Source organism: Bos javanicus, chromosome 19 (genome assembly GCF_032452875.1).
Source record: "Bos javanicus breed banteng chromosome 19, ARS-OSU_banteng_1.0, whole genome shotgun sequence".
In the NCBI taxonomy this organism is placed as follows: domain Eukaryota; kingdom Metazoa; phylum Chordata; class Mammalia; order Artiodactyla; family Bovidae; genus Bos; species Bos javanicus.
This window is the reverse complement of record NC_083886.1, coordinates 22,952,648-23,191,393: the sequence shown is the minus strand read 5'-3', so window position 1 is coordinate 23,191,393 and position 238,746 is coordinate 22,952,648. Positions and strand designations below refer to the sequence as shown.

Below are 238,746 nucleotides of genomic sequence, written 5' to 3'. Positions count from 1 at the left end.
GACCAGATGCCATGATCTTCGTTTTCTGAATGTTGAGTTTTAAGCCAAATTTTTCACTCTCCTCTTTCACTTTCATCAAGAGGCTCTTTAGTTCCTGTTCATTTTCTGCTATAAGGGTAGTGTCATCTGCATATCTGAGGTTATTGATATTTCTCCCGGCAATCTTGATTCCAGCTTGTGCTTCTTCGAGCCCAGCGTTTCTCATGATGTACTCTGCATATAAGTTAAATAAGCAGGGTGACAATATACAGCCTTGCTGTACTCCTTTTCCTATTTGGAACTAGTCAGTTGTTCCATGTCCAGTTCTAACTGTTGCTTCCTGACCTGCATACAGGTTTCTCAAGAGGTAGGTCAGGTGGTCTGGTATTCCCACCTCTTTCAGAATTTTCCACAGTTTATTGTGATCCACATAGTCAAAGGCTTTGGCATAGTCAATAAAGCAGAAATCACAAGCCTACCCCTTATCAACTTGGCACTATGCATCTCCTTAAACTACACTTTCTCTCTAAATAAAGATAATACCAAGATCATGATCCCGCCAAATATGATACAAGTATATGGATTATGAAGAGCTGAGCTTTGACTGTATGCAACCAAAACTGCACTCATTCCTTCCCCATAAGAGATAGTGATTCCTTGAGGATGTTTACTCACCTTGATGGCACATGACTTAAACATGATCATGTAAAATTAACAATATTTAAATACTGCAATATAAAGTCTATATACCATACACTAGATGCTAATTCAGAGAATACACAGTATTCTGGAGAATCTCACCCTGGCCCTGCAAGGTACTATCACCTAACTGGTGCTGTAACTGAATCTTCCAAAGGCCATTCTATTGTTCCATCAAACCAGATGTTTCAGAGTGGTAAGAGCATCGTAAGACCATGTGAATTCTGTGAGCATGTAACTTGCCTGTGCCTTCAGGGCTTGCTTAGGCCCTATCACACATATTCCACATCAACCTGATGATGAAGTGTTCCTGTCCATGTCTGATTTTATGGGTTGGTGGGTCAGATAATACCCAGTTCATGATGGACAGCTCAGGGAGCATGGTAATTTCATGGCCCAAGCATTCAGCCTCTGTGAAGACCCAGTAGCAGGCCATGTGTGGTTTCTCCAAAGGAGAGTAGCTATCCACAGAGAATGTGAATAACTACTTTTCTTTGCCTCACCTGTAGCGGCTGCCAAAGGCTCCAAACAGCATCCCTATCTGCCACTGACCTACCTCAAGCACCACTGGATCTCATGGGTCATACGACGGGAGACAGGGCAGCTTCTACAGCAGCCTGGACCTTCTGCAGAGTCATCCTTTTTTCTGGACTCCACTCAAAACCAGCAACTTTTGTGGTCACTCAATAAATGAGCGAGGGACTTCCCTGGTGGTCCACTGGTTAAAAATCTGCCTTGCAATGCAGGGGACATAGGTTCGATGCCTGGTTGGGGAACTAAGATCCCACATGCCATGGAGCAACTAAATTGGTAAGCTGCAACTACCAGGACTGCGTGCTCCAGAGCCCACGCATCGCAACTGCTGCGCTGGAGCCCCCCAAAAAGATCTGCATAATGCAACAAAGATCCTGAGTGCCACAACCAAGACCCAGCACAGCCAAATAAATACATATGTTTTTAACAATGGGCCAGAGTGCCCAATGTTGTGTGGCAGCCTGGATGGGAGGGGAGTCTCGAGACCAGGTACACGCGTATATGCATGGCTGAGTCCCTTCACTGTTCACCTGAAACCATCACAGCATTGTCAAACGGCTATGCATGCATGCTCAGTCACTTCAGTCATGTTTGACTCTTTGCAACCCCTGTAGCCCGCCAGGCTCCTCTGTCCATGGGATTCTCCAGGCAAGAATATTGGAGTCGGTTGCCATGCCCTCCTCCAGGGGATCTCACTGATCCAGGAATTGAATCAGCGTCTCCTGAGTCTCCTGCATTGCAGGCAGATTCTTTGCCACTGAGCCATCAGGGAAGCCCTGTGTTAAATGGCTATATTCCAATACAAAGTAAAAAGTTTTAAAAAGCGAGACAGCAAAAGAGACAAAGAAGTATAGAACAGTCTTTTGGACTCTGTGGGAGAGGGAGGGGGGGATGATTTGGGAGAATGGCATTAAAACATGTATAATATCATATAAGAAACAAATCGCCAGTCCAGGTTCGATGCAGGATACAGGAAGCTTGGGGCTGGTGCACTGGGATGACCCAGAGGGATGGTATGGGGAGGGAGGTGGGAGCGGGGTTCAGGATGGGGAAACACATGTACACCTGTGGTGGATTCATGTTTATGTATGGCAAAACCAATACAATATTGTAAAGTAAAAAAAAATAATAATAATAAATAAAAATTAATATAGAAAAAAAAAATGGGCCAGAAAAGGAAACCCAAATGAGAAATATACTATCTCCAAATACCAGGGCATGCTGTAGCCTAGTCAAGTTGACACACAAAATTCACCATCACATACACCGGTATGACATCTCTCTAAGATGTAACACAAGAGAAAGCAAGGTGCAGAATACATAGAAAATACTAAGCAACCACTTGTAAATTTTTAAGTGGAGAGAAAAATGTATATATATACATAAATGTAAAGTTTATATATGGATGAAATATATCTGGAAGGACATTTAAAAATAGTAACAGGTTGCTTAGGGAAGGAAATTGAAGAACTTTGGAATAAATGTGAGAAAAATCTGGAAGGTATTATTCTAGTCCAAAAAGAAAGTATATTTTGAATTTTCAAATAAGAACCTATTTGAGGTTAAGATGCTACAAGTGGAGAAAGGAATATTTAAAGAATATCAGGACATCTCAGAATAAAAGAGACAAAGTGTTTCACACACACACACATACACACACACATTCAGATGCCATTAAAACAAAGCTGTTAGCACACAATGAACACTTTGATTATAAAAGTTTTCCAAGTCCATTTACTTCAAGAAATAATTGAGTCAACAAAATTTGAGTAAAAACTGATTGAAACAAAGTATTCCTTTTCAGGGGGTGGGGGGCATACTGCAAGGCTTGCAGAATCTTAATTCCCTGACCACGGATTGAATGTGGGCCCTCGGCAGCAAAAGCCTGGAGTCAACCACTGAACCAGCAGGGAATTCCCTAAAAAATGTATTCCATTTAATTGGAAGTTCCCTGTAAAAAGATTTTACCTGTAAATTAATTCTCTAGTACAGTTTTTGGCATCTCCTTTATCTTTTCCTTTTTTAAAACCTGGTCTTTGGTGGCAGATGTACTGATAAGGGAAATTGTTTGATGGAGAGGTGAAAGAAGCAAAATATGGAGGCAAGGTTTGACAAAGATCAAGATGAGGGAAGGGAGGAGGTTCCCTGGTGGCCCAGTGGATAACACTCCATGCTTCCATTCCTGGTTTGGGAACTAGATTCCACGTGCCACAACTAAAAAAGATCCTGCATGCCACAATGAAGATCAACAATGCCATGTGCTGAAACATAGATCCAGTGCAGCCAAATAAATATTAAAAAAAAAAAAAAAAGACAGGGGAAGGGAAAGAGGGGTGCTGTCCTCCCTGGTTACAAGAGTAGTGTGCTCCTTCTCTTTCTGGCACCCACTTGATATGTAATTTTAGGAATTCACCATCATAGTTCTTTCTAGATTTCATTTTATCCCTCAGCAAAGCAGGAGTCTGGTCTCTCGTTTTTCAAGCCGTGTATTTCTTGTCTGAGTCAGAAATGCAAAGTGTTACAAACACATTATGCATATTTATGTTTGCCGCCAACACTTTTCAGAGCAAATCTCAGGATTACAACTTGTCATCGATGTGACCCTACTGCAGATACAGCAGTGTGTGTGCTTCATTACACAAGTATTCTGGAGTAGGCTCTAACCATCCACCAGGCTGCCAGGCTATAGGCCAAATTTCCAATTCAGCTTTTCATAAGCAAAGCCAAAGCAACAGCAGAAGAGATAGTAAGCAAGTCTGATTGTTAGTCAATAAAACCTCCAAACAATTATGCTCTGGAAGAAATCTGCTCCAGAATGTTAAGACCACCCTTCAGAATCAGGCTGGAGTCTAAGGATTTGGCACTGGAGACAGTACAGGATACCTCTGTTGTCACCATGGCTATATTGTAAGTCAAAGGCATAAATAATTAAGAAATAATAATAAACATTTTCTGGGACTTCCTTAGTGGTCCGGTGGCTAAGACGCTGCACTCCCAATACAAGGGGACTGGGTTCGATCCCTGGTTGAAGAAATAGATCTCACGTGCCACAACTAAAGATTCCATATAACGCAATTAAAAGATCCTGCATTGCCCCAACTAAAAAGTATCCTGTGTGCCACAGTGAGGATTGAAGATCCTGTATGCCACAACTAAGACCCAGTGTAGCCTAAATAAGTTTTTTTTTTTTTTTAAATATGGAGAACAGTATGGCAATTTCCTAAAACACTAGGAGTAAACCTACCATATGACCCAGCAATCCCACTACTGGGCATTTACCTTGAGGAAACCATAATTGAAAAAGACACACGTATCCCAGTGTTCACTGCAGCACTACGTACAATAGCTAGGACATGGAAGCAACAAAGATGTCCATCGACAGATGAAAAGATAAAGAAGTTGTGGTACAGATACACAATGGAATATTACTTGCTGTATTTCTACAGCTTTTTGAGTTGGTTCTAATGAGGTAGATGAACCTAAAGCCTATTATAGAGTGAAGTAAATCAGAAAGAGAAAGACAAATATCATATATTAATGCATATATATAAAATCTTGAAAGATGATACTGATGAACCTATCTAAGGTTGATAGAGATGCTGACATAGAGAACAGACTTTTGGAAAGTTGGGGAGGCAGAAGGTGGGATGATTTGAGACAGTAGCATTGAAACATATATGTTACCATGTGTAAAATGGATAGCCAGTGGGAATTTGCTGTATGTCACAGGGAACCCAAAGCTGGTGGGTGCTCTATGACAACCTAGAGGGGTGGGATAGGGAGAGAGATGGGAGAGGGGTTCAAGAGGGAGGTGACATATGTATACCTATGGCTGATTCATGCTGATGTGTGGCAGAAAACATAATACTGTGAAGTAATTATCCAGTTAAAAATAAAATTTAAATATATGGTGGTGGTTTAGTCACTAAGTCATGTCTAACTCTTGCGACACCACAGACTGGAGCCTGCCAGGCTTCTCTGTCCATAGCATTCTCCAGGCAAGAACACTGGAGTGGGTTGCCATTTCCTTCTCTAGGGGATCTTCCTGACTCAGGGATCGAACCCAGGTTTCCTGCACTGCATGCAGGTTCTTTACCAACTCAGCTACCAGGGAATTCCTACATATATATATATATATATATATATATATATATATATATATATATGTATTGTGCTATGCTAAGTCACTTCAATTGTGCCTGACTCTTTGCAACCCCATGGATTAAAGCCCACCAGGCTCCTCTGTCCATGGAATTCTCCAGGCAAGAATACTGTATATATTTACACTTGACTGAGAACTGGGCACAAATCAAAGAAATGACAAGGAGTCTAAAGTCCAAATTCACCTCACAAACACTAAAGACCACACGTTATTGGAATGATTCTGAGCCACCACTTCCAGATCCAAAACAGATTATGGAAAGAAGACCACTGGAAATGGAAATGTTCAAGAAAGCACTAAGCTTGGACAGAAGCATATGTCTTCCTGGGCACAAGTTGTAGAAGCAACACATCAAATTTAGACTTTACTCTGACACAGAGAAGAATTCTGAGCAGGACATATGATCACGCTTTGGTGCTGAAAGACCATCCTGTGGATGGTTTGGAGAAGAACAAGACCGGAGGCATGCACAACAATTAAGAGTCAATTATTAAGTGAGAATTGACTAGAGGGCTTCCCTGGTGCTCCAGGGGTTAAAGAATCTGCCTTGCAATGCTGGGGACATGAGTTCGATCCCTGCTCATGGAAGATACCACATGCCTCAGAGCAACTAAGCCTGTGGGTCACAATAACTGAAGCCTGAACACCTAGAGCCCGTGTTCTACAACAAGAGAAGCCGCTGCAATGAGAAGCCTGGACACCAAAGCTAGAAAGTAGCCCCTGTTTATGGCAACTAGAGAAAGCTTACACACAGCAGTGTAGATCCAGTGCATCCAAAATTTATTAATTACTGAAAGAAAGTTGACTAGAGGCTAAATCAGAGCATTGAGTCTAAAAAGGAAGGATGGGTTTAAAAAACATTTAACAGGCATACCTCAAGAAACAAGAAAAAAGTCAAATACATAACCTAACTCTACACCTAAAGCAACTAGAAAAGGAAGAAATGAAGAACCCCAGGGTTAGTAGAAGGAAAGAAGTCTTTAAAATTAGGGCAGAAATAAATGCAAAAGAAACAAAAGAGACCATAGCAAAAACCAACAAAGCCAAAAACTGGTTCTTTGAGAGGATAAATAAAATTGACAAACCATTAGCCAGACTCATCAAGAAACAAAGGGAGAAAAATCAAATCAATAAAATTAGAAATGAAAATGGAGAGATCACAACAGACAACACAGAAATACAAAGAATCATAAGAGACCACTATCAGCAATTATATGCCAATAAAACGGACAACTTGGAAGAAATGGACAAATTCTTAGAAAAGTACAACTTTCCAAAACTGAACCAGGAAGAAATAGAAAATCTTAACAAACCCATCACAAGCACGGAAATTGAAACTGTAATCAGAAATCTTCCAGCAAACAAAAGCCCAGGTCCAGGTGGCTTCACAGCTGAATTCTACCAAAAATTTAGAGAAGAGCTAACACCTATCCTACTCAAACTCTTCCAGAAAATTGCAGAGGAAGGTAAACTTCCAAACTCATTCTATGAGGCCACCATCACCCTAATACCAAATACCGAATACCAAAACCTGACAAAGATGCCACAAAAAAAGAAAACTACAGGCCAATATTACTGATGAACATACATGCAAAAATCCCTAACAAAATTCTAGCAATCAGAATCCAACAACACATTAAAAAGATCATACATCATGACAAAGTGGGCTTTATCCCAGGGATGTGAGGATTCTTCAATATCTGCAAATCAATCAATGTAATATACCACATTAACAAATTGAAAAATAAAAGCCATATGATTATCTCAATAGATGCAGAGAAAGCCTTTGACAAAATTCAACATCCATTTATGATAAAAACTCTCCAGAAAGCAGGAATAGAAGGAATATACCTCAACATAATAAAAGCTATATATGACAAACCCACAGCAAACATTATCCTCAATGGTGAAAAATTGAAAGCATTTCCCCTAAAGTCAGGAACAAGACAAGGGTGCCCACTTTCACCACTACTATTCAACATAGTTTTGGAAGTTTTGGCCACAGCAATCAGAGCAGAAAAAGAAATAAAAGGAATCCAGATTGGAAAAGAAGAAGTAAAATCTCACTGTTTGCAGATGACATGATCCTCTACATAGAAAACCCTAAAGACTCCACCAGAAAATTACTAGAGCTAATCAATGAATATAGTAAAATTGCAGTATATAATATCAACACACAGAAACCCCTTGCATTCCTATACAATAATATGAGAAAACAGAAAGAGAAATTAAGGAAACAATTCCATTCACCATTGCAATGAAAATAATAAAATACTTAGGAATATATCTACCAAAAGAACTAAAGACCTATACATAGAAAACTATAAAGCACTGGTGAAAGAAATCAAAGAGGACACTAATAGATGGAGAAATATTCCGTGTTCATGGATTGGAAGAATCAATATAGTGAAAATGAGTGTACTTCCCAAAGCAATCTATAGATTCAATGCAATCCCTATAAAACTACCAATGGTATTTTTCACAGAGCTAGAACAAATAATTTCATAATTTGTATGGAAATACAAAAAACCTCGAATAGCCAAAGCAATCTTGAGAAAGAAGAATGGAACTGGAGGAATCAATCTGCCTGACTTCAGGCTCTACTACAAAGCCACAGTCATCAAGACAGTTTGGTACTGGCACAAAGACAGAAATATAGATCAATGGAACAAAATAGAAAGCCCAGAGATAAATCCACGCACCTATGTGAAGAAGGCTGAGTGCCGAAGAATTGAGGCTTTTGAACTGTGGTGTTGGAGAAGACTCTTGAGAGTCCCTTGGACTGCAAGGAGATCCAACCAGTCCATTCTGAAGGAGATCAGCCCTGGGATTTCTTTGGAGGGAATGATGCTGAAGCTGAAACTCCAGTACTTTGGCCACCTCATGCAAAGAGCTGACTCATTGGAAAAGACTCTGATGCTGGGAGGGATTGGGGGCAAGAGAAGGGGATGACAAAGGATGAGATGGCTGGATGGCATCACTGACTCGATGGACGTGAGTCTGAGTGAACTCTGGAAGTTTGTGATGGACAGGGAGGCCTGGCGTGCTGCGATTCATGGGGTCGCAAAGAGTCGGACACGACTGAGTGACTAAACTGAACTGATGGACATATTATCTTTGACAAAGGAGGCAAGAATATACAATGGAGAAAAGACAATCTCTTTAACAAGTGGTGCTGGGAAAACTGGTCAACCACTCGTAAAAGAATGAAACTAGAACACTTTCTAACACCATACACAAAAAATAAACTCAAAATGGATTAAAGATCTAAACATAAGACCAGAAACTATGAAACTCCTAGAGGAAAAGATAGGCAAAACACTCTCTGACATAAATCACAGCAGGATCCTCTATGACCCACCTCCCAGAATATTGGAAATAAAAGCAAAAATAAACAAATGGGTTAAAAGTTTCTGCACAACAAAGGAAACTATAAGCCAGGTGAAAAGACAGCCTTCAGAAGGGGAGAAAATAATAGCAAATGAAGCAACTGACAAAGAATTAATCTCAAAAATATACAAGCAACTCCTGCAGCTCAATTCCAGAAAAATAAACGACCCAATGAAAAAATGGGCCAAAGAACTAAACAGACATTTCTCCAAAGGAGACATACAGATGGCTAACAAACACATGAAAAGATGCTCAACATCACTCATCATCAGAGAAATGCAAATCAAAGCCACAATGAGGTACCATTTCACGCCAGTCAGAATGGCTGCTATCCAAAAGTCTACAAGCAATAAATGCTGGAGACGGTGTGGAGAAAAAGAAACCCTCTTACACTGTTGGTGGGAATACAAACTAGTACAGCCACTATGGAGAACAGTGTGGAGATTCCTTAAAAAACTGGAAATAGAACTTCCATATGACCCAGCATTCCCACTGCTGGGCATACACACCGAGGAAACCAACATTGAAAGAGACATGTGTACCCCAACGTTCATCGCAGCACTGTTTACAATAGCCAAGACATGGAAGCAACCTAGATGTCCATCAGCAGATGAATGGATAAGAAAGCTGTGGTACATATACACAATGGAGTATTACTCAGCCATTAAAAAGAATACATTTGAATCAGTTCTAATGTGGTGGATGAAACTGGAACCTATTATATAGAGTGAAGTAAGCCAGAAAGAATAACACCAATACAGTATACTAACGCATATATATGGAATTTAGAAAGATGGTAATGATAACCCTGTATGTGAGACAGCAAAAGAGACACAGATGTATAGAACAGTCTTTTGAACTCTGTGGGAGAGGGCAAGGGTGGGATGATTTGGGAGAATGGCATTGAAACATGTATAATATCATATAAGAAACAAATCGCCACTCCAGGTTTGATGCATGATACAGGATGCTCAGGGCTGGTGCACTAGGATGACCCAGAGGGATGGTAAGGGGAGGGAGGTGGGAGGGGGGTTCAGGATGGGGAACACATGTACACCCATGGTGGATTCATGTTGATATATGGCAAAACCAATACAATATTTTAAACTAATTAGCCTCCAATTAAAATAAATAAATTTATATTAAAAAATAAAAAACATTTAAAAGGTGTATAAGAGATGCAGGAGGAATGGAATCTAAGACTAATGGAGCACATGGAAGCACCATTCACCCAGTGGGAAGCTCAAGATGAGCAGGTTTGAGGAGGAAAATAAGTTCTAACTCAGGTCCACCTGAAACCTGTAGCCCTACAACAGGATCTGCCTGTGGGTGCACGATTAAAGCCCCACCCCGTTAGATGAACCCTCTCTTCTGCCTCTCAGATCTGCTTCCTTGACCCTGGGGAGCCTGATTTGGAAATCTGATAGTTTTTTTTTTTTTTTTTCCTGGCTAACTGCTCCCCTGATGGGTTCAGGCTGATCTTTGCTCTTTTTCTTTTTCAAGGGTTAGTGTGTTTATTTCTTTATTTTGATCTTTGCTTTCTGAGGTCTCCTACTGGGGCGAGAGGCTTCTGTCCTTTCACTCCCAGTTTACAGTCCAAAGCATTTCCTGCCAACCTCACACCGGTGCTGCCTCCTGAGTGCTCACAGAGCCCATTTGGGGCCAAAGTCTCTTCTCTTGGATGGAGGGATGGAAGTTTCCCTCTAAAACCCAGGCTGGCCTCAGCATCCTGAGACCTGGTCCAGCTCTCAATCTTACAGCTTCTTCTCGTCCATACAGGGCACTGACGCCCAAGCACTGCATTCAATGACAGGCTTATTCTTCCGTCTGCTCAGAGGCCTACCTGCCAGTGTTCCTTGCAGATCAACAGAGCTCACAAGTGACTGAGCTGTGGCTAAAGAAGTTATTTACAAGCGAAAATAATACCTGCCCTGCCTGGACCCAGGCCCCAACAAAGCTGCATGCCTGCTGTGCTCCTCCTAGGAAAGTTCCTTCTTAAACCCAGAGCACTCCAGGCTTTCTCATTCATCTATCAGGACATGGAAAACTTTGGCTTTGGGGATGGTGACGAGTGGGTAAAGGGATCACTGACAGTTTTGTGCCCGGAGAGTGAAGCAATATGGCAGTACATCCAGGTAGGGGCAGCCTCTGTTCGGATGGGGTGTCTCACCATCATTCCTTCCTAACCAGAAACTCTAGCCAAACAGATGTGCCAGGCTTCAGGTGGCCATCTGTTAAAGCTCACCCACTGCCTTATGTGACCACGTGTGACAGGGGGTGCCAGAATTGTACTAAGTCTTTTTTAAAAATATATTTATTATTTTATTATTTATGTTTGATTGCACTGGGTCTTTGTTGCTGCAAGCAGGCTTTCTTCAGTGGTGGCGAGTGGGGGCTCCTCTCTAGTTGTGGTGCTCAGACTTCCTGCAGTGGGTGCTCTTGTTGTGGAGCACAGGCTCTAGGCTCACAGGCTTCAGCAGCTGTGGTACACGGGCTCAGTTGCTCTGTAGGATGTGGAATCTTCCTGGACCAGGGATCAAACCCATGGCAGGCAGATTCTTAACCACTGCACCATCAAGGAAATCCAGGATCGTACCAAGTTTTGATTCTCAAATATCCTTGGATTTCTTCTCTGACCTACATTCCTCACATGAAGAGGAAGTCATCCTGGGGATGCTGGTGAATACTGTCACCTTCTCGGGGTTCCTGAGCATCTGCTCCAGCCAAGCTTCAGCCACTTCTTGTTAGTATCTTCTTCCATGAGTTTCTCAGCTGCCATATTTCCATCCTTAGCTCCTAGCTGTCCTCTGATTTTGAAGGACATGGATCAGGGCCCTTTAAATACAAAGTCACTTATCCAGTACCCACCATCCAGGGTGACTCAGTTGGCTACTCAGTTACCTATGTGGCCAGACCTCCTGCTAGCAACGGGACTATTCAGATGAATCGCTGTTACCAAATTCACATACAACTCAAATCCACACAGGACACACTGTGCTTCTCAACTCGGACCTCCTCATTCCATCCCACTCGTGCTGTTTCTTTTACTCCTGGGCTCCTGACAAGCCGAGGCAATTACAGGCCAGCCAGGCTCTCCCAGATACCCAGGGCCAGAGATGATCAGGCCCTCCTCCAGTTTGGCACCTCCCCATCTGTGCCACTACCCATCAGTCCAAGTGATGGGTCATCAATTCAGAGCGTTCTAACTTCTCTGTGAATCTCATTTATCATGAAGTGTCTCCTGTTCTCTCTGACCCACTGAGATGCTGCATCAACCCTGTATCCCTGTGGCCAGAACAGACAACGTGAGAGTGACTGGACTCCCATGAGGCCGTGGCCAGATAAAGTCCCTAGAGTACGGGCAAAGGTTCAGGCCAGGGAAACAGAGATGGGAAACAACTTCTTACTTGTGGAATATGCTTGAAGAGGTTCAAGCTTTCCATCAGGTGAAACCCATTCCACCTATGGAAGGAGATGGGTGGGGGAAGAGAGGTACCAGATCAGGGTATCTGTGTCTCCTTCTGTGATCCAGGCCATCATGTTCCAGAAGAGGCTTCTCCCCGCCTCACCATGGTCACACTGGTACCACAGCTTTAAAAAATTTTTTATCTTTGCCTGCAAGCGTCTTTGTTGTTGCTGTGCAGGCTTTTTCTAGTTGCGGAAAGCAGGTGACTTTGATTTCACTTGCTGACTTTGATCTCATCTGCACTCTGATGCAGACTCTTCATTGTGGGATTGACTCTTGCTCTCTAACTCATCCCAGGGATTAATTGTTTAGATCGTTCCTTGCTTTCCAAGGCCACCTTGCCTGAGACTTGCCTAGGAGTCTGTCCCAACTTCTCTCAGATCCAACTTTGGCTCTTAAGACCTCTGCGTGAATCAGAACCCTGGACCCCTCATTCTTCTGGAAGGAATGGGTGGTTGGCAGGGTGTGCTGAGTTAAAGATGCCTGTAGGGAATATCTGGCTCCCATGCTGATGAGAAGGCTTGCAGCTGGAGATGAAGATTTGAGAGTCACTGCTGCAGTAACAGGGGCTTACCAGGTGGCACTAGTGGTAAAGAACCTGCCTGACAATGCAGAAGAGACACTGGTTCAATCCCTGGGTTGGGAAGATCCCCTGGAAGAGGGCATGGCAACCCACTCCAGTATTCTTGCCTGGAGAATCCCATGAGCAGAGGAGCCTGGTGGGCTACGGTACAGGGGGTCGCAAAGAGTCAGACATGACTAAAGCGACTTAGCACACATGCCTGCATGCACCCTGCAGTACAGGTGGTAGTAGAAGTCAGGAGCATGATGAGCTGCCCAGACAGAGTGAGGATAAAGGATGAAGCCCCGAGGGGACCAACAGGAAAGGGTCAGGCGGAGAGGTGTCAGCACAGAGAACTGACAAGCTGGAGAAGCTTTGGCAAAACGAGGAGAGAGGAGCTCCACAGAAACTGAAGAAACTTCAAAGCAATGATGCGTCAACAGCGGCAAATGCAGCTGAGCCATCAAGTGCAATGATGAACTCAACAACTGGGAAGCTACCAGTTAGGATGAGTGGGTTCATGGTCTGGTGGGAGCTGAAGCAGTGTGAACTGTAGGTTCTGCCTGGTGACACAGACAACTCTGGCTGCCAAAGGGGTCTCTCAGTCTCTGTTGACTGGCTACCCTCCCCATCTTCTGTTTCCATTTATGTTTCTCTTAGCTGATACAACCAGATATGCTGCAAGTCTGGATCAATACAATAGTTTGGGATCCATTTTGGTACCACAGAAACTACTGGGTTCATACACGGTGCTATCTCTCAGTTAACCTCCAGGTTCTGAGTTTGCAAGCTAGTAAACACTTTAGCTGATTCAGCATAATATAAGTGGCTTTCACCGCAATGCTAGTGCCACATCGTCAACTCCATTGACAACAACTGGCTGGAGGGAGTAGCAGCCTCGGCCTCCCTCGCTCTCCATCTGGCCATAACCACCTCGTGCTTAAACGCGGCTAGCTTCACTAATTTTTTTTTGGCTGCGCGGCTTGAGAGATTTTTAATTCCCCCATCAGGGCTGGAACCAGGGCTCTGGGAAGTGAAACACGGAGTCCTGAGAAGGCAATGGCACCCTACTCCAGTACTCTTGCCTGGAAAATCCCATGGGCGGAGGAGCCTGGTGGGCTGCAGGCCATGGGGTCGCTGAGGGTCGGACACGACTGAGCGGCTTCACTTTCACTTTTCACTTTCATGCATTGGAGAAGGAAATGGCAACCCACTCCAGTGTTCTTGCCTGGAGAATCCCAGGGACGGGGGAGCCTGGTGGGCTGCTGTCTATGGGGTCGCACAGTCGGACACGGCTGAAGCGACTTAGCAGCAGCAACAAGCAGTGGATAGCCAGGGGATTTCCTTTTTTTTTTCTTCTTTTTTTGTCTTAAACTTCACTCATTTGTTCACTCATTTTTTTTGGCCCCTTCTCTCTCCCCTCAACGGCTCAATTACTGAATAAAACATTAATTCCTTACATTCATATCACGTTTTCATGTTAATTTGCAAAGCACCTCACCCCATCCGCATCTCACAATACACTCTGGGAATTTCTAGGCTGGAAAGACAGTGGCGAGGCGCGCGCACCCCCTGCTGGTGCCCCGGCACGCTGCAGCCTTCCTGCCCTCCCGCCTGGCAGGAGCTCGAGAGGTGGCGGAGACGCGCGTACCCGCGCAGGGCTTCCTGGGAAATGTCTGGGGTGTAAGTGTCTCAGAACTACAAATTCCAGTACGCCCCGCGCTGCAGCCGCGAAGAGGGCGCTGTCTGGTGATTCGAAATCTTTTGTCAGTGTCGTTAGGAATGACTCACAAGCTTGACTCAGTATTCACAGGAGGTTTTGGGAGAACATGATAGCTCTTCCGCCGGGTGTGCACGAACGGACTTGACTTCCGCGGCTTCCTCGAGTTCGCTCGGTGTGGCGAATCTGCCGTTGCGGCAAGGTGGCTGGGCGCGCAAGGCCCGACGGGAAGCTTGTGGAATCTGCTGCGGGAAGAAGAACGCCAGGTGTCCTGGGCAGCCACAGTCATGGCAGCGACCGCCCCCAAGGCTGGGGGCTCCGCACCTGAGGCGGCGGCTTCCGCCGAAGCTCCGCTGCAGTACAGCCTTCTTCTGCAGTACTTGGTGGGCGACAAGCGTCAGCCCCGGCTCCTGGAGCCTGGGAGCCTGGGCGGGATCCCGAGTCCAGCCAAGAGTGAGGAGCAGAAGATGATCGAGAGGGCGATGGAAAGCTGTGCCTTCAAGGCTGCATTGGCCTGCGTGGGAGGTGAGGCGGGGCCAAGGGCCCCTTGGGAGGCTGAGGGCTTGGGCTGCAGCGGGGTCCACTGCTCAGAAGACCACGCACCTAGGAGGCGAGGGGGCCCTGGGCCGCGACCTTGACCCACCCCCGCCTGTTAGTGAACTTGAGCAGCGCCTCCCTAGACCCCGAGGTTGGCTTTCGCCTCTGGAAATTCGATCAGAGAATCGGTCCTGGGTCGGGACCTGGGGATTATAAAATGGTTGACTTCATTCATTCATTCATTCGTTCGCTATAAAATAATTACTTTTCAGCAAATTATTACTGAGCAGCTGTCACATGCCAGGCGGTGGAAAGACAGAATGAGAGACAAGAGCCTTGTTCTCATGAAGCTAATATTTTAACATATACAGAAAGGAGAGTGTTGAGAAGGAGGACAGTGCTGCAGACCTGGGGCGCAGCACTTGCAAAGGTCTGGCCGGAAGTGACTTCAGGCTAGAGAAAACAGAAAGGCCAGTGAGCTCAGTGTGACTAGACAGCTGGAACGAGGGGGAAAGAAGTCTGGACTTGGCATGTTTTTGTTTTGTTTTTTAATCCTTTGAGGATTTGAGAATGTAGGCGTCCCTTCTGTGTGCTAAGAGGCTGACATTTGCAGGTGAGTTGAAGTCTCATTGAAATGAAAGGAAATTAAGAAACGAATATAGTGAGGGTGGAAACGTGAAGTTGAGCAGAAAGAAGAAAGATCTTTTTGTTTGGGAGAAGGCCACAAGAGGTGAGACTGGAGCCTATGTCTTGAAGGATTAAGAGAATGCGGGTAGACAAAGAGAAATGGCATTTCAAGTTGGGGTGGAGTGGTGCAGGTTGAGCTTTTTGCCTGTAGGCATTAGGGCAGTCATTGATGGGTTTTTAGAGTTACCAAGAGCTTGATGACTCATGGTGGAGTGTGCAAAGGGAAGGAAAGTCAGTAGGCAGGGAGACCATATAGGGAATTTGCTAGACTGAAGCTCAGTGAGACATGGACTGGGTCTTTGTTCATCATTGTGTTCTACCCTAGATCTCTTACATATCTTATTGAAATAATGAGTGAGTCTTTGTAGGGCTCCAGGGTGGAAGTGATGAAGGCCCTAGGCTGGATGATAATTGTGGACTTAGTGTCACAGGAGGGAGCAGAGGAACAGCCTTAAGTGCGCCTGAAGTTTGGCGCGGGAGTGACTGAAGAACAGGAGCCATGAGCTGGGAGGTCTGGAGGGGAGGTGCCCATGATTTCGTTGAACACATACTGACCTTGAGGTGGCGAGAGGACATCCATGTGGAAATGTCCAGCAGGCTCAGGAAGGTCAGCTGTGGACCACAGCGTGGCATTTGCCATTTGGGAACTTTGTGACCCTAGGGAAGTTAGTTTACCTCTCTGAGCCTCAGTTTCTTCGACTACAGAAAGGAATGGAAAATAGTATCTACCTCACAGGATTACTGCAAGGAATAAGTAAGGCTGGGACAGTTAAGTGTCAATGATTGGTATATGGTACTTACCAAATGACTTTTATGAATGTCACCATTGTCAAGGGAGTGATTTGCAAAGTTGATACCTGAACTTGAGGGTTTACGTGTGAGAGTGTAGAGAGAGAAAGAGGGTTAAAGATGGAATCTTGAAGAATGTTAGAAAATGAAAGGAGGAAGAAATACAAAAAGAGTCAGAGAAGCAGCTGCCAACTAGATCGACCTTGGATTTTGTAATGTGGAAACCAGGCCAGTGGAGAGTTTCTGAGGCAAGAAGGGGACGGAGTATCCTCTTCACTGGCGGCCATCCAAAAGGTGCAATTTGAGTATGACCCTATTACAGTCATCTGAAAAACGTGCCAAGGAAATCTTCATCTCTGTTCACTTTTAGGATTTGTCTTGGGAGGTGCATTTGGGGTGTTCACCGCTGGCATCGATACCAACGTGGGCTTTGACCCTAAGGATCCTTACCGCACGCCGACGGCCAGAGAAGTTCTTAAAGACATGGGCCAGAGAGGAATGTCCTATGCCAAAAATTTTGCCATTGTGGGCGCCATGTTTTCTTGCACTGAATGTTTGGTAGAATCTGTAAGTGTCCCTGCCTCCTGAGAAAGCCTTGCCTGTTTCCATCCTGTGAGTTCTCAAGAGAAATACCCAGTGCTACTAGAAAGCAGGTCAGAGGTGTCCGATACTCGCTAGATTCAGTTTCCATTAAATAGTCCCTAATGTACACTTGTGAATTTATGATTTGGGCTTGCCTTATTTTTTGTTTTTATAGGCCAGAAGTTGGCTAATTATTTTTTTACTATTGCTTTTGGCTGCACCTCGTGGCTTGTAGTGTCTTAGTTCCCCAACCAGGGGTGGAACCACTTCCATGCAGTGGAAGCAAGCATGGGGTCCTAAGGATTGGATCACCAGAGAATTCCTGGTTAATAATTTTAAACAAGACTTACTGGGGAACCTGAGAAGAGATTCTGATTACTTCTCAAATGTGACACTTGGCTCAGCGCTTTGGTACCGTGTGCAGGAAGCATTTGTGAACACGTTCAAATTTTAGGAATTATACTTTTGAAAGAAAAAAAGATAGGTTTCCTTTGGGGAGGGACTAAATTAGCCAGCTAGAAACCCTGTCTTTTTTCCTTAGTTTCTTTGTCTGGCTTGTTTCTTTGGCTCTGAACTGCTCTTCTCCACCCACAGTACCGGGGAAAATCAGATTGGAAGAACAGTGTCATTAGTGGCTGCATCACTGGAGGAGCCATTGGTTTCAGAGGTTAGTAAACAATTCTCACATGCTTTTCTTTGTGGCCTTGGACAACATGCTGAAGTTGAGATTTCCAAACACATGAGTGTTCCAATGACAGCTCAAGGCATATGTGGAACTTGATATTCTCCTCTCCTGACAAGTAAATCACATTTTCTGTGTTAACTCAATTTTGGAAACTTCTAGTATCTAGATCAGGGTTTCTGATCCTTGGCATTGATGACATTTTGGACCAGAGGAGTGTTTGCTGGCCCAGGGGAGTTTTGTTCCTGGCCTCTCCCCACTAGATGCCAGTAGCACCCTCTAGTGGTGACAAGTAGAAGTGTTTCCAGTGTACCTTGGGGGACAAATCAGTCAGTTCAGTTGCTCAGTCGTGTCCAACTCTTTGCGACCCTATGAACCGCAGCACGCCAGGACCCCCTGTCCATCACCAACTCCCGGAGTCCACCCAAACCCATGTCCATTGAGTCAGTGATGCCATCCAGCCATCTCATCCTCTGTCATCCCCTCCTCCTCCCGCCCCCAATCCCTCCCAGTATTAGGGTCTTCTCCAGTGAGTCAACTCTACACATGAGGTGGCCAAAGTATTGAAGTTTCAGCTTCAACACCAGTCCTTCCAACGAACACCCAGGGCTGATCTCCTTTAGGATGGACTGGTTGGATCTTTAGAAAAGGCAGAGGAACAGAGATCAAATTGCCAACATTAGCTGGATCATCAAAAAAGCAAGAGAGTTGCAGAAAAACATCTATTTCTGCTTTATTGACTATGCCAAAGCCTTTGACTGTGTGGATCACAATAAACTGTGAAAAATTCTGAAAGAAACAGGCATACCAGACCATCTGACCTACGTCGAGAAACCTGTATGCAGGTCAGGAAGCAACAGTTAGAACTGAACATGGAACAACAGACTGGTTCCAAATAGGAAAAGGAGTACTTCAGGCTGTATATTGTCACCCTGCTTATTTAACTTATATGCAGAGTACATCATGAGAAACGCTAGGGGACAAATAGCCCCAGGTGAAACCCATGGAGAACTATATCTATCTTAGAATAAAGAACTGTCCCCATATTGAACATATGGGAAGAACTTCATAATAATAAGTAATCTCTGGAATGTGTTGCTCTGCAGGATAGTACAGAAGCATAGCTGGACCCCATTCAGCCCTGGGAAGCCCATTTGTCCAAACAGCAAGCTCTGCTTAACTTTCAGCTCCACGCATTTCAAACAGGCATCTTTCTTCATACTGTGCAGTCGTCATTTTAATTCTATATATAAGTTCTCACAGTAATGTTTTTGCAGTTTAGGGTTCTTAGATCTTCACCCTTTGAAAGCCAAATATAGGTATCCTAGAAATGTTGGATTATCTACTGTAAGCAACCAAGAAACTGGCTCCCTGCCACTTCTCCCTGTTGGCGTATCTATCAAGAGTGCAGAGCAGGGCGTCAGTGCCTTAACTTCCCTAACAGTGTCTGTCGCTGGGCCACTCTCCATCTGCTGTGCCCAGACTTACCCAAAGCAAAAAGGCTGTTTTCTCATTTTCTGAAAGGCAGGATGATTTTCTGTCATTAAAACCTGATTCTCCTCCTCACACAGCCATTTGTGATTTATGGCGTAACTTCTTTGGTCTTCCCATCTCTCAGCTTTGTCAGGGCCTTTGAGAGGCTCAGCTCCCTCTGGGATTGCTTTGATCACCTTCCCAGGAATTTATTCCATAAACAAATCAGAGTAACAGGCCATATGCTTTCACTTGATTCCAAGGGCTGGTTCTGTTAACCACTTTCCTGCCTGTGAGGAGCTGTTTTCACGAGACTAGAAATCGCAGTTCTTTGGAATGAGAAACTTAAACGAACATAGTTAGATAAAAGCACACTGGATCAGCTCGTGTGCACAGCCTCACTGAAGTCTTCCAGCTCTGCTATGCTGAACGACTGAGAACATGTTCGCCAGCTTCTTTACATCTCTAAGTACCCAGACTCTTCCTGAGTGCAGCTTGACCCAGCGTCTCTCACCACAGGTAATGTCATTTGTGTTTGCTTTACAGCTGGCTTGAAGGCTGGGGTCATCGGCTGTGGAGGTTTTGCTGCTTTCTCTGCTGCGATTGACTATTACCTACGGTGAGAACACTGGTGTCCGGCAAGGATGATGGCAGCCCAAGATCAAGGCTGCTCTGTGGAGGGCAGTTTCTGCACCACTCCAGGGCACTTGCTTCAGAGACTGAAGACATTTGTTTTCTCTCACATAGTTGGTGTTGTGAGGGAGCCGCCTGGCTGCAACCGGCTACCTCTGAGCAGCCATGCTCTCTGCACCTGGACTCGAGCCAGTCTGTGCAGGGTAGATGCCATGCCAGACTCTCTCTTTTGGGCAGTCAAGGAGTCAGTGTGTTGACCTGTAGGAACTGAGTCCCACAAAGGTTCAGCCCGCAGCCTCTGGTGCTGTGGGGATGGAGGGGACTTGACCCACGCCTGCAGTCACCCATCTCAGACCTCAGGGCAGGGCCGAGTGGAGCCATGCCGTCCGACCAGTCGTGTCATTTTGTTGAGTGCCCTGCTATCCTTGTTATATAGATGTATGTGTATATGTATTTATATTACAGTTCAAAAGTTTGGCTTATTTTTATTTTCAAATTCCACAACTCCCCAAAATAGTACCAGGTGGCCCAAAGATTGAACATCCAAAGAGAAAGCATGAGCCAGCTCCTGAGAAGTCTGGGAATGCTCGACTCCCAGGGTCCACAGAGCAGCGTTATCCTCACTGAGATTGCTGCAGTGGCCCAGCCTTCCGCTGAAGAAGCCTGGCCTAACCGTGTCCTAGGACGCAGTGACATTCCACGCGTAACCCTGCTGGCCTCGTCTTCGAAACCCTTGGGCTGGCCGGTGGGAACACCCGCGGTCTGAGCCACATGTGGGTGTTCTGCCCTGACCATCCGCCCAGGCCCGCCTCAAGGACAGACTGTGAGGGTTGTGTTGCTATGGTCATCCTGATGACCCAGTCCCAGCAGCCGCTGGTTACAAGCAGACTGTGTTCAGGAGCTGCTCACCAGCACCCTGTTCCTCTGATGTCAGGGGTTTGTTCCTTACTTAAACATTGGTGTTTTTGACTTGACCTGGTAGCCTTTCTCTGACAGTAGCAGCTCAGCCTAATTGTGTGCTATACACAAAAAAAAACGCCCTTTTACAATCGGGACCTGCTGCAGATGCTGCGTTGCTCTGGTGCCTTGGTGGTGGGGTGAAGATGAACTTAAGACCAGCAGGGAGCACGGTGGGGGCCTGTAATTCCAGCCGCCTGCAGCCAGTGGTCTTGTCTCCTTTATCCCACTAGAGTCATTCCTGTGCCTTTTTTGGCTGTCTCCCCCACTGTGGGCTGTCTTCTAACCTTAACCAGAACTCAGACTCAGCTGAACCATCTAGACATCCTGAGTGTGTGTGAGTGTGTGTGTGTACATGAGTGATGATGTCAAGCCCAGCTGGTAACACCTTCCTCTGGCCTTGTCTGCTGTTGCCTTTGGAATGAGCATGAGCTAGTGCACAAGGCTCGTGCCCTTCTCAGGGGGAGGAGGTGGAGTAGTTCTATAGAATGCCTGTCCCAGTCTTGGTCAAGAGGCTTCACTGCTGCTAGGCTGCCTGGAGAATCCTCACAGGTCTGAGAACAAATGTTGGAGTGGGTCCTCCACTGTCCCTAAACAAGGCACCTGTAAGCAGTTAGAGCACGCGCAGACACTCTTACCTGCCACCTGTCAGCAGTGCCAGAAGCCTGGCGTCTACAATCCAGTCTAGCGCATGGGGTCAAACGACCAAGAACAAGCACCGCTGCCCTCGAGGCTGCCTTGGGAATGACGAGTCCTGGGCTGTCAGTAGCCGTCAGTTCAATAAGCCAAGCATTGTCCACTCGGACTATTCAGTCAGGAGAGGAGATGAATAGTTTCCTGTTTTAGATGGCTAAGGAGGCAGTATGAGCTCATAAACCAAACACCAATTTTCAGAGACATCTGTTCCCAATCTCCAGAATAAACACAGTGTCCAATGGCTGAGGCTGGTGGGAGCCGACATTAACCCCGCTAGATCTCCTGAGGGAGGCTGGGACCTCTAGAGGATCCAGCCTCCCCAACAGAGATTAGGCCAGCAGGCTGCCCCAAAGACCTGCAATTTCCAAGGAAATTGTAGAGATGTTTGCATAAAATAAACTCCACTTGAATAGACAACTTCCTGCCATCTCTGAGGCATATTGATGGCCAGGTCTCTGGTGGGGCATTTGTATTTTCATGAAAAGAACTGGCTGGTGACAGCTGCGGGCATTTGTGAAAGAGCAAGGCGAGGGCGTGGGCTCATCTCCCAAACTGCCATGGTCCCCACAGGCCGAAGGGACGCACCAGGGGGAGTTCACTAGTAAGGAGATTCTTGGAAACTCACATCTGGATGCAGCTGGAAGAGTTAAATATTTAGATTGGTGATCTTCCCTGGACTCCCGGGAACACAAACGTCCACACCGCAGGGCTGAGTTGTGTGCAAATGTCAGGGCTTTGCAGGTTTTTTTTTTTTTTTATTAACATTTTCCTCTCACGTGGCTTACATCAATTTATAATAATCTACATAAGTTGAAACAGAACATAGACCAAAGAAAAATATATCCTTACCAACTTATGAAAGTCAAATATTAATGAAGGGTCCCATCATACCTGTAACAGCACAACACCGGCAGCCCGCAGCCATCGCCAGCAAGGACAGGTGTGTGGATTCCTGTAGCCTGTGGGCTCCTGTCGGCACAGCCTGCCCTGCTGGGCACAATGGCTGGGATTCTGTACAGTCCCTGCCGCTCAGGAGAACCCATGGGCTGTTCCCTCAGCGCAGCTTAGTCCAGGTCTGGTACCCACCCCTCCTGGTTCTGGGGGTCGAGTTGGTAAATATGCTGAGCCTTTCCCATTTCTCAGCCCTTCCAGCCTTCCTCCCATCTCATCACCTAAGAGGTTGAGGGGCTGCAGTAGCTACCTGACGCTGAAGGTGGGAGGCACCTGTTAGGGCTGTAAATAGCTCTAGGTGGGGCTCCAATTCATTCCAGTTAGTGGCCGTGGAAGCAAGAACCTTCCAGGCCACCTGCCGGCTCCCGAGTGTCGAGCAGGCTCCAGGGATGGTCAGACATGGGGGATGTTCAGACTGCAGCATTCTTTCTCCACCTGTGGCCCAAGCCCCTTATCTTAGGGAGTGGGGCTCCTCGCTCAGCTGCTTAGCAGGCAGCCAGGGCGTCAGTACCTCTCTCCTCTTGGGCATCTATCCTCCGATGTGCACAGAATGTGTACCGTTCTGCCCACGCCGGGGCCACAGGTGTAAACGAGACAAGAACGGGGCCTTCCTCTCACTGAGCCGGTACTAAGGCTTCAGGGCCCCAAACCCTTCTTTAAAACCACCCTGAGCTCAAGCTATGGGGAGCTCTTCTCCCCAACCCCCAGGGCTTGGAATCTAGTCTCTGCCACAGGAGAGCCAGGGAGCTGTGTCCTGTAGCTCCAGCCCCTGCCGCCAGGGCTGTCTCCTCCCAGGTGAACTGCTGGAGGCTGGCAGCGCTGCTCAGGAGAGAAGAAACTGCACATTGCAGGCGCTTCTCTCTCCTTTCCAGTACTGAGCAGCGGCCCTCAACATGGGGATCGGACCCTGCGGATGAGTCAAGCATCCACCACCAGGGTCCCCTGCAAAACCCAGTCCCGAGACAGGCAGGTACCTGGCACACCCCAACTCCTAGAGTTCCCCCGAGTTCACCCACCAGGCTGCGTTCAGAAGCCAGGGGCAGGAGGCAGCACCGTGACGGCTGGCTACTGCTGGACCGCGCCTGACTTTCCCAGGCCCTGGGGCACACGTGGCCGTGGGGGCTGCCCCATGGCAGTGCTTGGCTGTGGAGTGTGTAACGTCTAAGGCAAAGGTACCACGAGGTATGGGAGGCACCAGGAAGGGCTAGCCCTCTCGGACGGAGCCTGCCTATTTCGAGACGCCTGCTTCAGCCCTCGTGGTTGCCCTCCCAGAAGCCTGGCTCCACCAGAAAAGCCGCCATGACAACTCCTTGCTCCCAGCCCAGGATGCCCAGCGCTCCCTGGCACTCCTCTCAACAGCCCACTTGCTCTGTCTCCTTGGCAACCTGACTCTCCCACCTCCCCCGATTCTTTCCTGACCCTCTAGCTGCCTTGACAGCAGGTCTCTGGTGAGTCTCTACACTCAAAATAGTACAGCAGGAGAAAAACTGAAAAGCAGGAGAAGAAACAGTCAAAGGCGCCTCACGGGGATTGGAGACAGAACAGACACACCCCAGAAACGGAGGTTCTCAGGTGGAAAAAATCCCAGCAATCTGCTCTCCAGCCTGTGCTGAGCCGAGGATCAGTGCGAGTCTGTCTCCTTGTCCAACATTTGCACAGGCAGCAAGGCGGACAGGCGCGCCTCCACAGGTGGGGGGCGGCAGCATCGGACCGGCCGCCCCCCGCCACCGCTGCCCAGGGCCGCCTCAGAACTTTCGAGGTGATGGGTCAAAAACCAAAGCTGCAAATGCATGCAGGCAGGCTTGGGGCGGGGAGGGGGGGGAGGACGGGGCGGAGGAAGACTGAGGGGAGGCCGCCAGGAGACTGCGATCTGGGAGCAGGGCCAAGAGAGGCGAAGCTGGCAGCAGTTACAGAGCGCAAAATAAAAGCCCTTGGACCGGACTCAGGAGGAAAGAAAGTGTTGGAGGAAATCAAAGAACAAAGCAGGCTGCCTGTGCGCCCACACCGGTCGGCCACTACCTTTTCTGCATGACAAATAGACGTAAAACAATTCCCGAACAGCACGGAGCATTAGACACGACTAGAGGAACGGAGGGCAGAGCCGGGGTGCGTGGCGGGGCCGGGGCCGGGGCCAGGGCCGGGTCGGCTGGCTTTGTACAAGGTGGCACAAAAGATACACGTCTTCCAGTTCTTGGAAATCTGTGTCCCTTGGAGTGTGGAGCACTGGGTTTGGGAGTTCTCTATTGCAGTCCTTCAAGTCTGGGTTGGGTCCCTGGCTGGAGAGGCTGGCTCGGAGCTGCCCTCCCACAGCCGCTCCCACCTCGGGCTACACGTCGGTGGAGAAGTACAGTGTGTTCCGCTTCAGTTCTGCGAAGGAGATGGGAGGATGCTGCAGGTAGTAGAGGAGGACCTGGACCTGTGGGGAGACAGGGGAGACTGAGGCTGGGGTCCTCACCCCGAGGGCCTCCTCCGACCCGCTGAGAAGACACGCTGTCTGGCCTGGGCTCCTGTGGCTCCCCGCTTCCCCTCTGGCTGGCTCCAGCCACTTACCCTTCCCTGGAAGCCCAGGTGTGGCCACCCGTTTGTGGCAGTAGGGGGTGATGCAGGGCAGAGGGTAGGGTGTCCAGGGCCACTTCCCCAACCTCAGTCCTGTTCCAGACCAGACCCTGCCCTGGGTCTCACCGGGCTCCCCCCAACTTCCACACATGAGGGCAAAGTCCCAGATTTTCCTGACACCCCTGGGTTTGCTTCCCGAGGCTCAGGCAGCTCCCGGGACTGCAACCAGTATCTGGGACACCCATCCTCTGGGCTCTTGGTCCAGATGCCTACTTTTTAGCAGGACTGTCCAGAGCCCTGACGCCTTGGTGGCATCCTACAGATCCATCAGCCCCGCTGCTCAGGATAGGAGGCGGGTAGGAGTCCACCACTCAGGGGGGGCTCGTTTGACCCCTGCACCTGCCACAGGCCCGCGCAGCATGGAGGTACCTGCGCCATGACATCGTGAGACCAGATGTCGGCAGCCGATGTGAGGTGTGCTTTGCTCTCCACTTCCGAGGGTCTCAGTAACGTGGGGCCAAACACGGTAGCCAGGTTGTGAAGGGACATTTTGTTGACGGGCTCCTTCTCAGCAACCCTGAAAGGGATGGGAGGGGCGGAAACACAAGTCACGTCTGGCCGCCACGTGGAGCTCCAGACCCTTGGCTAATATTGCTCCTGGGAGGATTTCCCCGAGGGGGTCACTAGCCCGCCCTCTCCTGAGGGTAGAGACTGCTCCGTGAGGAGGGGACTCAGCCAAGGGCCCATGTTCCCAGCTACGTTCCAGTACATTCCACTGACAGATTCCCAGCTCCCGGGCCACCCCCTGAACTGATGGTAAACTGCGAGAGCCAGAAGGACCCACTCCAACTCTCCCTTGCCTCAGAGAGACTATTACAGGTCCAAGAACTTTCCCGGTAATAACTCATGCTCGTCACAAGCAAGCCTTTGGGTAGGTAACAGTTTCATCCCCCCTGGAGAGATGAAGAAACCAGAGTACAGAGAGGTCAAATGGCCTGCCCAAGGTGACCCAGCAGGTGGCAGAGCAGGGATCCGAACCCAAGAGGTCTGCTTCCTGAGCCCATGCTCTTCCCCACCCTGTGCGCTGTCCACAATCAGCCCAGCCGTGGAGAGGGGCCGGGAGGAGGAGTCCCAGGGGGCGGAGGCCAAAGGCCAGAGGCTCTGCCTGCTGCGCTGTGGCAGGAACATCCCTCGTCACAGATGGAGCCCAGGGGCTGTCCTCCCAAGCTTTTCCAGAAGGGTCTGCCTCCTGGGATCCCGGAGCTGCCTCCTGGATCCTCCTCTGCTTCTCTTGCATGATCAGCCAGATGTCTGTAGCTTATTTCCCGAGTGACAGCAGGGGCTGCCATCTGGGGCTGGTGTCCAGCAGGCTCGGTACCACCCAACACATCAGAGACCCTGCGCCTCCCCTCGATCCCAGGCAATGTTTTGGGGTGAGACCCAGCCGCCCCAGGCAGCACCTCTGACCCCAACTCCCACTGCAGCATCACCCCACCCTCCAGGCAGGAGCCGTGGATGCGCCTGCTGAGCGCCTTGGAAACGAGCAAACACTGCCATGCCAGGAGGCAGCTGTGCAGCTGGCCCTGCCCCTCACCAAACACACACACACACACACACACACACACACACACGCGCACGCCAGGCGCCCAGATGTGGGAACAGACTGTGCCCGGTTCCCAGGGTGGAAAACCTAATGAATTTTCCTCCCCACTCCTCTGTGTGTCCTCCCCACAGTGCTCGCCAAACTATCTGGGGATTGGTTGGGACCTTGGTCCCAGCCAAACCAGAGGGAAAATGTCTCATAATGGGAAAAACAAGACGGCAGCCCAGGCGTTCCCAGGTCTCCGCTGGCCCTCCAGAGCCTGGCCTGGCCTGGCCAAGCCGCCACCGGGGGCCTGAGGGCTCAGAGCCCCTCACCGGGGGTGCCCTGGTCCTGGATGGCAAGTGGATTTAAGGGACGCCTGGGGACGTCTCCTCCCCACTCACACCTGGGGCCAGTCCTGGGCTCCAAAGTAAGTGACGAGGTCACAGTCAGGGCTAGCTTCCGTTCCTAACTTAGGTGGTGTCAGCTTTGGCAGCTCTTGGTTTGACCGGACTGTGGAAGGGGCAGAGCAGAAGGTGGGATGGACCACAGTTTAGGATCTGGGAGATGTGGACTCCAAGGGCAGAGCTACTGGTAAACCCCAGCAAGTCCCCATCGAGCTGGGGACTCAGATTCCCTACCTGTTTGATGAGGTGTGGGTCAAGACCAGTGGGCTTCAGGCTTTTTGGACTGTGACCCATAATAACACACACGCTTTACACGATCATCCAGCACACGCAACCAGAGTAACTGAACAGAACAACATGCACGCTTGCCCTCTGCAGTGCACCCTGGGGCTGTCTCTCCTACTCTGTTTAAAAAATGCTAAGTGGACTGAGTGGCCTACTGACTGGAAACTCCACCTACAGTCCTTGGCTCTAGCCCTGCCTCTCTAACTGTTCTATGGCCAATATTTGAGGTGGCCCCTGGGATCCAAATATTTCTCCAAACAGAAGAATCTGAATGCCAAGAATCTGAAGGGCAAACTCTCACCTGGCTGCGGTGGCCCAGAAGAGACCAGCACCCACAAGGAGGTGCCCAGGATGTGGCTTCCCAGGGCACGTGTCCTGCCCAGCTGGAGCCCGCCCCCCGGACTGGGCAGGGCCCCTGCCCATTACCTTTTCAAGTGTTCCAGCAGGAATAGGAAGGTGATGAGGTTGGGGTCGGGCAGGGAGCGGAGCAGATGCATCATGCAGTTCTCCTTGGCAGCAGGATCTGACAGGGCTGCAGGGACACAAGGGGTTGGGGTGGGGCTGGGCTCCGGGCGGGGAGGCCTTGGCCAGCACCCTGGGGTCAGGAGGCTGAGGGAGCCTGGGGGGAAAGCCTGGGCTGCTAGGGGTCAGGGGGGCAGACCCAGCAGGGATGGGGCTGGTATTTTCCCAGGGGTGGGCTATTAACAGGCTTCTGCAGGAGGCCCCACTCATGACCTGGAACCCAGCCAGGAGGCGGGCAGGTGGGGAGCAGACACCCTTCTTCCCTGCAGGGTGTGGGCCTGGAGCCACTCCACCCCTGGTCTGTAAGGATACAAGGATGCCCCTGGCGTCAATGTTCTTTTTTTTCGGCTGCGCCACTCAGCTTGCGGGATCTTGGTTCTCCAACCAGGGATGGAAACCAGGCCCTGGACAGTGAGGGGCACAGAGCCCTAACCACTGGACCACCAGGGAATTAACTCCCTAAATGTTCTCTTTTTTAAGCACTTCTGATGCCAGAGCCTGCCAGCGGCCCGCCTTCCGCTGGCTCTTCATTCCACTGACTGGCCCAAAAGAAGGCGAGGCAGGAGGGATGCGCCCAGGCCTGGATCTGGCCCAGGTTGGGGGGAGGCCACAGTCCTGCCAGGCAGGGCCCTCGGCTTCCTCCCAACCCTGGGCATGGGTCAGAGAAGAGAGCGCGCTCTTCTGGAAGGCTCGGTACCGCCGTGTCGAGTGCACTCCAGGCTCGCTTCTCCCTGGGCCTGGACCCCACACCCTCGGGGCAGATTTCCCTGGTCCTAGGGCTTCTAAACAAGGAGGTCAGCGTCCAAGGAGGAAGCACAGAGGGCAGCCCCGAGGAGAGATGGGCAGGGGTAGAGTGGGCCCAGCCTCTGGAGCACCAGAAGGCCATGTGGGCCCAAGGCACAGAGCAGATGGACATGCCAGGTGGGGGGTGGGCAGGTGGGCACAGATATCTCATTCTCTCTGCTGGTCAGGGAGGCCTGGCTCAGCCTAGCCCTCAGACCCCCGCCGCTGCTCACCGATGCCCTCCATGAAGGCGGGATACAGTCGGTCCGTGAGGAGGGGCTCAGGCAGCTCCCGGAAGTAGAGCTTGAGGGTGCCGGCAATGGCGTTGATGTCCATGTCGCTCAGCATCAGCAGGATGTCCTTGTTATCTGTGGGGGGGTGCGGGAGGGCAGGGGCTGTGCTGGCTGAGCCACCTCCCACCCCCATGCAGCCCTCAGCGGGACAGGGAGCCCCGATCTGTCCCCCCATCCACCCTGAGACAGCCTGCTTGGGGCATGCACCCCCAACCCACTCTGTCTCTGGTCTGGTCTCCCCAGCAAAGGCAGGATGTAGGTAGTGCCCACAGGTGGTCTGTGACTCAGCTCCGTGGGGGAGAAGGGGAGGGGAGCACAGTTCACCATCCAGAGTCCTGGAGCCACATTCACACCGCATGTCACATGCCCCCCTTCCAGCTGCAGTCTCCCCGCCGCTAAGCCCCTCTCTGGAAGGCACTGCGCATTTTTATGCCTAAAATCATGTTCTGACAAAGCCTTGGCTTCCGGGTGGCATAGAGGAGCCATGTGCCAGCCTGTCCCCAGCTTACCCCCCACCCCCAGGTTCCCTGAACATGTCTGCTTGGCAGCTGCCTGGAGACACCCACCAGACCCCCTCTCAGCTCCCACAGGATCAGCACTGCCCAGCCAGTTCAGGGGTCCTGACTGCTAGCAATGCTGTTGCTGCAGCCTGAATGGCAAGATGGGGGAAAGAACCAGAAAGGTCAGGCCCTCCCACCGAGGGGCTCAGTCAAAGTGAAAGGTAGCAGCGCCTCTCCCAAAGGGCACTGGGGAACCGGAGAAGGTGGGGGTGCCAGAGCCAGCCAGCCCGGCTGAAAGCTCTTTAGTTTCCCTGCAGCCTGGGAGGCCAGCAACAAAGCCAGGAACACAGACTCTGGAGTCAGCAAGATCCGAGTTTAAATCAGGCTCAAAGCTTATGAACTGAGTAATCCTGAGCAAGGTACTTGGCCTTTCTGAGGCTCTGCTTCCTTATCTGTAGCAACGGAGGCAAGACTGGAGGGCAACGGATTACATGAGAAAATGCAGGGCAGGCCCATGTCACAAGGACTCAGCAATGGTCCACCCCATGCCATGCCGGGCCAGAGTGTACAGTCCAAGGCTCCTCTGCCATCGGCTAGTCAGGGTCTTTCCATGGAGAAGCCTCCTGCTTTCGTTACGCTCTCCCACCAGCTCTAGGAACCAGCCGGAGCGCCCCCTCCCCACAACCACCGGGCTGGGCCTCCCAGACTCACTGGCATCAAAGACGGCCTTCAGCGCCTGGATGTCTGTGGCCACCCCTGATATCCGGTAGATGCCAACTTCCTCGATGCCCCGCTTCTCCACCTCCTCCACACACTGCCGTACGATGTAGGGCACCTTGGAGCGCTCCCGCCTGGGGGTGGGGGTGGGGTAAGGATGTGAGGGGAGGGAGGGGAAGGGGGCCCCCAGTGATCCCTGCATGCAGCCCCTCCCTCTCTGCAAACCGTGGCCTTGGAGCGTTTTGGCCTCTGGTATCAGGAGATGGGGGACAAGGAAAGGGCTGAGAAAGAGGCCATGCTGCCACCCACCACCCGCCGCCACCGCCCACCCCAGGCCTGGGTGCTGAGAGACAGCAGGGGCAAAGGCAGGAAGTTTTAGGAGATCAAAGCCTGAAGTAAGAGCTTTCTTCAGAACAGAGGGTTCATATTTAAATACTAAGGGGGACCCAGTGGGTCACCTACAGAGCAGGGTGGGCCAGACCCTGAAGACAAAGGGAGGGGAGGGGGCTGAAGGATGCCTTCTCCTGGGGGGCAGCCACTTCTGGATTCCAGCCGGCCGCTGCCACACCAAGACACAGATGTACATCTGTCATATCTCCCCACTTATTACAGGATGCTGAGGATCTGGGGTTTTCACGTGCAACCTCCCAGTGTCTTTAAGTGCTGGCTCATTTATTTCTAAAGCACTGTGTGAGGCAGGGAACACACTTCTGCCGGCCACTTTTGCCCATCCAAGTGGCCGTTGTGACTACTGAACTGGAGGGTGACTGCTGGCGTGCCAGACATGGGTGGGGGGCCTGGAAGGCAGGGGCCCTGGAGAGTGGGGCTGGCAGGGACCCCAGACGCAGCACCTACTTGGTCACCACGCTGATCTTCACACCGAAGACACCGCTCTGCTTTTTGGAGGGGGTCCTCTTCAGGCTCATGTCTCGGCTAGTGAATTTCATGGAGAATTCCACTTTGATCTGGTTGGGGGCAAGGCAGGCACAACCCCCCAGGGCATGAGTGCCCAAGGAGTGCCCCCCAACACAGGGGCCCCCCAGGACTGCACCCGGGGGCTCCCTGAAACACTCACAGGGTGGGAATGGGAAGGGTGCAGGTAGAGGAGAGGCGGGAGGGGCTGGATGAAGGGAGCAGGGGGTGGGTGGGTTGGGGGAGGGACAGCACCCCAGGGCACCAGCCAGAGGCTCGGCCGCCCACCCACTGCGCAGACACTTCCAGTCTCGCCCGACTCACCCCATTCATCTCAATCACATCGGTGTGCCAGTTCTTGGTTTCTACAGTTTGTGGATCCAGCTGCAGAGAAAGAAAGAGAAGGTGAGAAAGAGAGAGAGGTAACAGCAGAGACCAAACCAGAGCACCTCCCTGCTCCTCAGGCTCAGACGTTGGCTAAAAGTTCAGGAAGATGGAACTGGGGGCTGATGCTCATCTTGACATCAGTCCTTCAGAGGCTCCACGCCCCAGGTCCTTCCTGCCCGTTAGTGAAGGATTCCCCCCACTCTGGGAAGGAGGTGGGGTGCGCTCTTAGACGCATTCACCCATCACCTCTCATTCACTCCTGACCCTGCCCTGGGAGAGGTGTACTATCACCCCATTTCACGGATGCACAAACTAAGGCTCACAGTCTATCAGAAACTTGCTCAACTGCCTGTATTGGGGTCAGGAACACTGCGGGCACAGCCCATGTACCTGGAGGTGGTAAACAGGAGGCGGTGCCACGCAGAAGTAAAGAAGAGCCCTGGGTCTGAACCCCAGCTCAGCCACTTCTGGCCGGGTGACCTTGGGAAGTTTCTACCTTGCTAAGCCTCATTTGTTTGGTCTGTTCATTGCCAGTAAAGACCCTGCCTTGCTGGATTACTGTGAAGACTCATTGAGATAACAGGTAAGTGGCTGGTCTGCCAGGAAGCAAACACGCTGTAGAGGGGGCCCCCAAACTGGGCAGGAGCCCCAGGGAGGTGGAGATGGCAGGGGAGGCCCAGAGGTATCCCTCGCAGGTGACCAAACAGGGCTCGTTCCTCTGGCTCAGGGGCCTTCGAATGTTTTTCCTTGTCCATCCATAAACTGACTTGGAAAAACAATGTACACCCTGGCACATTAAGTCAACATCTGAATATTTCCAAATCAAGTTTAAATAGCTGCAAAGAACATAATTTCCAGAATAATGTAAATATTTACATCTTGAAACAAAACTGTTACATCATTCTCTTAAATGTATTCAGTGGAATCCAAAAGCCATAGTGATTTGATACTCACCATCATCCATTTAAAAAACACATAAACAGGTTCTCTTTCCCTTGTAGAAACCTGTAACATTCCTTTTTCTCCTTGATTTTGTGTTTCTAGTCTATTTCACCCAAAGAATTATGCCCTCGTTTGTGTTTTTCTTTTTTAAAGTCTTTTATTCTTCACCCTATTATATTTTGCTTCAACGAAAACATCTGTGTAAATACAAACGAGAAATTTCCTGAAACCACAAGGCTCCAAATGTTCAAAACATATTCTGGATTCACTATTACAATGATCAGCAGTATGTAATAAAAAATTTAACCAACATATTCAAAATTTTAATAAACATTCAGCAGCAAAGTACCATTTTGGTGGAGCTCCATCTCTTAATGAGATTGGGTAGAGTGCTTTTTCTGTTTTAGTTCATGTATGTACATGCATATTATTTTTTGCTAGGGTGAAATGGGGTTTCAGTTCAATACTTTTATTTTTTTGGTTTGGTTTTTTAAGATGTAAAAGATGAAACATCTGCTCACATAAAACAGATGGGGCTCAAAATAGTTTTTTGGGTTTTTTGTGGCCGCATTGTACAGCATGCAGGATCCTAGTGCCCAGACCAGACACTGAACGCCCCCTTCCTGCAGTGGAAGCACAGTCTTCATTCCTGGACCACCAGGGAAGTCCTTTTTTTCCTTTCGTTTTTGAAAATAGTTTCATTATAGCAATGTTTGCATTTCTTTAACCTCTTTCCTTGGTGTTTGCTTTAAATTGCATATTATCAATATTTATTTTAAATGGTCTCTCAGCTGACAATTCTGCCACTTTGGTGCAAACAAAAAACCGGAAACTACGTGATTTGTGAAAGGATCAGAAACCCAGCCTTTTGAGTCTTTTACCTTCTCAACTCCCACATCAACATTTTAAGGGGCCCCCCTGTTGTCACCGAGGGGCCCTGGGAGCCCTGGGCAGGGGTCTCCAGGGGGCCTTGGGCTCCTCTGCAGAGCAAGGGGTAGGGCAAGGCCATTCGCTGGTGAGTCCCTTTTGGGGCAGCAGCACTTACGGGAGCTGAGGATCTGCGAGCTGATTCTCTTAGAATGCTCCTGCCCTCGTACCCCTGGGCGACTCCCACCCCCAGGGCCTATATAGCGTAGTCTGAACACTTCTGTTCTAACAGGCCCCTCACTAGAGTCTGGGTCCGCCCAGCGTGGCCTGGGCCCTGGGGCTTCTAACAGTTCGAGGTATTGGCAAGTCTTCTTCCCATCTTCTGTCACCACATACCTGCTGGGGATGGGGGCACCTAAGCCTGCAATGGGGTCTGGGGGCCTGCATCTGAGCCCAGGCCCTGCCTCCGGCTGGCAGTCCCCTGCCCGGAGAAGCGGGGAGCAGGACAGACGGAGAGCCGTGTGGAGAGGACCGAGCACCTCCTCAAACATGCAAAGGAAGAGTACGGGGCTCACTGGCTGGCTGCTGCCCCAGCCCTCTATTCTGGAAGGCCCCTGGAACCTCCCTCCCCTAACCTTTATGTCCCACGGCCTGTGGCACGGGCTGCCCCTGACAGCTTCTTTGTCGCCTCCAGAATGCCAGGTCTCGGACACAGAGCCTCAGGGCATCCCCAGCCCTGTCCTCCATCAGTGGCCACCTGGAGCAGAGATATCTCCATTGCCCTCTGCCAGCGGAGGCGGCTGCTGCCCTTGGGGGACACACTCTGGAACAACCACCCCCTTCTCATGTAGGTCTCTCCTGGCATCAGCGTAAACCTCAAGTCAATTCCGTGGTCCTGGCCCCTAGGGCCCCTCCCCTGCCCTCGCTCCCCCTGGGTTGGACCTGAAGTGGCATGAGGACACAGCCCAGGCGGGGAAAGTGCAAGGACTGAGAATAAGACTGATCTGGGTCAAAATGTCCACTCTTCTACTCAACTGTGTGAATCTGGGCAGGTCACTTAACTGGAACCTCAGTTTCCCCATGGTGGGGCAGGGTGTCCACACCTGCCTCAGTGTTGCTATGGAAAACAGTAACACTGACCAGATATGTTGTAAGCATTTCCTGTAAGTCTGGCTCCAGGACAAACCCCTTACTTACAGCATCTTGCTCAATCATCAGGCCCATGAGGTACAAGTCCTCCTAGCTGTTTCCATTCTACAGATGAGAACACTGAGGCTTTAAAAGAATGAGGAGTATGCCCACTGCCACATGTCTAGGAAGTGAGAGCTGGCGTGCAAATTCAAGTCTCCCTGACTCAGCTTGGCTAGACCTGCAAGGTCTCATGCACAGCACCCAGCCTGGCGCCCTCGCCTCTGGCAGCTGCTGTGATCAGTGTTTATCTGGAAGGGAGACATGAGGCCTCCACTGTCTGGCACCACAGGCTGACCTGGGGGCTGGCAGGTCGTCTCCAGTACGATTCTTTCATTCCTTCCCTCCCCCTCGCTTCTGTTCCAAATGCCAAGTAGCAACCCCACGTGTTCCTGGAAGCATCTGAGACAGGACCATCGCAAGCCTGATGCGAAGGCTTAGTCCCAGCCCTGTTTCTTCCCGAGAGCCTTCTCAGGTTAACTCCAGGCCTCAGGGATGCTCACTCCCCTCTGCCTCCCTGCCACACTACCACCCTGTCCCCTGGACCGTTTGCTGTTGCTGCAGTCTGTCCCAGGCCAGGTCTGGGTAAGGTGGCACCGTCACGTTTCGCTGTGAGTCCCATCACCACCCTATTCCAGACTTCCCTCGGCAGGTGCGGCCCTGGCACCCGCGGTGGGGAGGGCGACCCAGCCCCTCAGCGCCCCGACAACGCAGCCCTGTCTCCTGGGAGGCCAGCACAACTCCAGAAATCAAGTCTATTTCAGGATGTCATTTAAATACAGAGAAGGGAGGGTGCGGAGTAGAGACGGACATGGCACATTTTCCAGAGAAATGATGCTGTCTGAACTGCTGTGGTTATTTATAACCCCTGGGAAAAGTGGACTTTGCTATTTCCTGATTAGATTAGTGCTGGGGGCGGAGGAGCCAGCCTCCTGGATGTCAGTGGATAGGAACATCTGATGGCTCACCATCCAGTCCCAGCAGATAGGTGCCGTCCCCTCACCTGGGGACCAGGTACCAGGGGGACACTAGATCACCTGCGGGAACGAGACAGGCTGGGGAGGTCCCCCATCAAAGAGTGCCTCCTTCACCACACAGGTCACAAAAATGCCACGGGCCCACCCCCAGGGAGCACAGGCAGGAGACAGAAGCAGGTCCCAGAACATCCTGGAGAACGTTACCAATGAGTGGCCGAACACAGTCTCTGGGAGTGGCTCAACCATGTCCTTTCTGCCTTTGCCTTTAGACCTGGTGAGGTCTTGGCTGCATGTTCAGACCTCTCCCAAGGAGAACCTGCTGCCCTCTGGGACTGATGTCCCCCAAAGAACCGCCATCCCCCAAGGGAAGGCCGCATCCCAGGCAAGGTGTCTACAGAGTCTCCCAGAGAACCGGCAGGTGGCTGGGAGGCCACCTTCCCCTCTTGGCGTCAGCAGCCTCACGTTCAGGACAGGAAATGGGCTCCCCAGCCTGGCAGGGGGCTCAGAGGAGGCTGCCCTGTGGGCACCCAAACCCCCTCCAGGTGGTGGGTGCCACCTTCATTTCAGAAACGCCCTCAGGGGTTAAGCCCTTCCTCCTGCCCGTTTCTCCCCAGCCTGGGACAGGAGACCCCCAAAGCCCTCCCTCTCTCTGGCTGGAGGGCTGTTCACGGCCATCTCCCAGTGCCTGGGAGGCATCAGTGAATTTGGGGGCCCCGTTCCTGCTCCCTCGAGTCAGAGTCCTTCTGACAGTGGGCACTGTTCCCCCACCATCCCACACTCCCTCCACCACGCAGCTCGCTCAACCCTCTCCTGGTGATTTCTGCTGCCGCCCCTTTCCCTGCTCCTATCCCGGGCCTCACGTGGGCACCTTTAATCCACGAGGAGGGGGCAGGGGAGGGGGGTGGTGAGCCGTCAGAACTGGCAGCTGCCATCCCAGCAGAGGGGGGCGCAGAGCAGCGGTGGTTACTTTGGCAGCTTATGTGGGGGGCTTGCAGGTGACAGGGGCCCCCACCTCCCTGCCTACAGCCCCGTGGCGCTGAGCCCCTTCCCTCAGCGTATCACTGTCATCTCCCCAGCACAAGCCCCACAAGTCCTGAGGAGCCCGCCTCCCTGGGCCCTCTCCCACCCTTTCTTTCACTGAGCACATGCTCTGCCCTCTGCACCCAGGGCCTGGCATCCGGGCCCTGTCCTGGGCGGTGGCGTGGACTTCACTCGAAGCCCAGAGTTGTTTTTAGGGCTACTGAAAATTAAGTGCAGTGACCCAGCATGGCCAAAGCTGTCACCCTCACAGGTGAACGGGACACTGAATAGAAAGCAGAGGCGGGACTTTCCCTGGCGATCCAGGGGTTAAGAATCCGCCTGCCAATGCAGGGGACACGGGTTCGATCCTGGTCCAGGAAGGTTCCACACACGCCACGGGACAACGAAGGCCACGTGCCACAACACTGAGCCCGCACACCTAGAGCCGTGCTCCATGGCAAGAGAAGCCACCACGAGACGCTGATGCGGCGCAATATAGAGTAGCTCCCGCTCACCACACCTAAGAAGGCCCACACGCAGCAACGAAAACCCAGTGCAGTCAAAATGAATAAACAACTTAACACACAGAAGGCAGAGGTGTGTGGCTGTGTCTTGGGGAACGGAGGCTGAGCGCTGGGTCGTGAAGACTAGGCCCTGAGCCAGGTGTGTTGTCCGATGGGCGTACACTTCCCGGGGCTCCCGGTCAGTGGCCACGGTGGCGGTCCTGGCTGGCCTTCCCCTGCCCTCCCCAAAGTGCATCCACATGCTCTGGGCTGGTCCTCCTGGGACACTGAAGCCAGCCTGTCATTGGGGCAGACCACAAGCGTGAGCGGCATGGGCTGGCAACGGGCTGAACAATGGCGCTGCAAAGAGCCTGCCTCCCTGCCCCCTCACCCCCCGGGAGGGCACTGGAGCTTCTGTCAACGTGGCGGTCCGAGAGACACTTGCAGAGAGGCAGGGCGGAGCAGGAGGGGGGGCGTCGGGCCTGCACCCTGCTGTGTTAGGGGGAGACCAGGGTCAGGCTCAGTAAACTCACCCTGTTTTCCCAGAGGCCAGGCCCCCCACCATAAGGCCAAGCAAGCTGTGTCCCCCTGCCCCCCGGCCCCACCCTGCAGGGTGAGCTACTGAGGGCCTGTGGCACCGGCATGAGGCCACTTGGCCTCTGCTCGCCTCCCCTCCCCCCAGAACTTTGAAGTTCCCAGAGGCCCACGTATGAAGGGGTCGGCAGCTCTGAATGCGGCTTTTATTGAAGCCAGGTTAGCACCCACGGTGACCCGCGTTTCAGGGCTCAGCCTGCCCTGCGCTGCCATCGAGCCCTCAGGCTGAAACTTGGAGTGGGCACATCTCTCCCCGAGCCTTGGGGCCCCGGCCTCCAATGCCCGCCCTGCCTGCAGACTTCACTCCAGAATGAGGCCTGTAACCAACAGCCAGGAAGCTGCCCCGCCCCAGCTCAGGGACACCAGCTGGGTCACTCTTAGGAAAAGGAACTGGTCAGGGCTAAATCAGGGCTTCCCAGGGAGCACTAGTAGTAAAGAACCCGCCTGCCAATGCAGGAAACATAAGAGATAAGAGTCCCATCCCTGGGCTGGGAAGATCCCCTGGAGGAGAGTATGGCAACCTACTCCAGTATTCTTGCCTGGAGAATCCCATGGACAGAGGAGCCTGGGGGGCTACAGTCCAGGGGGTCACAAGAGTAAGGACATGACTGAAGCAACTGAATATGCACACACAGGGCTAAAGAAACACAGAGGCAGCCCCCAGCAGCTCTGTCTCCAAAGGGAAGGGGCCACCTTAGAGGTCAGAGTCCCAAGCAAGAGGCTCCCCGAGGTATATCCGGGGAGTGTCACGCTGAGGCCACAGAGAGGCCAAGGGCTTCTGGGACTGCTGTGGGTTCAGGGGCCTGCCTCTGGACTTGGAGCGGTTTGGTAAGAATTATGAAAAGTCCTCCTCTGAAACAGACCTCATCCTCTCTGCCCTGCCAGGAACACTGTCTGGGCACAGAGCCTGCTGGTGGGAACAAGGCACAGCAATCCCCCGGCCTGTGCCCACTCTGAGGGGCCCCTTGGTGGATTCTCCCCAGGTCCTCCCCACTTGCAGGCTCAGCTTGCGAGGTGGGGCTCCACACCTCCGGAAGCTCCCCACCCAGGGCACACAGCCTTGATCCCGACGGGGCTCTGTGACCAACCAGGACAATGAAGAAACGGCCGAAAACTCAAGTGAGCCCTGGGTTGCACAGGGGCATGAGCGGTGAAAGCACTTCCTGCACTAAGCCACTCATGGGACCTCATCATGTCACCCTCTAAGCCTATCAGCATCTTGGGAATTATCACATCGAGAGATAAGAACGATGTCTGGAACTCAGTACATGCTCAAAACGTGTCTGCATCACTAAAATTGGGCTTAACCTCCCCAGTGGCTTCCCACCACACTTAGATTAAAAGCCCAGCTCCTCCGAGGCTGCTGCCCACTCTGTCCAAGGTCATTTCTATGCTCCATGCAGCCTCTCTCTGCCTCCAAACACACCATGGTTGCCCCAGTTCAGGGTTTTCACCTCTGCCTGGAAGGCACCCTTCCCAGATCTTTCAAGAATCTGTGTCATTTAAGTCTTAGTTCAAAATTATTTTTTCAAATGAGGCCTCTCCCCTCCGCTTTGCTCTCTGATCTGTTACCCAATTTTATCTTCCTCACAGTACTTGTGCAGCATGAAATGATCTCATCTATTGCCTGACTAATCCTATGGACAGAAAATTCCATGAGAGCAAGGCCTCTCTGCCCTGGGCCGCCTCTGCAGTGCCCAGCACATGAGGGTGCCCCATCAGTATTCCAAGGCCAAATGAATGAATCGGAGTGTATAGGCTGGAGAAAGCAATGTCCTTAAGCCAGGGGTCCTTCGGGACAGGGGTTGAGAAGCCCCACACTCCTGCTCACCTCTCTCCTCCTGTGGTCAGTGGATGGCTGGCTGTGGCCCAGGGGTAGCCCTGCGACCTCTTCCACCCAGACTTTCCCAGCGTGTTGAGAGTTTTAAGGCTTAGGCGTAGGAATCTTGAGACGTGGCCAAAATCATCATATGAACTGGATCTAGGAGATCATCCTGTTCAGATCCTTCTTATACTGAGGCCAGAGAACCAGAGAGGTGAAGAGATTTGCCCAAGGTCACACAGCAAGTTAAGACAGTAGACTCAGGATTAGAAAAACAAGGCCTCGTGACTCCCAGTGGCCCAATGCCTTTCTTTCTCTGGCCTCCTGGATTGGAGGTGGGGGTGCTCCAAGGAGGGGGCCAGAGCACAGAGGGGACACTCAGGTATTCAAGGGGAAGAGGAGCTGTAGCTGCCATGGGACCCTGGCTCTGGTCACCGTTCAGCAGAGAGGGGGTTCCAGCTTCTGGCTCAGGCATGAGTCCCACGTTCTCTTAGCCAAAGCAGAATCAGGGAAACCACTGTGGGGCTCCCTGGAGAAGGCAATGGCAACCCACTCCAGTGCTCTCGCCTGGAAAATCCCAGGGACAGAGGAGCCTGGCAGGCTACAGTCCATGGGGTCGCAAAGGGCCGGACACGACTCAGCACTGACGGACTAGGGGGCCTCCTGGCTTTTCTGCAGCAGAGTTCCCCTAGCACTCCACAGTCACTTCCCACCTCTCTATGCCCACCTTTGGGGGGGGGGGGGGGCAGGGAAAATGGGGCCTTAGTCTAAGGCTCACTAGGATCCAGGCTGACTCTGGCTTTCTCCTGGGGATTGGGGCAGGTGGGCTCCAGATATGGGGATGTGTGTTCCTTTGGGTGCTAGGAAGACATCAGAACACAACTCCCAGCGAGATTTGATAGGGAAAAGGAAGCCCAAACAGCACCTGCCGATTAGCTCCCGATAATCTGGGCAGACGGCAAGGCCACTCAGCAGAGGACTGGGCCGGGCCAGACTTGTGTGCCCTGACCCGCACCTGGCAACTCCCCCAAATGGACACCTGCAGAAGTTTCTGGCCTCTTCCCAAAATATCTGCTCTCCTGGGGCTTCGCGACCTCTGGCTAGTTCTGCACTACTGGGCTTGGGCAGCACTGGCAGGCTCAGCTCCTGCTGGGCTGAAGCCGTTCAAAAGCCAGGGGCACCAAGCCCGGCATGGCTGCCTGGCCAAGCCACCTGCGGACTGTGGAGATGCTGGAGAGGGCTGGCGCCCCTTCTAACCTCCCCAGGAGCCAAGAGACAGCAGCTTGCCAAGTGCACTAAGAGCAGGGGCTCCTCCTCTATGAAGGGATCTGTGACCTCAGAAACAGCACAGGATAGTGGGAGTCGTTCAGTCGTGTCCGACTCTGTGCGACCCCCTGGACTGTAGCCCACTAGGCTCCTCCGTCCATGGGATTTTCCAGGCAAGAACACTGGAGTGGGCTGCCATTTCCTTCTCCGGGGGTTCTTCCTGACCCAGGGATCAAACCCTGATCTCTTGCACTGCAGGCAGATTCTTCACCATCTGAGCCACCAGGGAAGCCCGAAACAGCAGAGAGTTTGTGCATGCATCTGGCTTTGGGCCTAGGCAGGGCTCCATAATTGTCATCAGATTCTCTGAGTGGAGGACTCCTGCTCTGTGGAATCAAACAGGCCTCTCGGGAGCCAGCTTCGGGGAGAAGTGGGAGCAGCAGGGGTCCGGAGACCACCTGTGAGGCCCCAGGAGTAAGATCTTCTCCCTCTGGGGAATATGTGTTAATATAATGGCTGCAGGAGCACAGGAAGATCTCTCTACTCTGCCCTTCAGGCCCCCAAACCAGCCAGGGTGGACACCATCCTGGGCCCACACAGAGGCCCGGACAGGGAGGAAATGGGCTGCCCACGGGGGTCTCCAGCCCTCAAGAGAAGTGTTACTGCCCCTTTCCTGCAGCCGAGGGATGACTACAGGGGTGTGAGTGGGTGTGTGAATGGTGAAGACAGGACGCAGGTCCCTTCCATCCAGCAGATAAGGTGTGTGGGGTGGGTGCCAGATGGGGGCAAGGGGGCAGGGAGGTGGGCAGCCGGGGCAGGAGAGATATCTTGTTGCCTAAGGTTTTAGAATCTTTTTTGATGCCCACAGCCAGACGCTGAAGGAAATGATGATGGAGTAAGAGTAAATGAGCCTGAGACATCTCTCTACCCCAACACCCTTGTACTCTCCGTGCCTGGAACAGCCACTAAATGGCAGACTGAACCTTGGGGACATGCACGTGGCTTGCATACCTGATGCTACCTATAAGGGAACTGTCAGGTTAAATGACAGACTCTGGGAGGTGCCAGGAGCTGACCAGTGGATGCCTTCAAGATGATGAAGAAAGGGACCTTCTTGAACCCTAAGCTTCCCCAGATGAGCGGGCCAAACCGCACCCCCTCCATCCTTTCTTGGGTAGCACCTCTGACCCTCCTGAGCAATAGAGGGGAGCAAACCCCATCTTAGAGCAGGTGGCCCTATCCCGGAGCTCAGCAGGAAACATCTCAGTTCACCTTGCTGGCCTCTGCCTTCCCGAGAGACGCTCTTCGGAGTGGGTAATTCCCAGACCCCTGAAGCAGAGGTAGGGTCATCAGGAACCATCCTCAGTTCTCCCCCACTCCCCTGGACCCTCCTAGTTCAGCCGAAGCCTCCACCTCCAGCCAGTATCTGGCCTGGTGTGGGTCTCGACGTCTCCACTTGGGCTGCAGGGCGACAGCAGGGGCGCGGATTCCTGTCCACCCACACCCCCCACTCCTGAGACAAAAAGCTCTGGTCTGGCCACTGCCTCCGTGGGGCTCTACTAGCCTCTCTGGCTCCCACAAGTGACCCCATTAAAACCTGTGGACACTTCTGGGGACAGGATGGGATTCCTCTTTCAGCCCTTCTCCCTCCAAAGTGCAATCTAAGGATCTAGAAAGAAGCAGAATGGGAGAAAGATCAGGCACTGAGCCTGGTCTCCCTGAGTGTGATTTAAAGCCAAGGGGAAAAAAAAAAAAAGGAAAAGGAAAGTAGAAATGTGAAGTTAAACGCAGAGAGCACTGGCAGAACCCACAAACTCAAATGCCACGTGTCTCCTCTGCTAAGCGCTTGCACAACAAGCCGACTGCCAAGTAAGAGCCTAGTGTAAAGCTCCAGCCCCAGGAGCCTTACCCTCCGGGATAAGCACAACCCCAACCACAGCCCCCACCCAGGACCCAAAGGAGAGTCTGCCAGTGGCTCCTGCCGCCCCTCTTCCAGCAATTGCGGACTCCTGGGGCCAGAGGTTCTACAGGTTGATAACACTGGGCTTTTCCCATTCAAACAGATTCTTCAGCCCCAGCACTGGGTCCCCAGATGAGTCACTTGCACCCCCCTCCAGCCTTCCTGAATCTTTTAGTTAAGAGGCAGCAGGAGGGCCACAGGTGTCTCTGGCATCCACAGCATCACATCCTTGTGGCAAAAAAGCTGGATGAGGAGTTAATGAGGAGACCCCTCCTGCCAGGCTGGGCAGTACCTGGCTCCCTTCCCCCACCCACCTAAGCTGCTGTCTGAGTCCAGCCCCCTCATCTGGCAGTGAGCCTACTGCACTGAAAAAAAAAAAAAAAAAAATAGGTTAATGCAGCTGGGAAAAGAAAGGAGGTGGGCAGCAGGTCTGGTTCCACAAGTCTGCCTGCTCATCTACCTGCTCATCTACCAGCCCCAGGCACAGCAGGGTGAATGGATGCCCCTCTGTCACCCACGGCACAGACCCTTGTGTCCGTGATACTGACATACTGTGTCACACAGCAGGGGCTAGGGGACTGAGTCATCTGCCCCACGGAGCATCCCAGAGCCACAGCCACCCTGCAGTTGTGCGGACGCTGATCAGCTTGGCAGCCCAGTTTGGTTGGCCCGCCACCCTTTGCCCAAGGAGCTATCAGATACCGAAAGAGGCGAAGCTGGCTGAAAAATTCAAGTGACTTTTTCATTTTGTTATTCACTACTGCACAAGGGAAGAACTCAAAGTCTGGAGTTTTTAGGTTGACAAACTGCCCCCTACCTGCCAGCCCTCTCCCCGCCTCCTCCCCACCCCCTGCAAAAAAAAAAGGGCAGGTAAACCAGAAAGCCTCTGACTGGCACTGGGCCAGGAAACTGCAGGATCCCTTTCTTGCCAAGCTCTAGGTCTGGAAATGGACAACGAGCTTAGGGCTGGTGTCTGCTGGCCTCAGCAGGGGGTGAGAAGGGGGTCCAGGCAGGGGATGGCTCCGAGCTGCCGGGCAGACAGCTGTCTCAGCACAGAGGGGCTCTGGGAGCCGCTGAGGCCAGCAGGGCTCTGCAAGTCTGGTCCCTGGAGAGGCTGAAGGTGACACAGGGGCCAGTTGCGGGCCAGCTCAAGTTGCTGCCCAGCACTTTCCAGGACTGATGTCACCTCTGGGAAGTCACGTATACCCCACTGGCAGGGGATGAAACTAGACAAGGAGCCAACAGGCCCCAAGATCACTTTTTCTTACAGGTGCCAGGAGCCTCTATGCTGCCTGGCAGTGAGAATCTGGCCAGGGGGTCCCTCTTGGAGCTATAGGAGGATGTGCAAATCTCCACCAAGTCACACAGACCAGCCCAAGCCTCCTTTATCACTACCTTGAAGGGCAGGCAGCCTGCAACACTTGCTGAGGTACCTGATTTGGTCTACAGTTATCAAGCGCTTCACTGTGCTTGGCACTGGTCTGGCTCTTGCTCAGATGCCCCATGCCAGGGCCCAAAGCCAGCCCCGCGGCAGCCTGCCCAGCTGCAGGACAGTCAGCTTCTATCTCAGATTTTCATCCCCACCCAAGGTCTGGGGCGACAGGCAGGACGGGCAGTCTGCCCTGGCTTGGTCTGAGCTGCCCGCTGGGTCAGGAAACCCCTGGCACACTGATTGAGTTGCCTGGTGCCTGGCTGGCACTGGGCCAGCAGGCCTCTGGGTGGTCCCTGAAGAGGCAGCCTAGAGCCCCCAGACCCGGTAGCACCACGACCTCCCCACAACCTCACACAAAGAAACCTCACATTGGCCAGTGGCACTGAGGTGTTTCTGAGGTTACCTCTCAGCAACGGTGCGGCCAACTGAGTTCTGGACACAGGGGATTGGGGCTGGGCTGGGCGCAGGAGAGGAAACTGAGACTCAGGGGCCCCTCGCCTCTGTCAGTTCGTATTTCTGAGCCCACAGAGACTCAGAAAGGAGCCAGGCAGTCCTCTCCCAAAGGAGACAGGCATTCCCCTTTTCCTAAGACAGGGATAGATGCAGAGAAAGTAGGGGTGTGGGTAGCAACGGCATTACTCATATTGAGGCCATTTAGAGCCAACCCACAGCTCACCCCAGCCTCTGTCCTAGGACCCCATGGGCAGGCAGGAGGCGCAATGAGCTCCCAAAAGGGGATGCCCAGGGGCCCAGCACCCCCCCCCCCCAACCGACCTCAGTCCCTCTCTGTCCACCCGCTCCGGCCCCCTCGCACACCTTTTGGCGGAGGAGCTTGCTGCGCACACGGCCCCAGAGCCGCGCGCCGGTGTTGGGGGGCCGCTTGCTCCCCGGCTCCTCCAGCGGATCCAGGCAGCAGCGCTCCAGGGGCTCGCACACTGCCTTCAGGCTGCAGTCGGGCTGGGGCAGGACGTCGGTCATGCCGGTGGTGGCGGCAGAGCCGGGCCCGACGACGGGCGACCCAGCCTGCGGGGCCAGCTCGTCTCGTCTCCGGGGACTAGGAGGCGCGGGCGGCCGAGGGGTCCGGAGCCGCTGGAGGGCGGGCAGGCGGGCGCAGTTACTCGAGCCGCACAGGGAAGCGCATGGTGCGGGGCGCCCCTTTCCGCTCCCTCTGCGTCCTCCCTCCCCGCAGACGCTCGGTTGGATTGCGGTCCGGCCAGGTCCGGCCAGGCGAGAGGGCTGCCAGCGTGAGCTCTCCGTGCAGGCAGCGCCCGAGGCCGCCGGGGAGCCCCCGCCCCCACCGCCCCCACCGGAGGAAGTGACTCAAAGGAGGCGCGGGAGGCTGCCCCCTCCAAAACACCCAACCTCCCGCTTTTAACTCTTGGCAGGCCGGGCCTCCTCCTCACCCACCCCGAGGCCCTCCCTTCAGCCCCTACTAAATAAAGTTTGACAAGCGGCGAAAGCAGCCAGTCCCTTCTCCACTAGAGCCCAGGTTAACCCCTTCCCCACCAGACAGCGGCGCCCTGCGGCTGAGCTGTTTGAGGCGGCGGCTAGGGGAAGCCAGAGGGGGACTGCAGTGCCAGGAGCCATCAACAGCTGCCCTTGTCCCGGGCAAAGAACTGGGACTGCCCTGGAGCTCTGCTTTCCCTCCCCCAACTCTGGTCCCAGACGCCTCCAGCGATGCCAACTCAGGGACCGGGCCAGACCCGCATGGACTGGCACTCACAAACCTCCTCCTGTGTAAAGAATAATGAAGACCCCCTAGCTGGGCAGCTTCCTGGGCATTCGCAGCCCTGAAGGAATTGGCTACTACAGGTTTTCTCTGGGGACCTGAGTGAAAAAATCCAAGGATGACACTGGTCACGGATGTCCAGTAAGAGGTGCTTCTTTCACGGTGGTTTTTAACCATGGCCGGTGCCCTTCACCAGAAAAGCCACAAAAGGGGCTGTGCTGCTAGCGGTGGAGAAAGCCCACTGACAAAGGAGCAGTGAGCCACTGTGTGCCGGGTGCCTTAGGACAGCAAAGGAAGAACCTGCTCTCCTCCACCCTCAAGTTGATCAGTGTTCATTTAGCAAAAGGCCTGAACCCCAGATGATTAGGGTCCAAACAAGCCAGAGGCATTGGGATGTCACACCCTCCAGAGCTTGACTAGGCAGAGGAAGGAAACCAGCAGTGCCAACCATAAGCCGAGTCCCGTGCAAAGGACGTTCAAATATCCGCTTAGGTGGAAGCCTCGTGACTTTTGTGACGTTGGTGTTACCGTTTAGAGTTGTGAGGACTGGGGCTCAGGGAGGTGAAATTCTTGCTTGAGGTCACGGACACTCAGCTGGCAAGTGACAGGTCTCCTCCAAAGACCCTGGGGCTCCCCACCACTGAAGGGTGGCTGGTTCTCTGGATTCAGGGGATAGGGGGGACAGAGCTGGGTGGGGGGAAGAGCTGGGTGAGGCCCCCAGGGCAGGTAGGTGGGGGCCCAGAATCAGCCCCTTGGCATCTAGAATACACCAGCTGAATCTCAACCAGCACGCAGGTCTTTGGGTTAACGTCGGAGCCCGTGGTGCTTTTGGAAAAAGCAGGGGCTTCATCACAGAAGTAACCAAGACCTGGTCACGACAAGGTGACCCTTCACTGAGTTCACTAGGCGACAGGTACCACGCTAACCCTCCACGTGCTCTTCACACGCTAACCCTTCACAGCTCCCCTGACCTTAGGAAGTATGTCTTGGCACCCTCATTTTCCATTTGAGGAAACTAAGGGTACAGAGAAGGTAAGCACTTGCCCAGACCAGGCTGGGCCATGAACAGAGGTCTGGCAAGGCCCTCGCCATCGGGATGACGTTCCAGTGTGCTGGGGGCTGGCCCTGCACTGCCCTGTGCCCTGGTGGTGGAGGCAGGGTCCTGGGACTCTGCTGGTCCCTGCAGGGTAGCTGGATCAGCCACCAGAGCTCCACTATTCACACCCCCTTCTGCACAGCACAGACAGGGCTGAGCTGCCAAGGCTGCACAGACCCTCTTTCCCTACTTGAGCCCAAGTTGCTCAAGCCGGTGCAGCTCAGTGGGGCCACAGTTCTCCCAGTAACCCCTGAGGGGGAGGGGAAGAAGCCCACTGAGGCAGGGATGTGCCTATGTCCCCTGGGGCCTGACCTACTCTTGATCTGCTCCCCCAGGGAACCTGGGTGCTACCTTGGAAGAGAGTCTTCCTCCAGCCCCATGAGGGGCCAGCAGCTTCCCCTCCTCCCCCACCAGCTGCATAAAACCCACCTCCTCCAAGGCTTCACTCATTCCTGGGGTCTTCACCTCTCCATCCCAGTCATTTCATTCAAGAGGCACTGCCTTACAGCCTGGCTATGTGCCTGACTCTCGAAATCACAAAGAAGAACCAAAAGCCTGTGCTTGGGACTTCCCTGGTGATGCAGGGTACTTGGGTTCGATCCCTGGTCCGGGAAGATCCCACATGCTTCAGAGCAGCAGAGCCCCAGTGTATGGCAACTACTGAAGCCCGAGCACCTAGAGCCCATGCTCTACAACAAGAGGATCCACCTTTGAGAAGCCTGATCACTGCAACGAAGAGTAGCCCCCGATCGCCACAGAGAAAGCCCAAGTGCAGCAACATAGACCCAGCACAGCCAAAAAAAAAAAAAAGGCCTGCGCTTGATAAAGTTGACAGCCCAAGAGAGGAGAGGAGGTGAAGGCTTAAACACCTCCAAATGGGAGACAGAGAGGCATTCATACATTTAGCATTTATCAGCTGTGCAACTACCACGTGCCATACCCAGATGGACAAAGCACTGTCTTTCTGCCCTCAAAAACCCTGTCTTGGGCCACAAGGAAAGCACAGATCAAGTGCCATGGAAGTTGAGAGAAAGGAGAGAAAAATTCTAGCCAGAGGGCATCAGGGAAGGCTTCCTGGAGGAGGAGGGGTTGGCCTGGGCCAGAAGAAAAAAAAGGTCACCCTCCCCAGCTTTGTTCTGCATCCCTCAGCTGGTTGTGTAACTGGCTGGTAAGGTGCCATTATAATTGCTGACCATGCTCACCTGCTGCAGACACGTGGTCCATGCTGGGCACTGCCAGCTGTTAACTTCAGAACTGGCCCCTCGCTGGCTTTCTAAGGTTCTCTGCCCTCTATCTGGGTCACATGCCACAGGGTGCAGGTAGGGGATGCTGTGCAAGGTGCGTCCCCCAGCAGGTGTGTGGGAGAAGGGGGACGGTGCAGATCCTGTCCCCAAAGCCTTATACTTGTCTGTCTTAGAAACTCCAGACTCAACACTTGTCTGGGTAAATCGAACTCTGATTGGATGAAAGATGGCCAACTGGTCTCCATGGTGACATAAGCGCCTTAGCAGATGGGTAGCTGTTGGGAGGCTCTTCCCTTGAGATGCTCATCTTTCCTTCCTCCCCGTGGGCTGGGGGTTCTCCTCCAGGGACTGCACAGATTTGCCTTCTCTTCCCCAAGCTTGACTCACTCCTTCCTGGAAGCAATGGTTGAGGAGCAGGCTGTGGGGTGGGGGGCTGTGCAAGACAAATGTTCCTGAGAAGTTCCTCAAAAGCGGTCGTCTGAGTTCTGGTCCCTCCAGTGTACCACAGACCCTTCCTCAGCTTCGCTGGGTGTCCCGGCCACCCAGGAAGTGACAGCACCCCCTCCCCCTCTGTCCATCCCGCCACACCTGGCAGAACCGGCCTCTGAGGATGAGCAAGGGCCCCCTGACTGGATAAACAGAGCCTGGGTGGGAAGGCCCACACGAACAGATGTCACTGCCTTTGGAATTAAAAACATTCCTAGTAGACCATCCCATCCTTCCTCACCCCCCTCCCCAGGCTCTCCGCCAGAGCAATGAGAGGGGCCGTCCCCAGGGAGGTGCGGGCAGGACCCTGGGTTACCCCGAGGGAGGGGGAGACACCTGGGGTGGCTGGGACCGGCCACCCAGCACAGCGGTGATGGAGGCAAAAATCGGGCTGAAGTGATCAGCAGCAGCATCGCTGAAGAAAAAAAGGTCAACGGGGAATAGCAGCAGCTGAGCTGTGTGGGCAGGCGAGGCAGGGACTGCCACTGGGCTGCCTTGGCGACAGCGGGGGGCGGGGACGGCTCCAGGCACATCCTCCAGCCCGTGAACACGAGGAGGAAAGTTCTTTCTCAGAACCTTGCGGAGCTGCTGCAGCTTCTCTGGACTGACCTCCTTTTCCCCTCGGTGCAGGCTGGAACCCTGACTCCCCATCCCTGTCCTCCAGCCGAACGACTCGAGGGCAGGAAAGGGGGCTCCTGAGCGGCCAGCTAGACCAAGTCCACAGGCACTCCAGCGAGGACAGCCTGGGAGTGGGGGCAGGAGACAGCCCCCAGGGGCGACCTGGAGAGGCCAAGTGCTGGCGCTGGAGCCCGAGAGGAGCCAGGGCTGGCGCTGAGGTTGAGGACCAGGAGGGAAGTCCAGCCAGAAAGAGAACCAGCAGGGCACGCAGCACCCAGGAGCCCATGCAGAGGGCGTATGAGTTGGCAAGGAGGGCGGCACACCACAGGAGAACTAGGAGAAAGGGAGGCAGAGAGTGCCCTTAAGATGAATAGCTCGGGGGTCCCTGCATTGCTCATGGGTGTTCTCACCCTGCTCTGCACCCATCTTGACCCAGACTGTGGACTGGAAGGGCAGAGATCACCAGAGAAGGAGAAAGGGAGACTCGTTTACGTTTCTCCATCCTTTCCGAGCATCTGCTATGTGCCAGGCCTGCGTTAGGACTGGAGATGGGAACACTTTGCTCAAAGTCTCCAAGTAGCCAGTGGCAGAGCTGATCCTAGAAGCTACATTTTCACTCATTTACCCAGTCACCCATCACTGAATAGACACCCACCACATGCCAGGTGGGGAGGACCCAGGACGCAGTTCACTCGGAGCTGTGACACTCCAAACCAAGCCCTGGCTGCCCCACCACTGACCTGCCCTCCGAGGAGATAAGTGTCAGCAACGGAGGACTCTCCCAGGCATCCAGGCCAGGACTTCCGAGCCTGAGTCCTGCCTGCTAACAGTGTGCACGGGGTTGCAGGTTTCTGAGCTCTGGCGCCTGGACTCTGCAGATAACTGGCTACTGGTGGCTTTAGATGGCCACCCAGGGCGGGGGTGGGGAGCAGCTTTTGACCCGAGGTGTAAGGTGTTGGGTCAGGGGGCCACCAGGATTCGAAGGCAATTGCTCCGCAGCCTAACCTCAAGGTGTACTTCCTGTCTCCCAAGGCCCAGCCGAGTCACAAGTCAGTGCAAATGACGCGCTGCTCCCCATGCACTCTGCGCGGCCACCCCAGGCTGGTGTGTCTCTGGAGTGTCTGGGGGCTCCAGGAGAGGATGAGAGAGCCACAGAGTTTGTCCATTGCCAGGCTGTCCTGATGGCGCGTCCCTGGCAACCCCAAGTGATTCTCACAGCACATTTGGTCACGGAAAAGGATGGCAAATCCACTTGAGCCTTTGGGAACATCCTGCTTACCTCAAACAAAACCCACCCAGGACAGAGTGGGCAGAGCACGCCCACCACACGTCCGATCCATTCCTTACCACACAAGTCATGATGTAACTCACGGCCAGACTGACACCCAGACCCCCTTGGCCACCTGTTTGCTCCTGCTCCCAGGAAGGAAGCGCCTGACCAGGGGGGGCTCCCACATAGCAGCGGGTGGGCAGAGCACTCCATGGGGCCCCCCAGGCCGTGTACCGAAAACATAACAGCCTCAGGCAGGAGGGTTTGAAAGGAGCTCAGGGTCCCCTGAGCCTCCATGCTTTTTTCTCTTTCCCTATTATTAAACAACTCTTTTTTCCCACCCAACACTGAGCTCCAAACAAGCAGAAGACAGTTCTTGGGAGCCAGGGAACCACTGTGGCAGCCACTCCCTCTCTCTGGACGAAGCTTTCACACCTGTCAAACAGGAGCCCGGACTGGACAAGTGGTCAGTGATGAATTTTTTTTAAAGCAGAGGACACACCCTGCTTTCTTTTCTTACGCCTGCCCCCATCAATTAAGGGCAGAAGCAGGGAGCCCCTGGCTGAAATGGGAATACAGGACTTGCCACTCCCACTGCCTTTGTCCACCACTCCCTGCCTTGGGGGCACTTCAGGTCACCTCAGTAGCCCCCAGGCCTGCAGACCTTGAAGCCTCTGGTCCTTCTTTAAGCGGATGGACTGTTCCCATGAGAACTACTATTCCTCTACCACAGCTACTGCCCCTCGGTCCCCTCCAAGGTGGGTATATTAGGGGCTTTTTAAGGAAACTTCTGGGTCAGACTACTGGATCTGAAACTTATGTCTTAGCTCTACTTTTCTCTCTGCTTTGACAAAGCTCTGGGTCTCTGCTTTGCTGGTGTGGGTTCCCTTCGTTGGCCTTACAATAGGGTTAACACTTATCTCATGGAGTCAGTCTAGCTGGTGTTTTCTGGGTCACCTCCACCCAGAAGCCAGCACAGCTCAGCTCTTGCCTCTAAGGGTATGAGAGGCTATGCCCAGCTTCCCCTGTGTCAGCCCACATGGAATGGGCTGTGCCTGGGGGTCAGACCCTCACAGAAAGCTACCACACAGCTCCTGCCACGGCCAGGCTGGGCTGAGTGAGGGGTGGAGGTAGGCTCTGCAGCACTTGCAGTGAGGGAGGCCAGCAGAGACCACCTAAGGTGCCCCCGATCTGCATTCATGTCCAGCCTCAGCCCTCATTTGGGGAGTCCTTGGCAATTCCCCCACTAAATCCTCTTCTCAAAGGTTTTGAATCAAATCAAAAGCAGGACCATCCTAGGAGGATGGAGTCACAGCTTCCGCCTGCAGGGAGGTTAGTGGTTCCTGGAGCATGCAGTAAGCCAGGCGTTGTCACCACAAGGACTCACCTAGGCCTCACACGGGTCCAAGAGGAAGCACTCGGAGAGGTCACTTTGCTATTAGGTGGTGGAGGGCGATAAACCCCGAGTCTTTCACCTCTGAGTCTAGGGGACAACACCCTCCCTTGGTTTGTTAAGACTCAGGACTGTGTGTTCTCGGGGCCTGCCGGAATCAGTTCCCAAGTCCTCTGTGGATCAGTTTCTCTGCTGTCTCTCACCCCTGCCAGGCGGGCGGGGGAGTGGGCACCACGTCCGCCTGCCAAGGGGGCATTCCCACGCAGGGCAGGAGGGAGAGAGGAGACCTGAGCCTCCATCTGCTTCCTGCCCAATGTTTCCTGTCTCCAGAACCCACTTGGCAGAGCCCAGGCTCCCCAGATCAGGAACACCCGGGAGACGAAGGCGGCTGAGCAGGGGCCGGAAGAGAAGTCGTCTGCAAGTTCAGGGAGGCCTGTGGACAGCAGGACAGGCCCTCTCAGGGTATTCTGGCCCTGGCTCTCCCCAACCCCACTGCCCACTCCAAGTACAACCGAGCCGTCCAGACCTGCTGTGAAGATGGCAGGTGAGGCACTGAACAGAGAATGGATCCGAAACAGCTCTAATCACCTGGGCCCTGGGAGGAGGAGGGGAGGGTGTTGGAAGCAGGGAGGGGAACAGTCCTGGTGCCTCCAGGCTGGCACAGGGTGATGATGGCAGCCAAGGGAGGGGGCCCCCCGGGGACCTGATGAGAGCAGCTGGCAGCAGGGATCTAAAGCACAGACTCCAGATGCAGATGGTTCCCAGGACCCGCACACCCAGCCCAGGCTGGGGGCAGGGAGGGGCCCATCTCCCAGTGGAGAGCCTGGAAAGCCGCACTTGGCACGACCACTGTGGTGTCCCAGGACAGGGAGCTGCCTAGGGCTGCGAGGTGCCAGGCTGGGCGTTCGGGGCTGGGATGAAAGCTCTGACTGCCCCTGCAGGCAAGGTTTTCTCACAGCTGCCCCTAATCCTAGCCAAGACCAGCCACTCTCAGGGGACAGGGCACAACTGTGGTAGGTGTGCCCTGAAGGATGCCTGGGAGAAGGTGCCAAGGACCCACTGTAACGCCCCTCTGGTCATTCCACCCATGGAGGGATCCAGGCATCTTGTGGTACCAGTTCTGAGGAACCAGAGCAGAAGGGGTTCCAGGTCAACCCAGCTAGCACCCCAGAGCCCAGCTCCCCAGGCAATAGAGCTGGCATGCTAGACCCTCGGGCAGAGTCAAATGGGGACAGCAGACCCCTGGGGGACCAGAGGGAGGGAACTGGGCTGGAGTAGCCCTGCACTGCCGCCCCAGCAGGCTCCTGACCCATGCTCACTCCCAGCTCCCGCATGCCCTGCAGAGCAATTGAAGCCAGACGCAGCTCCCTCCAACAATGACCCCCTTTTCCCAGCTCATCACTCACTCTGGGCCTGACCGCACCAAGCCGAGGTGAGCACAGCTCCAAGGGGACAAGCCTGGAACTAATTAGCCTGGGGTAGGGGCACAGGAGGGAAACTTCAGGCTGGCAGGCAGTGAGGACCCCCACCTTGACCTCCCGCCCCCTCAGAGGTTGGTTCATCAAAGCCCGTCTGGATCCACCAGCCTAAGAAAACAGACATGGCCTCGGCCAGCCTAAGGCCCAAACACAGGGGCCACTCGCAGGTGACAGCCTTTGGAGGCAGGAATGCTTTGACAAGCTACACGCAGAACGCCCACAGGAAGGTGGAGGACAGTGGACCTGGTCCTGCTTGGCTCAGGCAAAAGGCTGACGTCACTAGACAGACTCTGTGCCAGGCCCTGCAAAGGGCCTCACGCACTTTCCCATTCAGTTCTCTTGACAGCCCATTTTACAGGTGAGGAAACTGAGGCTCAATGAGGTCAAGTAACCAGTTCTCCCAACTAATGAATGGAGAAAGCTAGACTGAAGCCCAGATCCATCTGGCCTCAAAGCCCCTCCAACACTGAATGATCCCAGTTCTCTTCTGCTCTCTTCACTATGTGGGGAGGTCCCGTTCATTCTTTGCATCTATTGCACAGTGCCTGCCACTTAGATGGAGCTCAACAAGCAGAAACGCAGGGATAAACCAGCGAAAGCATGGATGTGCACTGACCAGCTCTTTCAGGGACATTCCATCCTTTGAGCCTCATGTCAAGCCTATGACAGGGGCAGCGTGGGGGTAACTGTCCCCATTTAACAGATGAAGAAACTGCGGCCCCCAGAGGTCAAAGGACCTGGATGCTTTCTCCGACTCTCAGTCCAGGGTTCTTCCTATACTGTCAGGGTAAACCGCACTCCACACTCAATCTTTCTAAACCACTGACCAAAGGGAGGGCAGCCAAGGAAGGAAAGGAGACCCGAGGAGACGGGGCCTAGCCAGGGTGGGGGTGGGGTGGGGGGAGAGAAAGCGGTGGGACAGCTCTTTTCTTTAACTGGAAGAGGCTGATGGTGAGCGATATAAGCTTTTATATATAGAATGGATACATAAGAAGGTCCTACTGTGTAGCACAGAGAACCATGTTCAGTACCCTATGATAAACCACCATGGAACTATGCCACACAGCAGAAATTAACACAACAGTGTAAATCAACTATACTTCAACTTAAAAAATGATGCTTTTTCAAAAAAAGAAGCTAACAGTGACCAGTTGTGTCCTGGGGGTGTGGAGGCCTGCTCTCTTATTACATCCGGAGAGAGATGAGCAACTATGGGTGGGGGAGGGACATGGTGACCCTGGGCCTGGAGGGAAGGAGCTGAGAAACTCCATCCTCAGAAACTATGCTCTTTCCTTACTTAAATGTAAGAGTCGGGGACTTCCCTGGTGGTCCAGTGGTTAAGAATCTGCCCTGCAATGCAAGGGATGCAGGTTTAATCCTTGGTTGGGGAACTAAGATCCCACATGCCACGGGGCTTGTGCCCTAACTATGGAGCCTGAGAGTCGCAACGAAAGATCCCACATAATGCAGTGAAGACCTTACGTGGCGCAACTAAGACCCGATACAACCAAATTAATTTTTTAAAAAAGTAAAGTCTAAGGTGGAAACAGCCCAAACGTCCATCGATGGATGAACGGATAAGCAAAATGCAGTTTACACATATAGCGCTGTTCAGCCTTAAAAAGGAAGGAAAGTCTGTTGTTCTATCAAACTACGTAGACCAAACTTAAAGACACTGGGCTGTATGAAGTAAGCCAGTCACACAAGGATAAGCGCTGCAGGATTCCATTTACATGAGCTACCTGGAATAGTCAAATTCCGAGAAGATAGAATGCTGGTTGCCAGGGGCTGGGGAGGAGGAATGGAAAGTTTCTGTGTAATGGGTATAAAGCTTCTTTTTGGGAAGATGAGAAAATTCTAGAAATGGATGGTGATGATGGCTACGCAACAATGTGAATGGACTTAACGTCTCTCAAGTGTACACCTAAAAATTATTAAAATGGAAAATTTCACAGTATATATATATATTTTATCACTGTTGAACCAAAAAGAAAGTGGGTCTAGATATTGTCAGATAAGCCAATCTGGGCTCTAAGAATACTCTTAGTTCTGAAGGCAGGGGACTGGCCTTCATGACCTCCTCCCTGAGTGTCATTTCTAATAACTAACCCCTCATAAGCTTCCAAGTAGCCAGGTCAAGAATGTCAAAGAAATTACTCTCCTTTCCCGCTTCAGACACAGGCTTCAAGCTCCAGATGGGAGGAAGACCAGAGGGCGGAGGCTCTCATCAGGCCTGAATGTTGCAATCAGGGCTGGGGGAGTGGGGGGCAGTCGGGGGGAGGCAGGGAGTTATCCCTCCAGGCATCAGGACAGCTGGGGCTTCCTTCTGGGCCTGGAGCCCTGCCCCTGCCTCACCCTGGGGTCTTGAGTTCTCCTATGTCCGGGGAGGGCAGCCCCCAGTCAGCTCACAGGAGTGTAGCTGCCTTCCACCAGGGAGAAGAGAACTGAAGGTTGGGGGCCCGTCCCCAGGCTTCTGGCTGAACTGGGAAAGGGGGAGCAGAGGCATGAAGGGGCTCCTTGGTCTCAGACCCCTCTCCGGTCTGAAGTCAGTGGCAGGAACTGAGCTGTGAGATCCTTCGGGAGAACTCTCCCCTCTGGCCCGGCCGGTCAACCAGGGCTGGATCCTGGGAATAAGCTCACAGGCCAGCGAGCAGGTCCCAGTTGAGACAGCACATCTGGAGCCTGGAGTGGCAGGGCTGGAAATAGACAGGGATAAACACGCAGGAGTCTCCTGGGGCTGGGGAGCCAAGGCGGAGGAAGGGGGCCCTCCTGGCTGAGGGGTTCCTGGGCTGGGTGGGGGCGGGGCAACAAGGAGGAGGTCTGGGGAAGGAAGGGGGTGATCAGAGACGCTCCACGCTGGGGGGATCTTCTACCAAAGTTGCAGCGACAAAGGGCAGACCCCTGAGTCATGGGCTGACATCCCAGTCTGCCACTGCCCCATCCAAGAGTTTTCATTTCCCTCATTTGGCCAGCAGCCGACCAAGCAAGACCGAACTGGGACCAGGATCCCAAATCTGGGGCCCCTGCTCAACCACTAAGCAGCTGTGTGACTGCGGTTATGTCACTCACTCTCTCTGGTCTCAGTTTCTTGCTCCCCGCAAATCAGAATTGAAAAAACACCCTCCAGAATTCCTGCTGACATGAACACTATGAATCCCTCCTCTTCTATTCATTCCTTCAACCTCCCTCTTACTGGCACTGCTCACCATAACTTCAGCGCAGGGCAGGCGGGCTCCTTAATTTCCTGGGACACTCCCTGTGCATTCCTGCCTCCCTGCTCTGGGCCACGTGGGCCCTTCCCCCAGAATCCCCACTCCTTTCTGCTGATCCAGAGCCTGCCCACCTTGTTAGAATAACAGAGCCTTAAAATGGCAATTAATGGGCTGGCCATTATGCAAAATGATTTTTATAAAGTACTTTTGACAATGTAACCCCAAAACAAGGCAATTATAAAGACTACCTTCAGCCCTAGAAAAAAGGAGGTTTATGATAATGTTACGTGAAAATAGAAAAAACAAGATAAAATATGCACTTATCATTAAAACCACATAAAAATCTACATCCCAAGGAAGGGAAAAGGCACAAAATAAAATGGCTGGTTCAGAGGAGTGGGAGTCAGGACGGTTTGTGATTGTGTTTCAAGCCTCATTATTATTATTGCAATTTTTCTTTTAATATAAACACAGCTTTGGGAATCAAAAAAACCCAGCTCTCAAACCTCTCCTACTCTACCTCCTCCTGGAAGCCTCCCTAACTCCTGCCCACCAGGATCTCTCCTCGTTTGAATTCCTGGGGCATAAGTTTGTGTCTTATTATGCAGGGAACAGTGCGGGGAACAGAGAGCCCTGGGGAGGGCCAGGCAGAGGCCCTGGAGAGTTCCACTCTCCTACTAGCTGCCTGGCCTTCGGCAGGTTCCTAAACCCTTTTCTGCCTCAGCTTTCTCAACTTTAAAATTGTGAAGGGGACTTCCCTGGTGGTCCAGTGGATAAGACTTGGAGCTCCCAATGCCGGGGACACAGGTTCAACCCCTGGTTGGGGAACTTAGATCCCACAGGCTGCAAGCAGACAAGCCGGCAGACTGCAACAAAGACCCGGTACAGCCAAAAAGGAAAACCAAGAAAATTAAACTGTGATTACTTTCCTACCCTGTAGGAGACTATGAAGGTCCCCTGGGGTAACCGCTGTATTAGCCCACTGTGGGGGTCAGAGAAAGCTCTCTGATGGGAGGGCTCTTATTCCCAAGCCCCTCCCATCATCATCATCACCCTCTCCATCATCGTCTCTGGCGTCTTGCTTTGTGGCCGAGCAGCCTGGCATATAGGGATACGCTTGTCTTTCCAATCTGGCAGTAGATTCCTTGAGGCTGGGCGCCCACACCTCAGAGCAGCGAGTCAGTGCCAGGCACACAGCAGAAGCAGAGGAAGTCCCCCTCCCCTGCTCTTTCCCGTGAACACTCATTCTGCTTCCTTCCAGGTACACCAGGCAGCAATAAATGTCCCTCGTTGGGAGGTAAGAGGACTCCAGACAAAGGAAGCCCTTTGTTCACCATGTGCCATAGAGCCGGCTTCCCAGGCGGCGCAGTGGTAAAGAACCCGCTTGCCAATGCAGGAGACACAAGAGACATGAGTTCGATCCTTGGGTCAGGATGATCCCCTGGAGAAGAAAATGGCAACCCACTCCAGTATTCTTGCCTGGATAATCCCACGGACAGAGGAGCCTGGTGGGCTACAGTCCAGGGGGTCGCGAAGAGTCGGACACGACTGAGTGACTGAGCACACACACAGGCCACAGAGCAGGATGTGGGATGGGAAGTCGCCCCGGCTCCTCCCACAGGCCACGAGCCACCGCAGTGCCCTTCACCCAGGCTGGGGGACTCCCTGAAGGCCTGGCCCAAGGGGACACAGCGCAGAGGAGAGAGCGGGGCCTTTCCTGCACTGCCAGTAGAGACGCCAGGGCCGCTCCGTCCTTGTCTGTAAATGGGGCGGATGCGACTGTCCTTTTCCCGGAAGAGCTGTTGCAAGGACCACGTGAGAACATTTGGGAACAAGCCTCCAAGAGTGCAAATGCTGGACACACACACTGGTGATTAGCGCTGCTGTTTGTCCGTCACTCCAGGCCGCCCCTTCCTCGCCCCCAGCCTGCCGCTCTGGGGTCCCTGCCCCTACCGCCAACCAGAGAGGGAAGCTCACTTGGGAGGAAATGCCTGGGGTCTCCGGCTGTTCCCTGGATGGGCTGAGAGGAGGGCCTTAGGAAGAAGTGGGGGCCACAGGGGGCGGGCCTTCTCCCCCTGCCCTTCCTTCAGGCCAGCTGAATGGCCCCAAGGCCTCGGCCCCTACTGTGAGGCCACCTTTAGTGCCATCCTTGGCGCCTGCTGAAGGGGCACGGAACCAAGTGCCAGAGGCCGGTGCCAACTCCCTTCCTTGGACACCAGCGGGAAAGGGAGGTGGGAGTGAGCTGTGGGAACAGACCATTCCATGGCTCCGTGGGGCCTGGCCATGTGGAAATGGCTCCGTGTAGCCTCTCCAACCCAGCCCGGGCATCCTCAGAAGGGTGAGTGGACTTCACACGCACGGTGCACCCCCTGGTGGGGACAGACCACCCCCTCTCCACACCCCATCCATAGGAAGAAGGCGGGCAAGACGGTTCCATGGCTGAAGACCAAGGGCTGGGCCTCAGAGGGCTGAGGGCTGGGCGACTTCAAAGCCCTCCAGAGGACACTGGCTCTGAACTGGCCGCTCACAGGCCCAGGTCAGCTGGCAGCAGGAAGGTTTGTGTTTCTTTTAATATCAACTCCCAGGCGTTTAACATTCCTCGAAGCTTAAACACAGAAACGTTTTCCTTACCAGACTGCACTCTCAGCTTTGCCAAACATAACCTGGCTTCTTCCCCTTCCCCCACAACCTCCATCTGCTCCTGTCTCCAAGATGTAATGATTTATGGCGTGTTTCCCCTGGGCCCATGCAGCTGACAGCAGCGAGAGGGAGGGAAGCGACAGGACTGCGAGTCCAGGTGGGGACGAGGCCATCGAGCCCTGGAATCCGGGTTTGCGGAGCCCTGGGGTTGGCGTCCATGGTGCTCCCTGAGCTGGCTGCTCAGAACACCATTTTAACCCTTCCATCCCATAGCCACTAATGGCCTGGAGGGCATGGGCACCGTCATGCTTTTTGGCTGGGCATCTCCTGGGGCCAGATGGGCAGCCCAGGGACGTGGACATGGGGCTCCCAGTCCTTATTCTGCAGGAAGTCGCTTCCCGGGACTAAATCTAGAGCTCGCTCGCATCAGCTCCTGTTCCCTAAATAATGAAGGACTGGCTCCTGGTTGCCTGGCAGCACCATCTCCCTGGCGACGGTGCTGAAGAGTGAGGTGCAGGTCCTCAGCATTAAGAAGGGATTATGCTCAGGAACACTGGGTGTCATGAGGCGGACGGCCGGGCCCCCACCGAATAGTGCCATCTTCCTCGTTCAAACACAGGTGCCTGAGACAGGGTAGGGGGAGCACACAAGCCCCCAAGGGGACACTGCCTCTGAGGACACCCAGCCAAGAGTCAGATACCAAACTCTGCGGCCTCAGCAGCGCATCAGAGGACAAACGCTTCCTGGGAAAAAGCATCATTCAGCTTCAGCTCCTGCACCCAGAGGACACCTGGCACAGCTGCTAAGAAGCCCAGAGCACCCAATGCCCACCGCTCAATCCCAGGGCGTGTCAGTTACGGATTCCCTTGATTGCACGGTCAAAGAATCCACTCCCAAACCAGGCCACTTGTGTGATAAGCACAAGGCCACGCAAGGTGCCAGACAGAATGTGGACGGCTCCACACCAAACGCCACGCCTCCAAGCCTACATCCCCTTGACAGGCTAAGTGAACAGCAACCATCTTTAACAGAATTTCCAAACTCACAGGCTGCAAACAAAGCCCTTTTCCCTACGTACATTTATAAGGCAAAGAAAAAGAGCTGGGGTGGTGCATATATCTGGACTCAGGACCTATCTGGATCTGCTTGGACCACAAGACCCACCCTAAGCCAACAAGCTCCTGGCACAGGCGAGTCAAGCCCAGCAAACCTTGCAGTGGGGTCAGAGGTCAGCCCCTAGCAGCCCAGCTACATCCTCAGCCCTTCCAGTAAAGCGGCACATGCTTGGGGTCTCACTGCTTCCATGGCAGACAGTGCTAATCTAACACAGCATTCACGATACAACCTCAGAATCCTTCTTAACATCGTATTTCTGGAAAAGAGCCATCAGAAGGCCACAGACTGGATGTGTAAACAGTGGCACTGTCATCCTTCCAGGCTACCCTGCAGGAGTGTGGATGACCTGAGTGCACAAAATGCGGAAGCCCAAGGAACCAGGCACACATGGGCTTCTGGGGCTAGAATACGACAGCATCTCCAGCAGGGGGAGAATGATGACCTCGGGGAACTTTGCTCAAGATAGCTGTGAACCCAAGTCACAAAGGCCAATACCTTGACCGAGAAGGTAGAAGAGAAGGACACCTTCCCAACTGGCACTGCCTCCCAGGCACCCTTGCCTTGGTGCCCTGGCCGCGCCTGCTTCTCACCTGAATCTGCCCTTTGCCCATGATCTTATCCACGATCTCATTGTTGTCCTTGTTGACCTTGGTCTTGTCATAGCACTTCTCGTAGCACAGGATCCTTAGGGACTGAGAGCCCTCCAGCTCAATCTCGAACTCCTGGGGAAAGACGAGACAGGATGCTGAACGCCTGCAGCTGACCTGGGTTCCCAGCAAGGGTGGGCCCCACCTTTGCAAGGGTGAGAGGGGGCGAGGCGGGCCCATGAGGACCACGTCATGAGGTCTGGAGCAGCTTCCTCATTCTCTGGAGCTCCGGAGGCCTAGGAATCACTGAGGAAGGGGAGTCTAGACCCTGAACTGTACGCTCCTTATCTCATCTGATCTTGGAAGCTAAGCAGGGTCGGGCCTGATTAGTACTTGGATGGGAGACCCCGAACTATAATATAACCCTGTGTCTAGACACAAACCCAAGATCAGAAGCCAGATGAGCAGGGAGGGGAGGGCAGAGGGACAGAGCTGGCCCAGCAGCAGGCTTGGCCATCCCCAGACAATAGGACAAGAGCGCCGGGAGCAGGGTGGGCACGGTGGGGGATGAGCCCGGGGTCCCGGCAGGGACCACTCACCTCGTCCCACTTGGGCTCTGTTGTGTCCCGGAACACCCTGGTTTTGGCTTTGCTGACAAAGTAGCCAAAGGAATCCACCTCCAGGGTACAGTACAGGTCTGTGGGGACAGGCAGAGACACCGAATGAGGCCCAGGGCTCAGGAACCCAGGAGGGAAGGGGGATCATGCATCAGTCTTCCCAGGGTTCCCGTGGGCGCTCTGCAAATCCACATGCCCGCCCAGCCTCAGGCCCCGCAGCCTGCCCCTCCCTGGGCACTGACTAGGTTGTTTCCCAAGGCAATGGTGTGTGCTGGGGGGTGACTTTGGGGAACCACAGCCAGTCCTCTAGTGTGAATCAGGGGCAGGGGGCGGAGGTCAGAGGGTGGCTGTACATGCCCCTCCCAGGCCCCAGGAGCTACCCAGCTGGGCTGTTCTCCATCAGGACTCTCCTGCAGAGCTAAGACTGGGGAGAGCTGTCCCTCACTGTGTGTGATGGAGACTGGATGTAACCAGGTATCTGAGCACAGCAGGTATCTGAGCAGGGCACAGGTGAACAGGCGAATGAAGCAGAAGGCCTAACGGGCCCCCATCAGAGCAGAGAGCGCGTCTGGGCAGCTGAGAGATGGATGGACGTGAAGTGTCCCTTCACTGGCTCCCCTGTGAGGGAATCCCCATCAGGGACTAGTTCTGGTATAAAAGGGAGGGCTTTGGAGTCGGCCTGTCTGGGTCAAATCCTAGCTCTGCGCAAACCACCCCCTCTCTGTGCCTGACTGCTCTCCTCCGGTCAAGACGATGGTGCCTGCAGGCCAGGCTGGACTGTGTGGACCTGATCAGTTTACTAGGACAAGCAGCCGTGACTGAAGATTCACAAAGCCTGAGTCAGAAGAAATGTCCGAGCGGGTCAGGGGGCTGGCGGAGGGAGGTGAGGACTGGCTGGAGGCCAAGGGGAGACTCTGGAGCCGTAACTCACCCCGTGTCTGAGCACCCCAACCCAGTCTGAGAGGTCGGACCCCTGCTCTGGGGGAGTGGGACGCCCTACCCTAATGGGCCTGCTCCTGAGGCCTATTCCAGCTGACAGGAGGCAGAGAGACAGGAAGGGGGAGACATCTGGTCACCATGGAGACATGAGGGCCCCCGTCCAGCTCAGTGGGCTGCAGACTTGGTGTGTGGAGCAGCCCCAAGGAGCTGACTGATGAGGAATATTCCCAGGCAATGCCCCCATCAGCAGATTCTGTGGGTCTGGGGGCATCCAGGAAACTGGTGCTGTTTCGCCAGCACAGCCCGAGTGATGCGCGAGGGGGTCCTGGCCACACTGAGAGAAACGGTGCTCTAGAGGGGAAAGCGTGGGCCTCGGTGTCAGAAGGCATGGATTCAACTCCATCATCTGTGTGCCCTGCTGGGCCGCCCTGGGAAAGTCCCTGGAGCTTTCTGGCCTCAGCTTCTTTGTGTGACAAGTGGGAATGGCATCAGCAACCTAGAAAGGGTGCCAGGAGGCTCAGAGCAGATAATGCACCCGAAAAAGCCCTGAATGTGCCAACCACTGTCAGCTCACTGGCCACATCTGCATTTTCTCTAACACCTAATAAGGGACCCGGCAGCACAATAGGCATCTGGAAATAAACTACTTCGTTCAGCATTTTGAGCTCTTGTTCATTCAGCGATGAAGGAGACGTGGCTCCTGTCCTCTCAGAACTCACAGTGCATGAAGCACATTTTAAGTGACAAAAAAGTATGACAGGTGCTGCCCCAGGGTGATGGGAACACAGAGAAGGCAGGCAGATTTGCTGCGGGAATCCAGGTGTCACAGAGAATGTTAATTGAATGACTGTTTGCGAGTCAATGGCATACCCTCTGTGTGGTGCGCTGTAGGAAGAGAGGCAGAGGGCAGATCTTACCAGAGGGGAAGAGGAGGGAGGGAGAGGAGTCAGGTTTCTGATCCTATATAATACCAAGTCCTTTTCTTTCTCTGTGACTCAGTTTTCTCATCTGGCAAATGGGAAGAAACTATCAGCTGCCTAACTCACAAATTCCTACAGGGAGAAAAGTTAGATAAAAATGTAACTGTATCTTGTAAAATACTAAGAACTGCACGGACACAGCAGATGGTGATAAAGAAGGAAAAAGAATGTGTAGTAGCAGGGCACTGGCCCTACACATAAAGCTCATACTTAAGCCAGCTCTTAGGTAAGTATTGCCCTTTTTGTAGAAAAAAGAGAAGGCTCAGAGAGGTTAAGAGATTTGCCCAAGGTCACACAGCTTGCGATCTGCGGATGTGGGATTGGAGCCCCATATTTCTGATACCTGGGGGTAGAGAAGGGCTTAGGGCAGAGCAGACTTTGGAGACAGAGCGCAGGGATGAACCCCTGCCAAGAGGAGCTAGCTCCTGGCCTTTAGGGGAATGCCACACCTCAAAGCAGCTGGCAGGGCCCCAGCCTGGGCAGACCAAGGCAGAGCAGGTGGGAGGCCCCATGCAATGGGTCCACAGGAAGGATGAACAACGAAGCCTCTTCCTGGGGCAGGTGGTCATGGGTACTTACTGGCTGACTGCTTAAACCCCTTGGCAGAATGGACGATGACATGGAGGAAGCCATAGAGCCCTGGAGACTCGTCGTCTGCAAGAGAGAAAAGCCCCCCAGGGAAGACGGTGATGAGAGGCCTGCTTCCTCCCCGGCCTCACCCCTGGCTGGTTGGTTACACAAAGGATGGGAGCAAGTCTGCGCCTCGGTCCGACAGCACCACCTGGTGGCCAGAGGAAGAAGCGTCCACAGTCTGTTGCAGCCTGGAGTGCGAGCTGACGCACTCCCTCCACTCAGCCTGGGTGGTCAGTCCACACCTTTCTCCTGGGCTGGAAGTCCCGATCCCTGGGAGCACTTTCCCTCCTCCTATGAATCCTGCCTATCCCACTGCTGCCCTCCTCAGTCTAGCCTTCCAAAGTGGAAATTAACCAACATAAGTCACTCTGTGCCAAAGAGCGGGTCCAGCCTTATTTCTCACACTCTAATCCACACCTTGTGCTCCACCACCACCCTGCCCCAGGCTTAGCCTTCTGCTTCCACAAACATATTAACATCACAGTCCCAGTGCACCAGGACGCCAGATTCTTCTCTTCAGCCAGAGGTCGCCAGGGAGGAGTTGGGCATCATCCAGGGACTCAGCAGAGAAAAACATCTGTTCAAACTCCCTGTGTATCTGGCAACTGAGTCTTCCCAGCTCAGCGGAGCAGAGGTCAGCTACTGGTAGCCAAGTGACCAGCTAGGTGTTTGTGGAAGGCCCTGGCAATACCCCGGGGGCTTGGACCCGCTGATTGAGCAACCTCGGATTCCAGATCTTACCGTCTTTATTGCTGGTGACAGGAATGTTGTGTACAGTCCTAAGTTTGAAACAGGATCCTGTGAGCACCTGGAGCTCCACCGAGCTCAGGACAAAGGCCTGAAGATCTGTAGGAGGAGCCAAGAGAGAGCGGAATGTCCTCACAGGTCCACTAGGACCCACTGCTCTTCTTTGAGGGCTACTTCAGGAAAAAAAGATTAGCTCTAAGGGCAGAGTTGGTCATTGGAAGGGGGAGTAGACACTCAGCTGGGGAGAGTCAGGGGTGCTGCCACAAGGATAAGAAGCGCAGGATCTAATTGGAGAGGTTCATGAATTATGTACATGACAGCAAGACAGACGGGTAACTCTGGGCTCTGGGTCCAGTCCTGCTGACAATTCACTATACATTCTTAAGCAAATCACCTAAATTCTTTGGGCCTCAACTGATCAGTAACATCAGTTAAGATGTTACTGCCCTGGCATTTTACAGAGTAACTAGGATGGCTAAAGAGGAGCCAGTGGACATCAAAGTGCTTGGAAATGCAGAAGGCCCTCTCTTGCCACGGACACCAGCAGCGCAGCGTAGAGCAGAGGTGGGGCATTACCTTTCTTCTGCAGTTTCTGAATCGCTTCTCTCCACTCTGACCTCTCATAGTCTGAGGACAGTAGGAACAGGTAGCTCTGAAGAGAGGAGATGAGAATTCACTAGAGTGACCACAGTCAGACCCGGGACATTTTTGGATTCTGGGGCCCCCAATAAAGCACCTTTGTACCCAGGCACCCCTAGGCTTGGAGAAGAAGGCAGGTGGGAGGAAGGCCTTCCTCCTAGGAAGCCAGGTGATGGGAGTGGCAGTGCCAGTGATGGCCAGCAGAGGGCACTGGCTGTCCATGAGTGGGGGAGGCAGTCCAGGGCAGGAGCCATGGCAGCCTTGTTGGGAAGGTTCAGGGCCAGGAGCCATAGCGAGTGGGCAGCCCTGGAGGAAGGGGGCTGTCTGTCCTATCTCCGTCCTTTCTGACCTTTCCATTCCGATTGTGGATCCGAAACGGGATTGTGGGGGAATTGAGCAGCAGTAAGAACTCATTCTCAAACATCTTCTTCTTCAGGCGTTCGATGGCCCGGCTCTGTCCTTTGTTGGCTTTCTGCAGGGGACAGAGGGCACAGGCAGTTCTCCTTGCACTCGGACTCCACTTGTCACCCTGTAGTTCTACATACAGCATTCCTCTGTACAGTCATCATTTTTTTTCCTATATTTTATGACAATTTGATGTCTTGGGAGGGCCAATCAGCCACAGAAAAAAATGCTCCTCGCAGGACATGATAATTCCTAGGCTACTACATGACTTCCCTGTGAGTGCATCTTTCATGTGCAAACCAGTCAGTCTGGAGTCCACACCCCTTATCCTCTCCTTTAACACAAGCCAGGATTTCTTCTGCCCTAAGTACCCCAGGGCAACTAGATATGACCGCTCTAGCCCAGAGCCTGCTGACTTATTCAATTTGCCAGTCCTAAGCTGTTTCTTGTGGAAAACACAATCTAGGCTCTGGGACACGCACTTGCCATGCTCCTTCTGCCTCTTTTTTTTTTTTTTGCCCACTCAGCATGGCATGTGGGATCCCCAGACGAGGGATGGAACCTGTACCCCTGCATTGGAAGCATAGAGTTTTAACCACTGGACTCTCAAGGAAGTCCCTCCTTCTGTCTCTTGACCAAACCTCATGCTTTCCCACATAGCTCTGCGTGGCGTGGCATATGCCACCTACTCCTGGAAACTATAAGTAATAAAATAAATCTAAGGAATAAAAATCTTCCAGTGGCATCAAGATCTCTGGGCGATCACTCAGTCATCTCCATAAATTAAATTCTGGGTACCACCGAGACGCCCTGCTTAAAAGCAGCACACACCTTTCAGCATAAAGCCCCCACTGCCTCTGGCCCCATGGGGCCTCCCCAGGCCTGGGTTCTAGCTTCCACGCCCACCACACATCCCCTACATCTTCCACCCCAGGCTCACGCTATTATTCCCTGCTCTCTAACAAGCTGCTCCCCATCTCAGCTGTCTCCAGTTTTTCCAGTCTGTATCGTATAAAGGATCCCTTCCCTTTTATGAACCACTATTATGCTTCACATCTCAGTGCCAATGCCATCCTCAAGCTCTACAGCTAGAATTCATCTCTGCTTTTTTTTTTTTTTACCCACTAGACTGGCAGAATTGTGACAATTGCTCACAGCCGGTGCTGTGACACTGTGGGGGAACAGACGATGACACACTGCTGGAGGGAACACGATCGGATGCAAACTTTGCAGCCGTAAACCTGGCGATGAAATGCGCAAGCCCTCTGCCCCAGACATCCTGCTCGTAGGGGATCTGCCGGGAAGAAATAGAAGTGCCGAGGAAAGAAGGAGAACCCATCTAAAGACCCAAATATGTTGTGCCGTCGAGTGAGAACAGGATACAGTTGTGAAAAAGGATCTGACAGATGAAACTGCAAAACGGCACGTGTAGTCTCATCAAAAAATACATACACACACACGTGTAAACACAGGAGCGTCTAGAAGAATATATCTCAAACTAGGAATGATGGGGGGAAGGTAAGAAGTTCTATTCTACGCACTTTGGTATTGTATTTCTTGTTATAAGAAGTCAGTGTGACACTGGGGATTAGGGAAAAAATTAGGCTTAAAAATATTATTGAAAGAATAAATTGCTGCTGCTTCTGTGACTCAGAGAACAACACCGTGCATCTCCAGTGACTCTCATCACGCTGTGTCACGTGTTGCGGTCACACAGAAGAATGTGTGCCTTCTCCACTGGATGAGGAGGTCTGTGAGCATCTGGCACAGCCCTGCAGCCGTCAGTAAGCATGGATTCAATGAAGCAGAAGGCCACGTCTGCACACATGGGGCAGGACGGAGGGCCCAGAGCCTGCAGCTCCCAGGACTGGGTGAGGGACACGCATACGGGATGCCCCTGATGTGCAGATGCTGGCAGACCCAACTGAGGAAATAGGCTCCCCTGAGGCTGGCTGTTTAGGAGGACACCTGTGCTGCTCAGGGGGCTCCCTCCGGGCAGGTGTACCCCAGTCCTAGACACTGTGAAAGTGAAAGCCGCTCAGTCGTGTCCAACTCTTTGCGACCCCGTGGACTATACAGTCCATGGAATTCTCCAGACCAGGACACTGGAGCAGGTAGCCTTTTCCTTCTCCAGGGGATCTTCCCAACCCAGGGATCGAACCCAGGTCTCCTGCACTGCAGGTGGATTCTTTACCAGCTGAGCCACAGGGGTAGGACATTCTCATGACCCAAACATCCCTGGGTTATTACTGTGGTTTTCCTCTCCTCTGTTCAGAGAAAGATATCTGGGTTGAAAGAATCCTTAGAAGCCATCTGGGCATGTGTCCTTCAACAACTTTTCATAAAGCACCTATTTATTACATGTTAAGTAGTAGGACATAGGGGACTTCCCAGGTGGCACAGTGATAAAGCATGTGCCTGCCAATGCAGGAGATGCAAGAGACGCTGGTTAGATTCCTGGGTCTGGAAGATCCCCTGGAGTAGGAAATGGCAACCCACTCCAGTATTCTTGCCTGGAGAGTCCCATGGACAGAGGAGCCTGGCAGGCTAGCAACTGAGCATTAGCGCACAGAACTGAAGAAAACAGTCCCCTCCCTGGAGCTGAAATTCTAGTGGGGAAGAGAGACAGCAGAGTGTGCAATAACAACTCAGCATCAATAAAGCCAAGCAAAGAGGTAATCATCAAGAACCAGGAAGCCAGGCACCCAACCGAAACCCCCAACAGTGGGGAGACATCGGGGAAAGCTCATCTGGGGACGCGAGGCCTAAGCCAAGCCTGGATGGGTGAAGAGAAGCACGCACCCAACCGAAACCCCCAACAGTGGGGAGACATCGGGGAAGGCTCATCTGGGGACGCGAGGCCTAAGCCAAGCCTGGATGGGTGAAGAGAAGCACCAAGGCCAACTAACCAAGCCCCGCCATGCTCTTCTTTCCATTCCTGGGGAAGGTTCCTTCTGGGTGTTTTCCTCTAGCCACTGTTTTCAAATATAATGAACTTAAGGCTGTACATTTTCCTCTAAAGAGCACTTTGGCTGTATCCCCTGGGTTTTAATATGGAGTGCTCTCATTTTCATGCAGGTCTAAATAATTTGCAGTTTCCCTTTTGATTTCCTCTTTACCTGGAAAGTTTTAACTTCCCAGGTATATAATTTAACTATATTCTAGTTGTTGACTTCTAATTTACTGCATTGTTGTTTGTGAACATGACCAGTACACTTTTTTTTTTTTTTTAAACTTGAGATTTCCTATTCCAAAAAAACTGACACTTCTGAATTGTGGTGCCAGAGAGGACTCTTGAGAGTCCCTTGGATTACAAGGAGACTAAACCAGTCAATCTGAAAGGAAGTCAACCCTGAATATTCATTAGAAGGACTGATGCTGAAGTTCCAATACTTTGGCCATCTGATGGAAGAGCCAACTCATTGGAAAAGACCCTGGTGCTGAGAAAAACTGAGGGCAGGAGAAGGGGGAAAGAGAGGATGAGATGGTTGGACGGCATCACTGATTCAATGGACATGAATTTGAGCACACTCAGGGAGACAGTGAAGGACAGGGAAGCCGGATGTGTCGCAGTCCGTGGGATCACAAAGAGCTGGACGTGAACTTAGCAACCGAACAACAGCAAAACGCAGCCTAATACATGTTAAATTATCTGTAAATGTTCCATGTATGTTTGACAGAATCTCAGTTCTCTATCAGGATACAAGCTTCTGTGCATTTTTAGACCAAGTGATCTCCAAAGCCGCCTCTGTTTATTTATCTGCCTACTCGACCTGTCAATTTCTGAGGAGACTCCCAGGCCCTTCCTTTCTCACACATCCTGCTTTTCCTTAAGAAGACTTTTTCTCCTCTTGCTCTTGCAGTGTTTGGCATACACTGTTCCCCAGGAAACGTCCCATAATTAACCCCACTAAATTCTGAGCACTGACTCCTTGGCCCGACTTCTATCTGCCCAGTGCTCATGTGTCATGGTCAGACATGTTATCTTGAAGATTGTAAAGAAAGGCCTTCCTCTCTTACATCCTGCCTCCCTTGTCAGACTCCCAAATTTTATCACTTCTTCCTCCATTTCCCTGGCACACCCAATTCCAAGGTCCACAATGAAAATGGCCACCTTCTCAGCCCCAGCTGATGCCAGGCTCTGCTCACCTCCTTCTGGATCTCACTCTTAAGGGCAGAGATCTTCATTTTCATGTCCTCCAGCTCGTGGTCTGGGAAGGGGTGCACCTGGGGACTGGCTTCAGACTCCTCAGGGGATGGAAACACTAGGTCAGCCAGGGGGATGTACCATTTGCAGTCATACTGCTGGTGCTTCCTGCAAACAGGTCAGAGGGAGATGTGAGCCACGGAGGAACTGGATCTTCAGGCTCGAATCACTAGAACCAAAACCACCTGACAGGGACTGACTGAGAACTCGTCACAGGCAAGAATGATCCACACCCTGAGGAGCCTGATCAGGAAACATTCGTGGAATAATGGTAGTCAGAGGGTCAGGCAATGGCAACCCACTCCAGTGTTCTTGCCTGGAGAATCCCAGGGACCGGGGAGCCTGGTGGGCTGCCGTCTCTGGGGTCGCACAGAGTCAGACACGACTGACGAGACTCAGCAGCAGCAGCATGGTCAGGCAGCGGTAAGGGCTCTGGACCTCCAGCCTGACATTCTTCTGGCCCAAGACGACTGACATTCTTAGGCAGCCCAAACCTCTAGTGTCTCAGCAAGAGTGGTCTCTCCTGTTCCCCATCCAACTCTTCCTTCCCTTCCAGCTTCTCTATACATAACTTACATTCTTTATCTTCTTAGCTAGAGATACAATACAGATGTAATTTTGAATGCCACCTCTTATCAATAGAAGTCACATGGGATAATGAGTTGAGGATTATAAAGCCACATCCAAGTCCAACGAGAAATAGTGCTGTGATCCACTAGTAATGTCTGCCGTGGGCAAAGGACTTAACGCAGAGGTATGTGTGCTTACGACTGTCACCTCTGCTTTAGAATCATCTCAAACGTCATCCCCTCTACTGAAACTCAGAATAATAGCTTCTCCTTCTCTCACTTTCCCCAGGACTTCGCTTTGTACCTCCCTGCAATATTAAGCCTGTGGCCTGCCTCCCTCAGCACACCATAGGTGGTAAGAAAATAAGGCTGGAAGACCGTAGGAATACATATTGAAGAACCCCGTAGGAAAACATATTGAAGAACCTTTTCTGCTTGTGACAGAGACACTCTAGTCACTGGGTACAGAGATGGAGCTCAAAAGCAGCTTTCAAGTCAGATGAAGGTTCAAATCCTGTTTCCTCTACTTTAGTTCTATGACCTTGGGCAACTTATTTCACTTTCCTAAGCCTTTTTTCTCATCTGTGAGATGGGGATAATAATACCTACTTTGTGAAGTCACTGGGGAGATTAGAAATAATATATTCAAAGCATTTGTCATGGCACCTGGCATGGCACAAGCACTCAATAAATGGTAGAATCAGATTTAATGAATATTCACTGAATTGCAGTTAGCAAAAATTTAGAGCTGTCTAATAAAAGGAGAATGCTTAAGTAAATTATGGCATATCCACTTGTAACATCATGCAGGAAAGTAAAATGATGATTATGAAGATTAAGCAGCAACAGGGAAAATGCTTATGACGTGAAATGGAAAAAGCAGAGCCCCAAATTGGGTATTCACTCTGATTACAAGTATATGAAAAAAAAAAGAACATTTAAAAAAAACTGGAAGGAAATATAGCAGCAGGAGACTGATGCTTATGTTCGGGTGGGTGACAGGGTTTATTTCCCACCCCCTATAATTTGGTTGTATTATATTTATAATTAAAACCATGATTTATTTTTAGAAAAAGGCTATGAAGTAAAATAAAATTAATTAATATGTTTTTAAAAAGGGGGAAAAAAATGCAGATGGCCCCAGGCTGCTGACAGGCTCCACTGGGGGGTGGGGTCTAGTTCCCCCCGCCCACCAACCCCCCTGCACACTCACCCCGCTGATGTCTTCTTTAGCTTGGCGCACAGGAGGACGTCGGTGAAGAGGAAGACGTGCCGCAGTTTCCGGGAGCCCTCTGACACTTCCACTAGGAAGCCGTCCTTCACCAGTTGCCGCGTCTGAGAGAGACCCACCCCCGCCTGCTCAGGGGGGTCAGCCCAGGGCCCAGCCTGCACCCATCCAGCTGTGGGGGTGGGGGTGGGGGTAGGGCTCCAGGGAGGGACCATAGTGCCTGGTGGTTAGCAGCACTGGCTTTGGGGTCAGGCACCCAGGCTTGGGGATTCCAAGGTGGCACAGCAGTAAAGAATCCACCTGCCAGTGCAGGAGACGCAAAAGATGCGGGTTTGATCCCTGGGTCAGGAAGATCCCCTGGAGTGGGGAATGGCACCCAGCTCTAGTATTCTTGCCTGGAAAATTCCATGGACAGAGGAACCCGGCAGGCTACAGTCCATAGGGTTGCAGAGTAGGACATGACTGAGCTCATAGCTAACACCTAATCTACCACGGGCTTAAATCCAGACTCTGCCACTTCCTGGCTGAGATCCTGGGGGTAAGTTCCCCGACTTCTCTGAGCCTCAGTCTTAGCATCTGTAAAATGGAGACAATGACGTTGGCCCCCATAGCATAGGAGCCATGGTATATGTAGAAGAGTCAGTAGAGTGCCTGGCATGTAATATATGACCCACAAGTGGTAGCTTTCCATTTCTCCGCAGCCCTCAACAGCTCATCCCTGGATGGACCCACCTGGGTCATACATACCCCACCCACCTCCACCCTAGAAACGCCTCCCTAACTCTGCCTAAGATGTTGATCTTGTTACAGCGGAACTTTGATCTGCAGAACCACTCAGGCCTCTGCTTCTTGAGTGGCTTCTGCAACCCGCCTCAGGCGGCTGGATGGGGGACCCTGGGCTTCCCTCCGTGGGGCTGTCGCAGTGTCCTGGGGATCCTGCAGCTGTCTCTACCCTGGGCTCTGGCTGGTCTGGAGCATTTCGCTCCACGCGTAACTTCCAGAGCCTCCTCCCCACCACCCTGAGCCCGCGGGCCTCTGTGGGGCTGTCACGGTCTGTCTCAGGCTTCTCTGTGTGACCTATATATGCTGCGTATGTAGGTGAGCACGTAGAGAGCACACTATTAAAACAATCCCAAACTGGTCGTGCTCGAGGGCCTCTGGAGATCTCTCAGACATCCTTAGAGTCAAACCAGCTGGTGACATTCCAGGGTCTGCAAACCGGGGCTGGGGCTACATGCAGGGACAGCGCGCTGGTCCCATTAGCCAATCCCCAGATCCTGCCCCTCATTACTTCCCTCCCCAGGAGACACTGGAACTTCATAAACACTACAAAGGAGCAGAAAGGCAGCCAGCCTTCACTCCTGAACGCCACTTAATTACCTCTTCTGGACAGGAAGCTCCATATGTGGGTCAGGCTGCTGACCCACGCAGCTAACTGTCCCTCTGATTCTTCAAATTGCTTCCCCTCACTGAGGCACCCCCACTCCTCTAGCAAAAAGGGCCCCCAGGGAACTGGAGCTGCTAGCCACATCCAGGCGCCCACCTGGGACAGTTCAGTCACCTGGCAGCTTCAGCCACCTCTCCCTGACTCTCCAAGCTCCCTCTGCCTGAGCCATTATTTTCCAGAGGACCCTGAGGACACCATGCTGCCCAGAGGAGGTGGCTGCATTCAAGAATGAGACAGACAGAGCCCTGGTGCGGGGGTCAGTGTCTGAGGCTTGCTGACAGAACACCCCAGCTATGGCTGCGGTCCTCAATCTTTCCAGCACCAGGGACTGATTTCGTGGAAGACAACTTTCCATAAACGGAGGGTGAGGGGGATGGTTTCGGGATGATTCAGGCTCATCACATTTACTGTGCCCTTTATGTCTAGTCTAATGCTGCTGCTGATGTGATAGGAGGTACCAGTCCACGGCCCAGAGGTCAGGGACCCTGAGCCTCTGGGATCCAGTTCCAACACTGATAGCCAAGAGACCTTGTGCGGGAGACCTGGAGAGACTCTCCAGGCCCCAGTTTCCTCATCTGCCTCCGTGGACCATTATGAAGATTAATGAGATGCTGGACTTTAAGCGGTTGGCCCAGGACCTGAAGGCCTGTCCTTGGCTGGGACTGAGGGGTCAGGGTTGGAGAGCCACCGGGCATCGGGCGGTGGTGCCCATGTGTGCAGGACAGCAGGGATGGGCGAGCTGGTGCCGGGCACCCTCCTCACCCTGGGGGCCAAGCCCCACTAGATCCTGAGCTCACCTCCCCCTTGGGGGTTGTGACTGCAGTCCGGCGGGGGTCGATGTCCTCGTTGATGCTGGACAGGAAGTTCTGGGAGATGCGGAGGGCATCCTGTAGCAGCGGGTAGTCTGGATGGTCCACAGGTGTGTGCTTCAGCAGGTCCTGGGAAGGATGGGGTGGTGAGATGGGCGAGCGGGGTGGGGCTTAGCGAGAAGACAGCGGGGAGAACTCAATCCGCACTGAAAGAATTCCAAGGGGGCAACTAGGGACCTTACTCTGACTCAGTCATGCCTGCAAACGCTGAGCTAAGAATTAGGGTCAGAGCAGCAGGGCAGTGGCGCCCCTTTATTACTGCTGCAGTCGTTATTCTTCTCCCTGGTGGTGCAGACCAGGTGGAGTCTCCTCTCACCAAGCAGCTGGGAGAGACACCCCCCACTTACCCTACAGCTGCTCCAAGGACACTGGAGACCAGGCAAGGAATGAGGAGGCAGGAAGTGCCTGCCTCCCAGGGAGCATTTGGCCAAAAGTCAAGCTTAGTGGCCAAGCTATTTTTAGGCCCTGGGCCCATCAGCTGGTCACCACAGGCCAGGCAGGTGCAGTCAGGGCCCAGGGACCCTCTGCCCAACTCCCCGCATGGGCTGTTGTCAGTGACTCCGGCGCTTGTGCACCCTGGGCTCAGTCTCCCACCCACTCCTAAGCCCTCCCTGGCCACTTGGCAGGGAGACACTCACGTGTAGGACCAGGGTGCTCCTGGTGACTCGGTCAATGGGCTTGTAGAGCAGAGCTGTTGGGGAAGCAGGAACAGGGACAGGTCAGATGAAAGACAGGGAGGAGTTTGAGACCTGAAGGGTCAGCCTGTGCCCCGAGCCGCCTCCCTCCCCTGCATGGATGTCCACTCACAGGAGGCCAGAGTGGATTCCACAGCAACCACGCCTCCATTCTCACCCCAAAAGACGGACACACAGCTCTGGTGACCTCGGCCCCTTCCACCCACCTCATCTTGACTCCCACTAGACATGATTTCTTGAAGGGCTATTTGTCCCCCAGGCCTGTCCCAGCCTGACCAGGCTCATAGCAGACACAGATGCTCCTCTGGACTCTCTGCTGAAATCACACAGCCTTACCCCTAACAGCTCCGGGACAGTGGGGGTCACACCCAGGACCCCAGACTGCAGGAAGGAGACACTGTTTTCCCAGGGAGGGAGGTGTCCCCAAACCCCATCATTCTCATATCCCTCTGGTCCAAGGCCTGGCCCCACCAGCTGGGAACGTCATGCTTCGTTCTGACCCATGTTGTTGACCTCATCTCCACGAGGAAGACCCCTATCTGTGCCCTCAATGCCCTCCTGGCTGAGGACCAGGGAGGCACGCCTGATGGCCACGGAGAGGCTCTGTTCTCAAGTGGCAGCTGATGGGGTAAAGATTTCCGAAAGGAATTCAGGTGGGGCTTTGAGTCAGAGAGCCCCTGAAGAGGCTTGGAAAATGCAAGCTCAGCAGGACCTCCCCTCCCCACAACACCACAGGCCACACCCTTCGGCGACCAGGATACCAAATGAGGATGTCCAGGATTCAAGGGAACAGGTGAAGGCGGCAGCTGGCCGACCAACACTTCCGAACAAAGCTCCTGCGGCAGCTGCGCCCTGACCCTCCCAGCCTGGGTGGTTCAGCTCCGGGCCTGCACCTTTGCCCACGGGGTCATGACCTCTGCCCCCCTGCTGAAGGAGCAGTAAGAGGCAGGATGCTGGTCTGGGGAGGAGGTCCAGAGTGGGTATCCCATGGGATCAGGCTGTGACAGGTACCAGGGCTGACACTCATGTCCCAGCCAGCCCCCAAACCAAAGAGTTCCCCAAGGCCCTGGATATTAATACCCTGCGCATTGCTAAATGGTCACTTGGAAACAACTGCTGGCTACGGAGAAGATGCAGTCTCAGCGGTGTGCCCTGAGCCTCATCGGCTGGCTTTGCTTGGCTGCCCGTTAGAATCAGTGGGGAACTCTCAAAAGATTCAGATGCCTCTTTTTCCCTCTCCCATCAGCTAAACAGCAGGCTCTGCTGGGCAGAACCCAGGCATCAGCATTTTTGTGGATTCTGAGATGTCATAAGGGTTGAAAACCACTGCTTCAGGCAAACACACCTCCCATGATTTATTTGCAGCCCTTTCTTAATCTAGCAACTTCTAGAACCCCTCCCTGTCCAAGGGCAATGGGTGCTAGAATGGACAAGATCAGGTTGGCCTATCCTGGGCCAATGAGGATACAGATCGGTCACCAGCCCAGGAGGGGCAAGTTCTGAGGCTGTCTAGGGCAGCGGTCCCCAACCTTTTTGGCGCCAGGGACTGGTTTGCTGGAAGACGGGAAGAAGGGCATGGTTTCAAGGTGATTCAAGTGAATTGCATTTATTATGTACTCTGATTTATTATTATTATTACATCAGCTCCACCTCAGATCATCAGGCATGAGATCCTGGAGGTCGGGGACCCCTGGTCTAGGGTACCCACCTGTGGCTCAGCCCATCTGCAGGGCAGGGGGAAATCACTCTCTGAGAACCCGAGACCCAGAGAAAATCCAAGTTCAGCAGACACCAGCCAGGGTGGGCCTCGAGTTCCTGCCCAGAGAAAGTTGATACTGCAGTGTCAGCCCCCTCCATCCTTCTGCTGGGTCCCAGGAGGAAGAGGTTTCTGACTAAGCTCAGAGGTCTGCACAAATGGCAGGTTGGGTTTCAGAGGGGTTATTAATATGCCTCGAGTCACCTCAAGAGTCCACTTGATTGTGGCCATGGAATGAGTCCTAATGTATCAGCCCCAGATTGGGGAGGGGCAGCTGGGAGGAAGGTGGGGAGAGGCCAAGAGCAAGGACAAGGCCCCAGGGCCGCGGTCAGATATGGAGGGAACCAGGGCGGCCGTGACCCACACCTGCTTCCCCTGAGAATGCAGAGTGCACAGCTCACCCCCCGCCCCATACACACCTGCTCCCTGCCTCTGCTCCTCCCCCTCTCCCTGCTCCTCAACATGTGGTTCCCATTTCTGGGGCACACACCATTGACCAAGTTGCAATGCCCGTCTCTCCCCCTCCTCCTAAAAGCCTTCCCCAATCAGGACTTTCACAACCAACATTCACACAGCCTAAAAGACAAACCATGACCTGTGCAAGGTGGGCCTCTCTCTAGCTTGCTGAGTACTTTACTCAGTGTCCAATGGCACTGTTTTACATGTGCTATTTCCTTTTAATTAAAAAAGGAAGGGACTGTCCTGGTGGTCCAGTGGCTAAGACTCCACGCTCCCAATACATGGGGCCCTGGGTTCAACCCCTGGTCAGGGAACTAGACCCCACATACCGCAACGAAAGATCCTATGTGCCACAATTAAGACCGGGCACAGCCAAATAAACAAATAAAGGAATAAATACACTTTTTTTTTTTAAAAAAAAAGGAAAGCAATGATCACTAGTCCTATTTTACATATGCAGAAAATTCTCCAAAGTACAAAGAAGTTTTATGTAACTTGCTCACAATCACAAAGCTGTAAGAGGCAGCTGGGTTTTGAATGTAGGTCTACCACTGCTCCCTAATTTTGAGCCGTCCCCCTCCATGGGGGAGGGCAGCACCAGCAGAAGCCCAGCGGTCCTTGAGAGGGTTCTGGGAAAGATTCATCAAGGAGTGGATGAGCTGGCCTCTCTTGTTGCCAAGGTGAGCCCCCTCCTTAGGGGCCTGAGTCAGACTCCCTTTGCCTCCCATCCCCCCCAACCATGTTTGGCATGGAGCCCTGGAGAGTGGACATTCGGTACCTAACCACTAAGGCAGACAACCACAGTGGTGGTGGTTTAGTTGCTAGGTCCTGTCCGACTCTTATGACCCCATGGATTGTAGTCCACCAGGCTCCTCTGTCCATGGGATTTCTCAGGCATGAATACCGGAGAGTGGGTTGCCGTTTCCTCCTCCAGGGGATCTTCCTGACCCAGGAATCAAACCCAGGTCTCCTGCATTGCAGGCAGATTCTTTACTGACTGAGCTATGAGGCAAGCCCAGAGTGAGCCCTAAGTCACTCAGCCTCCCTCAGACGTCAGACCAGCACCCTTTGGAGGGGCTGAGAAGGTTCAAACAGTGTGGTCAGTAAGGGCCCCTTTGCACCTAACCCCTCACACTTTGAAGCTGACTTCATCTCAGGGGTGGAAGAAACCCTGAACTTCAGGTCCTGAGCCTGTTTCACTAAAACTAAGCTTCCTTTTTGGGGAAGAAAGAGGAAGCAAAGGGCCGACTGTTTCCTCTTTAGAGAAGCAGAGTGGAGACTTGACCAACTCCCTGGCCAGATCGAGAAGGGCATTTCCCCTCCGATCTTCAACCAGGCCAGCTTCAAGTCCAGACCGTCAGGATCTGAGCCGAGGGGTGGGGCCCAGGGCAGCCTCTGCCTGCTAACTAGTGCTCCCCGTGCTGTCCAGCTGGGACAGCCAGAGAGGGACGACTTCAGGGTCTCTCTCCATCATGAGCAGTCTTCTATACAGGACATCTAAGAAGGGGAGGGGACAGCTGATTGTGCACAGAGGTCGCAGGGAAGAGCCCAGAAAACCTCAGCATCGCTCCTCCAGCAAGCTGCCGCCCGCCTCTGTTCAGCCTTCAACAAGGAGCTCCAGGTTACCACGGAGACATGAAAGCAAAGTGACTGAGAGAAGCTGAGACAAAACGCCTGCCTGGTGGGAGGGAAGACGGTCCTGAAACCAGCCGCCTGCCCTAGGGGCCCAGAGCAGCAGGCCGGGGGCATCACTTGACCCTTATGCCCCTGCCAAAGGCAGCCTGGGTCATCCCGAAGGTACCTCTTGCCTTGGAAGGCGGGGCCTGCCGGCTTCCGGACACCTACCTCTTTGCCTAGGCTGGTGCCAGTCTCCTCTGAGCCGAGAACCTGGGTGGCAGCACACACCTGTCTCGGGACCCCTGTCCCTGAGGGAGCTGCAGAGGATGCTCCGTCTGCCCCCTGGCCCCCCACCCATCATACAGTGGGGGTGTGACCTTCACAAAGCAGAACCTGCCACGCCCCCCTCTCCCACCAGCACTCACCGCGGACCTTCTGCACTAAGCGACAAGACCTCAGCTCAAGGGTCTCCAGTGGTTAGAACGAACCCCCTGGGGGCTACCCAATTCCTTCCTGCTCCCAACCATATTCACGTTCTCCAGTCGCCTGTGCACAGAGCAGAGAGCCAAGGCAGCGTGTGCGCTCCAAGCACACAATACCCTGGTCGCTCACCATCCTCTCCTCTCGCCCGAAACAAAGAGACTCCCAACTTCTCCCTCCAGCAGGAGCTGGCACCCTCCGAGCCCAAGGCACTGCCATCTGGACCATCTGGCCCTCTCCGATCGGCCCCTGCTGACCCCTCTCCAGCCCCGGGGTGGCCACCCCTGCAGGTGCAGCCTTGTCACTTTTTCTCCTTGACAGCCTCTCCAGGAAGTTGCTCCTAGCTTCTGGAGCTGAGCCTCGAATTCCCCCCACAGATCCTCGGAGGAGCCTGGCCCCTTCAGCCCGGTCCTCCCATTTCCAAGCCCCCTCTGCCTGGAGGGGCCCCCAGACTTCAACTCCAGGTTGGAAGCTGGCCGCCCGCGGCTTAACACAAGTCCAGCCACTTGTTCCCCCTCCCTACCCTGCTGCCCCCCACCCCCCCTTGCCGGCCACATTTCCACCCCTTCCATCCACCCACTCCATCCGGCCCCCAGAGGTGGGAGGACACCCCCACCTCCTGCGAGAGGAGGCCTGGGTTACCATAGGTGCAGTTACAGCAGAAGCGAATGATGAGAAGTATTTCCATGGCAGCCTGCGTCCCCGTGGCGGGAGCGTGCGGCCATCGCTCCGGGCTCCCCGGCTCCCCTCAGCGGCCCGGCCACTCAGCCACCTTCGCGGCTGCGGCTGCACAGCCTCCAGAACCAAGCAGCCGCTTCTGAGTGCGCCTCTAGCCAGGGGGAGGGGAGGGAGGGCGGCGCGCGTGGAGCGGGGAGGAGGAGGGGAGCGAGGCGCCTGCTGGCATCCTAAGGAGGAGCACGTTTGTAGCTGGCCAGCTGCCTGGGGACAGAGGCTGGATTCCTCCTCGCGTGCACGCGCTCACACACACACACACGCGCGCGTGTGAGTACGTGTGCACACACCTACAAGCAAGGCACAAAGCCAGACAAAGGAAGGTGACTGTTAATCCAACCCTTTCCCCATAGTACCTTCCATAGTGACTGACGTGTGGCTGTCCCTGGAGTCCTTGGGACCTTTCACCTTGAGTTCCTGCCAAACAGAGGAGAGGAATCACTCTACCAGGCCCAGCCCCACCCCGGGCCTCCCCATTCCCCATGGTGAACACAGCAGGAAACAGGGCTCTGAGACCCAGGGGTGCAAACAGGAGCAAAGAGACAAAGACTAACAGACATGGGTGGGCTCTGTTCTGCCTCTCTGACTCCAGAGCCCCTGGCCACACCCGTCAACTCCTGGAGCCTCCTAGGGTCCAGTGGCTGATGCAGGCAAGAAGGAGGGGCTCTGGGGACCAGAGAGGACTGTGATCACAGTCAGTGCTCCTCAGGCCTGTCCCCTAAAGCCCCTCCTCAGCGACTAGGAGGGCCTTCAGAGGATGAGCAAGAATGGGACCACCCTTTCCCCACCCCCAGCAGCAGCCACTGCTGCACAGCAGCTCAGGGCACACAGGGTTTTAGTGGACAAGCACCAGCATACCAGCTGGTCTTTGGGCATGAGCAGCCCTGGAGAGGAGGAGACAGGGGTCCCACACGCCTTTATGGGGGCAGCAGGGACGTGGTGCGCCTGGGGCCGAGAGGTGCAGGGCAGTCCGACCTCTACTTCACCCATACCGAGAAGGACTCACCCAGCCACCAGCCCCAGCTGCACTCCCCACCTACTGTGCCTGGGCTGGACATCCAAGCCCACAAACTGCCAGGAAGGAAACAGCAACACCCCCCCTGGATGCCACACAAAGGGACAGGGGTGCTGGCAACAAGCCCCAGGAATGGCTTATCTGATCCTAACCTCTTTCATCTGCCTTCAGGACAGAGGTTCCAGCTCCGGCCCTTTGCCAGTAGACCAGTGTGGCCTGTAACTGGAGTCGTAACGCAATCCCCACCTTGGAAGACTGAGTACATGGAGTGGGGGCTCCCAGGGGACTGTCAGCAGGAAGGCGGGGGTGAGGTGAGGCCAAGGTCAGGTACCAGGTGATGCTGTCTGCTCTCCCTGGCAGGAAATGCCCAGGCCACGGGCACTCTACATTTGCTACTCCTGCCTCAAGCTGTTTCTAGACAGAGAAAACCCCCAGGGATGAGCCTGGGACATGGGGGTGGGGAAAAGTGAGGTTCCTCAGCTTCTCAAGGCTGTGTCTCTGGCTGGTGTCTAGATTCCCAGCTTTAGGGAATTTTTCTCCATGCGCACTTCCAGCGCAGCCTAGAAGTACAAAATCACTCCGCGGCAGAGAAGGGCCTAATTGCAGTAATGAAGCGGCAGCACTAGTAGGGAGCGACTGCGACTGCGCATGAGTCAGGGTGAGAAGCCACTGGCAGCCGGCCATGGGCCTCGCTCTGCCCTTGTAGGGCTGGCTTGGAGGGGAGCTTGGCGATGAGCACAGGGGTTTCTGCTGCTGCTGAAACAGGGGGAACAGAGAACAGGCAGCTAGCCCAGGCTAAGAGGAGACTCTCTCCCACTCTCTGGACAGTACATGACCCGGGCACCCAGGCAGCCTTGGCAGGGCCACTCGAACACAGATAGGGACCACCCTTTCTCCAGCCTCACTGTTCCATGTACTGGGACCTTCCTACCCCTCGCTCCATGCCATCCTTCCAGGCAGAAGGTGACTCACCTGACCCCTGGGTTTGGAGACAAAACAGAGCTCAGCTCTCCTCTGTCTGCCCCCATGAAATGTGTTTGAACGTGGAAGGGAAGTGTTAGCAAACCCAGTGTGGCTACAGATCCACATCCATGTTATTTCAATCCAGCTTTGATGGGTAATCAAGCTCACACTTTCATCTCCATCTGCCCAACACATGTGTTCCCTCTCGGCTGATTCCAAACTTGGGTATAACCCTGTAGCTTCCCGAAAATTAGCCTGCATCTCACCAACTTTTCTAGCACTGGAGCTGAGAAAGCAAAGGATCAAGAGAGGCCTATAAAGAAGGACTTCCAAAACTGCAGAAAGAGCTCCCTCTCCTTGGAACCAGACATTCTCTTACCCTGAGCTTGGAGCTGGGAACTTTGATTGTAAAGCCAGTGCCTTAAGGCATATCCCTGAGATCTTTTTGACTCAAGGGGTGAGCTGGGCTGTGTTCCTGAAGTATTCTAGGACACTTCCTGGACACAAGTGTTGACGGCAGATGATGCCACATCTTTGCCTTGTAGAGGAGGATGGAGTTGGGACTGGATGCTCCCCAGGAAGGACAGGCATATTCCTAGCCAGAGGGTCTAGAGCTTCTTCTCCAGATAAAGGGCCCTTGTCCTCTCTCTGTGAGATTTCAAGGATCTTAAAGGATCACCTAGTCCAGACTCCTTCAAGCCACTCTGATTATAAAAATCACCTGGGCAAGCTTGTTTAAAAACAAAATAGACTCCTGGGCCCCGCCCCAAACCTTCTGAATTGAAGCTCCAGGGAAGGTGCCTGAAGATCTGCATTTCAAACTGTGGGCAGGTGGTTCTTGTCAAGCAGACTTGGGGTAAGCCGGACCAATCCAGACAGGTCATTCTACAGCAGAGGAAGTAAGCCCAAAAGAAGGGAACTGATTTGCTTAAGGTTACCCCAGTGTGGGAGAATGCTGCCTTTTTTCTTTTTGCTTCCCCTGTTCTAACACAGAATAACCTAAATCAAAATAACAGAAAAATAACAGAATCATATAGAAATTGATATTCTTATATTAAGAAGGAAAATGTCAAGGGCAAAAAAGCAAATGTCAGGCTGTTACCCATCAGGAGAACTATTTTTCTCACGGGCAAGCAGAAGAGGAGAGGCTCTAAGTCTGGAAGGCTCTGACCAGCCCCTCAAAACCCTGAGCCGTAGGGGTGGCAGTGCAGGGAGCTGCCCACCTCGGAGATCTTCTGGAACTGGTTGTTGGACTGGCTGCACTTCTCAGCTGTCTCCAGAGCGACTTTATAGTTATCCACAAATGCTTTGTACACACCAAGCTGGCTGGCCTGCAGGGCGGAGAGAGAGGAGGGCAGGAGTGGGATGGGGAGAAAGGATTAATGAATGGATGAAAGCATAACCAGAGCACCTGGAGCTCCCTTAGCACTCAGAACCTCTAACTCAGTCCAAATGGCTAGCTGCGAGCAGAGAGAAAAGGCAGGAATGAACATACTACGGCATCCCTTTGAACTCCACAGTTTCCATGGAAACTGGCTCAGCCAATAAGGTTAACAAGGGGGTTTGTGGGGTTGGGGGGAGCAGGGCAGGGCCTTTGTTGGCTTGCTAAAACTCAGCTCATAGCAGCATTTGGCTTTATTTAGCATCATCAAAGTCTTGCACAGTTTGAAGCCCCTTAATGCCTCACACGTCTTTCACATCCTGGAATTAGCTGAAGCACTGGGAAGGGGGGTGGGCACATGTGGCCCGCTCAAGGCTCCACTCCCCATGCTGAGACTGGGGAACTGCATTTAAAGGCACAGTCCCCACTTCCCTTGGCCTCCAGGTCCCTGTCCCCACCTCCTCAGCCTTCAAAGAACCAGAGGTCCTTCTCCTCTACACATCTGCATGTCAGTCTGCACCTAACACAAAGCTTTCCCCGGCTTAGGACCACACAGAGCCTCGCCTTCTTGGGGAGGCAGAACAGATGCCATCAGCCCTTACTGCAAAAGGGGAAACTGAGTTTCATTAATTCAATTCTGCAGGTGTATTTATGGAAAGCCTTCTCTGTGCTGTGCATGTGTGTTTCCTCTTACAGGAGCAAAGGGCGGAAATTCAAATTGAACCACAACGAGATACTATTTCATACCCATCAATCTGGTCAAAATGTTAAAGTCTAATGATATTAAGAGTCAGAAAGAATGTAGGAAAACAGGAACTTTTAAAGACTGCCTGTGGGTGGGTGTAAATTGGTATAATTATTGGGAAAATAATTTGTCAATAACCAATAAGGTTGAAAATATGTTCAGTTCAGCCTATTGAGCATATCCTCTCTACATACAGACCCCAGGGCTACGCTGTCCAATACGGGAGCCACTTGCTACATGTTAGTCAGTCGTGTCTGACTTTGCAACCCCATGGACTTGTAGCCCACCAGGCTCCTCTGTCCATGGAATTTCCCAGGCGAGAATACTGGAGTGGGTAGCCATTCCCTTCTCCAGAGGATCTTCCCGACGCAGGGATTGAACCCGGGTCTCCTGCATTGCAGGAAGATTCTTTACCATCCGAGCCACCAGGGAAGCCCTACACATGAGCACCTAAAATGTGGCTAGTCCAAACGGAGGTGGGCTGTGAGTGTAAAACACACACTGGGTTTCACAGGCTTCGTATGCAAAAGAGAACGTAAATTATCTAATTCCTTAATCTTGACTGCATGTTGAAATGGTAATATTTTGACTCTATTAAGCTAAATAGAATATATTCTTCACATTAATTTCACCTGTTTATTTCTACTGAGTGTGGCTGCTGCTAGAAAAATATATGTGGCTCACACTATTATTTTTACTAGAAAGCACTGCTCTAGAGAAACTTGCATGTGTGTGTGTCCAAGGAAATGTAAACATGGGTATTTTACCCACTTCATTTTTTCTTTTGTGAAAAGACTGCAAACCAATGCTCACAAAGAAAGGAACCCATACACACTGTGCAGTTAAAATGAATGAACTAGATCTCTGTGTAGCAACGATGACAAGTTTCAAAATGAATGCTGATCGAATGGCAAAATATGATACATATATACATATTTTTTTCTACACTTTAAAAGTAAATGCAATGCTTTAAGAAGATACAGATATGTAGCAAAACCCACAAACTGCAGCCTAAAAGACTACACACCAAATTCAAGCCAGTAGCTGCTTCTAGATTGAGAGGAAGGGCAAGAGGAAAGGGTGGCAGAGAGACTAACTTCATCCTCATTTGTAATTCTTTAGCTTCTTGATTAAAAAGTCTTTCCCTGTATCTTCAGAGAGTTGCTATAGCTCAAACCATAAAAAATCTGCCTGCAATGCAGGAGACCCGTGTTCGATCCCTGGGTCAGGAAGATCCCCTAGAGGAGGGAATGGCAACCCACTCCAGTATTCTTGCCTGGAGAATTCCATGGACAGAGGAGTCTGGTGAGCTACAGTCCATGGTCGCAAAGAGTGGGACACGACCGAGTGACTAACACCACTACTACAAGCTCTGAATTCTTCAGAGCTTAGTGTCTGTTAATTCTGGGAGGTGAGTGTATTGTTGTTTGCTACATTATTCTCTAGATTTTCTGGTTAAGTTGTTTTTCAATGAAGTAGCAAGGAAATTCAGCTGCTGGGGCCTTCTACTCACCAAGGTGCGGGGAGAAGGGTGGGTAGGGGAGGAAGTCTGCTGCCCCTGAGGCCTGCCCAGACAGACTCTGCTTTCTGCACAATACCTGCACTCCTCAAGGACCCAAAGAGGTGGGCTAGGGAACCTGGAGCCCTCCAGGGCAGAGACAGCTCAAGGAAGCTGGCAGGTGGGGCCCAGGAAAGCCAGAGGAAAAAGTGAGACCCAAGATGCTTAAGAAGCCAGGGCCAGAGCCATGCAGGTCTCAGCCCCAGATGGGCCAGACTTCAGAAATGGGCAGGGGTGGGAAGGGATGTAGTCCGTTTCCTCTTCCAGGGAGTGTCCTGGCCCCTGGTATCCTAGGCTACAGGGGTTGTGCTAGACAGTTGCTTCCTAAACCAGGATTACTGATATCCTTCCAGGTACACATCTTCCTTGTCCACCTTTCCATGAGAGGGATAAAGGCTGGGTGCTCAGGGTGGAATGCTACCTTCCTAACCCACTGCCAAGGGTGTAGCCGGAAACAGGCTGCAAGCAGGAGCCCCCTGGGCAGAAGGCCTGTGCGCAGGGGTCACCGGCCATCCAGGCACCGCCATCTGCATGGAGCACCCGAGTCTGCGGGGCCCGACGCCTGGCCTGCCTGGGCCATTCCCTGGGAAGTGGAGGTTGCTTTGGAAACAGCAGCTTGGCATGGGGGTGATCTCATAAAACAAATAACAGAGATGCTAATTCCCCTCTCTCAGTAATGGATAATCAAATACCCAGAGGCCAGCTGGAAAGAAACTGCCTCCAGATGCCTGGGCTGCCCCGGCCTTCTCCCAAGCCCGTAGGCTCAGGGGCTTCAGGCGTCAGTTCATGAGGCAGGGGAAGAGAAGTGGGGGGTGGGGGCTGGGGTAGCAAATACATGGCCAAGCCAGTGGAGCTCAAACCAGAAGGGGGAACCCTGGTGACAGCAGGGTCCAAATGACAAAGACAAATTGGGCAGGCATTCCACTATGCTCCCGGCTACTCACTCCTTCCACATCCCCACCCTCCTCTCTTCTGCCCTCCTGAGGGCTAGGAGAGACTCCCCCTCAAGCCAGTCAGCACAGGCTCCTGGACCAGGTGGGCGGTGATGACTGGGTGTTCATCATCCCTGAACAGGGGCTAGTACTCTGGGGCTGCCAGAACCGGAAGTGTGGGGTTCCCTGGCAAGAATGCCTTTTGCGGGGGCCTCTTCCTAACAGTAGTAATAACAGCAGTAATAATAGTAATAATGGTAATGATAATGACTAAGTATTAAGTATTTCCTAACTTACTATACTCCAGGTCCTGTTCCAAGAACTTTTTAGGTATTAACTCACTCAGTCCTCACAATCCAACAAGGTAAACACTATTATTATCCTCATTTTTACAGACGAGGAAGCTGAGTCAGGAGAAACTGGGTACATTGCCCAATGTCACATGTTTACATCTAACCTGTGGCAGAGCCTGGATTCCAACTCAGCTGTGACCTGGATCTAGAAACTGTGTTTATCTCTGTGTGTCCCTCAGGACATGGACCTCAGGTCCTGTGATGTCTCCTCAATGCCCTTCCAACTTCTACCTGGCCCCAGGGGCCAAGAACAAGGTGTACTCCATTCGCCCATTCATTCATTGGCTCATTTGTTGACTCATTCATTCACTCACTCACTCACTCATTCACATATTGAGTTCTAGACTGGTTCTGAGAGTCCAAACTGAAGAAAACACAGTCTGTCCTCCTGGAGCATATTCTGGGGAGTCAGGCAGTTTCGTGTTCATGGAGGGTGTAAGCACAGCAGCTGCATTCAAGGGGCTGCAGAAGCGTTCTCCACAGAGGTCACTTTTAAATTGGAAACTGACCAGAGATGCCAGACAAGACAGAGAAGGACATTTGAGGCTAGAGCCGCAAGTACAGAGAGGTCAAGTGTATCTGCGGTGTGAACTGAGAGACCAGGGTGGGGAAGGCAATAGCCAGAGGCCAGGGTGGATCGAGGCCAGCAGCAAAGGGTCTCATAAACCAGACAGCGGAGGCTGGTCTTTATTCAATGGCTAAGGGGGAGCCCCCTGAAGGGATGTGAGCAGGGAGGAAGTGAGGTCCAGGCAGGAGTTTAGAAAACATTCTCCTGTTGCTAGGTAGAGGCAGGCCTGGGGTAGAATGCATTCCTGAGCCCACAGCAGTGGTCCAGAGGAGGGCACTAGCAGCTGGAGAGAAGCAGGTGGCTGTGAGCTTTAAAGAAGTGGACTCTAAGGGATGCAGGGAGGGGAGGTGCCAAGGATGAGTCCTAAGGAGTCACGGATATCCATCCATGGGATGTGGCCACACCCACTGAGACAGAGGCAGGGAAGACAGCAAAGAACCTCAGAGCCAATGAGTTCAGTTTTGAGCATGCTGAGCTTGTGGCCCCGGAGCATCCAAGCAAGAGTCTTCTCTGGGTAAGAAAAGCAGAGGCCTATCCATTCAACGGGTCCCACCCCTGCAGAGAAGTCCTACCCCTGCTCCCTGCCCCCCACCACTTACACCCAGAGGACAGGACCACAACTCCTATGCTCCATCCTGCCTCTTGGGCTGGCGAAGTTATGGGGGGCAGAGCCAGATTGGGGGGGGGTCCATGGGTCTGACTGGGGGTCCTCGGGGGACATTGCCAGAGACAGACACTGAGCTGGAGCAGACAGTGTCGCGGAAGCCCCGGGAGCTAAGACCTCAGGCAGCCTTTCCCAACACCAAAGCCACACGATACTTCTGCCTCCTCCTTCCTTCTCCCTGCCCGGCCATGGTAGGGGGCTGGGCTCTTAGTGCTTTCCATCCAGGGCCCTCAGCAGAGGATCGTTAGCTGACACTGTCTTCCTCCACCCCAACTCTTCACTTCATAGGTACTATGGAAGTGAGGAGAACATCTGAGGTCTCAGGTGAGGGATGCCTGCCCCTCCACCCAGCACATGCCCCTCCATCAGCTGAGGCCCGCAGGGGAGCCTTCGGTCCAGCCCTGAAGCCCCCTGCCAGGGGCACCCACGTACATGGCCTGTCTCCGGCAACCCTAGAAGAACTCTAGGGCTTCCCTGGGGAGGCCGAGAGCCCAGGCACGAGGCAGGTTCCCCACAAGGCAAAAGCCCAGGCTTTTCTCCAGGACTCAGAATGACCCAGTGTCAGTAATGCCCATCAGGAGCCGTGTTAGGCATTACCGACAACCCAGGCCTTCAAGAAAGCCAAGGAGGTCTGGGGCCAATCGGTTCTCTCTCAACACCAGCGGCTCCACTGAGGCCCCAGGTAAGCACGTTCCATCAACAGGAGACTCACCAGCTTTTGGAAGAGGTGGCCCATAGTGACCTGGCTGTCCCACTGTTGCACCTTGGGGCAGAGGTTGTCATAGAACTCCTTGTGGATCTCGTAAATGTCCTGGATCTTGTAGAAGATGGTCTCGATCTGCTGGATGGTGAGTACGGGCTGGGAGGTGGTGGCAGTGGCCTTCAGAGGTTTCATGGGCTAGAAGAGAGAAGGAAGAAAGAGCAGAAGTGAGAGGCAAGTAAACTGGAGGGTCAGCAGGCTCAGGGCCCAGGTTAGGCCTTCCTGGTGCCCAAGTTCCCCCCAGACAAGGCCACTGAGGGCTGGACACCCAAAGTTCGGTTTGGATCTAGCAGCAGATGTCACAGGCCCCAGCAAGCCACGAGCAACTGCAAGAAGAGGGCACCTGATGGCCAGAGCCTGGCCCGGGAGCTCTGCCAGGCCCAAGGGGTAGCGCCTGGACACACTTCTCCCAACCCTTGTCCCTCGAGGGGGCCCAGGTTCCCAGCCTGTCGTGTGTTTGCCTCAGGGTCTAACAGAATCCAAAGCTTTCTTCCACAATGGCCTCAGGCTCGGAGTCATAAACCCCCTTGCTGTGCTTCAGTGGGAAGGAGGGTTGAGTGAGAACTCAATCCCTTGGCTGTTTCCTTTCAAGAAACAGAACATGATTCTAGGACTTGGGGGACAGAGTTTCTAAGGGACCAAACCGATCTCAGCTGCACTGACATCTTAAGTTCCCATCACTCGGGATACAGAGGGCGAGCAGGTGGCACCCACACCACTGTCCCACCTGGACCTGTGGCAGACATGACTAAGCGATCACAACATCCTTCTCACTGAGCCTGGTTGTAGCCTCAGACCTGTTCTCAACGCCAAGGCTGACATGCAAGACAATCTGTCATCTCTGCTTGTCTACACCAAGATGCTCCCAGGCCTGCTGGTGGAGAGGGTGAGGTGACAGACAGAAACTCAAGACCATTCCCAACACTTGCTGAGAGCAGAAATCATTATTTTAAAGCCCAGCATTAAGGGAAAAGGAAGCTTGGATATGTTTTCTTCAATGTGATTTCGGTATTTTAGTTTTATTTTTTTTTAGCTCTGCCATGAAGCATGTGGGATCTTAGTTCCCCGACAAGGACTGAACCTATGCCCCTTGGACTAGAAGCATGGAGTCTTAACCTCTGGACTACCAGAGAAGTCCCTGTATTTTCTAAATTACCTCCAATGAGTAAATATTTATTTTCTAATCAGGGAAAAATAGGTATTAAAATGCATAGTTGAAACAAACAAAAAGTGATACTGAAGGGTAAGGAGCTCCTCCATGGTTGATCTTCTTTCAGCCCTCAAGTCCCCAGAGATGCCCAGACTGTCCACTTTGGGGGACAGGGTCTGGAAACCTTTCCCACAGAGAAGGCACAAGCGGGGAGGGTGTGGGGGGCGGAAGTTTACCTGGGAGAGAGAAGCCTGAGTCAGACATGGTGGGTGTTCTTCCTCTCGCGTGTAGATAAAGGGCTGGGTGGAGAGAGGCTTTTGACTTAATCTGGGTCATTCTGGAGACCCAGGAGCAGAAAGGAGAAGTTGCAGGAGCAGTTATGGGCTCACAAAGCCGCCCTCCATGATCTCACAGGATTAGGCAGTGAGCTTTCTGATAAGAGAAGCATTCAAGCAGAGGATGGACAACTCAAGGCTGGATTCAGGGAACACCTCCTCTGGAGGGAGGCCCAAGTTATTGCTGGCTCACCCTGAGAGAAGACACCTGCCCCCCAAACCCCAGCTCGAGCCAGCCGCAGCAGCCAGATGCCCAAGCCAGGCTTCCTTGTATCTTTCCATCTATCTGTCCACATGAGGAAGTCCCATCTACTTAAAAACCCAGACAACACTCTGACTTCTGGTTCCCCATCCTCCCAGCTCTAAAAAGTCCAGACAGAAGAATGAAGGCAAGAAAAAGCAGAAGTCCTCCTTCTGACCCTCCTAGTGCTGGAACCAACAAGGCCTTCGCATCCAGCCCTTTGCTGGGAACGCTGGATGGGGTCTGACCTCGTGCAGGCCAGGCAGTGTGGGCCAGAGTCCCAACTTTGCCACTTGATAGCTCTGGGCAAGTCACTTAGCATCTCTGGGCCTCGGCAGCCTTATTTGTGGAACTGGGATAATATTATCAAATCCATAAGCCATAATTTATATAAAATATTGAGCATATGCCTGGCACATAGGAGGCAATCAATAAATGCTAGCTGCTACTATGATTACTATTCACTCCACAAATAATGGACCAAGTGCCTACGTGGGGCCAGACTGGGGGTGTGTGGAAGGTTATTCAGTGTTTCACTAGTCACTGCCCCCATGAAGCCTCCCATGGAGAAGCGGAGACAGACGAAACACAAGGACACAATCAAACACAAGATCGTACATAAATGCAGTGAAGGAAATAAGAAGGGGACGTCGTGCGGGAGGACAAGGAGGGGATGCTGACTTGAAATGGAAGCATAGGAGCAAAGGGGACAATATTCTAGGCAGATTTCCCCAATGCCTAAGACTGAGGCAGGAATACCTTGGGAAGAGAGAGGAGCTGGAAGCAGGCTGGTGACCCTGCGTGCAGCGAGCAAGGAGGTTGGCAAGCAGAGCCCTAAAGCAGGGCTGGAGGGGTGAGCAAGGCATGGATCACACGGGGGAAGGAATGCGGCTAAAAAGCCCGTGAAATGACCTGGCTTTCCCTGGAGGGATTGACAGGGTCCAATTTTCCCTTTGGAGATTATTTGTATGACTCACAGTCCTTGTTCTGCAGAACATTATAATCTATTCGGGTAAGGTGGACCAGCACAAATGAAACGTTCTTGTGCACAAAGCAAGATACGGTTATTACTCAACTTGGACTGCAAATACCAACCAACCGGTGCCAAGGTTGTCCTGGCCCAGCTTGGAGAGGGCTTCACAGAGGAGGTGATGGGAACAGGGCCTCGGAGGGAAGCTCTGAGCAGGTGGAGAAGCGGGGCCTGGGGAAGCCTGCAGGCAGGAAGGAGATAGAGGGAATCTGGGCCAAGAGAAAGGAAGAGCATTGTCCCCACCACAGACAGGCGCCCCATCCAGCTCATGGCCCCAGTGCTCTGTGAAGGATACTGAGCTGGCTCTCAGGACTGATCAGAGTTTATCCTTAAGACTTTTTTGATGTGGACCATTTTTAAAGTTTTTATTGAATTTATTAAAACATTGCTTGTGTTCTATGTTTTTGGTTTTGTGGCCCCCATGCATATGGGAATCTTAGCTCCCAGACGAGGGACAGAACCCCCACCACCTGCATTGGAAGGTGAAGTCTTAACCACTGGACCACCAGGAAAGTCCCAGACTTTATCCTTTTTTACTTCTATCTACCCATGCCGATGACACCACCCTTATGGCAGAAAGCGAAGAGGAACTAAAGAGCCTTTTGATGAAGGTGAAAGAGGAGAGTGAAAAAAACTCAACATTCAAAATACTAAGATCATGGTATCCGGTCCCATCACTTCATGGCAAATAGACGGGGAAACAATGGAAACAGTGACAGACTTTATTTCTGGGGGCTCCAAAATCACTGGAGATGGTGACTGAAGCCATGAAATTAAAAGACACTTGCTCCTTGGAAGAAAAGCTATGAGAAACCTAGACAGCATATTAAAAAGCTGAGACATTATTTTGCTGACAAAAGTCCATATAGTCAAAGCTATGGTTTTTCCAGCAGTCATGTACAGATGTTGAGAGCTGAATCATAAAGAAGGCTGAATGCCGAAGAATTGATGCTTTTGAACTGTGGTGTTGGAGAAGACTCTTGAGAGTCCCTTGGACTGCAAGGCGATCAAACCAGTCAATCCTAAAGGAAATCAACCTTGAATATTCATTGGAAGGACTGATACTGAAGCTCCAATACTTTGGTCATCTGCTGTGAAGAGCTGACTCATTAGAAAAAGACTCTGATGCTGGGAAAGATTGAGGGCAGGAGGAGAAGGGGATGACAGAGGATGAGATAGTTGGATGGTATCACTGACTCAGTGGACATGGGTTTGAACAAACTCTGGGAGATGGCGAAGGACAGGGAAGCCTGGTGTGCTACAGTGCCCATGGAGTCGCAAAGAGTCAGACACGACTGAGCGACTCAACAACCACCACCACAACCCAGGTCCAGGTGAGGGGCCAAGTCACCACAGAGTCCCTGTTCCTGCTGGGGTGTAATCCCACCCAGGGTGGGAATAAAGGAAATAGGAAAGAACAGCCTGGAAAGGCAGGGGTGGTCAGGATTTCTCAGAAACTGCAGGGGAAGCACTCAGGGCTATGAACAGACAAGACACAACCACTCTGCTTCCTCCTAAACTCCCACTCCGTCTGCAAAAGGGGAAGAGCCGGCGCTCAGCAGGGCGGGTCACATGGACAAGGCCAGCTCTTGGGGCGTCAGGCCGGCTTCTCAGGACAAGGTTGGGGGCCTTTGGGGGAGGGGAAGTGCTGTATGCATGCCCCTGGCTGGCCTGAGACCCTTGGAGGCAGTTATTTTTATCTGGTGAAGCTCTGAAAATAGGTCTCAGGCGGGGAGGGCTGGCTGAAAGGCACAGGCGGCCCCACACTGAGCTGGGCTCCGGTCCTGCTCTCCTGACAGAGCAGCTCCAGTCCTGCTCTCCTGACAGAGCACACCCAGTTAGCCCTGCTTCTAGATTCCTGCAACAGAGGATGCAGTGCTGGCTCCCCGTCTGATCAGTTAACTCTGGCTCTGGGTGTCCTGGAGAAGGAAATGGAAATCCACTCCAGTATTCCTGCCTAGAAAATTCCACGGACAGAAGAGTGTGGCGGGCTACAGTCCACTGGGTCGCTACGAGTCAGACACGACTCAGCACGCATGCTCTGAAACAAATTGGGTGTCCCAAGAAGGGCTCCTCAGGGAGGCGGGCCAGGCGGGCTTGAACTTGTTCGTGACTTCACACTGTCATTTGTTCGCTCTGTCCCCCAGCAATTTGCTTTCTGCCTTTCGAAACAGGGGAGAGAAATCGGCCCACTTCCTCCACCTCTGATTCCAAAAGGCTTGGAGGCTGCCACATGCAACTCTGCTAACTGTCACCAGAGGCTGGGGGTAGGGGGGGCATCCTGAACCTATTTTACAGATAAGAGACAAAGCAAACTCCAGAGGGGAGTCTGAGAGAGGGGCCCAGCGGTGGGAGGTGCTGAAGGCCCAGGAAGCCCAGCTGCAGCACCCAGCTCACTAACCAGCCTGGAGACACGCAGCATGAAGTGCAGTTGGTCTCCTGCCTCCCTTCTTCCACCTCAGCCCAGGCTCCCAGACCCTCTTCCTTGTAACCTGAGCCCACCAGGAACTGGAAGGTGCTGGGAGGTTACCAAACCATGCCCAGCCAGCAAACCAGGCAGCGTGAACAGAGGCTCCTGCTGTGTGTCCCCAGTCCTGGGTGTACACACCCAGCCGTTTGCATAGCAGGAAGTGTTAAACCAATAACAAACACACAGTCTAGTGGAGCTGTGGGAATGGGGGCAGGGTGGAGAGAAGGCGCGCTGGGCGTAGGAGGAGGAGGGAGCTCGGGAAGGCAGGTTTTCTTCTCCAAACCCCTTTGTCAGATCACCTCTCAAGAGCCAAGGGCTTAGCTCCTGGAAGGGCCCCAGCTCTAGGAGAAGAGGGCTTGAGTCCTTAAAACCGAGGCTTATCAGCTGAGACTTGTACTGTGGGGGAGCCCACCAGTCACAGCCCAGGCCGCCTAGCTCGTCTCTCCCTCACCCTTGCCTCTGCTCAAGAAAGAGCCAACCCAGGATGAACAAGCTGGGGGGAAGTGGAGGGACCTACCCTGGGTCACACCCTGGGAGTGGGAGCTCCAGCCTCACGGTTTTTGTCTTGAGAGCATGAGCTGTTAGAAAGGCGAGCCGGGAGGGAGTGTCTTGGACCCTAAATCTGTTGTTATCTTTACCCAAACTGAACTCCAATCAGGCCCAAAGACAGATGAGAACCGAGCTGGAGTCTAAGAGGGGCCCGCTTCCAACGGGAACACGCACCTCCCCTTCCTTCAGGGAACGGGTGTGTGGACAGAAACAAACAGGTTCTAACCTGCGCTCTCTCCCAGAATGGGAGAAAATAATAGAATATGCTCTCACTTGGCCTCAAAGAGCTTCCCCTACAGACTCAGTCACCCCTCACAAAGACCCCAAGAAGAAAGGATGAATATGAGTATACCCAGTTTGCAGATGGACAGAATGAGGCACAAAGGTCCATTAATCTGCTGAAGGTCTAGAGCCGGCAGGCGGTCAGGTGGGGATTCAAAGCCATTCCTCTGAGCCTCTTCCAAATATGCATCCTTTTATTCGTAGTAATGACAGCCATGCCCCTTTGTTTAGCACAGCAATTCATAGTTTATAAGGTGTTATTTCTGGGACTTCCCTGGTGGTCCAGTGGTTGAGATGCCAGACTTTCATTGGGGGACTGGGTTCAATTGCTGGTCAGGGAATGAAGGTCCTGCATGCTGCACAGTGAGGCAAAACAAAAAGGCTATAAGGTGGATTTTGGTTGCTTGTCCTCCCCTTCCTTTGACTGATATTTGAGTGTCTAAGAACCTAGCATTGTACTAGGTCCTCAAAATGATCTTCTCAACCACATAAAGGACAGAGAGAAGGTAATGGCATTGCTCTCATCTTCAGATGAGAAAACTGAGGCTCAAGGAGATTATCCATGGCTTTTAAAAAAAATTTTTTTTTTTAATTTAATATTTTTAATTGGGTGAGGGGCAGTGTCTCATAGCATGTCAGATTATAATTCCCCAATCAGGGATTGAACCCATGTCCCTTGCATTGGAAGTTCAGAGTCTTAGCCACTGAACAGCCAGGGAAGTCCCATCAGTGGTTTTGAAAACCAACAACACACGTTAGAAGGCGCGTGGCCCAGTACATACATACACATATCCACATAAACCAAAAGCTGCCTGAAACAGTACTTATTCTTACTACGTGGGATGCATGCTGACGTTTTCTTTCTCGTTCGTTTTAAAATGTTGGTTCACTCCACTTCGCTGATTGAACAATCCACTAGCAATCAAGACGCATAGTTGAAAGGCAGGGCAGTAAGTCCACTATTCATGGCAGCGTCAAGTCTTGCCCCAGCTCCGGCCCCAGACCAGAGTCCTGATCGACCTGCCAAACTGTTCCTCCCTTGAAGAAATAACTGTGAAGACCAACAGATTCCCAGTAAGACTGACCACCAACTCATTCCCCTGTGTTACAAAGCGGCGACACACCTCAACAGTTACTCCTGGGGAAACAACTGGTAAGCCCCCTGGGATTCCTGGCGACAGCAGCTCACATCACAGCAAGAACATAAATGCAGATCTTACAGTACTTTCCACTGATCTACATCTTCATTTCTTATTCCTCCTTGTTCTGGTATCATCTGATGTCTCAGTCTGCAAAACACCCCGGGAAGAGAACTTTCCACGCACAATTACTCTGCATAATATCCAGATGCATCTAATACGCACTTTCTTCAGAGGCAAAAACATCTTACATCTGCGGTTACTTCTACCTTTTGAAAACATTGTATTCTTCTTCCCCTCCCGGTCCGATTCTCACAACAACGCCTCCAGCTTGGAGAAGAAACTAAGGCACATTTCACAGAGGGCGGCGGTCTGTCTAATGCCTCAGAGCTATGGTGCTTCTGAAAATGACACAAACAGCCTTCCACCTCATTTCCTGCCAGAAGGCCTCAGGATGGTGCTAATAGTTCACCATTCCAGGCAGGAGGAAGGACTGGGACCAGGGATGACAAAGAGGCCTCAACGTGATTGATTGGTAGAGACTGCCCACAGCATCAGCTGGAGGCAGAGGCTAAGATCCCACCTGGACAGAGCACTGTGATCCATTAGTAATGTCTGCACTGTAGTTAGGGGTGATGGCATGTTTGCCACCCCTAACCAGGTGGTGCTTCTTCTTCCACCTTTCCCAGGGTAAGTAATGGAGAATTGGGATCGAGAGGCACGGGCCTCTTCTGGCAATGACCTTGGCTGCCAAGCCGTAGGCAGAGCAGTTCCACAGACCCCGGCCCTGGGAAGGACTGGTCCACCTCTCTCTCTCTCCAACTTCCAAACACAGTCTCAGAGCACAAAGACCCTAAAATACATACTTACCAGCAACAGAGCTTCCAGCTGGTTAATATAGATCTCTTCACTGGCCAGGAACCCCGAGAGAACCAGCTTCCTCATCTCCAGGCCCTTCCCTGCTTCCACCTGTAAAAGCAGATCAGAATCTGAGCAGCCTGTTTTCTTGCCTTTTCCCCCCTCTTCTTTAACATTTTTGTAAGGGGACAAAAGCCAAATACTTATTATAGAAAATTTGGAAAACACAGAAATATAAAAGGAAAAAAAAATCATCCATCCTCCTACTGCTCCCTTCTTGCTTAATTTCTTTTCCATCCTTTTTTCCCCCATGCTTCCTTATCTGATACCCATCTACCCTTACATCTTCCTGCCTCCAGGAGCTCAAACCCACAGCCAACAGAGGAGCCTGGCAGGCTACAGTCCATAGGATCACACAGTGTTGGACATGACTGAAGTAACTTAGCACAGCACCCTTATAATGGCTTCCCTGATAGCTCAGATGGTAAAGAATCTGTCTGCAGTGCGGGAAACCTGAATTCAACCCCTGGGCTGGGAAGACCCCCTGGAGAAGGGAATGGCTACCCACTCCAGTATTCTTGCCTGAAGAATTCCTCAGACGGAGGAGCTTGGTGGGCTACAATCCATAGGGTTACAAAGAGTCAGACACGACTGAGCGACTTAAATCCTTTCACCCTTATTAATAGTGAGCAAGGTAAAAAAAAGAACCTGAGCCCATGTGTGGGAGCAATTTAATGGAGGAGGGGAAACAGTCAGTTAAGGGTAATCAGAGTCATGACTGAGATGGGCATGGTCACCTGGAGAGCATAGCAGGGGCCAGAGAAGGTGCTCGATGAAGACGTATGAAGAGAGAGGAGGAGTAGGGTCAGAGATGACGGGATGGAAGTGGCCATGGGACTCCCGGCCAAGCGGCCTTCCAGCTACACCTCTGACTGTATCTTCCTGCCCCCAGGAGCTCAATCCCACAATGGAAGGTGCTGGCTGTGGGCCCTCAACCTTACCCCTTGTACCCACCCCGCCCCCAGCATCTCCTGACCCCAACAGGCCTCCTCCCCGCTCCAGAATTCTTTCTCCTCTATGGCAGAGATCATACCCCATTTAGCTTTGAATGGCCACCAACTAGCCAATGTTTCCTGTTGTATCTACAGGATAGGTGGGGCATGTGTTGAATGAATAGATAAATAAGTGAAGAATCTACTCAAATTCCCCAGTAATCATTTTTTGCAGTATTAAGTGCCACCAACAGTTCCTGGCACAGAGAAAATGCTTGAACACTCTTTCTGAGTGAAAAGACATATAACTTTTCTTGTCATCTAAGATCCCCAAGTCACTCCTAGCCTCTTCTCTCCTTCTCCTCTACCACACGGAGTCCCCAGTCCCTTCAAAGTGTTCTAGCTCATCTCTTACGAGGATTCCTCCCTCTGCTCCACCCTCTTCGCTGTTGTAATTGAGGCCCACAGCAACCTAGTCCCCACTGGATTCGGACTGCCCTCTGCCTCTCTCTCCTGCCTCCACTGCACTCAGAGTCAGATCAGTCTTCCCAGAATGCCAGCCTACACCTGATGCTTATCAAAGACTTAATACTGCAAAAAGTGATTACTGGGGAATTCAAGTAGGTTCTTCATTCATTTATTCATGCAACACGTGCCCACCTATCCCGTAGATACAGTGGGAAACAAGCATTCAATAGCCCTTACTTTCATATGGCTTATAATCTAGTGGGAAAGAAACACGTTAAAACCAAAGCCAAGGACTTCCCTGGTGGTACAGTGCATAAGAATCCGCCTGCCAATGCAGAGGACATAGGTTCGATTCCTGGTCTGGGAAGATTCCACATGCCATGGAGCAACTAAGCCCACAACTACTGAGCCTGTGTGGCCCAACTGCTGAAGCCCACTTGACCTAGAGCCTGTGCTCTGCAACACAGAGAAGCCACTGCAGTGAGAAGCCCACACTGCAACCATAGAGTAGCCCCTGCTTATCACAACGAAAACCCAGCACAGCCAAAAATAAATACATTACAGCAAACAAACAAAACCAAAAGCCGAGTAAGTATCAATATATGACTATAAAGTGTGATGGGGTCCAGCTTATTCTTTCCTTAAACACCTGCAATGGCTCCCAGCACCTCTCCCCACCCTTCTGATCTCTCCAACAGCCATCTGCCTTTCCAACAGGCCAGAGTGCTCCAGCCTCCAGACTTTGGTTCTAGCTGACCCTGCTACCTGTAATGCCTTCTCCCGCGTGAGCACTTCTCTCCTGAAGGCACAGCTGAAGGTCCTGGCCCTGCAGCTTCGGCTCTCAAGGAGGCAGTCCGCTGCCCCTGACACGTGCCTGATCTTGTTACCTGCCCGGTGATTTTGCAGGGCCACCTGTATCTTGCTCCTCCAGAATCCGCCCCCTCCCCCCACAAAGCCCAGCACCATGTGATGCTCCTGACATGTGGGCACCTGACACTTATTAAGCCTTGCAAGTTCTTTCCACTCTCTCATTCAGCTTCATTGCCCTCTCAAATACCTCTCCGAAGGGGGTACTATATTTTTCCATGATACAAATGGAAACAAACAAATAAGACTTAAAAAGAGGGAGGGGACCAGTCCAGAATTACATAGCCAGAAAGTGGCAGAGCTGGGACTCCCTTCTCCTCCCAGGTCCTTGAACACCAAATTCGGGGCTCATCTCCTGCTCTGATGATTCCCTCACTCTTATGTTCCTTTGTCAAGCTTCAGACGCTTACCTAGAATCTCAAACAGCTCCCTCTTTGGGCATTTAAGCACATACCCTTAGCATAAGCTGAAGCTAAGCTAAGCTTCATATTTCTGAAGCTACCAGAAATCTCCTGGGTCCCAGGAGAGCTGCTTCCTGCCTGCTGCTTGGCTGCCCAGCAAGTTCTCACAGGCCTTGCTACCCTTTCCCCAGGTGAAGAACTCTTGATCTGCTATCAGCAAACCAGTTAGCAATTTTGCTGGAGGCAGTCTTTCCCAGAGTCTCTGAAATAAAACCTGATCTTATAATTGGACATTCTGCCAAAGATGTCTACCTCCTCAGCCACAAAGCCTGCGACTATGCCACCTTAGTGGCAAAAGGGAATTTGCAAATGTGACTATGGATTTTTAGGTGGGGAGGTTATCCTGGGATTATCAGATAGAGCCCAGGTAAGAGACCTTTTGGGGCTTCCCAGTGGCTCAGTGGTAAAGAACCTGCCTGCAAGGCAGGAGCCACAGGAGACACGACTGTGATCCCTGGGTCGGGAAGATCCCCTGGAGGAGGGCATGGCAACCCACTCCAGTCTTCTTGCCTGGAGAATCCCAAGGACAGAGGAGCCTGGTGGGTTACAGTCCACAGGGTCGCAAAGAGTAGGACATGACTGAAGCAACTTAGCACAGCACAGCATGCATGCCAGAGACCTATGAGCAGGAGACAAGAGGGTCAGGGTCAGAGAAAAGGCGACTAGCTCACAGAAGGAGAGAGAGAGGGGATGGGAGCGGGGACAGGGAGAGATTGAGTGAGAAACTGAAAGATGTGACACTACTGGCTTTGAGGACAAAGGATGGGACCACGAGCCAAGGAATGCAGGGGCCTCTAGAAGCCGGAAAAGGCAAGGGAACAGGTCATCTTCCCTAGAGCTTCCAGGAGGAATGCAGCACTCCTGACCCTTGAGACTTGCAAGAGAATAAATCTGTGTAGTTTTAAGCCACCAAATGTGTGGTAGTTGCTTTCGGCAGCATTAGGAGACCAGTATGGGTGCCAAGGTTTAGGGAAAGACAATAGTTACTTATTGATGGCTTCACAAGTACCAGGCACAGTTCTAAGTGCTTTCCGAGGATTAACTCTCTGGAATCCTGCAGTCTGGATGGTGTTATCATTATCCCTCTGAGGCACAGAGAAAGGAAACTGCCAGCTGTCTAGAGCCATGAGAATCGCAGGCAGGCAGCACCACCTCCGAGACTGGAGCTTGGAGCAGGGCCCACAGGCCCTGGAGGCGGAGGTCAAGGTCAGACCCTGCTGCTTCTGCCTGACAAGTGGGAACTAGCCCTCTATGTTGGGGGCCAGCACTTCCCTCCTGTATCCCATTCCCTTCCTGTTCCCTGCCAACCCGGGATGTGCCCAAGGGCTTGGCAAACACGCTCTCCAGAAGTCACTTGGGGGCACAGTGTGAGCTTAACTGTAGGCCTGGCTGGACAAAGTCCAGGGTGAAGAGCTGGTGACTCATGGCTCCCACCAAGCCTTTACATTCCACCCCAGGCACGAGTACAGGCCCTGGGGTCAGCCCCCATGACAGCCCAGTGCAGCAGGACCCCCTCCTCATGAGACTCCAACCTCGGAGTCCAATCTTGAAAGAATCCCCCCAAATGCAGCAAGTAGTCACTCCCAAGCAGCCCCACTCTGGGCTGTATTCATTCTGATGTTTTGGCTGGTGAGGGGATGGAGGCAATGGAAAAGGATGTGAAATTAACCATTTTACCAACAGCTAACCTGTTCTCAGTTAACAGCCCAATCCTCTTCCATCTTCACTTTCCTCAGACCCCACCTGTTCCTGGTTTGGAATTGCCTGGAAATTCACAATTCCTTTTTCAGTCCTCCTGGGGCTACTCTCATCCCATAAAACACTAGGCCCCAGGATTTCCCTGGTGGTCCAGTGGTTAAGACTGTGCTCCCATTGCAGGGTGCCTGGGTTCAATCCCTGGTCAGGGAACTAACATCCCGCCTGCCGCACGGTGTGGCCACAAAACAAAAAAGCCACCAGGGCTCAGCATCCATTCACTCATACCTCACTGTGTGCCCAGCACTGGGAAAAAAGGGGAGAGGACAGTCTTGACCCCCAAAGACCCCCCCAGAGGCGCCTACATGCCCAGAATCAGCGGGGGGAGTTCTCGGGAGTTCAGGGCCCCCACAGCCTGTGCCAGGCTGCCTGCCAGTCCTGCACACAGGGAAGCTGCCTTCTGGGCGACACTGTCCCCACTTCCTCCCCAAGCAGAGCTTATGAAACTCAGCAGCCATGGTGGGCTCGATCATGGCCAGCATTTTACACAATCTGCTGGGCTGGAAGGCTGTCACAGCCTGAGGCCCCAAATCCAAGAGGTCAAGTCACTCTGAAGGGGACAGTAGCTGCAAGTTAGGCTCAGCTGGCTCTGGCCTGGTCTTCTACAGTCTGGGCTAAATAAAGCCTCCAAGGCTTTGGCTCCAGGCCAAATCAAGACACTGTCTCTAGGAGCCTTAATCTCCTCCAAGACAGCAATGTGGGCTGAACAGGCAGGACCACCTTAGGCCAAGTGGCTCTGCAAACAGCAGAACTCAGCCCATTGGCCACACTAGTATGCAAGGGGCAAGGAGGTGGCGGTGGGGCTGTCTGGCCAGAGTCGATGCCACTGAGTCTAGGCGCTGGGTCCATGCCAAGCATCAGCCTCAGAATAGCTGGCCCCTCCCTGAGTTGAGTCGATGCAGGGAACTCAGCCATTCTCTCCTCTTCCCAGCCCTAGGCACCGGGAAGTTCTCTTTCAGTTAGTTCCTCAGCAGAATGGAAGGCAGAGGACAGGGGCCACTGCTGGGGGACTCTCCTGAAAGGCGGAGCCCCATATTCCGGGCTCCCTGCTGTCTGAAGCCACAGGCAGGCCCCACGGGATCCAGCAATACTTCACATCCCACATCTCTGCAGTTGTGTCATACTCACATACCACCAGCATGCTTGCTTAATACTGTTCTTTACAACTGGCTTCTAAAAGCACAGCCTTGGGCTTCCCTGGTGACTCAGAGATAAAGAATCAACCTGCCAATGCAGGAGATACGGGTTCAATCCCTGGTCCAGGAAGATCCCACATGCTGCAGAGCACCTAAGCCCATTACACCACAGCCACTGGGCCTGCCTCTAGAGCCTGGGAACCACAAGCGCTGGAGCCCATGTGCTCTAGAGCTTGGCTCCCCAACAAGAGAAGCCACCACATAAGGAGCCCACAGACCACAACTGGAGAGTAGCCGCTGCTCGCCGCAACTAGAGAAAAGCTTGTGCAGTAACAAAGACCCACACAGCCCAAAAGAAATAAAATAAGTGAAATTAAAACAAAAACAAAAACACAGCCTTATCCCAAGCATTATATTTGAACGCACAGGAAAGATGTACAAGTCAAACCCGCACCAGCTGCGGTGGAAGCTCGGCGTCTTAACCACTGGACCACCAATCAAGTTCTTATTTTTTTCCTAAGATACATTAAAATGTATGCTTAACTGTTAAAATGCAAAATCTATATCTAGGTGCTACCTAAAATCATCTCTCAGATCATCTCATCTGTGGTTCACACTTCAGGGAAAAAAACCTGAGTAGGAAACACAGGCACGGCCATGGCTACACATGGTCGGGGGGAGCAGAGATTTGGACAAGTGAAACAGAAACACAGGCAGTTGAAAATCCATTAAAAATCGGCACAGAATTCACCTGAGGAGTTAATCTGCATTACAAAAGGGATTAAAAAATTCCTGACAATCGAGTTCCTTTAAATAGCAGCTTTTACATAGCAAGGCCTCTATCAGCCCAAGGTACCTTTAAATAGAATCGTATGTAAGATTTGGAGGAGGTTCATAACACCTTACGGAGGGGGGCGATGCTGCTCTCGGTATTCATGCATTATTCTTAGTTTATAGACTATTAACTCCCCAAAGGGAGGTGTGAGTTGAAACACATTCCAAGCTCCAGCCCCAAGCTCCATGGAGAAAACCACGGCCATCTTCATACCTGTCCCCTGGGCAGGATGAAGCATCTCAGAAACTACACTGAAAACAGGATTGATTTGACCTGTATAACAGGACTGGTGTTTGGACACTGTTGAAGGTAAGTACTCCTGAAGTAAAGTAATAGCAGCAAAGAGAGAACAGCCCTGGACTCCTACCAGGTGTCAAGAAGAGTCTACCAAGCAGGAGTGTGCCAAGCCCGGGACAGAAGCACACCGTCCAGAAAGGAGCCTTGACCTCACAGGTGTACATGCCCACCCCCACACCCACACCCATCCCTGACTCAATGAGAAGCGTCCTCTCCTAATCTGAATTTAGTACCCTTTTATCAGAACCCTTCTCCTGGCTCTGCCTATTTTCTCTTTATATTCCTATTATCTGGGCACTTGCCCCTTGCTCTGAACTCTTTATGAGAGAGGATCAAGTCTTTCTCATCTCCTCTCCTCCCCAGTGCCAGGCATCCTGCTTTGACTAGAACAGAACCTGAGTGTTTGTTGAATGAATCAGCAAGCTTTCTGCCTGCTTTTCCCTCTATAGATGGCCAAGCCTGGTGGTGGTGAAGGGCTTCCTAGATGTGTTCAGGTTGAGACAGGGGGCCTGGAATTCTCCAACACTCAGGAAAGGGCCCTTCTCCCTGGAGTCAGGTAGGTACAGGAACACTGCGGCGGCAAGGCAGAGGGGAGGACTCAGCCAGGCACTCACAGGGCTCCGGGAGGAACAGCATTTTTAGGTGTGATGTGTACCTAAGCCCCCATGGCATCCACATGCTTCCTTCTTACAAGGCCAGGGACATCGAGCCTCACTCAACCCACCAATCCACCGGACACCAGCCACACAGCAGGCTCTGTGCAGTGCCCACCATGAATACAAGAGGGCTCTGCCCTCGAGGAGAACAGAATCAAGGAGGCGGAGTCTGGAGTTCCAAACAGAATGAAATATGGGCTAGGCTGGAATAAACCAGGGAGGAGACCCATAAGGCGGCACAGGAGTGGGGTCCCATCTGTACTGGGGAGGGCGTCTCAGGGAAGGACCATTAGGAACCCACGTAGGTCCCATCCCACACACCACTAAACTCCCAGCAGGTGCTCTTGGTTCATAACCAGACTTTTCCCCATCCTGTTCCTGGGATGGCTGGTCAAACCCCAAGGGCAAGGCCTCAGGGGCCCAATTTGAGACATGACTTACTCCAATGTGCCAGGCTAGCACCAGATGAGCAGCCCAGGGGTGGGCATCAGCCACTGCCAGCCTCCCATTATAGCTCCTCTCTGCCCCACACCCAGGCCTACAGCTACTGCTCCGCCCCTTCCACACATCAGCCATCTACCGTGGGCCTGCAGTCTATTTTTACCTCCATTAGCTCCTCCTCGGAACCAGACTGTAGCCCGGATGGGGCAGGGCTCTGATGCCCATCTTACAGGAGGGACAAAGGGGCCCAGGGAGGCTCAGTGACAGTTGCCTCCTGCCCACAGCAAGGCTCTGTGCACCAAGCCCTCTGGGGTGAAGTGCTGCCAGGGCAGACGGGCCGGGGCCCACAGACAGGCACTCTGTGTTAGGTAGCCTGGCTTGCAGCCTGCAAACTCCCTGCCAAACGTTCTCACTGGCCCTCCCTTCAAGCCGCAGAATAGGGAGGAGGTGAGCAAAACACTGAGGTCAGAGATCTTAGAAGCGGGCCTAGGTGAAGGAAAGGAAGAATATAGTGTGGTGTGCAGCACTGGTGTGCTTTCAAGGGGAAGCCCAGCCCCTGGGGCGCAGGTGAAGAGAAGGGAGGGGGTCTGAGGCAGTCCCGCCCCTCCCACTCTACCTTCAAGGCAACTTCTCCAACGACACAAGGGCACCACTGCAGAGAATGCCCATAGCCCAGCGTCGGTGGGCTGTTATGCTTCCTGCCAGTGCCCACCTTGGGTAAAGTGCCTTATCCACCCAGCTCTGGCCTCCAAGTGGGCTGTTTCCTCCCCTTTTCGGCTCATCCAACTCTTTTCCTTCAAGGAAGCCCAGTGACCCCTGGTTCTGGATCCCTCCAAACACCCGGAGCCCTGGCCCAGATGCTCCAAGTCTCCTAGCTGGGAAGAGCAAGGGTCCCCTTGGCCTGAACTTCCCACTGCACTTATCCCCCTGCTGCCATGGAAACAAGGAATTATAGCTTTCTGGTTTCAGGTCAGTCGGCTCCTGGGGAGGGGGGGTGGGGGGCGGGAAAGCAGGCTCACACCCCTGGCGTGCCCCCCAGGTGACTCATGTCACTGCCAGAGAAAAAGCCACCGCCACCCCCCGCCCCCGAGCTGGTCTGGGGAAAGCCAGCAGCCACTCCCCTCCGAGGACAACTGGTCCAAGGGGAGGAGGCCGGCATTGCACCTCTCCCCCGGGAAAAACTGCCCAGAGCACAGCCCCTCGCATCCCCTGACGGGCGGGCGGCCAGGCGCCGGACCCCTCTCCGGTTGGGGTGCTCCAGCTCAGCCACGAGGCTGGTGCGCAAACCAGCCATTTCTGCAGTCAGAGCTGCGAGCCCTGCCCCCTCCCCCGACAAGCATCCAGGGCGTGTCACGTTCCCACCTTCACAGTCACCAAGAAGGGGGACCCTGAGCTGGGGCTGGTCGGGGTTCCCAGCTCGCACTCCTCCAGCAGAAACACATCTTCATCCTCCAGGACCTTGTCCAAAAAGCCTATCGCCTCCTCTTCCTCTTCCATGGCAGCCGGAGCCGCGGAGGGCAAACAGGAAGCGGGGTCCCGGCGGCAGCAACGGCAGCAGCCGTGGCCGCCGGCGCCCGGGAGGGAGCGGGGCGGGCCGGCGGGGACGGGAAGAGCGCGCGGGGCAGGCCTACACCAGCACGCGGGCCTCCCCGGAGTCCGTCCTGGCGCCCGGCCACCGGCTGCCGATGAAAGGGTCCATTATGAACCTTCTCGGGCCGCCGGCTCCCGGCCCTCCCGGAGAAAGGGGAAGCGGGGCGGCCCCGCGGGTCCTGGCCGCCTCTTGCGGGGAGCTCCAGCCGCCGCCGCCGCCGCCGCCGAGATCCTGGGGCCCGCGCGCCCCTGCCCGCCGTGCGCGCCGGCTCTCCGGGCAGGCGGGGCCCCGCTCCCCGCGCCGCTCCCAGCCCGGCCCGGGCGCCCCGCCGCCGCCGCCAGCCGCTCGGATCCCGCCCTCCTGGACGCCGAGGCTCGCGTTCGCTCTCAAGGCAGGAAATGCACGACTCGACGGGCGAGGTGGAGCCGTTCCCCTCTCTGCGGTCGCCGGGCCAGCCGGCCGGCGGGAGGCTCCGGGAGCGCGGAGGAGGGGCGACGAGGCCGCAGCCGGGCCGGGCGCGGAGGGGAGGTCCGCTTCCCAGAGACAGGCTTTTATTTACAGCCCCTCACCGGCCCCGCGGGCTGGGCGGGCCGGCGGGCGGGGGCGGAGCGGAGGAGCAGCTGCCCGCAGAGCCTCGCGGGCCCCCGGGCCAACCTCGGTGTCACCTTGGGATGCCGACCAGCCCCTAGTCACTTCCGCCCCAGGCTCTGACACCTTTAGGCCTGGTGAGAAACCATAGTTTCCATCGCCACCGTGGTTGGGGCTTTGTGCAAAGGAGGCCTGACCTGCTTTCCCGAGGCAGAAGCACAAGTGCCAGCCAGGGGTTGCAGCGGGGACCGCTTGGGGCCGCCAGAGGTACCACACCTCTTTCTTACAGATGCTGCTGAGATTAGCAGCACCACACCTCTTTGGGGCTCTTCTCCTTCAGGAAGGGCCTCTGGGCCCAGTAGAACCAGCCCCGCAGAGAAGGGTACACTGAAGCCAGGATCACGAGCATCGCCAGCCCTGCCCATCCCAGCCTGATTCCCCTGGCTTCCCATGCTTCCAGAAGCTAAATGCATCCGCACATCCCCGGGTCCCCCTGGCCCCATCCAGAGATGTATCAATACATCCACCTACTCTTGCCGGGAAGGAGTTTCAGGGCGGCAGCTGGGAAAAGCTTTCACAACACAACATCTAGGACAAAGGTTGCAAACTCCAGGCCCCAGGAGGGTGTGGGTAAGATCGGTTAGTGAATGAGCCAGGTAGGGACCAGGTGAATTCAAGAAAATGTCACTCAGCTCCAGCTGCTGGCTGCCAGGGGCAGTGCAGGCTCACGGTTGCCCCCACCCCCTCCACCCCGGATCTTGGATTGTTCCAGAGAAGCCGGAATCTGGATTCTTAAGTGAGAGCTCTCAATTTAAAAATGATGGCAGAGGGACTTCCCTGGCAGTCCAGTGGTTAAGACTTCCCCTTCCAATGCAGAGGGTGCGGGTTCCCTGGCCTGGGAGCTAAGATCCCACATGCCAAAAAACCAAAATATGAAACAGAAGCAATGTTTTAACAAACTCAACAAAGACTTTAAAAATGGTCCACATCAAAACAATAAAAATAAAAAATAAACCATGGCAGAAGAAACAAGGTGCAGTCTAAATGAAACATCTGTGCACTGAATCAGGGTTACAGACAAGACTGCTGCCTTCTTACAACTGGTTGTTTCTTTGAGAGAAGTTTGGGAGTGTGTGTGTGTGTGCGCGTGGGTGAGGGTGGGGAGGTGGGGAGAGGGTGTTGGAGGATGGTCCTGAATATTACCTCTGTCCCATTTCCTCCTGGTATCTTGGAATCAAATTCAGCTTCACACATGATCAGTCTACCACTTTGTAAACCTGTATAGTAAGTGCCACCAACCAGGCAGGTCAAGTGAACACTCTGGATTCTGCGTAATGAGCCCTGAAGCTCCAACTCCTTTCAAGCACCCCGCACCTGCCCCCATCCTGCCAATCTCCCACCAGCCCCCAAACTATGTCTCTAGTCAGGGATTTGTGCTTCTAGCTCACAAGTGACTCTCAGTACACAGTTGCCAGGACCAGCCAGTGTGGTTCTTAATGACGCAGTGTCTAAGTTGTCCCTAATGCCTTGTGTGTCTACCAGGACCTCCTTATGCGATGGTGCATCCCCGTCTGGTGGCAGGTGTATGGCCAGAGAGGGAAGAGTCCAGCTCTTTGGGACTCATTTGGAAATGCATTCCACAGTGGGGTCAACCATGGGCCACCCTGGGCCCACCTGGGGTCATCACCTCTCCTTCCAACTGAGTATCTCAGCTGAGAATAGGGTCCTTGGTTGAGCCTCCAGGCTGGGTGGAGAGGTTGAGGAAGAGGGAGGAGGGAAAAGGAGAGAGGTGGACGTGGTTTCTCATCCCAACTTCCCCCAAAATCTTTGAAAGTTATGATCTCTAGGTGGGGCTCCTGCCATTCTATTACAGCTGAAAACCTGTCTTCTCCAGTAAAAGATTTCTCCCTGTCACTGTAGCTGAAATACAGACCAAGGGATTTGGCGTAAGTTCTCTGGGGCCTCAGGGCTGACGGGGTTCCACACGGGCACACCCCACCCTATACCCGCCCTCTCCATCAGTCCCTGTCCCTGCCCTGGCTGGGTTATATATAGCCAGGGCACATCAGAAGAGCCACAATTCCTCATCTGGTGTGGGCGGGTGAGGCTGTTCTCAGGGCTTGGGAACAACCAGGGCTGGCATTCCCCAGGGCAGAAGTGTGCCAGCCCAGGGCTCTGTGCCAGTCTCCCACCCTGCAGGCTCCAAGTGCATGGCATATGGGGCTGCCCTCACTGGTCGGACAAGCAGGTGGCATGGGAGAAGGGCCTAACAGCCCGGGGGCCCCCCGTCTGCCTTCCCCCACCCAAAGGAACATGAGGGGCCCTGAGGGGGTCTCCTAGAAGTATCCCCCTCTGTTTCCCCAGGCTCCTCCCCAGCAGGGCAGGATCGACACCCACTTCTTCTGAACCCTGAAACCTCAGAAGCTGCTCCCTGAATATCCAAATATCTCCACTCCACCAGTCCTGGGGTTGGCTGGAAATTCCAGTGAGTAACTCGAGTGCCCTTCCATCTCCCCTGGGCACACAGACTCCACTCAAAGGCCCTCAGTCCTGCCCCTGGTGGGAATGACTCACAAGTCCCAGGGGTATCCCCTCCCTTTCCCTGGCCTGTGCCCTGAGCCAGCCCTGGACCGGGCTTCCTCCCTGTGTCCTCTGCAGCTCTGCCTGCTCCGCCTAGCTCCTGATCCTCCTCTCCAGAGAAGCCGCCTGCTCCAAAGGCCTCACAGCTGCTGTATTCCCAAGTCACAGGCCCCCTTCTCTACTCCTTGGCCTCTGCGGTCTAGATGCTCTTAAACCCCTCAGCTCCCATGGCCGTGTCGATGCTGCCTCTGACCACTCTGGTTTAGGCTGGCCCTTCTCTCTCCTGCTCCCTAGAAGATGGGAGTCACCCAGTTGGACCCAGGCCTCTGCACTTTGCTCTCTACCCTTGGGGAACTCATCCCCTGTCGCTGCTAGCCTGTCCCCATCTGCAGCCCCAGCGCCCTGCTCTGCTCCCAGCGTGATATCTGAGCTGTCAGCTGGTTCTTCTCACTTGGAAGCCCCACTGGCAGCCCCTCAAACGCCACCTCTCCAGACCCAACGAGCCTTCTCCCTCTCCCACTCAGCTTCCCCTTCTGGCTCCTCCACTTCTGTTGGTGGGGTCACCATCTTGTGACTGTTCCTTCCCTCAGGCCCCACATCCTTTTTACCAAGTCACTTAGTGCTTCCTTCTTTTCCTTTTCCAAAGCCACCACCCCAAGCAGGGTTTGCAGCATCTCACACTACACAGCTGCAATAATATTCCTCTTTGACTCCTCATCTTGTCTGTCCATCTGATGGTTCATTCATACCCAGAGAAGGCCTGGCATTACAAATACACAAACCTGGGGGACACAGCCCTTGCTATTAGAATGCTCTCAACTCAAACTTCCCTGGTGGTCCAGTGGTTAAGACTCCAAGCTCCCACTGCAAGGGCCATGGGTTCAATCCCTGGTTGGGGAGGATCCCACGCATGCCTCATGGCAAAAAAATGAAAACGAGGAATGCTCTCAACTCAACTCAGAGAGGGTGACGGGCCTATAAACAGATGAGGCAGTATTCTCACTGGTCAACACAGCGGGAACAGAGGACAAAGGCACTAATCCTGCCTGAGAGGAAAAGCTTCACAGGAGAGTGGTTTCTGAGCAGCATCTTGAAAAGGGGAAGGGTTTCCAGGCAAAGGGAGGAAAATGTTTTGCAAGGAACCCCAGGAAACACAGCAGGAGGACAGAAGAGAAAACGGGCAGGTGATGAACTTGGAGGGGTAGCGGGAACCACTCCGTGGAAGGCGAGGGGCGTGGGCTCCCCCATGGGCAAGGGGCACAGACTGAGATTTCGGACACCTGCCAAGCCTACACTTTTCCAAGCCACCAACAGTTTACTCTCCCCAAACCCAGCAGCCTTCTTTCACACTCTTCTCCATCCCCTCATTCCCTTACCCCCTCCATCAACAAGTATCTATTCATTGCCGCAGTGCCTGCCAGGTGCTGGGGTAGCGCTCAGAACGTAGCCACCGGCAAGAGCATTTGTCTACCTCCGTGGAGCTGACGGTCTCAGGGACAGACTGGCCACTGCTCGCCAAGGTAGGGCCAGGGGAAGGGTACAATCTCAGAACTATTGGGCTGAGGTACAACCCTTTCAGAAAGAATAACTCGGAAATATCTATTGTGATTTAAAATGTTCACACCCTCTGACTCAGCACCTCCACTTTAAGGGATTTTTCTGCAAAAACATTTCTACAAGGGCTCAAAGATCTCTGCACAAAGATGTTCACTGCAATGATGGTTAAACCAGTGAAAGACTGGAAACAGTCCAAATGTCCATTTGAAGGGGACTGGCCAAGTGAATTATGGTACATCCGTTAAAAGAAGCACTACATACAGTTGTGAAGGAGAATGAGGTAAGTCTTTAATTACTGATATGCAAGATGCCCAAGACTTATTAAGTAAAATAACCAGAGCAAATTGCATAAAGTATCAATAGTATGATCCAACTTTAAAAAATATATATATGCTCACACACATATACACATTTTAGAGAAAGAAATGGCAACCTACTCCAGTATTTTTGCCTGGAAAATCCCATGGACAGAGGAGCCTGGCAGACTACAGTCCTTGGGGTCGCAGAGTTGGACACGACTTAGCGACTAAACAACAATATATACATATACACATATATATAGAATGTGCTTATATATGTATAATGCATATATAATGTATTTATATATTAATATATAATGTATAAGTAAATATATATATATTGTATAATGTATTTATAAACATACATAAAAATGTATCTTATGTATATAATATCTCACTTGGAAAAATAAGGAAAAATATACAACCATCTCTTAACAGATATTCTCTCTGTAAAAGGAGACTTAAGGAGACTTTCACTTTCCATATTATACATTTCTATAAAATTAGAATTTTCCGTGATATAACCAAAAAATAAAGAAGTTAAAAAAAGAAGTGTGTTAAGTGCTACAATTGGGAAAGTAGACTGAGCTCTGGGGGCATAAGACACGCACATCTGATGCAGCAAAGGGGAGTCACAGGAAGTTCTCCAGAGAAGGTGGCCTTAAAACTCCTACCTGGGACTTCCCTGGTGGTTCAGTGGTTAGGACTCCACACTTCGACTGCAGCGGGGGCGAGAGGATCCCCGGCTGGGGAACTAAGATCCAGCATGCCACAAGGCACAGCCAAAAGATTAAAACAACAACAAAACTCCTCCCTGAAAATCAACAGTGACCAGCCATGCCAGCGGTGACTCGCGGACAGGCAGGATAGCATGAGGCACAGTGAAACGAGTTCAGTCTGGGTGGCAAGGCTTCATTCACTCAACCAGTACTTACTGGGCATCTCTGACGTGCCAGGCACAGTTCTAGGTACTAGAGTTTGCAATGAGCAAACATTTCAGTACAAAACTGACAGAGCTCCATGGCGGAGCTCATGTTCTAGCTGGAGGGCTGGTGATGAGGTTGCAGAGGTGGGCAGCAGTCAAGCGGTCAGGTTAGGCATGGCCTTGACAGCATTGCTAAGGGCAGGCATGGAAAAATCTGACTGGGAGTGACCGGACAGCGTTTCAATGTGTCCCTCCCGCTGACATCAGATTACTCTTTCTAACACATTGCTCACTCTGTGTCCAGCAGGAAGCCACCAAGTCAGCCCAAACAAGGACAGTGGGGCCCTTGCTGATGACTCAACTGATCACACTGTTGACAATAACCACCTCTGCTGTTTGCTGTCCCCTGAAAGGGCCAGGCGCAGTCTCGCCTCCAGGCTTGATCCTGGCTTGGAGCCCCCGCTCCCTCTTCTCTGCTTATCCCTGGCCCCTCCTACTTCCTTAGCAGGAACTCAAGCCCCACCCCTATGTTTTCCAGAGCTCGTCAGACCCTGGGCCAATGAGAACTGACCCCGGGGCCGGTGCCATGAGTAGACCCAGGGCCAGCATCCACCGCAGATACAATCAGGTTCATCATCTTGATAATCAGCCTCCTCCCTCTGACTTCCCTTTTTCTGCTACAGCAGAAGTCACTACAAACATCCCAGAGAGTTCAATCACATGAAGCAAATGTTGGATATAAGCCAGTACATGACACTGTTTATACAGTAAAACAAAAACAAACAAAAAAAATTCTCCTGGATTTTAGACTGGAATCCTTGTTCTGCCTCTTACCAGCTGTGTGACCATGGGCAAGTCATTCAAACTCTCTAGGCCTCGGTTTCCTCATCTGTAAAATGGGGATAAGTCTAACACCAACTCTAGGTTTGCTGAGGGTTTCCCAGGTGGCACTAGTGGTAAAGAACCCACCTGCCAATGCAGGAGACATAAGAGATGCAATTTCGATCCCTGGGTCAGGAAGGTCCCCTGGAGGAGGGCATGGCAACCCACTCCAGTACTCCTGCCTGGAAAATCCCATGGACAGAGGAACCTGGTGGGCGACAGTCCATGGGGTCACACAGAGTCGGACACGACCGAGCGACTTGCATATTGCATAGCATATATGCCAGGTCTGCTGGGAGGACTTGTACACGTGGGGCAGTGTCTGGCATGTGTCGAGTCCTTGGCAGGCACCAGCTATTCTCCTCTCCTTTGGCAGGGGTGCTGGGGTGTGGAGAGTGCAGGAAAGGGGAGCCCTAGCCCAATCCCAGCCTCACCTCCCACCTCGTCCAGTGAACCCAGTGCTCCGGCCCCACCAGACCATTCCCCTCTTCTCACACCTCCAGACGTCTTCCCACATTCCAGAACTTAAACAGCCCCCTTTATCTAGAATGTCCTTCCTGACCAGTGCCCAGGCAGAACACTACCTACTTTCTGAGGCTGCCTCCTCCATGCTGCCTTCCTTGATTCCCGCACCTGAGGCCACATGGCTTCTTCCTTGAGATGCTGTATTAATACATCTCTCAAACCTTGAAATTGAGGGATTGTGTGCATGTGTGTGCATATGTGTGTGTGAAAGGGGGGGATGGTGAGGGGCAATTCCTATTTATGCCACAGCACCCAGAACAAGAGCTTATAAAAGGTGTGCCCTGGTGGTATAGTGGTTAGGGCTCTGGGCTTTCACTGCCATGGCTTGGGTTCAAAACCTGGTCAGGGAACTGAGATCCTGTAAGCTGCAAGCTGCAGCCAAAAAAAAAAAAAAGGGTAGGTGCTCAGAAAAACACATAGTGAATAGACTTGACCTCAGGAGGTTTACAGGGCAAGACAAAGAGTCTCCCAAGAAGATAAATCAAGAGGTTCAGGTTGGGTGGATGGTACCTGAGAAAATTGTGCATCCACCGTGACACCCTCCAGAGGGGTCTCTGCCTCCCAGGCATGCCGGGGGAGGGGGGCGCTGAGCCACCTCTGCTAGGACTAGAGTGGGGGTGGGAGGGCCCAAGGACAGCCAGAGCTGGGGACCCACGGAGAACTGGGTTCACATCCTGGGAGAGGGTCAAAGACAACGATCACCTGAGGAGCTGTCCTCCTGGGGATGCAGACTGTGTTTTCACAGTTGCTGTGTCTCTTGGTCCTCCCAGCAGCCCTTCCAGATAGGAGGGATTTATCCTTATTTACAGCTGTGGGACTGGGACTCTACTGGTTGTTTCAAGTCACAGAGCCAGGAAGACGTCAATCGAGTGCACCAAGGCTTGTCCTGGACAGTTGGCAGAGAAGCACGGAGATGAGCAGCCACCACTCATCAGCTCTGGGGCCTCGGGTGGGTTGTGTCACCTCTCTGTACCTCAGTTTTCACATCTGGAAAATGGGGCAGTCACAGTGCCTACCTCCCAGCGTGTGGTGAGGACTAAATGAGTCAGTGTCTATAAAGTGCTACAACAGGGCCCAGCCTTCTGTAACTGCTGTGCAAGTGTTCCTCTTCTTTCTGTCACATAGGCAGGACGGTGGGGGGTGGGGGGGAAATCTGTGTGGCGTTCCAGACAGAAGTGACCAGCTCATAACCCTGTGGGAGGAAAGTCCACAAGAGCAGTGGTCCCCAACCGTTTTGGTACAGAGGGACCAGTTTCATGGAAGATAGTTTTTCCATGGACTCAGGTGGGGGGAGATGGTATGGGGATGAATCAGATACTTTACATTTATTATGCCCTTTATTCCAATTATTACATTAGCTCCACCACAGGTCATCAGGTTATTAGATCCTGGAAGTTGGGGACCCCTACATGAGCTCCTCATCAGAGCATCATGGTGGAATGAAGGCGCTAGCGCCCACTAGTGGAGGAACCAGGTGCGTGCGTGCATGATGTGCTGGGTCACTCAGCTGTCTGACTCTGTGACTCCATGGACTATACAGCCCGCCAGGCTCCTCCGTCCATGGGATTTTCCAGGCAAGAATCCTGGAGTGGGTTGCCATTTCCTTCTCCAGGGAACCTTCCCGACCCAGGGATCGAACCCACATCTCCTGGTGGATTCTTTACCACTAGTGCCACCTGGGAAACCAGAAGAACCAGGTGAAGATGATGGAAAAGAGAGTCCGTGGGTAAGATCCAGCCTGCCGCAAGGACATTCCCTGCCCTTCTTTGCCCTGGTAGAGCCCAGAGGCCATCCAGCCTCTGCCCCTTGGCGGCTCAACTATGTGGCCAAACGTCTCAAAGTGAAGGCATTCTCGGGGCAATTTCACATCTGTTGGTGTGAATTATGCAGGTCAGTTGGCCTCCCTGCCCCACCCCCAAAGACTCCAGAGCTTCAAGGGCAGAGGATGGGTCTGGCTGGGCTCATTCTCCTATCCACTGTCCTGGGATCTGCAGGAGATGAACCGACCTTCACCGAATACAGGCTGCTTTGGAAGTAGCCTTTCTAGCAAGTGTGAAGCATGTTAATGAACCACGATCTCAGCACACTAGCAGGGAGAGGGAGCCCCCAGACAGGCCGTGAGTGCTACAGGGATGCTCCAGGTTGGCCAGATGTGGCAAATCAGGGAAGCCCAAATCCCATCCAGATGTGAAGAGGGGCGGGGGGCGGGGGGGGGGGGTTGGGCGGGCGGCGATGAGCCAGAGAGGCCAGGGAAGGCCAGCTGTGGAGGGGCTGAGGGCCACAACCAAGACACTGTGTCTCCCCACTTCCTATTTACATCCTCCTTGACTCGGATAAGCCAAGCAACTGCCTGAGCCATAGATGCCTCATCTATAAAATGGGGGCTCCTCCAGCAGTTGGAGGGCTGGGTGGCAATGAAGCCGGGCACCCGGCACAGCACCTGGCAAGTAGCAGGGCCAGGCAGGCTCCTTCTCTTTGCAGCGGGACCAAAGATCCAGAAAGGAGCCATGAGGAGCAAGGCTGCTGAGGCAGGAGGTTGGTAACTTGAGGAGTGATGCCTGGTTTTATCTGCAGCTGGAAACCCCTGAGAGATGTAAAGATCAGGGGCAGCCCCAAAGCCTCCCAACCCAGGCCTCAAACACCATCCAAAAGGAGCATCCTGGGAAGCCAGCTGGGAGGCTCCTGGCTCTCCACGTGGCTTCTCCTTTCACCTAGAAGGAAGTTCCTTGCCCTGCAACCTCAAATCCTAAACCATAAGCCTCCGAACAGACCAGGAAGGGAAGAAGGGGCAGCGATTCATCCCAGCTTCATTCCCTGAGACTGCATCCACCTAATTTCCCTGCTCCCCGGCCATCCTGGTACTGGTTGGTTCAATTCTACAACACGGGGTGAACACCCCTGGGCGGCCAGGAGGTGCTGATAGGGTCCACAGAGATGATTGGGGATCAGAGCTCTTGATGTCAACAGGGCAGACGTGCCCCTCAAGTAACTGTACACACTCCCCAAACACCAGAGGGCTCAGCCATGGGCTGGGAAATCTTCAAGGGGAGGTGTTGTCTGACTGGACTTGGCAGCACCACACAGACTCCAGCATCAGAAAAACCCACATTTAGGGACTTCCTGGTGGTCCTGTGGTTAAGACTGAGCTTCCAGTGCTGGGGGCGCAGGTTCGATCCCTGGTCAGGGAACTAAGATCCCACATGCCAGCATGGGCCAAAAATAAGAAAAAGAGAAAGACCCAAGTTTAAATACATCTTTGGCTCCTCTGGCTGGTCTTGGGCAAATATGTCACCTCTTTGATCTTCCATTTCCTCAGCAGTAAAAATGATGATCATTGCATCTACCACCGAGGGCTGTTGTGTTAGTTGCTCAGTCGTGTCCAGCTCTTGGTGACCCCCATGGACTGTACCCCTCCAGGCTCCTCTGTCCATGGAATTCTCCAGGCAAGAAGAGTGGAGTGGGTTGCCATTCCCTTCTCCAAGGGCTCATCCTGACCCGGGGATCTGAACCTGGATCTCTCACATTGCAGGCAGATTATTTACCATCTGGACCACCAGGGAAGCCCACATAGGGCTGTGGTGAGCCTTACGCGAGACAACCCATGTAAAAGGCCCAGGGTAAGTAGTTGTGGGAAAGAAAGGGTATTGAGGGAGGGGGAGGGATGAGAAGGACGACAATGGTGATCATCTCAAATATCCCCTACCCATCTTTAAACTGTCCTGCCCTGTGGAGAGTGAAGCCCTCAATTCAGCAGCTAGTGCAATCCTAACACGTACAGACCTTACAAAGCACTCCACCTGGCACCATCTTATGGGAGCTTCCTGACAGCTGTGTGAGGTCAAGAGAAAGGAAATTCTCAGTATCTTCACCTTATAGATGAGCCAACTGGAGCTCAGAGAGGTTGAGTGACAACCCTTAGGTCACACAGCTAGAAAGTGGTGGCACTGAAAGAAAACCCAGATATTCTCTCTGCCTTGTGACCCCTTTGCAGTGTGCCTCCCGAGAAGGGAGTCCGAGGAGTCCATGGTTTGCAGGGCGCATGCTTTTCTGTAAGACCAGGGTCCTGGCGGAGAAACACTTAACCCACTTGTCACTGAGAGCGAGCCCCGCCCCTCCCTCCCAGGGTGAAAGCAGGCCCTCTGCTGAAGCCACCAGAGGGCGCTCTGCTCAGCCCGGGTTCGGGGAAAGGAATGCTCTGCAGGGCGTTGGGCTTCACTTTTGACACCTCACTGGGCTGCACACTGGGGCACGTCTAAGGCACGAAGCACAGTGAGGCTGCAGCGGTGAGCTGGGGAGCGAGGAGCATGTGTCCCGCTGACACCAGAGACCCAGCTTCATCTGGGCTCCTGCACCTGCGAGGACAGAGCCAACCCCAGAAAGGAGACTGCAAAAGCAGAGTCAGTCGTTGTCCCACAAACATTCATTAGACTGGGTCCTTACCCCTCTTAAGGCTGGTGAGGAGAGTCTTGTGGGCCGCCATCACCAAGAACTGAGTACCCACAGCGCACCAGGCCCAGCTCTACAGGCCTCACTGGGGCTATCTCAGTCTGTCCTCTCAACAACCCTTCAGGTATTTAGTCCTATTTAGACATGAGGATGTGGAGAAGGCAATGGCACCCCACTCCAGTACTCTTGCCTGGAAAATCCCATAGACAGAGGAGCCTGGTGGGCCGCAGTCCATGGGGTTGCTAAGAGTCGGACACGACTGAGCGACTTCACTTTCACTTTTCACTTCCACGCATTGGAGAAGGAAATGGCAACCCACTCCAGTGTTCTTGCCTGGAGAATCACAGAGATGGGGTAGCCTGGTGGGCTGCCATCTATGGGGTCGCACAGAGTCGGATACGACTGAAGCAACTTAGCAGCAGCAGCAGACATGAGGATGGAGAAGGCGATGGCACCCCACTCCAGTACTCTTGCCTGGCAAATTCCATGGATGGAGGAGCCTGGTGGGCTGCAGTCCATGGGGTCACAAAGGAACCAAAGGGAAGAGCGACTTTCCTTTCACTTTTCACTTCATGCATTGGAGAAGGAAATGGGAACCCACTCCAGTGTTCTTGCTTGGAGAATCCCAGGGACGGGGAGCCTGGTGGGCTGCCGTCTATGGGGTCGCACAGAGTCGGACATGACTGAAGTGACTTAGCAGTAGCAACAGCAGCACACATGAGGAAACTGAGGGTCAGAGGGGTTATGATACTGGTCTAAGGTCCCACTGCTAGAGAGCAGCACATGTTCATCTATCAAAAGCTCATGGCCCTGCCATTCTCTGAGCTGCTGGGAGAGTCTGACCATAGGGTTGGTTTTATGAGCCAAACCAACGGGGCTACAGGTGCCCAGACATTTGGCTAAATGTTATTCTGGGTATGTCTGTAAGGGTGTTTCTGTGTGAGATTAATGCTTGAAACAGTTGACTGAGCAAAGCAGTTTGCCCTCTCCAATGTGGATGGGCCTCACCCAATCAGTTGAAGGTCCAGATGGGCCTCAGCTAATCAGTTGAAGGTCCAGATAGCCCAAAAGGATGACATAAGGGAAGAATTGATGCTTTTGAACTGTGGTGTTGGAGAAGACTCTTGAGAGTCCCTTGGACTGCAAGGGAGATCCAGCCAGTGCATCCTAAAGGAGATCAGTCCTGGGTGTTCACTGGAAGAACTAATGCTGAAGCTGAAACTCCAGTACTTTGGCCACCTCATGCGAAGAGTTGACTCATTGGAAAAGACCCTGATGCTGGGAGGGATTGGGGGCAGGAGGAGAAGGGGACAACAAAGGATGAGATGGCTGGATGGCATCACCGACTCGATGGACATGAGTTTGAGTGAACTCCGGGAGCTGGTGATGGACAGGGAGGCCTGGTGTGCTGCGATTCATGGGGTTGCAAAGAGTCGGACACGACTGAGCGACTGAACTAAACTGAACTGAACTGAAGGGAGAATTCACTTCAAGGTGGCTCAGTGGGAAAGAATCCGCCTGCCAATGCAGGAGATGCAGGTTGGATCCCTGGGTGGGGAAGATCTCTGGAGAGGAAATGGCAACCCACTCCTCTTGCCTGGAAAATTCCATGGACAGAGGAGTCTGGTGGGCTACAGTCCATGGGTTCGCAAAGAGTCGGACATGATTGAGTGACTGGGCATGCATGCACAAGGGAGAATTCACTCTCTGCCTGTCTTCGAGCCGGGACATAGGTCTTCTCCTGCCTTTGGACTCAATACGGACTAGAACTTCCACCATCAACTCTCCTGGACTTGGACTGTAACTAACTATTCCATCAGTTCACCTGGGCCTCCAGCTTACTGGCTGCAGAACTTGGAACTTCTCAGCTTCCATGATCTTAGTGAGCCAGTTCCTTTTAATACATCAATTCTTCTTCCTCTGTATCCTAAAGGTTCTGTTTCTCTGGAGAACTCTAATGCAATGACTTGTTCCTTGGGCTTCCAGGAACAAGTCGGCTACATATTTGGCTGTGGAATGCCCGGCTGCAAAAGGCCATATCTCTGAATGTCTAGAACAATCACCTGATTTGGTCCAAAAATCCCCTTGTTCCCAACGCCCCAACAGGAAGCCTGGCAGGGAGGGGACCTGCCTGGCCAAATGAGCAGAGCCAAGTAGCAGAAACCTTGGCTTTCTTTTTCTTTCCTTCTTCTTTTTTTTATAATGCTGAAACAGTTCCTAAGTACTCAGGAAGAAGTATGTGAACTCTCCAGCACCCCATTATAAACAGCAATAGTTTCTGTGTCCACTAGATGGGGCCAGTGGCACAGCAGAAAGGGCAGAAAGCCAACTCAGGAGAGAAGGTAGGCAGGCAGGGGGGTGCATGGGGCTGGAATCTTCAGTTGGGATCTTCAAGTTAGATTAATGCTCCCCAACCCTATCTTGTATCATTTCTAGCCAATGGCGCAGAAGTTAATCCTGGGGTTTCCAAGCCCTTTGGTCAGTTTTCACTGTAGCATTTCTTGGATTTTAGTCCTCAAACCTAGTTCTTCTCTTGTGAGTCACCAAGCAAAATGGGCAGTATTGTAGTAAAGGAAGTCCTTGCCCCAAAGCCCCAGGGCTCCAGGCGGGGGCATCTTCCTGTTATGCCTGGGATCTGTTTCACTAGAGAAAGCACCTGAGTACCTTTCACCAGGGCATCTAAAAGTTGATGGACAAGCATTCCTGCAAGGTAGTCATGTGACAAGGAAAGGAGACAAGACAGGAAGTAAGGAGGAAGGCAAAGAGGGGAAAGGAAACGGCTTTTCTCTCCAGCAAGCAGTTCTAATCTGGCCACACGTTCTCAGCTCTCAGCCAGCATTCCTGGTGCTGGGTTGAGTCCTGCAGTGAGTCTTTCTGTGTCTGCTCACAGCGGCAATGACGGACACTCCCCAGGATGTCTCTAAGCCCTGATGTGGTCAGAGACCTAAAGGCAGTGTCGGAAAGCAGTTTTCACCTTGCCTCCCCTGCTTGGAGTCAGTTCAGGTCCCAGAGCACCCTCTCCTCCATTAGTAGCAAATCCTGCCCTGCAGGTCCACGATGGCTGTCTCTCACCTGCCACCCTTCCCTAGGACCACAGGACAGCACCCCAGAATGCTGGTTGTGGGGGGGCCTGAGCCTGACCAATACCCTTGCCCATCATCTCCTCCTCCCACCTGCCCCCCCTCATCCCTTTCCAAACTTGTACTGCCTGGCAGCTGATAAGCTCTGCCTAGGCCTCTGTTGCCATGGCAACAATGTGGCTTCCCCCAAGTGGGAAGCTGGTTGCCAAGGCCCTTGTTGCCAAAGGCTATAACAGCCACCCTGGTGTGCGAAGAGGGGGTGAGAGCTCTCCGCAGGGGTGGAGGGTGGCCGAGGAGGTTGGGAGGAAGGGAAGCAGGGGTTTCTCAAGAAATGGTAGAGTCCAGGCAGCCTTCCGGCTGGGGCGAGCAGCACTGGGCCCTGAAGGAGAGAAACAAGTATCTCCCAGCATCTCAGCAACTGCTCCTCAAGGGTATTAGAGGGAAGAAAGGGGACTCCCTACAAAACACAGCCAGACAGGGCCCTTACCAAGTAGGACCGAGCAATCCAAGCCCCCCCCTCCACCGGGTAGAAGAAGAAATGGTTTTGATTCTTCCCAATTTCAGAAGAACAGCCCCCAGTAACCCCTCTGTCTCACTTCTCTTGTGTATCAGACACGTGGCACAAGCTGGGTCCAGACAAAGCCGGTCCCTGTGGCCAGGAACAGCATTAACTACCAGGATTGCAAACCTCCACACATCTTATCCCCGGGCCTGTCTCAGAGCCCATCCTCAGTACTGCTCCTGAAACGCTTCTCTTTGGAGCAGAGCTCTCACCAGTGGACAAGAGGAGAGGAGGACACCATGAGGGCTCATTCCCTTCCAGAGTCAGCAGAGGAGGGCTGGACGGGGCCGGGGTCCTCAGGGAATGCTACAGAGGCTGCTCACCGCCCCCCACCCATGGCCGGCACCCAGGCCAGCCTTGGTTTGCTGAGCCAGCATCTGTGCCCTTTACAGCCTTTAGGTCCCATATGGAGCCAGTGCCCGGCCCGGGGCCCAGAGAGGAGAGCCTGTTCCCTCCACGAGGCCCCATCCTGCTAGAGAGGAGCTGAGAGAGAAGGCTGAAAGAGGTGAGGGGCCCAGGAGGCAGGGGGAAGCAGATGGCTGGTAGAGAGGCAGGGACAGGTACTGGGTGGCACAGAGAGCAGCAGGTGGTGGCTGGAGGCGAAGGCTGATCGGGGAGGGCTAGTCTGAGAGTCCAGGGCCAGAATGAGACCCAAGGGCACCAAGAATGGCCAGGCCCCAGTTTCCCAAGTCCAGCACCCCAGGAGCACCCCAAGCAGAGCCTGGCCCATGGCACCATGCCTGCCTACCCCTCCTCCTCCCCACAAAACACCCTCTTCCCCAACCTGGAAGGAAAAGCAGGGATACCTACCCCAGGTGCCAGCCCCTCGGGTGGGGTGGGGGAGATGCTGTCCCCGCCGCCCTGGCTCCGGGCGCTGAGCTGCGGCGACATGGTGGGCGACTCGTCGATGTACGGCATGGTCTCCGAGCCCTCCGGGGGCCCCTTCTGCTCCTCATTCCCCTCTGCGTCGTAGTCGTCCGCCCCGTAGCTGAAGTCTGAGACAAGGAACAAGAAAGGCCACTGAGAGTCCTCCACCAGGGCTGCCAGGGACTGGTAGCGCAGTGGGCGGCGGCGGCGGCCCCCGGCTGCCATGGCCCTAGCCCCACCATCCACGCCCGGCCCGGGCAGGGCTGCGCGGCCCGGGGTGCCAGCAGGCACCCGGCGCTGCGGTTCAGGGGCCGTGGGGAGTCCAGGGGGGGCGGCTCCACGGTTGCCACCCGCTTAATAACATGTCAGTCGCGTACTTCGAGCTGCTGTTTCCTTTGCCTCCTGCCTAATTCCAAGTCTAAAAATTAGCAGTGGGAGCAGGAGGCAGGACGCTTCCAACTCTCCTCTCTGAGTCACCATTTTGCTTTTTATAGGGAGCAGGGAGGTGGGGGCGGGCCGAGCGATGTCACTTCCTGCGCCCCTCCTCCTTGGGTACCATTTGTACACGGAGCCCCATCCCTGGCTGGTGGGGAGCAGGGCTGGGTTCGGGGGGTGGGGGCTGAGGAAGGGCCCCCGAGGGAGCCCTGGCCCCTCTGAACAAGGCTCCTCGCAGGTCTGAGCCCAAGGCTGGCAGAACGTGGGCGAGAAGGCGGCCCGGGCCTGGTAGGGACCTGGTGGAACAGCAGAGTCCTCAAAAGCCGGCACTTATTTCTGTAATTTCCACGGAGGCTTCCTTCGGAGAAGGAGGGCAAAGAAGGCCGTAGGGAAGTCAAGCTGCCGTTAACCCTGCTGGAGCTGCCAGCACCACTTGGAGGCCAGGGCCCCCGCACAGACACCCCCTCCCTGGACAGCAGGCCGGGTCCGTGGGGCAGCCGGGACAGGACAGCACCTGAGAAAGGCCTCCATCTGACTCCATCGGTGGCGAGGTCTCTCCTGCAGCGGCCTGAGGGACCCTCCTCCACCCCCACCCCTCGTGGGGTCTGTCCCATCACCCGCTCGGACATCACTTCCTCCAGGGTGCCCTCCCTGGTGTCCCAGCTCAGAACTCCTACAGCGTGTGGCCTTCTAGCGCCCCTGGTGATCCTGCCCATTTGTCCCTGAACCCCTGGGGTGGGGACTGGGTATCAGCCCTCGCTGAGGGCCCAGCACCCACGGCCGACGCGAGGCAGGGCCTTGGAAACGTGCAGAGAGTGAATGGGCAGAGGAATGCACTGTGCCACTCGGGTCCAAGGCTGGAGCCAAGTTCTCAGCGGGGGCCCTGGCTCCTCCGCTGTCAAAACACGCCGGCCCCCGGGGCAGCCGGCAGCCTGAGAATGGTGTCAACGGGTCACCAGGGCACCCGCCACGGCCACACTCAATCCAATCTGGCCCTTTGGCAGCTGAGGCCGCCCCCCCGCCCCCCACGGCCTCACTGCACCTGTTCCTGCTGACTTCCTCTCCTGTGCCGACGGCCCACTAAGCTGTCAGGGCCATGAGCTACTATTTTTTTTCCCAGGACAGGCATGCACATGAAGAACCACAGGACCTAGCGACCCAGCCGCTGGGATATGTGTGCCCTGCACTCGGGAAATGGGACCCACTGATGGGGGCACACAGGAATTCTCCTGTTTCCAGGGGCCGAGAGGGAGGAAGAAAAGCCACAGTATTCAGCCTGCCCGAGTCTGGCACTGTGAAGGGGCCTGGCTGTTTGGTGAGATGCACTCACTCTGGAGAAGCACAAGGGAATGAAACGCCACATTAACCCTCCATCTGTCCTCCAGGAGGCTCCAGGCTGCCCTATTAGTGCCTGGAGTCAAGGTCAGGGGTGTGAGCCATGGTGAACCCTGCTCTGGCCAACAGTTCAGACCCCAGCAGGCTGCACTGATTCTCCTCTACACTGACCAATTCCCAGGGGTCACAGGACCAGCGCCTTCACTCTCAGGACATTTCCCCAGGGCAAGGGCAGAGGGGCCACAGGGAGGGTGGTGAGGCTGGACTCTACTGCACAGTCTGGAACTGCCTGGGTCATGACAGGGTGGGAAGTTTGCTGCCAGCTTCCCCAATGTGTGCCCAATTCATCCTTATCAGAGTGGGGGCCATGGACCACAGCTCAGCCCAGACACGTCAGTGAAGCTGCTCTCACTACCACCAGTTCACAGACGGAGTCTCTGAGTCTCAGAGAGCTGTGCACAGAAAGGATCTCAACCCAAGTCTGTCTGTCTCCAAATGCCATCTTTCCCCTTCTGAATCTCATTACTTTCTAGAGGAATCTCTTTCCATCAGTACAAGGATTGGAGAAGAAGCCCTGCTTGTCAGGGGAGGCTGACCAAATAGGCGAGGGAAGAGTGCCAGCCACAGCAGCGGGGATACCCAGGGGTGGAAGAGAATGCCGATAGAGCTCTCTGCAAATTCCCCTGGATACTGCCTCTTTCATTTCACACTCCAGGAGACCCCAATAGCCCAAGAAGCCAGCCAGAGACCCTGGAAACTCCTACCAGAAAAGACAGACCTACAGGAAAGATAGAGACACCACCCCTTCAAGAAGGAAGGAGCCCTAGGAACTTGGAGGATGTAAATCTGCCAAGCACAGCCTTCAATCTGCGTAGGTCCCCAGACAGGAAGGCTGAGTGGACATGGCTAGGCCACCAGGTGTCAAAAGAAGGAGAAGGGGATTTCCCTAATGGTCCAGTGGCTAAGACTCTGCACTCCCAATGCAGGGGGCCCAAGTTCCATCCCTGGTCAGGGAACTAGATCCCACATGCTACAACTAAGAGCTCTCACGCCACAACTAAAGATCCTGCAAGCTGCAATGAAAATCAAAGATCCCGCGTGCCGCCACTAAGATCCAGTGCAAAATAAATAAATACTATAAAAAAGAGAGAGAAGGTAGAAGAGGCTGCTGACAGCCAATATCCATTTCCCCTCCTAGTGTCAGAAATCTCATTATCTTGGAGTGGCAGTGTGCTCAGTGGCTGCTCTTCCTAGCGGTACAGAGTATGTGATGAAGTTCTGGCCAATGAGTGTTAAGTGGATATGTGTAGAACTTCGAGGAAAGTTTCTGAGATTGCTTCACCTAGAATGTTTGTTTCCCCCGTCCCCATGCTTCCTCCTTCTGTTACCAGTTTGGAAAGCAGATAGGATGGCTGGAGCTCCAGCAGCCATACTGAACCATGAGGTGACCCTCAGGATAGAAGCCAGTGCTGAATACAGCTGAGCACAAAGCTAGGAGCCTGGGCCAGTGATGGCACAGCGAGCCAACATACCACCCCAGGGCTATCTATCTCTGGACTTCTTCTAATGAGAGAAGAAAAATGCCTGTTATTTAAGTCACTGTTATTTAGTTTTTATGTTATATGTAGTCAAACCTAATTATAACTGATCCAGATGGTTTTCCTTGACATTCTATCTGGGTGCTTTTCCTACTGCCTTCACTGTTCCTTCTAGTATCCTTGGTAGAATCCTATCTCTCTGTCCATCCCTTAAAAAAATTCTTTTTTTTTTGGCCACACCTTTGGCTTGTGGGATCTCTGTTCCCCAACCAAAGATTGAATCCATGCCCCCTGCAGTGGAAGTGCTGAATCCTAAACACTGGACCACCAGGGAATTCCCCCAAACTGTTATTCCTACACATCTTTAGAGGCTTCCCTGATGGCTCAGTAGTAAAGAATCTGCCTGCCAATGCAGGAGATGTGGGTTTGATCCCTGGGTTGGGAAGATCCTCTGGAGAAGGAGGTGGCAACCCACTTCAGCATTTTTGACTGGAAAATCCCATGGACAGAGGAGCCTGGCAGGCAACAGTCCATGGGGTCCCAAAGAGTCAGACACGACTTAGTGACTAAACTACACATCTTTATAATAGAATACTGCTCAGCAATAAAAGGGACAAGCTACTGAGACACAAAGAAATGACTCTTCACAGGCATTATGCTAAGTGAAAGAAGCCAGATACAAAGGAACACATCTTGTATGGCTTCACTTACATGAAGTTCTAGAACAGACAAAACTAATTTATGCTTGAAAAAAAAGAAAATAGCAGTTGCTTGTAGGGGTCAGGTGGGGACAGGATTTGGCTGGAAGGAGCACAGGGAATTTTCTAAGGAGATGGAAATGTATCTTGACAGGGATATGCGGGTACACAGTGATGCATTCATCGACTTCATCAAATAGTACACTTAAGATTTGTGCATTTCACTAAATGTTGAACTCTAGTGATTGATTTGCATGTTAATGTATCGAAGAAAACAAGATGCATTGATGATGTTCAAGAGGGAATGGATAGATGTGTGATAAAGCAAGTGGAGAAAAATGATAATTATCGACTCCAGATGGTGGGTCCATGGGTGTTCACTATAAGATACTTTAAACTTCTATGTAGGCTTGAAATTTTTCACAAGAAAATGAGGGGGAGAAATTGGTGTTCTCCAGGCTTCTGTCACTTCTTTTACTCCCCTCTCCCAAATTTTATTTATATTCCAGGGAGAGGTCTGGGCTACAGACCCATCTCTTTGATCGTTTCCTGCACATCTCCACCCCCAGGAAATTCAAACCCAACCTTTCCCTGAAGTTAATGTGCTAGATTACTCAAGTTGGAAACCAAGGAGTCATTCCAGATTCCTCCCTCTTCCTGTTCATATCCTACACCCTGAGATATCCCCAGTCCCCACCCTTTTTCCCATCCCCATCAACTCTTATAAGGACAATACCAACACTCTTTCCCCGAGAGTGCCAGACTACAGATCTGATGATTCAAAATTCAACACTTCCCCATTCACGTCAAGGGCCAAGCCAAACTCCTCAGCAAAAAGCCTTTCATGGTCATCATCTGCCTCTTCCTTTACAGAGTCATATTCTGCTGTTCTGTAATATCAGACATTTTCTAGGTATGTCCCTGCAAGCCCCTAGAGATATATATATATATCCAAATCCTAAGCTTGGCACTCATAAATGTGACCTTATTTAGGAAAAAGGTCTTTGTAGATGTAATTAAGTTAAGGATCTCTAGAAGAGATGATCTTAGACTAACTGCGTGCATGCGTGGTAAGTTGCTTCAGTCTTGTCTGACTCTTTGCGACCCTATGGAATGTAGCCCACCAGGCTCCTCTGTCCATGGGATTCTCCAGGCAAGAACACTGGAGTGGGTGGCCATGCTGTCCTCCAGGGGACCTTCCCGACCCAGGGATCGAACCCGTGTCTCCTGCATTGCAGGTGGATTCTTCACCGCTGAGCCACCGGGGAAGCCCTCTGGACTAAGATGGACCTGAATCAGATGACGTGTCCTTGTAGGTAAAGCAGGGAGAAGACACAGACACACAGAAGAAGGCCATGTGCAAATGGAAGCAGAGATTGGAGTTATGCAGCCAGAAGTCAGGGGACGCCTGGAGCCACCAGGTGGAAGAGGCAAGCAAGGATTCTCCCCAGCTTAGTGCCTTGGCAGGGAGCGTGGCCCAGCCAACACCTTGATTTTGGACTCTGACCTCCAGGCTCTGAGCAATTAAATTTCTGTTGTTTTTAAGTCACCAAATTTATGCTAATTTTTTCTACTGGCAGCCCTATGTCATTAACACAGTGACCTAACGTGCTCGTTGTTTCCTACCTCTGAACCTTTGCCCGTGCAGCTCCTACACCTAGAACCCCCTCTTCACCCCTTGTCCGCCTGGCAAAGTCCTATTTAGCCTTCAAATACAGCTCAGTATGAACCCTTCTCCTATGAAACTCCTTGTCTCCTTCATATAGGAAGTGCTTTTGCAATCCAATGAGAAAAACTCAACTTGCTAAATGAGTTAGAGAAATGAACAGAAAATTAAAAGAACTGTAAGTGCCCAGTGTGTAATATGTGTGTGTATATATATATAAAATGTTAAATGTAACCTCAATTGTAACCAAAGAAAATGCAAACTTCTATACTTTGCAATTTTCCTATCAAATCAGCAAGGAAAATACCCAAACTTGTACGGAAACAGGCATTCTTAGAATTTCTTGGAGGATATGTACAACTGGCACAACTTTTCAGGAGCCAGTTTGGTATCAAAAGCTTTAATAGTTGGTATAGTTTTTGTTTATTTTTTTCTGCACTGGATCTTCGTTGCAGTGCATAAGATTCTCCAGTTGTACAGGATGGGCTTACTTGAGGTGTGTAAGTAAGGGCTCACTTGAGGCGAGGGGCTTAGTTGCCCCACGGCATGTGGGATCTTAGTTCTCCAACCAGGAACTGAACCCAAGTCAGTCCTGCACTGGAAGATGGATTCCTAACCACTGGACCGCCCCGGAAAGTCCTGGTACAGATTTTAACCCAGCATAATCTAAGACTGTGTACTAAGAAATTAGTTGTAAATGTGCATAAAATAGAGTTATAAGATTATTAATCACAGGGCTGTTTATGATTGTGACATTAAAAACAAGCTGAGTAATTATAGGGAATTATTGAGTAAATTATGGTATTTCATCAAGATGAACTACTACGTAGTCATTAAAAATTATATGGATGATTTACATCAGCTTATTAAGTAAAAAAAGAAATTAACAATAGTATGTACAGAATGTTGTTGTTCAGTCGCTCAGTCGTGTCTGACTCTTTGCGACCCCATGGACTGCAGCACACCAGGCTTCCCTGTCCTTCACCATCTCCCGGAGTTTGCTCAAACTCATGTCCTTTGAGTCGATGATGTCACCCAGCCATCTCATCCTCTGTGGCCCGCTTCTCCTCCTGCCCTCTATCTTTCCCAGCATCGGGGTCTCTTCCAATGAGTTGGCTCTTCACATCAGATGGCCAAAGTATTTGGGAAAAAAAAAAAGTTTATATGCTTATATCTGTATGTTGCCTAAAAGGCAACAACACAAAACAATTATAAAGCATTCAGATTCTGAGGATTGGGGAGAAATCATTAATAATTCATAGTCTCTGTTCTCTAGGCTACTAGCAGACACTGCTTGTCTTCTACTCGGTATCTAGCTTCTCTTCTTCCCTCATGCTGGTTTTCTATGAAGTGACAATGAACCCAGTCCCAGGCAAAATATCCACTTTCTCTGCCTCTCTTACAACCAGGAATGGCCACTTGACATAGTTCTGGTCAATGAGATGCTAGTGAAGGCCTCTGGCAAAGCATTTGCTTTAACAATTAAAAAGGGACTTTTCACCTTCAACTCAGATGTGATGAGTTCCAGTGGCCATACTGCTGCTATGAGGAAATAATCAAGAAAGAACACAGACATTTCCCTGATGCTACTGAGCCACTTTCACTTTCACTGAGCTAGGAGCCACACTAGAAACAGCCTACCTCATTTCTTGCTAAACAGGAACTATAAGCCCCTATATATTGGATTTCCTGCCAGTTAAAACGAACACAGTCTTAAGTGAAATCCTTACAGCCCAGTAGAGGAAGACAGTCCAGTAAGCACAAAAACCTCCTAGATGCTATGACAGAAGCACCTCACAGGCAAGGCAGAGAGGTGGGAGGAAGAAACAGGATGGATGAGGGAGTGGCTGGATGGGCTTGGGTGATACTCCAAGGAAGGTAGTTTATCACTGTGGCGAAGAACAAGAACCCTGGGTTCACACAGGTGCGGCTCCAATCTGGGCTCCATCACTTCCTAACTGCTCTGTGCTCAGAGGCAGCCACTTACAAATGGAAATTGGTTGCTGTGAAAGAGGATGACGTAGAGATGGAGCGCACAGGGCTACTTTGAGGATTAAGCTGGATAACGCAGGCAAAGCACTTAGCACATAGTAAGCACCCAATAAAGCTTAGCTGCTATTATTAATATAATTAATTGAATAACGATGTGTGGGTGCTTGCCAGGCAGATGGGGGACAGGAGCAGAGTTCTAGGCAACAAGAAGAGGCTTGGAAAAGGCACAAAGTGTGAAACAGCAGGGCCCCTTAGGGGGACTATAAATAGCCTGGCCTGGCTGGAAAACTGAGTGAGCAGAGGGAGTGAGGGGCAGATAGCGCTGGAGAAGTGGGCACAGACCAGCACACCGAGGGCCTTGTGAGCTAAGCGTCAGGCAGGACCACTGGGGAGAGTTGATTTGAACCATTATCCACAGTGGGGTCTCACCAGCCACATTGTTGCCGAGCATCGCTAACTTTAGATAATTCTTCCTGATGCGTATGTTCCTGTGGAGTTACAATGCAGGCAGCATCCTGTGACCTCCAGATTGCCTAAGAATCATCCAGATTGGGACCACATGTGATCACAGAGTTACCTATTTCAGGCCTGTGATGGAGCCTCTGCCAGATGCCAGGATATGAACCAACCAGTGTCAGACCATCTCAGACACGCTCCTTTTGGGTAATGTGAAGAGGTGGCCAGAAGCAGTAGGTTCAAACCCAAATGACCAGCCCTCACTTCTACCACCTCCAGCTCTAGTGGGTACAAGGGGGAGGAAGGGGCACCCAGATGGCTGGAGGCACACAGGTGTCAAGCTATTTACAACCTTTTCCTGAGAATGTCCAGTGACCGATGGACATCGCCAAGAATCTATCCTGGTATCCTGACCCCCATAAGAGATGCTGAGGACAGTTTGAGGGATCTTTCCCATCTCCTCTTGGACACTCTAAGAATCTGTGGGTACAGGATAAAGATGAGTTCCAGGTGTGGAATGGTCCTTCCCTACCAGCAGGGGAGGGACAAAGGCTGATAAACTCATTTTCTGCCTTAGAACTGACAATGGGAGTGGGGGTGGGGAAACCTTTGGAGACAGCAGAGGGAGGCTCAGGCCTGACCATGCTTCCCACTAACACAGCATCAAACATCTTCAGAGAGCATCAAAAGTCTCTGTATGTAGAGACTTTCCTGGTGGGCCAGTGGCTAAGACTCTGTGCTCCCAAAGCAGGGGGCCCAGGTTCAATCCCTGGTCAGGGAACTAGATCCCATATGCTGCAATTAAGAGTTTGAATGCTGCAACTAAAGATCTCGAGTGCTGCAGCAACAAAGATCGAAGATCCCATGTGCTGGACTCATACCTGGTGCAGCCAAAAATAAGTCTCCATATGCCACTCCCTGTGTCAGGTGGTAACAGAGCCAGGGGCACAGACCATCCCCGCTTCCCGACCTCGCAGGATGGTTCTAGCATCACTGCCATCCGTGCCTTGTCAAGCCCTGGGCTGTGCACGCACCTCTTTTCACCTTCAGAGCAACTCTGTGATAGATGAATCTTACAAACAATATGCTGAGCAAAAGAATCCAGACACAAAGGAACACACACCTCATGATTCTATTCCTATGAAGTTCAGCAGCAGGAAAACAAACCGACGGTGATGAAAGTTCACAGGAGAGGCTACCTGTGGGCGGGCCGAGGAAGGCAGTGGGTATTGACTGGGAAGGGGCATGAGGGAACATTCCAGGTTACTGGAAACATTCTACAACTTGATTTGGGTGGGTACATGAGTAGAGGTATGTAACAGTTCATATTAAACTGTATGCTTAACATTGGGCTTCCCTCGTGGCTCAGCAGTAAAGAATCCACCTTCAATGCAGGAGACGCAGGTTCTACCCCTGGGTCGGGAAGATCCCCTGGAGTAGGGCATGCAACCCACTCCATTATTCTTGCCAGGATAATCCCATGGACAGAGGAGTCTGGCAGGCTACAGTCTATGGGGTCACAAGAGTCAGACACGACCTAGCAACTAAACCACCACCACATACTTAACATTGGTGCACTTTAAAAAGATTTTTAAGGGACTTCCCTGGTGGTCCAGTGGTTAAGATGCTGAGCTCCCGATGGAGGGGGCCCAGGTTCCCCGCATGCCACAACAAAGAGTCTGCATGCTGCAATTAAGACCTGGCATAACTGAATAAATTAAAAAAAATTTTTTTTTAATTAAAAAAAAAACAAATTAAGCAGTACCATTATGATTCTCATTTATAATCAAGGAAGTGAAAGCATAGGGGGCTAATTCGGTTGCCCACAGTTTAAAAGGCTGTTAAATGGAGAACCAGTCTAAATACTAGTGGTGTGACTCTAGGACCTGTGCTTCAACCATTATAATAGGTACGACCTGTACAAATAGGAAGGGGAAAAAAAAACCCACCACCTGGGCAGGTTGCTCTCAGGGCCCTTGAGGGGAAGAGGCAACCTGTGGCAAAGCCTGAGGGAGAGGGCCAGTTGGCGAAGGGTCTGGGGGCGCCTTGAAGAACTGAGAGAAGAGGGGAAGGAAGAGGCCGTTCCCTGAGGGGACAGAGCTTCAAAGAGGGGCAGGACCACGCCCTTCTGCTCAGGGAACTGATGAACAGGCTGGTGAAGCTGAAGCCGAGGTCCTGGAATCCCTCCTCCTGCACCACTAGAGTCCTTCCAATTTGCCATTCCTGTCACTGTTGTTAAGTTGCTAAGTCGTGTCTGACTCCCAGAGACTGTAGCCCGTCAGGCTCCTCTGTCCATGGGATTCTCCAGGCAAGAATACTGGAGTGGCTTGTCATTTCCTCCTCCAGGGGTTCTTCTCTACCCAGGGATCAAGCCCGCATCTCCCGCATTGCAGGCAGATTCTTTGTCGCTGAGCCACCAGGGAAGCCCATTCCTGTCACTAGCTCCCAGCAAATGGTTCTGCCCCCTTCTCAGACCTCCCCAGGATGCCGGGCAGTAGATTCAGGCCGGTGTTGATTCAGGCCGGTGCTGACGCTGCTGTGAAACCATTTGCAAGTGGTTTCCCGATGTTAACCCCTCCCCCAGGAGGTACGCAGAGCTGCCGCGCGTGCGCACTCAGTCACTTTGGTCATGGCCAATCTTGTGACACTATGGACTAGAGCCTGCCAGGCTCCTCTGTCCATGGGGCTTTCCTGGACAGAGGAGTGGGTTGCCATGCCCCCCTTCCAAGGGATCATTTCCCCCCAAATCCTTAAACTCCCCCACCTTCCCAGCAAACCAGGACACCCCCGACAAGTGGGGTCGGTTCTGAGGCTGACGACCCTCATGGTGGCCCTCATCTCCTTCACACAGCTGAGGGGTACACAGGGCTATGAACCTTGCCCTCCCCTCCCCCCACAATCTGGTGGAAACCAAGACAGTCAAGGCAGACTCGGAGTCTGGAGCTGAGCAGCCATAGAACCCGGAAAACTGCTCTGCGGATCATCAGCTATTCGGCTCTGGCCTCCCTCTGAGCTTCTTTGAAACAAGAATAAGTGTCATGTCTCAGGCTGGCTGTGGGACATTAAACGTCATGGGGGTGAAAGAACTTGGACAGCATCTGGGCAGAGCAATCCTCAGTAGAGGTTAGCTGAAGGCACCGGAGAGCGGGCTGGACACCTTCAGGGCCCTGTGACCCCAGATATCCCATTGGGAGTCCCCTCAGAGGTGGCATGGCACCAAGGTGAGGCCTTTTGAGACCAGCATCTTTCCCACAGGTCAAGTCGCCTCATTCTCAGCACCTCCTGCTCCACAATTGATGGAAGAGGGAGCTGGGAGCCAAGATAGGACAGTGGTCAAGGGCCTGGGCTTTGAGTCAGACTCAGGTTCCAATCCCAGTATTGTCACTTAAAAGCCATGTGACCTTGGGCAAGCTACTTGACTTTCCAGAGCCTCAGTTTCTTCATCTGTGAAATAGGGATAACAGACAATGCCTATACCTCATGAGGTTTTTGCGGGGTCCCCATGAAAAAGTAGGGCTTCCCAGGTGGCACTAGTGGTAAAGAACCTGCCTGCCAATGCAGGAGAAACAAGAGACACTGGTTCTATCCCTGGTTCAGGAAGATCCCCTGGAGGAGGGCATGGCGACCCACTCCAGTATTCTTGCCTGGAGAATCCCATGGAGCTAGGAGCCTGGTGGGCTACAGTCCATAGCGGTGCAAAGAGCTGGACACAACTAAAGCAACCCAGCATGTAGCATGAAAAAATAAGGGGCTTCCCTGGTGGCTCAGTGGTAAAGGATCTGCATGCAATGCAGGAGACGTGGGTTTGATCCCTGGGTCAGGAAGATCCCCTGGAGAAGGAAAGGGTAACCCACTCCAGTATTGTTGCCTGGGAAATCCCATGGACACAGGAGTCTGGTGGCCCATGGGGGTGAAAAAGAGTCAGACACCACTTAGCAACTAAACAACAACATGAAAAAATAAATGCAAAGCAAGGCACCTGGTTCACGACAGGTGCTAAATTAAAAAGTAACTATTATCCTCACTACCCCAGTCTTCTTGCTGAGCAATAAGGGCCCTTCGGGATCTCCTAGTCCTTGAAAAATAAACAAACAAACAAAAAGCAAATCGGAGCATTGAAAACATACAAATGGGCTAGGCTCCAGCAGGCTTTGCTTCATCAGTAGACCCAACTGTTCATTGGTCAGCCTGCACTCAGTAGGCTTAGCATCAAGCAAGGCGTCACAGGCCACGGGAGTATTTAAAATTTGAACTTGGGAATTTCCTGGTGGTCCAGTGGTTAGGACTCGGCGCTTTCACTACCGTGGTGCAGGTTCGATCTGTGCTCAGGAAATTAAGATTCTGTAAGCTGCCCAGTGCAGCCAAAATTAAAAATATATATAAAAAATAAATAAAATAAAATTTGAACTTCAAGACACCAGCTCCAACCTTTTCTACACATTGGAATTCCCTGGGAAGTTTGGTGTCTGGCTCCCAAGCCAGAGATCCATATTAAATTGGTGAGGGGTGGCCAGGGCAGCAGGGCTGTTAAAAGCTCCCCGGGTGATTCTAATGTATTATAAGGTTGAGAATCACCAGTTTCAGACGAGGACCCCGAGGTCACAGCCCCTAAAGTCAAATGAAACTCGATGCCAAAACAGCCCCAGGAAGCCATCAGCCAGGCTGTCTGACAAGCACAGGAGAGGTGACTTGTAAGAGGCACGGTTTGACTTAAGTCCTGAAGGACTGGAAGGATTGCTGGTGAAGAGGCGAAGGAGGTGCACAGACAGGGCTTTACTCTGGGCGAGCACAGGGGGCAGCCCCTGACACATTCACACGGCGGGGTTGGGGGGCTCAGCCTCGGCCTGCAGCAGCTGCCTGGACCGCAGGATGGTCTCCTCCTCACCCACAGGCCTCCAGGCAGGCCTGGTGCAGGGGTACTAGCCACGCGAAGGAGCAACAGGAAGACAGAGCAGAGGCGCCCCGACAGCTGGTTCCCGGAGGTGCGGGCCGCTCAGCCCGAGCGCTCGGTTCTGGCTCCGCCCCCGCTGCTGAGAACAGGCTCAGACCCCCCGCGGGGGTGCGGCTCGGCCTCTCTGGTTGCCATGGTGACGCGATCCTCTCCTCCACCTCCCGGCTCCCCCGGGGAAGGAGGCAGAGACCGTGGCCGCCTGGAGAAGCCAGGACTCCAAGGCCTGAAACAAAGGAGTCCTAGGTTTGGGGGCAACCGTAGCAAGGGCCGAAGAGGCAGGCGAGGGATAGGGAACCCGCCAAAACCGGCCCTGGGCAGAAAAAGGAGAGCGGCTTCACAGTGTCCAGGCTCAGAGAGACAAATGAGAAATGCTATTATCTGCACCATGTTTAACAGTACATATCAAGCCCACAGCCAGGATCTCATTTCATTCTCAAAACCCAGGGATTTGTCAGAGTAGATATTACTCGCCCATTTTACACAGGGGAAGACTGAGGCTCAAAGAGGTTCTGGGTCTCATCCACAGCCACCTGGCTAAGAAACAACTGAACCACACCATCAAGCCTGCTCTTTGGACCAAGTCTATTGCTTTTTGTACTTGACCTAATTCCCCACTCAGGTAGAGGGGCCTAAAATTCCTAATTATTCTGTAGGAAATGCAGTTATATGTCCACCAAAACATATAGGAATAACGGTGCAGAACGACTAGATGACCTCACCACAGTGGAGAAAAACCTACTTCATGTATAAATGGGCAGCAGTCGTTCAACAAACAGCTCCTAAATTATGTACCAGACACAGTGACAGGAACAGACCCCAAGCAGGACTCAGTATCCCCAGCTGTGCTACCATCAGCCAGTCAATGGGATATAATGAGTGGACACTGGGGCCAGAAGTCAGATCTGGGTTCTGGTCCCAGCCCCCCACAGCCCCTCCTTCCTCACTGTAAAATGGGGATGACACGGCTGCCCTGCCCAATCCACAGGGCTGCCCTGAAGATCAGGGAGGGACAGCAAACAAGGAGAGTATTCACAAACAGTACATTAGCCAATCAGACCCAAAAAAGAAGAAAAAAAATTCTTCTACGAAGAAAGTCAAGTTCATATTCATTTGGTCTTTGGTATATACTCCTCCTGAGATGGTAAAAGAATCTGCCTACAATGGGGGAAACCAAGGTTCAATCCCTAGATGGGGAAGATCCCCTAGAGGAGGGCATGGCAACCCACTCCAGTATTATTCGGAGAATCCCGTGGCGGGCTACAGTCCCTGGGGTCGCAGAGTCGGACACAACTGAGAGACTAAGCACAGCACAGCACATACTCCGGCTTACCCACTAGGTGGCAGAAGTCTGGAAGACAAGGATGGCCGTCTTCTATTCACTTCATTTTATTCATGGCACTCAGGACAGCATTCACACACAGTGGATCCTGGATAACTGTCATCCGGCTGATACACTCCCTTAAAAATCCTCTAATCTCATCCCATAATAGCCAATTCAATTACTTAGGGTCTGAGACCAGGAGGTCACTGATAAATCCTATAGGAATTCTAACCTTTGATAGAGTTAACAGCTTTCCCTTGCCTCCTGCTTCCCCTCTGAACTGTCATGAATTGATAACAAGTAATGATCCTGGACTGATTTGATTTATTAAGGCTCTGCTCCTCCTCCTCCTCTCTCCCGGCTTGCTGGTAGGAAATGCGACTGGGCCCCCCAGGGGGAGAAGAAGCAGCCAGGAGGCGACGCAGGAGGAAGAATCAAAGGACCATTATGACAATGACCTTCGGATCCAAGTCCACTTATCACCAGCCTGGGCTGGCCTCCTCAGGGCCCCTCTCCCATATATGGTTTCATGAGTCCTTGGGGGTATTTATGAAAAATTAAATGACTCTCAATCTAATGCTGAGAAGAAGGCAGGGCCAGTTCAGAGGACAAATATCTAATACAAGGTCCAGAGAGGTTGGTAAGACGTTTAAAGAGGCCTTCACACATTGGTGGCAGCCAGGATCAGAATCTCTGCCCCTACCTTTGACATCATCCCTTCAATCCCAGAGCCTGGCAACTCCAGGCTCCCGCCTCTCTCTGCAGAATCAGCCAAGACATTCCCAACCTGCACACACCTGTACACCCTCACCCGGACATCCTCAGACACCCTGTACCTCTGTGCATCGCTGCCCGGCTCGCTGGCATTCAGTCCAGTGTGCTGGTGCTCCACACAGAGTCTCCCTAGACCCTAAAAAAAATCTCTATGATTGTCCAGGGTCATAAGAAGGTACCTCAAAACTCACTTCCTTCTCTCTTCCCTTCAGAGGACCAGGGGTTTCGCCTGCTCCTGCTTCCTTTTGTCACCCACCGAGGGGAGATGAGGGGAACTCCCCAAATCAATGGCTGCTTCCTGAAACACCAAAGTCATCTTTCCTCTGGGTGGTGCAAAGCCAGGTGAGGGCTAAGCTGGGGAAGGGCAATGGGGTTCCCCCAGCCAGCTCGTTTCTGCTCTTTGCCCACATGCATACACACACACACACATACACAGACACGCCCACCTCCTTCAGGCCCTGACACCTCTGCCTCCCCCTGCTCTGATGAGCCCCTGTACACAATTCTCCTTCTCCTTCTTCCCCTGCGGCGGAGACCTTGGAGGCCGAGGGTTCCAGATGCTATAGCCTCCATCAGGCTGGGTCCCTGAGTAACCCTGTGGAGCAGACCCTGCCGTCCTTGCCGTGAACCAGCATGAGCAAGCAGCAGACCTTGCCTGTGCTCAGTCACGGGGATTTCAGAACCACGCTGGTTCCCTGGTATCACCAGCCTGCCCTCCAGCTCCTCCATGGGAGGTCAGTCAGCCACCCCAGTCTCAGAAAGGTTCCATGTCCCCTACCCAGCGCCTGACACTCCCTTCCTCCCAGGACCACCCATGCCAGGCTCACGGTGCGCCCCTGCTGCTCTTCTCCTGTTTCGAGAGAGAACCAGGGACACAGCACCCTCTTCCAAAGGCGAAGGGGAAGGAAATCCGGAATGTCCTCAAGCAGCAGGCTGAGGCCAGGAGTGCTGACATCTTAGTTTTGGTAGAAATAGACACCAGGGCACCAAGCTTGGTGAACCACCCACTCTCCCGGGGCAGAGTCCGAGGGCCCATCCCTGGCCAAACCCCAAGGATGGCCTATTGCTGATGTCTGAAGCAAGCCCCACGTAGACAGGGAACACCCATGTTCACTGCAGCACTATGCACAACCATCAAAAGGTGGAAGCAACTCAAGCATCCACTGATGGATGAATGGATAAACCAATTGTGGCATATATACACTGTGGAATATTACTCAGCCTTGAAAACGAAGGAAATTCCAGCATGTGCTACAATGTGGATGAAACTCGAGGACATCACGCTAAGTGAAATAAGCAGTCACAAGAAGACGGTAGGATTCCACTTATAATGATGTTCTCAGTCAAATTCAAAGACAGGAAGCAGAATGATGGTTGCCAGGGGCTACGGGAGGGGGAAGAAGGGGCAGTTAGTGTTCAATGGGTGCAGCCTTTCAGTTCTGCAAGATGAAAAGAGTTCTGGTCATGGATGGTGGTGATGGTTGTGCAACCATGTCCTTAATGCCACTGAACTGCATACCTGAAAATGATTATGATGGTAAATTTGATATGTGTTTTACTGCAACTTTAAAACTAGAATAAAACATAACTTAAAAAAAAAAGCACATAGCCAGACTTCCCTGGTGGACCAGTGGCTAAAATTCTGTACTCCCAATGCAGGGGGCACAGGTTTGATCTCTAGTCAGGGAAATAGATCCCATATGCCACAGCTAAGACTCAGAGCAGTCAAATAAATAAACATTTTTTAAAAAAAAAGAAAGAAAAAAAAAAAGAGCACAGAGGGAAGAAGCAACAGCAGAGGAACTCTTTCATGGGAATTAGCAGAGGGCTTCCCTGGTAGCTCAGCTGGTAAAGAATCCACCTACAATGCTGGAGACCCCAGTTTGATTCCTGGGTTGGGAAGGTCCCATGGCGAAAGGATAGGCTACCCACTCCAGTATTCTTGGGCTTCCCTGGTAGATCAGACAGTAAAGAATCTGCCTGCAATGGAGGAGACCTGGGTTCGATCCCTGGGATGGGAAGATGCCCTGGAGGAGGGCATGGCTACCCACTCCAGTGTTCTTGCCTGGAGAATCCCATGGGCAGAGGAGCCTGGTGGGCTGCAGCCCATGGGGTCGCAAGGAGTCGGACATGACTGAGCGACTAAGCAGAGCACAGCACAAGGGGACTAAACTAGACCCGGAGCCCATCAGCTTCCAAAGAGGGCTTTTGAGCCACCTTCTGAGTTACAAAGCCACGTTCCATCTTCATAGCTTGTTTCAACTATGCTGCCAACTTCCTGGCACAAGACAAGCCTGGCTCTGCTCTAGGCAGGGGCTGCCAGGCATTTGTCAGCTCCAATTTCAATACTCCTTCCCCCACCAGGTGGCACCCAGGCGCCCACTACAGGTTCCACCTGCCAATGCCAGTGGCAGTGTCCCAGGGAGCATGCAGAACCCCAGGGGTCACAGCCAGATATGATACTTGCCCCAGGTCACCCCTGGCTCTACCCCTACTCCTCTGCCACCCCCAAGTCCTCCACTCACATCCACACAGCTCCTTCCTCCCACCTGGAAGCAAGACATGCCTGACCTCACACAGGAAGGCAGCCTCCTCTGAGATTCGAGCTCAGGACCAGACATGGCCCAGAGGCTGGCCAGGGACAGAGATTAGGAGGGGCAAGTGGTGGCAAGGAAAAAAGACATGTTTCATCTTGGCCCTCATAACAAGGGTGGCTGTAGACCACAGGTCAGACAAGATAGGAGAGAGAAAAGCAGCGAGCCTCCAGGGCTGGTGGGACCCACCCTACCCCTGGAGCTACCTGTGTGCAGGCAGATGTTGGGTGAGGCCAGAGCAGCAGGGGCTGTTAATTACCTCAGCTCCCTGGAGAGTTCCTGGAAACGTCCCTTCCGTGCCTGAGCATCTGAGCAAGGGGGAGGACGGGGGAGGGGGCACAGTTCCCACAAAAACTGGCTGATGTCAGAGGCCACATTTCACCCACAGGACCTGTGGGCAGGCAGTGTGCACAGCCCAGTCTCTCGGGACAATAAAAACAAGATTCTGAGTTGGAGGCAGAAAAGGGTTACAAGATCCGGAGGCTTGCCTTGGGATCCATGAAACGGCACAGCTGTGTCCTGTGCTTTCCTAGCACTTGCTCTGGAACCCGGCTGTGTGTGCATGCTAAGTTGCTTCAGTCATGTCCCACTCTTTCTGACCCTATGGACTGTAGCCCACCAGGCTCTTCTGTCCATGGAATTCTCCAGGCAAGAATACTGGAGCGGGCTGCCATGCCTTCCTCCAGGGCATCTTCCCTACCCAGGAATGGAATCTGTGTCTCTTACATCTCCTGCATTGGCAGGTGGGTTCTTTACCGCTAGCGCCACCTGGAGCTTGGCTCTGGGAACACAAATCCCAGTTTTAGCTGTGTGATGTCAGGCAACTTGCTTAACCTCTCTGGGCCTTAGCATCCTCCTTTATAAAATGAAGATAATAATAATAAAACTATTTCATAGAGCTTTTGGACAGTTAAATGAGTTAGTCCAAGTAGAGGCGCTAAGACCATTGCCTGAAAGTGAAAAGCGAATTCGCTCAGTCATGTCCAACTCTTTGCGACCCCATGAACTGTATGTAGCCTACCAGGCTTCTCTGTCCATGGGATTTTCCAGGCAATAGAACTGGAGTGGATTGCCATTTCCTTTTCCTGCCACATAGTAAGTAAGGTTGGTTGTTATTATTGTTGATTTCATTATTTTTATTATTATCTTACTTCTCCCTACAATCCTGCCCCTGGGGAAGATAGGCAGCTCAGTTGGTCTGAGAGCAGCTGCATGTTGTGTGGGCAGCACACAGGTGACCCAAGCACCAAAAGAGGCACAAGGGAATGGCCCCTCCCCACAACAACTGTGCTCCCACTTTCCCCGCCTGCTCCTCCTGGGGCCGCTGTTCACCCTCAGCCCAAGATCTGAGCTCCTTCCTGGAACCTTGGGCCCTTTGATATTAGGCCAGCCATCCAGGCTCAAGGTCTGCAGTTTAATATCCTCCACAGCTCTACACCGAGCGCCTGGCCTCCTGGGAGACATACAGGGAGGCAGCGAAGGAGGAAGGGCATCACACACAGGTACAGGTCCCCCTGGGCCCCCGACAAATACACAGGGGCCGCCACCAACACAGAGAAGCTCCCAAGTAGAGCCACGAGCCTTCCCTCCCATTGCCACTATACTGGTGCACGCGTGTGGATATGCATGTGTGTGCACGCATGTCTGTGCAGACACATATGCCCATACACACTCCTCAGGGTGGCCCACACAAGCTAACTCACTATCAGCTTTCCAGAAGGTACAAGCAGAGATGGTAGAATATTTTGGTCAAGAACTCATACTCTGGAGCCAGACTGCTTGGGCTGGAATCCCCAGCGCTACCTCTTAACCCGCTGTGTGGCCTGGAGCAAGTCGCTCAACCTCTCTATGCCTGTATTTCATCTTCAAAATGGAACAGTACCAACCAAACTCCCAGGGATTCTGTGAAAATGAAATGAGTAACATCTAAAGTGCACTTAAGAGAGTGGCGCCCCCCTCTGGGTATTAACTGCTGGTACTCTGCCTCATGCGCTCAGTAAGTCAGATCTCATCACTGACTGGCAGGCTCTCCCTGAGGGTCTAGCTGTCCTCTGCTTCTACATCTTACTCCAGACCAGTCCACCAGACCCCTTTCTGCTGAGAACTCATCTGGCAATTGGTCCGCACCCCTCAAGGGCCCCAGGCAGAAATCCCCGGCTGTCTCCATACCAAGTCTGGACTTTGTCAACGCCCTGTCCTGACCTCACCAACTGCTTCCTGAGTTTGCCTCTGTCCGCAGGCAACACCCACATCTCTCATTCTTCCCGTTCAGAAATCAGAAATAGCTCCAGTCAACCATTCCCCACCTAGAAACTGTTTTTCTCTGGGGAGAGAGATGGCCAAGATTTTTCCACTAGAAGACGTACTGCGTGTCTCTTTACTGGACATCCTAAGAATCCCTGGTCCTAAGGGCATCTAGAATCCAAAAGAACGCTGGACATAAAATGCGAAGATTTAGGCTGTCTTTGGGCCAGTGACTTAAACTCTCCAGGTCACAGGGCTTGCTCCCCTGCCAAACATGGACAGCATCACCTACAGCCTGGTCAGTGCAGCGGTAAGGAGACAATGAAATGATGAGACAGTGTTTAGTGTTTAGTGTGCCACCCAGCACACAGAAGGTGCTCAGTGTGGCTAGAATGTGGACTTTTTACCTCCTTTCCCACTGCAGGCAAAATCGGAACTAAGTATTAAGAGTATGGTGCTGGCTTGGCCAAGCAGCCATTACCTTTAGCAAGTCGATGAGCTCTGTCAGGTGGTTTGGGGGAAAAAAAAATCATGATGCAGCCTGAGCAGCTTTCATTGGCTGGGATTCAGAGGAGCCCTCCGTTCTGGGTGAAAGGTCGCATCCTGGTCCCCTCCCTTCCCCCAGAAGCTGGCTGACTTGGTCAAATCACCCACAGCCCCCAGTATGAGGTGGAAGGTAGTCAGTTGTGTCCTCCGTCACACACACCCAACCTGGGCAATGTCAGTTTCTGGAGCAGCTGTCTATCAAGCCCACCTGAGCAGATGATGCATCTTCCCCTGGAAGGGCTAGGAATTCAGACCCCGTGTGCCTATCCCAAGTCATCATCCCAAGGCAAGAAAACCACACCCTGCGACTAACCCATCCTTCTCACTGGTTTGAAGCCTAGTGGTCACCATAGCAACTGGCTCCCGCTCCAGCCTGCCAGGCGGGGCTGATGCAATTCTCAGGCAGTGAGCAATTCCAACTCAGCTCACACCGCTCTGCTCCCACTCGGGGGCGGGCAAGGGGGGAGAACAACTGAAGAGGGAAGAGAGGGGCGCACTTTACAGAAATCTCTGCTCTCCCCCAGTGCTGCCTCTAGGGATCTAAGGAAGAAAGAAGTGGTTTCTCCTCCCAGGTCCCTAACAAATACAGTGTCACTGCAGTGGCTGTCATTCGGGGAGGATTCATCTCCAAAGCCTCAGGAGACCTGGAGGGACAGGGGACACACTGAACCCTGGGCGTCTCTACTACATGTGGCGCCCTTTCCCCCTTCTGAGCCAGCACCCCCCCAGCTAGGCATGCTCACTTTGCTCAGCCCACAGGCAGCCCTGCCCTGCCAAACCCAACGGCATTAATACAACTTTACACTTCTCTGCTCAGGTGCGTTCTCTGCCTGGGTTCCATAAACCTGGACCTCTGTGCAAGCTAGAACATCCCCAGGGTACCACAGAGCGCTATCCTCCCAGCTCTCCATCCCACGCCACAAGGGTCTCTGGCTGCCCTGGGGAGTCTTATTCACTGGCTGGAGTCAATGTGAGATAACAAAGTACTCCACCAAGGACATACTGGCCAAGAGCCACTGACCTCTTAGAGCACAAAAGTCTTGCAACCAGAAGAAACAAGCCCTCAGAAAGGACGGGAGTTGAGTCACCGGCTCACAGCACACACACACACACACAGATACACATAAGGAAATGGGGATGGAAACCACAGCCTGGCGATACTAGTGGCCCTCTCTAGCCTCCCCGTGCCTACCCATGGATGCAGGCTCTCCCTCCTGAGGCCGCAGTCCTGCCGAAGATGCCTCTAGTGCCAGGAATGCTCCCCTCCCTTCCATCCCAACGGCCACTTCCCGCCCTAGGCTCCCTCCTACCTGGCCCGCATCAAGGGCATCCACCCAATCAGGAGATGGGCCTCAGCACAAACAGCCCTGCTCTGGGACCTTGCACCCTGCTCTGGGAGGAGATGTGCAGGCTTGCCAGTGCGGGGAGGGAAAGCACATCTCCATGGAACCCTCCCCCGTGTGCCCTTAAGGGCCGGTCACACTGGGCCCTCCCCGTGGTCACCCTGACAGATGCAAAAAGTGATTAATTTCAGGGGCCACTAGGGAGATCGCGCTGGGCTGTGGGATGTTCCCTTAGCACTTCCTGCGGCGGGGTGGGCGGGCGGGGGGCTTCCAGGACTATCGAGAGCAGATGGGCAGAGTCGGTAAACTGTTATAGATGGAGGTGGCTCTCTAGATAGACGGATCAATGAAGTAGACTCGAGAGTCCAGAAATAAACACATCCATGTATGGTTGGCTGATTTTTGACAAGGGTGCTGAGATCATGCAATAGTTTTTTCCAACAAATGGTGCTGAGGCAACTGGATATCCACCCACGAAAGAATGAAGCTGGGCTCTTACTTTATATCACACACACAAATTAACTCAAAACAGAAGAACTGCAAAACTCTTAGAAGAAAACAGGGGTAAAGCTCATGACCTTGTATTTGGCTAAGGATTCTGAGATAAGACACCAAAGGCGCAAGCAACAAGGAACACAGAGATAAACTAGACGCCATCAAAACTGAAAACTTCAGTGCTTCAGAGGGGGACTGCCCTGGAGGCTCAGTGGTAAAAAGTCCACCTGCAATGCAGGAGCTGAAAGAGACCAGGGGAAGCAGCTTCAATCCCTGGGTGGGAAAGATCCCCTGGAGGAGGAAATAGCAATCCACTCCAGTATTCATGGAAAATCCCATGGACAGAGAAGCCTGGTGGGCTACAGTCCATGGGGTAGAAAAGAGTCAGACATGACTGAGCAACTGAGCACGCATGTGCTTCACCAGACACCATTAAGAAAGTGAAAAGAAGGACTTTGCTGGTGCACGGCTTCAACCCCTAGCAGAGGAACTAGGTTCCCACATGCCAAGTGGCGCAGCCAAAAATAAAACAAATAAAATACGCATAACATAAAAAGAAAAAAGTGAAAAGACAACCCAAGGAATGGGGGAAATCTGCAGATCACATATTTGATAAGGGACTTGTAGCTACATTATATAAAGAAATCTCACAGTTCTACAATCAAAAGACACATAACCCAACTTAATCAAAAAATAAATGAAGGAGCTGAATAAACTTTTCTCCAAGGAAGGTAAACACAGCTTCCCTTCATTCAATTGACAGATAACCTGATGTCACCTACTATGTGCCACGTAGTAGGGACACAACTGGGAAGCAAAGCAGATTCCGCCTCCACCCTCAGGAGGCTTTATCTGGTGGGCAGACAGTTACCCACTTACCATATGACTGGTCCACGTAGTAATGCATTCAATCCCCATCCCCCATGGCTACATGGCTAGTTAACAGAGGCGCTGAGATCTGAATACACGCATCCTGAGCGCAGAACCAGCTCTTCTAGCCACCTCCAAGTTCCTTTTAACTGGGTATTTTGACGTCTTCCCAATATAGCTCCTGTGCCCAGGGATGCTAACAAAGAAATGGATAGATTTTAGCCCCGATGCCCAGCTGGGCTCTGTAGTAATAATAGCCCACCCTTACACAATGAACTAACTCATGTGAGCCACACACCACCCTATGAAGTAGGTACTACAGTTGTAATCTCCCCATTTTACAGATGAGGAAACTGAGATACAGGTCACATGTCTGACCCAAGGTCACACAGCAACTGGATGGCTAAGCTTGGAATCCAGACAGTCTGATTCCACACACCACCCCCTCTCTTGCTACCTGACTAAATCAGTAATTCTACTGCACACACAATTCTAACACGCTCCCAGGTTCTGATGTCCCTCACGCCATGGTCCATGAGATGCAGCAACTACAAGGGCAAGGCCATAGCTAGAACACACCCAACAGGAGTGGGAAGAAGCCTATAGCCTGGACAGCTGGAAGGACGAGAACCACCGTGGTCTCGTGGCAAGCAGTGGGCAGACAGCCCTGAGGGAAGCAGCAGGGCCATGCCCTGGGCATGTCTGCTGGGCAAGTGGGGGAGAGCATCCAGCCACTGCAGCTTGACCCATTAGTGGATCATGCAGTCAGTTTGACAGGTCATTTTCTTTTTAATTATTTACTTTTGGCTGTGTTGAGTCTTTGTTGCTGGAAGTGGACTTTCTCCAGTAGCGGTGAGCGGGGCTACTCTTCATTGTGGTGTATGGGCTTCTCATTATGGTGGCTTCTCCTCTCGTAGAGCAGGGGCTCAGTAGCTGTGGTTCACAGGCTTGGCTGCCCATGGCACATGGAATCTTCCTGGCCAGGGACTGAACCTGTGTCCCCAGCACCAGCAGGCAGATTCTTCACCTGGCAAACCACTTTTAAAACGGACTGAAAAGGAGCACCTCACATACTAAGGGCGGATGATTTTATGAAACTAATTCAAATAGATATGTGTACATATATATAAGGTGTGTGAGCTGCGTTGTAGAGTAAAGTGATTCTCCGATTTAGGATTTTGTCCAAAAACGGAGGTGTAGCATTATTACCACTAAATATGCTGTAGTTTATTCATATAATGGAAATTCTACGCAGCTTTGAAAATGAATAATCTAGAGCTATAGGTAAGAACAAAGACCAGTCTCAAAACCATACTTTAAAGCAGAAAAAGGCAGTCACAGAAAAACACTTCTACTATTAGTCTATTTATATAAGTTGCGGGCAAAACTACGTTTATATAATTCAGGGACACATGCCTGAGTGATAAAACTCTAAAGAAAAAGAGGGAATGATTCACACAAAATTTAGGATGGTGGTTTTACCTCAGTCTGTGACGGGTGGGGGGCTTCCCGGGTAGCTCAGATGGCAAAGAATCTGTCTGCACGGTGGGAGACCTGGGTTTGACCCCTGAATCGGGAAGATCCCATGGAGAAGAGAATGGCAACCCACTCCAGTATTCTTGCCCAGAGAATTCCATGGATAGAGGAGCTTGGTGTCCATGGGGTTGAAAAGAGTCGGGTACAACTGAGAAACTAACATTTTTACTTTTTTTTTTTTTTCACATGAGTGAGGGTGAATGTGAGGGATTAAGACTGACACATTTTGGGGGGGACAAACTTAACCCCTCATCCCATCAGCTGAGGGATGAGGGATGCTCGTAGATCCTCCGAGCACTGGCTAATGGTAATGACAGCATCCATTCTCCTCTGAACCCCAGTGAGGTATATTTCACCACAGGGAAGCTCATTAAATGACTTGCTCGATGCATATGAACATTAAGCAGGGGCTCTGGGATTCAAATCCAGGCTCCTGCAATTCTGCAATTTCTCGTTCCTTTACCCATATGTCCCTTGAAAATGAGACTCCCCAGAAGAAGTGAGAATGTGTAAGACACATCCTGTGGGGGGAACCCAGTGAGTGTTTATCAACAACAACAATTATCCCTTACTCTGGTATTAAATGATTCGATGAGCACACGTCGTCACTGTTCATTATCTCAGCTGATTTTTACAACAACCCCAGGACATGCATGGGGCAGGCATTTCTCTCTTTCTTTTTTAATATTTATTTATTTGGCTGCATTGGGTCTTATTTGTTACATGCAGATTCAATAGTTGCTGGCACTGGCTTAGTGGGCATCTTAGATGGGCATCTTGTGGGATCTTAGTTCCCCGATCAGGGATCACACCCAAGTCCCCTGCATTGGAAGGCACATTCTTAACCACTGGACCACCAGGGAAGTCCTGGGGTAGGTATTTCTAACCCTCCCTTTGCAAATGGGGAAAAATCCAGAGAGCATCATTTTACCTGGAGCACACCCCTCCAGGTCCATTCTCCTTGGCTCTCCACCCTGTTTTCTGCCCCAGCCGGAGGTCACAGGAAGGGAGGGGTGCCAGGCTGGGCTCTCTCTCCCAGCAGCTCCTCCCTGTGGGCCACCCAGGCTTCGTGCTTTCCCTGAAGGTTGCAGCTCTTGCCAGGAAGCCACCCACGGGGCCTCTGTGTCTCCAGGTGTGGGATCCAGACCCTCCCCTCGCTCTGCCCACATTTTGGTCATAGTCCTATTCCAAGCTCTCTCCAAACCCCCAGGCTGAGTGTGCCATCTGTGTTCTGCTGCCCTGACAAATACAGCAGTTAAGTTACCAGGTTGGGGACACTGATCTCCTGATGAATGAACCAGGGCCTCTCTGAACCTGCCAACAAGCACCTACCGAGTAGTCTCTGGGGGACAGGGAGAAAAGGGAGACAGCAGATACGTGGAAGGAGCTGGGAGCAGAGGCAATAGGCAAAGCTCTCGGTCTCAGATTTCTCTGTGAATGAACTGGAGTTAACCCTCAGAAAGTGAGGAAAGACCACAACACTGAGAAGCTGAGCCTGGGGGAGGCCTGTGGTGGGAAAAGAGGCGGGAAGACTTGGATTCTGGGCTTCAGGCCAAGTAGAGCCTCTAGAGCTACCTGCAAAGTATGCTGGAAACTGAGCTCCAGTCCTAAGCTGGGATGGGGCCAGGCAGCCCCTTTCAACAACAGGCACTTCCGCACTGCTGCTCCTGGGGTGGACGGGGGTGAAGAGCCAGCCAAGACTCTAGAAAAGGCAGGATAGCACCTCCTGGTTTCCAGATGCTCTTTCTGATTCACCATTCCCTTTGGCATAAGCATCCAGGGGTGGTGCTGGGACATTCGAAGTTCCATCACGCTCTGGCCTAGGTTTTGCTGGGAACGCACAGTCAGGCTGCAAGGTCAGACCCTGAGCAAGGAGCAAGGCCAGAAAGGGGAGAGCAAGGAGGAAGGCGTCATCTCAGGGCTGGGGCAGCGGCACGTGGATTGCCTTCCTTCTACTCTTAGGTTTTTTCCTGCCCCTGCTGCTTAGTCACTCAGTCGTGTCCGGCTCTGTGCGACCCTATGGACTGTAGCCCTCCAGGCTCCTCTGTCCATGGGATTCTGCAGGCAAGAATACTGGAGGGGGTTGCCATTTCCTTCTCCCGGGAATCTTCCCGACCCAGGGATTGAACCGGCTCTCCCACACTGCAGGCAGATTCTTTGCCACTTGAGCCCCTTAGGTATTTTTCTAGTCCCCAGTAACTTCATTTTGTTGTTGAGTGTTGCTGTTGTTTTAGTCGCTCAGTTATGTCCAACTCTTTCATGACTCCATGGACTATAGCCCTCGTGGCTCCTCTGTCCATGGAATTTCCCAAGCAAGAATACCAGGAGTGGGTTGTCATTTCCTCTTCCAGGGGATCTTCCTGACCCAGGGATCAAACCAGGGTCTCCTGTATTGGTAGGAAGATTCTTAACCACTAAGCCCCCAGGGAAGCTAACATTCACTTTATCAAAGGAAAGGCATTCTATCCTGGAGAATCATGAAGAATTTCAAGAAGACATCCTATTGTGACACAGTTATCTGTGAGTTAATAAGATTGAAAAGGACTTGATTAGGGTCTGCAGGACTCCAGGAATGAACTATCCCCTGGGGCCAGCTCATGCCCCCAGGTGACAGGCTGGTACATGGCCCGTACCTCTGTGACATTCAGGGGTGGTGGGGGGAGGAAATGATAAACGCCAGCGTGAGCTCCTCATGCCTGACTGAACCCTGTCTCCGTCCAGGATCTCAGGGGACCCTGGGAAGTCACACCCTGCTCTGGGAGCACGCTGTGTTATCACCTGCTTTGGGAAACCATCTCTGGAGGTTTCCACGTCCTTGGCCTTAAAGGAACTTTACATCTTTAGCTGTGGCAGTCGGTAGGCAAGATGCAGTGTACTGTCCCATTTAACACCAACAATATGAGGGCCAGATTGCTTGGGTTCATATCCAGCTCATCACTTACTAGCTGGGTGTCCTGGAGCAGGTTACTTATCTATTCTTTGCCTCTGTGTGCTCATCTGGAAAGTGGAGATAAGTGTCTTCTTCATAGGATTACTGTGAAGAGTAAGGGGGTTAACATACAGAAAGTGCTTGGAACATCGTGGGACACTCAGCTAGTGCTGGGTAAGTGACAGCTATTTTTACTGGCATTTTCTCACTAGTCGTTCATTACTTTTTGTGTCAGCTCTACAAAAACAACCTCTATATTTCTATGACTACTCCAAAGAAACAAACAGCTCAGCCTCTCGGGGTCAGGGGGTGGCCGAGGAGAGAGGGAAGTAATGAGATGAACAAGCAACATTTAGTTGGGTCTCTTGGTAAGTGTTACATACACACCATTTCATCCAGAGGTAGGGACACCAAGTAAAGTGCAAGACACCCAGTACAATTTGAACTCTGGATGAGTAACAAGTTTTGAGCGTAAGTATGTCCCAAATGCTTCCCCCGTGGCTCAGTGGTAAAGAACCTGCCTGCCAATGCAAGACACACAGGTTTGATCCCTGGGTCAGGAAGATCCCTTGGAGAAGGAAATGGCAACCCACCCCAGTTCTCTTGCTTGAGAAATCCCATGGCCAGAGGAACCTGGCGGGCTACATACAGTCCACGGGGTCACAGTTGGACACAACTGAGCACATAAGCGCATGTCCCAGATATCGCATAGGATATACTTCTGCTAAGACAAGTATTCATTGTTTTAACTAAACTTCAAATTTAACTGGGCATCCTGTGTTTTTATTTGCCAAAAACTTGGGCAACCCTACTGGTGGGATTGATAAGATTGTTCCCATTTTATACGAGAGGAAAAGGAAGCTCAAAGAGGTGAAGTTAATCACCCGAGGTAACTGTCCCAGAGGTAACTGTCCCAGCAAGCGTTCAAAGGCTCTGTCCCATGCCCTCTGGCTGCTCTGCGCTCAGAAGGGCTCAGGAATCAGAGATACAGCCCTCCATCACCTGCAGAACCTGCTCCTCAGCCCCCAGGCAGGAGCCTGAATGCAGGAAGAGACATATTTTTATTTTTTTCCAGAGAGAGGGGTCTACTGCTCCCCAAAACCAGTGCACTGGGGGGGCCTTCCTGCAGGGGAGGGAGCTCGGGAGGCAGTCCCCGTGGGGGCTGTGGTCAGCCAGGGCGGCACCCTCAGCTCTTCCGGGAGCTGCCCCTGGCTGGGGCTGAAACCTGGAGGCAAAACAGCCCAGGAGAAAACTCAGGAAGCACCAAAGGAAACTTCTCCGGAAGTCCTGAAATATTTCCACAGCCAGGAGAGAAAAGCTTAAAGTGAAAGCAGCTATGGGCTGGCCTCTCAGAGCCCAGGGCATGACCACAGCATCTGGGAAGCCCCGGCCCAGGTCACACGGCCCCCTTCCCAGAGCCCCCACAGATGGTCTGGCCTCGTGGGCTCCGCAGAATGGCCCACCTGCTCCACTCTGCTCTCCCAGACCAGACTGGGGCTCCACTTCAGTCATTCTCAGCTCTATTTTTAGTGGAAGGTGACAAGACACAACAAATGTTCAAAGCAGGACAATGAAATCACCTGATTTCTCTGCAGGGTCAGGGACCTTGGCCAACCTTTGCTGAGACCAGGGACAAGAAGGGTTCTAAGAACCTCCAGGGGGCTTCTCTTAGAGCTAGGGGTCTAGAGCCCACTCCCCAGTCTGTAACTTCCCAGGAAGGTGACCTTCAGCTTCATCCTCACCTGGCTGAGAAAGGCCAAAGCGCATGCCTCCAGGCAAAGTAACAGCCTGTGCAAAAAGCAGGCAGCTTTGACTGGGGATGGTGGTGTGTCTAGGGAGCTGTGAAGAATTCAGTGGGGCTGCAGGGTGGGGAGTGTGATAAAGAGAGCAGGAAGTAAGGCTAGAGATGGCTGGAGACAGTGTCTGAAAAGGCTCCCACCATGCGTGCTAAGGAGTTTAGATTTTATCCTCTAGGGAGGAGGGAGGCAGGAAGATGGTAGACTAGTGAGTGATGGAATCAGATCCTCCAGGAGGGCTTGAGAAATCCAGGGCCTTCCTACTGAACGGGCATCACCTGGAGGCTTGTTAGAAATGCCAAACAGGAGGCCCTATCCAAACCTGCTGTACCAGGATCTGCATCCTTACAAGATGCCCCAGCTCATTAGTGGGTCAAGGTGAGGTCAACCTGATTAGTGGGTCAACCTGAATTATGGTTGGGGCAGAGACAGGGTCGATGGTTTGACCTCTCCAATAGCCTTTTCTTTCTGTTTTTTTTAAAAGAGACATTTTATTTTACTTAATTTTGGCTGTTTTGGCTCTTCCTTTCAGCGCACGGTCTTTCTCTACTGCAGCACACAAACTTAGTTGCTCCAACCATGTGGGATCCCATGTGGGGTCTTAGTTCCCTGACCAGGGATGGAACCCACGCCCCCTGTATTGCAAGGTGAATTCTTAACCACTGGACCACCAGGGAGGTCCCTCCAATAGCCTCTTCTAACTCCCCGTCTGTTTTCCCCCGCTCAGCTCCACTGCCTCCTTGCATCCTCCCTGCCCCGTGATTCTCTTAGGTGGCCCCTATATTAAAACAACACATCCTTCTCCTAGAGCATCTCCCCCTACAGCGTCCTTCTCTTCATACCCCCTTACCCCCTATAATGCATTTCCAAGCTCTCAAGTGCTCAGGGCACTGCTGAGTGTTGAAAAGGGAGGTGCATGCAGTGGTTAAGAGTCAGTCCCCAAATCAGACTGGGTGTGCAGAGGAGCTGTGCAAACACACAGATGCCAGCGGCCAAGCCCAGGTTCTCACGCTGAGGGCCCTGGCATTTGAGAATCTCTGGTGAGGAGCATAAGCCAGGGCATCACACCCAGCTCAGCTCTTCCTAGGCCAGGTGACCTTAGGAAAACTGTTTACCCTCTCCAGAATCTTGGGGGGAAAATGGATAAAAACAGTTGAGAACTCTGCAGGGGGGTTGAAGATTAAATGGGACATTGTTTGTCAAGTGCTTAAGGACACTGTCTGACACCCTATAAATGGCAGCCTTTGTTATTCTTCGTGCCTCTAAGGAGTTTACAGTCTGGCAGAGAAGAAATGACAACAGGCACAAAGCCTACATTGGTAAACACTACGAAACAATAGATAAAAGGGCTCAGTGACTTGGCCTGAGCAAGGAGTGTTCAGGTTCTGAGCTGGGATGCTCACTGAAGCCAGTGCATAATCAGGCAGAGGGGCTTCGTGGAGGTGGTGGTAACCAGGGCTGAGGCTTAAGCACAGAGGTTGGCTGTGGAATGGTGAGGGGTCTTAGTGGCTAGAGCAGGGGGATGCTGGGATGCTGACAAATCTGAATGGATAGTGCGAGGTGTGCCACAGCACAGGGAATATCTTGAAGGCATTTGGATTGGATGGGGAAGAAAATGCCCCACTGAGGAATGCTGGGCAGAGGAGAAGTAGATGGAAGCAGGTTGAGTGTGGGTGGGCACATGTGTGCGTGCTAAGTTGCTTCAGTCATGTCTGACTTTTTGCAACCCAATGGACGGTAGCCTGCCAGGCTCCTCTGTCCATGGGATTCTCCAGGCAAGAACACTGGAGTAGGTTGCCATGGCCTTCTCCAGGGAATCTTCCCAACCCAGGGATTGAACCAGCATCTCTTATGTCTCCTGCAATGGCAGGCACCACCTGGGAAGCCCCCAGCTTGAGTGTAGTACCAGCCAACTGGATGGAGATGGCGTCTCAGGGTCAGGGAGGGAGTTTGCTCAGGTGTCTGCAGCAAGGGCCTGGCTGTGATGGGAGCTGACCAGCCGTCCTGGGTCCTCAGGCAAGATATAGCTCCTCATCAGATTTGCATCTTGTCCATCCTTTCCAGAGAGCGAAGACAGGACCCAAAGTTCCAGTGGTCCAGCGGTTAAGAGTCCACCTTGTAACGCAGAGGACACTGGTTTGGACACTTCCTGGTCCAGGAAGATCCCACGTGCTATGGGGTCACTAAGCCCGTGCATCACAACTACTGAGACCACACCCTAGAGTCCGTGCTCCACAACAAGAGAAACCACTGCCATGAGAAGCCTACACACCTCAACTAGAGGGTAGCCCCTGCTCCTGGCAACTACAGAGAGCCTACACGCAGCAACCAAGACCAGTGCAGCCAACGGTAACTTAATTAAAAAAAAAAAAAAAAGCCCCTGCTTTGGGTCTCTAAAAGTTCTGCACCCAAAAATGGCACAAGATGCCCGCTGACTCATCCAAGTCAGGAGCTGCCATAGAGTCTGCAAAACGTCTGCAGACCAAATGCAAAGGAAAATGCCTTCCACAGAGCTGGGTGGCACACCAGCTGGTTGCTCATTAACCCTCTCAATGATGCACTAGAAAATTAACAACTGAGGTTTTCTGCTCCATTAACACCAAAGTTTGCTCTGGGCAGGGGATGTTGGGGGGTAGGGACAGGGAAGGTTTTGTCTAGACAGAAGAACTCATGAAGGCCAGCTGCCTGGGCTTCTGTCACTCAGGAAGAGGGTAGGCAGAGGGGATTTAGGGTGTTCCCCATGGCAGGTGTCCCCACTGCCCCGGCAAAGTCCCCAGGAGAGGCCAGTCACAATGGCCACTCCCTCTTCTCCTTAAAATGAGAGTAACAACATTTCACAGGTTTACTGTGAGAATGAAATGAGATTGTGAATGTGGGAGCACCAGCTCAGGTATGGTACTCACCAGGTGTCCCATCAATGGCTTCATCATTCTGATTGGGAAACAGAAGGGTCTGACTTGGATCAGGGTCCCTAGGAGAGGGTATAAAGAACCCTGAGGCCCTGCTACCCAAATTGTGGTCCCTAGACCAGCAGTAGCAGCACTGGCATCACCCAGGAACTTGCTGGAATACAGAATCTCAGGCCTCAGCCCAGTCCTACTGAATAAGAATCTGCATCTTAACAAGATCCTCAGGCCATTATTCCTGGTGGCTCAGATGGTAAAGAATCCGCCTACAATGTGGAAGAACTGAGTTGAATCCCTGGGTTGGGAAGATGCTCTGGAGGAGGGTACGACAACCCACTCGTATTCTTGCCTGGAGAATCCCCATGGACAGAGGAGCCTGGTGGGCTACAGTCCATGGGGTCACAAAGAGCTGGACACTGAGCCACTAAGCACACACAGGCTATTAAGATGCACACCAGGGACTTTCCCTGGCGCTCCAGTGTTAAGAGTCTGCCTTTCAATGCAGAGGGTGCAGGTTCAATCCCTGGTCGGGGACCTAAGATCCCACATGCTTCGTGGCCAAAAAAACCAAAACAGAAACAATGCAGTAACAAATTCAATAAAGACCAAAAAAAAAAAAAGAAAGTCCATATAAAAAAATAATCTTTAAAAAAATGCACAATAGAGTTTGAGAATCTGCTCTAGTATATTTGTTCCTAGGAAAAACCAGTTTCTCCCCTCCCCTCTCCCAGCTCAGGAAATATGGGGCCCAGGATGCCAGGTGGATAGAGGCAGAGGATGCGGATGCCACAGCCCTCTAATTAGCACCTGCTTGCTTGCCACGCTGCACTGAAGCACACCAGAGCACATGTTGAGAAAATTACTCCCTTCCTGATTTCTTTCAATCTTTCCTGCTACTGTTTGGTACCAGTATGTCTTTAATATCTATCTTCTGTGTCCTTCCGTTTAAACAGAGACACAGGAGGCTCAGACCTAGAGCCTTCCAAGGGCAACAGTGTATAACTAGAACTAATAACACTGTTGAGTATTATTTATTTGCAAGGCAACTATTGCAAGAGATACATATTTTTTCTTTCTAGGTAAATGATATTTAAAATAATGAATCAAGTGGAAAGAAAAACAGTTCAGTCCATAATGACAGAAGTGTGTGAATCTGGCAAAAATCACAACAGTGGTACATACATTATTCCTTACAGTGCATCTCGTCCACTTATTTTTTTCCTATTGCAGGTCATGAAATCAATATCGTAGGTCATGACCAACACTTCTCGGGTTTGTTTTTAATGCAGTGGGCTGGAACAGACTAGAAGGGCACAAAATGATGAGTACCTTGCAAATGTGATGAAACAGTAAGCACTATCCCATAAACTTTTGTTTCAGTTTGTGTGCGCCCTGGCTCACAGTGTAAAATGTCTGTATTCTGTACGAGCAGTAGTCCAAAGAGTTAGTGAGTCACTCATCTAGTCCAGGGCTTCCCTGATAGCTCAGTTGGTGAAGAATCTGCCTACAATGCAGGAGACTGCAGGTTGATCCCTGGGTCGGGAAGATCCCCTGGAGAAGAGATAGGCTACCCACTCCAGTATCCTGGCCTGGAGAATTCCATGGACTGTACTGTCCATGGGGTCGAAAAGAGCTGGACAAGACTGAGCGACTTTCACACACACACACATCTAGCCCAATCTCCCTTTGGTAGGGGCCCCTGGCCTCTGCTAACTTACCCACTGCAGTATCCTGGCCTGGAGAATTCCATGGACTGTATTGTCCATGGGGTCGAAAAGAGTTGGACAAGACTGAGCGACTTTCACACACACACACACACACACATCTAGCCCAATCTCCCTGTGGTAGGGGCCCCTGGCCTCTGCTAATTTAATTCCAATGGTGGGGTGGGGAAGAGGGGGAACGGGGGAGAAGTGGGGGAGGAGGGGAGTGGGGGAGGCGGGGAGTGGGGGAGGAGGGGAGTTGACTCCTTTGGCCAGGCCACCCATGAGCAGATCTCCAGGTCCCATCACAGCTCTCTGGCTCCTCTCTCACGACAGAACTGATAACAACAGCCCCTCCCATGAGCTATTAAATGGATGCTTCCCGGTCCTGCTGAGGTGAGGAAAGGCTCAAGCATCAACCCAGAACGAAGAGTGGAGACGCTCGAGTGTGAAACGTGCCATTTTTGGAGGGACAGGATTCCCTCTCCAGGCCTTCTCAACCCTCCCCGGCTTGGGCAGCCCTGTTTCATTGGCCTTCCCCGAAAGATGCCTTTTCCCTCGACGAGCAGCGAAGGCGAGGGGGAAGGAGGCTGGGGGCGGGGCCGGAAGAACGGGAGAAAGCTCTGGGTGGGGGAGGGGACAGAGGTCACCACCGGGTGGCACTTGAAGGATGCACTTGTCAAGGTGGAGCCTCTGGTCTGCTTGCATCCCGGACTCAAGCGGAGGGCAGGCGCACACCAGGGCAGCAGGAGGAAGAAGGCTGGGGCAAGTTCAAGGTGGTGGAAGGAGTCAGGAATGCCTAAGACTGTGGGGCAGCTGAAATTTCACATTAGCCTCTCTACAAACAGAAGAGCCAGTGAGGGGGGTGGTTTATGGGTCCCTACACCCTACCAAGAAGGAGTTCCTAAAAACGACTGCAGACTAAGAAGGAAGGAAGCTGACTGACATTTTGAGCAGCAAAGGGAAAGGAAGAGAATAGAGGCGACCCTCCCCTCCCCTCATCTACACTTTTATCCTCCTGCTTGGGTGGTCAGCTCAGGACAGGCTTTTACCCCGTTTATCATCACCCCTGAAACTCTCCACATACCAACCCTCTGCAGCAAACCCTCAGATCATGTCCTAGCCTTTCTGGCTCCACCCAAAGAGGGGCCTGCTACAGTGGAAGGCCCCAGATACCAGCCTCCACAGAGGCCTGAACTTTGGGCAGGGGACTCTGGGCCTGCGCTGGAGCCACCCCATCATTAGCATGCTGTGCGTGGGTGAGTTCAAATGCAGAAGCTGGATCTGTGGCCCAACTGGCCCTGGGCCTCAGAAAAGGACCTTGGTGCATGGTGGCCTGATTTATGGCCGAGAGCTCGCTTTATTTCCCTTTGGAAACTGTGGAGGTGAATTTAAAAAGGCCTGAGATCAGAGCCAATGCGCCAGGGCTCAGCCAAGTCCTCGCCTTCCCTAGTCCCCACCCATTTGTCCTTTGCCTTGCTCGGCTCTTGAAAATGGGCCTTAGCTGTTGCCCGCCCCTGCCCCCCAGTCTATTTTCTCTCCTTCCTCTTTATTTATTTTGGGGTTAACACAGAGTAGCTCTTGCCAGGAATCCAGGGACGAGGTAACTCTGGGATAGGGGCTCCAAGTACCCATGGGAGGGTTCCTTGGGATCCATTTTTAGGAAGAGGCAGCCCAGCCAGTGGGCACTTACAGGGCACCTGAAGGCTGAGAGCTGTCCGAATACCATGGGGGGACCAAGACCGTCTCCATAGCTGTCCTTCTAGTTAGAGAGATGAACAGATCAATCAACCTCCACAAAATACCAGCTGCCATGAAACCCAAGGGAGTCAGATAAAGAGGGGTTAAGAGTCAGGCCAGGGGATTTCCCTGGTGGTCCAGTGGTTAAGACTCCATGCTCCCAGTGAAGGGGGCTCAGGTTTGATCTCACATGCCACTAGATCCCCATACCACAGCTAAGAGTTCACATGCTGCAACTAAACATCCTGAGTGCCACAACAAGGATAAAGACCCTGCATGCTTCAACTAAGATGCAGATGCAGCCAAATAAATAAAAATGCTGCTGCTAAGTCGCTTCAGTCGTGTCCGACTCTGTGTGACCCCATAGACGGCAGCCCACCAGGCTCCCCCGTCCGTGGGATTCTCCAGGCAAGAGTACTGGAGTGGGTTGCCATTTCCTTCTCCGAAATAAATAAATAAATATATATATATAAATGAGGCCAATCCTACACTCAACTCCTGGCTTGCACTCTAGGACCTTGAATTAATTACTTAACTTCCCTGAGTCCCAGTTTCCTCCCTGTAGTGATAATTCCTTCTTACCTCATAAGGTAGGGACTATTGAGGATTAGTGATAACACATGGGCAGTGCCCAGGGGCGTGCTGACACACAGTAGGTCCTCATGGGCGTTGGCTAAGATCATTATTGCTGTTGGCAGTTGAATCGGCTATAGGTAGAGGTGCAGCCATCTGCAACTCAACTACAGTTGAGAACTGACCCGGCTCAAACCAGGAGACCTTCGGCAATAACTTAACCTCCCACGGCCTTGGAGTCCTCATCCATAGGCCGGGGGGATGATAAAAGGTGGCTTGGTGAGTTGTTAGGGTAATGTAAGGAAGTACCTAGCACAGCATCTGATATACAGTAGGACTAGTTAAACATTATGGCTTCTTCCATTCTTCCCAAACCAAACAGAGAAATCTAATATCTATGAGCTTGGCTGGACTACTGGGCTTTCTTTTCCTTGGGCCCAGTGGTTGCGAGAGACCCATGGATGAGGTTTCCATGTGGCTTTGCAGAGCTCAGACATATGTCCCTAAGAGGTCCCACAGCACAGCTCCAGAGGTGCCATCACATAGAGCACACAGTCACCCAGACCCCTGACCTCTCAGAAAGGGATTGTTCTCCTAAAGCTGTACCTTCAAAGGGAGACATTCACTCAAAACGATGGACTGTATGCTGCTTAGGCCCAGGGTAACTTGCGACTGAATAGGGTGACCACAAGTGAGGAAATCAATTGCTGCTGTGGGGAGTGGCTACACCCAGCTCGGAAAATAACTAGGCTTAATTATACAACATCTTCGGTCTCCATGATCTTGATCCATTAAACCCTCACAGCTGGCCAGGAGGCAATGCCCAGGAGGAAGGGGTTAGCCCAGCACACTAATAGGATCAGCCCTTCAATCCCATGAAGGTAATTATGGTCACATTCTTCACCAGCAGTCCTGAGTACACCCACAGCTCACGTTCGTGCTCAAGTTGCTTCGGTCATGTCTGACTCTTTGTGATGGTCCATAGCGCACCAGGCTCCTCTGTCCAGGCAAGAATACTGAAGTGGGTTGCCATGCCCTCCTCCAGGGGATCTTCCCCACCCAGGGTGCCAAAAAGGTTGAGGATCACTGGTCTTGAGGAGCATGAAGACCTCAGAGGTGAGGGTGGAGGAAAGGGGGAAGGGCATGTGACCAATTAGGTCATCATGGAGCCCACCCTGTCTCCCAAAGACCATGCTGACCCTGTCAGTTTCTATGTGGCCAGTAAACCCATATTCGTTTTTCATCTAGCTGTGTGGTAGGGAAGAAACGGCAGGAAGAGAAGACAGGAATAAAGGGCAAGGGCAGAAAACCAAGAGAGGCCCAAATGAAGTCTGAGCCTGGGGGAAAAGATTTGGCTGCCCCATCTGCAGTGGGTCACGGGTCCAGCTGGCCCCATCTCAGCGGGCTCTGTGCCAGATGCCCTGGGCAAGGGGTAGGCTTGAACCTCTATCCCCAACCCTCCTATCCAGGTGCATCCTATCATTTGCCTGTAGCCCTGACTTCTTTTTTCTCCCCCATTTACAGGATCAGGTTCTCCCCGGCGGGGACAAGCAGAATGCTCCCACTGCCCCCAGGGCATCCATGGCTCCATCCAGCCATATCTTGCCCAAAGGAATGCAAGCAAGGGCAGACCAAGGCCACAAGTCAAAAGAAAAATCAGCTGCTTCTATGCAGCCCCGGAGAGAAGTGAGCCTGCAGGCCTCTTCCCTGGTATTCAGTGGAAAGTGCCAAGACCCTGTAGGTAGAATGTGGTGGGTCCTCCAAGCCCCGTGGATCACCTCAGCCGACCAGAGCCAGGGGCCTGGCCGAGGCAGCTGATGATGTGCAGATGACACGCGGTTGTCTTGAAGCTGCCTGTTACCCCAAAGGGCTCAAGCCAAGCCAAACAGCTGCAGCACCAACGCTGGTGGCGAAGGCTTCCAATCACGTAATCACAAGCCCCAGCAATGCGTGGGACTCCCCTGGGGGGTCTCCGACTCCACTACAAGCTACTACAATTACCAAATCCACACAGCCGGAAACTTGTGAATGGGCCAGCTAATGGGTTTCTGGGGTTTCGGATGGAGTAAGGAGTTAAAGGAGTCAAGAACCCAGAAGTCTTCTTTCCCCTCTCATACTCACTCGTGCAACCGAAACTTACTGTGGGCTTACTACGGCACAAGGCCTTGGGCCAGGCACCAGCGAAGAACCTGGTTCAACACTCTGCTCCTGCCCGAACCCTTGCACCCTTCCCAGCCCCTTCCAAACTCCTCGGGCAGCCTTTCGTGGATCTGCTCAGTGACAAAAGCTGGGATGAGCTGGACAGCTGAGCAGTTCAATAGCACTCCTCCTCTTCAAAACATTCGAGAAATATTAACCAATTAATCTCCATTGCACCCACGTGAGACATCAGAGCTTCACTCTAAAGAGGAGTGTGCATAACAAAGGTGTCAGAATCGCCCCCGGAACCAGAGAACAACCCAAGTTTTCCCTCCTACCCACTCTCCTCCCATCTTCTACCCACCTAGCTGATTCTTCACAAATGTTCTTGTCACTCCTTCCTATCTCTAAAGAACAATAACACCAGCAATCACAACAATGACAAAAAACTACATTTCTCTGAGTAGGAGACTTAATTCTTCTGCCAGGCCCACCTATGGGACTCCAGCAGTCATGTCAATTATGGGCTGGTGATGACAGACAGGAATAAATGACTGGGGCTTAGCCACCACGGGACAAGAAAGCATCCATTTGCAGGTGTTCACTGGCACACACTGGGTTAGTCTGATGTGGCCTGAGTAAGAGAGTTGCCCTGATCAAGCCCACACCGACTGTCAGGTCAGTGGCTTGGTCTTTGGTGCAGCTAACATAGGAATATGGTGGGAAACTGAGACAGGTTCATGGTCATCTGGAGATGGGTTTGTATTCTCATAGCCCCAAATGGTTTCCTGGCCATTAGACAGGGCACCGAGTCTGTAAGGGGTTATAAAAATATCACCAGAGACAGAAATTTCCCTTGGAAATGCTGTTTCAGGTAACAGAAGTGAGCTCCGAAAGGCAGGTTCTTATAACAGATGATCATGCTCTGCCTTCTATGACATCCCAATAATAGAGGCTTTTGCTTGGCTCCATAGAGTCAGCATGTTTGAGGCCAGAGTTAAATCTCCTGGGACAAAAAAGAGGCTAGAAGGGCAAAGGGATACCTTAAATGTACCTTAAATTAGTCCTCAGTTCTCTCTTAAAGAAATCCTGAACATATAGTGAAAGATTTTCATCTCCACTCAGAGGGACAAGAGAAAGTTTCAGAGCCCGATCCAACCTGATCCCATGGTACAGAAGGAAGCCAAGAGAAAGTGGTAAGTATTTAGTGGAAGGAGTGGTGAAAGAGAGAAGATAAAATGAAGAACACAGGCAGAGAACACATACAGAGAGAAAGACAACAGCTTCGTGCAGACAGAAACACACCAGCTTCAGGGAAATAATCTAGGCGAGGCATTGAGAGGCACAGCTGATGCTATGACGTGAATGTAGGAAAATGAATGGTCTAGGGACAGGAAGTGGGGTGGCAGGAACCCTCATCCACCACGCTAGCTGACCACGGGCCAAGACCTTGCTCCAGTCTGTCCCAGATCCACACGGGCAGCTGGGAGCCAACCCATCTCTTTGCGCCATCACTGCAGACCTTCAGGACTTCAACTATAGGGGAAAGAGGGAGTCTGCTATCTACCCCTTATCAAGGGACCATCAACCTGCCATGGAAGTGTGTACAGATGCCAAAGCCAGAAAGAAATGAGCTGACAATTCCAAAGGCAAGAAGTGTGTGAAGGGAGGGGCTGGCATAGAGAACCAGTGGCATAGAGAACCACCAACCTCAGTGAAATCAGACAGAGCCTCAAACACCCCTGCCTTGGCTTCAGGACCAGTCTCCAGTTCCTCCAAGAGACATAGAGTCAACTGAGGCTCAGAATCACTGAGACCCCTTACCCTGCTGGACCATTTTGGGGACAACGCTGAGACAGAGGACCAGAGTGACAGATGTCCCCCATTCCAAGACTGTGAATAAGTTCAGACATATCTGGGTGACACTCAAGAGTCTTCCTCAACATCCTAGGGTAGGATCTGAATCCCAGCTTTGTCACTTATCAGTCATGTGACCTAGGGTAATGATTTGAGCCTAGCCAGCCACTTTTCCCGTAAAAGAGAGATAAGACTACCCGTCTAGCAGAGTTGTGAGGTTTGCAGAGACTGGATGGAGAGCAGCCAGCACAGTGCCTAGCACACAGCAGGTCCTTGGAGATGCCACTATCACTGCCACCAGGGCTTTCACATCCCTGAGAAGTATCCTGGGCACCCTGTGCCCTGTGTACACCCCCTTTATGATTCCTGATGGATGTGGCTTTTGTGGGGACTTGCCACCCCAGGACAGTGAGACCTGTAACCAAACAGCTTCCCGAGAGGCATGGGAACTTCCTCGGGGAGCCATAAAACCATGCCGCCAGGCAAATGACAGCTCGGGTATTTGTTTTAATTTAGGCTCTTGTCAAGAGGAAACTTCATGGCTAACAGCCCAAACATGACTGCACTGCACCTCCCCAGGAAACCTCATTCTACAGCTCTCCAATAAGCTGTTTGGAAGAAGGAGGCAAGGACTCCTCACACTGCTGCCAAGCCAGTGCCCCCCGCCTCCCCTCTATCCAGGCTGCCCCAGGAGCCCAGAGGTCAAGGCAGCAGCAGAAGGGTAGACAGCTCAGATGCCAGACTGCCTGAGTCAGGGCTGATTAACAGGCACCCCCCACAAAGAAGCCCTCAGTCGAATTCCCTTTTCCAATCGCATCTTCCTCTAGCTGGACATTTTCAAAGCAATTTTGCTGCTTTGCTCCAGGTTGTTTATGTGTTGGGGGGAGGTGGGGTGGAGAGACAGGTGTTGGGGTAGAGTGGAGGATGTCAGGAAAACTTGGAATTGATCAGGCAGGGGAGGCTTCTTTAAGGCAATGAAGAGAAAGCCAGAGACAGCTTTTCATAGGAGTCTATGCCTTGGGAAATAGGGAAAGAAGGACTGGGTTTTGCAAAGAGCCAGAAATATTCAGGAACATAAGCTGCATGTGAATATGAGGCATTGTTATGACTGTTTTTTGCAAGCGCACAGTGAAGAGGAGGTCACTAATCCTCCCTTTGGGGTCAGGAGCTGATCTGCAGCCGGGCTCTGAGCAGATGTGTGCCCCCATTCAGGCAAACACATGTGTGCACACACGCCACACAGCAGCCGTGGACCCTGACCTTCACCCAATGGTGCTGGCCTCTGCAGGGGAAAGAGCAGATGGAGTGGCTGGGCTTGGCGCAGGACTGACACCCAGGGGATCCAGCTTTGCTCTTTTGATGTTGAAAAACCAAAGCAGAATGAACATCACAAGGAGAGCTGCTGGGGGGAGGAAAGGAAGGGAAAACAGATTGGGAGCGGGGAGGGAAAAGGATGGAGGGGGAGGAGGAGAAGATGGGGGAGAAAAAGCTATGGGGAATGATGGGGACCCAAGGGGATACAGAGGTCAGAGGCTGGGTAATGAGTACTGAGAAGCCTCCAGGGCAAGAATTTGGGGTTCAAGGCATCAACTTGTCCACTCTCCCCACCATTCAAACCAGGTTAACCCTGACATGTAGCCTTGTTCCATGGCATCTAGAGTCCAGAAGGGGGAACCTGGTTCCACCTGCCTGCCCCATGGGACCCTAGGCTGGGAGACCCAGCAAGAGAAAGTGGGCCGGTTCCACTGAAGCAACCAGGGAGGGTAAAATCCACTTATTACCTTCTTCAGGAGCCAGTAGAACCCTCTCTCTTCCTATATCACTGAAAGCTTGGGGACGATGTCTCAAGGGAGGGGTGGGCAAAATGCAGTGCTTTAGCCACCTAAGCAAGAGTGAGGGTGGGGTGGGGGGAAGGGGGTGAGGGGAAGGGGGCGCTCAAGGCTGGGCATAAGCCCCCAGAATGTAGGCGTGATCACTTACACATCCCCAGCACCAGTGCAAGAGCAATCACATGATAGAGACAGATTTGGGAACAAGGGGGGTGGAGACGCGGAGAAGGGTTTTTGTTTTTGTTTTTTTCTTTTTTGGGGGGTGGGGTAGGGGAGGAAGGAGGGTGATGGTGGGGATGATGATGAGCCTGGCAGGAAAGACTGCTGAGCTGGGGGTTTTCAGGTCCTTCATCCAAACGGCCCCCACGGAGATCAACACCTAGTCTCCCTTACCATACGACCCCACCCCCACCCCGAAACACCCTGGCCTGAGGGTGTCCCTGAGAAAGTCCAGGCGCCAAGGACTTCACCAAAATGGCCTTTCTGCTTCGGCGTGCACAGAAGGAGCAGCCAGTCGGGGAGCGGAGGGTCAACACACTACGGGGCTCTTCCCCTCCGCTCCAGGGTTGGGGAGAACTCGGTTACACAACAGGTGGGAGAGGGGTAACACAGCTCTCCTGGCCCCGTCGATCCACTGCGCCCCCTTCACCCCCGCTCCGGCTGGAAGTCCACTCTGGGGACGCCATCCGCGACTGATCGCGGGGCGCCAAGCCGCTCCTCCCGCCTCCCGGCCCGCCAGGCACCTGGGCGGCCGTGCCCGCCGCTCCCAGCCCGCTCCAGCCAAGCCGGGCAACGCGAACCCCGGGGGCCGTCGGGGCTCCACGCGGGGCTCCGGGACGCGTTCCCGCCCGGCCTCCCCGGCCCGCGCGCACAACGTACTGCTGTAGAGGGTGTCGATCCAGGAGAGGCGCGGCAGGCCCCGATGGCTCAGCGGCTCCATGCCCGCGGCTGCGGCGGCGAAGGCTCCGTCAGATCGGAAACCCGACCCTCATCGCACAACAAAGGAGGGAGGGCGCGGGCGGCGGGCCCCGCAGGCCGAAGTTGCCGAGCGCTGGGTGGAGGCGAGGGGGAGGCAGGGAAACAGGTAGCAGGGAGGAGCGATGCGATCGGAGCCGCCTGGGAGGAGGGGGAGGGCGGGCGAGGGCCGGTGAGCGCCCCCGGGAGCCCTTCCGGCCCCTGAGGCCGCCGCGAGCCCCGCTGCGGATCCCGGAGCTGCGGCCCCGCAGCCCGCCCGCCAACTAGCAACTTCCCCGGGGCTGCGCGGAGCCCAGGGGCGGAGGGCGGGGGACGGGGGCCGCGACCAATCGGCGCGAGGCTCCCGCGCCCCCTCCCCCGCCGCGGCACGCCTCCAGACCCCCGGCCGAGGTGCGGGGAGCAGCCGGTGTCCCCCACCCGGAGAGGGACTCCAGCGGGTGACCGAGGAGGAGGTCTGGGGGGGTCTCCGGGGGGCGACGCAGACCCAGACTCCTCTTCCTTCTCCTCGCTGGGCTTGGCCAAATTCTGGCAACCCGCAGACTAGGTGCCGCGGGGAGACCTATGGGCCCGCAGGGGTGACATCACCTGCCACCCCAGGATCTCTAAGCGCCGTTTCAGGGGCCAGTGCGGCTGCCTGGCCCCTCCCCTCGGCAAGCCCGGGGAGCGGCGCGGACGGGGTTAACGTCCAGCCCGCCCGCGGGAAGCGCTGGCTGCCCAAGGACTCTTTCCTTCCAAACCTTAACATTGCCTCGTCTATTTAGACACTCTTGACCTAAAAGCCAGGCTGCTCCCTGCCCTTCACACCAGGGAGGCGGCGAGCAGAGGAAGGCAGGAGGCCGAGGGGGTCGTCGAGGGGCGTGGAGGACAAACAGGGTTAGAGGAGAGACCCCAGGATCTCCGCTGGGTCTCCCGACACCAAGGGTGCATAATTACAAGTTGAGGGAAGTCTGGGCTCAAAATGCCTCTGAGAAGAGACCCCCTGAAACAAAATTCCTTCTAAGACCACCGCCGGCCCCCCACCCCCCAAAAAAACAGGCAATGAAGAACCTGGAGTCGGAGAGTTTTATGCCTTCCTCTGGGTGCTGGTTCTAAGAGACCCAAGGCAACTCAGCTGCAGGCCTCCTTGGACCAAATGACCCTGAAGAAGGGACTGGAGGGGCCGGAGGGTCAGGCTAGGGTGGTCCAGGGCAGGGGGCCGGAAGCTTGTTTCCTGAACCCCAGGGAAAGGAGGCAGTGGGCCCACAAGGGAACCCCCGCCCTGGGCCACTTACCCTGCTTTCACCTCAGAGAGTGAGGTTTCTGCTGATGCAGCAAACCCTTCCACCCCTCATCCCTAAGCTGCGATACGGCAGTGACTGTAGGGGACCCAGTTCAATGGACAAGCCTACAAGATGAAGCTCACCTGGCCTCTACATGGGGGAGTGTTGTCAGCATCCCAGAGCATTTGGGGTGAGGGGGGGGATGCTATTCTCATCATTCCAAACAACCACAGATCTAATTCTTTTAAAAAAAAAAATGAAAAGCAGTATCATTGACATCCAGTATGGCATTAGTTTCAGATCTTATTCTTAAAAGGAGAAGCAGACCCTTTTGCATGATGCTGAAAGGAAGCCTGAATCCAGCCCCTGCAGCAGCTTAGGTAGCACCTCCAGAGCTGCCCCAGGGGAGGTGGGGGCTATTGGGCTCACAGAGGTAGGGTGAGCCCCTGGGGAAGATGCAAGGGAAGATGCTTTGGGGGTGCAAAGCATCCGCAGGTGGCTACAGTGGGTGTTTTTCAACCTGGAGGTCACACCGGCCTCTCCTTGCATCCACTGGGCTCTCCCCCACCCCAGGCCTCCGGGCTCGGGCTCTGACTTTGGCTCTTGTGGGTCTCCCTGCTCAGCTGTCACCCTCCCACCATCTCTGACTTGCACACAAGACTGGGAGGACCAAGCAAGCAGGCACCTGGAGCTTGGCAGAGAGGGGGGCGTGCATCTCCAATGAGATGCTCCAGAAATAGAGCTGGGATGGGAGAGGAAGCAAACGGGCTCCTGGAGGAACCAGAGGGAGGACGGTGAGACGGAGGAGCAGAGAGGGGCCCAGGGCCTCTCTTCTTCCCACACGGAAGGCACAGAACCCAGAAGAAAGGTGCAAGCAGGATACCAGCCCAGGTAAGCAGCAATACTGCCCCCCTCCCCAACATCTCCACCACCTCCCACCCCCCTGCACCCTCCACCCCTCCCCAAGGCAGCCTGGGCCTTCTCTGAACACTGCCTGATGGCGACATCTGGGCACTGACTGTGAGGAGGCCATGGATGTATGTTTCTGCGTGAGTCACATACATTTGCATACATTTTACATTTTTATCTACAAAGGCTTAAACAAGCTATTTTCAGCATTTTTTTTCAAGCTAAAATGTTAGTTGCTCTCCTTAGCTCTGCTTTTCCCCCTACATTCTGTCCAATCCTGTTCCAAACCTTCCAGTGCAGAATGCAATATAGGGGGAGGGGAGTGGGACCTTAGAGGCCGATCAGAAGGAGCGCTTCTGATAATTAACGGAGAGTGCCTGCAGCGGACCTGGCTTGCATCTCAACGCTTTGCTTACACAACAGCCTCACTATTATCTCAGTCCCCTCCATTTAGCAGATGAGCAAACCGAGGCCCTGAGCAGCTAAGTAACCCATCCAGACAGTAAACGGAGGGCCACGCATGCTATCTCCACTGTCAGGGTTGAAAGCACGGTGGCAGAGGTCTCTGGAAATCTCTGCTGGACCATGGGTTAGAGACTATCTTCTAGAAAACTCTTCCAGTCCTATTCCATCTCTGCACAACTGTCTCAAAACCTATGTGTCCCAGGAAAGGGCGGTTACATCAAGATCCCTTGATGGCTACATCGGATGGCTTCCAATGGACATTACCACCACAGGGCTTGACTCTAACCTTGGCTATAGGACAAGTGTGCGGAAGCAGCAGGGTGACAGGAGACCAGAACAGAAACCTCCAGATTCCTGGCACTGACTGGAGAGGCGGTGGGGGAGACCCAATACCACATCCTAGGAAGGAAGGAGTTAGAGCCATTCTCACCCACGTTGTGCCCAAGGTGAGGTGATCTGCCAGCAACCCACTTCTGTCAGAGTAGCTGGGGATGTTCCTGTGGAAAGGCTACCCTGATTCAGCTAAGTGTGGACCTGCCCATGCACCCCAAGGCACTGAGCACCCATCACAGCTCGTCCTCCAAGCCTGCACTAACCATTTGCTGCCTAGTCCTTTGGGTGAACACACTCCACCTTCCCAGCCCTCCCTCTGGCCTGTGTATTCAGCCTGTCCTTGGCTCCTCACCTCCCACAGCAAACGGCTGCTCCTGCCTCATCAGCATATTTAAGGGGGATTTAAGTATTGGTTGGGCTTCCTTGGTGGCTCAGAGGATAAAGAATCAGCCTGCAATGCAGGAGACCTGGGTTCGATCCCTAGGTCGGGAAGATCCCCTGGAGAAGTGAATGGCTACCCACTCCACTATTCTTGCCTGGTGAATCCCATGGACAGAGGAGCCTGGTGAGCTACAGTCCATGAGGTCGCAAAGAATCAGACATGACTGGAGCAACTAACACTTTCACTTTTAAGGGCTGGTTGCCAGGAGCACTGGGCTGATGATGTGGGCCAAGTGGGAAGAAGATATACCCCATCTGAGGTCAGCAGTCTTGCCCTTACATAACCCCCAAGGATGTGCTACGCCCCACCTCTCCATTATCCAGCTCTTGCCTCTACCAACCACTTGGCCAGGGTGGAAAAAACGGGACCATGCTTAGAACCAAAACTAGGTATTTCCACTTCTCTTCCCCCATCACTGTTAGCAACCCAGCTCCACTGGGAACAATAGGAAGGCCTGGAGTCCCTGCGGGGTCACTGGTGATGAAAAGGATGTCCTTGCACCTCTCCCCACTCTGAGGTCTGCAGGGAGCACCAGGGTGTGCAGGTGGGATATACAGGTGGTCGGGGTGGGGTGGGGGTGGTCTCCGCATTCGAATTAAAAACCAAAAAACTGACCTGGTAGACAAAATCTCTTTTGTATCTTTCCTGGCAGATCAGCTCTTTAAAAGCTGGGACGAGGGACTTCCCTGATAGTCTAGTGGTTGGATCTCTGGGCTTCCAATGCAGGGGGCAAGGGTTTGATCCCTGGTCAGGGAACTAGGATCACCCATGGCTGTGTAGCACAGCAAAAAAAACCCCAAAACCTGGGACTGTGTTTTTTCACTGCACCTTGCCCAGTGGATGAATGAGGCTCAGGTAGACCTCTAAGGCAGTCGTAACTACACCATGCCCCTGGATCAGTTTTCTGCCAAAAGCCCAATAGACAGGCATTCAATAATACATGCTGAATAAATAAAACTAACGACAGCTAACTTTGATTGAGTACTTCTAAAGTGCCAGGCACTGCTGCATGTGCTTCCCATAGACTGCCTCCCTCAGTCTTCATAATAAGCCAATGAGATAGGCATTGCCATTCTCTCCATTCCTTCCCATAGAAACAGGAAGGTATGCTATTGGCCAGCTAGGAAATGAACCGAGATTCTGAATCCTGAGTCCACATGGGTAATCTCTGTGTTGGGCTGCAATGAGTGACTAAAAATGAATAAACAGAGTGAAGTTAAACTCAGGGAGGAAGCAATCAGAGCTACAGGAGGAATGTAACTCCAGAACCCCCCACAGCCACCAGTGATGAAGCAAAATGAGAACTGGTTCCCAGAGAAAACCACATCTCCTCCATCGGGCCAGATGATCCAGGAGCCAAGCTGGCTGCAATCAATCCAGTGACAATTTCCTGAACTCCAGTCCCAGCCAAACCCCACTGCTTCTATGCTTCAGGCCAGTCTTGAGACTTGCCAGCCTCAGTTTTCCCATCCGTAGGTGGGCACCCAGATGGATGTCCCTCAGGCTTCCTATCTGCCCAGTAGCCCCCAGGATGGCCTGTTTCTGGCTCCTTGCTCCATTTCCTTTAAGCTCAGCAGAGCAAAGCAGTGCTTACTCTTCTAAGATTCACCCTTAGCCCTTGGGCCTGAAGAGAAGAAAATGCCCCAGGCCTCTCCTGGGTCACCTCTAAGTGGGCAGGTCTGGCTTAACAGTTCTGTCCTCTGCCCTCTTCCTCCCCATCTCTTCCCAGCCTCCTCACTCTTCCAACAGGCAGTGAGATCTACAGGGAGCATGGATTTACTGAAAGCCCTCCCCACTTCTTCATCTTCTCTTCCAAAGTTTATCTCAGCTTGAGTCATGGGAAAGATGTAAGAGTCATGGTAAGATGTAAACTAGAAAATTCCATTCACCTTCTTGTTGCCTCCCTCAGTACCATGGCCGAGAGAAGCCTGGTGACATCCAGGTCCCTGCAGTGGTGAGGCTCCCCCCACGTCCCCCCACGTTTCTTGGGAGCTGAGTTGAAGTGCCACTCCCATGGCTAGGGCCACAGTGAGTCCAGCATCCTGGGAAGAGCATACTAGGCAAGCTGCAATTTCGGGAGGGTCTCGGGCCAAGTTCTAGCTAAAGTGGCCCTCATCCGACATGGCTCGGCTTGTTCCACCCAGGGGTCAACACAGAGGTTTCCGAGAGCTGATCCGAGGGATCAACAGTAGGGCCTGGCACCCCACCCCCCCTTCCTAAATGACTTACCACAGCGTCCCCATCAGCATTTGGAAAGAGGCAGACAGAAGAGACGGAAGGATTCTCCAAGTCCCCAGAACCCAGAGACAAAGTTCAACAGCTCCAACCTTATCAGCCCCAAGTGAAGCGGAGGCAAGTCCATCTGGGGCCAGAGCTCACAGGCTGGCCCTCTGCCCTCCCGTGGCCACTATTCTCCTGAAGCTGGCTGTGCTTCTTGCTGTCTCAGCCAGAGTTCTGCAGATGCCTCTCAGCCCGGCGCTCTTCTGCCAGGAGCTCTGACGCCACCAGCCAGGCTGGCCCCGTCCCTGTGAGGTCCAGGGGGGCCCGCAGGGGCTGAGGGCAGGTCGTCAATGAGACCAGCTCCAAGAGGTGGCGGCTCAACATTCGAGAAAGTGAGGACAAAGGAGCATCAGAGCCTAGCCAGTGTTGCCTGTCATCAGGAGAGTCTCGTTTCGGGATTACCGTTCAAGTTCGCGGTGTGTGGCCCTGTCTCTTTAAGGACCAGGCCTCTTTAAGATGAGTTCCCTCTGCAGTCTCCTCTGCCCCCAGTGGTCCTGCGGCAGACAAGGGGGGGCTCCCGAGCGCCATCTGGTGGTCCAACGGAGCAGCGCCTCAGCCAGCAGACTGTCCTGCCACCCTGGACACCGTCCAGCGAAGAGGCCTGGAAATGTCTGCAATAAAATCTCAGCTTCATCCACTGGATTTTTCACAGGGCTGTTAGGTTACCATTGTGAGCAAAGAGGCTATCGAAATCAGGGGGAGCTCCATTTGGGGCCAGGAGACAGCAAGAGCCCCCATGAGTGGCCTGGGAAGAAAAACCATCCCACTGGACAAAAGCTTCATTAAGATATTTGGAAATGCGGGGACTTATCCAGTCTCTCTGTCAGCCATCTGCAGGACATAAGGCAAAGCTCTATGTATCCTGTCCCCATAAACAGTGGAGTCAGTAGCTCTCAATTAGAGGTAAAGAATCCGCCTGCCAATGCAGGAGATGCAAGAGATGCAGGTTCGATCCCTGGGTCGGGACGATCCCCTGGAGAAGGAATAACAACCCACTCCAGTATTATCGCCTGGGAAATCCCATGGACAGAAGAGCCTAGAGGCCCATGGGGTCACAAAGAGGTTGGACACAATGAGCACACACATGCCATGCCACGCCCCACCAGGAGGTATTTGGAAATGTGGAGGAGCATTATAAAGCCAGAGATATTAAGATGTCCTGCAATATACAGCACCATCCCAAAGAATGTCTGTCCCCAGATACCAACAGCGTTAAGGACACTATGTGGTTAGGAGGAACAGAGGCTTTTGGAAACTTGCTGAGGTTCCTTAGCAAGCTCATACCCACACTGTTCTTTTCCCCATCTTTCTGCCTTTGGTGTCCTCCCTACACTTTACCTTTATAACGTTTGAGGTGGAGAGAGGGACTGATCTGGCCCAGGCCACCTTAACCAGGGATGCCAGAGTCCCTGGCTGTCCCACCCCAAAAGCTAGGCACACACCTGCCCCCAGTATGCGTTGGGTCATCATGCCCCTTGAATGGGAAAGGCAGACTGGACGGCAGCCTGACTCAGACTGCTGGGAACCAGCAGATGGATTCTGAGAAGAGATTACAGAGGATCAGCCGCTCCTTCCCTCAAGGGAATACCCTGCCTTCCTTCCCCCATGGGTGACTCAACCTAGCCCAGTGCACTGTCTCTAAACTGTCCCATGACATCCATGTTTTACATAAGGCACTTGCAGGTGCTGATCATGAAACCTGGTCATGAGTCCTAATTTCTCCTTCCCCCAAGCTTACTGCTGCCTGTCCTGGACTGATCAGCTTAGTCTCACAGTCTGTTGCCAGCGGCTGACATGAGAAACCAACACACATGACGTAAGTTCTAAGGAAGAGGGTAGAAAAAAGAAATGAAATGCTGTCTGCTGTGGTGAGTGGAAGCCCCACAGTGGTCACATCTGAGCTGGGTCTGCTGGTCTGAGAAGTCGCAAGCTCGTGAGGCTGACATCATAGCTAGAATGATCAGGTGGAGGAAACAGTTTTCCAGCATCCCACAGCAGCTTGAGAACACTTCCCATCGCTGTCAGAAGGAAAAACCACATCCCTGTAGTGGCACACAAGGCTCTGTGGCCTGGCCCCTCACCTCCTCTCTGCTTCATCTGCCACGTTTTCCTCCTGGCTCTCTCTTGCTTTCTCAGAACTTTTGTACAGGATGGTATCTCTGGTCAAAATGTTCCACCCGACTCTGCCTGGGTATCTCCTACTCTTCCCTCTAGTCTTTTTAAATTTTTAAAAATGTTTTGGCTGCACTGGGTCTTCACTGTGGTGTGTGGGCTATTCGCTAGGAAGCTCTCCGTAGCTATCAGACCAGGGAGCCCTGCATTTCTGATTATTCAGTGCTCTTGTAAATCACCTAATGCCTATCTCTTCTGTTAGACTGAGAGCTCTGAGAAAGTGGGAACCTCATCTCTCTTGTTCACACTATACACTTGGCACCTTGAAATAGTGGTTTCAATGAATGAGTCAGTAAATGAATGCATGAATGAATGGCCAAATACGCTCTTGGTCGCAAAGACCCTAAAATAGTGAGTACAGAAGCTTCAGCCAACCCAGCTCTACCAACTGAAAAAGAACTGTTAGGGCCGTTTGGAACATCATGTTGAGAATAGAGTGGTCACGCTCTTCGGAAAGACTCAGACAAACAGCAGGATCCTAGAGTCAGATCTGGGGCAGGAGAATTGCTGTTCCAGTTAATTCTCTAACTGCTCACATGAAACCCAACTGAAAACTCCCCAGTGCCCAGGGCTCCCTTGCTCAGCAGCTAGAACTGGATGCTGTACTCTTTTTCACCCAATCAGACACCAACACGGAAATGGAATAGAAGCTGAGAAATGGTTCAGTCCACTAAGGGAACTTTGGTCTCCATTCTCAGAGTCCTTCTCCTGGACCTGCCCCCAATTTGCATTTAATTTTGTTTTTAGACGAAGGAGGCAAATGGTAGTCCTCCTCTGGGAAAAAGAGGTCTCTTGGTGTGTGTGCCTGTCCTGTCTCACCTCCCGGTAGGATGTGGACTCTGAGACTCAACTCCCCAGTCCCAGTGGGGCTGTCAGCTGAAGCTGTCCCTCACCGGTTCCCAGTGATAACTTTGATGCCCCTCCTACCCGGTGGCTCAGTGATAAAGAATCTGCCTGCAGTGCAGGAGACACAGGAGATGTGAGTTCGATCCCTGGGTTGGGAAGATTCCCTGGACAGAGGCCATGGCAACTCACTCCAGTATTCTTACTGGGAAAATCCCATGGACAGAGGAGCCTGGCAGACTATAGTCCGTGGGGCCACCGAGGAGTCAGACACGACCGAAGTGACTGGATATGCACACACACAGCTGGACACATGGGAAATCTTGCTTTCAACCCTGTGATGGGAGAAGGACGATGGAAACTGATTCTGGACACCCTGTCCTCCCAAGGACCTAGCTTGAGAGCTTCTGTAGGCTGCCTGACAGATGGACAGACAGACAGAGGGACGGAGCTTGGGCAGACGCTCTGCGGCTGCTGCACGCACTGAGCCGAGGTGACCACTGAGCAGGCCTGAGAGGCTTGGAGGGCAACATGCCAGACTCAGCCGGTCTGCTGGCAGCTGCAAAAAGGGAAGCAGGTTTCCTTTCAGTTTCTCTTCAGCACAGCACAGGGACACATACAACACCCAATTATTCGTCCAGGTCTGACTTGTTGGGCCTGAGGTCTATGATGGTCCAGAAAATCACCCTAGGCCACTGGGGTCAGTAATCCAGATGGTTAGTCGTCTAACGTACCAGCCCAGCTTCTCACCCACTGCTTTGTAAAGACGTTCTGGCATGGTTAATACCCGCCGTGTACTTCTCTCCCCTGAAATGAAAGGAAAGGACCTGGTGGGAGGAGGAGGGGTTGACAATAAAGTACAGAAGAACCGTAACAACAGAGCCAGCAATAACACTGACACGCTTACTGCGGCTCAGCTGATCTAAGGGCTGCATGTGTTAAGGCCCTGGATGATCACAGTAACGTCAACGCTCTACTCCCTCTCCCCAACACAAGTCCGCTGAACCTGCTGTGTGACCTTAAGGGACATTCTTTCCCTCTCTGGACCTTGGTTTCCTCACCATGACATGCATGGGTGAAAGTTGCCCAGTCTATGAGTCTTTGAAAGACAGCAACCAGAAAATAGCTGAGAAGAGAGAGGAAAGCTTTCTTTCCTATGCCTCAGTGGCCCAAGACGTCAGAAAGTTCCATGGGTTTTGAGGGCTAGAAAACTTACTCATTACCCCACTGAATATTCCCTGAACCCTATATAAAGCGGATTGGGGTTCTTTTGCCCAGGATGCTATGACAGTGGATTTGAGATGTGCCCAGAAGTCACCAAGAGGCAAGGCAGCAGCTGCTGGGCCCCGAGAGTGGTCTGGACAGTATGTAATGGAGGGAAGGGAGAACTGAGTTGATGGAACTGAGTTGATGACTAAACGCTCCTTGAAGGAAGTGCCATCTGAACCCCGGGCCTGGAAGAATGTCTCATATGTCGCTGGCAAAAAAATGGTGGGGTGCGGAGACAGGGCATTCTGGAGGGAAGGAGAGCATAAGCAATTACACTGAGGCAAAAAGGGGGTGAGGAGGGGACCAGATGGATGACTGGGGAGAAGGTTCTTTTGGGAACTAGGGGAATATATTGCTAATCTGACGTGTGACCTCAGCGTGAATCAGGGACACGACAGAATCTACAGCTTCTCTTAGGCCCGTCCTTATAGAGAAGCCTGTCTGGGATACCTCCTCCCTGCTGCCGTGCCCACAAAGGCCCAGGGCCACCTCCCTTCCCTGTGAGTTTGGGGGCAGAGACATCCATTCCTGAAAGCCCTTTGGGCAACGTGTCCCTGGCTTCACCAATATTTATGTTCCGGGCACTGTGTTGAGCACACGACTCTTACTCTTTTCTTTCCAGCTTTATTGAGATATAACTGATAAATGACATTGTGTAAGTTTAGGGTCTACAGTGTCATGAGTTAACATAAGTATGCATTGTGCAATGATGACCGCAGTAAGGTTAGGTAACACGTTTGCCATCACACATCGTTACTTGTGCGTGTGTGGTGAGACCACTTAAGATCTACTCTCTGAGAAGAGTTCTTTAAATTATTTATTTATTTCTTGGGCTGCATCGGGTCTCAGTTGTGGCGTGCACGATCTTCAGCTGCGGCATGTGGGATCCAGTTCCCTGACCAGGGATCAAACCCAGGGCCCCCTGCACTGGGAGCTCGGAGCCCTAGCCACTGGACCTCCAGGGAAGTCCCTCTGAGAACATTTCAAGAATTCAGTACAGTATTGTTGACTAGAGTTACCACGTCATACGTTAGGTCCCCAGAACTCATTCATCTTATAACTGAAAGTTCGTACCCTTTAACCAATATCTCCCCATTTCCGCTGTCCTCTAGGCCCTGCTCACCACCATTCTACGTTTTTATGTCACTCTGACCATAGATACATGACACTTCGATGTGGCAGACACAATCATCAGCCCTACTTTGTAGAAGAGACTCAAAAGTCTAGTTAGTGGTAGAGCCAACTTCACACTCAGGTCTGTCTCGGGGCAGAGGCCAAGCTCTCAAAGGCTTTTATGGACTGAATGTTTGTGCTGCTACTGCTAAGTCACTTCAGTCGTGTCCGACTCTGTGCGACCCCACAGACAGCAGCCCACCAGGCTCCCCCGTCCCTGGGATTCTCCAGGCAAGAACACTGGAGTGGGTTGCCGTTTCCTTCTCCAATGCATAACAGTGAAAAGTGAAAGTGAAGTCGCTCAGTCGTGTCCGACTCTTAGCGACCCCATGACTGCAGCCTACCAGGCTCCTCCGTCCATGGGATTTTCCAGGCAAGAGTGCTGGAGTGGGGTGCCATGTTTGTGTGTCCCCCCAAATTCAGAGGTTGAAGCCCTATTCCTCCATGTGAAGGTATTTGAAGGTCTTTGAGAGGTAATTAGGTTTGGATGAGGTCACGAGGGTAGGGTCCCCATGATGGGACTGCTATTACCTTTAGAAGAAGAAGAGAGGGGGACTTCCCTGGTGGTCTGGTAGTTAAGAATCCACCTGCCAATGCAGGGGGCACGGGTTCGATCCCTGGTCCAGGAAGATCCCACATGCCGTGGGGCACCTAAGCCCATGAGCTGCAACTTCTGAAGCGCACGGGCTCTAGTGTCTGTGCACGCAACACAGAGAAGCTCCCGCTCGCAGCAATGAAGACCCAGCACAACCAAGAAAACAAAGAAAGAAAGAAAGGCACTTCCCCAGTGGTCCAGTGGTTAAGACTTCATGCTTCCAATGCAGGGTGTGTGGATTCAATCCCTGGGTAGGGGAACTAGATCCCGCATGCTGCTGCTGCTGCTAAGTTGCTTCAGTTGTGTCCGACTGGCATGACCCCCCAAAAAAGAAAGAAATACCCTAAAAAAAGAAGAGACCAGAGGTCTCTCTCTGACATGTGGACACGCAGCATGGAGGCACCGAGCAGGGAGAGAGGCCTCACCTCACCAAGAACTCGATCATGCTGGCACCTTCATCTGGCACTTCCCGGCCTCCAGAACTGGAAGAAAGCAACTCTTGTTGTTTAAGCCACTCAGCTTATAGTATTTTGTTACAGCAGCCTGAGCTAAGACACCCACCACATGACTGTGCCTGTCTACCAGTCCTGACGTGGCAGAAGGCATCTTAGCCTCTGACATCACAAGATTCTTCACAGGCAAGGGAGTCAGGTTCCTGGGCATACCAGGCAGCTTTGACACCTGATGCTAACATGGATTTATCAGCAGAGCTCTGAGAGCTATTCTCCAGACAAAAAAAGGGCACAAAGGAACTTCCCTGGAGGTCCAGTGATTAAGACTCTGTGCTTCCCCAGCAGGGGGCATATGTTTGATCCCTGGTTCAGAGCTAAGATCCTGCATGCCACCTGGCACGCTGCCCCACAACCCAACCCCCCAAAAAAGCCACAAACACAAAGATGTGTTTCCGTCCTCTTTCTCCTCAACTGAAGTCTGATAAGCTCTGGGATCTTTCAACTACTCCTTAGTCATGAGGCCTGAACCTGGAGTGTCCCTGGGGGTAAGAGTACTTTGCAATACATTAGGAGGTGGACCCGGCAACCCGCTCCAGTATTCTTGCCTGGAGACTCGCAATGGACAGCGGAGCCTGGTGGGCTACCGTCCACGGGGTTGCAAAGAGTCAGACATGATTAAGTGATGGAGCAACGACAAGTCTCAGGGATATGTCTCTCACATAAGCAGCCCCCAGCCTTGCCTGGCTCAGGTTCAGCCAAGTATTGTAAGGAGCATTTTAAGGACAATTAACCTTTGAAGACCCTCCTGATGGAAAGCAGGAGAAAACTGGGGTATCAGCTCTACATCCTATGCTATCCAACTTTTCATGTCTTCACTGTCCTGGCCCTGAAAAAGAAAGATCAGTATGCTCAAAACTTTTCTCAAAATTTCTTTGTTCTCTGAACAGAGGTAGATGTCTATGGGAAGATGACACCACCTGGTGAGGGAAAAGAGATTCACTTTCCTAGGGAAGGACCCTGTACTTCTGAGAAACCTTCCCACAGAACCTCAAAAGGTAAAGGCTCTGAGGAATTTCAGTTCCCCTTGCAGTGCCACTTGGTCAGAAGGATTTTTCAGAGCTGTGTTCGTGCGTGCTCAGTCGCTTCAGTCGTGTCCAATTCTTTGAGACTCCCAAGGACTGTAGCCTGCCAGACTCCTCTGTCCATGGGATTCTCCAGGCAAGAATCCTGGAGTGGGTTGCTATCCCCTCCTCCAGGGGATCTTCCCAACCCAGAGATCAAACCTGCGTCCCTTATGTCTCCTGCCTTGGCAGGTGGGTTCTTTACCACTAGCGTCACCTGGGAAGCCCCTTCAGTGCTACAGGGGTTGGCAAGTCTCTGAGACATCACTCATACAAAGGCAGCCCCCAGCCCTACCTGGCCCAGGCTCAGCTGAGAATTAGTATTATTTTTTCTAGTATTTATTTATTTGGCTGCACGGGGTCTTAGTTGTGGCATGTGGGCTCCAGTTCCCTGACCAGGGATCAAACCCGGGTCCTCCTACATTGGGAGTGTGGTCTTACCCACTCAGCTGAGTGTTATTAAGAGGAGCTTAGACTCTTTTCCAGAGCCACTGGGAAACAGGGCCTGATCTCAAGCTCTGGGTGGAGAGGGTGAGGACTGGGAGCTGCAGCAGCCTCGGCTTCCTGCTGAATGATTTCAGCTGTCTGCCCCTGCGCATCCCTTCCACAGTGGGCCCCACACCCAATGTCTAGTCTGATGGGTGGCAGACAGGAAGACGCTGTCCCTCTGCCTCCTCACCCCTCCAAAGTCTCAAGCTCTGGAGACATCCTTAGATCTTAGTTATGACTTGGATGAAACGTGGCTCCTCCCCCTAACCCTGCTCTCATGGCCCGGAGTCTTTTAGACAGCTCGTTGCCCAATCCCCTCCATGCCCCACTGAGTTCTTTTCCAGGTTCCTATTTCTATCTGATTACACAAGTTTCTTTCCTCCAAGAAGCCACATGCTTGTTACATGGGGGTGCCTGTAGGTCACCAGCAGAGGGATGGGGGTTTCTGGGAACAGTCCCCTTTCTGGACCCCAGGGCCTTCAGGGGTGCCTCCCCACTCTGGGACCACCCAGGAGAGACAGTGCAGCCCCAAATGATGTCTTGACTGGGTTTTCTGTTTCCCTAGACAGCAGTCTGTTTTGCAGGAGGCCCCTGCCCATGGGCTGTATGCCAGGCAGTCCCAAGCAGAAGACAGTAGTGGCCACTCTTTACAGTCCAGGAAGGACGTGGAGCCTCTTCTTAGCACCAGCTGGACGTGGCTCCAGGCCCTCTCTGCCCTTCAGGTCCCCAGCTCTTTGGGCAAATGCACTGTTGGAGCAAAGCTGCTGAGACAGGAGGCTTTGGGGCTGGTTGGCTAAGACCTCCACACAGGAAGTTAGTTCTCTGGGTACCCTGAGGGAGGCTGGGGCTTCCCAGGTGGCATTAGTAGTAAAGAATCCGCCTGCCAAGGCAGGAGATGCTAGAGACGTGGGTTCAATTCCTGGGTCAGGAAGACCCCGTGGAGGAGGGCATGGCAACCCACTCCAGTATTCTTGCCTGGAGAATCCCATGGACAGAGAAGCCTGGCAGTCTCCAGCTCATGGGGTCGCAAGGAGTCTGAGCTGGCTTTTTTCTGAAGGTAAGAGGGATGCTTTTGTAAAATGACACCCTATTTGCCTCCCACGGCAACTAACCACAGATGAGGAAGCAGCCACAGAGAAGCCCTGGCTGGGCTCCTGGCTCCCAGGGCCACACATGGTGCTGTACACGCCAGCAGGTTCCTGCAAGACCACGAACGCCAACAGCAGGACATGTGGGCAGCATTTCTGCTGACTTCTAACGTAGCTTTCAGGACCAAAAAGGGAAGAGATTCTGCCTTGTCTGGGAGAACACGGCCCGGGCCACTAACAGCAGCTGACTGTCCACCTGGCTTGCCTAATCTTGCAGGCAAAGGAGCCTGGTCCCAAGGACGAGACACTTCCTTCGCAAGCCTGTTCTTCCCAGGGAGCTGGTGAAGCTTCTGTCGGGGAGTGGTCAGGGTCACAGATGTCTTGTTTTGGAACACAAGTTCTCTCTGGCTCTACAGCTGGCTGGGATGAATGGGGAAACAGGAACCAGGCTGAGGTCCTGCTGTGAGAACACCCAAGCTGTTCACTCAGAAGCCACGCTGCAATTAGCACCCTGTCATTTGCTCATTTGTATGCATTTCACATGGCATCAGAGACCTCAGGGAAGGTGTGAAGTGTATAGGCAGTTGGCTTTTTTTTTTTTTTCAAACTGTAAGTTTATACAATTTGGTTTTCCTGTTGTGAAATTAATAAAGTCACGATTTTAAAAAAATTTAGACAATAAAAGAGTAAAATGTGATCTGTGAATGTACCACCCCGTTAGTATTTTTCAGCCCCTGCTGGTACGTGCACAAAGGGGTCTTTTTTAAAAAAAATTAGAGTACAATTACTTTATAATGCTGTGTTAGTTTCTGTACAACAACATGAATCAGCTATATGTATACGTATATCCCCTCCCTCTTGAGCCTCCCTCCCAGCCCTCATTCCACCCCTCTAGGTCACCACAGAGGACCGAGCTGAGCTCCTTGTGCTGCACAGCAGGTTCCTCCTACCTGTCTATTTCACACACGCTAGTGTATATACTGAGGCTTCCTAGGTTGTGCTAGTGGTAAAGAACCAGCTTGCCGATGCAGGAGAAGTGGGTTCGATCCCTGGGTCAGGAAGATTTCCTGGAGGAGGGCATGACAACCCACTCCAGGATTCTTGCCTGGAGAATCCCACGGACAGAGGAGCCTGGTGGGCTATAGTCCATGGCATCACAAAGAGTCGGACACGACTGAGCAACTATCACTCACGTAGTCATAAAGCAGCTCTCCAAAGCGTACTCAGGAGCTTCTCGACCGCTGATCCTCAGCCTGTCCAGCTCTCATTCTCTCCGCCTGTCCTGTGATGTCCAGCAGGCCAATTGTGCTACCTAGATAAGCTATGACCTCACTCTGCTCAGGGCCTCCTTGACCCCAAACCCAAAGATAAGCTCCCATGTGGAAACACTAGTTCACTGTCCAGGTTTGTTCACAGTGCAAGGGAGATGTCGCTGCTTCCTTGGGGGAGGGAGGGACATCAGCTGCTGGTCAGCACCATCCAGGGACACCACAAGTAAAGTCTCATCTGCAGAGTAGGAAGCTGAGAGCTGCTGGGGTCGGGGTAGGGGGCTGGGAGTCCTGGGGTGGCCCGGGGCTACCCACTTGCCTCGGAGGGGCTGTCCTAGTGACATCAGCAAAGGAAACTGAGGAGGAGGAGGGGAGGAAGAAGCAGGGAGAATGGGAGACAAACTCAGGCGTGAGTTCACTGCCCAAGGCCTAAACCCTGGCAGAGACAGAAAGAGTGGAGGCTGTTCCCATCTGAGGAGGGTAGGACAGAGGAGCGCCTTTTTCACATGGTGGCACATGCAGGAAATGCCAGTGTTTGCAGAGCACCCTGAGGAAGCAGACGAAGCTGCCAGCTGTCAGAGGTGAGGAGGGCCATTCCTCTGCCCCATGACTTGGCCTGAGGCTGAGATGTCAATATTTCTCCACACCTTCATTGAGTCCTAGGCACCCAGATCGGGAAGCTCTGGGAGAGGGATTGGAGGAGGTGGTTTTCTGCTTCCAACAAACGCTCTCAAGGTACCACAGGCTTCAGAAGCATTTCTACTTTTTAAGCTAATTATTTGGCTGCACTGGGTCTCAGTTGCAGGATCTTCACTCTTCGTTGCAGCATGCAGGATTTTCAGTTGTGGTACATGGGATCTAGTTCCCTGACTAGGGATCGAACCCAGGGTCCCCTGTATTGGGAGCTCTGTGTCCTAGCCACTGGGCCACTAGGGAAGTCCCTCATAAGCATTTCTGAATTTAGAAGCCCTCACACTGCCAAGAAAAAAAAATCAGGTGAACCCCTTCTAGGGCAGCAATGCCAGCCCCCATCTCAGGTGAAGTGAGGCGACGTCCAGGTGAATTCACTCACACACCCAGACTGGGCTGAGGGCACACGTCCCAGGAGGACACCTTACCTGCTGGGCATGACTGCTGACAAGGCAGAACTGATAGCCTGGAGGTGAATGCCACAGCTTGGGCCAGAAGTTGGTTGTGCCAATCTTGTCAAAAGGTTCCTGTTTCTCAGCCAAGGTGGAGACTGATACTTACTTTTACAAAGACAGAACTGCCAACACAGTTCTGTCAACAGGAACCTTTTGACAAGATTGGCACAACCAATGTCTGGTTGCACCTTTGTAGCAGCTCTTCTCTGATGCTCCGAACCTGGGCTAGCCCACCCTAGGTGCCTGGGGGTAGAGACACCTGCTAATTCCCCGGGGCACTGCTACCAGGTCAGTGCAAGTAGCTGCATTGCCCAGAGCGGCTCACAACAGCAACAGCCTCAAAGGGTCGGCTTCTGGGCTGCTTCTATTCCGGATGCAGAGCTTAATGGTGAAGGTCAGGATGTGGGTTCTGGACCTGGGTTCAAGATCTGGTGTCCTTAAGCAATTCAACCTCTCTGAGCCTTAATTTCTTTCATTGTAATTTAACAGTAATGGTAGCTGTCTCAACAGCATGGTTGAGAGGATCAAATGAGATTAACAGATGTAATACCCTCAGGGCAGTGCCTGCCCCATCCACCCAAGCAAAGTTATTATAGCTATTAACATTATGTGGGTTGAATTTTGCATATGCACACACACACACTTTATACCTCTCTCTTGTGAGCCAAAACAAGGCAAAAAGTGAAACAGCCTGCTGAAAAGATTACCGCAAGCCTAAAGCAGAGACACGATGACTGATACTGAGGCCCCCAAAGCCAAACCACACTCTTTGTTCTCTGTAGTTGTCTCATTGTTACTGCAGAGTTAATTTTTAAGCATTTTTTAGTCTCAAAGCAACCCTATTCTTCTTAAGTGTGTCTCCTTGTACTTTGTTATTCAATAGCAGCTGGAATAAGAAAAAGAAAAACATAATCTCTTTGCCTTCAAGTCAGGACTGTCATACTTGAGTGAGGCAGGAACTTCCACATTGCTAAAGGTCCTTGAAAGATTTCAGGGGCAATGGAAGCTGAAAATTGTATTGAGTACAATTTATAAGCTCTCCTGAGAAACAGAATTTTCTCTAGGGCACCAAGATAGAGTACCCTCTTTGAGGAAAAAGGGAAATTGAAGTCTGAAGTGTTAAAATGTGTTCAAAGCAAAAAAAAAAAAAAAAAGTATGTATAGTCAAAGCTATGGTTTTTCCAGTAGTCATGTACGGATGTGAGAGTTGGACCATAAAGAAGGCTAAGCACCAAAGAATTGATGCTTTCCAACTGTAGTGTTGAAGAAAACTCTTGAGAGTCCCTTGGACAGCAAGGAGATCCAACCAGTCACTCCTAAAGGAAATCAATCCTGAATAGCCATTGGAATGATTGATGCTGAAGCTCCAATTCTTTGGCCATCTGATGTAAAGACATAACTCAATGGAAAGGACCCTGATGCTGGGAAAGATTGAAAGCTAAAGGAGAAGAGGGCAACAGAGGATGAGACAGCATCACCTACTCAACAGACACGCGTTTGAGCAAACTCCGGGAGATGGTGAAGGACAGGGAAGCCTGGTGTGCTGCAATCCATGCGGTTGCAAAGAGTCAGACATGACTGAGCAACAATTTTATGTTAAAATGATAAACCTTGTATTACCCAAAGTAAATACTCAATCAAAATCTTTGACCAATGTACTTCCTTGGCAGTCTAATGGTTAGGATTCTGTGCGTCTACTGCAAGGGGCACAGGTTCAATCCCTGGTTTGGAAGCTAAGATCTCACGTGCCACATGGTGCTGCCAAAAAAAAAAAAATCCTGGACCAAGAAAAAAAATTTCCTAAAATCTGAAATTCTCATATCCACCTCCCCCTTAACGCACACACACTACACAAACTTGTACACAAATTATAAATTTTAAGGTATGTCTGAGTATTACAAAATGGACATGTGATCCAGAAGGACCTCTTATAATAACAGATTCACCTATGCTAGAACCCCATAGCTCACATCAAACAGAAAATGTCTATTGCTCAGCTTGAACTTCAAGTGTGATGGCTCATTCTAAACTGCAAATGGAAAGGTTATCCCTCCTGTCTTTTCATATACTCTTCAGCGAACAGTACCCAAACATAAATGAGCTAGGAAAACACACATGCACACACACACACACACGTTCATATTTAAGGGCATTTAAGGGTATTTCCCCTGTGGACAAGAAGGTCCAACTTCCCCACACTCTTCTGAAGGATCCTCCCTCCCACACAGTGTGCCCACTGGCGCTTAATAACGCTTTCTCATGCTTTCACGTATTAGCTCTTGGTAAATGTTCCATGAAATCTGATGATCCTGTTAGAAAGGGAAGATGATTCATTATCATCTATTTCTAACCCGCAGACCCTTGATGAAAGCCTGCCTAGGTTTAGGGTTTAGAATCACGGTGGTTGGAAAACAGTTGGCTTGAAGATTAATGGCTCTCTCATTTAAAGGAGGCGTCCCCAGACGCCTGCAGCAATGGTAAATTCCGCTCCCCTTGCCACCAGCTTCTCCATTAGGTCACATGAACTAATGGAGAGGATCCTGGGGAAGCGCCCCTCGCATGGGGCTTCTGACCCTAGCAGGGCTCTCCGCCAGCCTCCAGGGGGCGGGGCCGCAGGCTCCGGGTCACGTGACGGGGGCTGCGGCATTTAAATGTGAAATTGAGCACTGGCAGCTAAACCTAACCGGCAACCAGCGCTGCCCCCGCTTGCACGCATGACTAATTGACATCAAATCAGAAACCCCTTGGTGGCCTGCAGCTCAAGGAGGAGCCGGGTAGGCGAGGCGGCCTGGGTTTCCGAGGTCTACGCAGTTAATTGCGATGCAAATGAATTCTCGCAGGAAGCCAGATGCCACAATGCTCTGGGGGCCTCAGCATTTGGGGGGTGGTGGTGAAGGAAGGCCTAGGCTCTCCCCAAAACCGAGGGTGTAGTATTTGTTGTGGGTCTTGACACGCCTAGGCCAAACAGCAGGAAGCGGCAGAAGTGACAGGGGGAGGTGAAACCAGCTCCAGCCTTTATTCTGTCTTTAAAATAAATACATAGGTTAAAGAGTTTTCATTTTCTGGACTTGGTGCTGGGTCCATTGGGGAAATCCCTGGAGCAGAGCGGAAGTGAGGGAGAAGGCACAGGTCCACCTGCCCAAGGCGCCAGGCCGGCCCCATTTCTTCTCTACCTCGCCTCCAGCTCTTCCCAGCTGAAGCCACATTCAGGGTCTCCAGGACTCCCCCAGGGCACTTGGGGAAAGTGTTAAGAGTCCCCAGCACCAGAAACTTTTCCTGGAGGCACTTCAAGGATGGCTTATTAACACGTCCTAGCAAAAGGGAAGATCTGAAATCCAGATGTGGGTGGCCTGAAATTCAAATTATACACCTAGGTCCTGCCCACTCAGGTCTCCCAGAAGACAGCTGCCAGAGGACAGTACAGCTGAGCTGAGAGACCCCAGTGTCCCTTGGGACTCCCTCAGACCCATTTTGAGTTTGTAAGAAATACATCACTGAGCAAGACTCATTTTTTTTTCTTTTTTGAATGTAACAAAGAAGAGGAAATAAGAATAGACAGCATATTAAAAAGCAGAAACATTACATTGCCAACAAAGGTCCGTCTAGTAAAGGCTATGGTTTTTCCAGTGGTCATGTATGGATGTGAGAGTTGGACTGTGAAAAAAGCTAAGCGCCGAAGAATTGATGTTTTTGAACTGTGGTGTTGGAGAGAACTCTTGAGAGTCCCTTGGACTGCAAGGAGATCCAACCAGTCCATTCTAAAGGAGATCAGTCCTGGGTCCTGGGTGTTCACTGAAGGACTGATGCTAAAGCTGAAACTCCAATACTTTGGCCACCTCATTCGAAGAGTTGACTCATTGGAAAAGACCCTGATGCTGGGAGGGATTGGGGGCAGGAGGAGAAGGGGACGACAGAGGATGAGATGGCTCGATGGCATCACCAACTCGATGGACATGAGTTTGAGCAAACTCTGGGAGTTGGTGATGGACAGGGAGGCCTGGCGTGCTGCGATTCACAGGGTCGCGAAGAGTCAGACACGACTGAGTGACTGAACTGAACTGAACGTTTTTACTTATTTTTTAATATTTTAAGCTATTTATTTATTTTTTTTTTCGGTGAACAAGGCCCGCACTTTATTTTCCAAAGTAGTTTTTATACCTTAAGTTATGCATAGAGGATAATGGGGGAAGGGGTAGAGTCATGCAGCAAGCCAGGCTTTCTTCCTGCAAACTTATCATATGCAAAAGCTTAGGTGATTTGCATCATCTTCTTAAGCTATTTCTTTTAAAAATTGTTTATTTATTTATTTGACTGCTTCGGGTCTTAGTTGCAGCCCTCTGGCTTCTCTCTAGTTGTGGTGCATAGGCTTAGTTGCTCTGTGGCATGAGCACACACACGAGGGATCTTAGTGTCCCTACTGCGGATTGAACCTGCCTCCCGTGCATTGGAAGGTGGATTCTTAACCACTAGATCAGCAGGGAAGTCCTAACTATGAATATTTTAAATGCACATATTTTTCAACTTTGCAATTCCCTGTCTATTTTCTAGAGAAATATTCACGCAGGTGTACCCACGGGCTGTATACCATACATGGTTTTCCACTGTGGCGTTGTTTGGAGTAGCAGAAATTGGGATACCCCACTAAGGATGAGATCTGTCCTGTTGCCTTTTCTCTAGTAAGAGAGGTGCTGGGGAAAAAATACTCTTGGAATCACAGACCTTATAACCTTATCATTCCTTGGGCAGCCTCTCTTGGAAGATCAACGACTTTGGAGCCACCGACTTCAGAGACGGGCCTCCCTGCTACAGTCTAGGAAAGAGATTATCAGAGGCCTGCCTGGGTTTGAAAAGAGAAGTTGCCTGACCCTCTAAGGGTCCCCAGGGATGGAAAGGAAGTAGTGGTGGAGGCTAGAACTTGTCCCGTCTGGCCTCCCCAGGCAGACTGACACATGGGAAGCAGCTCTGCCTGGGACCTGAAGGACGAAGGCATCAGGAGCTCCCCAGCTGAGCTCAGCGTGGAGGGATGGACATTCTCCTCCCCAAGAATAGCAGCAGCCTGTGCGGGGTCTTGGTCAGTGCATTCCCACGCCACCTCTGTGTCCCAGGGGCATCTGCTGGCCTGTGAAGTGAGAAGTCCTTCTGGTTAAGGAAACCCACGTCCTCTGCCCACTTGGGTGTACCAGCACCAAGGACGGCTCCCTCTTTGACTCTGTAAAGGAGAGCTTCGAGGATCTGGGAGGACTTCCTGCTGGTAGGCTCATGGGCACCGGAGCTGAAGAAAGAAGCAATATACCAGGGGATGTGCCCTCAGCATTGCGGAGCAGGTGCTACCAGTTTCATAACTACTGGTCAACCAGCGAAGATGTGGTTAGTATTTGAACAGCACTGGCTGCCAACAGTTTGGAGAGACCTACCTTGGGTCTTATGAGGCAGCTGAAGATGGCAAGCCCATAGCATGGATCTCTACTGTCTATACATTTAGGTGGTGAAAACCAGCTTACCAGCCTAGTTCCACAGGGAGATTGAAGGCCCTTGAAGCAGAGGTTTGAACCCCTCCTGGTTCACTGCTTGGCACAATTCAGGTGTCCATAAAGTTGCTTTATTGGTGCCTGTCTCCCTTTCTCCTAGATAGGAGTTTATGGTAGCCCAGAATTGATCTCTCATAGCCAAAAAAATCAGACACGCAATGCTTTACTCTTGGGAACCTGTTTTGAAGTAGGTAGTGTTTTATTGTCCAAATTCTTCTCTTTTAACCCTCTAATACTTGGTGATTTAGATACCTCATAGACACTGAAAATTAGAGTGAAGGTATTTTATTGACCTTTTTATTGATGGGTGTAGAGGTTATAAGTACTCCATGTTCTCACAGTGACTTTCAAAAAAATACCAGAAAGCGTACCATTTATCAAAGTCCACCAGGTCTGCTATTGATAAACTCAGCAAATTTACACATCACAGCAAAACTGTCATGTTAATACCACACTGGTCCCTGCTTCCAAAGACCACACACACACACATGTATTTCATGCCACCGAAATCTAAATCAGTGAAGGCTGATCTCTTTGAGAGAGACAGAAAGTAATGGAATTCGGAAAGGCAGAAATTCAGCCTGCCTGTGTTGGGACTGTCGCGTGTCACCTGGCTGGAAAGATGTGACCCTCCCTCAGTACTCTTCTTTCTGGAGCTCAGCAGGAAGAATGAATGAGTTCGCAGTCACACCTGAAACCTGATACCTTCAAACCCCATGATCATTATCTCAGGGCAGCAAGAGGGTTACCTACAAGATCCAAAGCACACCTGGCCAGATCTCAATGGATTTCTCTGTACCACTGCCCAGGTCTCACTCAGCTTTCTGCTGCTGTGTTTGCCTTCAGGCCAAAGGTCACCTTAGGCTGCTTCCTCCCTCTGACTGCCTGCTGGCTCCAAAAACAAATGGATTATTTTATCAACTGTCTGGCAATTCTTTATCTACTCACACAAACTTAAAAGGGCTTTTTTTCCCTCCACCTTTTGCTTAGAAGCATCTAAAATTCTTAAGTAAACTGGAGATCTTTTTTTTTTTTTTTTTGGCTTCCTATTTAATGTCAACCTTTGGGCTGTATGGATAGAAACAGCCTCACCAGACATGAACCAGCAAATTCAAGTCCGAGTATACACACAAAAGAATTGAAAGCAGGGTCTCAAAAAGACCTGTATGCCAATTTCACAGCAGCATTATTCACAGTAGCTAAAACATGGAAGCAACCCAAGTGTCCACTGATAGGTGAATGGATAAACAAACTGTGGTGTGTACTGGAATATAATTCAGCCATAAAAAGGAAGGAAATTCTGCCATCTGCTACAGCGTGGATGAACCTTGAGGACACTGCGCTAAGTGAAATAAGCCAGTCACAAAAAGACAAATACTATATGATTCCACTTCTAGGAGGTACTCACAGAGCAGACAAATTTCTAGAGACAGAAAGTTGAATGGTGGTTGCCAGAGCCAGTGGAAAGTAGGGGGTGGAGAGTTAGTGTTTTATGGGTACAGAGCTTCAGTTTTATAAGATGAAAAGAATTACAGATACATGGTGGTCATGGCTGCAAAATGTTATGAGTGTACTTAATACTACTGAATGGTACACTTAAAATGGTTAAAAATGATAAATTTTGTTATGTGTAGTTTACCACAATAAACTTTTTTGAAAAAATATATATATATAATTTAGATAGCCTTTTCATATCTGGGGGTAATTGTAATAAATTTTCTTTTCAATAAAACTATAAAAATGCACATCAAAAAACAACAACAAAAAACACCAGGCATTGACCACCACCTCATATTAAGCACCCAGCAAAGCCTCCCGGACTCTGGGGAGCCGGGCTGGCTACTGAGAATCCCCTTGGACCTGTTAAAATTCAGATTCCAGGTTTCGTCCACTAGGATTCCACTTCAATGGGATGTGGCAACAGCAATCTGTCTTTTTAAAGTTTTCCTGAAGAGAATTCTGAGTTGCAGTCAGTACTTTATCTAGATGATTCCAGAAGTAGAAGAATGATAGTTTAGTAATTTCCTTAATTATTCTTTCAAGTTAATCAGCAAACACGTGGCAAGCAGGTAGGACGCATAAGGCAGTGGCCAATGCTAGGAAAACAGAGGACAAATACTAATATGAGTTATTTATTGAGCGCTCACTAGGCACAGAGGTGAAATAACTTTTAAAGATCCTCACAGCTAGTAAATCTGACTCCAGAGCCCGCCCTGTTTACCCCTAGAAGACAGCTCCTACCTTCAGCAAGCCTTGTGAGGTAGGGGTGTCACTGAAGTTACCATAATAAGAGGCAGAATGAAACAAGTCTTAAATTGAGGTGTGAAAGCAAGTCCTGGGGTAGGAGCCATATCTGGGACCAGAGTTTGGACTCCGGAGATTATTTTCACCAAACAGCGAAAGGACTGTGAAATTCCCCAGCCTATTCTGGAATGGAGTCACGGAGCATCAGCCCCTCTGACCATGAGACAGATCCACAGTTTTTTCTAATGGATCTTTCTTTAAGACAGGGTCCCAAACTACAGCCCAGGTACCAAGGGAGAAAGCTGGCTATTTCCACTTTTCAGTTTCTAAAACCTCTGGATTTTGTAATGTGCTCAGGGTGGGAGTTGGATCAGACAGGAAGTGGTCAGAGGAAAAACTGCAGATTCTGAGTTTTCTTTCCACGTGGTGCCTGCAATCAACTCACCCAGAGGCTGTGATTCAGCATTAGAGACAGCTGTCCATCAAGGTGGGACTTAACAGCAGGAAGATGACCCTGCTGCAGGTGCCTAAGCAGATATTATTTAGTCTGAATTAAGGCTTCAGAGGTTGAAGATCATTCCTAACTCAGAAGAAGTTCTTCTATGCTGGCAGAGACACTGTATTAACCCCACAGTGACTGCGTGTCTTTAAAGATGACAGGCTGTGTGGCTCTAAAGAAACTGGTTAAAAAAAAAGGCATCAATGTAAGATTCTATTTTGAGGAAGTGTGAAATGCTCTATGGGGGCTTCTTTTTTTTTCCTCTCTTTTTTTTTTTTGGTCCTAATCCATTAGGTATTAGAGAACTGCTCCAACCTAAACATTTATTTTGGCTTTCATCAATATTTAGAATTTATGATACTAATATATTTTACTGTTTATTTTATTGCTCTTTCTCTTTCCCTTTCAGTTGTTTTTTTCGGCCGTGCTAGGCCTTCGTTGCTCGGCGCAGGCTTTCTCCAGTTGTGTCAGTCGGGGGCTACTCTTTGCTGCAGTGCTTGAGCTCCTCTTGTAGCAGAACACAGGCTCTAGGTATGTGGGCTTCAGTGGTTACAGCATGCAGGTTCAGCAGTTGTGGTGCACGGGCTTAGCTGCTCCTCAGCATGTGGAATCTCCGCTGACTAGGGATCAAACCTGTATCCACTGCATTGGCAGATGGATTCCCTGCTACTGTGCCACCAGGCAAGTCCTGCCTTAAGTTTTAAGTTACCTACCTTAACAAGGCTAAATGCTAAATGTGTACAATTAACTTGAAGCAAAGAGAGACTCAAGATTTGCAAATAAAAATTCTGATTGTAAATGTCTTTTTCCCCATTACTTTGGCAGCTATTTCAATGTATATGTAAGCACAATGCCTAAGTTCCATTTCTTTCCAAATAAGTAACACGGGTGAAATACAACTGCTCAAATCTAATTCTGATATCCTAAATCAGTGCTTTCATAGTCTGTGTGAATTTGAAGCATAAAATGAAAAAAAAAGTTGTTTCTCTCCTTCTTCCCCCCATCAAAAAACCCCAAAAACAATGCACTCACCCTTGCAGACATTTCATAGGTGAAATGGAAGAAAACAGGCCCAAGGAGATGTTGATTTGGAGGCTTATTTAATAAGATCCTGGTGGCAAAGACAAGTGAGGCTCCACCAGAGATTCCTGCCGCAGTCCCCTCCCCAGAGTAACGCTGTTGCTGGGGACCAACTACTCAACCAGGGGCTACACGTGCCAGGACCCCTGCATCTAAGAGGGCCCGTGCTTCATCTTTGCCAGTGGAACATAAACAGAAGAAATGGGCATCTGTTCCGGGCTGAGAGAGTTAAGAAGCAAGTGTGCCTTCACTCTCTTGCCGCCAAGTGCCCTCTGATGACTGAGAATGACAGGGATCCAGAGGAGGGTAGATCCACGGGGGTACGGAAGCCTGGATTCTCAGCAATACCATGAAGCAAGCCAGCCCACCAGGAACACGTGCAGACACTACACTTAGCCTGTTAAGCCGCTGATACTTCGTCACAGAGGGGCTTCCCAGGTGGCACAGTGGTAGAGAGTCCGCCCACCAATGCAGGAGATGCAGGAGACGTGGGTTTGATCCCAGGGGAAGATCCTCTGGAGGAGGACATGGCAACCCACTCCAGTATTATTGCCTGGAAAAGAATGGACAGAGGAGCCTGGCGAGCTACAGCCCATGGGGTCACAGAGTCAGATATGACTGAGTGACTAGGCACGCATTTTGTTAGAGTGGGCATGTTAATTCCAAGGTGCTGAGACTGGGGACTGGAAGAGGGAGGAAACACTTATTAGTGAGTTAAGAGGCACACTAGGTAATAAATACAATTTTTTCTTCTATGGAAAACTCTGATTATCATCTCAAATGTCTAAAATGCTCGGCAGGTATGTAGTGTCATACTAGCGTATATGAACACCTAGGTCGTTCTTATTATGTAACAAGCACACTCTATTCTAAGCACTTATTCTAACTCACTTAGTTCTCACAGATTTGCGAGGTAAACAATTATAACCCCCATTTAGCAGATGTGGAAACTGAGGCCCGTAGAGGTTAAATAATTTGCCTAAAGTCACACAGGTAGTAAGTGGCAGAGGCAGGATGCAAGGCCAGGCAGCTCTGTTCACACTATACACACACATCTCACAATGTGGGTGGATAAAGGTGGATGAAGCTGAGGCAATCAGTGAAATCATGTCCAGTCTCAAGGGGTCAGCTACTCAGTGCCACTCACACATATTGTCGACCTTCCTATCTTTCAAGAAAACTCAGAAAATCCAAATTTTATGTGAAATCTCCCAATTAAAAAAAATTTTAACCCCCTTCAGCCCAAACAAAGCATATCAACAGACTGCATGTAGCCCGGGGCCAGGCCAGCCACTTGCCATTCCTGCTTTCAGAACAGCTGTCTCCAAGGACCACACTGTCTACCGCTTGTCCAAAGGCCCCTGGGGAATTCTGGGTCTGGAAGCCAGAAGAAGCGTCAACTCTGCAAACAACAGCTCCTTCAGGCCCGCTGATATGAATAATTAATTTCTGTTTTCTCACTGCCAGCCCACAAAGGTTACCAACAAGCCCGGCATTCAGGAAGAACACCATGCCCTTCTGAGACAATGAGGACAGGCGTGGGGGGTCCTGGGGGGGCATGGGGAGCCCCATAATGAAGTCCAGCATGGTGGCCTGGGCTCAAAGGGAGCCTGTGGCTGCGGGCACGGGCCTGTGTGCGCGCTCCCCGCCTGGCTGCCTCCACGGGGCCATCAGAGTGGCCGAGAGGCTCGTTAGAGACGTGACACTCTGTGGCCTTCTCGGCTGACTGTCAGCGGGAAAGGGCTCTGAATTCCTCGAGATGCTTTAAAATAAAACAAAAAGGCACAATTATGCAGCCAAACTGAAGGCAAGGCAGCTGCATACAAAGCAGAGCTTTCTTCTAATAGGACCACAACCTCAGCTCGACAGTGCTGAGCCCTCACCTTCCTCCCCGGCCTGCAGCTGTGAAGCATCCGTAATTGGACGCTCCACTGCTTCAGCTCTTCGATTATTCAAACTGCAGGATTTCCAGGAGCCTCGGGTTTCAATTAAGGATATGACCAGGCAACAAGATGAGCACGATCCTCTTACCATCTATTTCATGCACATATTTCATGCGCGTGGCCAAACCAGTAATGTCTGTGATGATAATAATAAAATTCGCCAACATATACTGTTTACTACATGTCAGGTGCTAAGTGCTTTATATATCAGGTTATTTCATCTTCATACCAATTTCATTAGGTATTCATCATATTATTATCATTCTTCAAGATAAGGAAACTAAGGCCCCAAAAATTTCAGTTAGCTCAAAGTCACACAGCAGTTAAGTGGCAAACTTGGGATTCAAGCCCAAGCAATGTGGTCCTAGACCGCATGCTCCTGAGCACCATACCAGTGACTGTACATTTATGCAGAGCTTCTTGTATGCCAGACCCTATGCTACATATTTTCTGTATATTATTTCATTTAATCTTTATAACATCAGGTGAGATATGATTATCTCTGTTGTACAGAAAAGAAAATAGGTTCATAGAAAAATGAAGTAATTTGGTTAAGGGCACAAAATAATAAACAGCCTACAGCCTGGATCCAAAATAAGTTCTTCTGATTCAAAGCCAAGCTCTTAAAACCATTGGTACAGAGTCCCAGCCCATCTAATTTACTAGTGTTCATGAAATTAGGCCTGGAACATCATCTAGTCCAATCACCTTATTTTAGAAATGAGTAGCTGTAGCCTGGAAAGATGAAGATTTAGTGGCGAGATGGAGTAGACTAACTTTGACTCCAGAAAGAGCTGGGCTCTAATCGTAACCCTGTTCCTTATTAGCTGAGTGACTCATTGGGTAAGTCACTCATTGAGTGACTCAATGTTTCTAGACATTATTATTATAGAATAAGAATAATAATACTTAGCCTCATGGGGCTGTATTGATTAAAGTATGTGTGTAATATATACTTCTACTAAACACTCAGAATGGCAAAACAATATCATTATACTCAGGTATTCCCAAATTACAGACTGATAGTTTCAAAAAGTCTATTCTTTATGATTTGAAATAATAGTATAAGTGGTTGAGTAGGTTGTGAGGAAGGCCCCCCAAATCTAATCAATAGACAAAGATGCCAGAAAATTGCATTGTACTTCTGGAACTTTGCTGAGTGTCCTGCTAATTCCAAATGTGCAAAATCCCTGTGCATTCCATTGTCACAAATAAGTTAATATTCTACTAGAACAATGACACTGTGGTGGACATGACTGATCACACATGCATAATCCACATGGTTTTAAACTTCTAGTGTCCTTTTCATGATTTTGCATCTGGAGCAAGGGACCATACTTGTCAGCAGTGCACAAATATCAAGATTGGTAATGCAATCTAGCTACATTTCGAGGGTCCCTCTATTTGGTTGCCATGATTGGCACAAATATGCCCATGTGACCAGTTCTTCATAAAAAGCCTCAAAACTTTTATTCTAATAGTTTTTTGGTGGTATCTTTAGGATTCTCTCTCTCTATAGTATCGTGTCATCTGTAAAAAGTGACAGTTTCACTTCTTTTCCAATCTGGATTCACTTCTTTTTCTTGTCTAATTGCTATGGTTATGACTTCTAATACTATGTTGAATAAAAGTGGTAAGAATGGGCATCTTTGTCTTGTTCCTGATCTCAGAGGAAATCTTTTCAGCTTTGAGTACAATGCTGGCTATAGGTTTGTCATAAATGGTCTCTATTATGTTGAGGTATGTTCACTCTATACTAACTACATTGACATCTTTTACCATAAATGGATGTTGAATTTTATCAAAAGCTTTTTCTGCATCTATTGAGATGATCATATAATTTTTATTTTTTAATTTGTTAATATGGTTCATCATATTGACTGATTTGCAGGTATTAAATCATTCTGGCTACTTTGGGATAAATGCAACTTGATCATGGTGTACCATCCTTCTAATGTACTGTTGAATTTGGTTTGCTAATATTTTGTTGAGGATTTTTGCATCTATGTTCATCAATAATACTGGCCTATAATTTTCTTTTTCTTATGGTATCTTCATCTGGTTTTAGTATCAGGGTGATGCTGACCTCATCGAATGAGTTCAGAAGTGTTGCTTCTTAAATTTTTCGAATACTCTGAGAAGTGAAGTGAAAGTCACTCAGTTGTGTCCAGCTCTTTGCGACCCCATGGACTATATAGTCCATGGAATTCTCCAGGCCAGAACACTGGAGTGGGTAGCCTATCCCTTCTCCAGGGGATCTTCCCAACCCAGGGATCAAACCCAGGTCTCCCACATTGCAGGCGGATTCTTTATCAGCTGAGCTACCAGGGAAGCCCTCACTTTGAGAAGGGTATATGTCAATTCCTTAAATGTTTGGTAGAATTCACCTATGAAGCTTCCTGGTTCTGGACTTTTGTTTATTGAGAGCTTTTTGTTGTTGTTTTTAATCACTGATTTAATTTCTTTACAGGTAGTAGTCTGTTCATATTTTGTATTTCTTCCTGATTCAATCATGGATAGTGTATGTTTCTAGGAATTCATCTATTTCTTCTAAGTTTTCCATTTTGTCAGTGCATAATTATTCACAATAATCTCTTGTGATCCTTCGTATTTTCTCTGGTATTTGCTGTAACTTCTCTGTCTTCATTTCTGATTTTACTTATTTGGGTCCTCTTTTTCCTTTGATGAGTCTGGCTAAAGCTTTTTCAGTTTTGTTTATCTATTCAAAGAATTTGGTCTTAGTTTCATTGATCTTTTCTACTTCTATAATTTAATTCCATATAGAATTAATTCTATATTTATTATAGAATTAATGTAATTCTATATTTCATTTATTTCTGTTCTGATCTTAATTATTTCTTTACTTCCATTAACTTCAGGTTTCGTTTGTTCTTCTTTTTCTAACTCCTCTAGGTGTAAAGTTGGGTTGTTTATTTGAGTAAATACTAGGATAAAATATTATTACCATAAACTATGTTTTATTCTGTCAATCAAATAAAATAATTTGCATAGAGGTAATCTATTCTTTATGGTAAAAAAAAAAATTCAAACCTGAGATTCAAACAGAGTGCTTTGAGGGAAGATATTCCACACGTCTTCATATTAATAGTTTGCTGTTAGGACATTCCAACACGGCCTCAGACAAGGAAGGGCATCAAAGGCCTGTGCTGGACCTCTCTGGAGTCTGTTGATACACACATTTTTTTTCTTGCTTTTTCTCTGAATCCTCTGTAAAAAAAATCTTAGTCATGAGTACAGTCTGCTACTGAGTCTTATAAAGTGAAAATGAAAGTCACTCAGTCATGTCCAACTCTTCAGTTCAGTTCAGTTCAGTCGCTCAGTCGTGTCCGACTCTTTGTGACCCTCATTCTCCAGGCCAGAATACTGGAGTGGGTAGCCTATCCCTTCTCCAGAGGATCTTCCCAACCCAGAGATTGAACCCAGGGCTCCTGCATTGTAGGCAGATTCTTTACCAGCTGAGCCACAAGGGAAGCCCAAGAATACTGGAGTGGGTAGCCTATCCCTTCTCCACCGGATCTTCCTGACCCAGGAATTGAACTGGGGTCTCCTGCATTGCAGGTGGATCCTTTACTAACTGAGCTATCAGGGAAGCCTGAGTCTTATAAATCCTTCCAGCAAATCACTGAATGAAACAATGGTGAAACTGTTCAGCCATTTCTGACATTGTTTTTCACACTTTTGAGACCCACCCTCTCAAATACATAAACAAACAGCTATGGTTACCACTTGGCCTTAGTGAGAAGGGAACTTGGAGATTTCCAGGACATTACTTTGATTTTTGAGGCTCAGGGAGACATTCTTCTGTATGAATATAAGTCAGGTGTTTGTATCAGTCAAGATAAATGAGGTAATGCTGCAGTAACAAATAGCACCAAACATTTCAGTGGCTTAAGATAACAATGGTTTATTTCTCACTCTAGGATATGTCCACTGAGGGTTGAATAGGAGCTCTGTTCTGTATTGCCCTCTCTCTAAGACCCAGGATAACAGAATTGCTACTGTTTGGAACAGCATATATTGCAGTAGCCAATGAAAAAGAGTGCTCTGAAGGGTCTCACTCCAACACTAAACGCTCTGCTTTGGAGGTTGCACACATCATTTCCATTCAAACTCACTGGTTAGAACTAGGCAAACAGTCCTACTCATTTTGAAGGGAATCATGAATATAATCCTACCTACCGTGTTCCTAGACAGCAAAAGAGAATCTAAATATTTAGTTTATGGTCTTAATGACAAGCACAGATCTTCATTAGCTGGGGAAGGCCTAGTTGGGCAGATCTGAAGTATTGCACTGACCACCTTCAAGAAACAACACACTCTATCAGAAAGAGGGATGAAAAATGGCAAATTCTCAATAGGTAGGATGGATATGGTAGCAAGCCGGAGGGCACATTTCAAAATCTCCCTGGGGCGTGTTTGAAATGGCTGATGTTTGAAATGATGATGTTTGAAAATGGCTTCAGGAAGAAAAGCACAACACAGCCCTTGAGAATCATAAGCTCTAGAATATGTCACCGATTGGTCCTACTGGTCCAAAAAAAAAAAAAAGAAGAGGAGAAGGGGAAGTAAAGAAGAAGAAGAGGCAGAGAAAATGAAAAAGGTGTTAAATGCTAAAGACCCCAATAGTCTGTCCATGAAATTCTTACTTGAAAAATAAACAATCTTTCTCTTGTTGTTTAGTCGCTAAGTCATGTCTAACTCTTTTACGACCCTATGGACTGTAGCCCACCAAACTCCTCTGTCCGTGGGATTTCCCAGGCAAGAATACTGGATGGGTTGCCATTTCCTTCCCCAGGGGATCTTCCCAACTCACAGATTGAACTCCTGTCTCCTGCATTGGCAGATAGATTCTTTATCACTGAGCTACCAAGGAAGCCCACAGTCTTTCTCTCATTGTTCATTAAATACAATATGCCAGCATTGTGTTAGAGGCAGGAATACTAGAATTTTCTAAAATGATGATCTAATGTACACAATTTACGGACTTGAAATCCAGCAGGGGAACAGAGAGGCAAACCATTTTAATCCATTTTATAACTGTTCAAATGAATGTGCAAGTTCAGGCAAGGATTGTGGGGCCAACACTGCACTGGTTTTCCAAAAGCCATTCACAGTTCCCCTTTTCCCTTAACATTCTTTACTATAGACGCTGAAGACTGAAAATTCGTGATTCTCTAAGCCCTCCTGGCAGCTCAGGCCATACTACTCAGTGTTGGCCAATAGCAGGGAAGTAGCAGTTGCTAGGTAGGACTTGGGGGAAAGTCTTTTAAAGGGCCAGACAGCTAGTATGATCACTTCAGTCTGTCTAATCTCATTCGATTTAGGGGCTAGAATAATCACTTTGTCTTTAACGCAGAAGATAACTGGGGCTGGAGGAGAAAGGCTAAGGGCAGAACAATAAGTTATGGCAGTGATTTAGATTAGAGGTAATGGAATAAACCTCTGCATATTCATGAACATTTATAAGCACCTCCTATATGTCAAGAACTATGACATTCTGGGGCTACAGCGACAAATAAGATACAGGTCAGTATAAGGGTGCCTCTCACCATGTCAATCACATTCCCAGGGCAGGAATGAGGGATTTGCTGCCCCCTGCTCCAAGTTCAGGCAACACAAGCAGGGATGGGGCCCAGAGAAATTAAAGCCAGCCCCACTCTGCAGCAATTCAAAGGGACACCAGGACTGCTACAGTAATGGAAAGAAAGCGACTTAACAGGCGATGCTCTTTTTACGTACATATCTCACCCAAACTAGCCCTGATGTTGCCCCAAATCCGGTCTAGTTATTTTAAATCACTGCATGTGGCAAATTAGAAGATGAAATGGCACAGTTGTAGGAGAAGCCTGGACTCAAAACAGTCCCACTTGACTGGTGGGAATGGTCTAGAATTACAGAGTGACGATTACACAACTTGGCGAATACAGTACAAAACTTGACTGTCCATTTTAAACAGGTGAATTTTATGGCATGTGAATTCTCTCTCAATAAAAGTAATCAATTAGTTAATTATTCGGATGGGAGAATAAACAGTCCCACCACTTAGCCCTAAGCAAACTTGGGCTCGTTGGTTAACAGGTCTGTTTCCTCAACTGCAAAACAGAGAACAGTATTACCTCTTTTATAGTAAGAAAAGAACAGTAGACTGTTCTGAATATTAAATGTGATCACGTAGGTTAAGCATCTAACACAGTGCCGTGCAGGTAGTAGAAGCAAAATATCTTCTAGTTTCTTTCTTCCTAAGTGCCAATAAAATTTTTAAAACAATCATTTTTGCAGCAGCCGCAAGACGTGACATAAGCTCTAGGCAACCTCCCTTCAGACAGTCTTATCTCAGGCAGACAAGAGCAGGGATCAAATGGGAAGACAGGAACACGAACCAAAGCTCTGCTCACTGCAGAAAGACTGCAGATTTACTCTGCAGCTCCGCAGTGCAGAAATAACGAGCAATTCACGCAATGGAAAAAACAGCTACACAGACAGAGCAGTGGTAAAGAAAGTCGGTCAGGCACAGACATTTCTGCCTATAATTCTAGTTTAGAATCCAAACAGAATCGTTTCCTAAATAGCCAAATCCACCCCAACACCTGGTCAAGTCTGTGTGGCCACAACACCCAGCCCTGATGGTTAGAGGTGACCCAGGTCCCACTCTTGCTATGGTTCCTCAAAACCAGACTGAACCCAAAACAAATCTTACATAACCAGAATCGTCGGGCACAGTACCACACTGGAATTTAAGTCTCCACTGAGCTTCTCCTTTGTGACTCTTAGAAAATCAACCAGCTACTTATCAAGGGAAGATCCCCTAGAGAAGGAAATGGTAACCCACTCCAGTATTCTTGCCTGGGAAATCCCATGGACAGAGGAGCCTGGCAGGCTACAGTTCATGGGATGACAAAAGAGTCGGACATGACTTAGTGACTAAACAACTTATCAAGTACCTGCTGTGCACCCAACCTTGTGAAAGATAGATACTGTTGTGAGGGAGAAAAAGGATAAGCCATGATCCCTGCTTTTGAGGAGCCAGCTAACCTCTTAGTTTGAGAGCAACACTTTAGAGTAAACATATAAAGGCATCGTGCCTTGCACAGAGCAGTGGTTCCGTTGTTATTTGTTCACTGGGTCAATGAATCAATAGATGGTACAATAATAAAACGACTGTGTAAGTATGGGGCTCACTCGAGGAACCACAAGATGGGTTGGAGTACTTGGAAAAGGCTTGTGCCAGAAGCTGCTAGTTGCCTACTCAATATCAATTCTCCCATTTTTCCTTGCAACAGAGACCCTATTTTATTTGAGGTGGCCATATGCCCAGATAAAATACTACATTTCCCAGCCTCCCTTGTAGCTAGAGATGGCTAGTGAACTCTAAACAAAAACCGTCAAGAGAAGCTTCTAGGAAAGTGCCTTAAAAGGCAGACCAACAGCTGCTACTCAGTCTTATGTCCTTTTCCCCTTTCTTCTAATTCATGTCTGAAACAAGAATGTGATGGCTGGATTTCCAGTAGCTTTTTGTACCATGAGGAACCTTGAGACAGAAAAGCAAAAAGAAACGTAGATTCCTGACAATTATAGGCTCGCCATTCTCTCCCTGGACTGTCTGCCTCTAGAATTCCTTTATATGAGAGATAAAGAAACCTCTATCTTGCTTTTTGGGGGTTTTGTTGAATGCAGCAAACCCATACCTTAACTAATACAAGTTTCCACAGAAAAAGCCAGGCCTTAAAGGAAAGACTCACAACTGGGGAAGAAAAGGAGGGAGGGCATCTCAAATGCCAGAAAAAGCACTGGAAAAGACACTGACAAGAATGAGCACTGGCTGAAGCCAAGAGGCTAGAGAACAGGAAGTAAGGAGAAGACAGATGATGGTTTTGCAGTGGAGACAGGGCTTGATTGGGGAAGGATTAGGGACCACAGATTTGCTCCCTCTGAAGGAGCAAAACATCATTGGACCTGGAGCGAGGTAAGAAAGGAGAGAAAGAGGCAGATGAAGAGGCTTGGGGAACTTCGTTCCATGAAGAAATATAAGTGTGAGCTGTGGCCTGGGTCAGCCGACTGAAAATTCCTGGACTTAAGGGGCTTGATTGGGGAAGGATTAGGGACCACAGATTTGCTCCCTCTGAAGGAACAAAGCATCACTGGACCTGGAGCGAGGTAAGAAAGGAGAGAAAGAGGCAGATGAAGAGGCTTGGGGAACTTCATTCCATGAAGAAATATAAGTGTGAGCTGTGGCCTGGGTCAGCCGACTGAAAATTCCTGGACTTAAGACAGTAACAATAACACCATCTAAGATTTATTAAACACTTATGTGCCCTGTTGTGTGCGTATGGACTCTACACACATTATCTGACTGTGGCTTCACGACAAGAGTATCATATAGTCTTATCATTATCACCTCCACTTGGCAGACAAGGGATTGGGGCTTAGAGAGAGTCAGTAACTTGTCCAAGGGAAGCCATACAACCCTGCAAGCTAGGCAACATCCAGCCCATTCTTCAGAGGCGGAAAGTGTTTGCACCATTCTTTCAAAGCCAGGAAAAGGTATGAAGATCCTGAGTTCAAAACACAAAGATCCAGAGACTTCCCTGGTGGTCCACTGGTTAAGGCTCTGAGCTCCTAGTGCAGGGGGCCTGGGTTCGATCCCTGATAGGGATACTAGATCCCACACGCTGCAACTAAAAGATCTTGCATGCTACAATTAAGAACCAACTCAGCCAAATAAATTAATTAAAAACAACAACACACACATACACAAAGATGCAGAGTTAAATACAGAGCCCACTGCTTTGTGAATAGACTCTTCATCAGAAGAAAAACAGATCAGAGGAATGCAAAAGTTTTCAGGCTTGGGTGCATTTACTACTTGTAGAAGAGGAAGACATTGCTAACAAGCTCACCCACACCTGCCTGGCTGGCTGGTGTTCATGAAATGTAGACAGCGCTAAGATGGTGGAACATGCATTAGAAAACCAAGCAAACAGTGATGGCATCCGCATCACTTCGGTTATGAATGAATTGTAGCCAGCCACCAGCTCCTATATCTCTAACAGTTTTTTTAATATCTCTCCACAACAGAGAATAGGGGAAAAAAATTACTTTATCACATCTAAGGCTGAAAATTTTGAGTTAAGACATTCAGACACAGCCACCGAACACAAGAATTTCTTCCTGAAGCAAAAATCTCATTAGTCACTAACGGGAAGAGAGAAAATAATCCATCAGGTTACAAATAAACTAGGTAACATGAGTACCTAGTAGGAAATATATTTCCCATGAAGATTAAGAATAAAAAGTCTCCCTTGGTAGCCTGGCAGAATCTAATGCCAGGGCCTCCCAAGTAGAGAAATCTGGAAATCTACACCAGGCTCAGGAAAGCCTTACATATTGGAAGCTAGAAAGTGTCAGCTTTGTAAGACTGATCCAAGTTCCATGCTGTCTCCACTACAAGCTGTTTGAGGCTGGGTAAATGTCTTCACCTCTCCCAGCCTCCACATATTCATCTACAGAGTGGGAAGAATAACTTCCACCCACTAAATGAGGTTAAATGAGACAGTCTGCTGCGCCTGTTACTATGATTTCGACAGGACTCACATCTTAAGCGTTCTCGGCTTAAAATCCCAAGAAAGAAAAGACCGTCGGCTACAATGGAAAGAGCCCCGATCTGGCTCCTAGACTCTGCTTGAGGGTCATGACTGTGTGACCCTGAGGTTACTATTTTTAGGGCTCGAGGATCCTCATATGACTGAGGAGGCGCAGGAAGACTCTCAGACCAAATCTAAGATCCTTTCTCATTTGAGGCCCTTGCATGTCACTGGGGTTCTAAATGACAGGCCTTACTTAGTCACTCATTTCAGGATTTAACAAGTTACCTACTGGAAAGTTGTTCCTTTATCTAAAAAGAAGCAAAAAAGTTTCTACCCTAGAAGCAAAAAGGCCAACGAGAACCTTGAGGGTAGGTCACCGATTTTTGCAGTCTTGACCCTTAACACAGACCCGGCACAAAGCAAGACTCAGATAAATCCTTGTTGAGTGGAATGGATGAGTAAATGAACGAAGGATTTTTGAGGGCTGGCAAAAATAAGACTGTTTGTCCTCCACTAAGCCAAGTTTAATGCAAGCAAAAAAAAAAAAAAAATGCTACCAATTTAAAATATTAATGATATTTACTTCATCATCTGAATGACGATCAGAATACCAGATGAATGGCGCTGCCAGTCAACGTGGGCTTTTGCTGGGAGAGTGCACTTTGGTCCACGTGTGGCAGAGGGGACACCATAGTCTACAGAAGGGACACATAAACTTTGAAGAAGGACATGTCACCCAGGGTGCAGATAGCAGGGGTGATACAGAAGCATGCCAACATGAAAGTGAAAATACCAGGGCCTCCACATGTGGCTGGCCAGTTGTTGGGAGCCCAAGAGCTCCCAGCTGAGGCAGGGAGACCTAAAATCCAGCAGGCAGACTGCTCACCTGTGAGGCCAAGGCCACAAGGAGTCCCATGGGCAAGCGGCAACCCTCATGGTTGACCTCAGCAGATGAACTGGGGTCTGTTGGGGACTTTAGTGACAAAATAATATATGAATACACATATATACACACATATGCATTTAAAGGTCAGTGTGTGAATAAAGTCGTCAGCTTTTTAAGTATTTTATTGTACGTCATTTTCATAACTACCCTGAGATGTAAGTGCTATCACTGGAGGCAGTATAGCTTGGTGTTTAAAGGCAAAGACTTGCAAGTCAGACTGCATGCATTCAAATCCTAAGTGCCACTTAGGGTAACCTTGTGGGTTACCAAGGTACCCAAGCTGGGTAACCTTGGGCAGGTTTATTTAAGCCCTCTGAGCCTCATGCTTCTCATACATAAAATGGAAACAGTAGTAGGGCCCGTCTTATGAAACTGGCGTGTGGTATACATGAGTTAACACGTGTAAAATGCTTAGAACAGGAACAGGCGCAAAGCAAGTCCTCAGGAAGTGTTAGCTTTTCTTGTTATTTCTGTTAATAGAGACTGAGATGTAGAAAGGCCAGCGGCTCGTTCACGGCCTCACGCCTGCTGCGGGGCTGAGCCTGAGCACACAGGTGGGTCTGTCTTCACAGCACATGTGACCCAACACGGCTGATTCTAGCTCTGCAGCCCCCAGCCCCACCCCGTTCGCATTGCCGCCTTCATTCATGCCATCCATGGCCTCAGTACCAACAGGGCAATAAGACGCTAACTGGAAGATACTAAAAGAACTGGTATTCTGGGGATTTCCCTGATGGTCCAGGGGGTAAGAATCTGCCTTGCCATGCACTGCAACTAAGACCTGTGGCAGCCAAATAAATAAACACTTTTAAAAAATAAAGAAAGAAGAACTGGCATTCTAACTCAAACCCTGATTTGTCTATTATGTGTAGAACAAACTAAATGTGTCTTGGTATGGGGGTCTGCAGCTCAGCTAAGAGAAAACGACCCTTTTCTAAGGAGGAAGGCACTTCTGCCTTTGGGCCTTTTTATGTGAGGTCTCACATGCTCTCTCTCCTTGAAACTCTGAGAGGAAAGCAAAGCCTGAATTGTGCAATAAAACCCGATGGGGTGAGGCTCTCTGAGTAGTGACAATGGGCATGCTTCCTGGTGGAGAGGGAGGAGCTTAAGGACCAATCCAGCCAGAGAGCCTCATAAGCCAAGATCACCACCCTGCCCTGGGTCCTGCCCTGCTTCTGGAAGGTTCTAGAAAGAGTCAGAGCCTGGCTAGGGAAAAAAAAAAAAAACAACACAAAAACCCAAACCACCCGTGATCCAGAATGATCTGAGAGTGGAAAGCTCTGAAGCACTGACTCAAAGAAAACGACCCAGAGTTGTAGTTAGTTGTAGTTTGTTAATACTATGGGTACTTACTATTGCCAGGCCCTGTTCAAAGCCCTCTAGAAATGATATCCCATTTATTCTTCATATCAATGGTATGATGTCACCTGTGTTTATTAGTCCCATTTAACTGATGAGAAAACCAAAACACAGAAAATTCAAATAACTTCTCCCAAGGTCATACAAGCAGTCTAGCTTCAGAGCCCATGGTCTTTATCAGCATTTTCAAATCTTTAGAACCAGCCCTTAGCATGAAATACATTCTACATCAGCAGCCAGTATACATTCACAAGTATACAGAACCGAAACAAAGTTTTAAAGCAGACTACCACTCACCATTACTGTGTGCAATGCACTCTGATGTTTTCCATTCTATTCCATTCCATTAAAAAAAACAAAACAAAACTATCACTCAACAAATATTTATGGAACACCTATTATGTGTTAGACACTCTTAGGCTTTGGGGCTATGTCAGTGGATAAGAGATAAAAATCTTTGCCCTTTGGAGCTTGCATTTTACCAGAGAGAGAGAATGAATAAGATCCACGTGCAAAATTGTAGCATCTGAGATGGTAATTTGGCAAGAGCTATGGAGAGAAGTGAAGCAGGGAAGGCCAAGGGCAGGCAGCCAGAGGAGGCCTATGACGCTTTCTCTCCCCATCATGCTGATTCCAGTGGGCTGGCTGTCACCCACAGCTGGAAAAGCCTGTCCTCTAACCTCTCCACTCCAGCGCCCTCTGTATGTCTGAAGGCTCTTCTGCCTAGACTCTGTGCACGTGACACTCATATGTGACCATGTGCACGTGTGTATACCTGTTATAGGAGTGCATGGATGTTTTGCATGCCTGTATGAATATGCATGTCCACCTCTATTCGCTTCCTCACTGGGGAGGTTTGGGAGACACGAGGCAGCGCCCCCACACGCAGCTTTCCAAGGGCTCCCTACACAAGCCTGCCCTGCAGAAGGATCCTGGAATGGAGCCTGAAAACCAGCTCAGGCACCATGAGCCAATGCCATGAGTGCCAGACATGTGCCCTGGCTGGAGTCCTCAATTCAGAGGAAGGGAAATTTTGTTGTTGGTGGTGGTGGTGGTCCACCCAGAGAGACCACCTCTTGTAAATCGTTAGGGCAGAGGGAATTAGTTCCCAACCTGAATCAAGGTGCTCTATGTGCTAGAGTGCCCTTAAGGAGAGAGGAGAGAACAGAAATCAAACCACTACCTGGGGGAAAAGCAGTGCATCAGGCACACCTGGCAGACTGATTGATGTGGGTCTGGGGGGAGACGGGATTGCAGCCAGCTCTAAAGCGGCCCTGGGCCCCTTGGGTAGTCTCTATGGAGGGCATTTGGAACTTGGCACTAGAATGAAATCTTCAGACTCTAAGTTAAAGAGGGCACATAAAAATGTGACTAGCATGGGCAGCAAAAGCATTGCCTATGGGAGAAGCAGCCAATCTCTGCTAATGAATAAGCGTAATTGATCACAACAGATGACTTGATGGCCCTTCCAAATGTGCTTTTAGCAAAGTGGACAGTTTTTCATTCAAATGCAAGCTCACCCAGATAAGATCTAATAATGGAGATTTTGGAAGAATCCCAGCATCAGTGATTTCTTCTTTTTTTTTTTTTTAATCCTTCACTGAACAGGGAAAACATCTTAAGTTCCTGGCTTGACCCAACCAGAGGACAGTTTATGCTTTCCCTATGGCTGAGGAGACTCTGACAGTCCCTGGGGCAGCAGAGGGTTGGTCACAGGACAGCTCACATTCCTATCTGTCTTTTCCTCTTGGGCCCCTTTCCCATTCCTGACCTGTGGGGAGCTGGGTGGGCAGGAGACTGCATTCAATTCAATGCAATCATCCATTTATTCAATAAATACGTATTGAGCAAAAGACCCTGATGCTGGGAGGGATTGGGGGCAGGAGGAGAAGGGGACGACAGAGGATGAGATGGCTGGATGGCATCACCGACTCGATGGACATGAGTTTGGGTAAACTCCGGGAGTTGGTGACAGACAGGGAGGCCTGGCGTGCTGCGATTCATGGGGTCGCAAAGGGTCGGACACGACTGAGCGACTGAACTGAACTGATATGCAAGGCACCGTGCTGACCACTGAAAGGGGATTCCACCACAAGATGGCTAAGCTCAGGTCCTGTCCTCAGAAGACAGGGCAGATATGAGGAGAAACAAGAAAATGACAGGAGGCCCCAGGGGAGGTCCCAGCTGGCTCCAACAAGCACTTAATCTTTCTGAGCTTAGGTTTCCTCCGTTATCAACGGAAGGCCCGGCTGTAGGCATGATCTCTGGCCATTCTGCCAGCTCAAAAACTCTATGATTCTAAGCCCTCCCCTTCCCACTCAGGCTCCTAGGAAGCTGACAGACCAGGCGCTGCCTTCTAGGAAGGAGACAGTCAGCAAAGGAAGGGGGTGCTGAAGGTATAATGGACCTTTCCCAACGTGAGAGCTTCCTTCATTTTGGCCAGAACACAAGCTACAGGCTGGAGAAGATGCGAGAGCCGTTCAGAAAATTAAGTGGAAGTTTGAGACTTCCATATCGAGGAATCTAGGGAAATGGGAACCGCTGGAGTCTGTGCAGGGAAGGATATCAGTTGTGGCGCCGGGGAACCTAGCCGACCTGCGAGGATGAGTTGGAGGTGGGGGTGGCGGTGATGCTGCAATGAAGTAGAAAGGCTGAGGCCCCAAGTGAAAGATTCCTCCCACGGTGTGGTCGAGGGCATCATCTTTTCATCCCCTGTCATCGTCATAATGTTTATTTTCTCAAACTCGCCCAACCGAAATCCACTTTGCACCATCATTTTTAAGTTCTACAAGTGCCTTCAAGGTACACACGTAAATCATATCTCCCTTCTGCTCAGGCGCCTGAGGCCAAACAGGACCATCAGGGTGTGCCAGGAAGGGGTGGGAGATTCAAGATATAGGATACAAGAGGCGAGGATGCACACAGGGGTGCGCCTACCTGCAAAGGAGCCGTCCTCGTGGTCGGAGCTGTTGCGGCTGCAGTCACTGCCCCTCTCGGGCGAGCTGTGGCTGGGCGAGTCCCGCTCGGGCAGCCCTAGGAACCTCTTGCGCCGCCACTGGGGGAGGTGCTCGCGAGCCCGACGCCGGGGGGGCTCCTCTGCCGCCGGGGGCGAGCCCCGCCCGTCCTTGGCCTCTGCCTCCAGTTGCTCCAGGTCCCGACTCCCGCGCACCTGCCGCCGGCCCCCGAGGATCAGGTGCATCCAGCGATGGGAACCGTACGCCCGCGCCGGCTTTTCGGCCTCATCGCAGGTCCCGGGCCGGCAAGGGGCCACAAGCAACTGGCTGAGGGCGAATTTCTCGTTCAGATCCACCATCTCGAAATCGTGGTCACTGCTGTCGCCCCCATCGTCCGCGCCCGAGGCGGCGTCCGCCTCGCCCTCCTCCGAGCCCCGCCCCGCGCGGAGCCCGGCTGACCGCTCCTCTCTCCGGGCGCCGGGAGCCGTGCCATGGTGGCCTGGGGGCGCGCAGTCCTCCCGGGGCCTGAAGAGGAGGCGAGGCTGCAGGAGCTGCTGGTGGATGGCGGCGGTCAGGCTGCGCACCGCGCCCCCGGCCCCCGCCGCCCCGGGCCACGTGGGAAGGTCCAGGCACGCGTAGGGGGGGCTCTCGGTCTTGGCGGCCACCGCCGGGTCGGGGAGCGAGGGGCCCCGGGGGTCTCCATCACCGCCACCCGCTGCGCCCTTCTCCTCGCGCTGCGGCCGCGGCGGCGGCTCCCGCTCCGGTCGGGCCGGCGCCGGCTCCTCCGCGGAGGCCCCCCCGCAGTCGCCGAGTCCGCCCTCCGGGCGCCCGCAGCCGAGGTCCCGCTTCTCCAGGGCCGCCTGCAGGTAGACGGCTTTGAACTTCTCCTCGGCCAGCACCTGTTGCAGCCACTTCAGTTTGAGTTTGCTGCGCTCCAGCTCGCGTTCCATGTCCAGCACCGAGTCCAGCTGCATAACGGGCACCTCCTCCCCAGGGAACTCGGCCCGCCAGTGGCGCTCAAAGTCCTGGGGGTCCCACATGCCGGGCGCCCCTTCGGGCCTCCGGGGCCCAGCGCCTCCGCGCGCAGCGGGTTGGGGTCGCGCCCGGCTCTCTCCGCGCTGACGCAGTCGCCTGCTCTTTATTTCTGCTCCAGATAGAAAATAAGGGAAAAAATAATAATAATAAAGTTTTTTTCCCCTTCCGCCCTCGAGCCCTTTTCTTCTTCTTCTGGGTTTCGCCTCCCTGACGTCAGCGGCCACCGGCGGCGGCGGAGGCGGGGGCCTCGGGGCCCTGGGTCCGCCCCCGGGGGCAGGACGCGAGGAGCCCGCGGTTTGCGGCCGGGGCTCAGTGCCCGGCGGCCCCCGGGCTCCGACGTCTGGAGAGCTGCGGCGGGGGCGGAGCCTCGCGGGCGCCTCTGGGCGGCGCGGGCAGCTGGGAGGCTGCGAGAGCGCCCGGCGGAGCGGGCCTGCCGAGCAGCCCACCCCGTAGGCGGCCGCCGTGGGCCCGACTCGCATCTTCCCGGCCAGTCCCGTTGCGCAGCTCCCGCCGCCGCCGGCGCAGACCGCACAGGCTCTCCGCTCCCGAGCGCGGGGCCGCGAGGCCAGGGAGGCGAGAGCGGCGGGGAGGGAGCGCGCGGGGGCGCCCTGGGCCGCAGCCAACCTTCAGCCGCCCGGCCCTCCGCAGTCTTGCCCGTCCGGGTCACGGCGGCGCCTGGGACCGAGAAGGAAAAGGTGCGGGAAAGGCGATGTGGCCGTGCGGCGAGGGCAGGTGTCAAGGGAGCCGTCGGCGAACCGGCGGGGTTGTCCCTGCCTTGGATTTATTGAGCGCGTTGAACTACTAATTCGGGCCTCTCTGGTGTCTCAAACGGTAAAGAATACGCCTGCAATGAGGGAGACTTGGGTTCGATCCCTGGGTTGGGAAGATCCCCTGGAGGAGGGCATGGCAACCCACTCCAGCATTCTTGCCTGGAGAATCCCCATGGACAGAGGAGCCTGGTGGGCTACAGTCCATGGGATCGCAAGGAGTCGGACACAACTGAGCGACTAAGCATACACACACAATTAACATGTCCAAAATCACCGAGCTCCTTAATCCAAAACGGGATGAGACTGTGTGTGTGTGTGTGTGTTTGAGATCCATTAAAGCTTTCTCTCCACTGCTCACTAGAGCTTTTCAGGGGAGACACGGGCAAGGATGACAGCTCCAAGTGGCTCTGCTTAGAGGCCCCTGTGACTTCAAAGCTGAGGATACCCCCATGTGACTCCTTGTGACTGAATCAAACCAGGGCTGGCAGGGGACTTAGACGCTGACCTGGGCGTCTAAGAGGACCCTCCACTTTGCTTCCTCTTTGTGGCCTCAACAATTCCTCTGAAGAGAAAAAGAAAGGAGCTGGGGACCCGGGGCTGGGCTGACACTGGGAGTGGGGCAGAGGGAGGGCTCCCGCCTCACCCGCCTCACCCGCCTCACCACCTCTTCACACCTGGCTGCACCCCTTCTCCAGGGTCCTTGGTGAGGTCCCACTGTCTGCGGAGAGAGGGCCTGATCAACTGTCTCATGCTCTCTGCAAGGGAGGACCTTGTTGGTGACTCACATTTTCTTCATTTTAAGGATGAGGAATTTGATCCTGTAAGAGGCTTAAGTGACTTGGCAGCTAGGAATTCTTCCTGGCCACAGTGCCCTTTGGGGACTGGAGTTAAACTCAGTGACCCCTCCTCTCCAAGTTCTCACCACTGGCTGCTCATATAAACCATCTGAACAGACCATCCTTCTTCCACCTTTCAATCCCTTTCAGGCTGTCCCTCAAAGCTGGTTAATGGGAAGATATCAGAAAGATATTTCTTAACCACAAATGGGGCTTCCCTGGTGGGTCAGCAATAAAGAATCCACCTGCAAAGCAGGAGATTGGGGTTCGTTCCCTGGATGGGGAAGATCCCCTGGAGGAGGACATGGCAATCTAGTCCAATATTCTTGCTTGGAGAATCCCATGGACAGATGAGCCTGGTGGGTCTATGAGACAGATGAGTCCATGGGGTCACAAGAGTCTGACATGACTGAAGCGAATGAGCAGGCATGCAACCACAAATGAGACACTGTCACTCTTCTGTTCAAACCCTTTCCTACCCCCCACCCCCACCCCGTGGCTCTTCACACCTCCAGGATGGAGTCCAGACTCCTCTCCCACAAAGGAGATCTTCCCACTTTTGGTCTCTACCCACCTCTCTGCCTTCCTTGTAGGCTTAAGCTTTATCAACTCCATGCTGTCCCCAAAAACACCTTGTTCTTTTTTTTAAAAAAAAAAAAATTATTTATTTACTTTATTTTTGGCTGTGTGAGGTCTTAGTTGCAGCACGTGGGATCTTTACTTGCAGCACATGGACTTCTCTCTATTTGTGGCGCTCGGGCTTAGTTGTCCCGCTGCTGCTCTTAGGGTCCCAAATAGGGATCGAATCTGGGGGCCCCTGCATTGGAAGGCACTGGACCACCAGGGAAGTCGCAAAGCCATCTTGTTCTTAAATGTACCGTTTTCCTCTTCCTTAGAACTCCTGTCCCTCCACACAGGCACAACTACGGGCCGCCTGGGGGCTCCAGCTCTCCTTTAAGATACGGCTCTATCTCTGAGAAACCTTTTCTGGTCCCTCTCCCTCCTCTTTATGTCACACTCCGTCTTATACAAAGCTTTATCTTTTTGCCCTTGTTCCACTTTATGGCAATTATCAGTGACATCTTTGTTTCCCTTTCTTTCACAGCTGCTCTCAAGGTCAGGGATTGTGTCTTTTCCACGTGTGTATTCTTGCTGCTTCTTGCAGAGCGTGATTGAGAGATAGCTGATAACTGTTGAATGAAATGAATGAATGAATGAACAGGCAGATGACTGGATTCTCACCTTGCAATTCCTACTCCAATTGTGAATCACTCCAGGCTGGGAGCTAATGTGCTTCCCACTGAGACTTCTCAACTCTGGCATTTCCTTCCTGGACAAAGTCTGTGTTTACTCAGTTTTCCAACATTCCTTCTTCCTTTTTCTTTCTTTCTTCTTTTTTTAATTTGGTGTGTCACTGGTATGACTCATTACTGTTTGTGACCGATTGCCATGGGGAAATGGATGTTTTCAAATACGTGAGTTGAGTGTCCAGCTCCTGTGATTTCTCAGTCCTTCACCTAGTCCCTCAAGCTGCTGCTTTTCTCCCACCTTTGTTTCATGTTTTGAAGACACTGTCCCTACCTTCTTGAGGCCACCACTATCTTTGTCTACTGGGAGGGACTGAAGCGCTTTCAGTGTCCACAGCCAGCCAGTGCAGGGGTTTTCCATCAAGCAGAGTTCACAAGCATCTTGGCCTCTGTTAAGATGATGGCATCCAATCCAATCACTTCATGGCAAATAGATGGGGAAAAAATGGAAACAGTGACAGACTTCATTTTCTTGAGCTCCAAAATTACTGCCACCGATGACTGTAGCTATGAAACTAAAAAAGATGTTTGTTCCTTGGAAGGAAAGCTATAACAAATCTAGACAGCGTATTAAAAAGCAGAGACATCACTTTGCCAACAAAGGTCTGTCTAGTCAAAGCTATGGTTTTTCCAGTAGCCATGTATGGATGTGAGAGTTGGATCATAAAGAAGGCTGAGCACTGAAGAACTGATGCTTTTGAACTGTGGTGCTGGAGAAGACTCTTGAGAGTCCCTTGGACAGCAAGATCAAACCAGTCAATCCTAAAGGAAATCAGCCCTGAATATTCATCGGAAGGACTGATGCTGAAGCTCCAATAATTTGGCCACCTGATGCCAAGAGCCGACTCACTGGAAAAGACCCTGATGCTGGGAAAGATTAAGGGCAAGAGGAGAAGGGGGCAACAGAGGATGAGATGGTTGGATGGCATTGCTGACTTATTAAACATGAGTTTGAGCAACTCTGGGAGATGGTGAAGGACAGATAAGCCTGGTGTGCTGTAGTCCATGGGGTCACAAAGACTCAGACATGAGTGAGCAACTGTACAACAACAACAAGATTTCAGAATGGTGGAACTTGCCTGGCAGTTCAATAGTTAGGACTCTGAGCTTCCACTGCAGGGGGTGTGGGTTCCATCCCTGGTCGGGGAACTAAGATCCTGCATGCTGCATGGTGCAGAAAAAAAAAAAAAAAGAAAAGGTTTCAGAATGGGGGAGAAATGCAACATAGCAGAGACAGATAACCCTAGTCAACAGCATATTGATTGGAGGATGTTTTCATATTTAAATACAAAGGAAAAAACCCTACAAGTTCCTATAGGCATCAATTTCTGAATTTGTAATTTCCCTGGGAGGATAGTTTCAACTCTGTCCTTTAATTAAAGCAGCAGTTGGATTCCCTTTTGGTCAAAGGAAGTGGTTACCAATACCACTAATTTTTTTCCACGAGGACCAATATAGCCAGAAATGCCAACATTCATCTTCTGTAAACAGATCCCAGGAGCAAACTTCATTGTCTCTAGCTGGTGGATAGTTCAGCTTTATTACTTGGCTTTGGGTCATCATGGGGGCAAGGGTAGAGTGGCTGACATTTATTGAGTCCACATTTCTAGTGGCCATATGGCTTTGATTGCATCTAATTTCTCACCACAACCCTGTGAAGAAGGTGTTATTGTCAAGGTAGTGTGAGAGAGAAATGGAAGATCAAAGAGGTTAGAGGTCATACAGCTAATTTTCTAGATTCTAAATCTCAATAGCTTTGGTTTGGCCCAGGTGCATCTGTTATTGGCATTCATTCATTCAATAAATATTTGTTGAGCATCATTAACTTCCAGAGACTGGCAAATCAAGTTTAAACTTTGTAACCTGGCATATCAGATTCTTCACAATGGCTCCTCTGACCCCAGCTTACTTGTCCAATCGCATTTCTTGAATTTCTTCTGCTTGCTGCACCTATTCAGGTCCCCAGTCTGAAGACCCTTTCTGTGTTCTGTGCGACCTCCCTTTGGCCCATCGTGGATTTCTGCAGCAGGTGCAGCAGATAGTTCCCATGGCTGTTGGGGTCTCACTGCAAACACCCACCCCTACTACTCTCCACTTTTGTGCCCTAGGATGTTTCTCAAGCATCCCAGATGGAAGCTTCTACAGGGGGCAAGTTATCCCTGGGGCACCTATGGCTGGTGGAAATGGGAACTGGTTAATAAATGCTGCAGGCTCCTGTCTTTGGAGAGCCTGTCTGAGGCATATACTCTGCATCGTTGCTCAGGGATCTTCAAGAGGAATGACAGTTGGTTCACAGTGGTAACCAATCCATGATGGGCTCTCTATTGGATTTCCATTCTTGTCTGTCTCCCTCTCCCTCACTCCTGCTTCCTGGAATCATCTCCTGACTATGGAACTTCCCTGGAGGTTCAATGGTTAAGACTTCACCTTCCAATGCAGAGTGTACAGGTTCGATCCCTGGTCAGGAGACTAAGATCCCATGTGCCACACAGTGAGGCCAAAATTTTTTTTAATTAATAAAATATAAAACAAAAGATTATAAGAAAACAAAAACAGACTCAGAGATGCAGAAAACAAACTAGCGGTTACCAGGGAGTTTGGGGGAAGAGGGGTAGGAGGAGGGGCAAGATAGGTAAAGGGGATAAAGAGATACAAACTACTTGGTGTAAAATAAAGAAGTTACAAGGATATAATTTACAGCACAGGGAATAGAACCAATATTTTATAAATAGCTTAATATGAAGTATTTTATAATAACTTAATATGAAGCTACCAGGGCTCCCCTGGCAGCTCAGTAGGTAAAGATTCTGCTTGTAATGCAGGAGATCTGGGTTTGATCCCTGGGTTAGGAAGATCCTCTGGAGAAGGAAATGACAACCCACCCCAGCATTCTTGCCTGTAAAATCCCATGGACAGAGGAACCTGGCCAGCTACAGTCCATGGGGTTGCAAGAGTCAGACACAACTTAGTGACTAAACCAGCAAAACCGATACGAAGTATAACCTAAAATTATTGAATCACTATGTTGTACACTTAAAACTAATATAATATTTTAAAACAACTATATTTCAAGAAAAACAGAAAATCAATTGACCATAAACATATGGGTTTATTTCTGGACTCACACTTCTATTCATTTATCTATACCATTTATCTTTGCACTATTACCACACTGTTTTGATTACTGTAACTTTGTAGTTAGTTTTGTAATCAAAAAGTGTGAGTCTTCCAACTTTTTTCTTCTTTTTCAAGATTGTTTTGTCTATTCTGAGCCTTTTGTATTTTCATATGAATTTCAGGATCAGTTTGTCATTCTGCAAAAGAAAATCAGAGCTTTCAATAGGGATTGTACTGAATCTGTAGATCAATTTGGGGTATATTACCATCCCATCAATATTAAGTCTTCCAATTTGTGACCATGGAATACATGCGTGCTAAGTTCAGTCATGTCTGCCTCTTTGCAATCCTATGGATGTGTAGCCTACCAGGCTCCTCTGTCCATGAGATTCTCCAGGCAAGAACACTGGAGTGGGTTGCCGTGCCCTCCTCCAGAGGATCTTCCCAACCCAAGGACTGAACCCACATCTCTCGTGTCTCCTGCACTGGCAGGTGGGTTGTGACCATGGGATAGGTCTTAATCAATTTCTTTCAGTGATGTTTAATAGTTTTTAATGTATAAGTCTTACACCTCTTAAGTGTTTTATTATTTTTAACAATTGTAATAAAAACATATAACGTTACTCTCATTACCATTTTTAAGTGTACAATCATGTTAACTATATTCACATTGCTGTGTAACAGATCTCTAGAACTTTTTAGCGTGCAAAATCGAAACTCTATGTCCACGGAACACCAACTCTCCATTTCCCCTTCCCCTATCCCTCGAAACCACCATTCTATTTTCTGTTCCCATAGTGTTGACTGCTCTAGATATCTCATATAAGTAAAAGCATACAGTATTTGCCCTTTGGTGACTGATTTATTTCATTCAACATAACATCTTCAAGGCTTATCCATGTGGTAGCATGTGACAGGAGTTCTGTTTTTAAGACTGACTAATATTCCATTGCCTGTATATACCACATTTTCTTTATTCATTCATTTATTGGTGGACATTTGGGCTTTCACCTTTTGGTTATTGTGAACATGGGTGTGCAAAAATCTCTTGAGAGCCTGCTTTCAATTCTTTTCAATATATATCCAGAAGTGGAATTGCTGGATCATATAATATTTCTATTTTTAGCATTTTGAGGAATCTCTACACTGCTTTACATAGTGTCTGCACCATTTTGCATCCCTACCAGCAGCACAGAAGTGTTGCTGTATCACCACATTCTCACCAACAATTGTGTTTTTTTTATATGTTGTTTTTCTGGTGGTCATCCTAATGGGTTGTGAGATAATATCCCAGTGTCATTTTGATTTGTGTTTCTCTAATGATTGTGATATTGAGAATTATTTCATATGTTTGTTGGCCATTTGTCTATCTACTCTGGAGAAATGTCTCTTCAGGTCCTTTGTCCATTTTTTAAAAAAAATTAGGTTTACCCGTCTTTTAAAAATTAGTTATTAATTAATTTGGCTGCACTGGGTCTTAGTTGTAGCATGTGGGATCTAGTTCCCTGACCAGGGATAGAACCCAGCCCCCTTGCATTATGAGCACAGTCTTAGCCACTGGACCACCATGGAAGTCCCCTTGGAACTTGTTTTCAAAGATCATTTGACCATAATGTAAGGATTTATTTCTGGGCTCTGTATTCTGTTCCACTGGACTATGGGAAAAAGCATCAGTTTTTATTACTGTGGCTTTGTAAACATTTTGTTTTACAATAAGAAAATTTGCACTGTTCCCAATGAATTAAAATTTGCTATTAAAAAAATAAGCTCAAATAGGTCTTAGATATCTTTCTATGACAATACACATTGTGTGACTTTTTTTTTTCTGACACCAATCAGTTTTACAATTCTCAGACACGAACAGTTTAATTCAATTCTGACACCAACTTCCTAAAGTCAGATTCCACAGGTTAAGGGCTCAGTCCCACAAGGCTGCCCCTATTTCAGAAAATGAAACGTTAGTCACTTAGTCGTGTCTGACTCTTTGCGATCCCATGGACTGTAGCCTGCCAGGCTCCTCTGTCAAAGGGATTTTTCGGGCAAAAAACTGGAGTGGGTTCTTTACCATCTGAGCCACTTTGGAAGGGACTCCCTATTTCAGATGTCAACTACAAATGGGGTGCCCAAGCTACACTTCTGCCCAGTGAATTACAAATCTAGGGATTCCCATGCCCCTCTCCAGATTTGATAATTTGCTGAAACGACCCACAGAACTCAAGAAAACATTATATGTACTATTACAAAGGATACAAATGAACAGTGAGGTGAATAGGCACATAAGGGGAGATTTGGAAAGTCCTGAGTGCAGCAGCCTCTACCCCCACAGGGTTGGGACTCACACCCTCCTGGGATATGGATATGCTTGCCAACTCAGAAGCTCTCTGAATTGTGCTGTTTAGGGGTTTTTATGGAAGTTTCATTATGTAGGCATGATAGTTTAAATCGCTGGTCATTGGTGATGAAGCTCAATCTCCAGGTCCTCTCGCCTCCCTAGTCGGGGAGGGGAGTCACTGAACGTTCTAAGCCTCTAATCTTGTGGTTGGTTTTTTTGGCCACGGGTCCCCATCCTGAAGTTATCTAGCCCCCAATCTGGAGTCATCTCACTAACTTACAATAGACAATAAATTCCAAGGGTTTTAGGAACCCTGAGCCACAGACAAAAAATAAATGTTTATTTTTTATTTTACCACAGGTATGGACCTTCCTCATTATTTTTAATAGCTTCATGGCAATCCATTGTATAGATATATCATCATTTATTCAAACATCTCCTATTGACAGACATTGCAGGTGTTTGCCTACTCCTGCAAATGCTAACAGTAGTTTGAGTTTATTGAAATATGCACTATTGATGGCTGTTGTCATTACTTGCCATTTTCTTCCAATCACGAACAATGTCACAGGAAACATCCTTGTTGAGTATTTCTTTAGGTTACATTCTCCAAAGTGGAATTCTTGAGTCAGAGTGCATGTTCCCTGGACATTTGGATAGACACTGCTAAATTGTCCTTAAAAATCCTGTACCAATCTGTACTCACATCAGTCGTGTATGAAAGAGACCATTTCTCTAGACCTTTACTGAAATTGGATGTTTCAACTTTTAGAAAAAATTTTGTTGTGGAAAATTTCATATACAAAAAAAGATGATTATAAGGATTTCTTATTGCCCATCACCCAGTTTGAATTCATGGCCAATCTTATTTCATCTAAACTTCTATCCTCTTCCTACCACCACTGGAGTATTCTAAAGGAAATCCCACAACATTAAACATTTCATCTGTAAATAATTCAGTATGTATTTATATTAAGGAATCTTAACAAAAATAATCAAAATCCCTAGGTGACAACTCAATAAATTAACAATGATTCCATATTAGATGAATGGATAAATAAGATGTGGTACAAATGATGGAATACTACTCAGCCATAAAAAGAATGAAATAATGCAGCCACCTGACCTGCCTCTTGAGAAACCTGTATGCAGGTCAGGAAGCAACAGTTAGAACTGGACATGGAACAACAGACTGGTTCCAAATAGGAAAAGGAGTACATCAAAGCTGTATATTGTCACCCTGCTTATTTAACTTATATGCAGAGTACATCATGAGAAACGCTGGACTGGAAGAAGCACAAGCTGGAATCAAGATTGCTGGGAGAAATATCAATAACCTCAGATACGCAGATGACACCACCCTTATGGCAGAAAGTTAAGAGGAACTAAAAAGCCTCTTGATGAAAGTGAAAGTGGAGAGTGAAAAAGTTGGCTTAAAGCTCAACATTCAAGAAAACGAAGATCATGGCATCCGGTCCCATCACTTCATGGGAAATAGATGGGGAAACAGTGGAAACAGTGTCAGACTTTATTTTTGGGGGGCTCCAAAATCACTGCAGATGGTGACTGCAGCCATGAAATTAAAAGACGCTTACTCCTTGGAAGGAAAGTTATGACCAACCTAGATAGCATATTGAAAAGCAGAGACATTACTTTGCCAACAAAGGTCCATCTAGTCAAGGCTATGGTTTTTCCCGTGGTCATGTATGGATGTGAGAGTTGGACTGTGAAGAAGGCTGAGCACCAAAGAATTGATGCTTTTGAAATGTGGTGTTGGAGAAGACTCTTGAGAGTCCCTTGGACTGCAAGGAGATCCAACCAGTCCATTCTGAAGGAGATCAGCCCTGAGAGTTCTTTGAAAGGACTGATGCTAAAACTGAAACTCCAGTACTTTGGCCACCTCATGCGAAGAGTTGACTCATTGGAAAAGACTCTGATGCTGGGCGGGATTGGGGGCAGGAGGAGAAGGGGACGACAGATGGCTGGATGGCATCACTGACTCGATGGACGTGGGTCTGGGTGAACTCCGGGAGTTGGTGATGGACAGGGAGGCCTGGCGTGCTGCGATTCATGGGGTCGCAAAGAGTCGGACACGACTGAGCGACTGAACTGAACTGAACTGTGACTATAACTAGGAATTATCATACTAAGCGAAGAAAGTCAGAAAGAGAAAAACAAATACCATGTGTGACCACTTATAGGTGGAATTTATAGGTAACAGAAGCAGACTCACTCACATAGAGAATACACTTGCGGTTGCCTGGGGGAGAGCACGTGGGGAAGGGGTGGATTGGGAGTTTGGGATTAGCAGATGCAAACTATTATATATAGGATGGATAAATAGCAAAGTCCTACTATATAGCACAGGGAACTATATCAAACATCCTGTGATAAACCGTAATGGAAAAGTATGAAAAAGAATGTATATACATATATGCCTGAATCACTTTGCTGTACAGCAGAAATTAAAATTTTAATTAAAAAATTTTAAAAAACATTATAAATCAACTATATTTCAATAAAGAAATTTTCTTAATATCATCAAATATCAGTCTTAAATTTCCCTATTATCACATAATTTTATTGGCAATTTGTTTGAATCAGGGTTCAAAACACCCCATATTACAGTCTATAAGCCTCTTTTTAAAAGCTCTCCTTCCATGTCTCCTCAACCCATCCTTCTTCTGTCCATGAGATTTATTTGTTAAAGAAATTAGATGGTTTGTCCTGTAGAGTTTCCCAGTCTGTATTTTGCTATTAGGAACCTCATGGTATCTTTTAATATGTCCCTCCTGTGAACTGGTAGTTAGATCTAGAATCCTGATCAGATTTAATTTGGGAAGCGGGCAGGACTGTTCTGTGAGGCTTCCCTGGTGGTTCAGCTATAAAAAATCTGCCTGCCAATGCAGGAGATGTGGGTTCGATCCTTGGGTTGGGAAGATCCTCTGGAGAAGGAAATAACAACCCACTCCAGTAATCTTGCCTGGAGAATCCCATGGAGAGAAGAGCCTGGCGGGCTACGGTCCATGGGGTCGCAAAAGAGTCAGATGTGACTTAGCAACTAAACAGCAACAGGACTGCTTTGTAAGTGGCGTTGTCTTCTTGCCTGAGAGGGCAATCATGTCATCGTGTCTTTTCTTGTGATGTTAGCAGTCCTTCATGATGACTGCAAATACTGTTCAATGCCATCATTCCTTCTCATAGCAGAGAAATTTCCCCTCATCAACTATTTGTTTACCCAGAGGTACAGTTCATGCAGGAAACACATAATGACTACTTGATTTTTACCTTTATTTCCAATTTCTAAAAGTAATGAGTTGGTTCACTAGTATCCTTGAAGGCAGCAACCAATGAGGTTTGCTTTTGTTTTGGAGTGTTTTTAGCGTAATGATAAATTCAGGGATTTTAAGTGTATTTAGGGATTTTGTTCTACTGCAGTTATTATCCTTCTTGACATTCAAATCATCCCATCTTTGGCCAGAGGGAGATTCTTCAAGGTAACTTCTGAGGCCTTTTGACAGCATTCCAGTAGTCTGATAACTTTGTTGCTTTCTTGTTTCACAAGATGTTTCAGGCTTATCTGATAAATCCCCTGTCCCAGACATAAAATCAGCTGTTTCTCCAGAGTGCTCCGGTGATGGGAGCACTTCTTAGTGAGAGACGGCATTTGAAGACTTCAGTCATCGTGGTAGAGGTGTTTATTGCTTTGGACAGGTCATTATTTATAGGTCTTTTCAATACATATTTAAATTATGTCATGAGTTTATAGTGAGATTTGAAGTTAATATTCAGGAGGACAGAATTTTTACTTACTCTCAATGATCTCACTTTCTCTTTCTCCTTTTTCCTCCTCAGTAAAGAGCCCCTGTTCTCAATAATACTAATTTGATTAGTTTTTCATACAACAACCCACGAGATTTGTCATTAATTTGCATGTCATCTGTGCCCAGGGACCATGCCAATCCTCCCTGTGTCATTCTAAATTTGGTATATGTGCTGCTAAAGTGAGAACAAACTTCATAATCTTTTTTTGGAGGGGCACACCAGGTGGCTTGCAGGATCTTAGTTCCCTGATCAGGAATGAAACCCACATCCCCTGGAGTGGAAGTGCAGACTTTTAACCACTGGCCCGCCATGGAAGTCCCCCAAAATTTATGATCTTTACCAAACTGAAAGGAGAAAAGTTGTATCTCGTTCTAGTTTTATTCTGCATTTCTCTGGTGATTAATGAGGCTGAGCGTGTGTTTTTTTCATCACCAGCAAATCCCTGGTTTAAATCTCTTCCCAGTTGTTGGTATTCTCCATGACAGCATTTCCAGAATTTCAGCCACTTGCTTATATAGTATGTTTTTTTCCCAATTAACAAATCACCCGTGCTATTATTGACTGAATACATTTTTAGTTTCTGAGCCCCCACCCCAGTAGTCATATACAAACATCATGAACACGAATAGATTTGGTGTCTACTTATATACTTCCCTAACTCACATGAACATAAACACATTACTCGTAAAGTTTAAAAAGTGGGTAGGTACTGAAATCATCTCCTGTACTTCCCACCTGTGGTGTGAGCCCCACGCTTTGGAAATGACTACCCTAAAGGCTTTGACGTTCTGTGATGGAAACAGGAGGAGAGACGTTGGTCATGGCCCTACGCCCACATACCTTTCATGAGAAAGATCATGTTCTGAAAAAAGTGAGACCAAATGCCCACCCTCACTGGAGGCAGCTGCCCAAGAGCAACAACGTGTTTTACCATCTGATGCAGAAAAGAGAAGCTGGGACTTGATTTGCAACGCTGCTGAGAGCCACCTGTTGGTCTTGGGGAAACCACCCCCACCCCCTCTAGCCCTTGGTTCTCCCATCTGTAAAATGCAGAAGTTGGAGGAAATGACTTGAAATCTCTTCCAGGTTTGAAGGGCAAGGTTTGCCGACCCCTTCCCTCCTCACGCACCGAGAGTTCCTAGTTTAGAAACATTTGCTCCCACCTGTGTTCCTGGCTCAGAACTGGTGGTGGGTGGTTCCAGTCCCCACCAGCAGGCCTCGCTCTCGCCACTGGCAGAGGACCGACACCTAAGCAGTTCACCGGCTCCTGAGCACAGGCAGACCAAAGGGCAGCTAAAGAGTTAACATAGCCCAGTCCAGACCCCACAGGTGCTGAGGTCAGGACAGTGTGGGCTGTGTGATCACCACCAGAGGGTGAGACTTGCCATCAGGTGGGCAGACGGTTTCTAACACAGGAAGAAAGGAAAAGAGCGAAGGAGAAAGAGCAAGATAATCAAAGCTGTTTCTCCAGGAGGTGGGTGTAATGGGGCTGGAGGGTGATCTCCAGCCTTGAACACACAAGAATACACAGAGGTGAGCTTCTCTCGCAGAGCAAAGGCTAAAAAATAAAACAAAACAAAAACCCACCCAAAACAAACCAAATAAAGTGCCTTGAGGTATTTCATTAGTCAGGGCACAGAATGGAGGCCCCTGGCCTCAGCCAACAGGGCGTGTCTTGCTAAGAAAAACACCACCACCCGAGACTACCAGAACACTGCATGTCAGTCATATTTCAGTTTTTAAAAGGGAAGGAAAAACAGTCCATTGTTCGGCGGCATGTGTGCATCATGTTATCTGTAGGAGGAAAAGCTGAGTTACCCCTGATGGTATCTTCTGTGGGGATGACCATGCAGCTTAGAGGGGTGTAAACCGTACTCAGTCTGCAGGGACCATCATGGTGAGCCAGGTGGCTCGCACCATCTCCAAGAGCAACAGAATGGATCCATGGGGTGGGTCGTTTTATCAGATAGCTACAGGTGCTGCTGCTAAGTCACTTCAGTCGTGTCCGACTCTGTGCGACCCCATAGACGGCAGCCCACCAGGCTCCCCCGTCCCTGGGATTCTCCAGGCAGGAACACTGGAGTGGGTTGCCATTTCCTTCTCCAGAGGAAGCCAAAGGTTGCTCTGGACCGTGGGTCAGGTGACCTGTGTGGGGCACAGCTCCAAACAGTCAGTGCTGTGGCTACTCAAGCATCCTGTGATCAACCAATGCACACGACCCTGACATAGATAATCTCTTCTACATGCCACGCCCACAGAAGATGCTGTTCCGGAGGAAGTCTTATCTTCTCACCAGAACTGTGTCCAAGATCTACTGTAATATTCACTATTTTGTGTTGGTATTTAAAATCTCTGGTCACTTCCTTGGGGGATGGGGTGGGGTGTATGTGTTATCTAGAGAGATAATCTTCCTTTTGGGCCCCTTTCCTCAAGTACTGGGGAAGGGGTGAATCCTAGATCATGTTTGACTATTTTCCTGGGTGTTGTTTTCCCGCCATAGGTTATTCTCCTTTGAGACTGGCCGCCACCCTCGCATGTCCCCAGAGTCAGCGTGAAAGATTCAAGGGGCATCAAGAAGTTTCTTTATACCTTCCCAATAGTTCTCCTCCCTGCTGAGAAAATAGCTGACGTTCCTTAAACTAGATCAGGCCTGACGTTCTGCATCAGGAAGTTTATTCTGTAAAAAGCCAGACAGTAAATATTTTAGGTGTTGTGGGTCATACAGTCTGACTACAGGCCATACAGTCATACGGTCATACAGGTCATACAGTCATACAGTCTGACTACTCAACCCTCTGCTTAGGGCTAGAAAGCAGCCATAGATAATGGGTAAATGAATGAGCACAGTTGTGTTCCAATAAAGCTTTATTTACAAAAGCAGGAGCCAGACATGGGCTGCTGGCCAAAGGTTGCCCATCCTCTGTAAGTGTTCTATACTTATAGAGAAGGCGAGTGGGATGGGGTAGGGGCAGCTGATATTTATAGGGTACTTACCACACACTAGGCACTATACTTGCACCTTCATATATGGTAATATATATATATATATACATATATATATACACATATATATTTACTTTTTGGCCTTGACACATGGCATGTGGGATCTTAGTTCCTCAATCAAAGATGGAGACTATACCCCCTCCATTGGAAACATGGAGTCTCAACCACCACTGGACTGCCAGGGAAGGGCCATACACTGTATTTCATTTGGTTGTCACAAAAATCACTGTGTAGAAGGTATAATCAAGGTCCATATTTTGTAGCTGAGGAAACTGAGGCTTAGAGAGGTTAAATAACCTGACTGAAGCCGCTCAGCTGTTAGCAGGATCTGATATGATATGTGATGTATGTGAGGTTCTGAGGCCTTCGCTCTTTCTGCAGAAACAAAGGTATGTAGAATGCTGGAGCTCACAAAATCCAACATCCTCATTTTGTAGAGGAAATGAGAATAATAGGGGGAAATCAGATCGAGAGGAACTGTCTTCTTTCTTTAATTTATAAAAGAATGGCCCTATTGCTGTCACTTGGGGCACAGCAGCTCCTCCCCTCTACACCCAAATAAGGAGTCTTCAGCAGGGACTCTCACTTCCTAGGGGCAGACACCAAACTTCCTCTTCACACGCTTTCCATTCTCCCATCCTTATCCTCTGCTGAACATCCAGTAACACGTCATGGAGACAGCTAACAATTTTCTCTCACTGGAAGGTCTGTATTTCTCATAGCATTGATTATGGAGGCTTGAATTAGCTGGACAACTTTATGTTGCAAATAACAGAAATTCCAACCCAAATTGGCTTAAAAAATAAGTCATTTAACTGAACAAAAATTTATGTAACTGAACAGTTTGGAGATGGGACTAACTTCAGGTGGGATTTGATCTAGGTTCAAACAATGTGCCCAGAACCCAACTTCTCTCTGCTGGTTTCTCAAGATCCTCAGTTTTAATCTTAGGCATGCTCTCCCTCATGGTAGCAAAATGGCTGCCAGGCACTCCTGAGGCTGATCCTTCTTTATTTGCATTCTTCCCCCCATGACACAAAAGGGTGTTCTTCCTTCCCTGAAACCCCAGCAAACATTTTCTTGCATCTTATTGGCTTGAGTTAACTACCCATTTTAAACCAATCACTGAATCCAGGGGTCAGGACACTCTGTCTTAAGCTAAATCAGGATCCATCCCTGGAACTGAGAGGTGGGGTTAGTTGTATTTAAACCACATGGTTGAGAACCAGGAAAGGGCTAATCCCCCTTGAGAAATTAGGGTGGTATTGACAGAAGAGGGTTGGCAAACAAAAAGGCTCTGGCTTAAGCTAAGGGTCCTCTGAGAGTTCTCCCATTTCCAAGGGTTCACTGCTTCACACTTTCTCCTCCTCAAGGCAGAGCAAGCTAGTTTTGCATCAAGATCCCTCCCCTGTCTTCTTGGAGACAAGGGTGAGCCTCTTCTGCCATCTTCCTGGCAACAAGCCACAATGCCAATTGCACACAGGGGGAATGTGCAGTGGCTGTGTTCCTAACGGACACTTCTTAGTGGCTGAGTGTTGGACTTCTCAAGTGACCCACTCTAGGAGGGTTTTTAAGACTTTTTTTTTTTTTTATGTGGAGCATTTAAAAAATATATTTATTTTTATTTATTTGGCCGTGCCGGGTCTTAATTGTGGCACATGGGATGTTCGACTTTTCATTGCCACATGCGAGATTTTTAGTTGTGGCCTTTGGGATCTAGTTCCCTGACTAGGGATTGAACCCAGGACCCTGCATTGGGAGTGCTGAGTCTTAGCCGCTGAACCACCAGGGAAGTCCTGTATGGACCATGTTAGAAGTCTTTATTGAATGTGTTACCATGTTGTTTCTGAATGTGGGATCTTAGCTCTCCGACCAGGGATTGAACCACTTCTCCTGCATTGGAAGGCAAAGTCTTAATGGCTGGATCACCAGGGAAGTCCTTGTAGGAGCGTTTTGAAATGTTTTGAGTGGAGGAAGCAGCCTTGACAACAGCCACTCACCCACTGTTCAGGATGAGTAAAAACGGATGCCAGAGAAGTGAGCAGGGCAGAGTGCTTATTTCACGAATCCAGTGATGCCTTGGCTCATTTTTAATGCTATTTAGGATGTCCCTGCCCAGAGGCTCTCTCAGAACAGGTCAGAACACAATCAGCAAATTACTAAGCTTGCCAGCCTTTTTCAGAGTTCTCAGTATCACAGCAAGCGATACATTAGTGTCACCACAGGGCATCTTTGCTGAGTGCCAAAAATCCCACGATATTAAGAGGCACAGCTCAGGTTCCAATTTACCTGTGAGCAGGTAGAAGCTGAAGGCTTATCTTTGTTTCCCATGGGGGAAGGGAGGGGAGGAGTGCCAGGCATCCTTTGAAATCCTGACGGCCCTGAGATGAACACTGACCTGAGATACAAACACAATCGTGGATCATTTGTAGGGGAAAAAGGGGGAGACGTCAAAGTCCGTGGCATTTAGTGGCCTCAAGTTCATTTTGGTTGTGATGCATTTATGTATAGCCCGTGCTTGGCTGTCTTATGTTTTTTGTATTTTAACTTTCTTCCTGATTTTCCTTGTGGTCAAGAGTTTTCACAACCAGTCCTTAATCTTTGAGGAGTGTTTCTCTAGTTGGCACAGGTGGTTAAAAGTCAAAACAAGGTTTTGTCCCTGTTTTCTCTCCCAGGTATATGTCCCCAAAAAAACTGAAAGCGAGGGTATCAAACAAATATCAAACAGATACTTGTACGCCAGTGTTCACAGCAGCGTTATTCACAGTAGCTGCAAAGTGCCAAGAACCCAAATACCCATCAACTGAGGAATGAAGAGCTGAAATGTGATTTATACAATGGAATATTATTGAGTCATAAAAGAATGAATTTCTGGTACATGCTACAACATGGATTCTACAATTTCTCTCCCAGGTATATGTTCCCCGCCAAAATACTGAAAGCAAGGATATCAAACAAATACCAAACAGATACTTGTACGCCAATGGTCATAGCAGCGTTATTCACAATAGCTGCAAAGTTGGAAGGGGAGTATCTACTTTCCCTGAAGGTGAGCAGTTAATTCCACCAGCTGACAGAGCAGCAGTCTGACCATCTCTCATGCTTTGGGTCTCAGCTCAGAGGCTGAGGTGAGAATTAGAAAGGGGAGCAAATTGTTCTGAAGCAGGATTGGAGAATGGACGTGTTTTTCCCACTCCATTGCCTTTGATGAATGATCACAAATAGAAAGGAGGAAAAGCCTGGGATTTAACTGCATTTTGAGAGAGCTTCCCTGGTGGCTCAGATGGTAAGAATCTGCCTGCAATGCAAGAGACCCGGGTTCGATCCCTGGGACAGGAAGATTCCCTGGAGAAGGGAACGGCAATCCACTCCAGTATTCTTGCCTGGAGAATTTCTCGGACAGAGGAACCTGGCAGGATACAGTCTATGGGGTCGCAAAGAGTCAAACACGACTGAGCGACTAATACACTAACACACACAACGTGGATGAACCTGCAAAATATTACCCTAAATGATATAAACCAGACACAAAAGGACAAATATTGTATGATTCCACTTCTAGGAGGTCCCTAGAGTAGTCAAGTTCATAGAGACAGAAAGTAGAAGAGTGGTTACCAGGGGCTAGGGACAAGGAGGGAAGAGGAGTTGTTAATGGGTACAGAATTTCTATTTGGGAAGATGGAAAGTTTCTGGAGATGGGTGGTGAAGATGGTTGCACAACATTTTGAATGTACATGATGCCACTGAATTATACACTTAAAAATGGTTAAAATGCAATGAAAATGGTGAAAAACACTTACAAATGATTAAATATAATTTAGACTATAATTCAAAAAGATACGTGCACCCCTATGTTCATAGCAGCAATACTCACAATAACCAAGATATGGAAGCAACTTTATCCATTCTATCAACAGAGGAATGGATAAAGAAGAGGTGGTGCATCTATACAATGGAATCCTACTCAGCCACGAAAAAGGATGGAATAATGACATTTTCCACAACATGGGTGCAACTAGAGATTATCATACCACGTGAAGTGAGTCAGGAAGAGAAACAAACACCATATGATATCACTTGTATCTGGAGTCTAAAATATGACACAGTTGAACCTGTCTATGAAACAGGATCATGGACATAGAAAGCAGTCTACTGGCTGCCAAGGGGGAGGAGGTTGAGGGAGGGCTGGAGTGGAAGGCTGGAGTTAGCAGATGCAAGCTTTTATATATAGAATGGATAAACAACAATGTCCTACTATATAGCAGAGAGAACAATATTCAGTGTTCTCTGATAAACAGTGATTGGAAAGAATAAATACAGAAGAATGTACATATATGTATAACTGAATCCCTTGGCTGTACAGCAGTAATTAACACAACACTGTAAATCAACTATACTTTGACTTAAAAATGATTAAAGTGGATAATTTTATATGATGTATATTTTACGCACAATTTAAAATGGTTTCTTAATCAAACTTAGAGATAAAAATCTACGTTGGGGGCTGTTAGTTCTATTTTGTCTCAGAAACCTCATCAGCCCCAACCCAAGCCCAGCTGGTGATTAGAAATTAGTACCTTTGGCCAGAAGAGAGTTCGTCTCAGGAAAATCTCTTCTGGTTGCTGGGAGATAGAATCCAGTTGCTGCCTTAATAGTGGGTTAGAACAGCCATGACACTGAAGCTCGCACCTCAGTGTAAGCTAAATAAGGTGTCAGCAAACAAGGCATCCGCACTGTTCAAACATCCAGTAAAACAGAGCACAGGAGGTAAAAAGGCTCCCTCCCACACTTTTCCCATCCACTCAGTGCCATGGCCTTCAACAGGTGACTCCTGGCTTTAGTTATTTTTTTAACCATCTATGTGTATACAAATATGCATACAAGCTACTATGAAAGTGTTAGTTGTTGGTCATGTTCAACTCTTTGAACATGAACATGTGATCCTATGGACTGTAGCCTGCCAGGTTCCTCTGTCCATAGCCTTCTCCAGGCGAGAATACTGGAGTGGCTAGCCATTCCCTTCTCCAGGGGATCTTCCCAACCCAGAGATCAAACCTGGGTCTCCTGCATTGCAGGCAGATTCTTTACCATCTAAACCACCAGGGAAACCAAGCTACTATGGGTATACATTATTTTTCCCTTTTTTTAAAAAACCTAAAAGGTAGCACACTTCTCTGACCTTTTTGTGGTTGTTAGAATGTGTCTTGCTGAACTTTCCATTAAATATCAAATACGTAAGGAGTTTCCTTAACTCTCTTTTTTACAGCTGTATAATACTCTAACACATGGCAGAAACATAATTTATTCCTTATTGTTGAACATTTAGCTGTTTCCATTCTTTTGCCATTACATAATTATAATGGATCAGTTCAGTTCAGTTCAGTCACTCAGTCGTGTCCGACTCTTTGCAACCCCATGAATCACAGCACACCAGGCCTCTAGTTCACTCAGACTCATGTCCATAGCCTGTATGAATATCATTTTGCACATGTGTAAGGATATCTGAAGGAAAAAAATTCTGTGATGACTAGATCAGAGGATATAAACATTCGTAAATTTGATAAATACTGACAAACTGCCCTTGATAGGGGAGTCAATTTACCTTCCTACTGGCGATGTGTGAGAATGCTTGTTTTCTGGCCTATGCAGTGATATCAAATTTATGGATTTTTACCAGTATAATGGGTGAAAAGTGAAATCTCAATGTGGTTTTAATTTGCATTTCTCATATGACTAGGGTTGAGCATCTTTTTATAATAAGAGCCATTTCTCTTTTTTTGTGTGGTCCATCTGTTTATATCTTTTGCCCATTTTTCTCTTGGGCTAGTAATCTTCTTCTCTTCAAATATTATGGAAATTAACTCTTTGCCTATAATTTGAGTTGAACATATTTTCCCAGGTTTATCATTTGTCATTTGACTTTATGTTTTGCCTTGCAATTTTTTTGCTGCAACCTCCTCCTCATTTGAAATCTTAGTTCCCTGACCAGGGATCAAACCCTCAAACCTGAGCCCCCTGTAGGGAAGCATAGAGTCTTAACTACTGGACTGCCAAGGAAGTCCCACAAAAATTTTTATGTAGCCAAATTTATCAATTTCTGTTTAGTGACTTTTGGATTTTGTGATATAATGAGATAGACCTTGCTTCCTTTGGGGTTACAAGAGAATCCTCTCATATTTTCTTCTATTACTGTCATGATTTCATTTTTCTTCCACTTCAAACTTTGATTTAATTGGAATTTATCCTCACATGTAATGTGAAGTCTGAATCCAACTTTGTTATCCACTGGCAACCCACTAGTTCCAATACTACGTGTTAAGAAATCCATCTGTCCCCTCACTGCTTCCAGATTCTATTTGAATTAAATGCTATGGGATGGAGTGGTCTACCAGAGTCCCTATCCAAGGTGGATTCCATCTTTTGAGCCCAATCACTAAGGGACTGCAAAAAAGCACATCTTAGACCTTTAGCAAATTTTCTGGAAAATGCAACCCCAAGTGCTTTGCTCACCAATCTGCATTCCCAACCTCTCCCAGACCTCACTCAGTATTGATCCCTATCTCATTAACCCTTTGATGCTTTAAAAAATAATTTCATTATTCTTTGTCTAACAAAGATTTTTCCTTGTGGAAAGTTTTCTTCTAAATTACCTAGTCCACTTCCACCAGAAGAGGAAGTTCTGGGTTTAGGAGGTAGAAGTCCATATGTCGAACCACCCTTGAATTCTTGGGATGAACTCCATGTGATATATTAATTTTAATATGCTATATTCTTTTAATTAATGTTGTAATTGAGCTTTTTGCATTACTATTAATTAATGAGTTCCACCTATATTTATATATTTAGTGAAATCTTCACTGGACTTGTGCTCATATTTCTAAAAATTTTGGAAATTTTCATTCTTTTTCAGTAACATGTAACATTTCAGTAACATGTAACAAAAGCCCTGGGATTATCTTCTCTTGAAAGGTTTGGTAGAATTCCCCTGTGAAACCATGTAGTGCAATGATTTTAATTACAGTCATCGGGACCCTTGCTGGGGGGCTATGGAGAGAAGAAATGTAATCTACAATACAGATAGTATTTTATTCACACCAGTGCACACAGCTGGAGCTGGAGTAATTGTGTGATTTAAAAAAATTTAATTCTAGTAAATTTTCAATACCATGAAATTATAAAGATTAAATTTTGTGGGTTTTTTTTTCCTGTTTTGCTCCAAGAGTCAAAAAGCATATAAGTCTTTTCATTTACTTATTTTCATGCTCTAGCTTTTTCAGAGATCAAAATATGTGCATTAAACCACTTCCCAAACATTTATTCCGCCTTTCTTGGCCATCAGAGCTCTAGAGATACGTATAGTTGCTTCAGGCCATAATGATAACCCTTCCTCCAATACCCAAAGCTAATCTTCTATAATATTTGACATTTGCTCATCAGAAAACAATTCCTATTTCTGGGCTTCATATCTGTGCTGTTCTCCCCACTGGGAGAGGGTTTCACCTCTTTGATTACTCCTATAAGCAGAGTAAATTATGATCATTAAGAATAAAGATGAAAGCAAGATGGGGAGGTGGAACATTGAATCTACAGGCTAAAGCGAAACCAGAATAAACAAACAAAACCTCAATAACAACACAAGCCCAAAAGCCCTTTAGGACAAAATGCTATTTACTAATGGGTTATTTTCTCATCTCCCCTTCTGAGGGAAAAGTCACTCACAGAGACCCTGATGGACAGCCTTAAAGTGACCTCTGCAAGGTGGCCTGATTTCATAGGAGGTATGGGATTTAAAGTCTAATTTGGAGCTTCAAAGTAATAGGAGACTAAGGGCATCTAACCCGGAACCTTGCCCCACCCCCACAACCCTGGGAAACAGAGTATGAGTCAAGTTCACTGTCAAAATAAGAAGTGGCTGGAGACTTTCCGGTGGTCCAGTGGCTGACACTCAACACTTCCACTGCAGGCGGTGCGGGTTCATCCCTGCGTGGGGAATTAAGATCCCGCAAGCTGCTGCCGCTGCTGCTAAGTCGCTTCAGTCGTGTCCGACTCTGTGTGACCCCATTGACGGCAGCCCACCAGGCTCCGAGGTCCCTGGGATTCTCCAGGCAAGAACACTGGAGCGGGTTGCCATTTCCTTCTCCAATGCAGGAAAGTGAAAAGTGAAAGTAAAGTCGCTCAGTTGTGCCCGACTCTTCACAACCCCATGTACTGCAGCCTACCAGGCTCCTCCGTCCATGGGATTTTCCAGGCAAGAGTACTGGAGTGGGGTGCCATTGCCTTCTCCACCTCCATCCACTAGGCACGGCCAAAAAAAAAATTTTTTTTAATTAAAAAAAAAAGAAGTGGTTGAATTTCAAAGGATGTTGTCACGTCCAACGAATTTGTACCCTTACAATGTGGCTGCTGTGATTTTCCTGGCTAAATGAAGTTATTTAGCCACTAACTAAGGGAACCTAGAAATTCTAGTTGCCAAGATGTGTGTCTGTCTCTGTTTCCAGACTATAATCTCCTTGGTGACAGGAAATTATATATTTCAATCTCTGATTCCTCAGCGCCTGGCACAGAGTGCCTACTCAGTACATGAAAGAAAGAAAGAATGAAAAGAACAGTTTCCATTAATTAATTAATTCATTCATTATGTATCATGTACCTGTGTTAGCCCTGTGCTAAATGTGGATAATAGATCAGAGGACAACCCTGGCCTCTGTTCTAATGCGATTTGTGACCCAAATAGTACCAAGATGTCCAAGCACCACGGGAAATCGGAGGAGGGACAGTGGCTGTGGGCTCACCCCATATACTAGAGAGGCTTCCCGTCTGCTGTCGGTAGGACCTGCAAAGCACAGAGCAAAGGAGTCTTGAGGGAAATAGTTCAGATTCTGGGGGGCGGGGGCTCTTGCTGCCTTAGCCCCCAGTGCAGTAGGTGGTGATGCTCTCCTAGGTTGTGAAAAGATGAAGAAAACCAGGGCGCTCGCCTTGACAGCCGCTCCCGGCCCGAGGCCCAACGCGCAAAGATTGTAATCTACATCCTTGCTCTTACCAGAGAAGGAAAACCGACACAGAGACAGGAAGAAAAGCACACAGTTGGTGCAGATGGTGGCGGTGTGGTTTCGCTACAGATGGAGGGGCAAGCTCTAAATCAGGCAGTGGAGCGCCCCCTGCTGGATCCAAGGTCATTCTGCAACTGGAGGAGCAAGGGCAAACCCAGGGGAGAGGAAGGTTGCAAAGTTGAAACAAGGAATAAGGAAATTTCCTCCTTCCTCCCAAATGCTGAAACCAAGTAGCCAAGGGGAAATATCTACCAATGCTGATCAAGGGCCCCCCATCTTCCCTATCTTCCACGGGAATCAGGAATGGGTTGTTGCTGTTGTTCAGTCACCCAGTTGTGTCTGACTCTTTGCGACCAGCGTGAACAAAACTCCCTCTGTAACCAGGGGCTTGGCTAACCACTCTCCTGTCAAACTCACTACCCCGTTAATGCCTCAGTTGCCATCTTGGGCTCAACCTAGGGGAAAACATATGAATGATTGTAAAACATCTACCCCCCTCTCTTTTTCCGCAAATACAAGGACCGTGGGCAGTCGGAGAAGGCAATGGCACCCCACTCCAGTACTCTTGCCTGGAAAATCCCATGGATGGAGGAGCCTGGAAGGCTGCAGTCCATGGGGTCGCTGAGGGTCGGACACGACTGAGAGACTTCACTTTCACTTTTCACTTTCCTGCATTGGAGAAGGAAATGGCAACCCACTCCAGTGTTCTTGCCTGGAGAATCCCAGGGACGGGGAGCCTGGCGGGCTGCCGTCTATGGGATCACACAGAGTCGGACACGACTGAAGTGAATTAGCAGCAGCAGGGCAGGATAATAACAACAGATAGCATCACTTGTAAGGTCTATGTATCTAGCTTACTGGCATCTCCCGTCACTCCTCCCCCAAAAGCATATAATTTGAGGATTTTCTTTAAAAAAAACGTAACCGCCCCCAACTAATCTTTTCCAAACTGGTGACAATTATAAATTCCAAACAAAAACGTAGAGGCATATGAGTTTCTCTTAGGCTTTTCATTTCAATGGAGCTGCTAATTAAAAGCTATAATTTAACAAATAATGATCTAACTATCTCACTTTGAAATCAAACCAAAAAAAAAACCTACCACTAAAACGCTGGACTAGATAGAGATAATGAATCCAGGCACAATTCAGATTCCTACTGGGCCCATCCTGGCCCTCTTCCAGCAACGGGCCTGATGCCTTTGATTAGTGGCAATAGTTTTCCAAACCATTTGGAGCAAACTTGCCATGGGGAGGATAAGTGAGCAATTTGTGAGGCTAAGTGTTTTTTTGGACCCACTCCCACTGCTGATGGAGCAGGATGAATATTTATCCCTTCTTTGCCCTCATTCATTGTCACTTGGTCAATTTCATTTTCTCGGCCCCTCTTTGGCCCCTGGGGAAGGATGTTGTTCCTGAAGTAACAAGCAGGAAGGAACTGCCAACAGAAAAACTGAGGGACGCAACCAGATGATGCTCACTGCATTCAGCATCCTAAGTGGTTAATAAAATAATAAATGATGAAAGCAAGATTGCTTCCCATCTACCACACCCCCTCCCTTAGCTGGGAATTGGGCATCTGTGCCAGGCTATGAATAGCTCCATGTTCTGGAGCCTCCCCTGCAGCCCAAGCTTGCACCAGGTGCCTCATGCCCAGCGTGTGCCACCCAGTGGCTCTGCTGGAGCGCTCCTTCTCTGAGGCAGAAAAACCTCACACACAGGCTCCTCTGTGAAGTCCTGGGAGGGGAGAGAACTGGATACCTCCGAGCAGGCATCAGGGAGTAGCAGAGGGCTCCCCATGGAACCACAGCACTGGGTGAGACCCCAGGAGAATACGGAGCTCAGGCTGTGTGGATCTGTCTGGAGGTACGGGGAGGAAGGGGCTGCCAGGAGTGTGCCTGCCACACTCCCACCTGCAGGACGTGGGCTTGGGCTGTTGCATCCCCAGAAACTGCTCCTGCTTTGAAACAGACCCTCATGCCCGCTGTCTTGAGTCCCATCCTTGTCCTTTACCTCCCTCTCCCCATCATTCTACCTGTAGCTGTTCTTCCACCTCAAATAGACATGATAACAGCAAAATCATCACCACCATCATCATCACTGTCATCCTCAATGCTACTACGTATTGAGTGCTTACAACATGCCCAGCACTTTGCTAGAGAGTGTATGTGAATTGATCCCATGAATCCAACAACCCTAAACCAGTAATAATAGAGTTTTAAATCTCTTTTCCCTCAGTTTCTTCCAGGCTCTTCCTGGAATCTTTTCCTTTCCCAACCAACTGTACCACACGGTCAAATAGTTCTGAGTGCCCAGTACCCCCAGAGTCCTCCTCCGAGGAAAGTGGTTATTTGGAGGAGTATTCTTGTTTCCTCTCGTGTCATATGACTGGACTGTTCTTCTGGTGCCAGTGGTTTGGCCTGGGGATGGAGTCCAAGCACAAAGTGGCTATGGATAGGCTGGACATAAAAATGACCGACCAGCCATGACATGGGTCTGTGAGAGTCTGTCCAATAGGGATGCTCCACACTAGATCACAACAACATCACCCAATCAGATTTCCTCTGGAGGGATGGCTATGAGACGCTCAATGGGACAATGGAAGGCGACTTCCTCGGAGAAGACAAGAGGACAAAGGATAACCATAACTGTATGTACTTGGATGTATGTTTATCAAGTGCCAGATGCTCTGCTGAACGCTTCTCAAATTTTATCTTATTTATCTTTCTGCAGTCTTGCACCATAGATACTGTTAGCACGTCCACTTCAGAGATGGGAAAACGGAGGCTTAGACAAGTTCGTCCATTTGCCAGAGCTTACACAGCCATGGAAGTGAGGAGATCCAAACCCAGGCAGTGAGACTGAAGATACTAGTCTATTTTTTTTTTAATAATAAAAAAATTAAGTTTTAAAAAGAGAACAGTTGGTTGCCGGGGTAAGGTATGGGGGGAAAGAAGGATGAATAGGGAGAGCACAGAGGGTTTTAAGGGCAACGAAGGTACTCTGTATGACACCATGATGGTGGGTGCATGTCATCATACAATTATTCAAACCCACAGAATGTACAAAGCCAAGGATGAGCCCTAATGGAAACTGTGGACTTTGGGTGGGAGTGATGTGTCAGTATTGGTTCATCCATTGTATCAAACGCCCCACTGTGATAGGGGATGTGGATAATGACCGGGGCTGTGTGTGTGTGGAGCCAAGGGCATATGAGGAATCTCTGCCCCTTCTGCTCAATGCCGCTGTGACTCTAAAACTGCTCTAAAAAATAAAGTCTGTTTTAAAAAGATAATAGAAGCTACCATTGTGATAGTTTCAGGTGAACAGCAAAGGGACTCAGCCATACATATACATGAATCCATCCTCATGGAACTCTGCTCAATGTCACGTGACAGCCTGAATGGGAAGGGATGCTGGGGGAGAATGGATTCATGTATATGGAGGGCTGAGTCCCTTCACTGTTCACCTGAAACTCTCACAACATTGTTAACCAGCTATACCCCAATACAAAAGTTAAAAAAGATAATAGAATCACATGTCCAATTTTTTTTTTTTTTTAAAGTATGAACAAGGGCTTCCCTGGTAGCTCAGTGGTAAAGAGTCCGCCTGCCAATGCAAGAGACGCAGGTTTGATCCCTGATCTGGGAAGATCCCACATGCCGCAGAGCAACTAAGCCCATGCACCACAACTATTGAGCCTGTGCTCTAGAGCCCGGGAGCCGCAATTACTGCAGCCCGAGTGCCCTGGAGCCTGTGCTCCACAAGGGAAGCACCACGGTGAGAAGCCTGCGCACCTCAACTAGAGAGCAGCCCCAGCTTGCCACAACCAGAGAAAAGCCCAAGGAGCAATGAACACCAAGCACAGCCATAATAAATAAATTAAAAACAAAAGCATGAACAAGTATTCCATAAAGTGATTATTTCCCACCTCTGTTCTCCAACCTTCTAGTTCTGCTCCACTCCAGTCTCTGAAACCACTAATATTAATTTCTCATTTACCCTTCAAGAATTTCTTTATGTAGATACATGTACATATATTTATATATAAGTACATGTTCTTTA

General features: G+C 50.7%; 2 protein-coding genes and 1 non-coding gene across 10 annotated transcripts; 1 reads left to right on the top strand and 2 right to left on the bottom strand.

Moving 5' to 3' along the window:
• Positions 1-14,540: 14,540 nt before the first annotated feature.
• TIMM22 (translocase of inner mitochondrial membrane 22) lies at positions 14,541-20,869 on the top strand. 4 transcript variants are annotated; one of them, XM_061390607.1, is made up of 4 exons: positions 14,541-15,037; positions 16,896-17,092; positions 17,702-17,774; positions 19,526-19,791. In XM_061390607.1, the coding sequence occupies exons 1-4, from the start codon at positions 14,800-14,802 to the stop codon at positions 19,600-19,602; spliced, it is 585 nt and encodes a 194-aa protein (XP_061246591.1). In that variant the 5' UTR covers positions 14,541-14,799; the 3' UTR covers positions 19,603-19,791. The 4 variants fall into 4 exon arrangements, with proteins under 4 accessions (XP_061246591.1, XP_061246592.1, XP_061246593.1 ...); XM_061390608.1 differs by lacking the exon at positions 19,526-19,791 and adding an exon at positions 18,302-19,357 and having other exon boundaries at positions 14,550-15,037; XM_061390609.1 differs by lacking the exon at positions 19,526-19,791 and adding an exon at positions 18,896-19,357 and having other exon boundaries at positions 14,560-15,037.
• Positions 20,870-22,258: 1,389 nt separating this feature from the next.
• Positions 22,259-210,618, bottom strand: ABR (ABR activator of RhoGEF and GTPase). Of its 5 annotated transcripts, none has more exons than XM_061390600.1 (23): positions 209,391-210,618; positions 122,649-122,833; positions 96,908-97,006; positions 88,794-88,979; positions 83,104-83,211; positions 80,259-80,319; positions 74,802-74,854; positions 74,092-74,232; positions 71,833-71,954; positions 69,993-70,158; positions 65,788-65,910; positions 65,376-65,451; positions 64,794-64,898; positions 63,999-64,073; positions 61,483-61,580; positions 60,887-61,018; positions 31,381-31,440; positions 31,000-31,109; positions 30,139-30,278; positions 28,868-29,002; positions 27,756-27,861; positions 25,485-25,632; positions 22,259-24,915 (listed from the first exon to the last, which is right to left on the bottom strand). In XM_061390600.1, the coding sequence occupies exons 1-23, from the start codon at positions 210,445-210,447 to the stop codon at positions 24,826-24,828; spliced, it is 3,576 nt and encodes a 1,191-aa protein (XP_061246584.1). In that variant the 5' UTR covers positions 210,448-210,618; the 3' UTR covers positions 22,259-24,825. The 5 variants fall into 5 exon arrangements, with proteins under 5 accessions (XP_061246584.1, XP_061246587.1, XP_061246585.1 ...); XM_061390603.1 differs by lacking the exon at positions 209,391-210,618 and adding an exon at positions 171,584-171,821; XM_061390601.1 differs by lacking the exon at positions 209,391-210,618 and adding an exon at positions 165,851-166,529.
• Positions 210,619-222,709: 12,091 nt separating this feature from the next.
• LOC133233103 (U6 spliceosomal RNA) lies at positions 222,710-222,816 on the bottom strand. Its single transcript, XR_009731583.1, has one exon. It is a non-coding gene; the product is annotated as a U6 spliceosomal RNA (small nuclear RNA).
• Between the last annotated feature and the right edge of the window lie 15,930 nt (positions 222,817-238,746).

Bases quoted from the DNA above. Each gene is read 5' to 3' on its own strand.
- TIMM22 (XM_061390605.1), top strand. From the start codon at position 14,800: ATGGCAGCGACCGCCCCCAAGGCTGGGGGCTCCGCACCTGAGGCGGCG. The intron at 15,038-16,895 runs GTGAGGCGGGGC...GTTCACTTTTAG, and splicing joins TGCATTGGCCTGCGTGGGAG to GATTTGTCTTGGGAGGTGCA. The intron at 17,775-19,808 runs GTTAGTAAACAA...TTTGCTTTACAG, and splicing joins AGGAGCCATTGGTTTCAGAG to CTGGCTTGAAGGCTGGGGTC.
- ABR (XM_061390600.1), bottom strand. From the start codon at position 210,447: ATGTGGGACCCCCAGGACTTTGAGCGCCACTGGCGGGCCGAGTTCCCT. The intron at 70,159-71,832 runs GTGAGTGTGCAG...ACCTGTTTGCAG, and splicing joins CTAAAGAAGACATCAGCGGG to GAAGCACCAGCAGTATGACT. The intron at 25,633-27,755 runs GTAATGGGCAGG...CATCCCTTTCAG, and splicing joins CTGCTGGAACACTTGAAAAG to GGTTGCTGAGAAGGAGCCCG.